Below are 273,589 nucleotides of genomic sequence, written 5' to 3' on the forward strand. Positions count from 1 at the left end.
TGTTTGTGGCTGTAATGTGACAAAATGTGGAAAAGTTCACTTTTGCAAGCCACTGTATCTCATTGCTGTGTTTTCATGGGTTCTCTCTGGGTACTATGACATCCTCTCAAAGACATGCAGTTAGTGGGCTTAGGTTAACTGGCAATTCTAAAATTGTCTATGATTGTAAATGGTTCTGTATCTCTGTGTTACCCCTGCAAAAGACTAGCAACCTATCCAGGGTCTACCCAGCCTCTTGCTCTATGGAATCTGGGATAGGGTTCAGCCCCCGTCACCCTGAATTGGATAAGACGAAGAGAATGGATAAATAGAGGCATGCTTTGCATCAATTGATCTGAAAAAGTGAGAAAATGGGTACCAAAGAAAGCTGATAGGCTTTGTAGTTTGTTTGTTCATTTTAGAGCCAGAAGTCACTGTATTTAAAGGAGAAGATGGAGTGCTAAGTAATCAGCTAACACTAGCAGGCATGGTGAGCAATGGGCATCCATAGACTGCAAAACACACGGACACAGATAACTGGTCATTAGTGCTAAGAAACACACAAGAAAAGTACTGAAATCTCACACATCAGAAACAGAGCAGAGACTTATTGGATGGAGGTAAAACAAGGCCACATTATTTTAATATTTACAATTAAAAGACGCCAACAGCATAAATATGGTTGAGAGGTCCAAATCAGTGCTTCCAGTAAGTGGGCTAGCTGCCCGTAAGCATCCAGCTGTCAGTCATAGTTGTCAGAATAATGTATAACTTAAAGCCTTGGTAACACAGTTCAATTAATAGGAAAATTACAAAAAATAAATAAGTCACCCACTATGAATGGCTTTAATGGACGTTAGAGGAACTGTATTATCTTCATTTGTAACAGAGGTTGGTGGAAGTCACAAAGTTTTTACTACTTTACTGTAAATAGTTCAGTTCACAGCCACTGATAGAATGATATAGGTTTGCATATATCATTCATTCGCTTCATTATGAGTTGGTTGTAAAGAATCGATTCAAGAAGGAACAGCACTGAATATTCAAAAAAATAAAAAATTAGCAGCTTGAGTTACCATGGAGATTCCTGTCACATTCATAGAGCCACTTTTGTGACTCTGATAACTGCAGCTTTAGGTTCAGCATACGTTGGTAACATATTAATCTTGCATCCCTGTGATATGATGAAAACACCTTTTAAATTTATGCCGTAAGACAAACGGTTAAGTGGTGATAAGTGTGTTCATATGTGTATTTGAACTTCTTCGTTCTTGGGATTGGGCCAAAAGAACAGCACAAAGTCAATGAGTGTAGACAGTGCAAGTTATCCAGTCTGATGAACCATTTTTCTATTAATTCTGGAAAGATGGTGCAAGTGAGATGACCAGGTGATAATTCTGGAAGTTGTGACACAAAAGAAGAAAATCAGAGGCAAATCGATGAATGAGGGTTTGCCGGATATCAAACAAGAAGAACTTGTCTTCTCACCGCTGCACTGAAATATCTAACTTTTATCACCTCGTTGAAACAAGAACAAAACACATCAACTTTTAATTCAGTTCATTCCTAAATATTTTATAATTAATTTCAGCAAAGTTTCTTGTAAGGAAGGACATCATTTGGGATTTATTATAAAGAGAAAATTGAAGCCGTCTTCAGTTGATGCATTACTAGTGAACTGCTGCTTTAATGAAGTCTTTTAATCAGTGCACAGCAGATCAGCTACACATTCCAACATTTATATAGAATACCAATAATGAATGAATAATGGATTCATGTTTTCTTGAGTTTAAACTGATTTCTTCGGGACACCATCATTTTAACCTACAATTAACATCCAATTATGTAGTTATTTTCAGCAAAGAACCCCAAACCCGCAGTGCAAAAAAACCTACACAGTTGAATATTTAATTTTGGTTTTTTATGATGTAATGACTCACTGAAATACCTCCAATAGTCCTTATGTATTACTTTTAAACCACCGTCCATTTTGGCCCCTTAGTCGTAGCTAAAGAAAGGGCTGCTCAGCAAGAACCAAAAGCTTAATGTATGAGCAATATTTCACTCGTGGCTGCACTTTCCTTCCCTCTCACCATCTTTTCCTCTCCTGTATATAGAACTATAATTACAGTGTCTTCTTTTTCTTATTAGCAGATAAGACTTTCATAATGGTTCCCTGGAGAGCCTGTCCAAACTTAATTAACACTGGCTAAACAGTCCCCTCTCTCCCTCCGTCTTCTTCTCTGTCCTCACCTCTGTCTCTCTCTATTTGTCTCCCTGCCTCTCATTAGACAATGACAGCAGCAGAGAGAAGGAGCCAACCAGTCAGTGATAAATACTAGAAAGCCCTGCACAGGAAAATGAAAGCTGGACTTGACACATGCTTGACTCAGACAACACTCAACAACCACTGGGGACTTCCTGGTGTAGCTGCGTAAATTAGCACACACTGGTCTGAACAAGTTGTGAGTATGTCTATGTGTATGTGAGAGAGGATCTAATTCCACTGAGCGGTATAAGCCCTGAAATCATGTTCTGATCTTCAGCTGAGTAGCCTGCTCTTTTAATTTCCGTTTGTTTGACTTAGAGAGATTAGCCATTAATTACCGACTAGAGAAATCTCCCCCCCACACACACACAACACACACACAACACATACGCAACACACACATACGTGCACATGTGTAGCGTAGCATAGAGCTGTTAAATAGAGCTCATTACACCGGCCCTACCAAAGGTAGAGAAAGCTGAGACAGCATTGTCTAACAGAGCTTACACACACAGAGCTGGCAGGGGTAACAATCAGCTAAACGCTGCTGTTCCAGGGGAAATCTGGCAGGTTTTAGCTGACTGTAACATTAACCTCCCATATGGGAATGCAGGGGATTAGCACCTGAAAGAGACAAGTTTACTGAAGCCAAGACAGGATGAATGATATTACAAATGCAAGACGCCTGAGCTGGCACAAAGGCAGGCTGCTTGTATTTTCACAGAGTCCATCATTGGTTTCAAAAGGCCTTTATATCATGTCTAACTCTGTATTACTCTAAATGTGGCCCTTGATGTCTGGAGGATATGGCACAAAAATACTGGAATAAATGAGTGACGAGGTTTCTCATAGAAAAGTATACTTAGAGGCTCACATGCAGTTACATTACATTACATACAGGGTCGACCGTGGCTCAGGGGGTTGGGAATCGCATCTGTAACCGGAAGGTCGCCGGTTTGATTCCCGGGATCTCTGTCCTGGTCCTTGTGTCCTTGGGCAAGACACTTTACCCTACTGGTGTTGGCCAGAGGGGCCGATGGCGCGATATGGCAGCCTCGCTTCTGTCAGTCTGCCCAGGGCAGCTGTGGCTACAACTGTAGCTGCCTCCACCAGTGTGTGAATGCGAGTGAATGAATAGTGGTATTGTAAAGCACTTTGGGTGCCTTGAAAAGCGCTATATAAATCCAATCCATTATTAGTATTACATTTAAATGCCTTTATCAAAACATTGTATGCAAACAATGGATGTAACGTCTAGTTATGAAAAATGATATTTCCTCTGGTTGCAGAAAGAAGTCAGATTTGATAGGTAAGTACAGGTAAATGCATCCTTACTTTCCTAGTTCATGGTCTAATGACTAATTAAAACGCTAATTTGATGTCTTACTGAATACAACATCCTGATCACTATGCAAAGTATGGTTTCAATCAGTATCCAGAAGGTCGAGATGGGACTCATTCGAGTTCATCTTCGCATTTCAAACAGCTGGGGACCTTGAAGTTTTAAAGAACATGACTTGATGTCACAGTTGTTATGTCTGTCTTTTATATAAAGTCTGGGCTCTAAGGAAAAACAGGAAAACACCTTAGCCTGATGGCCAATAACTTAAAATGCATGCAGAATTTGATAAATCTGTTGGAAATGCAGTTATTATAATACATGTTGCGTTTTTACAGCTTCTTGCTCTTCCCCAAAGTAGAAAAAAAAAACATTTTTAACGTGGCGCTAATCACTATTTTTGTTAGAAATGAATTAAAATACAATGTGTAATGCAAAAGGCATTGCTTATGGTGGATTTTTAAAATATTTTTTTAGATTTCTTGGTTTTAATTTGCACCACAACTGCTCAAATCTAAAGATCCTTCATTAATCATATATTTTTCTCACACACTAGATTTCTATTTAAAGCTCTAATGAGCTGCATGTACACTAGCTGCAACAAGCAGCACACAGACGTTTGGCACTACTCTGTAAAACATTGGTGGAGTATTGAGGAGCTAATGAGCTACATATTTCTCTCAAACATTAAATGCACCTTAGAACACACATGCATCAACACTACAATGAGCGGGTGGAGGGAGGTTTGGAGTCTTCTCTCACCCCCATTCTCTGCGACCTGCTGGAGCGGGGGGGGCTAGGAGGAGGAGTTGGCCGTCCGACTGCGGTCTGGAGTGTGGGGCCTCCCTGCTGCTGCGGAGTCGGGGCGGTCTGCCTCCCCCCACCGCAGGGAAAAGGGTAACACCACCTGGGTCTGGGTGCAGTTCCCCCCTCCAGGGGCAAGGGTACCTAGACCCGGTTTGTAGAGTACGCTTGGGGAGTGTGATCGTGTGTACAGCGTCTCTTTATGTCTGTCTCCACGTTGGTTGAGTGTGGAGTAAGTGCATATGAGAGCATGAGGGTGGGATAGATGTTTGTATATGTGTGTGTCTGTATTTCTGTGTCTATATGTCAGGTTGGGTGTCAGGTGCCACCTCTCTGGGGACATCTTAGGCCCTCCAAGGTTTGGAGGCCTATCTCCCCTTACCACCACTTCCCCTGCCAGTGGCGGACTCCCTCAGACATCGGTGCGTTGGTGGTTCTTTGTGTCCGGGGATGGGCGTCCAGGTACACACTGGCTCACTCCTTGGCGGCCGCATATCGGGGCCTGGAGCCTGGGGCTCGCTCGGGCCACTTCGGAGGTGGGGTGCCCCCGGCCTCTCGGCCTGGGGCTCGGTCACTCAGGCACAGCTGGCTGCCGGCGGAGCTCACGGGCGCGTCACTGCAACTCCCCCTGGCTTCTGCTCCGCGGCTGCTGAGTGAGCCCTCATCTGGGACTCTCCTCAGCTCTTTCTGGGACAGTGGCACGGCTGCCCCTCTGTTGGTCTTCCTTGGTCTCTTGTGTTCTGGGGGCCTCTGGATGTCTGGAGTTTTGATCTCCTCCATACCTGCTTCATGCCCTGGAGGACGGGGCTGTGGCCCCCCCACACCCTCTAGCAGATCATTACATGAAGGAACCTTTAAAAAAAAAAAACAAGCGCGTCCATGCTCACCCACAAACTACACCCTTTTTGGCTCCTACCTCAAAGCACACTGTGTTCTGTTGATCTTATGTGCTGCACAATAATGTTTAATATTTAATATTTACTGTCATATTCCCATATATCATTGTGATGTTGTTTATTCTATTACTCTTGTTCTCTTCTGCTTGTTTTCTTTTTTCTTTCTCAGCAGGTGACCCAGGTGATTGATATATGCATTTTCTTTTTCTTTTTTTTCCTGCCCGTTCTGTTGGTTTTTGCCCTTCTCCCCCGTCCCTCTTCTCAGCTGTTTCTCTTTCCCTCTTTCTTTCTCCCCTTCTTTCCCCCAGTCAAGTCTGTCCCGTATTCAGTAAGTGAAAATAAAATAAACAATAAAAGGTGAATCAAATAGACCATTACGGCAAGGCTGGGATGGTCAATTTGGTAAAGTAAATCCGTTGGGCATCTTTCTTTGCCTTTAGACAACAATTCTGATGGCAAAAGAGCCAAACGGGACAGGCAAAAAAAAAAAAAAAAAAAAAAACATTGGTGGAAACCAAAACCAAGCTAAAAGCGGGGGAGATGTTGGACTTAATTCATCAGATGAATAGAAAAAATGTATCTTATGTCAATTTGATCATAAGTTTCTGACGATCAAAGCGTAAATACATAAGTTTCCTCTTAGATAACTTTGTTAGATTATGCTGCTCAAGCTTCTTAGCTTAAACTTTATAATTCTTCTCAAACAGACATTTTCATGCATGTATATGCAAATAAAAAATTTTTTATGCATTTACGTGAAAAAGAATTCTAAGGATTTATTGTCAGGATATAGTGAAAAGCTATCTGGTCCTTGTCAGGTCTTAAAATTAGGCAAATATGACCTCATATGCTCTCCATCCATCCATTTTGTTCCACTTATCCGTGTGGGGTTGGGGGGTCAGCAGCCTAAGAAAAGAAGCCTTGACCTCTCTCTCCCCAGATCCCTCCTCCAGCTTAAATGGGGGAACACCAAGGTGTTCTCAGACCAGTCAAAAGATATAATCACTCCAGTGTGTCCAGGATTTGCCCCGGGCCTCCTCCCTGTGGGACGTGCCCAGGACACCTTGCCCAAGAGGTGCCCTGGAGGCATCCTCATCAGATACCTCACCTCAACTGCGTCCTTTTCACCATACCCAGGATATGGTTACTGGTGCCCCGCCTTGGAGCCACAAGTCCAATGAAGGGACATGTGTGAAGTGTTCTGGCCATGCCCCACCACCCGCAGGAGGCGTCGTAGGAGTCGGGTGCAGCATGAGCTGGGTGAAGGGTGAAGGAGCTGGCAGCCCAAGCCCAGGCTACCAAGGCTGGAGATGGGAACATGGAAACGTATGACATATTACAATATATCATTATTTAACAAAGACTAACCTAAAATGCAAAAGCAGCGTGTGAGGAACTATGTACATTTTTTGTGCAACTATAGTAATTGAGAGGAAAAACATACAGCAGGCTGCTGATATTAAAATGCACATAACTGATCATCAGCAAGTGTAGGCACCTCTGAAAAAAGGTTTTGCCCATCAATAAGGGTTATACACCTATTTACAAACAATTTAAAGTTATTCTCCATATTCATCAGTAATGAGTGGGAAAACATAACAGTTACCAATCTCACCATGGTCAGACAGTCCTCAGAGAAACTACAAAAAATCCAAGCTACATCTATGACTCTACAGGCCTCAGTTAGCATGTTAATTGTTAAAGTTCACAACAGTACAATTAGAAAAGGGTTGAACATGTATAAATGATTTGGAAGCATTGGCTGAAGAAAATCGCTTCTCTTTCAAAAGTAGATGACGGCTCAGTTTAGGTTTGCCAAGTTGCATCTGACCACATGAGTTCTGCACAGCTGACACCAAAGTGGAGATATTAGGCCAATGCTCAGTTAAAATAAAAAAGCTTAGAAATGTCAAAGGACATTGCAAAATGTAAAAAATGTAACCAGGAAAGATACAGATGAACAAAACTTGTATTTTTATAGCGAATGTTTGAAGCATAAGGTTGATTGTTGGAAGTCTGGGCCCTCTGTGCAAGCTTTTGTTCTTAGGTTGCATCCCGAGTGTAAGAGACTAGAAGATGAAAGGCAGGATTTGCAATCAAAGTATTCAAAGCTTTCTGAGGGATTAATGATATTTTAAATTGGATTAAATTAGTTAAAGTACAACTGCTGCATTTAGGAGCAACTTAAAGTCATTAATGTTTTCTTTTTACTGGCTACACAGAGATATTCTGTGTAGCCAGTAAAAAGATGGGAGAAAAAAAAAGCATCGATTACTTCTTCCAAGTGAGCTAGTAAAAGAAATGCCATTGATATCTGAGAATGTCCTGAAGTGATCAAAGATAGATACATTAACTTCTTGGGTAAAACTGGCCTGTCAGAAATATGTCGAGCCCAGAAAATATCTTGTTTAGACAGAAGAAAGAAGACTTTTCACTGAGTTATTCTTTTGATTCTTTTTTTGAACATCCCAAATCCAAATCAAAAGATTATTCCTTCAGGCTACAGTCAGGTAAGACAACAGGGGAGTTTGAACTGTGATCCAGGGCTGTGTGTTTTTTGCAGTTTACAAGCTGAAGTCTGCCGCAGAGACATCTCGTTCTAACTGAAAGCATGTGAAGGTCACTGACAGGCAGCTGTTTCGGTAACGCATCTTTCATCTCAAAAAGGATTCCCCGTGCATGTTTTATTCATTACCTAACTGCCTTACCTTAAAACACAAATAATCTCCTTATCTTTTGCAGGTATCTGCCAGCGGTAACAACACAAACACTATCTGACAGCTGACAACTTTTTCATAAGCTGGATAAAGATTAAACCTGTAACGTGTGTCTGCCTCCCTCTAGTGGTTTATACTGTTCATACACGGCAGCCCTGTTTCACTGCACACAAATACAAACAAAACACACAGGCTGAGAATTGTAATTTGTATTTATTGTTTAAATTCACCAAAAAGTTTTCTGCATAACTACATCCAACAGCATTCATGGTTGTCGTCACTGTGACCTCCTCAACACCTGAGTGACGATAGTATGACATCATCAGCGCCGCCAAGATGTCACAGCTTCATGACATGCCCTAAACGGCAGAAAAATACTACTGATAGTTAAGTCCGTCCCGGAGTCCGTCATCAATCAAAGCGTCTCGCCACTACCCGTGTAAAACACAAACATTGCACATCAACTTAGAGCATCGCATCAAGCCTCGCTTTTTACCCACCCACCCCTTTCTTTTGCATGGAGTCAAATGAAATGATAAAAGTGCGTCTGTACAGTGAGGATGAATTAAAATGTGATGGTTCCTGTTGTCATCCAGTAATGATACTGACAATTCAAAGCATTCCAAAACACACCGTGTGCTCCCACAATGCATCAGGACTTTCTTCTCACACCTTTGCTTTCCTATCGCTAAATATACACAACTAATATTCATCATGTGCAGGCCTGGATTTATGAAGCGGAGAGCTGTTAATAATCGTCTGTACTGGAAGAAAACCAGTCTGTACTGCTTGCTGCACACATGGGTTTCATTTAGCAGATTGAGGCAAGACAGTACAGGACAAAACTGACGATTTTGGGATTGTGGGGTTATTTTTCTCTCATAGTAAAATCTTCAGATTATTGCAAAGAAAATGTCCAAAAACTTTGTTGCTTATTTTACAGGACAGTTAACTGATCCCTGTCTGTTACCTAAACTTTTAACAAAACATTTTCATGTTTTCAAGTTTTTTAAAGAGGCGTTTGCACACAAACTACTCACAGCTATTTTTAGCTGTCGACAAGGTTTAATGTTTTTTCTCTTTTGTGAAAAAGAAATATCCAAATCCAAATTTCCTTCTGGAAGAACAAAATGAAAGTGAAAAAGTTTTTTTGTTTTTTTTAATTCTGACTTCTCAGTAATCAACTTGGAAAGTTAATCCATCCACGTATTTGCCTGTAATGTCTTGCTTGAAGTCATAAATGTAAAGGAAGAGTTGTCTACATGTCTGCAGACTACAAATGTCCCTTTCCCCTTTTTAGACATTTGTGTAAATTCCCTAAAATCTATCTCAGTCCATGACCATTTCAGTGGCTGAGATGTTGCTTTAAAGCCAGTCTATTTGTTTTTAGCCATGACTGTCAAAATGTAAGAATTCTAACTTTAAAAAAATATCAAAATCCTGCTATAAAGTGTTAATTTGTAAGACGTGTGTATTACCATGTAATATAAACTTCCTAAAGGTCCTGGGTTAGGAGTCTTCACTGTTAGTTACTGCTGAGCAAAAGTATTTCAAACTTCGTGTTAATTGTGCAGTTACACATTTGACATTTTTGCATTGATTCTGCTCTTTTCTTGCCACAAAAGTGCTTTCATCTTTAACTACCTACTATCCTGTCTTTACATTATTATATCTATACTATATCTCTCTGTCCTCTGTCTCCGACCCCCAACCATATCTCTCCCACTCACCCACCCGTGTCTAATATATTCTCATTTGGTATCATTTACTTTTTTGACATATCATTTATCTTTTATATCCACTCGATAAAGTTAATATATGGCTATAATCTCCTTTAATACCATCTAAATGATAAGGAGCTTTACGTACAGTGTGGTCACAGAATTCCAGTTTTCCTCAGTAAAAATGAGGCTAAATATATTCTAGACATTCCCCATAATAAAAAAAAAAAATGCATTATTTCTATTATTATGGCTATCAACTTTTCTACTTAATGAATACTGCAATTACAGCGGTAAATTATCTTGCTGCACATCACTATAAACTCTCTTCTTCTTTCTTAATGTAATGATTTATGCATTGTGTTATGACATAATATGATACTGAAATGTGCGCCACCTTCAGAAAGTCAAGAAGTTACAACCTTCTTTCATCTGAAACCCAAACAGACTAAAACAAAGAAAAGAATGGCATCGTGATAATGTCAAGTTTCCCTCCCACACTACTTGCATAAATCTCTTCATTAAATCATCTGCTATATACAGTAATACATGTAATCGTTACATATACGGCTCGTCTGAGCCCGGCGAGTCTCTTGAACAGTACTAAACCATAGTCCGGCGACCAAATAATAATCCCTCGGCCTCAAAAGAACCAAAAGTCAAAGTTACAGTAGAATACAGTAGACACCTTTCAAGTAAAAGAACTGTTTTTTTTCTAAGAATACTGGTGTGTTCACATAACTGTAAGAGACCTGAGTCAAACCACAACTGAAACCCCTTCAAAAGCAGCTCATACTAAGTATGTTTTTATCCAAGGTGCCTTTTGTGCCTTTCAAGAAACGGCATGTGACCAAAATCATGCTGAGCAGGATTTCGGTGAGTGTCTCTGACTCAGGTCTGTCTAATGTTTAGCAGACAAAAACGTCATAATCAGATGACTGACAGAACATAGTGACATACAGTAATTCTTGTTTTCATTGCTGAGTCGGATGAAGGAAAAAGGTAAACGAAGTAATTCTTTTTAAAAAGTACAGAAATGCCGTCATAACCACAGACAACTAAGCCACCGATTTCTCTGCTTCAAAGAATGTTATATTTTTTTTGCCTCGGAGTAACATTTTTTGTACAATAATCCATTGATAATAATCAATGCACAAAAGTAAAAGACAAAAGCACACAAATATCCAAAAACTGAAATAGAGACAGCTCAAGACAAGAGATTTTTTTTTTGTTCCTTTTTCCTTAGTTATTTTTTTTCACTCAAGTTTAAAATACACATATTAACCAGCTGTTGAGTTTTTACATAGGAATTTGGATTGATCAAAAAAACAAAACAAAACACAGTTTTAAGTCAGTCCAGCTTTCCTGGCTTTACGGTGGACCTTAGGGGCAAGTCCACGATGGCCCAGTCCAGTCCAGTTCAGAAGAGGACTACTGGCAACGGCTGGGGCGCTACAGTACTGATAACGCAGCGCTGCCTGCCATCGTGTGCTGGGCAGATGGCAGTTACTCTACGATGATTGCTGGGCCACAGAACTTGTCACGCTGTACTGTAATCACCCTGTTCATCCACTCTGCATCTGTGTTGTTAGGCAGGGAGGCACAGCACAGCAGCTCAGCTCAGCAGTGTGAGGGGCCTCGGACTGTACAGTGGTGGTCACCACAGAAGAGGCAGTCTACATGGAGATAGTGACTATAGGCCCAGAGGGGCCAGCACAGGCCTGTGAGGCCGGGGGCTCAGAATACAGAAAGAGAAAATTATGGCTGAGCTTTTCATTGGCATAAGATCGAAGACGAGGTGAAGAGGGATTAGGGGGCAGAGGAGCTCTGGAGGATGTGAAATGCTTTGAGCTGCAGATGAAGTGGGCTGACAGAGGACAGACAGAGGGCAGGCAGAGGAGAGCTGTGGGAAAAGGTGAGGGCAGGGGGGGGGTTCCACTGGTGATGAATGAATCATACAGGAGGAGCGCTGTGCCGGAGCCAAGGAGGGGTGATGAAGCTCCAAAGAGTTTTGAGTGTGAAGGAGGTCCTCTGCCCATCTGAAGAGACACCTGCACAAAACACAAAGACAGTGGCCACGCATGACAGACCTGCTACCACAGCACAAGTTACTGTATGTGATTATCTCTTTGTACATCAGGATGAAAGTCCAGAAACACCAGCAAAATCAGAGCAAAGCTTGATGTTAAAGCTATAAAAAAAGAGTTAGATTTTAACTTTTTTCTTTGTTTAGTAATTAACAGCAACATTAAAATCCCATCAGCCTTTTACTGCTGAAGAACAAAAACATAATAAAATAATAAAATGGAAAATCTCTAACTCTCAAACTTTAACAACTCCATTCGCTCATTCATCTGTTTCACTTTACAGTGCAACTGCTGCTTGATCTCATAATCACATCTACAGGCTTTTTCTACTCAAAAGAAAAGGCTGTAACTTTTAATTTTAAAGACTTGCTTTCTTTAAGGACAGCTTTACTCAAAACTGGATTATTATTTTATTATTTTAGTCATTTGGCACTATGTCTGTGTTCTGGGACATACTGAGCCTTCCACATGCATAAGTGGAAAGCCTGAAGGCAGGAGGAGCAGCAACAGGACCCCCTCGTGGAACAGGAGTTATAAATAGATTGAATAGCTATTACAGTAGCGGGAGGTGGGTGGCAGAGCAGGCTGGAGTGGCAGCAGCAACTTTATCCAGTTTGAAGCAACTAAAAAGTCTCATTCAACATGAGTCTTGCCAAGAAGTTGCACAGTTGCTCAGCTGAATAAGATCAGCTGCCAGTGTTACTGACTGAGCTGCACTAGGAGGAGTCACAGGAGTCACCAACCCTATGCTCAATTTGTGGATCATCAAATAGCTATTTATCATTTAACTTGAAAGTATTTGCTAGCTATTTCTCTCAAATGTGTGTATTTTGAACTTAATAGTGTCACAGATAAAGTCTAACTATTTCCATATCAGCTTCATATATTTTACCCTGCACAAATTAAAAAACAAACAAACCCTGAAACGGTATCGGTCCAGGTACAGCACTGCATTGCTTTCTGAACACTACAGCAAACATTTGATCCTGTCAGCTTTTCGCCTGCAGGCTGGCATGCAGTCTGAACTCTGAAGCAGATAATGGTTTTGCTATCAAAGTAGAATTACCTGCCCAAGGCTGTTTGGCCAGGAAAACAACAGTCAACAAAGCAAAGCTTTTTTTTTTTAAACAGTATTTTGAAGGATTCACATGTTTTTTCATGAGATTTCTACTTTTTGTATATCTGGTAAATGGCCTTGATTTATACAGTGCCTTTCCTGTATTACTCATCTATTCAAAGCTCTTTGTCATGACACACTGAGATTCAGTCTATGAATATCTGCTTTGTCTACACACATACTAACACACCAATGACTCTATCTGGGGAATCTGCCGTTTAGTATTTTCCCCAAGTAAATTTCACCGCATAGACCAAGGAAACCATGGATTATCCAATTAGTGGAAGACCTGCCAGGCAACATATGCCCCTATTTACACACAAATCAAATAGTTAATCCTGATCACCATCTCTGGAGGTCTGCAACCTCAGGATCATCCTGAATTCTGCTCTCTCAAACTCATCACATACCAAATCCATTAAATCTCTTCTACCACCTAAAGAACGATTCCAGACTCTGACTTCTACTCTCAGACCCAGCAAGTAAAACCCTCATTCATGCCTTCATCACCTCCCGCCTGGTCTACTGCAGTGGTCTCTGCTTTCGTCTGCCTAACAAGCTGCAGTATGTTCAGAACTCAGCTGCCCGAGTTCTCACCTAAACTAAGTACGGGCAACATATCACCCCCAACCCTTATACACCTCCACTGGCTCCCAGTCAAGTCCCATATGTCCTATAAAATCCTTCTCCTCCCCTACACCCCATCTGGGTTCCTCAGTTAAAGGCCTACTCTCCATTTCCCACATCAAACCGTAGTCCTTCAGGGACAGAGCCTTCAGCGCTGCAGTGCTGCTCCCTGGAACAAGCTCCCCTGAGAGATTTGCAAAGCTCTGTCTCTGGAAATCTTCAAAAGCCAGTTGAAATGTCAACTCTTCAGTCAAATTTTGGCCTTCGACTCATTTTATGTCCAAATTAGTATGAGGTCTACAGTGAGACACTAAGCAATTCCATAATGCCACAATTATACTCTTATATTTAATTTTTTTTACCTTTAAGACATCAACAAAATAGTAACTAAATACAAAATATTTTCACTACAGATGCCAAAAATCCAAAATAAAATGGAAATATACGTTGAACTATAGATGGAATACAACATTTAACTTGTACAATAAACTAAAATCAGCTAAATCAAAGATGAAAAGGTAAACAAAATTCACCAAAGAACCACGACAGTATAAGACTGCAGTGCAGAGAAAAAGTGACCCACCGAGCTACTGACCGTTTCAAATCAGTGTCACAGTCGGACGACTTCAGCAGATGGTCTCGAGGTGACGTGAGTTCTGCGGGAAGAAGTGGGGGAAGTGCTTCACACACACTGAAACTTCCTGCAAAGTGTTCACAGCACATTGTGTACTTAAAAAAAGGAAAACAGTGTCTCACAGGTGTGTCGTTCCATTGCCGCGGCAGGTCTTCTGGTTCAGGTGGATAAGACATCCATGATGGACTCCGGTATGAGGATGGCGGTGACATGACGAAGTAGTCTGAGTAACCTGGGCGGTTGGCCGATATAGCGTAGACTGCTGTTATTGGGTTTCCTGTGAGATGTAAATAGATTTAGATTGAACGGAAATAACATATCAATAGAAATTCAGCGTCCTGTCAGTGTGTCGTACCTGAGTAGGTGCTGATGGACTGGTCAACAGTGACAGCAGGGAAGGGGGTCCTGGAGAGTGGCAGGTAGGGGGCACCATTGTGCTGCTGGGCCTGCAGCTCTGAGGCTTCTGACACGCGAGGCTTCAGACTAACATCAGGGGTGGAACTGTCAGTGGAGAGGAGAGGCAGAAATCAACCCGATGTACAGCAAACAGACACCTGCAAATAACAACTATAGCTTTTTGTGCCCACAGGACACAATTCAATAAAGCAGTTAAGAGAATCTGAAAACATTTGAAACCCGAGTTTAAAAGTTGTTGGCAGAAGAGCAAAAATAATAGCAACTGGAATCTGTTCAAGAGTTCAAGAGTGAGCAATAAAAGCAGTTTAAATTCAGTTGGAGTTAACAAATCAGAGACATCACTGATGCGTCACCACCAACAATATAACATAATAAACTGAGCATTAAAACTGAATATTATAATATGACAAAACCTTAAATAACATAATTTGGTCAAATCTCCCTTCCTTACTTTCTAACTATTTACCATTATTTATCAGATGCTGCATTTAGACTTAGCTGTCTGACACTTTAAATAATAAAAAAACAGAGTTGGCTGTGAGGCTTCAAAATGCAGTCATAAACCAATGGGTGATATGATGGCAGTTATGTCTCTCTTTTATATACAGTCCAAATTTCATCTGTATCAGTTTAAAGGTCAAATCTGCACCATTTGGAAAAAAAAAACAACCAAACAAATATTGATCTTTGTTAAACACGGTTTAACAAAGATACAGGAAACATGTTTGTAGAAATGGCTTGCAGCTTTAATTAAATATTATGGGAAAAGACATAGTTACACAACATAAAAAGATATAAAATCTTTAGTAATCTATAAAACAAGAATAAAGTCCATCAGACATCTTTTCATCTTAAGTCACATCAGACTGTGGTACTGATAGCAAGTTCAGAAAGTCCTGGTTTAAGTATACACTTCAAATGTTCTTCCCTGTGTCTGCATGGGAACTCTGGGCTTCCAAAGACTTCCGTGGGTTAGCCCTGCAACAGAACTAGTGACCTGTTTGGGGTATAACCTGCCTCTTGCCCTATGACAGCTTCTGGGGTGATGTTCATGCACAGTACAGAGGTTCCCAGACTTGTTTTCAACATCTGGCTGAAATTTCCAGGCATTCTGGGTCACTGCAGTGAAGGACACATGACCTCACGGATCATAAATCCCATCCTGTCACCTTGAGCCTTATTAGAGCTCTCCATGCAGTCATATTCTTTCTCCACCTCTGCACTGAAGCACCATCCTCTTCATCGTACAGACACGTGTTACAGTGCATGTTAACTACAGTAAAGAACCGGAGGACAGATGATGTCACTGGCACATCTCAGGACCATGATGCACTGTGCGCACTAATGCCTCACAGTGCATAGCAAAGAGGGATTAACGTGCTGCACTCTTTCTCCCTGGGAGCACAGTGGAGCTGATGTGTGACGAGCTGACTGATTAACCGCCATAATATGACCGTTTCTGGTTGTAATAAGCAAGAATAATGGTCACATACCCGTGGCCATATCTGAAAATTTAATTAGCAGTAATTAGAGAAGTCCAACTAAAAGCTGTCTCTGTCAAGCAGAACATTTTAAAAATATATATATAAATACATCTATATTTATATATAGAATTAATATATTTTTATTAGTAGATTGATTGTAAATTATAGTTTGTCTTTTTTTATTTTATTGCATAATTTTTTTTCCTGCCACTCTGCAGCACCTTCTTTTCCCACAAGTGTTAATTATTTATTTTGCCCACTAGATGGCGAGAGTGCTCCTCACTGCTAACCAACAGACTCAATCACTCTCTGCAGTGCTAAAGTGCCCAGCAACACAGTGCACACAGCAGCAGCATTCAAATGAAGAAGAATATTCAGTTCAAATGATGCAGACTAGCATATGGGCCTAAGAGAGAGAAGTGAGTGGCACAAACCGAGGGTGCACGTGGAGGGCACTCTTGAAATGACGCTGATTAAAATTCTGATACATTTTGTGTATTCTCCAGTGTACTCTCCACTATCTGTCTGATCCAGTGATTAGCCCCAGTGCTGCCATGTGACTGGCTGAGAACCAATCTCAGAGTACTTTTAAATGCCATATGTGAGCATTTCCTTCAAGTTTGATGTCTAAATATATTTATGGGCCACATGTTCAACACTGCATGTTTTTATCTTTCACTGAAGGGACTGAGTGTTTCTTGCTTTTATGTTTTTTTCTCCTTATTTTAGGCTTTAAAAATGTTTTCCCTTCCATATATGAAGTGCAATGTGTTTGACTGTTTGATTATATAAATGTGCGTAGTACCGTCGCAGTGAGGTCGCAGGTGGCGGTCCTGGTCTTGAGGGGATCAGTGGAGGTGGAGAACCGATGCCCATATCAGGAAGCTGGGTGAACCGGAAACCCTGCAGGAGCCACAAATGCAATTTAGAGATCTGTTCAGCTCAGTATGAACACAAAACAACCTTAATCCAAAGGGAAAAAGAAGAAATAAATAGGGTAAGGAAACCAGGGGATATCTGATCAGAGCGGAACAGAAAGATCAAATACAGATTCAGATTCAAGCAGCAACTTTATTTGTTGGAAGGCGTTCAGTCCTCAGTTTCTTTAATCATTCTCAAGGTTCTCCTTGCAGAGCAGCTGGTGACGGCACGCAGTTTGACTGTCCAAATTCTCGGTGTCAGTTTCTTGGTGCCAACATTTTAACTTTTGCATGCAGCCAGTTTAGCTGTTTAGTCATCTGGCAGATAATGCAATGTGACTTACACGAGTATAGATAATTACCCCACATGAGCAACTATTTACTACACATGCATGACCTTATCAAGCTCTTTGGGGATTTACGTATCTATTTGCTGGCATAATAAAGCTAAATATTAAACATTCTCATCCATTATGCAGAGTTTCTTTTTTATACTTCAAGTAGTTTAATGCATGTCGGAGAAAAATTACTGGAAGAAATTACTGTGTGTAAGGTGTCATCATTATCTTTGTAATGTAATCACTATCCATGTCTCCACTTTTCTGTTTGAGCATCTTTTGTGTGTAAACATTTCTTTCATTCATTTGTAGCTTTCAATTATTTATTTTGGGTTTTCAGACAGTATGTTTCTATGTTTTGGTTCAGTCTCATAGCTGAAGGCAGTGGACTTCACATTACTAACACATATTAGGCCTAATATGCCTATAACCAGAGGTTATTCAGGAAATAGTCACTTTAAGCTATTTGGGTGAATTGACCACTTAAGCACTCAAGAGGAAAGGTGCTACAGTGTACCTAAAGCCTGAGGTCCAGACAGGCACCCTGTTTACTCGTTTTATTCTAAATTATTCATTAATGTTGAGCCTAAATCTTTTTATTAATTTATTTATAATTGCCTGACTGGTGAAAATTCTTAACAACTTAAACCTATCTGCAATATGTTAGGTTGCTAGGTTGCCTGTGGCTGCATTTTGGTGGGTAATGGTTAGAAAAAAGTGAAGAATCTACTATATAAAGCTATGGGATCCAAAAATCAATACTCCAAATACTGTGAGCCTTCAAATTCTAACAGAAAAATACAAAAAATAAAACAAAAAATTCTGGCTTTCCAGGAATCAGACTTACTGAAGACTTTCTTACTTACTAAAATCAGAATATATTGATACCTGTCACAGAGGTAAGCAATCAACTCAAGCACTGTAGCTGCTAAACTATGACCATGTTTGTGATGAGTCACCTGCCTGAATTGGACAAAAGTACAGATATAGATTTTCCATAATATCCGATCCACCTATTTTACTGCTGTTTGCCTTGTGCATGAATGTGTTCAACTCTTCTTGCTTTGGAGATGCTCGTATGGATCCTGCTGCTGTTTGATGCTACTGGTACTTAATAAACTCAGGGGACAGACAGATAGTTTGAAGCAACAAAAACATCCCTAGGTCCTCTAATTAAAGTCAACACACATGAAAGGCCAGGTTAATTGCCACATGAAAGCTGAAATGTTCAGAGAGACTTGATCTTGTTTATGAGATCAAGTCACTGAGGATTGGTCATCCTTGGCGTGAGATTAGTTTGAGCTCTGTGAGAGTGTCAGAGTATTATCAAAAGGTAAAGTTCCTGAAATGCAAATTTCTTTAAAACTATTACACCCTGTTATTACCAGACCTTGATTCCAATTTTAGACAGGGCTATAAATGTGTTGGTTTTTATTGGAACTACTTTCTACTCAAAAATAGAACCTATTAAAAACAGATGGTGACAGTGAAGTTATTGGAAAGGCTGTTGGTAGCTTTAATTGTATTTTTCTAAGCCTTAATCTTCCTTTAAGTGCTTACTGGTTTGGGCAGGCTACACTGGTGCATGTCCTCATAGCCTATGCTTCTCTGCCTGCCTCCACAGGGGTGGTTCATGGTTCCGGGGGCACTGGTCACTCCGTCACTGTAGTGGCTGGTACTGGAAGGGTTGTAGGCGCTGTGAGCGTGGTGATGATGATGGCGATGGCTGAGAGAGGAAGAAAAAAAATGAAATAGAGTCAATTCACACACACCTACTGTCTCTTTATTTTTCTAGTCTTGCTCCAGCGCACACTGCATAGGCAAGCAGACATCAGATAAAACTGCTGTGATTTTGAGAAACAGCTTGGGAGTGGGATGTATGTGCTTTCAAAGTGCGTATCAGGGGACCTCTCTCTTTTCTTTCCCACACAGTACTGTAAATTATGCAGATGTTATAAAAGAAAAGAGTTTTCAGTGAAAAATAAAAACTTACTTGGTTGGAGGAGAAGGAGGGTCATGGTCCGGAGGTGCCAGGCTAAAAGCGTTGCCTAGCAACATATGCATCTGCGTACGGACCTCGTCAATGGACGGCTGGGAGCTGAGTGTGGAGGAGTCGGAGCCACGGTGAGCCTTCACCCCCAAGCTGCCGTTCCCAGTGCCAGTAGATCCACCTCCATAACCCAGAGAGCTCATCAGACGGTCCACGTTGGTCTCCTCAAAGGGTTCTGGTTCACCCTGTGGAGTGAACACACAAACATTTAGCAACCAGTACAAAAGCAGTTTATCAGCTTTTCCAATAAGTTTCGAGGACACAAACACCAAGGTCATGTGTCCACAGTTTAAAGCTCATAACATTCCTCCTTTCACTCCTGGCTTCCTTATAAACAAACCCAAAGTGATAAACATTCTGGTGCCGATGTTTTCATCAGTTATTGCAGAAGCAGTAAAACGAGCCACACTCACAAACATTTGTTTTTCGTGTTTTTCTCCTCTTATGTTGAGTGCTTTCATCAATCCTTGAGAAATGTAACTGTATAGTTATAACTGTATAGCACTAACTGTACAACTGGATGTTTTCAACTCAATCACATGGACATAGATATCGTTTCTTCTTGTTTTTGTTTTCTATCTTTTTATTTTTAGTCCTTTTTATTCCTGTCCCTATCCTATTTTCATAAAACATTTAAAACTAAAAAAAATATGACAGGAATTTCCATTATTCTGCTGTCTACAAAGCATAAAACAAGCATGAAATGAGTTTTCATGAGTCACGTGCAGTCAATGAACTGCTCCAGGTGGGTTATTCAGGGCAAACATTTTGATGCAGGAAAAGCACAGGTGGAATTTTTTACATTAAAGACCATTTTTACATGTGGACTCAACTCTTATTTAGGTTTCTGAAATCTTATTTTAAGAAACATCTGCTGTTAATAAAGGTCTAGATTCTGATGTGGTGTTAGAGCTGGTTTACCTCTTGCTCTCAATGCTGTTCTGGCACGTGCCAACAAGAACACAGGGTGCTTCTGTTGGTACGTGCCAATGCCCAGGAGGTAGATCCCTGGCTCCTTCAGTCTACATGTTGAAAATACTGCACCTGATTTATCCATCGCTGTGTGTGCATAAGTGGGTATAGAGGAATATCAATGGGTATTATGTTGCTTGTAGTAAAAAGTGCTATGAGTACTTAGAATAGAAAAACAGTCTGTCAGTAAAAGTCAGTGCATCTTGTGTGTAAATACTGTATGTGCAACTTCATCGCTTTGGAAATGCTGGTATGGATCCTGCTGATCTACCGCAGGTATTCAAACGGAGGAGTGAATGAAGTGAACTCAGTATGCATGAAATAGGTCCACATGTACCACAAAATGGCCAAAAAAATGCACAAGAAAGCACAAATTAGCTGTAATAGTGACAAAAACATTGTTTTGACTTTGTCCCCTTTGTGGAAAAAAGCTTGTTTAATATAGATATGTAACAAGTGGAATTATTTTTGGTATTTTGAGAACTTAAGACAGGCTTTAATTGAGAATTCAAGAAAAACCAATACCTGTTGCATTTCCTGCTCTAATTAGCTTCATACTGATAAGATTTCTTGCCCCTTCTTCGTGTTGCACCAGGGTCTAACTCTCCTTCCCCTGTGTACATTTGGTCTTTCTTTCCTCCTCTCTATCCAAGATTGTCTGTCTGCCACTAATCAAGTGTTCTGGTAATCTTTCCTTCTATTGGACCTCAATTTTCCTCTTAATTTTTTACCTTTTTTTACCCTTTAGTTTTGTTACCTCCACTGAAGTCAGCCTTCTTGATCTTTAGCCGCATCTTGGGAGTCTTCTCATTCACTCATATATATACAGGGACTGCACTAAATGTGTCATGCTGTAGTCAAAACCAGCGTAAGACTCGTTGCATTTAGAAGAGTGAGTTTCAGAAACGGCACCATCTTCAGTATCAGAATAATGCTAATAAGCAGGGATTGCATTTCGCTCTTAACAAGTACTGTAACATACATCTGGAAAATTTAGTTATATTTAAAAAGAATCAGTCCAGCACTGTTACCACATATCTCTGCTCTTTTCTGTTGTAACAAAAAGAAAAAAGAGAAAATCCTGATGCAGTTTCATCATTTGTCTCTTCTCGACTCCTTGCAATGGAGTCGTGTACTAGTCAACAAAAAAAGTCTCACAGCTGTCATCTATTGATTTTTTTTTTCTTTCTAGAATTTTACTATTTTTCTTGTCCCTGGACACAGATTTCCTAGCGTTATTTTTATGTTCCTAAACACAAACCTGTCCAATCTCATATGGACGGATTTGCATCCATGTATATTGAATTAATATTTTGTGCTTTTAGAGCGAAAGATGCTCCACAATTACAGGAATGAATGGAGGAGTTGGTGGTGAAATGGATCCTCTCATTGCTTACACCAGAGACTACCAGGTATCCAAAGACCGTTTATTTGCTTGCTCATGTCCCCGTGCTGCAAGCACAAAATATAGTTCCTAACAAAGATAATCAGTTTCTTAGTCTTGATATAATGACAAAAAAAAAAAAGGAGAATATTTCTCTGGTAACACAAGCAAATAAGTTATACTTTTATTTTAGTAATTCATTTGTGCTGTAGCAAAATCTTACAGTTGTGTCATTGTGCATTTAAAGGTTGTCATGGGAGACGAGATGGTTATTATATTGGGAAGGTATTCACACTTCATTTCATGCAAGGATGATAATAATTATTATAATTTTGAAGAAGCATCTTGAGGCTAATTACCCACATTATTGTGGAGCTGTAAAGTCCATTGAGAAGAAGAAAGATGGCGGTGCTGCAGCTCTAAAATTCGATTTTAGCCCAAACTCTCCAAGGAACATCAGGAGCAGCAAGACTGTTGCTGGTTTTGTGGTGGAGGAAATACTACAAGTATCAACTCACTATGCAGTAATGTAAGTCAGTAACTGCTACGGACATATGCAAAGATAAATGGAAACAGTTGTTTTCTGGGAGCACAAAAATGTGGTTAAATGTAACAAATTAGTTTTTAATAGCAGTAAAAAAAAAATTTGACATTTAACAGGGTAAAGATCAGTATCAAATCTATATTTAATATTCTTTGCCTTTTTCCCAAATAGAACTGTATATCTAAATATATTTATTACCTTATAAAAATTGGCTTTTTTTTTTTTAGATTTTCAGATTAGCTCTACTGCAGCTATTTGTGACTATGCTGTGTTAAAACGTCACATAGGAAAAAAGACTTTCATCAGATAAATGTAAGACGTGTGTAACAGAAACTAAAATAACCCACTGTATCAGTTTTTAATTAAATTTTGCATTAATTAATTAGACTAACAGATGAATGAATGAATAACAAGACATTAAAACATAATCACATCACCACATCAGGATTCCATTAAAAGTTGGATAAAGAATATTATTAAATTATGACCTAACCATTGTACAAAACCACAGGAATAAATTCCACAAACCACATAAAAGCCACTCATAAATCCAAACATCGCTAATACCGCTTTAATATGTCTCAACCGTTCTAAAGCATGAAAACAAAAGTGATAAGGGATTCTGATCACATTGCTTTTCTGTCCTGTCTGCACACACACACGCTCATGCAGAAACACACCATGTTCTCCTTCCAAACCGTTTGGTGCATCCGAGGCTATTAACTGCTATCAAGTCTCCCATCTGAATCCATGAATAGGCTATAATCATATTCAGAGTCATTGACATTCAGGTAGGTAGCACGGTCGATGCTGTTACTATGGTGCGTCAGAGGAGCAGCATAAAGAGACTTCACTCACGATGCTCTACCTGTCCCCGTTTTATCTCCTCCTCTCTGACTTTTCACCCCTGTTGGCTACTGTAAAAATGAAGGAATTGTGCTCTAATCTTTTTGTCATTTTCTTCTTTTCTATCTAATTTATTTTTCTTCATCTCTGTGTAGGTTTATAAGGTTCATCAGAAGGTAATTTGTTAATCCACTGGGTCAGAGCTAAAAGCATCGGAGAGGAAAGGAAGGGAAGGATTAAAGTTAGAACGCTCTCAAGAGATTATTTTATTAGTGTGACGAAGTGGCAGCGCTTTACTTTCCTACAACTATCAAGTGACCCATTTCGTCATCGCTCTATGGCACTCAGTTGTTCTGATATTGGACCTGAGCTGCTATATTACAGCTCGTTACAGAATCAGACTTAAAAGCTTTGCTTTTTCTTACTACTCAGTAAGTTTATCTGAGTCCAGAGATTCAAAAAGATCTATCGGAAATCCTCCATCCTCAAGTCACAGACCTTGGTTAAGTCTGAACTCTTGGTTATAATACACAGGTTATATAGACCTATACTCACATATTACAATTTGGGTCAAGCTATAGTTTCTGGCTTTATTCTGGATCTGCTCTACTGACCCCATTCCTGGTTTACTGTTTCAGAAGGTTGTTGTCCAGTCACTTACATCATAGCCATTGTTGCGGATGCCCCTCCTGGATCTTTCCCTGAGCACCAGCAGGTCCATCTCCGTCTCTACTGGACTGGGGCTGCTCAGAGACTGCCGGCTCCAATATGTAGGCTCTCGTGGGTGAGAGTACCTGGTGGAAAGAAATACAACACCAGCCTAGTGTCATTACTACAATTACTCCTGATGGCACTGAGGTCCTTTTCCAGTCCTTTGACATCTATGTTTAGGGTAGTGTTACGACTGTTGTCGTAATTTTAATATTGGTGCATCCAGGGTGGACGGATCGTACTGATTGGCTAATGATCGGGAGGCAGCGCATAAGAAGACACCGCCAGGGACTGCCAGGTCATTCATCCTTGGCCCAACCCAACCGGCAGACCGTGTGTTCACTGTTTAACTATGTTGGTTTAATGTAGGAGCATGTAGGGGTGGACCGCCTTTTTGTTTGATTCGTTTTCTCCTGTTTTTGTTAGGTAGGGATGAAAGTAATTGTCGTTTGGTTTAGTTCTTTTGACTAGGTAAGTTTTATTTACTCCTGAGATAGGCTACCTTTTGTTTGTTGTTTTGGCCTTGGGTTCACCCCGAAGTTATAATTTGCTCCCTTCCTCTGTTTTTAAATTCACTCATTGTAAATAAATCACTGTCACAAAGTGTTAATTGTGTAACGTGCTGCTTGGGGTTGGACGGGGATGGATCACCCTTTATGTTGTGGTCTAGCCGCACCTAGATGGGCTATAACAGTAGTTTGATGCAGTGTGAAATGAGAGCTTGATCTTCCATCATGAGGACTTTGTCACACTGCCCTGTATTGCTCTACTCTTATCTGAGTAAGAGGTCCTTGATAATCAGCATTGGTAAATACTCTTAAAATGGCCTGGTGTACCTCAAGGTTCCGTTCTGGTTCCCATTGATTTTTTTATTGTATTTGCTATCACTAGGACATGAAGCTTCTCAATACTTGGGACCACGTCTTTGCACCTTGGCATCATGTTTAAAACTCAGCTAAACAACTTCTGTGTTATTTTTTATTCTTTGCTTAAATTTGACTCATCTGTGTGACCATAAACATGCCAGCTTTTTAAAATTAAGATTTCTATGAATAAATGTCAGAAGCATAAGTCTGCCTCTTGCTTAGATCCATTGAACAATAACTTTAATTAATGTCTCCTTCCTGACTGACTTGTACACAGTTAGTTGCAAATCCTAAACTCTGGAACTGCCTCCCTCTCCCAATAAGGTCGTCAACTTCTACTAACAGTATTCAAATACCAGTACTTACCGTACTATTAGTAAAGAGCCAGTTAGTTACTAGAAGCTAGTGGTTATAGCGATTAAGCTAAAAATGTTAGCTTGCCAGTATGGACGTTTTTTACCTGATACACATACTCTGAAAAAGGAAAAGGCCTAAAATGAAGATAAATAAATTCACAAAAGTAAATAAGATCAACTCTTTTCAGTCTTGGTAACCCTTTTGTGACATGATGGTCAACATAAGATTAATAGCTGCATGTACAGAGTCACCAGTTAAATCTAATAAAAACTGCTGTACAGGTATGTTGGCATTGAAAAAAAAGTTAAAATTTTAAAAGTTTTAAAAGCTTTTTTTCCCCCCTCCTCCATAAGTCAATAAGTTATACTTACAGTTATGGAATTCACCCATATATTTTAATTAAACTATTTGAGTGTCATTTGTTTTTCTGGTAAGATTCACTGAAAGGAGTTAACGAAAAATATTATAGAAGTGTTTTTGTCATATTCAAAACAATTCTTTTGTATTCTTTTGATTTGCTTAAAATGACCTAAATTCTTCTAAATCTGAATGGTTTTTGGTAGAAGTTTGAAGTTGCTGAAGTTTAAGTTTCAGAAGGCAATAAAAGCTTTTCTTTGTCTGATGTCAAAGGATTTGTGAAATGTCCTCAGGCTGAATGTATTAAACTTAGTGACAAAAACAAGCAAAACCGACACTCTGTCAGTGTGACCTGTGAAATATTAATATGCTGACCTAATCTCACCCCTCTCTATTCACTCACTTGTTACGTGTTGCTTAGCAACTATGCTTTACAGCTACAGCATCACATTAAGTTTATGTTTCCAGATGAAAAAAAATGGATTTAGCCTTTATTGTTCATCATTGTAGTAGTTCAACACTTGAACATTCATTATTTAAATGGCATGAAACAAAAATTTCATGTGTAAGAACTGTAATTTTGTGGAGGTAAGCATCAACGACACAGCTCTCAGTTCTCACTCCTTCTTTATTCGTCTCCAACATCAACTGCGCATACCGCGCCACAAAACACAGGAACACACTTCCTCTACACTGGGTGTGAGTGGAGCCCTCTAGTGGTCCACCACACATGCCCCCCCAACACCCAGCAGAACTAGTCCAGGACCCGGGGCTTAAGCAAACGGCCGGAGCGGCTGAACTGGGGGGGTGGGGAACTGACAGAGGGCAACCCAGCCCGGGAGCGAGGCTGGCACTGGCGGTCAGAAAAAGCTGAAGACGACTCGGACTCCGTTGATTTCGGGTCGCTCCTGGGGGAAAAAACAGAATCCATCAGCCCGGTGGCAGGTGGGCGGCCGCGGCGAGGGGCCTGGGCCGGGACCACCTGATCCTCTTGCATAACATGTGCAGGCTTAAGTCTGTCAACAGAGACAACTTCCTGCCGACCGCCAAAGTCCAAAACGAAATGTTTGTTGCCTGGTTTAAGAACCCTGTATGGCCCGTCATATGGTGGACGCAGCGGAGTCCTATGGGCATCGTGCCTGACGAAAACGAAACGAGCAGAGTCCAATGAACTCGGAACAAAGGTGTCAGGCAGGCAGTGGTGCACAGGACCAGGAACAGGAAATGAGTTTCTTGGGGGGCGAAAAGGCAACAAAGAGGTATCGAAACATGGGGGAGGGCTCTCAGGTAAGAATTCCCCGGGGACCCGGAGAGGCTGGCCGAGGACCAGTTCAGCCAGGGAAACCCCGAGGTCTTCTTTAACCGCGCTACGCAAACCCAGCAAAACCCACGGAAGACGTTCGACCCAGTCGCCACTTGTCAAGGAAGCACGGAGCGCGGCCTTAAGTGACCGGTGAAACCATTCGCACATCCCATTAGCTTGCGGGTGGTATGCTGTGGTGCGGTGGACCTTGACTCCCAGGCCGTCAGCCATAGCAGACCAAAGCTCGGAAACAAACTGGGGGCCCCTGTCCGAGGTAATGTCAGCAGGGGGGCCGAAACGTGAAACCCACGTTGACAAAAACGCCCTGGCCACCGTCGCCGCTGTCGTGGACGCCAGGGGTACCGCCTCCGGCCACCTGGTTGTGCGGTCCACCACAGTTAAAAGGTGCGTGAAACCCTGTGACTGCGGCAAGGGACCAACCAGGTCCACATGAACGTGATCGAAACGCCTACCCGGGACACGGAAAGGCTCGAGGGGTGCCTGTGTGTGCCGGTGGATTTTCGAGCGTTGGCATGGGATACAAACCGCCGCCCATTCTTTCACCGTCTTGCGAAGGCCCGGCCAAACAAACCTGGCGCTGACCAGCTTGACCGAGGCCCGGACGCCGGGATGAGAGAGGGCATGCACCGAGTCAAAAACACGACGACGCCACGAAAGGGGAACCACCGGGCGGGGGCGGCCGGTGGAAACGTCGCAAAGAAGGTGCGGACCGCCGTCCCACACCGGGGTGTCCTCCAGCACGAGGCCCGTTTTTGTTGACTGAAGGGCAAGGACGTCCGGGTCAGCACGTTGCTCGGCGGCCATGGCAGCGTAGTCGATGCCGACATACACCGGAGAAACCAACACACGTGAGAGACAGTCAGCGACGTGATTGGACTTACCAGCCACATGCTGAATGTCTGTGGTAAACTCAGAAATGGCCGCCAACTGGCGCTGCTGGCGTGCGCTCCATGGGTCAGAGACCTTGGACATCGCAAACGTCAAAGGTTTGTGGTCAGCGTACGCAGCAAAGTTGCGACCCTCGAGGAAAAAACGAAAATGCCGTGTTGCGAGGTGCAGGGCCAGCAACTCCCTGTCAAAAACACTGTACTTGCGTTCAGCATCCCGGAGCGTACGACTGAAAAAGGCGAGCGGTTGCCAGAGACCTGAAACCCGCTGTTCCAACACTCCGCCCACTGCCACGTCCGAGGCGTCGGTGGTCAACGCGATCTCCGCCGACGGAAGCGGGTGGGCCAGCAGGGCTGCGTCAGCCAGCGCAGACTTGGCTGCGGAAAACGCACGGACGCGTTCAGGCAGCCAGTCAACCGGATCTTTGGCTGTTTTACCTTTTAAGGCAGCATAGAGTGGCTGTAGCAGGTGGGCAGCTCTGGGGAGAAAGCGGTTGTAAAAATTTATCATCCCCAAGAACTCCTGCAACGCTTTAACCGACGTGGGACGCGGGAAAGCCGAAACGGCCTGGACTCTGTCGGGCAACGGAACCACACCTTCAGCGGAAATGCAGTGCCCGAGGAAATCCAGAACAGGCAACCCAAACTGGCACTTGGAAGGGTTGATGATCAGGCCGTGCGCTTCCAAACGCTGGAAAACCTGGCGCAGATGGGACTCGTGCTGGCTCGCTGAGCAGCTGGCCACCAATATATCGTCCAGATAAACAAAAACGAACGGCAGCCCACGCAAAACGGTGTCCATCAGCCGCTGAAAGGTCTGGGCGGCACCTTTCAGGCCAAACGGCATGCGCAAAAACTCGAACAAGCCGAAGGGGGTAATGACAGCGGTTTTAGGAACGTCTTCGGGGCGCACGGGAACCTGGTGATACCCCCGCACCAAGTCAATTTTAGAAAAAATCGACGTTCCGGCGAGATTGGCAGAAAAATCCTGAATGTGGGGGATGGGGTAACGGTCATTCTCCGTGGCATTATTTAAACGGCGGAAATCTCCGCATGGCCGCCACCGACCATCCGATTTGGGCACCATGTGAAGCGGAGAGGCCCATGCACTGTTCGAACGCTGTACAATGCCAAGGCGCTCCATGGCTGCAAACTCTTCCCGAGCGACGGACAGTTTCGCGGGGTCGAGGCGGCGCGCGCGCGCGAACACCGGGGGCCCGACCGTGGGAATATAATGCTCAACCCCATGCTTCGTTACCGTGCTAGAGAAATTAGGGACAGACAGCGATGGAAACTCTAAAAGCAAACGCTGAAAAGCATCCCCGGAGGTCACTACATTAGCCCGAATCAGGGGCTCGGCGGCCCGAGTAAAACAGGGTAGCGAAGAAAACGAGAGAGCATCGATTAAACGTCTGTTAGCGACATCGACAAGTAGTCCATGAGCACACAGGAAATCAGCACCCAAAATAGGTACAGAGCTAGCAGCAACAACAAAGTTCCACTGGAAATCCCGGCCATGAAAACAAACAGTCACCAACCTTTCCCCAAACGTTTTGATGGGAGAGCCGTTAGCTGCAATGAGCTGCGGCCCACAGTTCGCTGCTAGTCCGTCGGCAGCGGTAGGGGGAAGGAGGCTCTTCTGGGAGCCGGAGTCCACGAGAAAACGTCTCCCGGAGCGCGAGTCCTCTATGAAGAGCAGCCTTTCTGTATTGCCAGCGGTCGCGGCTGCTACGGCGCGCTGGCGGGTCCGTTTCCCTGGGCCGTGAAAGCGCAAGGCGGCAGGCAGCGACGCGCTCTGTCACCAAAACGCTGATGGTAGAAACAGATGCTCTTTCCGCGGTGCCGGCGTGTAGCAATCCCTGCCGTCAGCAAGGGGGCGGATGCTCCGGGGGAGGCAGGTGGAGGCGTGGAAGGTGCCGCCGGCGTGTCCGTAGCCAGGGCGTGAACGTCGAAAGTGCGGCTAGCCAGGAGAATACGATCCGCTTCTTCAGCCAGTGAGCGATAATCCTTCGCAGGCAGAAGCGGAGAGTTCGCGAGGACAGCTCTCACGGCGGCCGGTAGTTGGCGAAGGAAGAGGTGCACGAAGAGGAAACCACCGTCATCCGGCCTGAGCAACGATAGCATGTTCTCCATGAGCTCGAGCGCGGTACCGCCACCCAAGCCTGACAGGTTAAGGAGCTTTTCGGCTCGTTCGGCGTCGGAGAGGGCAGCCGAGATGCCGCGAAGGGCGAACTGAGCCTCCACGTGTACGAACCATGACGGGGGGTCATGGAGCCAAAAGTCCGGCAGTTTCAGCGCCACAGCGAACGTAGCTGCAACAGGAGGCGGAGGTCCGGCGGCCGCTGATGCATCCATAGCGGAGTGTGCGTTATCTACGGCCCGTTGCATGCTCGAGTCAGGGGTCACCAATGTGGAGGTAAGCATCAACGACACAGCTCTCAGTTCTCACTCCTTCTTTATTCGTCTCCAACATCAACTGCGCATATCGCGCCACAAAACACAGGAACACACTTCCTCTACACTGGGTGTGAGTGGAGCCCTCTAGTGGTCCACCACAATTTCATAATAAGGTCTAATCCTCGTAATACAATTTTGTGATTAGTCATTGAGATTTATTTCACTTTCTGCAGCAAATCAAGTCAGTGATAAGACAAACATTTAATTATATTCCAAAATATGCATATTTAATTATATTTATATTACAATACCTCTTGTGACACCCTGCAAAGGACGCCCTCTTTTCCTCGGCAGTCATTGGCTCTTTCACCGCGCTGTCGTGCCGGCTGTGCCTCGTGTCACGGTGGCTATAACCGTGGCTTCCAGTCTCGGAGAGCGAGAATTCTCCGTAGCCTTTCCTCCGGGCCTTCTGACGCAGTTTGTTCCTGTAGTGCTCAATGTCGGACTTCTGTTTAAGCCCACTATGGTTAGCCTGCAAATTCAAGTAATCAAATTATTATTATTTTATATATATATATATATATATATATACACACACACACACACACACACACACACACACACACACACACACACACACACAATTGTTATTTTTACTGTTTTGGCCTCTTTTTAGTACTCACATCCAGATATTCAGACTATGAAACACACTCTAATCATGGGGTTTTCTAGTCTTATGTTAATAGACTGAGGGTGGATTTATCATGAGCCTGTGTGTTGCTGTTTGAGCTGCAGCAAGGTGCAGACAGGTTGAGGCAGAATAAGAATGAGATGTGATGGGCTGACTGAGAGATTAGAGAGAGACAGAGGAATAGTGTTTGTAGCAACAACAGCTATATTCAGTAACAGTACAATTTGTCCCAGAGGAGATGTTATGTTACTACTACTATGGTGGAGGAGGGGTAGTATAACAGAATGGAAAAGCATCTTTCTGAGTTAATGCACCTAAAGAGCTTGATAAACTACTTCTTCAATACCACCCATTAATATTTGTTCAATCAATTGAGTTGATTGATATCAATTTGGATGCAGTCCAACATCATCAATCGTTTAAACAATGGGAGACGAAACGTGGTTACCAAATGCTGCACTTGTCTGTGTGACTCATGGTGTCCTACTTTTTACTCTGCCCTATTCTGTCACCACTTCCGAGTCCAGGAAAGCTTTGAAGACATGCGTGTAAATGTTTGTTTGCCAACTCACGTCCCCATTGACAACCACAGAATCTTGGCTGTGAGAAGAGGAAGAGGGATACGAGTAGGTTGGCTGGGCTGTCATGGGCTTGATAGTGATGAGTCGCAGAGAGCCTGTATGGTCTTCATAGGGATCTGGAAAGACAAGAAAGCACACAACTTGGTAATAAGCAAGAGTACCAGTTCTCAAGGTAGAATAAATCAAAAATCAGTATTAACAGATGGATACAGAGGTTTACTAATGGAGCTACTTTTCATTTCTCGCATACTGTAAGCTTTATATTAAGCTTGGGTGGACTATTTTTGAACCAATGAATGATATGCCTGTTTTTTGCCTTACATCCACTTGCAATCTTATAGTTTACTGTGACGTACAGACCAAGGAAGAAGTTTGTGTTTCAGGTTTGGTGAGGAAAATTTCTGTATTTATTACTCTGTCATGTAGCACTAATAAGCTGGTGTGTGTGTCTACATTGCACCCACAGAGTTTTTGAACTTACTAATGAAGCAAGCTATTGTTAGCTAACACATTAGCACTCTAGGATTTAATTTGTATGATTTTGCTTGTGCTATGTTGGGTTTTTTTGGAGCCATAAGATGAATTTGATCAGTAATGGGTTATCAGCTTTTCAATTTCCTACCTTCCGTTGTCTCATTGCTCACATGTACTTTCCTCCACTGTTTTCCACTCCAAAATAATTGCTTTTATCCTCTAATGTGAGATTTACTTGTTGTCATGGAAACTACAACTTTAATAAACACTAAATCCAATAAGAATTGAGTTTTGTCTCATGAAAAACATCCGCTGTATGTGACTGGTCCTCTGCTTCGCACAGTAACACAATCTCAGTATTTATGAGACTGTATGTTACAGCAGCGAGCAGCAGATGGATAGTGCTATGTTGCTTCACAGTGACTCACTGACTGACTGACATCATATGGCAGACTGCTTCTTTGTAGGGCTACGACAGTATGCCATTAACTCTGCTCCAAACCCACAATGTTACATTCGTCCAGGCACCAGCTTCGTCTGCTCTCATTTGCTGGTGAAACTGTTCAGCCTATCAGAGTGTGACAGCTCAGGTCAGGACAGGTGGCATCACAAGCAGCAGAGGGCTGTGAACCTGAATGGACACAGGTAACAATGTGTTGTAGCTAACGTGAACCCTGAACCATTTCACAGCAAGTGGCAAACACTGTACTGGTGTTTGAATTGAACATGTACATGGTTTCTGCCACAAAGGTTGTTACATCTGGTGAGTGCCACGGAGAGTGTGTGTGTGTGCATGTTTAGACATCTTTGTGAGGACCAAAAATTGGCATGCTATAGTTTTGGGAACCAACAGTCACTTATGTGGACAAAATGCCCGTCCCCAAGTTTGTAGGCATTTTTGAGGCTCAAAATGTGGTTTTAGTGTCAGGGTTACAATTAGGTTATGGTTAGGCTGAGGGTTAGGATTAGGCATTCATATTTGATGGTTAGGGTTAAGGTAAGTGGCTAGGGAAGGCATTATATCAATGAGATATCCTCACTAAGACATGAAAACGAGTGTGTGTGTGTGTATGTGTGGCTGTGGGTGGTTGGCTGGTTGGCTGGTTGGCTGCATATGTGCACTCCTGCACTCAGGGAAGACAGAGGCCAAAACGAGGGTGAAATTCAACAAAGGCTATTTTATATTATTTTATTTTACAATAACTTATCTTGCCTAAGTTTCACTATGAAGAAAAAGTAGCAACTGAATCATATTTATTTTCATACAGCACTGACTGGTTTGGTCTACATAAATGGGAACATTACAAACATTACAAATATAACGTTTGTAGGCTTTGCTTTTTAATTTTTTCCTTATTAGGAAAAATTTCTACTTTCCTGTTGTGTCTGTTCCTTCATTTAATTTAGCGTCAGCATGATGGCTGTGTTGTTGTTTTGCTTCCTCACAGCTACACATTTCAGATCAACAAAGAAGGGTCCTTCTTCTCTTCTTCTTTTGTGGTTAAATACATTTTAAAACATGTGGCTTCATTGACTGAATGTAGAAACTACATGTTGCATAATTTGAATAAACTACATTTTAGAGCCCCCGTTACTCAGTGTGTCTTCTGGTAAACAGTATGAGTCAGTCAACAATCTGCTGGTACTTTTGCTGTTTACTCCTTTATGTTTGCAGCAATATTGGTTACTATTATGGAGATGATTTAACAGATGAACAATAAAGTTAGTATATCCATAGACTACATATAAAACCACCATCATGTTATCCATTAGTTTTGGGATTTGAACCCTGAACATCTGAGGAACATTAAAACGTTCATTTAGCTATACTAAGGTCAGTGTTAGATGTAGTCTGTTTCTCTTGAACAGTTGCTCTAAAATCATTCTAAAATGTAAAAAACTACAACACTGTTTTTAGTCTCTTGTTGTGGAAGTTTAGCGTGCGAAATAAAAGAAGTCCCACTGTCTTTTGAGTGGTTTACTCTTGTAAGAAGGAATTTAGTCAGCACAAGGCACTGATGGCACTGCCCTGAAGGATTCACCGGAACAATGGAACCAGGCCGTACTTATATGGAAAGCTGTATCTTCATATATAAGAAACTAATCTTCTACATGTCTCACATCTGACAGATTCATTTTGGCTCACACTTCTTTACAACATTGCTTCAGTTTATTGAAGTTTGCATGTATTTGTTCATCACAGCTCTCTTGACTGAAACACTGGAACACCTCAATTGTTTTCTTTTTTGGCCATTCTGTTGCAGATTTGCTGCTGCTGCACTTGGGGTCATTGTTTTGTTACGCGACGCAATCTGGACTAAGCTTTATCTTGAGTATACAGAGGAGTTCACAGTGGACTCAACTACACCTCAACAGGCCCAAATCATCACCCCCTCCACCACTGTGCTCAACAGTAGCTATGAGGCATTTGTGCTGGAATGCTGTTATGTTTCTCAAACTGTGGCACTGTGCATTATGGCCAAACATCTCCACTTTGTATCCCATCTGTACAAAGGACATTGCTCCAGAAGTCTTGTGGTTTGTTCAAAATCAACTTTGCAATTCTAAGCTGTGTTGTTCTGTTGAGAAAGAAGATGCTTTTCCTGATAATGCTTCGAAACGAGCCACACTTGTTCAGTCTTTTTCTAGTTTTTTTGCAAGGAACTTTAACTTTTAACATGCTAACTGAGGTCTGTGGAGTCTGAGATGTAGTTCTTGAGTGTTTGCATTTTCATTTCACTTTCGCTGACTCTCGCAAGTAAAATTACGGGTGTAGTACAAAATTCTCTTTAGCCAATGCTTTGACACCTGTAAAACTTCCTGAAGATGTGTGACCCACTGCAGCAAGCAGGTGTTTTTATCATTTCTGTAGCATACCGGCATTATTCTCTCCCTTTTTTTCTGAAAACTCTATTCCTGTCCATCTCCAGCTCTCTGCAATCTCTAGTGAGAAAATGAAACAATTACTCATCTTCTTGTCTCTTCTGGGTAAGCATTCATTCGCTCGCATAAACACTATTAATCACTTAAATTGCTGTGAACATTAGTTTGCTGATGCAAAAGAGATCTGAAAATCACAGTGTCCCAGAATGCCACTGAACAGCAGCAACGTGGCAGTGTTACCAGTGATCAGAGCAATGTTTAGGCAATCAATTCTGAAACTGCAGAGCTGGAAAAAAAACTGGGCTGATAATCTGTTGAACAGTTCAAAGATGCAGTGCATTCACTGCCACTACTGATTACAGGTGATGTAGATCAAAAGGCACAGTCTATTATCTCATGTCTGACAAAATGTTTGTTTTTAATCCTGTGATGTCTGCTAATTTAACGCTAGTGAGGAATCTGTGCAGACAGCGAATAATGTTATCATTTTATCACATTCTGCAAACTATGTAATTTATATAATATTTTATAAATATGTTTTAGGTTTACAGGTTGCCAAATATTGCAAGGGCTGACAAAAGCATTCATGCTTGCATCTTTGGACCTCTAAATTAGCTTAGCAGGTTCAACCCACAGACTGTATATAAAAGATGGACTGACCACCAAGATGGCAACCATTAGTTATGAAATCTGTATGTGGCGGGGCGTGGTCTGCAATGCCGCTGCAGGAGCGATGGACGCACCTGCAAGGCATCTGCAATCATGCCTCGTTGGCTTGAAAATCTGCACTAGGTCCTGAGGGTCGTGTTGTTGTTGTTGTTGACGCAGTCGGGCTTTGAGCTGGAAAGTTGCAGCCGACTGAGTGTGTTTGCAGCAGCTTAGTAAAAAGATGCGGAAAAGCATGTTCATGGAAACATCATCAAGTCTGCCGTGCAATGTTTACACTGCATTTGGAAACTTCAACATTTGCCTTGCTTGTCCCATGTTGAAGTTTTTGGACCATAAGTGAAACTAGTTGGATGGACGGGTGAAGTCCTAAACCATACAAGGCTATTTAGCTTCATCAAGATGCATCCATTAGCAATATGCTACAGCACATATATATTTATTAATTAATAGTAAGTAGCAGACTACTAAAATAGATAATTCCATTAAAATGCTAAAAAGGGACTAAAGGGGCAAACACAGTTGAGAAGTCCATTGCAGTGGAGTGGTCCAAATTACCAGAAGTGAGCCTATCTATGGAAAACTACAACATTTTTTATTGTCACAACCTGCTAACATGCTTTTTTAAGCTTTATTAGGAGAACTGTCATTTACTTCAGCAGCGGAGATTGTCATATGGCTGTAAACAAGAACCTTCTTCTTTAAAATGACACAGTACCTGCCAGCTACTTTGTTGAATTAATGATGGAGAACATTTCAAAAGGCTCAAAGATGATGCAGTAGAAAACAGACATTGTCTTTTTTCATTTCACATGTTCTGTTTAAACTTGGCACCACCATTACTCATAACAGGAGTTCACTTGAAGTTGCGCCATCATGCTAGAACCAGCTATTGTAGCCTCAGGCAATGACGAGAAGACCACAGAAGGTGGTAAGCTCATTTTTTTTATGAAGCCTCAGTTTTTGTCATTTCTAGATTTGACTTGAGTCCTAACTGACACTGACTCAAGAGTCTGGATAGATTTAGCCAAAGAGTGATTATAAAGAAAAATGTTAGTAGCTTCCTGGTCCGAAAAGGGGAAGGGGAAGTGAAATAGCTATTGGAGGACATCGTAGTGGCTGGATTCATTTTTCATAGATGTACCCAAATGTAAATGTGTGTATATGACAGATTTAGCACAGCTCCCACAGATTAACATGGGCTTTGTGTATAGTTTTGCTCACATATACCATGCTTACTCCCAACACAAGCACACCTATGCTAATTTTGTTTTGTGTTGTTTTGCTTTTATATCAACTTTAAAGTTGCTTAATTTTTTTCTTGAATTCAATTCAGTTCAATTCAATTTTTCTTATGAAGCACCAAACCACAACAACAGTTGCCTCAAGCTGCTTAAAGTGAACTTAATAATGTGAAGTACGTGTTTGTCATCATCATGGACCAGTCTCCTCTTTTTATGACCTTTTTTAACAAATGCTTTTAAATTAATAATGCATTCTTCATAATTAGTCATCAACCGTCTGTCTAATTGATGTAGTAGTGTGAAAAATATCAGAATCGGCATAAAAAGGTAGAAAACAACATGGAAATAAAGATGTCCTTATAACCAAGAAGTGTCGATAAAACATCAATAAACTAAGCTACAGCATGTCATCGCAGATTTTAGACTACATCAGGTCCCTTCTTTAACAAAAAAAAAAAGAAATGTGACTCTTGATTACAAGTAACCTTCTCATTTTAATAGTAATTCAATTATAACTTGGCATTTAAGTAGTCATACCCTTTGTGTGTGTGTGTGTTTTTAATATTGCACTCTGTGTGAGTGCAATATCTAAAAGCTCATTTAAAATGATGGAGAGGACAGGCATCAAGGATTAACAAGTAACTTTCCTACAGCATAGAACATATGCAGTGGGTTGTATGGATTTGAATAACACCTAAGGTGACACTACGCTGTCAGAACTGTTTCCTCCCACTTCCTTGTCTTTCTCTGTGGTTCTGCTCCAAAGTAAGTTGATGCAACGCTTAAGGAATATGTACTCGCTTTTATCTCCATGCAGCATTTGGAATGAGGTAAGCCGATTGAAAACAGCCTAAATAGCAACACGTGAATGCTTCATGTGTCTTCTAACTGATCTAATATCCCAGTTTGCATATGAGCGGACGTGTGACAATATCTGATAAGTACATGTGTCGTCCCTGATAGTTACATGATGCTGTAGCAGGCTGACTCATTGTAAGCATGAGTGTGTTTGCGCTTCATTAGCTCACAATAATTATCCTTGGGTAAAAACATCATAGCATGAGTGTGTGTGTGGAGGGGCGGGGGGTGGTCAGTTTTTTGGTGATCTGCACTTGTTTATTAGCAATGAAAGACTTTCTGATGGGCACAAACATAAGGAGAGGCAGATTTTTTTCCATCTATCCATCCATCTGTCTTTGTATGTGTCCTTCTCCTAATACCTTCCCTTCTTCCTCCTTCACTGGAATCATCTCATTCTTTGTCTACCTTCTTAACCCCCTCCCTCCTCATCTCTCTTTCCTTCCTCCTCCTCACCGTTGGCGCCCCTCTTGTGTAGCTCCTCTTTGCCGTTCTTGCTGCTGCTGCCAGTCGCAGTCCTCCGGGCCGAGGAGCTCTTGCTGGTGTTCAGCTTCCCGGAGCCGTTACTCGACACCGAGCCATCCTCATCACTTGGCAACCTCCTGTAGTAGCCATGGCAACAGAAAGGAGGCGAAGGGAGAGAGGAAAAGGGAGGGGCGAAGAGGGTTGTGAGTGTGTACACAAACAGGGCATCATCTCACAGTTATTACTGCCAACACACTATTTAAAAAAATGTTAATGGCTCATTACAAAAAAGAAAAAAACCCAAAAGTGCTTTACAAGCCAAAAACATGTGGTGTGGTGTTTGTATGTGAGTGTGCGCATTTTATGACAATCGTGTAGGTAAACCAGCAGATTTGGAAGTTTATATGCAATTTAATTTGTCCTGGAAATGCCAAAAAAAAGAGAAAAAAGGTAAAAGCTTGGCTGTAAGGACTGTATAGTCTACGGGAACTGAAGGTGAACAAACTTTGTAAAATCTAAGCTACTTTTCAAGTGGCATTGTTTAACTATAAGTGACATCATTAGTCACAAAGACAGAGATGTCTAAAACATTAAAATCTGCAGCAGCAACTTGATCTGAAAGGTGAAGATTAGCATTGTCACACATCGTGCTACCTGCCAATTGTCAACACCACTGACTCAACTTTTGTCTCATCTTGAGCTAATCACTTGTCATCACCAAATTATATAATTGTCAGTCATAAAAGTTTGAGTCCCCAACTTTTTCTTTGTGCTTCATATTGTCCCTCCTGACAGGGTCAAAGGGGACTGGAGCTACAGGATACTCCCTGGGCAGAACACCAGACTGTCACAGACAACCATTCACATCTACAGATAACTAAGAACTAATGAACCTAACATGCATGTCTTTGGAATGTGACACCAGGAGAAGACATGAATTCCACACAGAAAGGCTCCGGCCTGCTGGCGGATTCGAACCCACTGTGCTGCCCGGATAAGCCATTAAGTGAAAGGATGACTGATGGCATATGACATCACATCAGCAAATAAGATAACATTATAGATATACAAGCCTGATCATTTAGAGTCAAATTAATGTCATAGCATTTTTTTTAAATGATAAATGATTTATTTCTTATCTTATCTTGTGCACCTAAACTAATAACACTCCTGACTCCTGGCATTTTCATGCCAGCTTCCACACCTGATAATCAGCAGTTACAGTAGCTTGACCTATGTGATGTTAGCAGCTAACTAGACAAATTACATCACCTTTTACTGTTGTACTGTGTCATACGGTGTTTGTGCTTTTAGAGATGGTGATTAGACTTGTGCTGAATGCACCTTGTAAAAAAAAAAAAACGTGAAATGAAGAAATGCAGGGCAAATGTGAAGGACAAGCAGAACAATGGCATGCTGATTTTTTGGGATAGCCTGGCTTCCGGCCAGGGACCTTGATGGAAAACAGCCCAGCATGCATATATTTCCCACTCAAAGAGTCATTTCCCTTTACTTCAGAGGAAATTATATTGATGACATTTATTTCCTGTTATAGCAGCAACCTCCAGGCTTTATCATAACCTTAAACCAAATAGTGATCTACATTATAGTGACTTGCTTTTGTCCCCAAAAGGTAACATCAAGTCAGTGTATTAAACACTTTTATGTCCTTTATGTCCAGTGTGTGTGTGTGAAAAAAACTCATGCATAAACATGTACGAATTCAAAAATAGCACTTAGTCAGTTCAATCTATATACCGAGCACACACATACGCACACACACGTGCAGGGTACACAAACACACATGCGCACAGCCTTGAGGCATGTAAGACACAGCAGCTACACAACGTGACAGGCCGGTCTACAGGTGGTGTGAGATGCACAAATCAGCCGGAGCCGACATTACAGAACCACAGGCGAGGCTAACACTGTGAACACACACACACACACACACACACACACACACACTGCAGCCAGTGCTGTGTCCGGTGACTGGCCAAGTCAAAGTAAAAGTCATGTGGAATCAGGCAAAGAGCCGCTGGGATGGAAGGAGAAATACAGTGTGTGTTCCACATAAATCTGTGAAGGCCAGAGGGAGGAGCAGCTGAATCAATAATCACACTACTGGAGACTAGCGTTCATCTCCGTGCCGCTCTTTGTGCCTCACAAACTGCAGCTCTCTGGAGGCTGAAGTGAGCAGAATAAATGCTGCCCCTGTGAACCCATCCTACAGTGTTGCCCCATGGTTAGCATGCAGACTGCGTCTTCCTCCTTCCTCACACCAGAGCATGTTCAGCGGGTAAAATAATCACCGCCGTTGTTTCTCACATTGTTTCAGTTTTTTATGGTTTAAACAAAGAACCATTTTGAAATGAAGCAGAAAATGATCACATCACTCTGCTCGTGTCAAGACAATGACGCAATCACACACAAAAAGCTGACTGCAATTTAGTCACTGTTGAAGACAAACGGTTATATTACAAAGCTGCAGGAGTAAAATATATATTCTTAAAACACAAACATGTGGCACCTGTTCCACTGCTCATTAGCACAAATAACTATAATATACAGCAAACAATAATATTAAAGGAACTGTTGAATTCAAATACAAGACAAATACTATTATTTACTCTCAGACATCATACAGAGCCAAGAAAAAAAAAACCCTCTGACATGGCCTGTTTAGTATTTAACAAAAATTCTTAATTATTTTAAAAGATAGGCATCCATAGATGGTAGTCTATCTGTCAATCTGCTGTTTTGTGATGGGTGGGAACAACATCATCTACCCAAATCTACCCACTTGTGATACCACAACCAGTTAGGGCCGAGGGCAGCGTCAATGAATTTGAAATGCACGCACAAAATAAAAAGCCCAAACTGGAACGCAGTGCAAAGTGATTTCAATAACATGTATACTGCTTAGCAATGCAAAGTCATTTGAAAATGACAATCGTGCAACTTTTCATCTAATGCAAGTCGGAAACTTTTCCTTTATGATAAAGCACAGCACCTGGTTCTGCCTGCACACAGACCACAAAGCACAACAATAAATGCATTCTTGGTTGTTGTTTGGGTTTGAAATCCATTGCACCCCACATTGCATCGGTTCGACAGTGAGATATGTATGTACCCAGGTGGTAGAATAATGTGAATAGTGTTACCTTCTTTGAGAATGTGTGTGCCGGTTGGTAAAGCTGATTATCAAACTATGCCAGCGCTTCCAGTCCTTTACACTGTCATCACCGTCACACAGAACGGCTGCCTCTTGCTTGGCTACAGCCAGGGTTATAAATATACATGTGTTTATCATCCTCGAGAGGCAAAGCACAACTAATCCCACCTCCATTCATTTTCATCTAGTGGTGTATAAATGTGAGGCTCTGTCTTATGTGCATTTCTGCATTTGCATTAATGTGAGAGGAGGCATGATGCATCTCATTTATGACTCCCGAACTTCCTCAAGGGAAAGCTGTCGCAATTGACTGTGGGCGCGGGTGTGGGTGTCGCTCATAGTAGAGAAATGTTTGGGGATGGAAACGTTTACAAAAAGAACAGTTTTCATATTTTGTTCTAAATCTTTTCAGTGTTTATGCATAGAACAGATTATGTCATAAGTCTAGTGAAATCTACCGGGAATAAGACCTTTTGGTACATTTTGGGAAATGTGTTTAAATGGCAGGATTCCGGCAGATGTTTGCAAATCACATTCATCGCTCATGAGTGAAAAGCAGGGACAATAACAAGGAAGATTAGAAACAAAAAAAGAGAAAATATATGGGGAAGAGACTTCATTTATTACCAAATAAAGACAAGCTGCATAAAACATGAAGATTAGCAGCAGATAGATGCAACTTTCATTTTCTAACATTATTCATTCTGATTTGAAATCACAGAAATACAATCAAACACTCAAATGTCTAATCCTCAGTAGTAGCCCAGTGGCTGTGGGGACAAATGACCATCTGTTTAGCCGTGTGTTTGGGTCATTACATGGATTTCATTAGTTTTTCACTGAGAGCAGATTGTGTCTGATCAGTTTGTCTCTTCCCATGAGCTCACATTTCCAAAATCACCATAAATCTAATACACAGTATTTCGCTCAACTTTTAAAAAAAATGTAGAAATAACATTTTACTAGAGCCAAGCTTCAGAGCTCTAATCCAAAATAGTGCCCAACTTTTCAAAACGGGCTCGTTCCGGCTTGCTTGTGATGGTTTTGGTGACGTCTTTGAGTTTTGGTTCTTGTTTTCATTGTTATTCTAGTGGTGTTGACTTTTTGTCTGCCCAGCGCTTCCCGTGTTCCTTCTGTCTCGTCTGTCTGCTTTCTGTGTGGCATGTTTACTGTGAGTCTTGTCGCCTTCATGTTAAACATGGTTTTTGTTTGTTTCCTGTTTGACTTTGATAGGTTTCTTCTGGCTGCTTTGTTTTATCTTGTGTCCTGATGTGATTTTTCTATCCGATTATTGCTGTAGCTTGCATATTCTCCAGTTTTTAATTATATTCTTTGTGTTTGTATGGTCACGTTTGTCCTCTGCTGTCATATGTTAGTCAAACAGGCATGCACTCAAAACATTTTTTAGGGTGTGGAGACCAGTCAGTGAGCTAATGGCAAATTTCTGATCTCTAATTAATAGTGTGTATTTCCAGACTGGTTGGGGAGGTATAGATATGTTGATGCAGCAAAAGCATGCTTGCAAATGCTAGCAGGTTGCTGTTGTTCCCCATAGTTTATATGGAAAACGGTGAATGTCAGAAAAAATACTCAACAAGTAGTTGTGAAAAGTGCGATCAAAACTGGCAATTTCTACCGCTTACCTTCAAAGACAAAGTTTCACCTTTTGAAATGTATTGTTTGAAGTGGTAAGATAGAACTTTTACTGTGAAGGCGCATGCTATCCGTTTCCATTTTGTGTGAACTTTTTTCATGTTTTATCTACAGCTTGAAGAGTAAAAAGGCTAAAAAGTCTGCAGCTTTCATGCAAACTACAGGCGACTGTAGCAATTTGCAAGGGATCTCACGGGGAGCTTTTTGGTGCAGAACCCAACTTGCAAATCATTTCGCTGGGCAGTGAGCTGACCTGTGAGAAGGTGTGAGGAGGTCACTAACTGGTCTCTAGGCCTGTGTGACTGAGGCCTTATGCTTTTGCAATGTTTCTTCCATGTTCTTTTACAGACGTGGATCATAGTGACAGGCTTCAGCTGCAGTTTCTGAGACAAACTTTTTAATCAACAGTGAACTTCCTCCTGATTTCACTGGGTACAGATGCATTTTTTTTTTTTACTTTATTGCTCCCCAACTTTTGAAATCAGTCTATGATTCATGCCACATGCCGAAACATGATCCAAATCTTTCAAACCTGACACTACGCTTTAAGCAATACACCCCCCAGTGTGTAGAAGACTGGAGGAAATGCGCTTAAGCTTGCACGGATTCTATTTTTTTAATATTAGTAGTATTTTTGGAGACATTTAGTTGCAGATAATTATCTGTGAACGACCTAATGAACCCACATTAGTGCAGCAGGAAGCCATCGGACTCATGTCATCAGCGTATTTAAAAATATGAGAAGAGGCGTGACATTCATTAGTGTAGAGTTTGTATAAAATCCAGTACTGGCCATTTTTGCTAATGAGAGGACACGGTCTCTCTGCTCACTAAAACGACAATGAAATTATTCATCCAAAAAATGTTATTTAAATGTTACTTAAACAGATGACTTTGGGTTTGTACTCTCTCCAGTGTAGACACCAATCCCAACACAAAAAGAGCCTCAGTAACTATAAAAAAATTAAAATTGTTCGCCTCTGCTGCGAAGCCATCTCTGATATCTATAAAGAAATGTATATGATATTCGTATGTTTCAGTGAGACTAGCTGTGCGTAAGACACCTCCACCCCCACCACCTGTACGGTTGGCGATCCGATCCCAGGCTGGAAACAGTCCCAAAGTATCCTTGGGAATACACTGAACCCCAGATTGCTCCTAGTGTGTGCATCATGTGAATGTTAGATAGAAAAACTGTAGAAAAAAGTGCGTTTATGAATGTCTGTGTCGATAGATAGTTTTGTTTTTTTTTACTAATGAAATATCTGAAGGAATTATGAATTCATACCACCACTCAGTACTTGTAGGAAACTTAATTATCTTTGCGCCTCAAACAAACACAGTGGTGAAATCTCAGGCAGCAGATTCCCCTTTGATGCCATGAGCTTGACAGCAAACTGATAACCAGACAAATCAAAGACAAATGAAAACTTTCTAGTTTTCAGACTCAGTAACATGTAGAAACTCCTAAAAATCATCATAAAACACTGATTTGTGTAACAAGTTATAACTATGCACAACATTTTAAATTTGAAGATAATCAAAAATCTCTTTGAAACACATTTGAGCTTTGAAAAAAAATACTAAGATGAAGCCTGTTTGTTTTTTTGACTCAGCAGGGATGATTTTAAATACGAGAAGCTGAGAATATTTTATATTGAAAGCCATATGGAATCCTAGAGTGCCTTATTGGGTTATATTGCATTATATGTTCACATTTCCCCATAAACTGACATAGAAAAGGTACAAAATGGTGCGTAACATTTGACAAGAATGCAGGAAATGAAACGTCTGATGCTTGAAATAATCAGGGGGAGGGGTGTCTGGCCCTCCACCTTTCCTAAACACATGTTATGTATATTCTTACATATAAAGTATAATGAGAGAGATATTGATTTTGTGGATTATCTGTATTTTTTATTTTAAACTTGTTTATTAATTTCTGACTTTGAGACACACCGGTGTGTCTACTGGCCAATTAGTTTTTTCACAGGTCCAGCAGCCCCATAATGAGTCATTTAAACAGGTAATGCTCGTCGTTGCCAGTGATACCCCGTCCCACGCTGTTTACAGTAGATCTTGCTCATCAGTAGATGAAAGGCACAGTCGTTTAAATGTATTTCCTGTTAATTTACACAAATCTTTTGTGTCACATCATGTGTCAGATAGGTGTTAAGCTGTTAACAGTTGAAAATTACTGGAGCAATTATTTATTCACACTTAAATGGGATCATCTGTATTTGTATAGCAACACACCTAACACCACTATTAGACTCAGCGCTCTCAACTTCAGCCTAGTACATCACTCCATCCGTTGTTTTGGCTGCAAACAGAAGCAGCTTCCCTTCTTTTGTCTACAAACAGCCTTTCGTTAACATTGGACTTATCTTAAAATCATGTCAATCTGTCAGACTGTGCACTGCTTACTCTGGGCTTCTCTCTGGCTTAACTGTGATGCACAAACAAGCACTGATGTCTGGACTTGCTGAAAAGCTCTGGTTTTGTCACCGCCTTGTTCACTGACTGAAACAGATGCTCGAGAACTTTGTTCTTCCCCTTCACAAGACTTCCAGCTGGGAACAGCATGTCGGATCAGCTCGCTATCTCAGCACTGTACCTGTGTTCAATCACAGCGTATAGTGATGTATGAACAAGGGAGAGCTTTCCTTTACATCCACATCTATAATGAATTATGCACAATGATGGCAGCAGTGTGACATAAGACACCTCCTCTACTGGGTTTTGGTCCGTGAAAGGGTCAGACTACACTTTTGTGTTAACGACATGCTTTGCTTAAACACCCAAAAGCAAACCGTCAAGCTCAAATTTCTCTGAGCCAACTGCTGCTATTGTTGGACATAAAACAATGTTTTAAAACAGACACTACAGCTGAGGGTGTGTTACCCTCTCTGCATCACAGCTGATCGAGCCTAATTCATACCTAGTAGATGCATATCAGCTGAATGGGTAACACAATATTATGTGACAAAAATTGTATTCTTAAAACTTCTTTATGTAAATTTGAGTCAACAGGACTTTTGAAGTTTCATGTGTGTTTATGTTTTCCAGATTCTTCTGTGGGGACGAGTCGCCCTGGCAACCAGCCAGCAGACATTTAAACCCAAACCATGATCAATACCTAACCCTAATCAAATCAATTTTATTGTCTAAACCTCACCAAATATGTTTTTTAAATTAATAATATATCAAAAATAACACAAATGAAGTCTGTGAGGTCTATTTGGGTGAACATTTTTCATTTAATACTTGAGATTTTGCCATTAGAACTTGAGTTCAGTCCACATAAAAAAAATAATGATATATAATTAATGTTTTATCCAAATTGTAGCATATGTCTGTGCATGTCTCTGTTTCGGTTTGGTAGGTAACACCTGACTAAATGATCACACCAAAATAAAGATTTTTGTGCTACTTGTCTTCATGATTTAAAAAAAAACACACTAAAAAAACAGATGCAATGATAAAGCACAATAATGCTAACATCCAAATCATTTATATAAGGTCAGTTTTCCCAGTACATTAAAGCAGATGAGTCAGTAACTTTCTTACCCTCCTTTGTGTATGTCAGCAGACGGAGGCCTCTTATTGGCAGTCCCATCCTGGTGCACCTTCTTATCCAGTGACAGCGACAATGGAGCGTCTCGCACAGGCAGCCCCAAAACCAGCGTCTCCTTGGTAACAGAGACTGCCTCATCACCAGTTCGACCCATGTGCTTCTTGGCATAGTCGAAGCCCTGGACAGGCTGTTGGGGGGGAAAGGACAACACATAATGTTTGAATTTGCACAGTCAAAGCTAATCCAGCTTTTAGCACAATCCAGTCAGGAGTTTTTGGATTGATGGACCAAAAGCAACTTGAGACATGAAAACAAACATCGACTGTAGAGCACATGCAAAGACATCAAAAAAGACAATGCAACCGTTTCTGATATGCTGTACATGGCAGACGCTGATGAGAGGGAAATATTGGAAGTCAGTTTACTTTAAAACTCACAAAAAATTAACAATATATAACAATATATCAGCCACAGAATGTGCAGATCTAGCATGAATGAAAAGAGCAGTTGACACCAAAAGAATAACTGAAGAATCAAAAGTGCGAGGCAGGATTTCTTGCAGAATTGAACATCAGAGTTTTCCCATTTACATTATTGGTAAGCTAGTTTTCAGTTTAATTATATATGTTATACTGATGCATTTCAACAAGCAAACAAATAGAGCCAATAGCCAGCTGAAGCATGCATACAACTAATGTTCATGACAGTTTCAGCTGTGTGGTGGCAGATGTCTTTTCTGCCTGTTGCCATAGCAAAAACATAAATACATCTGCACTTTTTATTGTCTTTGCCTACTGTTTTGTGACATCAGTTGCCCATTGTTGCATTGTTCAGTGCACAACACCTTTTATCCTGATATAAGCACTCTGGATTGAGCGGTAATTGAAGCCATAATGTTGGGTAACACACTTACAGCAGAAGCAAAAGCTTAAAGTTTAATTTGGTGAGAAGTCACCACACTTTAGAAAAGCTCGCTGGATTTGACAGGCAATACCATACGTGCAGTTTTTATGGCATGCCACAGAAATTAAAGTTAAGGCTCCTTCTTTTACTGATAAGAGCTACTTAAGTGACACATATAGAATTTTACTTTGTAAACGTTTGCCAACTATTTGCAAATTCTAACACTTGGATAGACTTGCTGCGCATGTTCTATGTAGGGCTCTGGCTATGACAGCAAAAAATTTTAATTTTTCCTTGTTGTCGTTTGCCTTCAGTTTCTGAGCCTTGCACAGGATCCAAAAACTCCCTGTGCATGGGGTTCTAATTTTAAATTTTGAATTCCCACTCAATACTGCTGCTCCGAGAATGTAACCTTAAGCTTTGATCCATGAGTTTGGGGGTTTTTTTGGGTTGTTTTTTTTTTATAGACTGCTCATCATGTAATAAGCCCAATAGCAGTACCAGCTGGAGTTGATCTCTGTGGCACATACACACCTATCACATGCCTGGTGTAGCCATTTCCTGTGATTAAAGCAGAAGCATAATGCTGCAGCTTCAACTCTATTATTGATACAGTCTATTCACTGGGTTTGTGTGTTTCTATACTTTTTTTTATCCGTTTAAAACCTTCTGTTTCACAAGCTGGGCTACTGCAGCTTAAATGTTAAAGTGTGTTTATTATGTTTTTCCTTTTCAGATTTAACCTCTGTGTGAATAGATATGTCAGTAAACACCATGAACGCCAGCGATGGGACTGCCTTTGTTTGACTGGACTGATAGATGAAAGACTTCAACTCACTTTTCAATTCATAAAACATTTTGAGTCCGTTGTCACCCTGAGCTTTTCACGCTAGCTGCAGCACTGAACAACCTGATGTGGGTGAACAGCGCTCAGAGTTCTACCAGCTGACACGACATGGTCTCCTGAATACTAAAGAAACATTTCCAGATAGGTGTTGCTTCTATTTCAGATAAAAGTAATTGAATGGACATCCCTCCCTGAACCTTTTTTTTTATCAGTCTCCAAACACCAGAGCTGGCATAATGAAAAGTTGAAAAATAAATAAATAAAAAAAGATTAACAGCACCTTTGAAGTCAGGTGTTTTGGCATAAAGAGACAGAACATAAACAGAGGCGGCAGCAAAAGCAGTCTGAAAAGCCTCCGAGGCCTGGACACAATCTTTGTATTCAAATTAAGAAAAAGCGTTTAGCGCGCAGGAGTGAAAAAAATTAAAGCGGGGGGGGGGGGGGGGGGAAGAAAATTTCAATTTAGGTTACACAACCACGTAAATGAAACCCAGATTGAAAAAAATAATAAAAATTGCCGCCTCTTTTCTATTTCGAGCAGCTCTAAAATGGGACGTCTAATGCATTTGATGATGAATGCTAAATTCTGAGTGCGTGTGAGGTTAGGCAATGCGTGCATCCAGCTGACGGCGTTGTTAATAATTCATCAGTCATACACACCGCTGTACCATCAGCAAGCTCCAACACACGTGGCTGCAGACGTGGATGAGTGCCGGGGATAGGAGCTCAGATAGAGACGGAAAGAGAGTGCTACACCGTAGGCCCTCTCACCATGCCATAAATATATATGAATTGAGTCCATCTTTACACGCATATTCTACCAACTGAATTGATGTATGTTGACAGTTGCTGACTCTTTCATGTGAAAGACCTATGGAGAGTGCAAACACTCATTTGCCCTATAACCTATGAGGAGAAAAGAAAGGGCAACGTGCAAGGTAGGAGCACAAGATGTGCTGTTGCAAATATGTCCTTCCACCAGTATGCATGTGGATTATCACAGCACAGGCATAAGGTTTCATGCCACGGGTGCTGAAATGGCACTGAACTGCAGGTGATGGGTAAAGTCATGCATGGAGACAGTATGAATTCTCAGAAATGACAAAGCCGAGGGGATGTAACCTTGAAAAGCAGGCTGACATTTCACCGCTCACATTTGATTCATGATCGTTCTTTCTCTCTGTTCTTTTCACTTCCACACATCTGTCTATTCAAATTGTCTCTGCCCTTTCTTCCTTTCAGGACTTTCTCTTTTCCCATTCTCCCTGCCTTGTCATCTCGCTCCCTCATTTCCTACGTCCACTGACAGTGTGTTGACTTAACAAATGGCCGTCTTTCATCTTACGCGAGGGGCCCAGTTTAATGAAGACTTGAAGCCCGTGCTATGGGGTGATCCTCTGATCTCTCTGTCGGAGATGGATGGTGTTTTTCTCCACATCCATTTAGAACAGCACCAGAAGAAAGAAGGCGAGGAGAGAGAGGAGGACAGCAGCAAGAAGTCCGGGATTTCTTCCACTTGAGGATGTCATATGAAGTCACTCTGAGCACGACTCTGTGGCACCACCAGATTATCCTCCCTTTTTTCCCTTCAGTATCACACAGATGCTTCTCCTCTTGTCTAATTTTAACTCAGAGCAATACCCAACAGCAGCTTGATGAGGTGCAGCAGATGGATAAGATATGCTCTTTTCCCCCTGTGGCCATATTGATTTAAATCCAGCTCCAGCAGGGCTGATGGCGGAAGCACAGCCAAGAGATGCGCTTAAAAAAAATTTAAAAAAAGAGACTAGATGCATAATAAAAAAAATAAAGTAAGGCTTGATTGCACATCAACAAGGTGCTGCAGCGGTTAGATAAACTCCTTCAGGGGGCCAGTCGAGGCATGATGCAGCAAAATGCAAACTACCTTCAGTCCTTTAAATGGCAGCCACTGCATTGTGCACTCACTGAACACCTTACAAATGAAAAATGGATTTCTTCTACTTTCGCTGATTCCACCTCTATTGTACTCCACATGGAGGCCAGCTATCTGAGGCTTTCATGCGTATACAAGGCGGCACAGAGGGAGGAAAAGCCATTTTGAAGAATGTTCCGGCTGCACAGCAGAGTGATAAAGTGAGGAGGAAGCAGCAGAATCCCTCTTTAATGCTTAAACACACATGCAGACCTAATATAAGTCACACTATTGATCAGCAGCTTTAGCTTGTCCTGCACAGTGTGGGAATAGTTCACGCACACATGCGCACGCGGGCACAGTTGCACACAGGAGGTCAACTTGATGGAGTCTGCTTGGTATTCAGATGACTTAACAGAACACACACGCAAGCCAGCTTAAGACACGGACTCCGTTTACGCCTGAAATTTGTATGGGATTTATATCTGCATGACCCGTGGAGGAAAATTCAAGATGTATACACAAGCACTAAAATTAGAATGTGTTGTAGAAAAAAATGAAATGACAACATGGGATCTTTGCCGGGTGTAAATGCGATCTGCAAGGTGTGACCACAAATCCAGCCAGTAACTTCTAATCAGCTCTTCTGCTTCTTTCTTCTTGAAAATTAGACATTTTCAAGCTAAATTAATCAAATTAAGCAGTCGTCTTCTAGCATTTCAGTCTTTTTACTTTATAAGTGCCTTTTGTGTTTTTCTTTTTCCCCACTGTAGCTCAGCAAGACAACACTTCCTATGAGGAAACACACTGAGGGAATTTGGTGCTACAATAACTCACTCTGCAGGACTGGCTAGGCTGTTAATCTCAGTAATGCGTACCGTGCTTTATGCTCCTTTTGGACTCTAATGGGGACTATAATTTTCAAAATGAACATCTTATTGTATTCAGTAAGACTTGAAACTAGCAACTGAGATCAAATCAAATCAAATCACTTTTATTGTCACATCACATGTGCAGGTACATTGGTACAGCACATGTGAGTGAAATTCTTGTGTGCGAGCTTCACAAGCAACAGAGTTGTGCAAAATACAATAATGTAAACAAGCAAAATACAAGAATGGCTACATCTGAAACTAATAAATATATGTACAATATATAATAGTATATGCATTTCTGGATGTGTATACTAAATATTTTTCTACGTGTGTGTGTGTGTGTGTGTGTGTGTGTGTGTGTGTGTGTGTGTGTGTGTGTGTGTGTGTGTGTGTGTGTGTGTGGCATAACTGTACAGTATGGAGTGCATAATGTTAAAGTTCCAGTAGTGAAGCTGAGGTGTCTATGACGTGTTCAGCAGTCTGATGGCCTGGTGGAAGAAGCTGTCTCTCAGTCTGCTGGTACGGGACCGGATGCTGCAGAACCTCCTTCCTGATGGAAGTAGTCTGAACAGTTTATGGCTGGGGTGACTGGAGTCCTTGATGATCCTCCCCGCTTTCCTCAGGCACCGCTTCCTGTAGATGTCTTGGAGGGAGGGAAGCTCACCTCCAATTATCCGTTCAGAGCACCGCACTACTCGCTGGAGAGCTTTGCAGTTGTAGGCGGTGCTGTTGCCATACCAGGTGGTGATGCATCCAGTGAGGATGCTCTCAATGGCACAGTGATAGAAGGTCCTGAGGATGCGGGGGCTCATGCCGAATCTTTTCAGTCTCCTGAGAAAGAAGAGGCGCTGCTGCGCCTTCTTCACTGTTTTGTTTATGTGTACTGACCACGTAAGATCCTCAGCCAGATGTACACCAAAGAACCGGAAGCTGCTCACTCTCTCCACAGCAGCGCCGTTGATGGTGATGGGGGTGTGTACTTCTCTGCACCTCCGGAAGTCCACTATCAACTCCTTTTGTCTTTGCGACGTTGAGGGTGAGATGGTTGTCTTGACACCAGTGGGTCAGGGCGCTGACCTCCTCCCTGTAAGCCGTCTCATCACCATTGGTGATAAGACCCACCACTGTAGTGTCGTCCGCAAACTTCACAATGATGTTGGAGTTGTTAGTGGCTGTGCAGTCGTAGGTGTAGAGTGAGTATAGGAGAGGGCTCACTACACACCCCTGTGGAGCACCAGTGTTCATATGAAGTCATTACAAAAGTGCTCACTGAGGTAAACAAGGAGACGTTCATACAAGTGGGGGTCTGTCGTTGCAACCACAATCCTCACCCTCTCCAGGCCATTAGACAGAATGCAGGGTTAGGGCACAGGTATAACATCTGGGATGTTAGCTTTGGGTGGTGAGAAACAAATCAAAATGTATATACCAGAGAAACTAAACAGCTGACTCCTCAAAGTGCAATAAAATTATGAACAAGGCACCCGACTAATGAAATAACTGTTGAGTTAAAATATTCCACCTTGATTTCAATAACTTACTTTAATGAGATGTAATCACAACTGTTTTTTGGAACAGTCTATATAAGCGTGTATTTTTGCTGTAAAGCTGGGCAGATTGTGGACCCTCGAGTTGCCATTTAAAGACCTTCAGTTTTTGGCAACCCGGAGGTTGCTGCTTGATTGCACAGAACAAGAACTGCACGCCATTCCCACTCTCTTTTTTATCGTTTCTTCTAACATCTGGCCTTTCTTATGTAAGCAACAAAAAAATAAATAAATAAATAAATAAAATAAAAAAACACCAGCCAGTACTGAATGTAGACTGGTCAGTATACATGCCGCCATGAGAATAATTTAAAAAGACCAAAATTAACTGAAAGTCTCACTGAGCATGCTTTAGATATTTCTTCACCTGCTCTCAATGCTCCCCCTTCCAATTTCCTATTGATATCTCGTAGCCAATGAGAATGGTGGAAAAAGTGATGTCCACAGAACAGCAGCCGCATGCAAGAATTTACCCGGCAACAAGGACACACAGAACACAGAGTGATAAGCAGCCAACAAAGCAGTTCAAGCAACTGTTCAAACCCTATTAATTAATGAGAATAACAGCAACTCATTCATTCATCCACTGACTCTATCAGTCAGCTATACACCTTTCAGGCGTCTTAGTGAATACCTGGTGGTGGTAACTGCCCTCCCTTCGATATGAAGTCTAAACAGGGAAGAGAGGGAAATGGTCAGGAAAGGGTTATTATAGAATAGAATAGAATAGAATAGAATAGAATAGAATAGAATAGAAAACAGGTGGATAGGGGAGGAAGGAATGCATCAAATGTTCCGGTTTTGGCCATCACTCTAATCTGGGTTAATAAGGCTGTATTCACCGAGTTCAGAATGAAACAAGAGTAGCAAAACAATCAAAGTAGGATACTTCTGACATGCCTACCATGTCGAGCTATAAAAAAAATGTGTATTTCAATTTAAGAAAATATGTTGAACACTTTTTTAAGTGAAAGATCACTAAACACCTCATGCTATGGTGAGTTTTACCCACGGCAAGAACATTCAATGTGTGAAAAAAGGAATTTTAGCTCATCTCCCTTTAACATGGCAGTCTGCTTTATTATGGACTGTCCATGGAAAGTAGCTGGGTGGGGCTTTGCACTTACACCCAGATGTGTGTGCCTGAGATGCCCATTGTAGGGATATCAGCTCCCTTTGATATCATAAAGAGCAAAGAGTAGGAAAAATTATAAACCAAGGTTATTCAAACCTATTTGGTTGGAAAAGCAACAATAAAAGGCAAACTTTTACACTTTCCCTCCACCTAACACAGTCTACAAACCCCTGGAAACTGTACTTATGTGCCACTTTATAACAACATTATAGGCAAATGAAGCTTTAGTTTTATCCAATAAAGTGTTTTTTCTCATTTCTTACTATTTGGTGGGTACAGAAGTTTTAGAATTGAATTTATGGCCAACGCTATATGATGAAATATCTGTAATCAGTCAGCGTTATCCTTTAATGTGCACATCCGTAGCCTACTGTGGTGCAAACGGGCTGCAATCAATTCAAATAATGGAAATTATCTGCAGGCTTTTCCAGTAACTCAGTGAGTCACTTCGCTTTGTTTTGGGCTGTGAAATGTGAACATGGTTCACGTGGATTTACAACCAGCCACATCCCATAAGTCAAGTCAATGCATGTGCTGGAGTGGAGACCTAATGATGATATCGAATTTGAACTTAAAGGCGATCAAATTCTGAACACCCCTGCAAGAATTTTCTGAAGAAATAAGGCTGGCGGGCTCGCTGCTTGTTTAGCACTTAACTGACTGCAGTGACACCAGCAGCTGTTGTTCTGGCGTCATGTGCTGCACGGTGTCAACCTGACCCGATCAAACCCAGCTGGTAGCAATCCATAACAAACATGCCCATTGCAAATGATTGACTTTTACTTAACCTCACACTGGCTCATGTTGGCTGAATGCTATTATTGTGAAAGGGCCAACATTACCCTAAGGTCCACTTCTAGCACAACAGGGCCTGCCCATTTCCTTTTGGTCATTTGGTCTTTGCAGCATGCATGATTAGCAGTAACCATGGGCTATTGGGCAGTGAGAAAACAAATGAGTAATTCCGGGACAGATGGGATTCATTTTTCTGACCTGAAGGAACGGCTTAACACACTCGTTACTCTGCGCAGTTTGTCACTCATAACAGGGTTATGTAATATTTTAGAAGATCCAATTTCTAGTATTGGGATTTGTTAAAGTGAAGCAATGACATTTAGATATTTTAGGTTAATTATTTTTTTCCTCTTCTGCTATAAATACTGCAACAGTTGAGCTGCAGTATTTATAGCAGGAGGGGAGAAAGGAGCAGAAAAAGCAGCAAAGGGAGAGAAAAAGTGGACAGACACAAACACAAAGGGCAATAAATAAAGGCAGGAGAAAGGGATAAAATCTTACCTTGGATCGAGTTTTAAAGGTCCTGAAGGCGCCCGTTTTAAAAAGGACCCTGTTTCTCTTACACAGAATGAAGGCCACCATCCCGATCACCACCATCAATAAGAAGAGAGGCGTCAGAACGGCCATGATCCACAGGTTGCTGGGCGGTGTCTTTACCACAGCTGCACACGAACACAAATGGGTTCAGTCATTAAAAACAATACACTGTATAACAAGTTAATTAAATATCTTTACAAGAGCTTATTAGGTAAACTGATTCAGGCGGTTTTCCCAGATGCCTCATTAACAATCTCTTTTCCACCTCCATGTTTTTCCTTCTTGGACTTCACTAGCAAGGCTATGCATGATTCACAGCTCAAAATATGCTGGACATTGATGCTAAGCCACTGCCTGAAACAAGGCAACATCTGATTGGCTCTTCAGCACAAGTAAAACAATTTAAACAGCAGGTGGGTGTGGCTTCTGCATAAGACCCAGAGGTTTTAAGAGAGAGAGACGTGGCACTGAATTAAAATCACACAGTCAATGCTGTCTGCCAGAGATGAGCATATTAAAGACATCACTACTCTATGACGTCATAAAAATCTAGGAGTATAAAAAGCTGTGGGAAAATAAAGCGTGTAGAGAGTCTGAAGCCTGAGCTTTTAGATGACAGGGATTGCTTGTTTTGAATGTATATCCAATATCAAAATCAGGCAACAACTTGAAGTTCACCAGAGTTTTGAACTAATAACATATTTCTCTGAGTTTCTCTTCAACACAGCAGTTTACCAAATGGATGCATCTCCATTACAAGAATTAATGTAGATGGTTTCCACTGAGGCCATGAAAGCAAAGCAAATGAATTTTACAGGAACACTGTGTTCAGCTCCCTGCCCAAACACTGTGTGGAGGAGCTGTGAAGGGCACACATGGTTGTTGGTGTCTTTCCAGTTTCTGTATAACTCAGAGGGAGAAAAGGTAAGGGGGAACATTTTGTCCTCTCCAGCACAAACAATACGAACAATAGTTACTCAAAGAAAACTGACCTGAAAAGCATATCTAACTACAGCGTCTTCTTAATTTAGAAAATCCTGTTATGCGTTATTTTATTTCTATTTCATTCAAAGCTCTTTTAGATGCACTGAGTATAACTGAAAGTTAATTTAAACCCAAATGTCACAGTAAGCCAACACTGCTGTGCCCAAGTTTAGCAGATCTCTCCTAAAGAGGAATGTTTTAGCAGTGTGGGGTCTCTACAACTGCTACTAAATGAGAAATGTGCTCTGTGAGTTGATTCTGCGTCTATAATATCTCACACTGACAAGATTTGTGTTAATATTCAAAGAAAAAAAGGTCCACGTACTTCATTGCTCCTATTTTTATGCTAATTAATTCTAAATTCTAGACTAAAATCTGCAAGTGTTAGAACAAATGGGAACAGATCTTTTTTACACCAGACATTTTGACTTGTCACAGCAGGAAAAGCACTTAATGAAACATTAATAACTTAATGGAGTCATCTTTCACTCTCTGCCATAAAGTGATCCCGTAAGCCGTGACAGTGAACCAGCATGCATGACAGTAGAGCCGCTCCAAAGTGAAATGCAGCCGTCATTAATCCGTCTACTGTGCAAAAACATCAATAGTTGATCAATATGTACTTGGATTACACATTTCAACTTTGACAAATTATGCATTCATTTAGGACCTTTACATCAAGGATTTAAAACAACAGATCAAAATTTACTATAGCAGCTGCAATTCCTAAGCAGGTAACTACAGAGAGCTAAAATCACTGCTTGTAAAACTAGATTTTCAGCCTGATGAACACCCCGAAAAATTTTAACAGCTGCTTTTTTAACAGGCTGTGAAGCTTGTGTTTGTCCCAAAAACTGCATTTCCACCTCAATAAGCTGTGACAAAACCAAAAAATGCCACAAACAACCAGCAAACCTGTTTTGAAACTCCTTACATTATCTTTCTTGTCAAAACTTACTAAATACAATTATTACATTGTGTATTTAATTCTTTTAAAAAATACCTTTTATTATAGTCAAAGGAGCTTTCAAAGAAAAGCGTCTGGACTTCTTTAAGTTGCTTGAAGACGTTTCACCTCTCATCCGAGAAGCTTCTTCAGTTCTAAGGTCAAATGGTGGAGAGTCCCAGATTTAAACCTAGTGGGAGTTTCCCCCCCACAGAGGGACAAAAGGACCCCCTGATGATCCTCTAATCGCCTGAGCCAAGGTGTGAAACTGGGTGTGGGTCCCAATCAGCCAGGGTTTCGGGTGAGCTCGTTGTGAAACCTGGCCCCACCTTATCATGCGAATTCCTGAGGTCAGATGGCCCAGGATGTGAGTGGGCATTAAGGCGTCTGGGGAGGAAACTCATTTGACCTTAGAACTGAAGAAGCTTCTCGGATGAGAGGTGAAACGTCTTCAAGCAACTTAAAGAAGTCCAGACGCTTTTCTTTGCAAGCTCCTTTGACTACGATGACCTGGATGACTGAGAACCTTCACAGACACCTTTTATTATATAAATATTCTTGTAAACACTGGTTATATATTTAGGTTCTGAACCTGTTTGTTGGAAGCTCATAATTATGCTATAAATATACAGTTGGTATTAAGGAAAAAAAATTGCCCGCTTGTTATTTCCCAAATTGCACCCCACTATGGTTTAAGTTGATAACAATACTATACTACTAATTTAGCATATATTTTGCGAGCATACTTAGTAGTTAGCAACTGTAAGAGGAGAGGTAACAAGAAAAGCAATTGTATCAACTCTAGTTCACAAATTTACAAATAAAGTCCTTCTACATTTTGTTTTGTTTTTTATCACAAAGATACACACAATTTAAAGCTAATGTTAGTGTTATACTGCAGGCATGAAAAACTAAGCCAAAGTCCTAAAAACAGCAGTTTCTGAAGTGGCCACTTGAGCCTGGCTTCAAAAATGAGTCTCCACAAAAATGCCCATATTTACAGCAATGCATGTTTACAGGCTGATCCAAACAACAGCTTTGATCTTTATAGCCAATATGTCATAACTAGTCTATGCTGGGTGAATTTATAACTTACCAGTTTTGGTAGTTTTTGACAAGCTAAGCCTGCTCAGCCTAGCTTGCACCCTAGCTAGCTTTCTGGCTACAACAATCAACATGGTCATAGCCAAAAAACTGACACTTACATTTTGTTACATTAAAATAGCTTTTATGCATAGTGACACTGGGATAAATAAAGCCCTCTTTTGTGTGACTTGCCTGGTCCCTGATATTCATGATATATGACAATGTAACTGAATACTGGAGGAGTATAATGAGAAGCTTACGTTCAGCCTGGACTTGTACAAAGTATCCCAGGGTCAGAGCCATGGTCTGGGAGTCCAGACTGCTCAGTGTCTTAGCAGCTGTGGTTCCAGAGATGGGTGCTCCATTCAGCTGGGCATAGTAGGTCATCTCTGCTGGGTTCTTGGGACCGGGAAGTCTACGCATGCTCACCATCTGCAAGAGAATGGGGATGTCATAAAACCTTGAGTAATATGAGAAAAAAAATGTTTTACCACAGTTCATACTCATAAAACATATTATATGGCAAGATTTAACACAAAATCCAAACTCTCTTTCTCTCTACCGAGCAAAGGATTAAAAATTCTTGCTGGTGGCCCAATCAAAACTCTGAATCAGCTCAGTTGCTTTAATCACGTCGAGCATTTGGTGGAAGATAACTACACTTGGGGAAGACACTCGAGGATAACTGAGTCACTTGAAATCTCAATTTCCTTTCATCATACATCAAACACCATTTTTAATTTGACAAACATTACACGGTTTAATAAAGTCCGGTAATTTGATTTTGTCATAAGAAGAAGGGATGTGTGTTATTAAATGGCTGGATGATTTCTCCACTGGCTACACCCCGCACCACCCTTTCTGTCTCTCTCTGCCAGCCTCTCCCTCCTCCACTTTGCAAGCATAAAACCGGTCATCCATGGCAACCATAAAACCTTACGGGTGTGTAAGGCATAAGGCCCAGGAAGAGTCAAACATTGTCTTAATTTGCACAATATGGAGCAGTGGAGCCAGGAGGTGACAAAATCCCCAAAAGTCATGCACACACACACACACACACACACACACACACACACACACACACACACACACACACACACACACACACACACACACAGGGTTTTACTAGAAAAACACAATGAAAATTAACTTACTGGCACTTGAGACCTATTTATGACAAATTTAAGACTTTATTTAAATATTTGGGTACTGCTTTTAAAGGTTTGACATTGTAGTGTGTCTCAGTTTTCATAAAGTTTGCCCTTTCCATGTCAGTTTTCTGGCAGCGTACTTCATGCTCCCCTGCAGTTTATGCGCTCAGAATATCAGCATTCTTGAACGCAACAACAGTTTTGAAACCCGTCCCCGCTGACTACTGTCAGTAGCGCTGTCCAGGGTGCTAAATCTGGAGCTGTCCAGGGACATGCAGACTTTCACAAATAGTAAGTTTGCAATTTCCCAAAGCCCTGCCAGAAGGGGGTTCAGGGAATGATACTGACACTATGTTCATTGATAGTTCTTCCAGGGCAAATGTGAATGTTATTTATTACATTGAAATTTTGCATGGCTTAGAGGGAGGGGAAACAGAAACTTAAAACTCAGGATGAACAGAGGAACCAAGATTTTTGATTATTATGAACTGTGAGTTGTGCAAAGCTACCAAAGTGTAATATAAGAACAAAATTATGTTGCTTGAAATTATCATAGTAGGTCCTCTATATCACCACTTTGAGCATCGTTAGTACAGCAAAGACATGTGTAATGTGAATTACAGTAAATTACAGATTGTATAAGCAGAGTGAAGGCATATCAAAGACAACCATGACTATAATTATTGTTATATTTTTCCAGTAAATATACATATTAATTTGTTTTTGAAGCACAGAAAGGAGTTTAGAAACCAGATTCTACTGTGAGCTTCTGAGACTCTGTCCCACATTTTCTGGAAAAAGGTAGATGTCTACAGACCGAATGTGAAATCCCAATACCTAGAGCTATCTTAATAAAAGATTAAAGCTAAACCTGAATCTCTAAAAAAATAAACCTGAGTAGGTGAACACTGTGTACCAGTTTCTAAATACAAAAGGTGATGAAACTTATAGAGGTGCAAAGTGTTTTTCTTCCCGTATGGAGGAAGCAGAAGACGCCATCATCACAGCCACACACTGAGATCCACAAATCCCATTTCCACCTACCTGTACGGTGTAGCCCCCCACAGTGGTGGCCCGCCGGGATCTCGCCGTCCGAGGGCCCTGCCTGCCAGCCACCAGGAAGAGCTCAGCTAGCCGTTGCTCCATAAGACTGGCAAAGCTTTGGTAGTTGACCTCCAGGGAGGAGCTGTCTACATCCTGGATCACTGTGAGTTGAGACAAGAGAGGACAGAGGAGGGATTTTGAAGGGGGGGGGGGGTTCAGGCAGTCAAAGAGAAGAGAAACCGGAGACAAGTGAAGAGATGGAGGACAGGAAGGAAAATACAAACAGGACAAGAGCAAAGGGAGGAAAAGAGAAAATAGGTGTGAGGAGGTGATAAAGAGAGAGAATGAGAGTGTAAAGACAAATTAGCTGAAGACAGTATTAATACTTGAGAAAAAAGAAGGAAAATAGATAAGAGAAACAAGCAGACAGGAGATGAGTGGGCTATCAGAGAGGACTGGGTGATTGTCCCTTCAATTTAATAGCTGATCATCTTGAAACTTCTATCAGGGCTACAGCGGCACACAGAGCAAACAGTCTGTCTGTATCACACACACACAAACATATAAACAAACACACACGCACAAACAGATGAAGGTGCTTGCATCAATCTTGATCTTGAGTGCGCGTCTCTTATTAGAGGCCATAAGTGAGATGAATCTGTGGACAGACACACAGACACACTTCAGAATCATTCACACCCTGCCATGATGTGATGTGAAGTGATCTCTCCCTCTGCCCCGGTCAGGAAGCTGTGAATTATACATCAATAGGTTTTCCCGGGAACAGAGCAGCTAAAGACACTCTGACACGGAGAGCTTAAGCGGGCGAGGGGGGGGTGCAAAGGGAGGTGGGAATGGGGGGGGGGGGGGGGGGGGGGGGGCTCAAGAGGAGAGGAAAGGAAAATGTAAAGATCCAATACCATTGTGCTGAATTGCACAACAGCACGCGGCAGGCATTTAACTAACTGCTGTTTTGTCCAATCGATGCAGCTCTTGATTACCACTGATCACCAAGCAGCACCTCAGTCCATGTGTGTGTGTGTGTGTGTGTGTGTGTGTGTGTGTGTGTGTGTGTGTGTGTGTGTGCGTGCGTGCATGCGTGCAATTTACCCGTTATGACCCAGTAGTTCTTGGTTGCTGCAGACGTGTTGAGATTATGATACTCAAGAGCTGGAGACAGAGAGACAGAAATAGGGGGTTAGATTAGATTAGATTCAATTTATTGTCTTTGATAAAGTATCTAACACAAACAATGAAATGCAGTTTGCCATCTAATCTGAAGTAAAAACAATAACAAAATTCATAGAAATATGGGAAAGTCTCATTTGAGTCTTTTTACCATCTAAAATTTACTTTGGGATATTTTTTAGTATTTTCTAAAGATACACACATGCAGACCAGAACTTCTGATTTTGGATGGAGCTCCTTTCTATAAATAATAACACTGACAGTTCCCTAAGATCGTATTTTTATTTATTTATTTATTTCTGGTTTACACTTTTATGGCGTGAGTTGCAGTTTTTTGTTTTTAAACTGTTGAGGATGTTGAACCCATGTGGAACAGAAATAGAAAAAAATCCTTTGTTAAAGGTAACGTTTGAAAACGTTCACCCCTGGATGTCAGTAGATTGTATACTGCAGTCAATTGAATTGTTTTTTCTTAGCCCTCCCAATTCAAATGCATAACCCTAGCAATGATAGCCACTGTAGTAAAAACATATTTTAGTCTTCCAAGAGAGATTCAATTTGCAGTATTTTTACTTTTTCACCCCTGAGTCACCTCAAAAACCCTGGACACCATTCATCGGTAGAGAGTGTAGGCTGTCAGCCTGCTGTTTACCTCAGCAGTAAACGTCTATTTACTCTGGAGGAGGCTGTAAAACCTTTTGAAAAGAGTCTAATATGAATTAATGAGTTAGTGAAGCTCACTGCTGTCTGACGAAAGCGATACTAAAATGAGTTTTTGAGGATATCCCGAACTGGTTTTTGCCATTATTAGTTAGCCAGCCTTACTGAATCTTAGATCTAATATTGCGGGCTCAGCGAATACGATGTGAGAATGTAATCAACCAATTTATCAGAGAGAAACTCTGATTTTTAGAACACCAGAGCCTAACATCAGCTGCTATAGTGTTAGCATATAACCAGCTGTTATTGTTGTTGTTGTTTTGCAAGCTCTTGTCACCTGGCAGGAGACCGGAGGGTCACATGGCTAATCTGCTGACGCTAAATGATTGTGACAATACTGATAATAAATTTATGGACATTTTTGTGTGTTAGAGCCCTTCAGAAGAGGTTTGAAATGAGCAAGGATAGAGAACAGTGGAGGAGAAAGACAATGAGAAAGAGATGATATAAATATATATGTATAAATGTCATATAGACATATATAGTTTGAATGAGATATATTATGATCTTTTAAAAGTTACTTATAAGGCGTACTGCATATGTGGCCCGCTTCTCGTGAGGTCTGTCTTGGCTACTTTATTAAACATAGCGGGGAAGCAGGTAGTTTCCACGATCCGGTGCCCAATCCTATGTATTTTAATAGATTATTAAATCTACTGGTGTTGGCCAGAGGGGCCGATGGTGCGATATGGCAGCCTCGCTTCTGTTAGTCTGCCCCAGGGCAGCTGTGGCTACAACTGTAGCTGCCTCCACCAGTGTGTGAATGTGAGAGTGAATGAATAGTTGAATTGTAAAGCGCTTTGAGGGCCCCGAAAAGCGCTATATAAATGCAATCCATTATTATTATTATTATTATTACTTCCAAGTTTATTTTCCCGGGTAACAATTAAATCATAATTAATAAATAATTGAGCTACACATCTCCTCTGCTGATGTACTATAATTATTACACAGCAGTGTAGGTCAGGTTTCATTATCTGCTTTGATTTCCTTTACCTCTCACGTCTACACTAGCCTTCAGTCTTCCTTCCTGCTCACGTGCTTCTGTTAGCAACTCACTCTCTGCTTGTTTACCTGTCAGTGTATTCATTTCCTAAAACGCCGGCTCCTTTCTGTCCACCCGGCCGTCTCCTTCTGCTTTTATACACACACATCATCACTCCCTCAGCCTGTCGACCTCTTTCTGTGTCCTCTTCATCCGTCAAGCTCTCCCTCCTTATTTCCCATCTGCCTGTTTTACCATCTGTCTCCACCTAACTCCTCTGAGCTGGCTGCTTGCCGAGCATTGAGTGTTTAGCCTGAGTCAGTGGCATTACATGATGCAGTAGCTGTTATCAGCCCGCGTCCTGTCTGCCTGACGTCTCTGTATCTGAACGAGTTCATATTCACTGCGCTGTCCTCTCGAGTTAAACAAGTTCGCGTAAACACATAAGACAATCCGCACCGAAGTGTGAAAGTTTAGACTCATTCACTTTGAGAACCTGCTCAATGTGCAGATGACTCCAGCGCTCTGATTTCATCAACACAACAGCTGGAAAAAAAGAGGAAGAAACTTGAAGAAGAATCAGATGAAAAAATAAAAGCAAAAAGCTACTTCTACTATCTAGAAAAATGCCATTTCTCAACAAGTGTAATATTATTGCCTGTGGACTATTTTCACCTGTAGATTGACATATTATCGAGTGAGCATTTTCCATAGGCTATATATAAAAGACAGATGCAGCCATCCTCACATTAACACTGTCACTTTAAAATGTGACAAAGAGCTTTATGACCGTAATCATTTTGCTTCTCTGAAGCCAGATGCTACGAGTGAGTGGTGAAAGTAACTGAGGAATTGAGGGCGCTGTGTTGTTATCAGCAACCACAGTAAGGGTTTAGACACAGAGGATAGTGAGCAGATTGGCGTCTATTGGATTGTTTTAATTGAACTAGTTTCTGCATTCATGGTAATACATGGACATGTGTATACTTTTTTAGCCTCAGTTTCATCTGTTTACCTTATGAACGCAGACATAGAATTCTTAATATGAAACCTAAAATCTTTTGTTTCTCTGTTTTATTTCTATCAATCGCTCAAGCCACACCTGCTCCCATTGAATCCAGGGGATGAAGTGCTTTATATTCTGAACAGCAAGTTTGTTTGAGGGAAAACAAGGATTTGCAAAGAATTGCATCATTTGTTTGACTGACAGCTAAAGCAGCACGATATAATAACCACGTGAGATCAAAGCTCCCTCAGATGTACGCTGCCAAAATTCAGTCACGCTAACCTATAGTTAGCACAGGAAGGTGTTGGGGGTTTTTTTTTCCCCCCAAATTAATCTCAGTTTAGACAACATTATAATGAGAATAATTTAGACATCTCACTGACCTGAAGGTAAGGATACACACCAAAGCAAATGCAGACACTCTATAAGGAGACAGGCTCAAACACGCACAGTCATTCCCTATGGCAGCTAATTAAATTCACATTACACATGCCTTCACTGCTTTACAGGCACGCAGCATACTTTAGCCTGTACTTTGAAGAATAATTAAATACACCTGGTGAAAGATTAAAAAATATAATTATACTATAAGGTTGCCCTTTAATCCTCAAAAATGCAAACACTTAAATGACTATATGCTCCTCTGTATGCAAACAGACTGTTCATATGAATCTCAGTATAACTATAGTTAATTTTTCTGACCAATACAGTGACCTGCATATGATCATTTCCGCCCATTTGTTCATTTAATTATGTTTTTAGATTATTATATACAAAACCATTCGCTCACTGTTTCCCTAGAAAAACATGCTGCTTTTAAGAGAACAGACACTGTTTCCGTGGTGATGCCAAGTGGGTTTGCATGTGACTAGGTGAAGTGTGATGTTTGAGCCCTTTGGGTGTTGAGAGCATGCACAAATAGATACTAATCTAATCTCACCGGGCTAAAATTAGCTCATTCGGGGGACGTGGTCAACAGACTGCCGATGGCACGATCGAGATGATCGGAGCTGTACAGCTGTTTGCCCTTTCAAAATCTCACAGATGGCAGTAGAGACAAGACCGGAATACAAACAGAGCTCCTGTGGCTCATCTTTGGGGTCTATGGTCATTTACATATGTTTGTAGAGTCTGCGTCAGCTACTGCAATAATTAATGTTTACCGTAAAGATCTTCAGGAGTTGCACTGTTTTTTGGGTTTTTTTTTTTAACTGAATGAAACACTTGAAGTGACAGAGGTGACTGCAGGTTATTCATTTGAGTAGAGAACACAAATTACTCTATAGTACCCTAAAGTGGCCTTTGTCAAGGTAATGCTTGATATAGTCAGGTAACTTAATCATTTCTTTAACTTGTTAGCACCTTCCTGTAGTCTACCTACCTTCAGGTATTTGTAGCTAAATATATAAATACATAAATACAAATAAAATACATTTAAATACATTTAAATTCAATTAAATTCAATTATTAATAATAATGACAAGCTGAAATAATTATTTCCTATATGACTTTATCAGTCCATCACATTTCTTTTGGCCCACTCCTTCCAATGTTGCTTCACTTCATTAAAGTCCTGCAGGCATTAGTTTATGCACGCCTCTCTTAGGGCCAGCCTTTCATTCAGGCTGAAGTCTGGGCTTTGGCTGGGCCACTGCAGCACCTTGATTCTTTTCTTTTTCACACACACTCTGTTGTATATCTGCTGCTGTTCCTGAGATTTTTGTTCTGCTGAATGACCCATTTTTTCCTTAGCTTTAGCTGTCAGCCAGATGGCTTCACATTGAACACTTTGGTATACAGAGGAGTTCATCATCAGCTCAATAACTGCAAGATTCCCAGATTGTGTGGCTGCAAAACAAGCCCAAATCATCAAACGAAGATTGACAACAGCCCTAAATGTTTCCCACTTGTGAATAATCTTTCTCACTCAACTTCAAATTGTTTTGAAATTACTTTATAAGCCTTCCCAGATTATTGCTGATGTTTTTCCTCCTTGGCATTAAAACAGACCTGAATGCTCCAGATGAGCAAGCTGCCAAAACCTGCACTTTTATAGAGGTGGGCACATTTGCTCATGATCAGTTAATCAAGCGCATTTCATTAGCAGAACCTGTCTGCTACTTACCCTCTTAATTCCTATGTAAGCAGCGTGGATGCACTTTCACAGAGTCCTATGCAAACATTGTTTTGGGTGTTTGTTTTATTCTTCTCTCTAACTAAACAGTTTGACCTCTTTCTATTAACATATATGTGATAAAAGACCATCACTCTTCTTGAATTAGAAAAAATATAAATATTGCAAGGAAAGCCTTAGGTGAGAGCTCTTTGAAGCATGTGGGGGGAAAAAATGAGTAGCACCTTGCATTTTGTAGGAGTACCTAAAATAATCTTACTGTTTATGCAGAATGCTGCTAATGTCACATTATAGCAACCATAAAAACCATAACAAATAATGAGAGTTTTTAGTTAATTTAACTGCAAAATAATAAGTAAAAAAAGCATCAAATATAGCATGACATAGGAATAGTTATGGAATAAATAAATAACATTAAAACTCTACTGCATTAAAGTAGTTAGTTACATTTCTACTGCTCCTATCCATGCTTTCATTCACTCGTCTCATTTTTGCTGCAGGACACGCGTCACAACACCAGATGCTAAAGGAAAAATGAAACCCCAGCAGGTTTGATTAAACAGCAGAATCGGATGTTCTGATAATGAGAATGGAATAACTGCATCAGCCATGATATTTTAGAAAATGCCTCTTATCAGTGTTACCCAATCCTTAATTCCCCCTTAGAGAAGCAGGTCAGACATTTGTTATGTCACGAAACATGCAACGCCCTGCAGTGAACTCACTGGTTCTCAGTAGTCAGTGTTCACGAAGGTACCCTACATATGCCATGTCAGTTTCAGGCCAGCAGCACAAAGCAGCACAGATTAAGTAAAAGAACAATGGTTATGTAAAGACTAAAGGAATTAGCGTGAAGAAACTCACAACTGCTTTATGGGAAGAAAACAAACAAGAGCATCATCTTCTGACGCCTCTTTCTGCTCTGCATGTGTTCGATCGTCTTGAGTCAATACTGATATCCGACACAGGCAGTCCTCCACTCTGCCTCCAACCTTTGTCTAAGTCATGTTCTGCACCCATGTTCCCTTCCTGCTGCTTAAAACCTGACAAAAAATACACATGGATGTGGGAACCATCTCTGTTCTTGTTGTGTTTTCATTCCAGCCTTGCCAGAATGAGTGTAACACTCTAGCAAGTCATAAAAAATAAATAAATAAAAACATTCCCTGATATTTTCTTGGTTTCGGATCTTTGAGGCAGATATACAACATGTTCAAACCTACCTCAAATTTACCTCGGGGTGATATATTGATTAAAGTGGAACAGAGCAAGGTAAATAAAAAATGTAACGTATTTATTTATTTGAAGTTCTTCTCAGTAGGTGATGAAGATACCAGCAAAACAAAAACTACAAAGTCACCTTTTCAGCTATAAACTATCCCTGACAACGCAGAGGAGGCTCCTTCTGATTTGTCAGAATGAGCTAAAAAAAACAAAAAAACAACAACAACAACAACATCAACAAAAACCACACCCATTAGGGCAATATAACGTCAAGTCAGTATAATGTCAAAAGCAATCTTGCCAAATCGGGCCAAACTCTGAAATGTCACTCCTAAGTCTCCGACAATGGCAGCTGTGGATGAGGTTGATTTTGATAGTGTTATAATAAGCTCTGGTACAGTGCATTGACATATACAGCTAAAGTGTTGCTGCGACATTTAACTAAACATTGCAAAGTGTGAATGTAATATTTCTTAATATTTTCTAAATTGTCAGAGCAACATGCCTCACCCGATGATGAATTTCTCATTTTAATTTCCCCTTGCAGCCCTTTATAAAAGATTAGAAATGCATCATAATCATCCAGCCGCGACTCTAAGATGGCTTGAAGGTAGATCTAGTGAATGAGTACTGAGCACCCTAACTGAACTCTAATTTACTGGTTATACATCATTTATTCTGAATTAGACTGTTGAAGTCTTTGTGTGCTGCACAAAGTAACAATCTCAGTGATTAATAATGAAATACTAAAAACTGCAATTCCTCCAATGGCCACTTGAGGCTCCAAAAGTGAGTCAATTTGCTTGTTAAATGCAAAACTAACACCATTAACATCATGTTTCTAGCCTGATATGCTACAATAGAGAGTTTAACCCTTCATAACAACTTTGAGTGGCGTAACTGATTTCATTGGTCGATGGCGCCAATCAGCATCACCTTCACTAACTGGAGTGATTCTAAAAGACCTCTCGACATTGTGCTGTTGGTGGCTTCCAACACATTCTCACTCCCAAAGCGTAACATTTTACACTAGGTGACAAATCGTCTGTATATTACGCTTCCGGGCACCCAACACGTCCATATATCACGAGATCGGAAAAATGAGGAAACATGAGAACTGTTTGGAATGAATCTACACATGTACATTTGTTTTACTTAAATCGCTTTGAAAAACACTATCTAACGTCATTAAAGTGCTGGGTAAGGTTAGGGATAAGGTAAGGGTTAGGGCTGGAATACATGGCTGGAACGTGTATTACCGTGGGAGCATCATTCTACTGGATTTCATCCATAACCCGGCACGTAGCATAAAGAACGCTGAAGGTCACCTTTCACATTCCTCAGGAAGGCCTCTGGACTTGACAGGTCGTCACTACATTACGCCTTGGGAGTGAGAACGGGCTCTGACTTTTGGAGCATTTTTAAAGGATTATCTGAATACATGTATGGCTTTTTTGTAGTGCAGATCAGCCACAAAGTTTAACTTCACCTGTGGTGATCATTACAGTGGCTACAACCATCTTTTATATACAGTCTATGGGTACCATAAACTGTTAATGCGGTTGCTCAAAAATGGGATTCCTACCTGCAGCAAACCACACTGGAAGTGATGTAAAGCATGCTTTAATGCTCACAAAATCTGTTTCTGCTAATCAACATGGCAGATGCACTAATTAAATTTCATTACTATTTGTTCTGGGTGCCATAAACCTAAAACTTTCAATAAACATAAATGGGGGAAAATAAAACCAAAAGCATCTGTATGGCTATCTTACAATGAATAATCGATTACTGTGTGTCAATGTACAGTATGTATGTACAGCACTTTAGCTGTAAGTGCAAAAAATAACTAAATGGATAAAAGTGTATTGAGTGTATTATGGATGCACTTACGCTCAGCGATGACCAGCGGTGGGTAGAACAGAAAGTACCCCACCAGCTCAGCAGTGAGCTGGTTGAGAAGACTGCTGGAAATTGTCCCGTTAAGTATTGAATCCTGATTTTTCACCACATACACCAGAGTGACTGAGGGGGAGTCAGGCTCCTGGGAGACACTCTGGATCTGAGGATAAACACACAAGCACAAAATACATTTTATTATTTTTATTTGAATCCGCCTGTCAAATATGGTACACTATGTGCCCCATAGTCATTCTAATATTTGTCATATTAGAATGACTTCAATACTTTATAGCGGGCACACAAACAGCCAGCTACGGCTGCATGTATAATTCAAATATTTCTGCTGAAATATCTAAGCGTATCATGCCAAATGTCAAAAATCCACATAAAGAATGCATACCAGAGCTTCAGACACAGTATTACACTTTGAGTGAGCACAATATAATAAGACCTAGGTGGTGCTGTGAACCTTATGTGAATGAGTCACCGTAAACGAGTGGATGGCAATACAAGGTACGAGGGATTCCCATCACATTCCTCCATGAGTGTTAATATTTCAGAGGATAAATTATGAATGGAGCCTATATATCTGTCTCTTCATGCTGAGACCTACTTCTGATTGTGATGGTGTGTGCATGTGCAGTATATCCTGCATTCATGAGGGTACATTGACAGATGGAGAGAAAGAGACAGGAAATAAGAAAGAGGAAAGAAGAGCTTCAAAAAATAAAAATAAAACAGCATTGCACACAAATGAGCTTTGATTGTGTCTCCAGTTGTTTAACAAAACAGCTATTTTCTTCTTTATTTTTTTAAACTGCTGCAAAACTGTCTGACCTTTTATACCAGGCAATTACCACAGAAAACACAAGAAACACACGCCTGAAATAAGGTATTCTGACTAGTTATAGAGTGGATACAATCAAGAAAGCTTGTTTTCTGGTAAGTGACGAGAATTTGACTTTATTATTCATGTAAACCTTCTCAGCATGCAGCATGCAAATACTGCTTATTTGTCCGTCTGTTTTTTCTAATAAAAAACGCCCCACGCAGCACCTCAACAGTGAGTGTGTTGTAGGTCTCCAGCACTTTGTCCTGAGCTTCATCAAAGGCGTTCTCCAGCCTCTGCTCCAACATCTGAACAAAACTGCAGGAGTAGATGTTGTCTGTCGGGCCAACAAACCTCAATACTGGAAAACAAACCATAAAAAACAACAACATTATTTATAGACTGCAGTTTTAAAAACCTACAAAGTTTGACAATGTTCCCTTTTTTTTTTTTTCATGAACCGGTGGTAAGATGCTTTAAAATTTTTCACTTTATGGGCAGTTAGCTCAGCAGGATGAGACAGAGAAATGGCCCGGGAGCCTGGGAGCCTCTTCCAGTGCAGATAGCTTTTTTTCTCCTCTATCAATCAAGTGTATTTCATTTTGCTCTCGTCATTAAAAGGATAAAATAAACCAATTATTGAACAAAAACTCTTTAGTTTGAAAGTCAGACACATTCATATTTATTATAACTGATTTATGGGTGGCAACCTTGTGTCCAGTGCCTCTAATGCCATTCTCTGGTGATTTCTTTAGCAGAAACCTACGTATTCAGGTACCAGCTCCAAAATCTGGCTCTTCAGATAACAGACTTTCATTTAGAGTTTAATCTGTTGTCATGGCAATGTTGTAGCTACAAATTGAATTACTGCACCACAAGAATCATGGAAAGAGAAATTATTTAAAAACTCTTCAGCAATCCACTTCATCACGCTGCATCTAGAATCTGTATCTGGGGCTGTGGTTTAGGCATTAGTGCCCTATATAAATGTCGGTGTGATCAATAAACCTAAGCAGTGAGACACAGAAAGAGGATTATCATCACTATCTAGAATTAGAACAACTGAAAATAGTATTTCTATGTTAGCGTCACACAGTCCTGCACCGAGGAGGCACAGGGTAAGCAATATTGAGTCTATCAGATTACAGCAGATGTTATTAATGTTGTCGCCCTCTGTTCTCGCCTTGCACTCTTGTCTTTCTTTGCTGTTTTTAAAAAAAAAGCTCTGTAGCGACTGGGATAGGAGAGGTGGAAAAATATTCTGACCTAAATTCAAATGCCGTGATGCTTATGAGTGCGGGCTACATCTCTCAAAAAAAAAAAAAAAAAAAAGACACTACATCATTCACTGGTGTCTTAGCCTGCAACACTGTGCAGGCGCAAACACTGCTGACCCAGTTGGTAATCTTATGTAAATGGATCTGTGGCTGCTAAATTGGCATATACTATACATTTATGGATTAAAGCTGTACAACACAGAAATGGGTTTTAATTTCTGCTTCAAGTGCCTACTTCACATCCAGGAGTAGATACAACAAACACAGCAAACATCACTACAAGTGCTAAAGTGTGGGAATTGGCAGAGAGCTGTAGTTGTTTTTACAGAAAACGTGAAAGCCAAAAAATAGATGTTCTCAGTCGCTTAAAGCCACTATGTAGGGTTCATGAACATACACTAAATACACTGAATAGTCGTAATGGTTTTCATAAACACACTCATCTTTGCATACAAAAGAAATCATATCTTAAATGAATAATTCTTACAAAGCGGGCCAGTTTGCCCATTTACAGTCATGAAATACAGAACAAGTAGCTTTAATTGAAACTGTGTGTCTGATGAGACTGCTGAGAAAATGTTTTACATCTAATTAGTTGCTAATGCAAAAGTGTACATTAGATAAACAGCAGTCAAAGTTGTAATTAACACTAAAAACATTTTTAAAGCAAAACCATAGTGGGAGCTTGTTTCCAAAGATTTTTGCACATTTTTGCAAATAATTTTATTAATTAGAAAGGAACAAAAAGATGTCGCATACATACCAAAAAATGTATGCACAGATAAAAATGCACAGAGATTTGTATAAAATGTACAGAGATATGTATCACTGTACACAAAGCTTAGGAAAAAACTGCAATAACATGATTGGTATTTTTTAGTTTCTACGGCAGGGGGATGGATTAAACCACTATTTTACATGGAAAAATGCCTTCTCTGCCCATTAACAACTACCATCTTCAGCCCGTGAAACAATATTACCTCAGCGAAATGAAGAGAATTTCAGAGGTGATCATTATTCTTATCCTCCCCGTTATCAATATGTTTCTTTTTCATGAATGCAAGTTTAAGAAAAGGATTAATTATAGACAGTAAATTGTCTTTCCTTCTTTTCTTGGGAGAAATAAATCTCTCTCTTATTAGCTTCTCTTCATTAGTTCCATAAAACCAGAGCTGAATTTAAAATGCTTCTTGATGATCGGGGCCCATCATTTCTTAAAGACCTCATAATATCACGTCATCCCAATAGAGCACTTTGCTCTCTTACTTGTGATTCTTGGGGTTTCCAGTGGAACCAGCTCCCAGTTTGGATTCGGGAGACAGACACTCCTTCTGCTTATAAAATGAAGCTACAAAGCTTATAGTTAGGCTGGATTCAGTGACCCTGTACAGTCCCTTAATTATCCTCGGGTTGCTGGGATACTTTCCACGATGCACTGAGAGTTCTTCTTCACCACTTTTGCCATATGCTTGCTAATAAGAAATCATCTGACTGTGGAGGGTCTTAACTTTACAACATAAAGTGGCTAAAGGTGCCTGCTGTTATGCAGTGCTGCTATATAAATACAACTGAACTGAAATTAATAATATAATTAGTGATACCAATACAAAAGTACCAAATTCTACAGATTTAAAAAGTACAATACTTATTTTTTAAGGAAATCTAATCTGTGCATGTATATTTTAACTAACAATTCAATAATTGCATTCATTGTCCTACTTTTGCTCCCATGAGGTTTCGATGTGTGTCTGGGTGGGCATGCTGAAATGTGTTTTTTTAAGAGGCTTACCAGGCTGTCTAAATGAATGGAGCAATTTGCCTTTGCTCTGCAGTCGTGGAAGTTTGTATGGGATTTAGGGTGTCAGAGAAGAGTAAAGGAGAGCAGACATGTAATCAAAAGTTTCTAATTTTGACTCAGCTCTACTCTTCCTCTGTGTCCTCCTCCCTGCGTTCTCTCTCCCTCCCTTTCTCTATACATCTTTAACTTCTGCTATCCTCTCATACTCCACCTCCATCGCCAGATCCTAATCAAGCTGGTGCTGTGAGAGCCGCTTGAGTAAAACTGCTCCATCATATCTCATTTTTTTGTTTGCTTTCATCACCTGTTTTCAGCTGCAGGTGAATATTTGGAGCAGGCACCCAGGTTGCCACGGGAACCAGAACAGCCTTAACCAATGGCGTGTGCTGCCTGATGTCCGACAGCAGCTTGTCAAAACCGTAAACATTCAGGGCTCTGACAACCATGGCGGAAATGTAGACAGTTTTCCCGTTGGTCACGTAGTATCCCAGCGTCACGTTGTGGGGGCTGCAGTCATCGTGTTCCACCTGTGACAGAGATGCAGAGGAGAACAATACAGGTTGGAGTTTGTTTTTTAAAACTACATTTATATCTGTATTTCAAGGCAGACTGTCTTTAAAGCATTGTTTACCTAGTGGATTTGTGTGCTCATTTTAAAGCATACACACTGCAAAGAACTGCAGAAACCATATCAGAGCAGAAATCAACTCTACCAGGTGACACGAGCTTAGAAAACTACACTGTACACCAAGCATCTTTGTCTGATACATGTTGTTCTCAAGCGATGGGCTTCAAATATAAATGTATCAGACTATGAATACTTATAATCCTGGCATTTTTTTTTAAGTCAAATCTGACTCAAGGGAATTTTATAGCTTGAGCCCTCACCAGTCATGAATCTGATGAACCGTGTCCCGGAAAAACACACACAGACAACAATCGGCGGTGAGTCAAGGCTTGTATTTCTGGAACTATACACCGCCCACTTTCCTCTACCTTCAACCACACTGAGCTGCTGTAGCTTGTGTTACTATGGCGTCTTCCTCTTTCTCCATCCTTCTTTTTCCTCTCCTCTCTTCCCTGGCTTCCCCGGCTAGTCCATTTCTCAAAAATAACACATCCTTCTTAGTGAAACTGTATCTCATTAACCTTCTCTCCTACTCTTATCCCCTCTACTTTCCATGCAAACAGAAACGAAAGAAAGTTCACACAGTTTTTCAAACTATAGCTACCTGCCATCTTTGTTTAAGCCCTTTTCTGTTTTAAGTTCTCGTTCTCAGCGACACATTCCTTTATTCCAGCACCCTACCTTTGGGTTTTGCATATCATTAGAAAACAAAAAAGAGCTTTTGAAGCTCTCATTTTAAGGGCTAAAATGAAGAAGAGTGGGAAAGTCAAAGTATTTCTTGCAGATATTATGTGCGGTTGCAGGAACAGACTGGTTGTCCTCATGTCCTCCGGTGTTACGGCTGGTTTCCTGGCTACAAGGAAAACAAGTGAAAGTCAACTCGATCCTGTGACGCAATCTTCTAACCATAAGCACTCTGTAACTGTCAGCTTGTTAGCTTGTATTCTTTGTTTTGCCCACCTATTTACTAAAGAAGCACACAAACTATTAATGACTCATTTATGGAGATTCCAGTACAGTAGCTGAAAAAGCAATTATGTTAAAAGACATGGTTCAATGACACAACATATTAAATGTAACCTGCAAGTTAATTTCATGCTGTTTGACAATCCCTGCCCACGCTGAAGCAATGTTTCGCCTGCGTATCACTGCTTTTAAAGATCTGTTTCCTTCCTCTTGTTGTTGCTATTGTCAAAGGACTGATCCTGACTGCCAAATAATAGCTTACGTTATCTGATGGATAGGATGAAAACTCAGGAGATTGAGGTTGTGTGTATGTGTTGCAGGAGGGTTAGATGAAAGTGGACTGCAGCTTTGAGATACTGAGTCACTCCAGCGTGAGCTCACAAACAACTGGATAAAAATAGAAAGAAAAAAAAAAAGATGAAGACAGACAGACAGCAAGATGAAGGGAGGCAGGTGGACAGACAGAGCCGGGCAGGCCCAACAGGCGTACAAACAGACAAGTGAGACAGACAGGTTGGCAGAAAATCAATCGACTTAAACCCAGGGAACAATCAGATTGGAGGGAGACGGAGAAAGGGAGCAATATGAGAAATGTAAACACTGAGAAATATGCAAAGGAAACAAAAGTCAGAACAGAGACATGATACAGAAAAAAAACAGCAGAATGGGAAAATTATGTGAATGAAAAAAACGTAATAGCTCATTCTTAATTTGTTTTACATTGTAGCGCATGTGAGAGAGAGAGACAGTACAAGGGTGCGTAATAACCTCTGAGTAAACTGCCTCGATATTCAGCAGGTCATAACAATTCAGACTCAACCACAGTCTGCATTAGTCACCTCTCTAGCACCCTTTATGTGAATCCTTATGAAGTGAATGAGGAGGAGCATGTGATGAAAAGTATTGTAAACTGATGACACACTCACATATAGAATATCTGAGCACACATGAAGAGCAAAAATCATGGCAAAACAGAAACACAACAAAAAGATTTGACTGCAGCATTGCGGCGTGGTCCTTTTAAATATAATTTATAGATCTACAAAATTTCTTCTGCAGTATTAAATGCACTAGAAGATTAATAATGTGTATGCAAAAAACTTGTATTAGCCTTAATAGCCATTTTATTTGCTTCTGACATATGTCTTCTAGCCACTTATCCATTGCTGCTGTGGTCTGATCTTTCTGATCTAATTAGCAATAATTAATTATTGTGAATTGCTCGAAATACAAATTATTAGTTGAGCATACTAGTGTTAGCTGCTAGCTTAGCACCCTCTGATCACTACTGGCTCCAAAAAAAGATGTTTGATGCTTCAAAATGTCCAGAAAACAACGCTAGATATGTCCATCTTTTATGTACAGTCTTTGGTAGTTATGGGCTGGTCAGCTGTGTTAGTATGAGGGGGCGGAGCTCTGAGCACAGGTTCGTCATAGAGAGACATGATGTCATTGGAGCTTCCGTAGTTGGCCACACCACGACGATTCCCACAGTGAAACCCTTTACTTTGCTATCAGAGAACCAGGGATTACAGGAAGTAACCCAACATCATTGTTTTTATGATTTTTATTATGTTTTTGATCTTTACCAGTAATAATTTAACAAATGCCTTGCCATTATTGACCTTTTCTTTTAGACCCTTATTACACAAACAGATGTCTGTGGTTACAGTAATGGCAAAAAGAAAAAAAAGCGCAGCCTCTTCGGTCACCTTGAATGAAGCTGAACTAAACTTCAAGGGAGTTTGAGCTTTTAGGAGGGGGCTGAAAGCACACAGTTGGTTCTTTTCAGAGTCCCTTTAGGAAACACCACGGCAGATCATCCCCCTCCATCTCACCTTATCCTTCACTACATCCATTAATTTTGTCTGTGCTCTTTCTCTTCTCGTGTCTGGCAGGACACCCTTTCAACATCCTTTGCCCAGAATATCCACTTTCTCTCCTCTGCACACCTCCAAACGATCTCATCTCCAGTTTGAACTCCTGTCTTTTAGTTCATGCCACAGTCTCCGAAGCATACATCATAGCATGTATCACCAGCATCTTGTCAAGCTTCTCCTTCACTCTTCTGCTATCTTTATCACTGCTGACACTCATCTTCATCGACTCCGCCCTGCCTCCACTCTCTTCTTCACTTCATATATTCATTGTAACATCCATCTTCTTCTCATTCACACACATGTATTCTGTCTTGCTTCTAATGACTTTCACTCCTCTTCCTCTGCCACCTGATTCCTACTTTCACTGCAGATCATAATGTCATCTGCAAACATTATAGAGCTCTCTGTCCTCCTCTATCAACCTGTCCATTACCACTGCAGACAAGAGGGGGCTTGGAACAGATCCCTGATGTAATCCCACCCCACCTTGAACCAATTTCTCACTCCTTCCACATACCTCCCCACCGTGTTGCTACCCTCAGACATGTCATACATGAAAAACCAGTGAGCGGAGCTTATAGAAAAAGAAGAAGACGATGATGAAGAAACACTGACCTGTGCATAAACAGTGGAGTCATTCAGGGCTCTCTGCAAGGCATGACTCAGACCTTTGGAGAGGTGATGTTTCAGTATGAGGTCTAAGCGGTTCCTGCGCAGCTCAATAGATAACACTGTGAAGATGAAAAAATGTAATTAGTTCTCAATCACCGTGCACTATGTCTTCATATGTGCACATTTACATAATTTTTATGCTTTAATAAATCTATCAGCACTGCTTCTGCTGTAAACTTAAAGTATACTTACTTATATATCATGAACAAGCTCAAGTACTATTAAAAGCTTTAAAAAAAAACCACAGCATCGCTGCTATGTGCAATCAAATGCTCACTAATGTGTGATGTGTGGCTTTTTATATTTGTTAATGGGGAAAGGCTGTACTTACTTTTATCCAAGTTTTAATTAATTTGTGCACCTCTACTGACATGTTGGCCACATAATAGGCACTTTCTGCCTGACTCTCAAATACGGCATTTTGTGTGCATTCATTATTACTTCATTATTTTTTCTGGAAGATAAGATGGTAAAGTCTGCCTGTACTTAACACTGAGTGTACTTTATGTAATTTAAAGGACATGCAGTACCTAGATTATTTTTATGAGAGCTCTCTGATGTCCTAGCCATTCATCTTACTAGCTTTACTTATTCTTCCTCATCTTTCACACAGTTTCTATAAATGTTAAGAAATCCATCATTATCTCATTATCGCTTACCGGTGATGTTTTGGTTTCTTACCTGTTCTAACCCAAAACTTTTCAGTAATGTTGCATGGCAGAGGACTTTCCTCTGCACTGGTACTAGATGGAGGAGGAGATGGAGTAGTCTGGATGAACACAGTGGTAGCAGGCGCCTTTGTTGTTGTTGTGGTAGAAGTAGTAGTAGTGGGAGCTGTAGTAGTCGTGGTAGCCATGGTGGTAGTAGTAGTGGGCTCAGGGGTGGTAGTGGTAGTAGTTGTGGTGGTGGTGCTGGTGCTGGTGGTAGTAGTCGGGGGAAGAGTAGTAGTAGAAGCAGTAGTCGGGGCAGGTGTGGTTGTTGTAGTGGTTGCAGGTTGAGTTGTTGTGGTAAGTCTGATGCTTGTTGTTTGCTGCGTAGTGGTTGCAGCACTGGTATTTGGCGATAACGTTGCATTGTTCCCAGTGGTTGCTGCCTGATTCATCATATCATCGGTGGTCACAGTAAGAGTGGTCGTTAAGGGTGTTGTTGTAGTTACTGTTGTCAGCTGAAGACTGTCATTGGTCACAGTGTCCTGGCTTGTGATGTGTGTAGCCGTGCTGGATTCTGGTGGTGTTTGTGCTCTTGCAGTTGTGGGGAATGGTAAAGTTGAGCTGGTAGTGGGAGACAGAGGCATCTTTATGGTGGTGGTGGTTGTTGTGGTGGTCGGACGCCGTGAGGCGTTTCTGGTGCGCACAGGTGCAGTGGTGTTCCACTGGTGGGTGGAGAAAGGGCTGGTGACATTGGCAGGAAGTGTGACATCATGGTCACCCACTGTGGACAGGAGTGATTCGGGAACTGTAGGGAGATCCCAGGCCGGCAGGCTGCTCACTGAGTCCTCTGTAGGGCAGAAAACATGAAAATCAGTCATAATAAAGGATTTCCAGAGACTCTGAATATAAAAACTACTCAGCCTTTTTTCGGATTTAAATGGAGCACAGCATTAGTTCAGCTAGTTCATCTCAAACAGGGTACACAATTCAAGCTGCAACAATTGCTACAGATCTGCAAGCCACTTTGTGACCCACCACTTCAGCACTTCCTTTCACAGTATTTCTAACTTAAATGAATGCTGTGTCTGACGTCAGTGATGCCTGCTTTGTTCTGTTTGGGGGTCTTGCTTTTTCCCACCCCCACTACAGTTTTCCCATGTGTGCACAGCAAAGGATGGAGAGGTCCATAAACAATGCCAGTGTGCTGCATACAGAAGTATCGCTCATCTGTTGATTATAGTGGTCCTGAATGAACCATACATCTTATATTAGGTCAAACATGAACTGCAGAAAGATAAGACACTTGAAAGTATTGGTGCTATTTTTGGTATTTTATATCATCTGCTGACCTACATACAGCGTATGCAATATATAACATAAGAGACTACAGGCTGATAGCAAACACTAATGCAGCTACACTTGTCTTTGACCTTAATCTGTAATATTTGACTCTTAAAAAGTGTAAACACAGTTTTAACCTACTCATACCACACCTATATGCATATATGCAAAGACCCCTGAGCAACCAAGTTTAGAGCAATGTCTCTTAAATCCTCATTAAAGCACTGCCATAGGGGTATTTAAATCTAAATAAAGTGATGCAAAGGAACCAGTTGCCTGATAACAGCAAACCAGCAAGACTCAGTTTTCACTTTTGTCATGAATGAAAAAGATGAGGTTTTTGTCCAATTGAAAGCACTTAGATGGACTGCATGATAGTTTCAATTTTGAATGGGAAATAGAAATCCAATTATAAAATGTGAACCAGAGAGGCATTTAAATGAAAGGGGTTTGTTTAATCCATCTACATACTGATGCGAGACGCATATTGATGAGTGTAGAGGAAGCTAAAGTAAACAAGAGCCAGGCGATCAATGAACCTTTTCAGACCAAGCTGCGGATTCATTCTTATCAACACCTGACGACTTCAAATATTGTGCTTGTTATGTGACACAAAACTCTGAGCAACAGGATATTAGCTTTCTGCTCACTCGTTGATCAGAAGCTAAAATATATGTGAAGGATTTACCTTGCTGATGTCAGCGCTATAGATAATGATGGCATGACAGGAAGCAGGGGAGATATGAAGGTGATGAAATGGGACAGGACATGAAGGATGCTGACAAAATAGTGAGGGCGATGATGGGATGATGAAGATGATGCGCCTAAGTGGCTGTGATGATAGCAATGCTGAAAATTACAATTTGATGAAAGTAGTTAAGAATGACGATTCATAAAAGATGACATCAAAGCCGATTTCGCTGTGTGAAAGTGTGCTGTAGGCTTAAAAAAAACAAAAGCTGAGCAAAATTAGCTGACTGTTTGCTATTCACTTATTATTGCCACAATAGGCCTTTGTGCAATGACGTAAGCAGAGTTAATGCATGCCATTATTCAATTAGGGGGAGCAATTAAATTCCACAGTCCCTGCAATCAGGTGATCACATTAAAGCAGTCTCTTTATGATTACTTTTCACGGGATGCCAAATACAATACTACATTGTTGTGCATGATCGTTCAGTGGCACATAATCCTCAGAGGAGTCTTGCTATTCAGAAAGGTGAGAAACTGCTGAGACAATTTGCAAGTCACACACACAGCTCCACACACGTTTAGCTCCAGTAGCTAAATGTTGGTGGGTGGGTAACAGTGTGATCCTATTTTATGCTAGTTTAAAGTTTGGCCGGAGTCAGAGGGTCAAACAGCTTTGTTATGCTAGTATAAATAGCATGCTTCCTGCCTCTCTAAGCAGACTGTATAGACTGCATGGGTTGTTTCATTTCATTCTTTTAACTACACTGAAGTGATACCAGAATCCTGAGGGTCAGGCTATAGTATGAAACATCCACCCAAACTAGCATTTTTCATTATGTAGCATGAACCACAGCAGATGAATTATACTTTGTATACAGGACACCGTTGCATTGCATGTAACCCATGAACCAGTGTTTGGAGCAAAAACAGGCCCAGATTTCTTGTTAACAGCAGTGGATCTTAGATGAAAGCTAAGCTAGCAGGCTAATTAGCTATAACTAATTAGCCGCTTAATGCTAATTCAAAAATCTTAGAACCGATTAGTTTAATGAAAAAAAAAACTAAATGTATTTTAGCTTATATCATGATGTGTATGCAAATCAATGCTTACTGAAAAAAACATTTTTTTTATATTTAAACTAAAGTTATTTTTTAACTGTATGTATTATATTTGTAGGAGAAATGACGAAAGCGAAGATGAAGACAGTACACTTCATCTCAGTTATGTTTCCTCAAAATTGCATTGCTCCCTGTTGTACTCGAAGTCTAACCACTACTTACCAAGATAATTAGTGAAAAATACTCATGCTGATGAACACACAATTTCATCAACTCCTTACACTGTTTCTCTTGTTTTTCCTTTTTAGGAAAAAACTATTTTTTAGTCAGCAGTGTCTAGTTATGGTTGCTAACACGTAATCATTGTAAAAATGTGAAACATATTCAAATGGCAGAAATATTACATACCAATGGTGGGGCTACTGTTGCTGTTGGAGTAGTTAGTGTTGACAACAAGCACAGATATATTCTGTGATCCTGCTGTGTGACTGTCTTGTAGTGTACTAGCTGGAGAGGAGGAGGATGTGGAGGAAGAAGGCAAAGAGGATGCTTTTGTCGTAGAGGAGGAGGTGGCTTTGGCCGATGATGAAGAGGAGCTTTTGGTCCAAGCAGCTTTAGACAGCAGCCCTAAAGGTTTTCCAACCACTGGAGCCTGCAGCTCTGCTGTCTCTGCCAGCATGGTTAGGACAGATGAGAAAGCTGCCTGCTCTCTTCTTTCCTCTCCATCTGTCTGTAGCCTCCGCTGCCCCAGCCAGGGAGCTGTGTCCCCAGGCATGCTCGGCAGGTCTTCCCCTTCTGTGTCTACGGGCCTCCATTCTGCTCCGACTTCAGCCCAAGCACCAGTTCCTGTCATAATCCCAGTCTCGGTAAAGACTTTGCCACCTGCTTCAGCACGCACTCCTGCTTCTGTTTCTGTCCAAACTGCTGTTCTGGCTTCAGCAAACACTTTTGCCTCAGGCCAAGCTTCAGACCCAGCATCAGGACCAGTGTGAGGCCCATCCATTGTATCCTTGTTGTTAGCCCCAGCTTTGTCTCCAATCCCAGGGGTGGCCGAGAGGTTGGAAGTCACTGCGGGGTCCAGAAGCAAGTCAGCCTGCCTCATTGACTCATGATGACCTCCCTCAGCTGCTGGAAACAGAGTGATGGAGAAGGAAATGGGGAAAGAAAAAGAAAGAATAGAGTTTAATTAGGAGTTCTGGACAACGGCACAATAGTGAGCAGTCTTTGACTCATCAGTCCCACAAGCTAGACAATTACTTTTATGGTAACACGTTCCCGTCCATGCACAAACACACACTTGTGAGCACACACAGCTGGAATCCTCAGATCATTAGTCCTCATAATGCCATCACAACTTTCCAGATGCCAGGAGATTTTAACTGTTTTGCTCATCACTGGGGAAAAAATAAAAGTTCCTCCCTCACTCTCTGCAAAACACACACACACACACACACACACACACACACACACACACACACACACACACACACACACACACACACACACACACCTTCTCTTTTTTACCCCTCTGTCTCTCACACATTTATCCAAAGGGATTAAAACTGCAACTGTGGAAAATAGTAATAATGTCTAAAGTAGGTCACTTATGTTTTTAGAGGATAAAGCATAGGGAATTAATTTAGATGTTCCAGAGTGCATTAGGACACACACACGCACACACACACGCAAATCCTAATCAGCTGTGATTTCACAGATACTAATCTGATCTGTTAGGTTAGCTGTGCTACGCGTGGTGTTATTATTCCTAGAACATACACAAGCGCTCAGCTCACAAGTCAAATGATGAGAATGATCTGTTTTCCAGGCAAAGTTTGGTGTGGCTTATTTTTAAGTAATCACAGTTTTGTGGCGTCATTTTTCATTTGGTAAACATCAGATGATACGTGGAAATGGAGCAACAAAGATAACATTCAGTCAAAGCATTTAGCTCCGGCCTTTATCTCCATTCTGTAAACTGTCTTCATCTTCTCAACAAAGCCTGAAGGTTTGGCAGAGAAAGGTGATCATCCTGCCTAATACATTCAGGCTCAAAGGCACCTTGCCTTAGTGGAAATGAACAAGGAAGAAATACAAGACTGACCGTCTGATTGGCTTGCTGGACGTCTCAGTGGGTGGTACGGTTTACTGCATTTGCTCATTTGTTGTGAAGTCAAAAGGTTTGGTTTTGGCCTCAATCCAGGTAGATGCTGCATGTTTTTGGAGGTTTTTTTTCTTTTCTTTTTTTTTTTTGGTTTCCAGCCAAAAGATTATAAGAGAAGTAAATCTGGATAGATTTTTTTTCAGCACACACTCATTTTAGCCTGTGTGTTAAGTGTGCATGTGTGACGCACACTTCCCACGCTCCCCATGTCTCTAAGGAGGATTGGTTAATTAAAAGACAGTGATTCTGAGCAAGAGAAGCTTTATAGAACTAGCTCTGAGCTTAGCTGCTGTATATCCTCTGGACACCTGCTAGAAAGCCTTTCAACCACTGCACTATTAACTACCACCAATCTGTTCCTCATTAAAGGATGTCATACTATAAATATCATTTAAAGTGGAAGTTAAGCTACTGCAATTTATATTGCAGCTGCTTTATGTTGTAGCAAGCTAAGCTCCAATAGCAATCTTTGCTTTTAATTAAGTTTAGTTTCTAATGTCCTTTCTTGTTTCAGTTTATTTATTTATTTATTTTTAATATTTCATTTTAGCTTAGTCTTTTGTGGTAGCTTTATTGTTTTCAGTAAATGGGAGAATTTGAAAAATCCGTACAGGTATTACAATAAAAAAGGAAATTATTAAAAGCAGTGGTGTCTCAGTCTTGTAGACCTCCAAAGTCTGAATGAACATGTCCATCAAAAACTCATCAGGCAAGTTTTGATACAATTTCGATACAAACTAACAATTCAATTCAGTTTTATTTATTCAGCACCAAATCACGACAACAGTCGTCTCAAGGGGCTTTATATTATACAGTAGATCCTACAATAATAGATACAGAGAAAAATCCAACAATCATATGACCCCCTATGAGCAAGAACTTTGGCGATAGTGGGAAGGAAAAACTCCCTTTTAACAGGAAGAAACCTCCAGCAGAACCAGGCTCAGGGAGGGGCGTGGCCATCTGCTGCGACCGGTTGGGCTGAGAGAAGGAAGACAGGATAAAAGACACGCTGATACTTAAACAACGGATATTTCTGCTCTGATTTTTATTCTATTTTAATCTGTTTTATAGGTTTAAAAAATCGTTTGAGTTCCTTTAAATTTGTATTTTAACTAAAATGTTTTTTTTGTTTGTTTTTTTTACATCTAGCTTTAGCTATTAGTTTCATTTTAGTTAACTATAATAACCTTGAGAGGAATGTGATTAGTAAATCTACCCTAAAAGTTGACATTTGGCACATAGTTCTTGATAATGTTTAAAAGTAAAAGTGGTACAGAGCATATTAATTTACTGTAATTTGTACAAACACAAGTACACAATACTTATTGAGGAGTGTTTTCTTTCCATAGTCAACTTTTTGTTTCTTTAAGTATCTAACAGGAATCTGTTTATTTGAATGGATGAATGAATGGTCATGGAATGAATGAATGATGGACGGTGTCGAGGATGGAAGGCCTTTACCATATGCATAACTGTTAGCAGTGATTTGAGTGTTTTCTCCGCCAACAGTTGGCCACCTGCTCAGGCTGAGAGCAACATATGCGACTCTACCATCAGACCTCTGACAAAACACTAGGATAGAAGAACCTCTACTGAGAACAAATATGGACAGGATGGATGGATAGATGGTAGGTGGATGGCGGAACAGAAAATATGGATTAAAGATGGATAAATGTAGATCTGTCCAGACATGATATGCTTTCTCTATTTGGAAAAGACACACTGAGCATGTCCATGTGAGAACATTCGGCTTTTAGCAGATTATGAGAATCATCACATGAAAACGATGCACAAAGCAGGCCGTTTAGGTCGTACTATGTATTGACGATAGCGAGTTTCCAGCTGGCATTGTTTCTGCTGATGTCCCACTGCATCTCTGCAGATGCCAACACAAAACCTGTAAAACCTTGCCAGGTCACTGCAAGCTTTCTGACCACTTCGGCTTGCTATTTTCAGGTGCCTGTGATAATATCCGGGTATAATCTCTTTGGTCAGGGCTTTGCCTTCCTCACGCCTGTATTCCATGCTCAAAGCTTCCGGCCAACAAAAGTTGATCCATGCTGCCGCTCTGACTGAGCAGGACAGGTGGTTAGGAAGTGTGAGAACAGAACTGAGCCAATTGGTCGTCAACATGGAGAGAAAAACTGAGGAGGGGGAGTGTGGCAGCTCAGTCTGCCAACCAGCCAACTGGTGGCTGGTTTTCATTCAGGTAATTATCACACATGCTGGATTAAAAAAAATCTAAATGTCTTGATCTCCACCTCAGAGCTGCAGGCAAGATTTGTCTATGTGACTAAACTACATAGTACATCTGCAGTACCACCCTGCAGTACAGAAGAGTGTCACATTATGTGCACTAATGAAGACACTGCAGTTTCAACTCATTAGGCCAAATAAAATAGCATTGTTAGTAACAGGCAGAGCGTTTTTCACATACACAATGCAATCAGTGGATGCGCTCACAATGCCGGGACCTTCAGCAAAAGATGTCATCATGTCACGTTCAGCCTTGTGTTCTATAAAGACATTAAATTCATTTATCAACAACGATTGCACAAAAGCTGCTCAGGATGGTTACAAGTCTTATCTCAAAGTGAGGCACACTGAGCACTGCTGTGAGGGACAATTTTCCATTTCACTTTCACAAATTAAAATATTTACTTGAAACTTTGTTGTAATTATCAAAGTTTCCAAGGAATGAATCACTGGTGATCTAGTGTATATTTTAGTTGGTCTACCTGAGCTAATACTAATGTATTTAATGTAATTAAAAACTAGCTTGCAAATTGCATCTTTATCTCTTAAATTAGCAGTGGTGAAAGGCTAAATGTTAACATGTTACCATTTTTATTGCAAAATTTTAAGAATTGGTTGTCATGACCTTTACCCTTGCGGTTATAGCTTCTTCTTTTTTTTTGTTTAGTCTATTTTATTTTAATCTGGTATTCCCAGCATGTACAGTTGTGCATTTACATATCTAGCTAACACAGAGCAAAAACAGCATTTAAATGACCTGAATTTTTACTTTAAGTGTTTAGTGAACTCTATCATATAAATGCATTTAATGAAAATCATCCGTCTTTACCTTACTTACTGTTGTTCCAGACTGGGTAGTTACTGTAGGGTACATTATTTTAGCTCGTTCGCTGGAAATCAAGCTTGGACTGAATAATATGGTCTATTTATTTTGTTAACAGCTTATCCACTTATCCCAGCTGTCAAAGGGTAAGAGGCAGGGTACACACTGGACAGTTTGCCAGAGAATTACAGGTATATGCTGAATACGCAAAACAAATTTGCAACTGCCCTCAGAGCATGTGTATGTACAACTGATTCAGCTGAATTTAATCCAGATCATTGGCAGGGGTATTTTTACATTCATTTGTTGTCTAAAGCTTCAAAGCTCACCAGTTGGTGGTGATTTTTCAGTTAAGGTCATTTCTAAAATGTAAGACAAATAGAGGTCACACTCACAACCAACATGCTAAGGGGCCAAATTCACTAATATGTGTGCAAAAGTGTTTGTCATTTGCAAACAAAACGAGTGTGCATGTTGTTCTTAAAGTTTTGTTTAGGATAATGAAACAGATTTATTCTGGACTGCCTTCTGCGGTCCTTCATTCTGCTGGAGGTTTCTTCCTGCTAAAAGGAAATTCTTCCTTCTCACCGTCACAATGTGCTTGTTCATAGGGGGTTATTTGATTGTTGAACACTCTAGGATCTTTACCTTACAGTAAAAAGTGCCTTGAGGCAACTTTTTTTTTCCTCGTTTGGCACTATATGAATTACTATTTGTACAATGCATGTGTGTTTACATTTTGATCATTTGCACATACACAAACCGTTGGGAGTTGCACATTTCTGTGCAGAGTAAGAACAACTTCATGGGACAAAATTGAATTTTTTTGTGGACTGGTGTTTAAAGCATTTGCATGGTTTAAGCACCTATCTACATATTTGTCTCTACACAGTGCTGTGAATGAGGTCCAAGGTCTCTGTGTAAAGCGAGACTGTGAGGATCATGGAAAAATTTTTTCTCAATGCTATTGTTTTTCCTTTTAAAAAATAAAGTGTTTGACTTGCTACCAGGACTCCCACTCTAACCACAAAGCACTCATGTACTCGATGTGGTACGAGACTCAGTGGGCGTAATGGTAGTCTCAAGCCAATAAATTCTATCCAACACAGTGAGGCCGTCCAACAGGATGGACATGTAACCATTTCCTGGGACTATTCAGGACATCCATCTGTCTGTGTGGAGGCAAGAACAGAAAGCAGTTTGGATAGATTGTTGGAAAAAAAAATAGATATTTAGAAAAAATTAAATCAGTCAGTGATAATAAAAAGAGGCGTACTAATCAAATCGTACTCAAAAGGTGGCTTTTATGTTAATATTTGAGTTGCTGTCTTTAGTTTAATTCTTTAGTGATGTCTGCCAGCATATTAGTATGACCAGGACTGTTGCTTTGACAGGATCTGACAGCACTGAAGCAACCCAGACACTCCATCTGTTTGTGTGAGAAACAGCCCAAAATTTCCACAAGGATGCAAAAAATGCTCATGTGATATAATGCAATTATTTAGGTTCTTGAGCGTTTAAAACAATCTGTCTCTCATAATGTGTATGTGCAAAACAAAAGTAATGCAGCAGCAGTTCTGAGAAGTTTATTATTCTCTGAAGGGGAGAAAGCAGCATTTGGAAAGTGTGCCGTGTTCTCAGTAATAGTGCTAAGAGCTGCCAAAGTGTAAGAAAACTGCCTGACAACAACAACTACCCATTGTGTGAGCTGAGTGCAGCACAATATCACACCGACTAAAGAGTGTGATAACAGGGAAGTAGGCCTACTTTTCTCAGGATTTATAGTTAAATTAATGTAAATATGTACTGTTTGTGTTTTTTTCCTCATTTACACCTTTAAGCCAAACCAAATTGTGGAAACCTCCAGAATACAGCTGATCATTAAACATTTGATTTGATGTGGCGATCCTATGCAAGGAACCATTTAAGGCATCCAAGTTCGCAGACAATTTTCTGCACATCTGCAACCTACTTTGCAACCCAGCATCACGTCAGCTCCAGTTAGCATCGGATCTGTTGCCACTGCCTCACTGCTCTTTCCAACTCTGGTTGTCTATTTCTGGCTGAACTGAAACAGCAGTTACATGCACACACAGTACAGTGATGGATTTAATGCACACAATAAAAAATTGTGGCTAATGGTGAAGCTTTTTGGTTTCTGAAAGTTGCATCACTAAACAGTTAGAAGAGGACACGCATATCCACACGCATATCCACACACACACACACACACACACACACACACACACACACACACACACACACACACACACACACACACACACACACAATGCAGCTTATCAGTGAGTATTAATGCAACGGCTGCTATTTCAGCTGTTGTCAATATCTGAATGGGTTACATTTATTCAGTTCTATTTTCATAGGGGAATGGACTTGCTACACATATATAGTTGCACTGTAGTAGTGGCATCCATGTCCATGTGATCAATTCTAAAAATCAGGAGATTTGTGCACACAAGACAAATAAGAGGAAACTGTGCCTGTAGCTTAGACATTTTTCCCTTTTATATTTGTTTCATAAATATTCTAAATTCATACATTATTAGTGCTGCCTACTATCCTTGCCCAAACAGTAGTATGGGCTATAACATAAATATCTCTATGTTTTTATGAAAAGCTGTAAGCAGTAAATATGCTGAAACCCTCTACATATAATACAATTCTTGTTTTCCTCAACTTATCACTTGCTTTCTGCTTGCAACTTGTGTAACGCCATGAGCTAGCTGCTTTGGACTCGCCAAGGCTGCAAGCCTGCCATTGGAGAATATGAGATTAAGTTTAAATTGATGTTTGATCACTGCTGAAATATCCTACACTAATAAACTTCACACAGAAAGTGAAAAATAGCACTATCGAAACTATCGAAAAACACAAGCACCGGCTCATTTAATCCCGCAGCACTCCAGACATATTTTACAGTCCTTGTGCCAGCATTCATTAATCTTTTCCCAGTAAGATTGCACTTCATTTCCAAGTGAGGGCCAAGAGCTGTCAATCAGCAACACGAGGAATAAAATCTCAGAGAGATGCTCAAAGCCTGAACAATAATTCCACTTGTTTTTCTATTGCTTTTTATTTTTTGTAGCATTACTCATGATTACGATTATTTTATGTCCTCGGCATCCTCTCCACCAGTAAACTCTAAATGAAAATGCAAACCTTATATAACGTATATTACATATGGATTGGAACTACACGCTCTAATTCCTACACCCCCCTGTGTTCAGCTCCATGCAGTCTCACTTACAGCTAGTTTAAATTAGGAGATCCAGCCTATTTCAGTTTCATTCAGATGTTTGTTTGGTCTCACTTCATTTTTTCTTTCTTGCTCTTTGCTGTTATACGAATAAAAATAACATGACTTCTGAAGTGGCATGCAAAAAGACTACGTGCAAACATAATTGTGTTTATAAATGCAATATATCTGTAAATATGGGGCCCAAGTTTGGTTAGTTAGCCAGCAGCAGAGCAGAATCAGGGTATGAAAGCTTTATAGCCCACTTCCACTCAAGGCTATCTGCTCTGGAACATCACTTAATGTTGTGGACCCTCCATGTGAACATCAAACGGACTGAAAATGAGTAGGGACAGGGTTTAGGGGCCAGACTGGAACTGGCCAATATTCCACTTCAAAAGCCAAGAAAGTGTGATCACTTGGATTGTAGCTACAGACACTGACAGTCGGAGAGGTGCTTGGTTATTGGGGCATATTAATATGTGAAAAAGTAGAAAAACAACAACATAAAGTTTGGAGCCAAAGTGGAAATCAGTACATGCAAATAGACGGGGCTCCAGTATTTGTTGTTGGGGGTTTGTTCCAAATAATCATCTTATTATTATTATTATTATTATTATTATTATTATTATTATTATTATTATTATTATAAACTTTATAAAGCACACTTAAAAACCAAGGGTATGCCAAGGTGCTTAACAAGTAAAATAGAGTATAGGAGGAGGATAATAGAAATAGGACCAAAGCAAGTACTAAATATGCAAGCAGATAACTGTCACTAATACATAGGAAAGCAACAGGTACAGAGCAAACAAGAATTTAAATGAGCATAAAAGTGCATGATATAAAATCATAAAAGAAATATTAACTAGAGGGAAAGGCAAGATTGAATAAGTGGGTTTTTAATCGTGATTTGAACAGTGCAATGGAATCAGATGCGCGGAGGTCGAGAGGAAGGGTGTTCCACAGTACCGGGGCAGCCAGAGCAAACGCACGGTCACCCCGAGACTTCAGTCGAGATCTGGGTTGGGTCAGAAGTAGTTGAGTGGCAGATCTGAGTGTTCTAGCAGGAGTATGTGGTTTGAGAAGTTCACTAAGATAACTTGGCGCTAATTTATTAATAGTTTTGAAAGTAAGAAGTAATATTTTAAATTGAATACGGTACTTTATGGGCAGCCAATGCAGGCTAGCTAGGACAGGGGTAATATGGCAAAATTTCCTGGTACCAGTTAAAAGGCGGGCTGCTGCATTTTGGACTGTTTGCAGTCTAAGAAGAAGAGAAGAGGGAAGACCATAGTACAAGGAGTTACAATAATCATTATCATTATTAGGCCTACTTCCATAATTGTTTATATATATACTTATATTTGCTGTGTGTGTGTGTGTGTGTGTGTGTGTGTGTGTGTGTGTGTGTGTGTGTGTGTGTGTGTGTGTGTGTGTGTGTGTGTGTGTGTGTGTGTGTGTAGTCTTATGATGAAAGAGCACAGAAAGTCACAAAATGTCAAGCTGAAATGTCATTTCCTCACAGCTGTTAAAGTCAAACATTTTGGGTGTTTGGGTCAGTTCAGACCGGTCAATACAAAAGAATTACCCTGTCAAGTTTCTCTGTGTCAGATGGTTTGAACTGAGAGGTAAAATGAAAGAAAAACGAAGGAATAACTTTTGTCACCTCTGCTTTCAGAACGATTTTTGAATCGTCCGTGTTCAGTTTCTGTATGAGAACACATTCAGCCTAACATGGCTTTGATAACCTGATATCCTCTAAATCAAAGACAAAGAGAAAACAACATGGAAGAAAATTTTTTTATGTTAATCTGCAGAGATTCCATCTTATACATTCACGCATTAAAAGAAACTTACTAGACTTCCTTTTGCTACAAGACGTCAACCTTGCACTTCAAAACAGCGCAACAAAGTGATACCAAAGTCAGTCGTTAGATGAAAAGAAGCAAAGCAGGAGCCCAAACCTATTTGAGGTAACAGTAAATCAACAGCCTCGTTCAGCTTGACAACAAGCTTGGGCTTCCTCTGCTGCTGGGTCTCCACAGCAACCACAGGGATGCTGTCACCGGGGTAACCATTAGAACGGATAAAGAAAGACACAGAGCGTTCTGGTTATTTGTGACGTCTGAGACGTCTGTTGTGTATCACCTTGAACGGCAGCTGTAACAATAAGAATGAGCGATAAGGAAGTATGATGTTATCACAACAAACACAATAACATATTTAACGCAACAACTTCACAAGTGAACAGAGCACAAAATGAACTCTTGTTTCGTAAACACAGAAAATTACACTGATAAGGAATTCATGCACCGCAAATATCTGCTGATAAATGAAGGCAAAAGCGAGCATGTTTGTGATGTTCGGCATTCTTTTTTTTTGCTTGACAGACAGCCTCTAGCTTCTAGTCTGAGTTACACTATGTGATCAGTCACCCACAATGTTTTACAGAAATGAAATCGAGTCCCACCTGCGTGTCACAGTGGTGCCCTGCAGTTTCACGGCTTGGCGTAAGAGGCAACATTAGACATTATTTTTGTTGGCAGGATGAAAATGCATATGAGGGCTTATCGTACTGTGCCAACAGTTTACAGATAAAAAGAACCTTGAATTATCTATAATACAATTATGATCACTGGGGAATTACATGCACTAGTTGGCTGCATGAACAGACCCCTCAACAGAGAAAATAATATGGCTGCTTTGTTTGAAGTTATTTACTATTTATTAGTTCTGATTGAAAATCAGACTAATCGGATGACATGTGGATTAAATTTAGACCTCCAGCGGTTTGGCTGGTGTTTGATGTGAGAGGCCTGTGGGCTTGTCTCCCTGCTGTGTGGCCTATATTAAAATACCTAACCCACCATATAGGAAGCCATTACAAACTTGATATTATTAGACATTACTGATGTGAAATATGCAGTAGCATTGGTATATCTCTGCCAAGTGATATTTAAAGCCAGAGCTGGATGGATGATTTTGTACTTCTGGACATCAAATATGATTTGAAAGAGATCTGCAATGTGACTAAAAGAAAAAAAGAGGGTGTTTAAAGGAGATTAATGTGTAAATTGTGGTAGGATGCTGACAAATTTAGTGTGTGTGTGTGTGTGTGTGTGTGTGTGTGTGTGTGTGTGTGTGTGTGTGTGTGTGTGTGTGTGTGTGTGTGTGTGTGTGTGTGTGTGTGTTTTAAAGAATGGTTTACAAAGATATATATTTTTTGGTGTTTTGATGTTGTCATTTATCGGTTTCTTTATTGTTTTTTTGAGGGTCGGGTACTTTACAGAAAAGAATATAGGTGCTCTTGCCGCCTCAGCCTGTATGTACTACACTAAGAAATAGAAAAACTGAATTATGCTATATTTTCACACAGTGTTTTTACAAAAAAAAAATGTAGATAAAATAAAAAAAATATTAAAAAGGATAAGCCTGGAAAAATGCTATATAAAGGAAGAAAGGCTGGAGATAGCCTCAGCCCCATAAAACACAGGAAGACTCGACTGGTTTTACAACTGTGTATTTTGCTAAGTTAATGTGCTGCTTTAATAATTTTGAGGTGTGTCAGACAATATCAGTCATATTTGTTCAGCAGAAACCTCGAAATAAAGAAAAATGTTTGTAGCAGGGGGAAAAAAACAAATAGGAATCTATATTTTTTGTCCTCTTAAAAACACATACTGTCTTACTTTCTGCACACTGAAGGCAAGGCAAGGCAAGGCAAGTTTATTTGTATAGCACAATTCAACAACAAGGTGATTCACTGAGGACCAAATTTAAAGCTATTTTGCAGAACTGATTAGTTTTGCACACTTTGATTTTTTGCTCATAACCTGGTCTGGCGCCTGCTGGGTCTGCAGCTTAAATGACCTCTGCAATGTTTTCTAGTAAGAACTGAACCACCATCATTACTAATATGAAGTTGCAAATCCTGTTGCATGGACACGCTTCTGGTTTCAGAGCACAGCTGAATGGGGAGAATGTGGAGGTCACTGCATCTTTCTATCCCTGCATTGGCCTCTATTTCCATATTCTCTTGGCATATTTGGTAATCCGTGCCCGCTTTTGACTGATCCAATCATATCTAAAGGATTTCATGTGGAAATATGCTGCATTACTGAAGATAAAGGCGCTTTAAGTTCCGTTTCACTGTGGGGTTTAGCACATATTTGATTGGACAAATTGTTCTTCTGCGGTGAAGAGGATCAACAATACAACAACACACAACAGACGGACTACACCACATCAACTCGTATCAAATTGGATTTCTGGGTTCAAAGGTTCAAAGTGCTTTGGAGATACAGTTAAAATGTTACACAAACTCAAATGTGCTAAAATCATAGCAACACATAATCCATAGCACAGTCACCCATAACCATTGATTGCATTTATCACATTATGCAATATCACAGTTTTGATGTAGTCTTAGCCTTGGAAAATTAGCGCAGGTTTAAAGATATTTGGGGGGCTCTCTATATGCTGGTGCATACATGCACGCAGGATCTCTTTCATGTAGACATTCCCGTGTGCTCGAACAAGGTGTCCTGTGGAATTTGTACCATATGCAAATCAACAACATTTGACACCCTAAAGTGAGAATCAATCACCTCGTCACATCCTCAAAAACTACTAAAAGTCCTCTCTCCAGCATGTCCTGGGTCTGTCCCGGGACCTCCTCCCGGTGGGACATGCCCGGAACAACTCTTCCTGGAGGCGCCCAGGAGGAATCCTTGACAGATGCCCGAACCACCTGAACTGGCTCCTTTGGATGTGGAGGAGCAGCGGCTCCACTCTGAGCCCCTCCAAGATGGCTGAACTTCTCACCCTGTCTCACCACAACGGACCGGTACAGTGTCTCCATCACTGCAGCCGTCTGTCAATCTCCCGTTCCCTCCTGTCACTCGCGAAGAAGATCCCAAGATACTCCATTTGGGGCAGGAACTTGTCCCTGACCCGGAGTGGGCACTTCACTCTTTTCCGACTACCAAAAGTCATTAAAGATAACGTTGCAAGAAAGGGTGACTAGATGTCCTGATTTTGCTACACAGTAAGTGTTTTTATCAAACACATTACAAAAAGGATGTAAGCATCAGGATGACAAGAGCCAAAAAAGGTCAAAAGTGAAAGAGGTGTCAGAAGGAATGCAGGAAGAAAGTCAAAGTGCAGTTTTGCAGTTTTACTTAAGGTAACGACATGCTGTTGTTGGTCAGTGTAAATACAAGTGTAAAACAGCTCATGGCGAGTCATTACTGCACGGTATTCAAGAAATGTCAGAAACTTGGCAGAAAAGTATTCTTAACGTTGCTTTGTAGATCGTTAGAAGATGCCAGGTGACTAACAGGAAGCAAAATAATCCAGGGCACTCAGTTGGGAAATCTAATTGCTTGATTCATATTGTAGCTGCCTGGCAGACTGCCTCTGTGTTGCTTTGCTTCTCATCAGGAATTTGGCATTGTCTTGCAATATTTAGGCTGTCTGGCTGCTACCTACACCTACTGCTTCCCTCCATGGGAATTGTTATTAGCCTGTTAGAATGAATGGATTGTTCACAGAAGGAGCCTCAATCTCAAAGAAACTGGTACTTTTATTTTTAACTTGCGTTTAATAATAAATTCACACTCATACCTGAAGAAAGACATCCACACATTTATTTTCCCGAGGCTCGGCTATCGCAGCTACCTCCTCTCTGGCATAAATGAAAAATGTCTTTCTCAGCTCAAATAGTTCAGATTTCACAGCTCAGATTCTCACTTTTGCACAGCATGTGTCGATCCCCAGACTACAAGCAGAAGTTTTGACCCTTTATTAGCCCGCCTCAGATGCTCGGGTGAGTCCCTTCTGGCTATGCCAAAGTCCAAACTAAAAGCTAACGATGCTTTTTGTAAGGCTTGACTTTGGAACAACTTGCCTGGAGAGATACAACTCTAAGGATCAGTAAGTTTCTTTAAATCACTTCTTAGAAGACATTTTTATAGTCTTGCTATACACAGACATGTATTTAAGTGTTTTTATCTGTATCCACAGTAAAGATATTATTATAATTATACCAATTATTCTTAGTATTACCAGCAAAAATGCACAAGGGGGTTTTACCAGGCCTTCAGTACTTGTTTGCTTTTACTCATGTATGAAAACACAGACATTAATCACATTATTCCTTTCCTTTAACTACAGCATTGTGTACAGTGAGATGGCAAAATTAATTAAAAATAAACACACATTTATTGTTCTTTTTTACAATATTCTAAAAATTACAGGCTCATTACTTTTTGATGAACATTGACACGTAATGTCAACAATGTACACGTAATACAGATGTAATGTCACCCTTGGCTTTCAGATCAGCTACTACACGTAGTAATTTGTCCGAATTTTAGTTTTATAAAAAGAATTTCTAAAGCTTATGTAGCAAATTTCATCGAGATTCCATCCATTCTCTGACGCTTATACTTTTCAGGGTTGCGAGGGGGCTGGAACCTAACCCTAAGTCTTAGGGTGAGAGGCAGGGTACACCCTGGACAGGTTGCCAGTCTTAGGCAGGCAACCAGTCGCACTCACATTCTTATGGACAATTTAGAGTTTCCAATTAACCTATCCCCACTAACTGCATGTCTTCGGACTGTGGGAGGAAGCCAGAGTACCTGGAGTGAGTCCATACAAACAGGGGGAGAACATGCAAACTCCACACAGAAAGACCACAGCCTGATGCTGGAACTGAACTCAGGACCTTCTTGCTGTGAGACAATAGTGCTAACCACCATTATTACGTGTCTGTGAGTTGCACCTATACAGCCTGCTCACTGATCCTGCTCACCTTAGCTGATAATGTAGCACTCCACAATCTCATCTATGCTGGTGTGAAAAAAAACAACAACAACAAAGCAGTGACCAAAATATTAAAGACAAGATCTGAAAAACAAGTGTCCACAACCATCGCAGCTATACCCATGCAATCTGTGATCTAAAGCAGTGGTTCCCAAACATTTTTTGCTAGGCCCCCTTTGTTTTACAAGAAAAATGGGGCCAGAATTGACCCGATAAAGACCCAGCAATCTGGAGAGGATTGGATTGTGAAGCAAGGCACACATTTTAGACTTTTAACTGTTTTTTTGTAAGTTCCACAGTTCCTTCACAGCCATTCATACGACACAAGTTAAAGAGATGTACATAAGCCATTAAATGACAGAACATTCCTGTTTTTTTTTTCACTTACATCGACTATTCAAATGTATGATTTTTACAGTGGGTTAAAAAAAATTAAAATGAATATCAAATAAATAAAACAAATGAATAAATCATGAATAAACAACAAATTAACAACAATTTTTCACTTAAAACTATGGGCCAGTCAGCACAACAAGCTAAACAAACTTTTACTGTAAATTTCCATATTTATTTCTTACAGTTTAAGCCCAAAGCACTTATTTTTTTACATTAAAAATATATTTTCTATATTAAAATATCTGACCTAAAGCCAAACTAGTTGTTTCACCAAACTGAGCAAGTGTATGTGTGAAAAATTCAGCTTGTCATTTCTTAAAGTTCATGTTGAAGTCTCACTGTAAAACTCATTCTCTGGAAATTGATTTTGCTGTCTGCTCGGGTGACATCACTTCACTGCAACACTTAAGTGCACGCACAGCAATGTTAGAGTCTGATGGCCCGCAGTTTTTCATTCTCAGCGACACATTGAATTTTAAGGAACTAATTGCATCACTGTGAGAAAGAACAAACTTTATTCAATTATGTCAGCCTAGAGGGATGTAAGATATATCGCCATCAGTAAAACATTAGAGCACATTTTTTTACCCTTCAGCTTGTATTATGTTGTGTATTAACACATCTGCTCGATCATGAGAAATGATGCGCACCACTAAACTAAACTAAGAACCAAAGTAGCTGTAAGCAACCTAAATGTCTGTAAACACAAGCGCTCAGTCTCACACATCTTTAGAGTCAGGGAGAGGTTGGGTGAGGAAGGCAATAAGTATGCACTCATGCAATAATTAAGAAACAACCACACTTGGAAGGCAGCATGGCGCCTCATCTGTGCTGCTCTGTCGCAGAGTCCCTTGTGACTGGCTTACGCAGTCATGTGATTAGCTCTGGGGCTCTCAGTAGGTCAGTCAGTCTGGCATAAACAGAACTTGGGAGACATCCTGGGCTGCTGCATTGTGCATGTGCACACACAGGCTTTAACTCAAGTGTACACACACACACACACACACACACACACACACACACACACACACACACACACACACACACACACACACACACACCAGGAGACATGTTATTCTGAGACACACAGGAAGAGTCAAGCACTCACAAGCACTAAAATTTTCAGTGGCAAAAGTAGAGGCACTATTCATACACCAATATAGCCAGACACATACATAAAACGTCACTCTTTCTTCCTTCCTGTTCACAACACAAACCAACTGTGCTCATAGACAACCATGGCACCGACAAGCTTAAAGCAGGCTTCAATAAGTGTGATAACTCGAAAATACTTTTTTTCGGTATTTGGATTACATTAAAATCTTTCAGACTACAGGAATAAAAATGCACGTGACAAAGATCACGAAGCACATCAACATGCTAATGAGAACTACCATGAAAACATGAAAGTCAGGAAGGTTGGCTTGAGCGTATTTCAAAGTAACATCAGTCTCCAGCAGAGAGAGGAGATGAGGTTGTATGCAGAAACAGGTTCTGCATACATTCCTAAACAGTTGGCAGCACCAACAGCTAAAGCTAACGCTGTAGCTGTGTGTGACAAGGACCCATCTGGCCCCAGTTTTTGCTTTGTTTTTTTCAGCTGCTATGCTGTAACCATCATGTCTGATGACCACCTGAAATACTTCCCCAAGATAGACTGACAGCATGTCACAGATGAGACAGAAAAGCAAAATATTTGAGAGTTTTTTTGTTTGTTTTTCTCATTCTGGGTTTAAGTTCTGGTTTATTATAGCATGCTCCACTGCAGATGTTGCATTTATCTTATCATTAACCTCCTAAGACCCGAACTCTTTCATGGCATGCATTTTTATCTTCTCTTTGCTATTTGGGCTGATTGGGACCTGATGAATGTAAAACCAAAGACTTATCTTTTCACCTGATTTTGCTCTACAAGGGCCTGATATCCACACACACGAGGACATTCATTTTAAATTTCGATAGAAAATTGGCAGTATAATCTCCTCATAAGTGGATATCAATTCAGTATGGTCTAGACAACCCAAATTATGATGTCCACATGTATTTGGATGCCAGGTCCTAGGAGGTTAAGGGGAAATGAACTGTCTGTCTCTGTCTTCATGTTTCTGTAATTTGTGGTCTTTTTATTTTTATTTTGAATGTTAGTTTTCCTCTTACCCACTGCCTGATTAGAGCCACTTATTTTTAATTAGCTGTCTGTGCATTTACAGACCTCCCTTTTCGGTTTTGTCAGTAATAAAACCCCAAGTTTTCACTATTTGCTACATTAGTTTGAGCATAAAGGCTGTTACAAACCAAACACACTGCGATTTTGCAGCAAATTCAACCATCAACAGATGCTCTGTGAAAAAAAGTTGACTGCAAGCAATGACGAGCTGGTCCTGATGTTTCTAAACAAGACAATTAAGAAACTTCTCGGTCCATCCAGTTCCCACGAAAAGGCAACAGCAGTGAAAGTTTCCATGTTTGATCCAGGAGCTGAAACTGCGTTATGGCCGCTTTCGTCCATATTTCAGGATGTCAGTGGCAGAGTTTGGACCTGTTACAGCTGCCGTCATGGGCTGGGGTTCTGAAATGTAAATTTGAGTGTGCAGGTGCGCCTACAGGAGAGGTGGATCCCGAAGATGGTGTGCTCGGATTGGATGATGACCTGGAGGCGGAGTATATGACAGCACGGTTGACGACGGCAATCCATCCATCCTCGTTTTTACCCCAACCAGCTGGGGCTGCAACATGCCCTGTGTTGTTTTGTGAATCCAGGAGGAAGTAGGGGTGGATCGCCTTTTCAATTGGTCACAGTTTTCTCATGTTGTGTTAGTCAGGGAGGTAAGTGATTGTTGTTTGGTTATGTTTCTTTTGGAGCAGTCGCTCCTCTGAGTTAGTTTCCTTTTGTTTGTTATTTTGGTGTGGGTCCGCCCTGAAGCCTGAGCATCTCCTGTGAATTCCATTTTGTTCCGTTCCTGTACATAAACCACTTCCTATTTTTAACTTATGGTGTGATGTGCTGCTTGGGGTCGAACGGGGGGTGGATCATCCCTCTTGTTGCGGGTGTCGGGTCACCCCTAGATGGTCCGTAACAGACTACATCTGAGAATGCAGAGAAATCCTTTCAGAGAGCCGGAAGAGTATCTGTGTGCCTAAAGTAAGACAGGATTATTTCACTATTTCCATCTCACTGTGCACACAGTACCGGTGTGCGTTTTGAGCAACAAGCCTAGTCTTTGCTAAATGCAGTGATCTGATTGGTTAGATTTGGTTATTCTGAATTCAAAAAAATCGAGATTGGGTTGAAAGAATAAATTATATAAAATAAATTATAAAAGAAAAAAAAAAAAAGACTTGTTTGCCAAACTGGCCTCTTGGTACTCCCACAGCTGCTGGTTCTCAGCAGGACATTAAACATGCACGATTCAGTCAAGTCGGGCTGCAAAATTCACTAAATACCTGCAGAAAACTGAGCATTTACTCTGTCTGATACAGCAGCTGAAACGTTTTTCCTGCACTTAAAGTTATCTGAGCTCACTGACTTGTTCTGGAGCATTTCATTTGCATGTGACGGTGCTTGAGATTGTGATTTTTTTAACAAAGCGAGACCCTCTGGGACTGTGTGCCAACCCCAACCAAGAGGGCTAAAGCTTATTTTCACCAGGTGACAAAAGTAGAGATCAATAGGCTTTTAGCATTGTACATTTCTACAGGTATTTGTTCCTACAGCAGAATCATTGTCACCACAGTGAAGCGCTCAATCACTTTCAAAAGCTGACTTTGCTGTCGGCTTTGTCGTACTGCTTAAATAGGCTACTGAAGAAAGGAGAAAGGAACTTTCAGGATTTGTACAAATTATTGTAATTTATTTGTGCTCTATATAATTAGCTTAGCTGTATATAAAACAAAACGTGACGTAAAAGATGAGGTAAGATCAACTGAAGAAATAGCAGCTGATTCAAGACGGACACTGAATTACAACTTTCTTCCTTCACTGACTCCTTTATGCTGAAGCTGACCTAAATAGTGTATGGAATATGACACAGTCCCAATCTCCACACCCGCAGACTTTGAAGCACCTTCCCGCTAAGTCCCACTGTCAAATCCTCAAGTGCATGTGGACTCCATCGCACACATTTTGAGCCCCTTATGCACAGTTAACATAAGTCTGCCAACATTCTGCAGACATTGATGGAATTACCCAGTGTGCAGTGTTGTGACATTTAATGTGGAAATGTTTTTTAACACATAAAGAGGTTCATACAGACATTTAAGCCACCGACATCATTAAATTATACCGCAAACTACCCAGCGCTACCCTTCACATGTGGTCACATCCAGTTTTAAAGAAAACCAAAACAGTGACGATCATAATGTCAGACTTAAAGCTTCAAATCAGCCGACGCTAATGTCTCAGAGCAAAGTTAGTGGCGAGCTTGATGACATATTGTGTTTAGCAGTTGTTGGAAATCAAAACTGAGCTTAAAACAGACCGAATGTTGCACTCAAATTCTTCATGCATTACAATAAGTTCCTATTCTGTGTAAAGATTGAGTAGCATTCAATATTCTCAGGTTGGGTATATGTGGATAGCTTGTGTAGTATGAAGTCATTTCTACTGCCAAATATATTACTACGACCTTTATGTTTAGTCAGTGGAGAGTGGGCATAAAGCTAAATCCATCCTATTCTGGACACTTAAAGGTCTAGGCTTATTTATTGTAGTTGTTTTTGGTCAATATTTCATTATAAAGCTGAATTTTTCCATTTTCACATCTACAGACAAAAACCCCCACAAACTTTTACTTGTTGCTATTCATTGGTTTCTGGAGACAGGCATTACCACCATCTCAGGCATGCAGAGAGGCCCACAAATCACTGTCTACCAGTGTGATTGTCTTTGTTTATGGTAATCCTGGACACAGTGGGGGGCCTTCACACTTGCATTGAGCATATTCGGATTTTGAAGAACCAAAAGAAAACATTGCATTCTATTCAAATGTGATTCTGACCATGAAGAAGGGAGATTATAGCACTGTGATTCTGGACACAAGCCCCGAGAAGGCCAGGGCAAATTTTAAAAAGCGGAACACATTTGACTTTATAAGCACCATATCAGAGTACACCTGATATTTTCAGCACAATTAAAGAATGGATTCAAGATCATTTTCTTATTTACCCATATTCAGTTTCAGGTGTGGATTTTAAGAGAATTTCTATGGAACAAGCCAATCCCACACATACCAAATACGCTATAACCCCCTTAAAAGATGAGACCTTGGTTATCTCACTGCATGTCAATCAGGGAATCATGGGGACGCTGTCATTCAGGTTTACTACTAACAAGAAGGTTGCTGGTGGAACCCAGGCTCCTTCAGTCTGCGTTTCCTTAGCAAGATAAAAAGACCCCAAATATGTCCCTACTGCAATGTTAATTTGTTATAGAATAATTCATAGAAGACGTAAATGTCTGTTTACTACCAAATAAGTCACATTTAAAAAAATTTTACATAATTTTTTATCAAGACTATTTAAAATAAAAACAAGAAATGAATTAACATAAAAATAAAACAGAATTTAATAATATAACTAAGAAAATAGTGCATTTTTGATTCATTGGTATGAATGCTGTTATTACAACCATGAAAAATCAGTGGTTTCATTTAATTTTTTTCCCCATTTTGCAACCGATTGCAAGTAGTAGAAGACCTGGGTTGTGATTTTAAAGCAACCATTTCATAGACAAAGTTTGCAAGTTCACTGCCCTTGGTTGCAATAATTTTGATGTTGCCATGGTTCCCAGCTACTAGACTTAAAGTCAGAGGAAAAAATGCATCAGGGAAAGATAAATCACATAAATTCTTTAGTTGTTAAGGTGTGGAAAAAGGAAGAGGTGGTGTTTGAAATCACTCATGCATGCAGCATAAGAGCAAATAGGTTCTTGTTTGTTTTGCAGGATTTTACAACCAAAAGATGGAAAACATGCCATCGGCCAATGGAGATAAGAATACTGCTGCTCACCGAAGATCAGCTCCTGCTTGTGTCAGGTTACCCATACTCGTTACTCACACTGGGAATAAACGCAGAATCCGCGCCACCACATGCACAAACGCACAGAAACAAGGCTGGTTGATCTGCCAAAGCTTCCCACTGTTATTATTCCAATATTTTTTCATCATAAGAGACAGGTTCATTTTAAATTTCATGTTCTCACAGTTAAAAAGCTCTCGTGTTTTACAATACCGTACTGCGGCATCAAGGAAATGTTGCTCATATTGCCTTAGAATAGAAAATGGGAGCAGCAGAGGTCAATTGATTCTTTGTTATCCAGTGTGCTCTAAACCACTCCATAAATTCATGTTTCTATTTGACATGTGGGAATGCTGCACTGCACTGTATGTATTAGAGACACAGAAAGAAAAAAAAAGCTAAAAGGGATTCGGAAATTATTTTTTCGATATTTTCAGAAAAAACACTTTGGCACCAGAAATGATCAAACATGGTAAAATCCATCTTTACAATACAGTGTCCCACCGAGTCCAGTTGTGTAAGAATAAACCAGAAACATTGTCCTACACCGATTCTTTGCTTCGGTGCTGCACTTTAAACAATTAAGGATTATGGTTTTAGTAAGCTGAGCACCTTCCTGTCTTTGACAAGATGCATCCAATGAAATTCCCCCACAGAAACAAACACACACACACACACACACACACACACACACACACACACACACACACACACACACACACACACACACACACACACACACACACACACTCTTTGAACTCCAAAGCCATTAGCTTATGTGAAGTGACACACAAGGGGACAAAAAGTATTACATCATCTGCCTAAGTCCATTTACCCTTTCACAAACACACACAGAGCTACGCAAACAGTGACAGAAACAATAACACACCCAAAGCTGAACCACAGACAAGTGCACAGAAACCCTGATGTCACCGCACGACACACAAACAAGCTGTGACACACACCGCTGCAGACAAACTTGGAAAATAGGTCCACTGAGTCCCGACAGGGGTGCAGATAGAAGAGTCCGAACATACCCAAATTACACACACACACACACACACACACACACACACACACACACACACACACACACACACACACACACAGACGCCAGTTCAGATCCCATCTCTCGCTTCATTTCCCGCAGCCAACCTGCTGCTGCTGAGGCCTCGCTGGCGTGACAGCAAGTCTGTGATGACGGATCACCGTGGAAACGTGCATATGAGTGCGCGTTTGTGTAGTGGGAGTGTGTATAAGATGGATAGATGTCTTCACCTTGTCGCAGAAACACTAAAGATACAAATTTTTCTTGCTTTTTGAAGAGATTAAATCAACCTCAACTCAAAAGGAAGGAGTTTTAATAAATCAAAAGTCTGTGCAAAAATTTATGGTCCCTTTTAAAACAAACAGGGAGCCAATAAAATGCCAGGACAGATATGAGGCGCACATTTGGATCTAGCCAACGATCTCGCAGTAGAACTGTAAAGCATGTGAAGCCAATCTACTGCTGGGTAACAATAAATCTGTCAGGCAACAAGGCATTGCAGACAAATTTATCTCAGCAGGCCATGATTTAGATTTTTTTAATGGATTAAAGAAAATGCAACTTAACAACCAAAGTGTAAACAGCCATAATTAAAGCAGAAGGCTAGAGCTGCGTGAAAAGGTCTTAGAAATGTAACTTGGTTTAGAGCACGGGGGAGAATTTTTAATGAGCACATTTTTTGACACCAGAATAAAATAACTGGTTTAAAAGCAGAGCACCAAAATAAGCATTAACTAAGAAGAAAAGAGAAGTCCAGTGCATCATGGGTCAGCCCCATGACGTCTGTGGATCCTCTGAAGTTGTATTTTTAGGCAGCAGGACAAATACCGTGGGGTCAGAGAAGCAACTGTAGACCATTTCAAAACATAATCTCACTTGATATCACAACTTTAGGCATAGATCTTGCTAACTAAGCTAGTCAATAGTGCAAGCGTTAGCTAATGGCAGCTAGTGTACCTTGTTGTGTATATATGTTCATATTGAGTTTAAAAAAAAAAAAAAAATGAAAGCGCTAAAATGCCAAACTATCATTGTGACTATGTCCATCTAATGTATATGGTTTTAACAAAAGATGATCTACAGTTTGCACAGATTCACCAAAATTAGATGCAGACAAGTGTTTTTAATTTTTTGCAGCAACATTCAGATTGTAGGCACTCAGACGAGCTCCACAGTCATCCGATCTCAATCCAATAGAGCAACTTTGGTATGTGGTGGAATAGAAAATTTGCATCATGGACGAGCAGTCGAAAAATCTACAACAACTGTGTGATGCCATCATGTCAATATGGACCAAAATCTCTGGCGAATGCTTCCACCGCCTCGATGAATCAATGCCATGAAAAATTAAGGCGGTTCTGAAGGTAAAAGAGGGCGAGTGTAATGTTGAGTTTAAAAAAAGTCACAATTTTATCAAATGTTTGTGGAGATCAAAATTGAGTTAAAACAAAACTAAATGTTAGACTTAAAGGAAGAAACAGCCTCGATTGAATGCTCCATAACCGCTGGATTAAGCTGCTTTTTGACAACAAGCATAATTTATCAGTTTATTATATGTGAAGCTTCTAACTAATGAAGCTTTTACCAGCCAGCACTTGAGAGGTTTTATGGAACCATTCCTGCCCAGCTGACAGAGCAAAGCAGTGCCTACTTTACTTAGATTTAAATCTGGTGCTAGGAATGGTCACTGGTGGGAAATCATCTCCACCCACACAAAGTGCCAGCTCTAGTGCTTCTACTGAACCGCAGTGGGAAGTGATCTAGATGAGACAAAAGCAGACTCCACTGGTATTTATTATTGAACAAAAAATATAAATAGATTCTGCTTTATGCAGCCACAGGCAGAACATCCAAACGTTACACAGAAACACCCCAGGCAGGTTTGAACCTGCAACCTTCATGTCGTCAAGCAACAGTGCTCAACTGTCACTGTTATTTATGGCCTCTCACTTTTCGTGAAGTTATCATTGGCTGTATTTATGAATTTTGCACAAAGTACATCAGCTGTGCTTTTTAAAAATCTTCAAGTCGAACTGAAAAATTGCAGCTGCACATCTCCAAGCTACAACTGACAGTATCTGATGAATCCAGGAGAACAGCAGGGCATGAGTCCCAGTAGTACACTCTGGTCATAGGCCACCCCAAAATACCTCTTAGAGGCTTTTAGTGCTCTGCACCCACACACACTCACTGCAATTATTTTTATTTTTAGATTTCAATTTTAAACCCTGGTGAAGGTAAAATGGAGAGCCACAGACTGATAGATTAGGTAGCGTCTGTTTTTTGGAGCAGAGAACTGTCACTAGGGAAATATACAATCTACTTTTATTGAATCAGAACGACAATATAAAAGCCACACAGCAATAAAAGAGTCTGAGAGTTTGATTTTGCCTGATAAATACAGAGACTCAAACAATGGAACTTGAAATTTGACTGAAAACTTGTTTTGTGACGGTGTGGTGTTAATTGGAAATTCATGTACATAACTGGGGATGTTGTTCTGGGATATATTTGGAAAAACTGAGGTATTTAAAATGGAATATCGAAATCGTGTCACTTTTACATATATCACAATAATAATAACATTATGTTATATTGATATTACTGAGATTTTGTATCAGTTTACAGAAGATGTTTCCTAATTAATAAGACAATAAATCGCTACAAAAGCTGGAAGTGAATTGTAAGAGATCATAACAACATGGCTCCACTTAGATTACATACTCAAATATCCACACTGCAGTGTGTGCTTCTGTGTGAACGACACAAAAACAGTGCATCACATAAAACTTACAAACAACATATTACTGTAAGCTCATCTCACTTTTACACAACTTTGCTTTCATTTTTGTTCCAGTTTCTGGCTAAAAATCTCATCAGGTTGTGTTTTCACACAGCTGTCAAGCCTTTGACAACTAAACACAAAAAGTCAAATTGTTAAAGACAACCATTTCCTCTGAGGAATGTCAGAAAAAGGACAGGCCTCTTTGTAGTGTGACACGCACACACTCAATGAGGGAGCTCTAATTCGCTTATAAATTCCTATTAGCTGAAGTATACTCAAAACAGAACACATGACGCACTTCTGTCGCCACACAAGTGCACACTCGTACATACTCACGCGCGCACTTACACAAACACGTAATCATAGTGGATTGTTGTGGTACTTTGATGCTTTTTGAACATTGTGTGCCTGTGTGTGAGTCTGTACACAGTGTGGGTGTTTGTGTGTAAAGCTGTATTGATTTTTTACTGTTTTTTTAAATAAAAAAAAAAGAAAGAAAGAAAGAAAGAAAGAAAGAAAGAAAGAAAGAAAGAAAGAAAGAAAGAAATGAAAACAAGCCAAAGCTGCTGCAAGATGTACCATGTGACTTTGAGCAAGCCAATGAGTGAGCTGAGTGCTTTCGATTGGCCTGGAGCACCTGATGTGCGTTTGCCCTTATTGTGTCCCCTGTGGTGGCACACTATTATCCGTGTGAGTGCATAAAACACATATGGTGTGAGCAAAGAGTGCCATTTCATTACCGGCTGTGGAAATAAGACATTAATCTGATTAAGTGTCCTCATCATTATCTTTAACCTAACTCCTATCAGTCAGTGCTTCCACCCAGCGATGACGAGACGATGACGGCGTTGATGAAATTAAAATCTTGTGCCGTTTAAGGAACTGCAGAAAGAGAATAATTGTGCGCCAATTAGTCATCATTTGTTATGTAACGGTCTGAACCATATTACACAGACACCCAGAGCAGAGTTCAACATCATCGCTAACAGTTTGCCAGTTAAAAAGACCGAACAGACTTCTGAAGTCCCTAAAAAGTGATTAGAGCACTAGTCTGAGTGACGGCACTTTACTTTAATCCTAAAGTGCAAAACACACAAACCAAAGATATGGTGCTGCACTGGTTTCTCCTTCAATCACAAGTATCTCAGTGCTCACAGCGAGGTGCTGGTTTCATAATGCCTGCTGCTAACTAACCTCTGATCTTCATAAAGCCATCCGAACCAGCGGGAGCACTGGTTTTTAAATATTCCTTGCTCACGAACCCGGAATCTAAACTAGGTTGTTGAGACCTTACAGCTCGCTAACACCTAAACTAGGTCTTGAACAGCATGTCTGATTATGCACAGTTATGAATATTTTATGTAGATTTTTTTTCTTGAGGCTGGTAAACAGAGTGTGTGTGCTGGGGTCAGAGCCATGCGGTTTGACTTTGATTTACCCAGGGGGAACAATTACCTTTGCCATCGAAAGCAATTGTTCCATTTACACAGCAATCTAAGTTCGGTTCACCAGGCACACATAATGAAGAAAAGGAGCTGCCGTGTGGAAATTGATTCCCCTAATTGCAGCCAATTGTTGAAATTAAGTTGCTTTTGATGCATGTGGAGGAATGTCTTGTATTTTTTTTTTTAAATCCTTTATCTAATGTCCAAACAGTTTTGATCCCTGTGTTGAAGGCACTTAAATTTAGCTATTTACATAAGAGATAAAAGACCAGAGGCTCAGGTCAACTTTAGGATACGGTTTATGTGCACCTTCGCATTCTCATCACATACGACCAAAGAGAATATTTCAAACATTGCTATGGAAACAGAAAAAAAAATGTAATCCTATAAATATGAGATTATGTAACAAGAAACTTAAGGTACATTCGGGCTAAGCCCACCACGCTGAATATCATATACGCTGCTTTTTAATGTTGTTTTTAAAAAAAAAAGGGTTCATTCAAAGAAGATTCCAAATATCATTGATATGCCAAAAGAAATGGATTTAAAGGGAACCTATATTTTGTGTTATGATAGGGGAAATGGCTTTTTTATCAAGTTTAGATCATTTCATACTATATTTGCAAGATAATGTCTGTTGCTGGTGTATTGCAGGAGTCTGCAGTGGATGTATTTGATCTTTAATCTCCAGATAAAAACGCAGTACAAAGTGGAGGGAAATTTTCATTCTTGGCTGCTCCTCACTGAGCCTGTTTCTGCCAGAGGTTTATTCCTGTTAAAAGGGAGTTTTTCGTTCCCACTGTCACCAAGTGCTTCCTCAAATGGGCTCATTTGGTTGTTGGGATTTTCCCTGTATTATTGTAGGGTCTTTACATTACAGTATTAACTGTCTTTAGGCAACTATGCGTTTACATTTTCATAATTTGTACATGCACATGGTCTGAGGGCAGTTACAAATTTACATGAACAGTTTTGGGGAGGTTGCCTTGAGGTAGGGCTGTGCGATATGACCAAAATCTCTTTTCCCAATATAAGACATTTATCGTCCTGACAACGATATATATCACAAAAATTTTACATTTTCTGTGAATCTCAGGCAACTCGACTTGCGTGAAATGTTTTCAGCTGGGTGTCATGTACCTGGAGTCGAGTGTTGCATAAGTTGAAACGGCTGCAATTTTCTCTGTAAGTATTTATTACACGGAAAAGCCTGTTCCAAGCTTTATTCTTTTAGCTCCTGACAGCTCTTTTTTGGCTTGTCGTCCGTAACGTGCATACTACGTGATTCATTTTATTTTGAAAAAATTCTCAACAGGATCTTCAGCTTTATTGTGAAAGGTTTATGTGGAACGACGGAGCCACACGATGGTTTTAACATCTTGTTGCTAATGACAACGCATACAAACCGTCGCTTGTCCGTCAGTAGTGTGGTTATATTAACCTCCTAAGACCCGAACTCCTCCACGGCATACATTTTTAACTTCTCTTTGATATTTGGGCATATTGGGGCCCGACGAATGTAAAAACAAAGAATTACCTGATTTTTTTTTTTTTTTTTTTAACTTACAGTGGGGCAAAAAAGTATTTAATCAGCCACCGATTGTGCAAGTTCCCCCACCTAAAATGATGACAGAGGTCAGTAATTTGCACCAGAGGTACACTTCAACTGTGAGAGACAGAATGTGAAAAAAAACCCATGAATCCACATGGTAGGATTTGTAAAGAATTTATTCGTAAATCAGGGTGGAAAATAAGTATTTGGTCAATAACAAAAATACAACTCAATACTTTGTAACATAACCTTTGTTGGCAATAACAGAGGTCAAACGTTTACTATAGGTCTTTACCAGGTTTGCACACACAGTAGCTGGTATTTTGGCCCATTCCTCCATGCAGATCTTCTCGAGAGCAGTGATGTTTTGGGGCTGTCGCCGAGCAACACGGACTTTCAACTCCCGCCACAGATTTTCTATGGGGTTGAGGTCTGGAGACTGGCTAGGCCACTCCAGGACTTTCAAATGCTTCTTACGGAGCCACTCCTTTGTTGCCCGGGCGGTGTGTTTTGGATCATTGTCATGTTGGAAGACCCAGCCTCGTTTCATCTTCAAAGTTCTCACTGATGGAAGGAGGTTTTGGCTCAAAATCTCACGATACATGGCCCCATTCATTCTGTCCTTAACACGGATCAGTCGTCCTGTCCCCTCGGCAGAAAAACAGCCCCATAGCATGATGTTTCCACCCCCATGCTTCACAGTAGGTATGGTGTTCTTGGGATGCAACTCAGTATTCTTCTTCCTCCAAACACGACGAGTTGAGTTTATACCAAAAAGTTCTACTTTGGTTTCATCTGACCACATGACATTCTCCCAATCCTCTGCTGTATCATCCATGTGCTCTCTGGCAAACTTCAGACGGGCCTGGACATGCACTGGCTTCAGCAGCGGAACACGTCTGGCACTGCGGGATTTGATTCCCTGCCGTTGTAGTGTGTTACTGATGGTGACCTTTGTTACTTTGGTCCCAGCTCTCTGCAGGTCATTCACCAGGTCCCCCCGTGTGGTTCTGGGATCTTTGCTCACCGTTCTCATGATCATTTTGACCCCACGGGATGAGATCTTGCGTGGAGCCCCAGATCGAGGGAGATTATCAGTGGTCTTGTATGTCTTCCATTTTCTGATGATCGCTCCCACAGTTGATTTTTTCACACCAAGCTGCTTGCCTATTGTAGATTCACTCTTCCCAGTCTGGTGCAGGTCTACAATACTTTTCCTGGTGTCCTTCGAAAGCTCTTTGGTCTTGGCCATGGCGGAGTTTGGAGTCTGACTGTTTGAGGCTGTGGACAGGTGTCTTTTATACAGATGATGAGTTCAAACAGGTGCCATTCATACAGGTAACGAGTGGGGGACAGAAAAGCGTCTTACAGAAGACGTTACAGGTCTGTGAGAGCCAGAGATTTTCCTTGTTTGAGGTGACCAAATACTTATTTTCCACCCTAATTTACGAATAAATTCTTTACAAATCCTACCATGTGAATTCATCGATTTTTTTTTTTTCACATTCTGTCTCTCACAGTTGAAGTGTACCTCTGGTGCAAATTACTGACCTCTGTCATCATTTTAAGTGGGGGAACTTGCACAATCGGTGGCTGACTAAATACTTTTTTGCCCCACTGTATATTTGTTTTTAAGAAAAATAAGAGCCACATATGAGGATATTCGTTTAAAATTTTGATAGGACAGTATAATGTAAGTGGATATCAGGCCCTTGTAGAGCAAAATTCACTGTTTTGGTCTAAATAACCCAAAATGTGATCATAGGAGGTTAAATATAAGAGAAAGAGAGAACTTTAATTCTACAGTGACCATCAAAACGATGAAAAAAAATATTGCTGTAAACAGTTTATTTTGCGACACAATGAAACAATCCATAGCGCAAAATGAAACGATAGACGTTTTCATATCATCATCATCCGATCTATCTATCTCTCTCTCTCATTATATCGAACAGCCCTGCCTTGAGGCGACTGTTGTTGGGATTTGATGCTATGTAAATAAAACTGGATTGAACTGATAACTTACCTGATCAAAAAATGAAATAAAATCATTCATGTGACTGTGTCATATCGACCTAAATTCACAAAAGCATCAGTTTGTAAACTTTGTAAACCCCCTTCCTGATTCTTGTCCAGATTGTAAAAGGGGGTTCTTTCTCTCCACTGTTGCCAAATGCTTGTTTACAGGGCATCAAATGGGGTTCTTTGTTCTCTACCGTACAATATAAAGGGCACTGAAATGACTGTTGTTATATAAAGAAAACTGAACTGCATTAAACTGTGATGGATGTTTGCAATATAAAAGTTTGGGTAAGCATTGTGCCCTCAATTTATCTTCTAAACAGGTCTGGCGAACTGCGAGGTTTGCTTTACATCTGTCAGCTGACCACCCTTTTCTTTTGGCTGGAAACTCCAGATCTCAACGATTAACACCGTGAATATCTTTGCCAGATGGACTTTGGCCACAAATACAAAAGTAGGTTATTGTTCTGTACGGCCACTTTTCCAGGATTGCTCAGACAACAGCTGAAGTGAATGAAGCTTACTAAAGAGCAGAACAGCATCCTTAGACGTGAACAAAATGTGGCTGTTACATACACATCATTGGCTTCAAGGCCAAATGACACATCAGAAACACAAATGGAAAGGCCCTTGCATGCACACACAAACACACACACAGAAGTGAGTGAGTGATAGGAGGGAGGTGAGCAGCTGGAGTGATACATGGTGAGTTGAAAGAGGGAAGGCCAAGCAGCTATAAATCCAACCCTCTCCCAGTCAAACCTTAAGAAGCACAGCCTGATTAAATTTTCATTCTTTCACCTGCTTTGTTTCCTCTCTCCCCATTTTTTTCCTTTTTCAGTTGCTACAGCAGAAATAAATCCCTGCCTGTCTGCCGGTTTGGAGCCTGAAACAACCTCCTGCAGTACAAGCAGTTCATCAACAACTTGCTAAAAAATAAATAAATACTGTAGTAGTTCATCTGAACAAATTGATTTCTCACGGATATCACAAGCTGGATTGCATTTTCTGCACAGTTGATTTTAAACAGAAAAGCAAACGAACATGAAGACGATGGAGTGGGTAACGGCGGAAAAACACAGAGGCCTTTGAAGGCACACTCCACAATCGGTCTGGTTGCATAATATCCTTACAGGAACAGCAGGGAGCATGGACAAAAGCAAAGTAGTTTGTACATTTCATTTTATTTTAGTGACAGAAAATAAATCTTCTTGTTAACAAGCCCCGAGGCTGACTCTAAAAGTAGATGCCAGATAGATTGTTTCTTCCCTTTCTACCTTTTGCACACGAGTTAAATCTTTTGCTTTTCATTCTTATTTTCATTAGATGATCATTACAGTCCTAATGATGACAGTGCTGCTAATGACAAGCTAAATCAAGTGAGGCCATCAGCCGGCATCATTCCCTCTCCGTCTGCCCAGATTTGATGTTTTCTCTACCATCACTTGATATTTAAAAAAAAAAAAAAACACCTGTTTCCATACTTGTCTGCTGCCAAGTCCGGGGGGAAATTTCCAATCTCAGGATTTACCTTTCATCTCTTCAGCAGGGTGTGCTCTCCATCGAGAGGCAGTTTTATCTATTTGTTGCATGTACAAGGCTTCGAGACCTCATGAAACTTGGCAGTTGATGTGGTCACGCCACATGCTTTTTATTTTGATCAGTTCAATCATGCTGCCATACAAAACCCCTAAAAAAGTAAACCTCCACCAGCACTCAATATTTCTCTCTGGCTACCTTTACTGAATTAATTTCCTGACCTTGGAAATCAGAAATGGGATCTGGGGACAAAAAATCCATTCGTTTCATTTGAGGTATGAAATAATGACTGACATTTCATATTTGGATCATTTACTAAATTTACTCAGTTGTGAACCGTGTCCATCAGACTGCTTGCAAATGTTTGTTATACTCGCCTCATGCTCTGCCCTTTAATGTTCAAGGACATTTCAACAACTGAGTGTGCAGGACGCTACAAGTTCATCTAATAGTTTATAAGCAGTGTTAACTCTCAGCCCAGTTTCCACAGAGAAGCAAGTGTTTTAAAAAAAATGTAATAGGTGTTGGACCCAAAAATCTAACAAGCACCACATGACAACAAAAAGGTGAGGTATGATTAGCATACAAGCATGTTACCTCCAATAAGGGAGGTAATATTTTTAGTAGTGTTTGCATGCAAGTCATCATTCTGTCTGCAAACATGAAAAGTTTTGACTTAATTCTGTACAACACTGTAGGGGTGATTTATTGGTTGAAACCTGACACAAAGCCTTCCAACTTAGAAACTGTGATTCTCACAAATGTGGTGTGTATTTTCAGCATGTAGAAAGGTATCTAAAGGTCAGTGATAATGCTGTATAGAGCCATTTAAAACCGTTTCTTACCGTCTTTGTTTGTATTGACAACAGACAGGCACATAGGGGATGATATATTTTACAACTGCCTTTGTTTCAAATTGACCCTAAAATATGTCTTTAAAGAGGCTATTGTCAAAAGAAAGAGCTGCTAGTTCAAGATATACTGTAAGCTCAAGTTAATCATGTCTCCTTATCAACAAATCAGTACTTATAATCCATTACATACTCCTTGATAGTGTTTGTGTAATCCACCTGATTTTTAAGTTTCATTTTTCACCACAAACGTCTCAAAGCACCTCCAAAAAGAATTAAGAAAACAAAATTAAAAATAAAAAACACAATCCTATTTCCTTAAAAGTAAATACTGCCTTCTGAGCTACCTTGCTGGAGATTTGTGCTCTCTGACTGCTACATCTACATGTGACCAAGGCCTTACAGGTACGGACTACTGGCTCATTTTTGAGTTGGCTTCGTTTTTTTAGCCCTCAGGTGGTTTCTTGGTCTCTTAAAGTTACAGACACACACATGTTGGATCTATGTGTAATTTGGGGAAACTAACCAGCTAACAGTTGTCGTCTCATACTACAGGCGCTGCAGAGATGCTTTACGCAGCACGAAGTAATCGATATGCAGAACCTGTCCCACATCACATGACCACAGTGAGGAAGCATGATAAGCACGCTGCATGATCACACAGATGTCTCTATTGTAAAGAGGTAAAATCTAGAGAAGATGAAATAACTTAAATCAGTGCAAAAGGGCTCGTTTTTAGCAACAAGGCATTTCTTCTTCTGATCCAGCTTTTCAGTTTTTTTCTATATATTCTATTGTTAAAAGTAAGTTGATGATCTTTTATTACTAGTTTTGATTACTGTTTGAAATTTGATTTATGTAAATTATGAAGCTGTTTGAGCTTCCTTTTCACAGGAACAAACAAAAGCCGGCAGAACGAGGCTCAGGCAAGCGTGAGGTAACCAGTTGGGGCTGCAAATAATCCCGGAGACAGATGCTCAGGCTTCAGGCAATTTTTTCTACTCTTAGCTTTGCATGGTGTTAGTGACTGCTGGTATCCCTAATATAAAGGGCTGCACGAAGGTCCAGTATAAACTAAGTTCATTAGTGCAGATGTGAACACAGTCACATTTGTGTTCGGACCAAAACAATTGCACCGAGACCCTTGCGGGACGTGGTCTCAGTCTGGTTCCTAACAAACTCTAATGGGGTTTTGGTAATGGTGTATGTTGCAAGTTTGAACTAAGCATCTCCCCGTTAGCACATATACTTTGCAGTCTGGGATGCAGGAGAGTACCACAGATGTGAAAAGGTCAGTAAATTCTCCAGAGTCTCTAACAGTCCAGAACACAGCACCTTCTTCCTGTGTTTACTTTTCTGGCCACTAAGCGGTCTGATCATTTTCACATGGTTTGTAATGACACATTTTGGTTCCCTCTGAGATTGCTTGGATATTTCCCCCTGAGTGGGGGGGGGGGGAAATAATAATAATAATAATAATAGGAAAAAGCTTCTGCAAAACAAACCAACGGAGAAACATGCAACCTCCCACAAGATTAGAAAAATACAAAGTGTGGCTAATTGGGATTATAAAATCAATTTATCCAAAAAGAGCTTCTGCCTACCCGTAAGATTTCAGAGAGTCCTTCCATGCATAATGTGTTTAATATACAAGCTGAGGCAATATTTATGGTCGGCCTATGAAGCCCCTCTCTCTCATGTCAAGTCACTCTTCCTCCCTCGAACATACACACACTCGCGCTCTTTCCTGAAATAGATTATTAACTTCAGAGTGCTGCAGAAAGGAGCTGTCTGGTACACTGATGCTCTGCACTGAATGTGACTTTGTGCCACTGCGTGCGTGTGTGTGTGTGTGTGTGTGTGTGTGTGTGTGTGTGTGTGTGTGTGTGCGCGCGCGTCAAGGAAGGACAGATCAGATAAGGACTCTCTGTGAGAGATGTTTGGCCTGGTTAGCTTGCTCACAGTCACAAAAACACTCGCCAGAGCACAGCTAAAATAGAGCTGTGTCAGTCATATCATTAGAGTTCATCAGCACTTCCTTGAAGCTGCGCTGCGTTTCTGCCTGGCAACAGTAAGAGGTATGACAGCGCAGCCAGAGGAGACGTTTAACATGACAGCACGCATCACTACAAACTCTATCTGCACTAAAAAGAAGCCTCAGTGGTACAAAATAATCGTGAATGACAAAAAAACTCTAAAAGGACTCACAAGAAAATATTTGGCAAATCCATAATAAGCATTTTACTTTGAAAAATAATGCTATCAGTTTTTAAAACTCTGCTGGCTTTTTAATCTCATGATTTAGTGACCATGGTGCTGGTTTAAATCTGTGTTGTGTGGAAAGCCAAATTTACTCCTGTGAGGGTTTTTTTTTCTCCTTGTCGGTGTGAAAAGCTCCAGCAGTGCATAATCAGAGAAGCACAGAATGGAGTGCAGCCAAGCAGAGCGATGCAAAATGAGCCACTGCTGCTTTAATGCTGAGAACATGTGCTCGGATGATGCAGTGACCCCACTCCCTCACCCCACCTCCACTCCCACACCGCTCCAGCCTCTGGGACCAAATGCAGGATCTTTGGCCTTGGATCCATTGCAGGCAGAATCCTCTTCTTAGATGTGCTGCCACACCTCTGATCACCTGTGCCCTTTAGATACGGGGGGGGGCAGAGCAAAGAAAAGCTACCGTCTCATTATGATGCAAAGACAGCCAGCTAGGGTCTGAGCATGAGCAGCAGCAGTGTTAATTTAAGCTACAACTCAAAACTTTAATCCTTGAGGCCAGAGCAGTCTTGATGGCCCTGTCCTCCATGCTGTGAGTCGGGTTTCTGCTCCAACTGTTGTCACTCGTTTTGATGAAATATCTGCTAATACCTCCCAAAGGGCTGAAGTAACTATTAAAATCGAAGCCTCTGCTAATAAGGTCATCTCGGGCATACAGCTCTGACAGTGAGCCGAGAAGTCCCACCAGCCTTTACAATAAAGTTGGCTCAAAGGGAGGATGTCCTTTACATTTACATACTTTTCATATTTCATGCCTTCACAAGTGTGTTCAAGGTCAGCTATGACCTGGGCTAAGAAAACCTTCATATGTTATTGAAGGTTAAGTTGGCAAGAACAATCTGGGACTGTTGGGATTTCATTTACAACTATGCAGACCCAATGCAAGCATCTTTAAATGACCTTTTCATACTTGTCATTGTGTCTCATCCACTGCAGTGGTTTTCTATCCCTGTTTGGAAGCAGGGAACATTTTTGGTACTTAATGATGGAAATTCATTTTACTCATGAGCTAATTTCAGAGCTTTTACACAAAAAAGAAGGAAGCTCCTTTTGCAGAATTACCTGTCAACTACAACAGCGGTCCCCAACCTCCGGGCCACGGACCGGTCATTTTGTACCGGGCCACAAGAGTTGAGGCTCAGGTGTGGAACTCATGGTTTCCAGGGTTTTTACCAGTTTTTAGCGTTTTTTTAATCATTAACTCTGTTTCCCTGGGTCTTTTCCCTTGTGTTATGAATAAATCTTTTTTGGGGGGGTACCGGTACTGGTTTTGTTTTGTTGTATTTATCCGCAACACCTTAAAGGCCGGTCTGTGAAAATATTGTCGGACATAAACCGGTCTGTGGTGCAAAAAAGGTTGGGGATCGCTGAACTAAAAGGCAAAAATTCTACTCAGATTTGGTTTTAAGGGCTTTGCTGAGTTTCTTTATATTTTGTTGATGGTTATCTTTCACGTCAAAAGTCCATCTTTTAAAACCAAGCGGCAACCGTCCAGGAAGAATGAAGCCAACAGGAAGCGTAAAAAGCTTGAGTCCCATGTAAAACTGCGACTTCATGCTGTCTACATCCATCTTTTTTTATACAGTTTAGGAATAATCTGAGTGTAAGGCTATCTAAAACATTCCCTCTGACCTCCTTACATCCCTATCTATAGATTATGGCTTTTGTTATAACTACAGGATTCAAAACCCTTGGAGCAAAGCTGCTGAAGCACCGGTTTTCATTTCCCCAATGTTTGATTACATCCCCTTTTTTAATACTTCTTATGAGACATACTTTGACACCAAATAAATTGAGCAGATGTGAACTGTGGCTTTGCAAACCTCTTTGGATTGAATCTCGGAAATGTTATTTACTTGAGAGCTGAAGAGGACACATTGGAGCGTGCAGCGCTGCCGTTCATTTGATTTGTCAGGGTTTCTAAACGGATGAACCGAGCGATCGTGTGTGAGCAGGAATCCTTATGAAGCCAAGTAACTGGCATCAAATACAGCAGGTTGTAGCGCAGCAAGCCTTCTCATCTGTCAGCCGTCATCAGAGTTTTCAGAGGTATCGCATCCGACATTCCCCGTGCATTAAACACGAGCTCGGAGCTTAAGTGCTCTGTGAAGCGGGCGGAATTCACCGCAATTATGAGTAAAATGTACTAAAAATTGACATATGCAGAAGAAGAATACACGGTAAAGTCGTTCTCCTTTCACATTTGATAAAGCTACAGATAAATATTTATAGATTTTATCTTATTTATTATTCAGTGCCACCACAGATTTAGTATGTGTCATTGTTACACAGTGGGTAACGGGGCTGCAAAGCTCTGTCAAAGTTCACTGACGTAAGTGAAGCAGCAGTATTAATAAAAGCAGTCTCTCCATCTGAACACTATTCTTTGCTTTGAGCTGAAATTGCACTGAGCCTAAAGTCACATTTAAATCAGCCTCACTAAGGGACCGACTGATTACCTCCTCCTCCTCGTTCTGTCTCGTCTTTCCTTTGCAGCACCACAAACTTTTAATCTGATTGTGAGGGCTCTGATGCTCAGCCAGCTCCTCTTCCTCCTCCTCCTCCTCTCTCTCTGAAGCCACAGGAGGCGGGGAGGAGCCCAGTTTCCCTCTATGTAATCAGCACAATCGATTGCTTTAATTGATGACAGCAGATACATGATCGGTAGCATCAGAATTTATCAATGACTCTGTGGCCAGACATTCAATTCCTCACAGTCCGGCTCCTGGTTATTAGATTCCCGGACTTTATCTGATTCAGCTATTTATAGACCAAAAAATATAAGCATGCCATCTAATGCCCAAGTCACCAAGACACGGCGTTTTACTAAAGATCCGAAATGACCAAGCAGCTTTTGGTTTTCTGAATATTTGTATCTGAGCGAGCAAATCGAAATTAAAACTCCTGACATGTAAAGTTAATAACACTGATCTTTTTATTGTTGCTATGTAATATTCTGATGGGAAACCTCTGATCCTGATCACATCTGGTACTTTGACACATACTATGAATTATAACTCTGCTACAGACCAATCAACCCATATTATAACAACAGCACTCCCCGATGGCAGCTGTCTCTCTCAGCAGGACAATCCCCAACACAATGAGTGTCTGACCTTCTTAGGCCCCACCCTGCAACTCACTAAAACCTAAGGATCTGGTGCCAGGCACCACAGGACATCACAGAGCTACAGCTGTTTCTGCAGAATGTGGTAGATCTGCAGAACATCAAGCAGGTGTGTGATTTTAATGTTCATAAGAAGATGTTACACTTTACAAGAGCTGGCTTGGATCCATTTAAAGTTGAAAGGAACAGCCATGAAAATTCACCAAGCCGTCCCGTGAAAAAGGTTAGAACATGTATCATGATGCCACAACGAACAAATGAAGCCCAATCTCTTAAGCTGCCTTCAGTCCATGAAACTGTGTTGTGTTTAAAAGACACGGCTAACTGACATCAGCTGTCACGTTGCTGTTTGTGAAGCATCCTGAAGTGAAAGAGATTCAGTCGCATATGATGTTAAACACTAAGAAAACAACAGCAGCAGGATGCAGTGACTCAGACGACCAGAAAACCGGATGTTTAGCAGCTGGAAGCAGAAGGTTTGAGTTGATTTTGAAACAGTGCAGCACGGGGAGCGTTTCATCTCCGCTGGTGTGTCATCAGACGCTGATCATTAGGCAACAGACTCTAACCTGGCACTTACTCAGATGTTATTTTCAATCCCTGACTGACACAAACAGACACACAGTGAGAAAAAGTACTAGCTGCAGATCTGTTCCCATGGTAACGTGGACCAATAGATCTCAGCTATTGACTGAGGATGAAGATCTCTGTAGACCTATTAAAGAAAACGCCTACATTCACATACTGTATGAGCCTGCAGACACACACACACATACACACACCAGCTGGGCATCAGCCTTCAAAGCATCTTTTTTCTGTTCTAAATGCAGAAAACAAAAATACAATGGGAACATTTTCTCTCTGGGAAAAAAAAAATGAAAACAGCCAAAGGCTTGAGTAACCAGGTACGAGAGAGAAAGTCAAATCTCCCTGAGCCATTCTATGGAACAGCTCACTCTTAAGTGGCACAGCAGCATGACATAAAAGAGGATATATCATCCAGAGCAAGTGGGCGATTTGCTCTGATTTAACCGGGGAGGCTGGGCAGATAAACTCTCTTTTGCTAAATACTTTGGCAATCGTCTCCATTTTCTCAAATCTTTACCCAACAACAGGTTTATGCATCTAATGAAGATGTTCCTATCACAGGGGTGCAGTCTCTCTTTATTACCCTCTAATCACACCCTGAGTAGTGGCGGCATTTGTTATTAAGATGAGCCCGAATTTCATTATTTTCCAGTTTGATCGGGAAGTGAGGTTGGTAAAGTGGCACTGAGACAGAGAAAGAGAGAGAGAGGGACAATCTTCCTTTAACTACATGGCACTGAGTGTGCAAGTCAGTCAGACAATCGCTTAAATTATTATGCAAATATAAACCAGCAGCAAGCCAACAGAGCTGCTACTAAACTATTCCATTAATTCACACCTGTCCTTTAATTACTCGTTTTAGGGAAAAATGAGGAAGAGGAGTGTACCGGGGAATGTGCTGCGTCTGATCTCCCATAACATCACCATATATGTATGAACACGTATGAAGTTATCTTTTCTGATGCACTACTTAGACCAGAACAGGTCACTCCTTTAGAGCAACATTGTCAGCTGCAGGTGTGGCAACATCGTGGAAGTGAGACAAAACCATTCACTGTATATAAAAGATGGCAGTAAATCCTATAGTCCTATAATTTAAGTTTGATTGTTTGATTTGTGTGGTTTGTTTGAGGCCTTTGTCGAACACAGGCTGTCAATATAGTCTAACTTGTTGAAACTCTGTGAAGTAGAAGCTGAAGGCAATTTTCACTGCCGTGATTCCCATGTTGGTGAGGCTGAAACACCTTCTGCACAAAATACACTGGGGCTTGAATACATTTGCAGTACTTTTTTTTTTTTTTAAATCAAATTTACACTTCACACTATTTCTTCATGCTCACAGATGGAGCAACCTGGTCACCATTTTCTCTCCAAAAGAAACTCTAGAGATTTTTAGGGCTTTGCTGGTTTTATTAATACAAATTGTTGATTTTTTGATCAGAGATTTAAATGCAATTAAATCTAGCAATCGTTGCTGCATTTTGAAATTTCATTGTTAACAATTTGGCTGCTGCCGTCAGGGGTTTTTGGAGCTAGAAATGACTGTATATCTGGAAAACAGGGTAGAGTGCTAAGTTATCGGCTAATGTTTGTGAGTTTTTTTAGCAAGCTACACAGCAAATCCAGCATGTCCAAATTAACACTGTCGGATTTGATTTCAACACTATTAAAGTGTCTATATGGGTCCACACCAGAGAGTGTTAATTTAACTCTTTTTGGAGAGTTGGTACATTAACTCTGATTTAGTGTTAAACACCAAATCTGTCTGGAGTTGATAATTTAACACTTGGTGTTAAGAGTTTATATATTAACTCTCAAAGAGTATTTTAGTTTAACTACGTAAGAGTTATCTTCTAATTCATTCTAAAAAGCGGGAATTTTACTGTTCTGAACTTCTAGAAATTTCTTTTGGAAATAAACATTTACTAAAAAGATGCAATGGTTTTTGAAAAACATTTATTCTGAACTGTGCACCCCAATTTCAAAACATTTTCTGAAAGATGTAACAGTATACATGTTCTCACTTTCATTAGAATTTTGTTTATCAAAAGGTCTGACATGGTAAATGCAAATAACAGCATTCTCATCACTTATTTCTTCAATACAATATGCATGTCCTTCATTCATCCCTTTGTGGAACTTCAACGCACTTCTGCTCTCCCCCATATTCCATCTTCACAAGCATATCCTGTGTGGAGATTGAATAAAAATTAGTTGACACTAATTAATGGCACAAATAATCCAGTAAACAATTGCAGCACAGTAAAAAAAAAAAAAAAGGAATCCTCTTTGAGCCATTACTTGTGTAAAGTATTTTCCCAAAAGTCAAAGACACAGGCAACAGGTAATACTGAACTAAATGTAAAACCTCAACCTTTTTAATTTTTACCTAAACCGTGTGCACAAAACTCTGGAGGGATCTATGCTAACGTAGAACCCAGTCAGGACGTCTGCTACTGCTGTTTGCTCGTTGTTGTTTTTTTATGGGCGATCGTTTTCAGGCTTCAAGTAGCACCATTACACCAACATTTCACATTCTACACATTGTTTTAGGTGTATTTGACCAAAAGTTTGACTGAAAATTCACATGCAAGCTTTTTTCAAGGCTGTGGTATTTGCCCGCAAACAATACCTTTCAGCTAGCTAAAACAGAATATTATGCTATCAGCGAGCAACATGGCTAATGCCTTTCACACAGCTTTGTCTCAACTTCAAAGAGCCACAGAAGTAAAAGCTAATAACAATTGAAACAATCTTTGAAAAAATGACTTACCAAGCATGGCAAACAACTCAAATATGTAGAGCAAAATGTTCTGAAACGGCTTCACTTCAGCTTCGATTGGAGCCTATGGTGCTGGGGGCGGAGTCTGTGAATTTACTCTGTTGGTGTCATAGCCCCTCTAGGAGTTCAGAGTTAAGAGGTCAAGAGTTAATGTTTCCATTGTAACACCTCCAGATTTGACAGAGAAACACTCATTTTTAACACTCGATTTTAACTACTATCATTTTACACCTCAGAGTTACATTAAAAGAATGTGACTCTGCTTAGAGTAAAATTAACTCTACTTTTGCAAGGAGACTATTAACACCAAAAAATTTAACACTTTTGAATTTGCTGTGTATGTCCAACAACTATACACAGACAAAAACACATGGGTAACAGATTATTATAATATAATTTCACTCACCAATATTGAAGAACAAAAATATGTGAAAAACCCCAAACTAACTGCAGGTGCTTCTCCTGACACACCTGTCAAAGTACCCCTAACTTTATGTGTTTTATATCTAAATGTACGAGTTTTATTTGTAAAAGAATTTCTGTCTTGTGTTTTTGTAGCGCGCTGTAAAACACGCGTTTTAATGATAGCATTTAATATTTTCCCACAGGAGTTTTTTCCCCACTCACTTTTGGAGCCACCCTCAAGTGGCCATTAGAGGAACTGCAGTTTGGTGCTTCAGCACTACCTTTGCTTTTTAGACCTGGAGGTTGTCATTTGTACAAAATACAGAAACAGAGGTGCACTCTGTCGTTACCCACGCATTGCACCAGTGACATCTGATTCATTAGGTCCTGAGCCATGTAAATGAAAATTAGGGTTTGTATACACATGTTGGCACTAATTGTGTAGCACTTCCTACGTAGCCACTAAAGCAGAGAAATATCAACTACATGCCTGTTGCCCGCTGTTGCACAACATTTCAGGGAAACCTGCCATTCAAACACAGAAACCGCACCAAAACGTTACATTGAATGTTCACATTATTACACCACTGCACTGTATTTTGGGGCTTTTACATTGACATCGTGTCCAGTAGGCTTACTTTATATTGTAATTTTCATGGGACGTTATTTGCTTTCGATAAAGGCAAATATGAACAGATGAATAATACAGTTCAAATAAATTTGCAGCTGCATTTAATTATAACAAGAAGCATATTCTCTTTGTATTTGTCTGATGTAATATGGTTGGCACCTCAGAAGAATGAGTTTATCTAAGCTGAAGCTCATTTATTCCTTATCTTCTTTTTTTTTTTAACTGTCTTTTCCCAGATACTGCTACAGTGTACATGCCATCTTGGGAGAGGGCCGACATATTTATTATAATTATTCGTGTGTCACTTTAATTGAAAGTTTGAAAAGATATTTTAATACTGTTCTCACTGGGGCTGGCCACACTGACTCATTATTCCTGGAAAGCGACAGGACATTTGACATTTTTGCAAATGTCACCCTCGGAGCTGTGAGCACCACCAATAAACTGCGGTTCAGACGGGCTGTGTGTTGGCACATTTGTGTTTTATTTTAACAATATTTATTGTGTACAGGCATTCACATCTCAGCTGTAGCTAATACACGTGTTGTGGATTATTTCAGCTGAACAGACTTGACTTAAAGATTTAAAAGCTCAAAAAAAAGTCCGATTAAATTAGAAAATGTGTTTTGCAAATTGGATGAAATGGCCGTTTATTTCTCATCTCCACTGGATCTGACTGAAGCAAATAAATTCTAATTGTGTTGTTTGTGACTTTTTAAGCACAGCTTTGCAGATTTCTCCCTTTATCAGACGAGGTTTACTGTTGCTATGCGTCCAAAGTCCGTTTCGGTGTATTTAATTCTCTTCTTTTATAAGATTTTATCAAACCTGTAATCAGTCTAAACATGACTAACAGATGAGCAGTGATGCCTGCGCGGTCGTTCCAGCCAAAGCCCAGGAACATGTCAGTGTATGAAGGCATTCTGACACAAAATGACCCAACTTAAGGCCTGAATTATTTCCTTAAGAAAAAGAAACAGCATCTTCTTAAGGGACTGAAACAGTAATTTCCAGTATATGCATATCCCAAAGGATTACACGGAGGCTTTGCTGTCAGTAATAAAGAAACAGCTTCCTGCATTAATTATTGCTTCTCTGAATGAGGACTGGTGCTTTTATTTTTTGCTTTTTATCCTCGAATGTCTGTGAGCACATAGAGATCCTAAATTATTAATTTGTGCCGACTACCAAACGTCCCCTATGGATCTTAATCGAGGCTGAAGACCTCGGGGCCCAATTTTCCATGAATGAATAAAAAGTTTCCTCCTTAACGCAAAGAAGCGGCCGCGGTGAGCGCAGCGCTGCGGTCCACAGTGCGCTCCGGCTGCCTGTTTGGGGCCGTGACATCGGTTAGGGCCTCTGTGACACTACACCGACGGTTCAAACGCAAAATAAAGAGATTTAAAATCAGTCAGACAAATAAATCAATACGGTAAATGTAAACAACAACAACAGGAACCCCTTCAGAAATCGCCACAACACCTCCGGGTGCATTAACATAGCTGCTGCTGCTTTCGCAGCTCGTCTCCTGTCTAACAGAGTTTCATTAGGTCTTCCTCTCCACTGGCTCTTCATCGCTGTTTTCATGGAGCCAGCTCGAGAGTGGATTCAAAACATTAGCGCGACTCAGGCGGCTGATCGCGAGGTTTATGCTTTATTTACGTGATTAAAATAAGAATACAGGGCTCCTCTCGGTGACAGGAAAAAGAGAGCATCGGGGTCCTACCGTCAGCGGCCAGGGAGCTCTGCATCATCAGCATCAGCACCGCGCCGATGGTCATAAACCACCGGGCCACCATTCCATTCAGCACGCGCGTCCTCTTCCCGATCCTCGGCGAGTAGACGGCCACCATCCCCGCATCCAGGATCCATAGCGACGAGGAGGAAGAGCAGGGGTCTTCTTTCTTATTTACCCCTCCGACCCCGGGGCCACCGCTGCTGGAGAGGCGCGCATGTTTGGGAGCCATTGGTTAACCAATTAATCCTGAATGGGAAACATCTAACGGCGCTGCTGGGATGAAAGGCATCCGATCAACCTGCCCCCGGTTCGGACAAGCAGGGCTCCGCTCTCCATGAGCCTGCTGGAGGCTGTGAAGGTCGACGAGGAAACAAAGAAGCGTTAGTTTTCTCCTTTTGCGCGTCTGGCTGTGTCAGTTTCTGTGTGCGTGCGTGAAGTCTGATGTCCCTACTGCGTCCGCAAGGCGCTCTCCATATCTGCTGGCAGCTGTGTCAATGCACAGATACAGACCCGGAAATCAACCGAAGTTCTCTTCAAAATAAAACCGCGTGCACTTTGTATACACGAGCTATTCTTCAGGCTACTACCTTTTCAGATTTTTCTTTTTTCTTTTTTTTTTTTTTAAAGTCAATTTCTGAAATTTTAAATTGAGAAGAAGAAGTCTTTTTTTATGCAACCAATTTTGGTTACCAGCATATTACCACTATATAGCCCACTGCACCACAAGTGCAGTGGGCTATATAGTGATTTTTCTTGATATAGTGATTTACTTGAGCGTTTCAGATGCTTTATACAGAATCCCTCATTCACACATATTTACATTTATACAAACACCTTTTTTCTACGTCTAACTGATTGCTATCGCTATTGAATTGGGAGCAACTGGGGTTTTAATATCTTGCCCAAAGATACTTTGGCATACAGACTGGAGCCGCCAGGAATCAAATCACCAACCTTCCAGTTGGTAAATAACCTGCTCCAAGACATCCCAACTGCAGGTATGTCCTATTGCCCAGATTTAAGAAGGTTTCGATTAAAAGCAATGCGTTTATAGTAGATATTCTTTTGCTGCTCGGTTAAGATTCAGCAGAATACTTGGTCACATTTTGCATTTCCCTCTGCAGGTCAGAATATACTTGATGCTGCAGCCTGCTGAGCCAGCCTACTTCATACAGGATAGAGGGTATACTGGAGGTTTTCAGTGCACTAGAGTGTAGCGCAGTTCGCAATGGACCAAGTGTTCTGTCCCTGTAGCAAATAAGACACCAGGCTGTTTCCCCCCTTAACTTTTGTGCATATTTTGATTTGGGTGTTCTGTCTATTAAATTTTAAAAATTTCCCTTTTATGTATACGGTCTATTTTAAAAATTGCATATTTTGCCTAAAGCTCAGAGTAATGGTCAACAATCTGTGGTACAAACATACCTCAAATGCATTAGATCCAAATAATTGAAAAGAAGTCTGCATTCCTGGGAGATTCCACACATTAAACCTACCTTTATTAGTCGGTTGCACCCTGAGGTTAAAATGGGTCGCAGGCCAGACCTTCAGAGACCTTTTAGGAGAGCAATGACACTCAAAGAATCCTGAATTGAAATGTTTTGGGAAAGAATTTCCAGAGTAAAGAAAAATGTCCTTTTACAAACTTATTTATGGGGGAAATCAAGAAACTTTTAAAGAGGTTTATCAGATTTTATGCGTAGGGGAGAGCGGGGTAAGTTGTCACACGGGTAAGTTGTCACACTGTTCATAACTCCAACACTAGAGGCTCTATCTCAAAAATGAAATAGCCACTTTGTGTGACTTCTTCTTCTATAGTCAACCTCCTGTTCACATGTGGTCAAGACTGCTCTAATCTGAGGTGAGCACATCTTTTTTATTTTTTTGACCTAAAAGGAAAAATAAATCACTTTAAATTTTCTTCAGTACAACTTTGTTAGGTATAGATGTTACAGATTATTATTTTACACAAAATAGAGGAGACATTAACGTGTCTTTTGATACTTCAGCTGATGTGCTATGTTGAGCTAACCCTGACATTTAGCCAAAATTAGCATAAATGTCAGTTTGGGGCAAGTCGTCACATGTGACAACTTGCCCCAGTACAAATAAATGCTCCAAAAAATTGTGATATTGTAATTCATTTGTAATAAGGTTTTTGAAGAAAGGAAGGAGAGGCAGGAATTAAGGAAGGAAGGAAGAAAGTAAGATGGTTCGAAATTATCAACGAAAGACAGAGCGTGGCAGAACACCACCTGACATTATGTTAAAGGCAGTCAGGCAGGTAAAGATGCAGAACAAATCAATCACAAGTACAGCAAAGGATTTTGACATAAATTACCGCACTGAAATTACTGACAGCGGACTACCAACTCCAGAGGACATCCAGCCATATCCAAAAGCTGGCCGCCGAAAACCATCCAGCAAAGGAAGAAAACGACGCAAATCAGCAATTCTAACCGACACGCCAGTGAAGCAGCAACTAGAAAAAGAAAAGAATAAGGCTGAATCTAGCAAAAAGCTGTTTCAAAAGAGAGGGACGTGAGGGGGGAAAACATCTGGACCTATGAAGAACAACGCAGCTAAAAGAAGAAAAATAATTCAAGAGTCATCATCAGATGATGAAGAGTGCTTCTGCCTTGTCTGTGTGGAGCCATTTTCAAACAGTCGTCCAAAAGAGACCTGGGTAAAATGCGTAAAATGCAACAAATGGGCCCATGATGCTTGCACCTCAGGCCAGGCAATTTATGTGTGCCAGAATTGTGACTATGAAGTTGAGTCTGATTAATCAGAAATAAGGCATCTGTTTTGTTCAGAGTATAAACATGTTAAGTAAAGCAAGTTATTTGCAGCATTCCATTCAGTTATGATGGATTTATGTGCAAGCCAGAGAACATTTGAGTTTAAAGTTCAAACTAAAGTTTTCTTTCTACTTAATGTTTTGATTAAAATGTGTATTGGATTGAAATAATTGTTTTTTTCCAAATTCTCTTGGCATAATTGTTCAAATTTCCAGTTTTGGTTTGAATTTAACAATTAAAATCAATAATCATAATTAAGTATTTGTGTTCATATTTTAAGATAATCTAGTGTGACAACTTACCTGCCGATGGGGCAAATTGTCACAAGTGCACATTCTCCTTTCAACAGTCTACAACTCCGTAATGAGATAAGATATGAAAATGTAATCAATACATCATATGTGCCCGAGACTTCCGTCTTTCATTTGGTGAAACATTTATTACGTTGTGATGTATGGTGCTCAGTAAAAGTTAGTCAGTGTGAAGAGTGTGACAACTTACCCCGCTCTCCCCTATCTATATATAATTCCCTCGAAGCACAGACAGACGCAAATGGGTTTCCGGTGTTCCAGATTAACTGGATTTGGTCGAACAGACGTGTGGCAGATTTGCGTTTCACGAGCTGCTATCGACAAACCAGCAAAAAAAAAAAAAAAAACGCCAAATGTGTCATCTAAAATAAACAACAAAACACGATAAATCAATAAAGACCTCGTTGGTCGCATGCTCCAAAAAGGGAATTGGCCGCCGTTCTTCTGAGCTTTCCTTTAACCGTGTGTATCTGAAGTCCATCCCATGTAACATGACTTTCAATAAAGACCATTCTTGCTGCGTGTTTACAGGTGTTTTCTCCTTTTTTTTTCTCCCCAAAAAGGAAAACCAGCGCCACTTTTAACAAACTTGACCTTCAAAATAAAAGCACAAAAAACTTTAACATAAAATAAAATAACATAAAATAATGTACTGCTTAAACAATTTATAATGATGACATGGACCTTGACAAGATAAAGAAATAATCTAAATGATATAAACAATGTCATCATGCCAACAGCTAGACTATACATGTGTTTTTGTCATATGCCAGATCATTTATACACTTCTTGAAAATAACGTATTTGTTTATTTTCATTATATTTCCAAATAATGACACATAATGAAATAAATAAGCTATAGCCAGTTTAAGTCAATAGTATGACAGTGACAAATTAAATATAATATGTATGTAACAAAAAGAGAGTTCCGGAGGTGAAACGTGGTTCTAGGATGATAAAGCTACAATTTCCTTAAGGCTTGCCTGGTCCAGCTACTCATTTAACACTTTTTGTTCTTGTAAAACCAATTTATACAAGTTTAGATTTTCCGAGATGCTCACTTCCGGTCGTGTTCTGCTAACTGCGGCCACCTTGACGCATCTTCCTGCAGGTAGAAACAGCCTGTGTGTTTGGTGTAATTACGCTGGAAATGACAGGAACACACTGGATCTAACAGACTAATTATCCCCCCGTCTAAAAACTGAGATGAGACATGAAACTTTTGTATTAGTAGTAGATTAACTCCCGCATTATTCCGAAAGAGGACCGAAACCCCGGACGGGCAGTGTTTGTGGCTGAGTTCAGCTGGAAGCAGGCGACCCCTGGTGGCAGCCGGAGGAAGGGCCTCAAAGTGAACTCCATCGTTACAGTTCCCTCTGTGCCCAATTCGCTGTAATAGAAATACAAATTTCAGTATTTTCAAAAGGAATATATGTAAAAAGATCAAGAAAATTAGGCACAACAATTCTAATTTTCAGATATCAGTTTTTCACAACATAAAGCTTTTTTCACCAATACCTACAGTAAATAATATAAATATATAAACAGTGCAAACAACTTCCAGTGACAAGATGCTGTAAACTTTATATTCATTATTTCTATTATAGAAATAATAGTGAAGTTTTACTTTAGTGAAAGAGCTCCCGCCAGTCATACTCCAGGACCATGCATTTGTATATATCATCATCTAACCCGCACAGATTGAGGCCTGCAGAGAAGCTACCTGGTAGGCCTGTTTGCACACAGCTCAAATCACACAAATAAATAAATTAAAAGTGCAACTGCTGGCTTTTTTCTGACAGAGAAAAATCTGATGTTTTGTTCATTCTGTTTGCACACTTTTGCACCTTTATTAGAAAAGCAATGGAGTAACTGTGGCACTTAAACTACAAGGAGTAGGGGAAGGAGATATCCAGAAGATGCAAACACTGATATAAAATGCTAAGTTTTATGGTTTAAGAGACATCATCAGTTTAGAAGTGAGTGATAACTCAGTGCAAAACTAGCTGCATTTACAGAAACCTACAGAAATACAGCAGCCATTATGGGTGATGTGCAGAGCTGTAGAAACTACAGAAGGCTGATGCTGATGAAGTTATGGGAACTTAAGGTAACACGACAGGTGATGATCAGTGACCAGTAGTATGTCTTCGTTTCATGATAAAGGCACTACACACATGATGTTTGCTTTAAGAGTATTAATGCAGAAGTACAGAGAAGGTCAGTAGGAGTTGCGCTCTGTCTTTGTGGATCTAGAGAAATCATGTGATAGGGTCCCAAGAGTCGATCTGTGGTGCTGTATGAAGAAGTCAAGTGTGACAAGGAAGAACAGTATGTGAGGATGGTGCAGTACATGTTTGAGGGCAGTGAAACACCAATGAGGTGTAGAAGTGACAGATGTGACAGCCCCTTCTTGTGATGGTGATAGGCAATGTAGCTGATGAGGTCATACAGGAGTCGCTGATGTTTGCAGACGACATTGTGATCTGTAGTAAGAGTAGGGAGTAGGTGGAAGAGAGACTGGAGAGGTGGTGGCATGCTCTGGAGGGAAGAGGAAGCAACCCAAAATAGATGTGTTTGAATGAGTGTGACAGGCTGAAAGATGAAGAAGCAGAAGCAGTGAATGTAGATGAGTTTAAACATTCAATCAAACATTCATTCAAACATATTAACTAACAGGTCGAGCAGTTAGTTAATAAAAGTTAATCAAGAGGCGATGCGGAGATGATGTTGAATATGGACTTTCCAGGCAAGAGGAAAAGTGGAAGACTGCTAAGAAGATTCATGGACGTAGTGTGACAAAGAGGACACTAAGGATAGGGTGAGATGAGGCAGATGATCCGCTCTGGTGAGAAGCCGAAGAAGAAGATCTAATTGGGTTCAGTGATAAAATATTTTCACTAATGACGGCTTTTGTGGTCCAGGTGACAAGTTGAGTTGTTGTAGCGAAAGTGCACCATTGTTAGTAATGACAACCTTTCCACAAATAATTCTTTACAGCAGTTAATCATATTTTTAATCACATTTTTTCATTGGTAATAAAAATTCAAAGGGAAAGGGATATTCGTGTGTTTGTTTGTTCTATCTAAATTTTTGCCTAATAAAGTCAGGAGGTTTGGTTTGGCGGTTTGGTGGGCTGAGATCTGATGCTCTAACAAATACCTGCAGAGTTGCATCACATAAAAAAGTTCTGTTTCAGGCCAGCGAGTGTTCTTCTGCTTGATAGATGGAATCCTTGTTGTGTTGTCTGCACAGTATCCAAATGTCAGCATGCACTTTGCTTTTCCGGATCAAAGAAAGAGGCAGAGCAACCAACGAATTAAAGATTTAACTTGTATGTTCATCTGTAGGGTGTAGCTGTAGGAACCCCAGAGTGCACCAAGACGCTCCAGTCCTCCAGGTGAGATTAACCTGCTGGCAGCTGATGCTTTAGCTTGTCTGTCTCTGCAAATCCATGTTCAGAGTGTGAAAACTATTACTGCAATGTTATAATTCCACTGTAAACATGTTGGCTGTTCTCTGTGCCTGCACATATTACTCTGGTACAGCTGAGTATATTTACAGTTCATGGTACTTGATTGCCCTGATAGTCATAAATATTTTTTCTCTGAAATGGTCAGAACATTCTTGCCATTTAGCAAGTGCACACAGTACGTGATACTAAACTGCGTAGGTGCTACGTCTGACGGTAATCTCTGTGTCCATTTCATCACTCTTCGGTACCAGAGTATGTTTCTAGGTCTTATTAACAAAGGTAAGATGATTTGCCACTTATTTATAGCTGTTAAAGTATGCTTGTACTTCACATTTACAAGGGTAGCGTGGTTTGGCATGCAATTTTAACATTTTGTTTTCTACCATTGCTGTATTATTTTAGAAGATCGTGTCACTATAAGATATGTTGGTTAATCTTTTGTAGGTGGAAAGAGTAGTGGAATATCTGGTGAACCTGAGCCTGCTGCTCAACCACAGAGACCCATATCTCCAGGTGGACCAACCACCAACATATTTGGGCCTGCAGTCACTGCACCTGTCCTGCACAAAGTCCAAACTGAAGCCCCCCAAATAAGCCAAAGGTAGGCTGTAACATTACCTTCCTTTCACTCTTTGACTTGTATTTTATGAGTTGCAGAACATTTTTATTCAAAGCCTGTGCAACAAAAGGACTCTTCAGTGAGGAATACATAGCTTTGCGACAGGCAGCACTTCAATAATAATCTCTAATAAACAGACACTAACTATACCCCACCCCCACCTGTCTGCCTCCAGTGAGGCTGGTGGTATAGTAACCTCAGAGGTGATCTCTCATTTGCATAGATAGTGACTGCAAACCTGGCTGATGTAAATGGACTGGTTCTTATATACTGTAGCGCTTTTCTACTCTGAGCACTCAAAGCGCTTTATACAACTAATTCATTCACGCAATCACACAAGCACGTTTTTTTCTAAGTTGTTAAGTGCTCACTGTCTAACATTCATACACATTCACACTGATGTGAATGCTATATACAATATGAGTATAATACAACAATGCCAGAAAGAGTATTGCACTTAGTGTTATTGCTATTGCACATGTGTGGATGTGTGTGTTTGATCAGTTGAAGTCTTTGTTGTGGAGTCTGACAGCAGTGGGGAGGAAAGACCTGCGAAAGACCTGGAAAGACCCACATCGTGGGTGCTGCAGCCTGCCACTGAAGGAGCTGCTCAGTGGGAGATGTTGTCCAACAGGGATGACAGCTTAGCCACCATTCTCCTGTCACTCACCACCTCCACTGGGTCCAGAGGGCATCCTAGAACAGAGCTATTGTAGATGTCTGTGATTACTAATCAGCAAAGGTGTGTTTAAGTCAGCACGAAAGCCTGAAGTCACCTCTAGCTTTAGCTCATTGTTTAATGAATCAACAAAGGTCCTGATGTTGGTAACCTGTCAGTTGTAGGCACTGAGGGTCGTTCAGATTATTTGCAAAAGTAAACAAAACATGTGGCAAATATAATCATCGTGACCTTTAAAACGAAAGAAATGTACACAATAATGTAGAATAATTTCACTTTCTTGTCCTGTTCTCATGTCCATCTGATATGCATTTTTATGCCCATTTACTCATCTGTCATTTCAATAAACACACCATCTAGAGATGTTTTAAAGGACAAGCTGACATTAAAAAGAAAGGATGAGTTTGTGCTTGCAGGTCACTGTCTTTGTGTTGATTTCTTTCTTTCTTTTTTTTGCAGACTGATTTACCTTTATAACATTATTAATTTCCATTTTAAGTGTATGCAGTAAAACAAGAACACCTGTGCATTTTATTTTCTTCCTTAACTTTACCTTCTTTGTTTTAAATACAGGACAATCTAAGTGTGGGACCTGACCCTGAATCACCAGGTGGGTACTGTACATGTTCTGTGTCTATAACTTTTTTCATTGTACTATTAAACTACGTGTGTTAAGCCTTGCTGTTCAGACAGATCAGATTCAATCATATTGTACTGTTTTCTGAACTTTAGTTTTGCAACCTAAACTTTTAATCAGTCTTTGTTAATGAGTGAGAAAAATACATTTTGAGTCTATTTGCATATAACTGCATATAGCTCCATGCAAACAATGAAATCATGTGATATCTATCACCCCCGGTCATGCTGATTTGCATTGGTTACCCATAAAATATCGTATTGAATTTAAAATATTGTTGCTCACCTTTAAAATTATAAATAAATTAGCCCTTAGCTATCTTGTTGATCTCCTTAGTCCATATGTCCCTGGGCAGCCCTCAGGTCTTCAGCCCGATTACTCTTGGCTCAGCCTAGATCTGGACTTAAATCTAGGGATGACCGTGCTTTTGTCCTGGCTGCACCTAACCTGTGGAACAACTTTCCCATCGCTATCCATGCGTCAGACTCCATTTTATCTTTTAAATCCTGTTTAAAGACTCACTTGTAAGCTGTATATATAGAACACCAGGTTCAAATACTGAAATTTTTAAGGAGTGGGTAGATAAAACATTCACCAGGACAAACCAAAAAGTCATGTTCATTTGTGGGGATTTTAACATAGATTTATTAAATCCAAGCAAACAGAAAATGACAGAGGAGTTTATTAATACATGTATAGCTTGGGACTTTGTCCAATGATCACTAAACCCAGCAGGATCACAGCACAATCGGCAACCTTAATAGACAATATATTTACAAATGAAATAGAAAATAGATCCATAAGTGGTCTTTTAATAAATGATATCAGTGATCACCTACCTGTTTTTATAGTGTATAATAAAAACTATAGGAAGGTTACACAGGAAAATATAGTAAAATACAAACGAATGAGAACAGAAGAGTCAATAAATGCATTTAAAAATGATTTGCTCAAGCAAGAATGGGAGACGCTGTATAGGGAAAAAAATATTGATAAAGCTTATGAGATTTTTTTAGGAAAATTTAAAATGTTATATAATAGCCGTTGCCCAGTAAGGAAATACAGTAAAAAACAAAAATATGCAGAATGCCCATGGATTACAAAAGGATTGCAAAATGCATGTAAGAAGAAAAATACCTTATACAGAGAATTTATAATGAACCGAAGTATAGAAGCTGAAAATAAATATAAGAAATATAAAAACAAATTAACGAGTATTTTGAGGTTATGTAAAAAGGAATACTATGAGAAATTATTGATTATGAATAAAAATAATACTAAAGGGATTTGGAAAACATTAAATACCATTATTAAAAAGGGCTCTGGACAGTCAGACTATCCTTCGTATTTCACAAATAATGATAGAAATATTACTAATCTGAGCGATGTGGTAAATGACTTCAACAAATTCTTTGTAAGTGTTGGGCCAAATTTGGCTGAAACAATTCCTGATATGACAGATTCGGTAGAGAAAGAAACCAGATTCATTGATCGCAATCCTCATTCAATGTTCTTAACTGCAGTAGAAGAAAAGGAAATCATTGATATTGTTGGGAAATTACAAACAAAAAACTCTACAGACTCTGATGATATAGATATGGAAATAGTCAAAAAAGTGATAGAGGGCATTTCTAAACCCTTAACACATATCTGCAATTTGTCCATACAAACTGGTACATTCCCGACACAAATGAAAATAGAATATGTGATGAGGAGAATTAGGTAAATATGTGGGATTAATAAGATGTTGAGCAGGGGTAGGAGTTAATAAGTATGTGTATACTTCTTCCTACTCCTTTTCAGACCAAACAATTGTTATTTCATGTTAGACGAATGTGTTTTATTTTATTATATTTCTTTTTTGCTTGTCTGTACAAATACGTGTGTGTGTGTGTGTATATCTACACATATATTCGTATCCGTAAACGAAAGTACATGTAGACGAGTATATATTGTTTTTTTTTGTTTTTTGGTTGTTTGTTTTATTATGTCTGAAATAAATAAAGATACAATACAATACAATACTTATTTAACCTAGCTTTCCATCTGGTTAGTGTCCCTATTTTATATTGGGCTCAATTTTTTATCTGTGTACTTTATCTTTTAGCTATATCTGTTCTTATGTTCCCTTTTCAGCTCACAGCCAGAGAGAGAGAGAGCTTAATTTTAGATGTCAAAAAGTATGACGTCACAACATTCTGATTGGTCACTTGCAATGTTGATCCTGGAACAACATTTAATATGGTGATCTGGGAACAACACCAACACGACGGTATCAGATCGCCGGCAGCCAGCTGTGCCAGAGTGACCGAGCCCCAGGCCGAGGGCACCCCACCCCCGAAGTGGCCGAGCGAGCCCCAGGCTCCAGGCCCCAACAAGCCTATTTAATCATGTCTTAATTTTCCTGTTTCTATTGTAAAGCACTTTGGTGTACCGCTGGTTCTTTAAATCTGTTATATAAATAAAGTTGTATTGTATTGTATAGTCTCAATAAATTGGCCTCCATCTCTGCATTTTTTTTTACATTTATTAGTTTCACTTAGAATCAGAATGCGAATACTTTATTGATCCCTTTGGGGAAATTATTTTGGTTACAGTGCTCCAGTACAAACAGTAACAAAGACAGAACAATACACTAAGTAAGAAATAGCACAATATATATATACACACACACATACATATACATATATACACATATACATTGACATGTCTCACTGACAGTGATGTTGATTTCACTGTAGACCTGATGATCCTGATGTTTCAGAAGATGTCTGAAGCAAGTGTCCGATCACCCCGCTTTAAGTCGCTTTCTCATCTGCATATTCAATGCACTTCTAAAGAAAGTGGAAAAACAATCAACAACCCCAAAGTTGGTTAATAGAGTGAGTTTTTCTGTACCATGAGATAACAGGAAGTTTCAGGGACTCATTATCAGTTTGCTTATCTGATAACAAGCTCAAACAAAACACCCATTGTTCTACAAAGTTCTTACATTGCATGCATTGTCTTTATATCACAAAGTTAGTAGGTCAAGTTGCAAATGTCAAGATGTAGTTTGATGATAAACTCTTCTTTTTGTGGTTCGTTCATTCATCCTGTTTCCTTGATTAAACATTTCCTGTCATTTCATAATTCTCACCGATAGTCCCAAATCATCACTTTCTAAAAACCTTCGCTTTATCCAGGCTGCAGTGAAGGTCTGTGTGAGAATAAACAGGCGGCAGGTAGTTATTCAAAACATCAGTACTGAGTTACCGAACATTTTTAGGTTACTGATCAGATTTTCATACAGCAACATGTCTGATGAGTGTACATTCGCATGTTTCTGGACGTCTGGAGTGCCACATTTCCGAGCTACATTGGAGTCACTGTTACACCAGAGTCCCACTAGAATGCCTTTGTTGCTGAAACTCCATGCATCTCAGAAACGTTATTACGTCACTGTACAAAAAACTGCTTAGTAATAAAAAAACATATTTTTAAAATACATTTCGTGTGCAGATGCTTGTATGCGTTGCCTGATGATTCTCGCACAGACCATCACTGTAATCTGCACACTGCAAGGCTCTGAAAGTGATGATTAAGGACTATTGGTGACAGTTATGAAACAACATTAGAGGTTTAATAGTGGAAACATTATGACTATGTATGATTGTTGGGTCTGTGTTTCCACATGCCCCGCTAGTTTAGAGACTTATTCCTCAGGAAGAGCGGAAAACAAGACAGAACATCTTCAACCGGCTTTTTAACTCGCTGACGAGGGAAGTTTGGGTCAGAACCAGCTCTTGGAGCTCACGCTCCTCACCTGACTCCAAACCCAAATCCTTCGAAGAGCAGCTGTCCTCGTAGCCTTTTTATATTTTTACCCTACTGGCTACTGGTGTTGGCCAGAGGCGAGGCCAGAGGCGTTGACAGTGTTGACAGAAGCGAGGGGCAGCCTCAGGGCAGCTGTGGCTACAACCGTAGCTTGCCTCCACCAGTGTGTGAATGTGAGAGTGAATGAATAGTGGCATTGTAAAGTGCTTTGGGTGCCTTGAAAAGCGCTATATAAATCCAATCCATTATTATTATTAATGTTAACATTCAACAATTAGACTTAAGGCAGAAGCCAGTCTAAATTATTCACCCCACTGTTAGTAGCTACACAAGCCAACTGTCAAGCACAGTGGTGGAGATATGATGATGAAAATGTCACATTTTCAGCAGGGATTTGAATTTTTTTCATTCGAAGCCAGACTTTACTGAACAGCCGTTTGGCAATGGCATCGGCTTTTTCAGAAGAGCAGGGTGAGTCGGCATTTTCGACAACATGCTTCACCAAGTCCTCGATACAGATTTCCACAGAAGATCTGTATTTTTGAACCTCTTCAGCTGCACTAAGGGCTGGATTCTCCATCGACTCGATCAAGTACTTTTTAATTATCTGGATCGTCAAGTTTTGCAATACCGGGTCACTGTCATTTAGTAACATTATCAAATGTTTGTCTTCACAGAATGTTTTGTCGCGGAGCTCTCGGTAAATGGCCTCATCAAGACCTATTAAATTTTTATATTAAAGATATGAAGAGTTGCTGTTGCTTCTCATTAGACGGCGGCACCTTTGCCTCTCTTGAGGCGCGTATAATCACAGCGTTTATGAGCTCTTTAACGAGCCGCTGTTGTTCCAACAGTGGAGGTTCCACAGTCACATCACCAGAAGGGGCAGTGGGCTCAGCCTCACACACCTCACACTCCAGAGAGGAGTCACTCTTTTTTTGAGTCCTCGTTGGGCTCAGCCACTGGTCCACTTTTTGGCCCCTCTGCTACTTCTGAAACTGATTCCAGACCAGCTGACTGTGGATCCTCCTGATTCAGTTGCTGGGTGCACGAATGGGGCCAGCACGCACAGTGCTTCCATTTTTCCCCGACTCCCTGTAAAATTGTCTCCCCTTGGTAGACACCACCCTCACAGTGCCTAATCATTGGCATGACTTCAGTTATGGTGATGTGAAACAACTCTGATGTAAACCTGCCAAGTGCCTGCTTGGCGTTTTCATCTGAGCGCACCCTGTTTTCAGTGCACGCCACTGGTCTTCTGTTATTTTCATAAAGAAGTCCCTAATTTTGGATTTTATAGTTTTCCTAGTTTCACTCAAACGATTCATGTCAAAGGAATCATTGTTTTGGAGTCCTTGGTGGGCTCAGTCACTGGTCCACATCATGTAAAGCCAGAAAGCTTGAGTTCACTGAAGACAGACACCACAAGCCCTGCCATTTTCAAGTCCAGTTCACTAACTAACAGAGGAGGGTTAAATCGCATATTTGTTACATTTGACATCTCAATAAACTGATCCATAAGGCCAGTAATGTTGTGGGGATGGAGCTGGACTCCCTTAAGGTGGTGTCGGAGAGGCGGATGTTGTCCAAGATAAAGACAGTGTTGGATAATCCCTCCCACCCACTCCATGACATGCTGGTCAGTCACAGGAGCACGTTCAGCGAGAGACTGAGATTACCAAAAAGCGCCACTGAACGACACAGGAAATCATTCCTGCCTGTGGCCATCTCCCTCTACAACTCCTCCATCTAACACACTGTATACTGCAAGAGCTACACCCTTTTTGCAATGTATATGTGTATATATGTATATGTACAGTGGGGCAAAAAAGTATTTAGTCAGCCACCGATTGTGCAAGTTCCCCCACCTAAAATGATGACAGAGGTCAGTAATTTGCACCAGAGGTACACTTCAACTGTGAGAGACAGAATGTGAAAAAAAAATCCATGAATCCACATGGTAGGATTTGTAAAGAATTTATTCGTAAATCAGGGTGGAAAATAAGTATTTGGTCAATAACAAAAATACAACTCAATACTTTGTAACATAACCTTTGTTGGCAATAACAGAGGTCAAACGTTTACTATAGGTCTTTACCAGGTTTGCACACACAGTAGCTGGTATTTTGGCCCATTCCTCCATGCAGATCTTCTCGAGAGCAGTAATGTTTTGGGGCTGTCGCCGAGCAACACAGACTTTCAACTCCCGCCACAGATTTTCTATGGGGTTGAGGTCTGGAGACTGGCTAGGCCACTCCAGGACTTTCAAATGCTTCTTACGGAGCCACTCCTTTGTTGCCCGGGCGGTGTGTTTTGGATCATTGTCATGTTGGAAGACCCAGCCTCGTTTCATCTTCAAAGTTCTCACTGATGGAAGGAGGTTTTGGCTCAAAATCTCACGATACATGGCCCCATTCATTCTGTCCTTAACACGGATCAGTCGTCCTGTCCCCTTGGCAGAAAAACAGCCCCATAGCATGATGTTTCCACCCCCATGCTTCACAGTAGGTATGGTGTTCTTGGGATGCAACCCAGTATTCTTCTTCCTCCAAACACGACGAGTTGAGTTTATACCAAAAAGTTCTACTTTGGTTTCATCTGACCACATGACATTCTCCCAATCCTCTGCTGTATCATCCATGTGCTCTCTGGCAAACTTCAGACGGGCCTGGACATGCACTGGCTTCAGCAGCGGAACACGTCTGGCACTGCGGGATTTGATTCCTTGCCGTTGTAGTGTGTTACTGATGGTGACCTTTGTTACTTTGGTCCCAGCTCTCTGCAGGTCATTCACCAGGTCCCCCCGTGTGGTTCTGGGATCTTTGCTCACCGTTCTCATGATCATTTTGACCCCACGGGATGAGATCTTGCGTGGAGCCCCAGATCGAGGGAGATTATCAGTGGTCTTGTATGTCTTCCATTTTCTGATGATTGCTCCCACAGTTGATTTTTTCACACCAAGCTGCTTGCCTATTGTAGATTCACTCTTCCCAGTCTGGTGCAGGTCTACAATACTTTTCCTGGTGTCCTTCGAAAGCTCTTTGGTCTTGGCCATGGCGGAGTTTGGAGTCTGACTGTTTGAGGCTGTGGACAGGTGTCTTTTATACAGATGATGAGTTCAAACAGGTGCCATTCATACAGGTAACGAGTGGGGGACAGAAAAGCGTCTTACAGAAGACGTTACAGGTCTGTGAGAGCCAGAGATTTTCCTTGTTTGAGGTGACCAAATACTTATTTTCCACCCTAATTTACGAAGAAATTCTTTACAAATCCTACCATGTGAATTCATGGATTTTTTTTTCACATTCTGTCTCTCACAGTTGAAGTGTACCTCTGGTGCAAATTACTGACCTCTGTCATCATTTTAAGTGGGGGAACTTGCACAATCGGTGGCTGACTAAATACTTTTTTGCCCCACTGTATGTTAGGGGTGCAACGATACTCGTATCGATATTGAACCGTTCGATACAGTGCGCATATGTATCGAACAATACAAAATTTGTAATTTATTTTATCAACTTTCCTTCTGACGATGCTGTCTGTGTTGAGCGCTCAGTGAATCTGCGTTCGACTACTCCGCCTAGGCTGCACTGTCGAGCGCAGATCCACGTTCAACACAGACAGCATTGTCAGAAGGAAGAGCGCAGGGCAAGCTAGTGAGACAGAAGCTCTCCTTGCAACATGGCAAATTGAACCTCCCCCACCCTCATTCAGATCTGGCGTTTGGAATTATTTTGGTTTTCATGTGACGTATAACCCTGAAGGTAAGCTCGTCATGGACTAAAGTAAAACAGTATGTTGGATGTGCCACGCAATGCTCAATTACATGGGTGGGAACTAGTGTGTTAGCGCAGTTAGCTCGTTAACGTGTTGGCCGTCTAGCCCCAGCACAGGGCGATCAGGGGTAGCTCGTTAACGGAGATTTGCCGTGTTGTGGCGTTAACGTCATTTCAACGAGATTAACGCTGACAGCACTAGTGGGAACACAACGAATATGACTGCACATTTACGCCGACATCATCCTAGTGCAAAGACAAGTGGAAGCAGACAAAAACAACAAGCATGCATGCTACAAACTTTACCCGAGTCATTTAGACAGCCGTTAGCACATGATTCTCCTTATGGGCACCTGATATGTTTAATATTGTGGCGAGCTCAGACAAGGTGGAGACGGAGGTGTCGTTTGGTCTTGCTTCTCGTGAGCTAGCCAGGGAGCACAGCCATTTATTGACATCTGCAGAAGAACACTGCCGCTAGCTAACTGCTCAGTGCGGCAACCACACAGCAACAACAACACACAGAGCGCCCTCTGACCCTGGAAGGACACACTGTCGCAGCGAGAAGGCGTCACCCGTCACTATGGCAACATAAACAAAACATAACCGTATAAACAGAACCCCGAACAGCCCTGACCCGCTACATAGCCCCCACCCATGGGTTAGTCGTCCCCGACGACCCCATTACCCCACACAAAGTCCTGCAAATGTCCAGGTGCCTTCTTTTGGCGCACCGGCCGGTCACGACCGGCGGGGGAAAAGTCACTCGGGTCGGAACATGGGGTGCCACCGTCATCCCACTTCTGACACCAATGTGGCGAGCTCAGACAAGGAGGAGACAGAGGTGTCGTTTGGTCTTGCTTCCCGTGAGCTAGCCAGGGAGCACAGCCGTTTATTGACATCTGCAGAAGAACACTGCCGCTAGCTAACTGCTCAGCGTGGCAACCGCACAGCAACAACAACAACAACACACAGGGCGCCCTCTGACCCTGGAAGGACACACCGTCGCAGCGAGAGGGCGTCACCCGTCACTATGGCAACATAAACAAAACATAACTGTACAAACAGAACCCCGAACAGCCCTGACCCACTACAATATGCTGCTGAGAATATAGCCCAGAAGAAGCTATAGTATAGCTTTTATTTTGGAAAGAGCCATTTCTCTGTAATAAACTCTCTTTTCCAAAGATGAGTGATTCCTCAATCAGATACAGGGCTTGCAAAATCGCTAGCCCGACGTCCCGGGGCTAGCGATTTTTCCAGTCGAGCTACCAAAATCTATCTCTGCCCTGCCCGTCGGGCTATTGTAGGAAGGAAAAATATATGTCAATGCTTTTGCATTCTTTCGGAAATGTAGCTGGGTAATTATGTCATTGGCATCGGTGAGCCACTGTCAATATGTGACATGTTGAAATCGCGTTTGAATTTGCGCTTGTTTTTTGCTTTCACTTTGCAATCGCGCGAACTGTGTATAGAGAGCGACAGTACTGATTGGTGAGTGATGATAATTTGCGCACCAATTCCTCTGACATCGTCTTATCAATCGTTAGCTTACTATGCAAACATGACAAGTGAAATCTCCCGCAGCTTAAACATGTGAGAGGTTGATCGCGCAGAGAATCGCTGACCGTTATGTGTGTGTGTGTGTAAAAGCAGCAGGATATATATTTTAGTTCTGCTGAGCCAAATAAGACAGGTCAGGGTGAAGAAGTGACAGCCAAAGAAAAGCTTACCACAAAACGGAAAAGTTATGACAAATCAGACTATAAGGCAAAAAGAAAGTGCAGCTTTATGGTTTCATGGACAAAAGAATTTCTGTGGCAGCAATATGACGAGCTATATAACCAGGGCTGCACATAAGTGGTCCGCAGGTGCGCATTCGCTGTCAAAAAAAAAACAAAAAACGCGCACAAGATATGAAGTTGCAACGCGTGTTTGCATACATAAGATTTTCTGGAGGAGGACAGACATTTGTTTAAAACTCTTAAAGAAGCTCCTTTAAGCAATTACTTTGGTGTTCCTCCACCTCCAAACAAATGTCAGAAGGAGTCCGAACCACAAAAGAAGCACGTATTCTCGGAAAAGTGGTTGCAGGAGGTGAGCTGGCTTCAAACAAATGATGAACGCACAGAGATGTGGTGCGGAATGTGCCGTGAAAATCCCACTCTAGCGGACAAAAACAGTGCTTTTTATATGGACGCAAACGCGCGTTGCTATGGGACGCCATTTGTAAAGTGAAACATAACGGCAACAGTTTTCCACATTTAGCTCAAAACCTTACAAAAAAATATTTTTTTCGAGTAATTTTTTACAACATTTAGTAAAATATTTGTAACTTTTCATCAAATGTTAAATATTAAATCTAAATGTTAAATATTAAATCTAAATATTATATTTAAATCTAAATGTTAAATCTAAATGTTAAATGTTAAATCTAAATGCTAAATGTTAAATGTTAAACCTAAATGTTTAGGCTAATATGCAAATGTATTGTACGGATCAACGGAAATACCAAAATAAAAGCTTCCCGAAAACCTCCGGTGCAAAATTGTGTCTGTTCTCTTCCTCGCTTCTCCCCACCATGTGCTGCTTCACTTCTTGCCTACGAGCATGTCCAGCGATTTTGCTGGACATGTGCTGCAGCGATTGTGAAGTGGAGACTGCAGCTGCTAAGAGTGCACTACTGCTAAACCTTTGGATGGCCGACAAAACGGATCTTCCGATGTTTTCAACTAAATCGCCGGACGTGCTTTCTCATGGTCTCCAGTGGAATGACGGTCCCGCCATAATAGACGTTCCAGCCATGTGTTCCAGCCCTAAACCTAACCTTATCTAACTATAACCTTATTCCTAACCTTTACTAGCAGTTAAATGACGTAAAATAGTGTTTTCCAAAGCGATTTTTAGAAAACGAACCAACATGTGTAGATTGAGTCCAAACGGTTCTCATGTGCTCTCCTTTTTCTGTTGCCCGAAAGCATAAAATGTTGACAATTTGTCACCTAGCGAAAATTATTACGCTTTGGGAGTGAGAACGTGTCTGACCACTACCGGCACACTTTTGCACCGGAGGTTTTCGGAAAACTTTTATTTTGGTATTTCCGCTGATCCCTGCAATAAATTTGCATGTTAGCCTAAACATTTAGATTTAACATTTAGCATTTAGATTTAACATTTAGATTTAGATTTAAATATAACATTTAGATTTAACATTTAGATGTAACATTTAAAATTCTGTTTTAAATATGAAAAGTTACAAATATTTTAAGATAAGATAAGATAAGATAAGATAGAACTTTATTAATCCCTCGGGTGGGTTCCTCTGGGAAATTCGATTTCCAAAAAGCACAGCACCGACAGAAGTTACAGAGTTACAGAATATTATATATATATATATACACACACACACACACACACATATATATAATACAGAGACAATATAAATAAAATATACGAAGGGGATAAATAGAATAAATAGGAATAAAAAATAAAAATACAAGTGAATTGCACATTTCAAGTATTGAGGTCTATTGCACTGTTGACTATTTACAAAAGTATTGCACAAAAGGTATTGCACAGTGAGGTGAAGAGGCACTACAGCTTAGTTGTTCCCCCCTCCTTTGTCCTCCTGTTTCCCCTCCCTCTCCCCTCCAGAGAGGAGTTAAACAGTCTGATGGCGTGTGGGACAAAGGAGTTTTTAAGTCTGTTAGTTCTTGTCTTGGGGAGAAGCAACCTGTCACTGAACAGACTCTTCTGGTTGTTAATGGCCGTGTGCAGAGGATGCCTGGCATTGTCCATAATGTCCATCAGTTTCTTTAATGTCCTTTTCTCTGCCACTGTCACCAGAGTGTCCAGCTTCATGCCGACCACAGAGCTAGCCCTCCTGATCAGTTTCTCCAGCCTGGATGAGTGAATGTTGTAAAAAATGACTTGTTTTTCAGCTAAATGTGGAAAAATGTTGCCGTTAATTTCAGCATGTTTCACTTTACAAACGGCGCCCCATACGTTTTGACAGCGAATGCGCACATGCGGACCACTTATGTGCACCCGTGTAAATAACATAATGTTCTGCCGGGTGTGTTGTTGGTTTTCTCTCGATTTCTGTGTCGACAAGCGCCTTTGTTACTGGGACCAGTCATTTTAAGAAAGGCCCCCATTAGAACCCATGAGAAATGCAAGAAATGCATTATTGCTCAGTCTGCAATATCTTTCCCAGAACAAACACCAATTGCAAATAACATACTAAAAATAAACCTGAAAAATCTGTTTAGAACAGCGTACTATGTTGCAAAGAGTGAACTACCACTGGCAAAATTTAGCAGTCTTTGCAAACTTCAAAAAGCAAATCGCCTAGATCTTGGTTCCACTTGTCTCTTACCCGTGACTTCAGTGGAAATTTCAAATTCAGGATCTGACACAGACTGATTCATGTCCTACACAGTTCTTACAAGTTCATAGAAATTTCTGTTCAATTAGAACCAAGTATTTGAGTTGATGATTGTAATTTTTATACAATGTTGTAATTTGTTTTTCAACAATTTTTTGATTAATGTTTTGTTTCCTTTACAATATTATACTTTAATGTATAATATTGTAAAGGAAACAAAACAGGAAACAAAACATCAATCAAAAAATTGCTCTCTTTTTTATTTGGGCTACTTACATTTATTTTGGGCTACCAAAAACTGAAGAGTCCCTGCCCGAAGGGCTACCAGGGATTTTGAAATTTTGAGAGCCCTGAGATATATTTATTTTTTTAATTACTTTTGTTTCAGCAACATTAAATTAAAAAAACTGTACTTTTGAGTTAAATATATATATTTATAATTTTAATAAATGACAAATTAAAAAGGCATGAACTTTTTTTTTGTATCGAAAAAATATCGAACTGTGACACCAAAGTATCGAACCGAACCGTGAATTTTGTGTATCGTTGCACCCCTAATAGACATATATAAATAAAACCACTTTTTTTTTACATTAGTAATTCCTTTTGTGCATAATTATATATTATTTTTAATAACAAATTAATTAAAGCAACAAAACAACTTGAAGAGCTGGTTTGGAGCCGAAAGAGCTGGCTCTTTTTAGTGAGCCGAACCGAAAGAGCCGGTTCTCTAAAAAGAACCGTAAATCCCATCACTACGACCCATCCTTCAAATTCGGGGAAATGAAGAACGCATTTGTCGGCCACATTTGAAGGAGTCGACGAATTGGGACAGCCTTCGTCGCCTAGCTGTGACGTAATCGGCCTTCAAATGCGGCCTCCGAAGGATGCAGCCGACGTTTTGGGACACAGCTACTGTATATATTGTTTTTTACCTTTATGCTTTGTGTGAACAACTAAGGTGTGTTGAAATCCATGTGTTGAATGAAATCCATGAAGTGCTACAGAGAAAGTTACATTTTATTTATGTAATTAACACATTTTGAAAGACACCCAGCTGAACTAAAATGATCCATGTAGCAAACAAAAACTGCTGTGAGCCGCCACCCTTATATCGCCTTTGGGCTTTTTTCCCCCAGCATTGGAAATGTATTAGCCTCAAACTCTTGTTAATAATGACCTCATGAACGTATCTGTGGTATAATGACATGAATGTCAGAATTACATCTGGGTCTTTTCATTTCTCTATGAGAGACTTGTAGACCATGTTACTGAGGAATGTCACATTTTCGGCAGGGATTTGAATTTTTTTCATTCGAAGCCAGACTTTACTGAACAGCCATTTGGAGATGGCATCGGCTTTTTCAGAAGAGCAGGGTGAGTCGGCATTTTCGACAACATGCTTCACCAAGTCCTTGATACAGATTTCCAGAGAACACTTGTATTTCTGAACCTCTTCAGCCGCACTAAGGGCTGGATTCTCCATCGACTCGATCAAGTACTTTTTAATTATCCGGATCGTCCAGTTTTTTAATACCGGGTCCCTGTCATTCAGCAACATTATCAAATGTTTGTCTTCACGTAAAAAAAAAAAAAAAACATAACTATGATAAACTATGATGAACCCATGACTGACTATGATAACTAAAGGTAAAACTATGACTGTGACTAGATGACATGAGGGAAATTGGCAGACATCCTGACAATGAACAGTAAGAGACAAAACACTTAAATACACACATGAGGTGATCAGGGAAAGTGGAGACACGTAAGGAAACAGCTGACTAGGATGAACATAATGATGCACAGGAAATGTAAATTAAAACACAACCACATGAAAACTGGACTTTCAAAATAAACAGGAAAACATGACAAGACAGGCATGACAGCATTAACCAGGAAGACCAGGGGCCCGTTCTTCGTACGTCGCTTACTACATCCAAGATCAAATGACACATCCAAGGCCAAATCATCGCGCTAACCGTGAGCTCGCTGATCCGGTTCTCCGAACACACCCGCTGTTGACGATCAGTACAGCTGGATGAAGTAATGTGAGATCACTGGGTGTCGTAAAAGGGGCTACGCATCGATAGTAGAAACATTGATCGGAAACCCTCTGATTGGTCGGCGAAAATGTCGAAGGAGCGCGCTCGGTATTTTTCGGCAGCAGAGCAAGAACTCTTGAGTGAGGGATTTCAGGAGTTTCAGAGTTTAATCAGAGCGCAAGGGAACACTGCAAAGGCTGCAAAAGCAAGGAGAGAGGGCTGGCAGAAAGTTGCTGACAAATTAAACTCGTAAGTAATTTAATAATAATAATAATAATATATTGGATTTATATAGCGCTTTTCAAGGCACCCAAAGCGCTTTACAATGCCACTATTCATTCACTCTCACATTCACACACTGGTGGAGGCAAGCTACGGTTGTAGCCACAGCTGCCCTGGGGCAGACTGACAGAAGCCAGGCTGCCATATCGCGCCATCGGCCCCTCTGGCCAACACCAGTAGGCGGTAGGGTAGATTTATCATATCACACCATATTATCCAATATTATATTACATTATATTATATTATAATATGTTATATTATATCCCCTTTCACATTAGAGCCACAACAGGACCCACTAGAACATGGGAACAAGTAAAAGTGAAATATAAGAATATTCTACAGAATGGTAATATTTATCACTTATATTGCTTTTAGTCTCTTGGAAAGAGACCCTGAAATAATCTGTTTGTTTGTTTATAACAGCAACCAAGAAAAGGGCAGAGCAAAAAAAGACAGGTGGTGGTCCTGCACCCCCTCGTCAACAAGTTGGTTAAGTAAATAATATCCTCACGGGAAAATCGATATCTCTCAATGAGCACACTGTCGCGCTGAGCTAAAGGATCCTGTCTGTCCCGCAATATATGCTGAATTCTGAGGACTCTCCTTATCAATCTTGCACCTTCCGCAATGGGTTGCTCGCGTAAACGGACAGGACATGGCTGCGACAGGCTTCCCAAATCCACCTTCACTTTTATAGCCGTGGTCTCTCATCTTGATTACACGAAGTAATTTACAATTACTACTCTGAAATATGAATTACATCTGTAATAATCACATACATGTAATAGGATGTTAATAGTACATTTCCCTTTTTTAGGAAATGACCTGTATGTATCTGTGTGACATCAATAAAAGGATCAAGTGCTGCATTATCTTCAGTTACATTGATGTTATTTATTTATCGCTGTTGCTTTCGTATAAATGAAGCGGACATACCTGCGTGGCCGCGATCTAATCCTGTTTACATAAAGTAAACCTGCTCCCGAGCAGGTTTACGCTTACGGCTCTGTTGCTATGACAGCAAGTCCCGGATGAGCTTCGGGGAACCGAACGATCCAAGATCACGCGAAATCGTCAACAATCAAATCCAGCTAACTTACTTAGCGAGGTACGAAGAACGGGCCCCTGTTGTCAGGCCTGCAGGTACCAGGCTGTTGTTCTCCTTTATCTCATAGTGGACAGAAATTTTTTTTTGGAGTGGCACGAATAATTTGTGTGGCATCAAATTTGATGCAGAACAGCTGATTGTTCTGTAAATAGTTTAAATGTTTATTTAAAAACGCCTTGGCTGCATTAAAAGAAAGCTGCAAAAAAATTTGTTGTTTGCTAAACTGAGTTACTTTTTTAAAGAAGTAACTATATATGTCTGTGAAGGTTCTCAGTCATCCAGGTCATCGTAGTCAAAGGAGCTTGCAAAGAAAAGCGTCTGGACTTCTTTAAGTTGCTTGAAGACGTTTCACCTCTCATCCGAGAAGCTTCTTCAGTTCTAAGGTCAAATGGTGGAGAGTCCCAAATATAAACCTAGTGGGAGTGACCCCCCACAGAGGGACAAAAGGACCCCCTGATGATCCTCTAATCGCCTGAGCCAAGGTGTGAAACTGGGTGTGGGTCCCAATCAGCCAGAGTTTCGGGTGTGTTCATTGTGAAACCTGGCCCCACCTTATCATGCGAATTCCTGAGGTCAGATGGCCCAGGATGTGAGTGGGCGTTAAGGCGTCTGGGAAGGGATCTCAAAACTGGATTATAGATGGCAGAGAGTTGGTGTCGTAAACCCCCGCCTCTGTTCACAGTGGACATAGATGGCTTCTTTCACTCCTCTTTCAAACCATCTGTCCTCTCTGTCCAAAATGTGAACATTGGCATCCTCGAAAGAGTGTCCTTTATCCTTAAGATGCAGATGGACTGCTGAGTCTTGTCCTGTGGAGGTGGCTCTTCTGTGTTGTGCCATGCGCTTGTGAAGTGGCTGTTTGGTCTCTCCAATGTAGAGGAATGCTCAGACCTCTACATCCAGACGCTTTTCTTTGCAAGCTCCTTTGACAAGTAACTATATAATTAATTGCCCAGCATTGGTCATTATATACTGTATTTTGCAGACAGAGAGTTACAGAACTCTCTCCCAGACCACAGACTCATAATACAAGACAGAGCTTTTTTTAAAAAGAAAGAAAGTTGTGTTTTCAAAATTGGAGTTCAAGTTATTTTTACTTCCAATAGTGTTAGCATACTACACAGGTCAATGACTAGATTTTTTTTTAACATTTTCATTCGAAGTGGGGTAAAGCAGTTAATTAAAAGTAGTCTAACATAAATGTAAATGCTGTAATTTGATTATTTTAATAAACCATGTAACTTGGATGGATTCGATGCTGGCGTGACCACATTGCACACGTCTGCTGTTGCTCACAGTGGTCCAAGGGATTGCTCAGGGAGTTTGTGTGTTCGCTCAGACACGAGGGAACGTCGCCTCATTATTCTGAAACACACAACAAAACTATTGACTACACTACAAACTAACTACACAAGATGTGCGCTAAACATCGCAAATCTCTCACATCTCAAAACACCGCTGTCACTCCTAAAACTTCCCCCCTTCATAAACAACTAAATTCCATATTGCCATTTCATTTTTTTGTTTGGTCCACATGGTACATTTTTCCACCAATAGGAAAGGGTGGGGGGTTTTTGGTGTTGTTTTTGCTCACAGGCTTTCAAGCGTTTTCCTTATAAAACGCCGTTTTTACCGTTTCTTCCCGCAGTAAATATAAACAACGATAGTATTCAGGAAGAAAACCAAACATTGCGTATATTTTTTTTTATCATAACTCTGGTTTTACGTGGCCTATCAACACAAAATTTAAAACTGATATAAAGTCCACACTTTTTCCGTCTGTCCTGCTCACATCTCCAGTGGTTGTACACGTTGTCATTAACGTGGCTTCACTCCACATCAGCCACGCCGCTTTGCTAGCTAAAACACCGGTGTCGGCACATAAGGACGCTGCCTGTCATAGCCTGTAAACCACGTTGATTAGCTGAATATATACTAATGTGAATCGCATTATTGGCCGGACTATGGGATAAGGAGGCATCGTGCTAATCCCATAAGGGAGCAGCCAGTCACTTACCGACTAACACTGCAAAACAGAATTGTTAACATATTCATTTTAATTTCAATTCAGGTTAGATTTTTTTTGTGCGCAACGCAGATTTTCTGTGCGCAGAGATCGTGCCAGCAGTGCGCAATTGCGCACGCGCGCAGCTTAGAGGGAACACTCCGTCAGTCTTGTTGCTCTTGAACAATAAAATGTTTAAAAATGTCGCGAGTTTACCTGGTGATATTGTCATGCAGGAGGCGATCGCGAAAACGGCAAACAATTAACACCACGCCGATGGTGCTCACGGGGCAGCAAGAGTAAACGATCGGGAGAGTCTTGTCTTCGTTATCGTTCCCCTCTTACGTTTTATTACTCCAATTTCAGCGTTTTCGCTGCACAACTAAAGCGTGCAGTTTACTTTGTGTGCATTCAAATGGAGTCGAGTCATCTAGCTCCACCTGTGGCCATGTGCCATAGCCTACAGCCAGATTAACTTGTGACGCACATCTGCACTTGGCTCTAGCGCCACGTTTGAATTCATGCACAATACATTTGGAACTTTCTGTTTTGTCTGTTTTTGTGTCTTGCAAATAAACCTTTAAAATAAATGAAATGGTACTATCTATTTAGTTTTGGCCTACATCAGTAAGAAATGCCAAATTATATACACAAAGTTATAGAAATCACCACCCATTCATGATGATTCCAATAACATCAAATAATAACATGTAACATCACATCCTGTAAGCATAGTCTGATTGTGTCTGATGTATATGGGTAATACATCAACATGGCTGGAGAGAGGTGGTAGTCATATACAGTCTGTATACGTGTGGTTAATCCAATAAACATTTATAAGGACATGGCAGTTACTGTCAATTTACAGCAGTTACACAGTGATTAGTAATAAACAGAGCCAGTGAGACTGAGTGCATTTAAGAAAGTGAGTGACTCAGGTGTGTCGGTTGGTTTGTCATCTGCCACTGGTTCAACTTGATGGAAATCCTTTGGTGCAACCGTAAGAGAGAGATGTGCATAAACAAATACACCCAAACTTCAATAAACTGAAGAAACACTGTAAAGAAGAGTGGGCCGAAATTCCTCCACAGTGATGTGAAACAGTAATGAAATCATACAAAAAACCACTGCTTCAACTTACTGCTGCTAAAGGTGCTGAAAGTTTCTCTGTGCTGCTGTTTTTCAGGAGTCACTTGGGGAACATTTTTCAGGACCAAAGATCTTGACTTTCAGCCATGTTATCTATGATAGAGATGCAAAATCTATAGATTTTGCTGGCTAAACCTGAACAATCAAATCAAATGTTCAAAATGTAAATTTGGTGACAGGTTAACAGAAAGCTTGAAACATTTATTCTGACAGGGAATCCGTGTCTGAGATTTGAATGTTTAACCTTAAAGGGCTGTTTTCATATGGAGGCAACTGGACTGTGAAGCATTGAGTTTCATTTTTGGTTAGTGCATCATCATAATTATTCTGGCACCAAGCAGCGATGTGACTTGTGGACTACTGCAGGCAAAAAATAAAACTTCCGGGCCTTCTTTCAAAGTAAAAGTAGTTGTGGGAACCTGCCAAATGTTGTGTTTCCATCAGCATTTTAAAAAGCTAAAATAAATAAATGAATAAAAAGAGTGGGTGGTGGGCTGAATGAATGATAAAACCACTCTGTGAAGACAAAACAAAGCTATAATAAATGACCACGTGCACAGACATGCACACAAAAACTGCGTGACTCCTTATTGGCTGTAACTCACCGCGCGTGATCACCTGTAATGTTCTTTAAAGCAAGAGGTTCAGGTGCTATTCTTTTTATTTTAATCTTGAAAGCACCAGTTTCTGGATCAGCACCCTAAGTAGAATGATCAGACTTTCAATAACGAAAGAAAGTATCTGTCTGATATAATCTATAGCAGACAATGGTTCCCATGCGTATATGGTGCAATTCCTGGGCCTGCAGTCACTGCACCTGCCCAAAGTCCAAGCCGAAGCCCCCCGAAAAGGCCAAAGGTAGGCTGTAACATTACCTTCCTTTAACTCTTTGACTTGTATTGAGTTGCAGAACATTTTTATTCCATGCCTGTGAAAAAAAAAAAAGGACTCTTCAGTGAGGAATACATAGCTTTGCAACAGGCAGCAGGTTTACTAAAAAACAATGATATGGTCTTTTTTTACCTTAAGGCATGAGTCACCATTTTTGTAAATCATGCAATGCCAATGAAAGCTGATGGGCTGCATCATCAGCAGTTTTGGCTTGTGTAAAAATTACAGTATCATGAGCATACATATGAAGTGCCAGATCTTTATTGGATGACCACTTAATTTCAGAATTTAAGAAACAATGCATGTGACTTTGGCCTGATATAAGCTTGGCATCCTTTCATCTCTCAAGCCTTTTTGTTAATTATGCCTTACTAAAAATTAGAGATGGCACGATACCACTTTTTTATGTCCGATACTGATACCGATATCATAAATTTGGATATCTGCCGATACCGATATGAATCCGATATAGTGTTTTTTAATCAACAAAACTGTTTTTTAAAATATCTTGCTGCATTTTGCAAGTCTGCAAGTTCATACTCAAGTTTAAAACAACAACTACACTAAAGCTATTCTGTTATACCTGTATACAAAAAAAATATTTCATAGTTCAGCAATACTGATCAATCTAATAAACTTAAACCTACACCATCCTCACTATTCTGGTATTTTAAAGAGTACTTAGCGTAAATATTAAGAAACCTAACTAATAGGGTTCCAACTCCCAGCAACAACAAAAATAAAAAAATAAAAAATAGGGAACCACCCCTCACGCTCCACCTCATGATGCTTAATCGACGTAATCAACCTTAATTTGATGAAGTGTGAAAAAAATGCACGGAAATCAATTATTTTTCAAGAAATATTAAATAGATTCAACATCTTTCTTCAACAAAATTGCAGACTGCACAGATGGTACCTTCCCAAAGGAAAAAGTACTATAGCTTACTAGGGTATATATATTAGACTTAATAGTCACTATATACAGTAATTGACTTCTATTCATTTTACATCAAATTAAAACTTTGGGTGTCAAATAATTATTTATTAAAAGCTCGACATTTTAAATGAGAATAAGAAAGAAAAGTATGTCTTTGTGCCCCCTTTTCCCTGTTCATGCCCTATCGGCCCCCCTGGCTAAACTTTGCCAGATCCGCCCCTGCACAGTTACCAGCGTCAGCTACATAGAAAAAGATCCTCGAGTAGAAAGTAATATTAAATAAATTCTAACAACAGCTTATCAAGCTTAAACGTGCTGCTGTTGTTCAGCCGCTGGTTTCCTCTTTCTGGTGCAAAGTGGGCCAAAAACAAAGACGGACTCGCGACAGAAAAGCCGATCAGCTGATCATTAAGCAGTTTCACGATTGAAGTAGCAGCCGGAGAGCGAGAGGCAGTCGCTCGTTAAGCTTAACGTGGGAATGCTTTACAAACATTCAGAGATGGACTTACACACTTGCTTTACTTCTCTCGGGGATAACTTTGTCGGAGATGAAATGCCAGGTTGCTAGCGAAGCTCCACATGCTATCCAGACCACAGGTCCCGCATGCCACAGCCGCTCTATCACGTGATGCATACTGCTCCGACGTGCTAACGTTCTGAGGCGAGTTACGGCGTGTTGCAAGTTTTGTGAGGTGCTTTCGTGATATTTAATGGATCGGATTACATTTTTTATTTTTCTCCGATATCCGATCCAGTAATTTAGGTCAGTATCGGACCGATACCGATACATAATATCGGATCGGTCCATCTCTACTAAAAATGCGTACAACAGAGAAACAGCAGGGTTAAATGTAGTGTTAGGCACTTTGTTTCAGGAGGTGGGCGGATCAAGACAAATATTGATAGCATCAATACCAACATTGGCATTGTATCAGATTGATACAAGTGTGGGAGGATCAGTACTTTGATTACTTTCACTAGAGAGAGGCACATTTACAGTCCAACTATCCATCTTCTTCCACTTATCCAGAGCTGGGTCGCGGGGGAGAGGTCTAAGCAGAGAAGCCCAGGCCTCCCTATCCCCAGGCACCTCCTCCAGCTTGTCTGCGGGAACACCAGGACGTTCACAGGCCAGCCGAGAGATATAATCTCTCCAGCGTGTCCTGGGTCTGCCCCATTTGCATCCCTGTCTCCAAAATACCCATTTTTAAGATACATGAAAATCTGTGATTTAATCAAATGTGTTCAGAATTTGCAAACTAATGATGATCTGATAAATCACAACACACTGCTCTCCCCTACATAATCGGTGTAAAGTATCAGAATCAGCACTGGAAATACTGGCCCTGTGTTGAATTGGTATTGGATCAATGCTGCAGTATTGCTCTGCACTGATTTCAGACACTGGATGAGCCAAGAGGGAGCACAAAGGCCAGTATAGGAGAAATGAGGAATATTGTCAGTCAGGCCAAGCCTTTGTAGTACAGTTCAGGGATAAAAATATGGAACTAGAAATGAACACAATGGGTCCACTTTAATATGATCCCAACAAACACATTTCGTGTTTTAATCCCTTTAAATAAACTTTCACGAATCATCAGTGTACAATCAGAGGCAGACACAGACTGAAGCAAAAGATCTTTTTTTAATTCCAAGTGAATCTTGACATGGTACACCATCATTTCATAATTTGACACTCACCAATAAGAGTCACCAAGAAGGAACCCGCTTTTTGTGACAAAGTATATACGGCTTGGTCACACTGAAACTCACTGAGAACTAGAGGAGGGGCGAGGGGCAGGAAAACGACTGCAAACTGGTAAGACACACATAATTACAACCAAACAATTATCATTTCCCCAGTCCTCAAATTGATGTATATTGCACAGTGCAGTTGCTACATGTCACACAAGTGTAGCATTTAAGATAAAAAATAAAACCAAAATGAAAAATCAAAGCCACACAAATCTACACATTTAGAACAGTAACAGATTCAATTTAGCAATCATGTCTACATAATTGTGTCCAAGTACAACAAATGTTTACCCGATAATTTCATAGGTGCCATACAAAAATTCATGTGTTCACACTGCTTATTTTTCAGTCCATATGAGACATTGAGAGGATGTTTGGTAGCTTTGATATAGCGCCAATAACGGCAGGCCTGGGGGTCCAAATTTTAGTGTTAAGAGTGGAGCCATTTTTGGATTATTGCTTTTTTGGTTTTGTTTTTTATAAGAGGGACTCGTTAGTTACAATGCCTATAGGAGGAACTCTGTCACAGAAATTTCAGCTTTCCCCTTGTGTTTTATTGGTGTCCGAGCAGTCCTCAGGCCTGCTCGAGGATGCTGAGCACCAAGTGCTTTTGGATCCTGGGCTGTGCAACCCCTCTAGTGCCTTTGAGATTGTTAACCTCAAATGGAGAGGGGGGGGTTGTGGCGTGCGATGTTGCTGAATTTGGTACATCTCATCACCTGTGCGTGGCTGACAAAGAATACACACAGGGGCTGCACGCCGCAGGATTTAAAAACTGATTTTCCTTGGAGTGGAGTACATGTTACGGTGCAGTTGCACTCCAAGCCAAACTGCGCACCATCGCGCATCACTTAAAATTCATCAACGCGGTAGAATAGTAGACAAAAAAACCAAACAGGATACACCCATTAATTAAGCAACATAGCAAAAACCCATATGATGTAATACAATAAGCAGATCAGGGTGGGATAACTTTGGAGCTAAACCTTTGAATATTAATTGATAGATAAAGCCTTTTGAAGGAGCCCCTGACTGAAACACATGATGTCTGCCTATGGTAATAGCTGCATATCAACATCCCAATCACAAAAAAAAAGCAAGAAAAAAAAAAAAAGAAGCTGTGCAGCCAACAGAAACGCAACAACATTTGAAAACCACAAACAGATGTCGAGTTCCACAAATACATTCACTGTTTGAGAGTAAAGCTTTGCATTTGTGTATGTTCAGGCCCTATGTTCTGGAGTACTGCACAAGTACGGTGAGCACGATGAAACATTCCCTGACTTGAACCTTCTTAGGATTCTGTGAAAAGAGAGATTGTTTTTAGACGTCATGTCGGTCTAACAAACAAACTTTGGATTTTTTTCTTCTTCTTTTTTTGTGAAAACAGGATCTGATCCCGTTAGAAAGAAAACTAGTCTTAACGCGTGACTGCTTTGATATTGATGCGAGACATCATCTCTCAGCCACTTGTATGAAGAAAGGCACTAGTTGTACAGTACGAAGAATTGCGAATACAGTCCGATAACGCAAATAAGAAGAAAACGATAATACGTCAACAGCACACAGAATCAAAGAGTGAATCCAGCCTACGTTTGAAATACTGATGCTAAATACATACGCACAAAACACACACACACACACACACACACACACACACACACACACCAAAAAGCACTGAATTTAAAAAAAAAAAAAAAAAAAGGGGGGGGGGGGGGGGGGGGGGGGGGGGGGAGAAAAGGAAAACTCATAACTTCCATTACAGCAGTTTACAATCACTTCAAAACAACAAAGCCAATATACAGAGGCACTATCATATAGAGTAGCATTCAATATACTCTAGGATCAAAATAAACCCCACTTCTATTGTATCTAGCTGTCAGAACTACAATATAGGAACGAGAATGCAGGCTAGAATGAGATTAATCCTCGAAATTCACAGCTACGAAGTGGCAGATAATCAGTACATAGCAGCTTATTATCTAATACATTCCAAAAAACAATTTGCCAAACACAGCTCAGAAAATAATAATAATAATAATAATAATAATAATAAAACCTCAACCAAAACACTCAAAATAGAGATCTCACAATATATTCCAATGTTGACAACCGCAACAAGTATGCTGGAAGTGAAAAAGAGAGAAATATCGTCGACCATGCTTCAGTAATTATTAAAAACAAACAGTCTTTGGTGCTGATTGGAGTAAAATACCAGCTGATATGACGGGTAAAGACACAGCTCTACTACACGGTGGGGGGAAAAGAAAGTCGAAAAACACTAGAAACACACAAATCAAGGCTATGCATCCACCCTGAAGGAATGTATCAAAACTGACAACAGGCTTCAATACATGGACCAAAAAAAAAAAAAAAAAAAAAAAGGTTTGCCTCACATGAATAATTTCAAACGATTATAACTCTAATACTCGATAGCCCAGCACTGATACTGTAAGTTGATAGGTTATTTCAAACACTGAAAAGCAGTTTAAAGTAAAAACATAAAAATTCATGTTTTTTTAAAGTCTATGCCACTCCCAAAATCTAGAACGTAAAATGCATTAATGCAAGTCTAGCCTAAATGCCAAATAATAAAAACACAGCAACCCAGAGCCTATCTAGATTGTATTGCAGTTACAGTAAACAGTGACAATACTGTTGTGAATTAAGTATTATAGTGAATAGAAAACGATTATCAAAATATCAAATCACTCTTTATGTACATAAAAAGCTCATTCAGTCAAAGCCCTATGTGTGCAGCCTCTAGCTAAAAGAAATCCATACTCTGACTTAGAAAGCACACCCAAGTCCAACGTTTGCCAATATTATAACATGAAAACAAGGATTAACCTCATATGTATCCAATAAGCCCATCTTATTTAAACTCTGTAGGTTAAGTGCTGCAAGACTATTTAAATGTACAATCTACTGTATAAGCTCCTGAAGTAACGTCAGAGACACTCGTTTTAAGGCACTAAGAGAGGGCAGCAGTACAGTCTGCCCGAAACAAAGAGGGGGTGGGGGGCTATCAGCGGTCGTCGATACACACTGGGATGGCTTAACAAACACAATCTGACCGGCTTGTACATGCTACAAGGCAATAAGGATAAAGGGGGAGAGAGGCTGGGCCGCCTGACAGCAACAACTACTGATTTCCAGCCGTGAATTAGATCATACTCTCTGAAAAACAACCACTGATGGGAGGTAACATGCAAAGGACACATTCTTAATTAAAATTTCCTTATTGTCATATGAATTCATTCACTCCCGTTGCGCTCTCTTTAAAGCTTTGCGGTTCTAATCTATTATTACTTCTGTTAGTCGATTTCACGGAGAGTCTTTCAGAGCTCAAGATGCTCCGACAATCAAAACATAATCAATGAATCGGGATTACAGGCTGGGAATTTCTTTGTCCTCCGAACTTTAACGTCATCTTCGGCATTGTTACTTTTTTTCTTACTCTGTCCGCTATGATACGTTGTTTTCCATCTTCCCATCTTCTTCTTGCTCATCTTCATCATTACATGCGTCCATTTTGTGCTCTGCTGCTAGCTCTCCCGGCCCAGGTTGATGCCCCTGTCCACTTCCCGTGGCCCGTCCTGACCAGAAGGTACTGCTGTGGCCCCGCCCTGCTCCTCAGATATAAGAGAACTGGGGGTGGTGGCTGAGCTTGGTGGGGCTCAGAGGGAAGCCTGTGTAGGCGGCTGGGGAGGCCATGTAAGGGTGAGGAGGGGGCGGTGGAGGAGGGAAGGGAGGCTTGAACTGGTGGGGGTGGGCGGCGTATCCAGGCTGGTGGTGCGGGTGGATGGTTGGGGAAGGGAGGAGCCTGTGAGGGTGGGGAGCGGGGTGTCCAGGGTGGTGAGGGTGGGCGCTGATGCTCAGGGTCACCTGGTGAACTATAGCGCCTCCTTGGGGGTGGGAAAGACCGTAGCCATGCTGGAGGAGAGGGGGAGGAGGTGGGCGAGAAGGCAGGATGGGGTGGGGATGGTGGGCGGTGGTGAGTGGGCCGCTGGGAGGGTAGGACAGCAGAGTGTGGGGGGCGGCTGAGGTGTGTGTGGGGCTGAAGGTGTGCGTGTGGACAGTAGGGGGAATGTAGGCGTGCGGCCGCAGAGGCCCATAGTTGCCGTTCCATTCTTTGCTGCTCTGGTTTGAAGCGTACGGCTGCACCTGAGGGAGAGGACAGACAAAGAAGACTCATTTAACACCAGGCGCAACTCACACAGGAGCAGTCTGAGACCTCTGATATATGCGCATGCTCTTCTCTCTCAGAGTAAGACCAGAACACTGACATTACTCGTGTCTGTTGCTGTGAACATGAGCTCATAGATACACAGCCTAATGCTGCTGAGTTTTCCACTCCACTAAAAAAAAAACAACAACAAACTCTTGTTTTACTTTCAACTGGCAGCAACAAAAAACAATATTAGAGATTACTGATTTAGCTTTTTGATTCACAGGTGAACTCTGGGTGATATCTGGACATGTTGGAAACCATTACTGGCCTGAACGCACCAGCAGCCAGTCAACTGCTCAACAAGTTTTTTTTGCTGGTCCTAAGCCACTGGTTAAGTCATTTCATGAACAGAGATTAGAAGAGCTCAGAAAAGGGAAACAAAAACTTTCAGCACCTCTGTAAGTAATCCATCGCAGACAAAGTGTATAAACTGCACATTGTCTTTCCATGTAATCTATGCTGTGAACCATTTCTTGGCTGAAAGCAGAAACTTTCAAGTTTTTGCCAGTACGCGACCACACACACACACACACACGCGCAAGCTTCAGAGATGCAGATTATGTTACCGCCACTCAGAAACAGCAGTTTCCTGGTAAACAGTGGCAGCATAAAAGACAGATTCTTGAGTATAAACATACAGCTGACTGCACAAGCTGACAATATCAGAATCAGTATATGCCATTAATCCTTGGGGTGGGTTGTTTAACTTTGTAACATGCACTCAATAGTTGGGTTGCGGTCACGTGGTTCTGATGACGTGCGGAGGCAGCGCGATTTTTGAGTGGAGGGCGGAAGTAAACATGGAGGACACTGTGGAGAGTCAGGAGAGCAGCTATTGTGCAACTTTAGACCCCGTTTCTCGGGAGAGATATAAACAGAGAGTTAAAAAATATATCGGACGTGATCCGTATTCTTTGAAAATGTCCGAATACACCACAGAAGTAAAGGATTTGCCTACTATCGAGGCTGTGGATATCACCAACTACTTGGTCCTCCAGACTTCTTACTACACTAGGCAGCAAATGAAAGCTTTCAAGAGTCTGGAGGCGTACAATTTTTTTGTCAGCGGGTGGGTCCACAACCTTGGAACAAAACGTCTCCGTGATGGATACAGTTTGGTGTTTGCAAGGGTGAGTGTTTGTTCTTATATTGCTTTATCTTAAACACGCTAACAGTTAGCGGTAGCGGCTTTAACGTCAACAAACATGCCACATCCTTAGGACTTCGTTAGAGTGACAGTTGTTTGTTTCAAGGTAAACCATTCTCAGAGGTCTAACGAGACACCTCTGAAGACTTGGGTAATTGCAAAGGAGGATGGAGAAGTGATTGCAGCTCATTGCAATTGTATGGCAGGGTTAGTAGCCTAATTAAGTAGGCTCAAATCCGGGCTCTCAGCCGTCTGTTGCATATCCGAAATCGCCTCTGCACATCGATGCTGTTCTGCCTTAAGCTTCATTCTTTTCTCTCGTTTGAGAACTGATTCCGATCTGGGTTTTCGTTCGTAGCCGAGATTGACCGTCGGAGCCCAGTCCTCCGACTCTTCGTCATCCAAAGCACTTGGGCAGCCTATAGTCCCAATCAAGTCAATATTAGACTACTAACTTAAAAGCACTAAGTAAACGAGAATTTAACGACTACCTAATGCTAATAAGTTCGTTTGCAAACATAACATTACCTCTGACGAAGTGGTCGCTGCAGACACGGGCATTGGCAGACTCTGCTCCTCCCGACTGTAAACGTAAATTTAAAATCCATTTTTTCCTACGTTTTTCGGTTAGAATTTTCCATTTTTCTCCTCTTCGTTGGGCTATTTTTGGTACCCTAAAATACCGTTTATCAGTTTCTCGGGTCGACCTACTGGAGCATCCGTAAACACAACAGGACATAGGCATTTTGCGTACTGTCTGTCTGTGATTTTGCGCTTATCTTTTTCACTTCCGACCGCCAGTCAAATTTCGCGCTTTACGTCGACGTCACGTCTACGTCAAATGAAACCTAGCTATTCCAATTGGGAAGAAAAATGAAATTTACAATTGACTTAGTAGTCGATTAAAATCTGCCTCACTATTACTTTGAAAGTTCACTGGCTTCTTACAAGTTAGTCCTGATCCCTGGTTTTCCCTTCCAGCTGTTCACTGTTGTTACAGTCAGCCTCATAGACAAACACACAGTACCACATACAGAGTGTGGGAAACACAGAGTCCTCCTGGAATGATCTCCTCTAAGTAGAAGCAAACCTTAGTTCAAACCTGTTAACGGCCTATATATTAACAAGAGAAAGGACACAAACTGACCTGTCCAAAGCCCAGAGGGTGCTGCTGCCCAGTCACCTTTTGCTGTCGGGACAGCAGGGGGGCAGATGGGAGGAGGGGGATGGAGGAGGGAGTGCTCTGTTGTCCTACGAAGCTGCATCGCCCTTTGGACCGGGACCAGGACTCTAAGACTGGAAGAGACAGAAGACACATTATTCAAACAAAAGCATATACAAAACCAAAAATAGACTCCAGGTTTAGTCTGTGTGACTAAAAAGTAACAGCAACAACCACAATGACTTCAAACAAGAATGCACACCAGAGTGACAGTAGGTTTACTCTGTTTAAAGAACATGAAACTTTTGGCATCTCAAAATGTGACCATTACTAATTTAAGTTAACATGACATATTTTAACCTGTCATGACTCAAAATGTTAAAAAACAAACAAACAAACAAAAAAAAAAAAAAGCCTTACTCCTGAATATATGTAAACAGCTGGGAATCTTCACATACAACACAGAACCATTAAACAGATAAGAAAATCCATAAAATCAGGCAAAGGGGAAAATGGACACTCAGAAAATGGCATCTGAGCAAAGTTGATCCTCAGACTCTGATCTGTATCAGTTTTAAACTCACTGCACAATTAACACATTTATAATACCAAATTATATTCTGGGTATAGAAACTGATCTCATGTCAGTGTCTTAGGATAACTTTTGCTGCACAGCAAGAACCAACGGCAAAAACTCAAGCTCTGGTCCAGTACCAAACCAAATGCATCCTCCTTTCCCCCTCCGTACGTAGGATCCAACAGAGTATCCTGTCCTGTCTTTATGTAAACCTTTAGAAACTACTGTAATACAATGTGGATCACTGATGGAAGACTATGCAGATTTAAAGAAGAAAAACTTTTGAGGAACGTTTCAACTCAAACGGAGGGAAAGCCATAACAGAGGCAATGTTAGCATTGCCTACAATGGATGCATCTTTTGAGGTCTTAGACTAGAAGAAAGTCTTCTGCTGTTGTCTCTTGATCACCTGTTAAAGCCTCTATGACCCACTAGGGGGCGGTAAGCCCCTACTGCTTCCAAATGACCTGTAAAGCAAACACCACCAAAGCACAGGTGACAGACCACACAACTGGGCCAAAAACATGACCACCCCCACCACTATTTCAGGTGGGTTGTTTAAAAACTCCACTTTTATACACTTTTTAAAGAAAAACAAAAACAGCGCAAAGCTCTCTGTACGTGTAACAAAAAGCAAACAAAAAGATACAATAAAACAAAAACAACCTCAGATTATAATTATACACATAGACAAACTTTGCATTGAAGAATCAGATTTCACTGACCGTTTCTCTGGACACGCTCCTCTATCCCCTGAGTGTTGTTATTCTGCACTCTCATTGGTGGAACTACCATTGTCCTGATGCCACGTGGGCTCCTGCCCTGCACAGTAGGCGAAGGTAGTGGCGCTACTACGGCAGCCAAAGACGGGTGGTTGTTGTGGTTACTGTTGTCAAGGTAACGATAGGAACTGTTGCCGCGAGGGGAAGTCGACGTGTCGGATGAGGGGGAGCCTTCCACTGTGTCACAGCCGCTCTCGTGACCATCATCCTCAGACATGCTGAACGGGAGGGGAGGGACAAACAAACAAAGAAGATTCAAGCAACCGCTACTTAAAAGTGTTTTCAGTGTTTTTCTGTTGAGGAACTTTTTTTTTAGTTACTGAAGGATGTAAACTGCTACCTGTTGGCTCTCTTGCATGGTGAGACTGAAGGGCTGGACTGAAGAGAGTTGGAGGCAAACGAACTGGTGCTGAGGCTGCTGTCGGGGCTGCTCAGTGAGCACACTCTCTCCATAGACAAACTGGTGTTTCCGCAAGCCTCACACACACACTTCTCTTTGCACCTGAGGAGACGTTTTTAGATTTTTTTTTTAGTCTGAAACAGCCGAATTTAGAGGTAGTCTCTTGTATAATGCAGGGACTTTCACAGAATGTTGTACGTGAAGCTGACATGTTTTCCCTCATAAGCAGGGTGAGCTTGAACGAGTTAATTTTCCTGATTATACTCACTCATTCAGACGGCACCTCAGTGGTTGTTCCTCCCCACCCTCATCCTCTGCATCTGTCAGATCACTGTGGATGCTGATAACGCTGGGCGTGGGGCTCCCGTCAGTGCCGGCCATCAGAACCGCTACATCTCGCTGCCTGAGCAAGTCCGACTCTCTATTAGCGTTCGTCGCCACCTCTTTGAAGCAGCTCACTTCCTCCTCTGCATCATCATCGTCCTCATCTGTGTTTTGAACTTCTGGTTGCCTGGTTTCCACTAAAGGCACCTCCCTTTGAGGCTGCTCCCTTCCTGCCACTGCCTGTTCAACAGCATCAGCCATTTTGGGGGTCCGACATCCAGTGATGTGGACGTTGCTGGAGTGAGACAGGTTCCTTTAAACAGAATTATTTCATAAATGTTTAATATATCAGTGACAGAGAATCTAAAATCCAAAGACGTGCACAAGGAGCAGAAGCCAACCTGTTGTGACTGCGCCTATTCCTTTTATTGGTTGGCTGTGGCCACACAACGTGAGCTATGCCAATGTTGATCGGCTGATGGGCCGAGAGCGCTGGCATCTGATTAGTCAGAAGAGGTTGTTTGATCACTGCGTTATAGTGGCTGTTGTGTGGACGCACTTTCCTGTTACAGATTTTAAGAGTAAAGGGTGAAAGAGAAACATGAAGCTCCATATTTCGGGTAAAAGCATAAAGAGAATAGAAAACATGCTGTGACATGATAAGAAAAACAGTTACAACTCATGACAAGAACTCCAGTAATGATATTTCAACCCTGCTTTGCACATAATTTGGTAATTCCCAAAATGAATCTTATCATTTTTGCACACATGCCAATAAAGAATTTGACAGAAAAATGTTGACCAGTGCAAGTCTTGCAAGCAGGGACTTTCCCCAGACTTTAAGTCTTTGTGACTCACCCCCAGTCGCTGATTCGCTGAGGTCCAGCTGTGGTGTCCTTGGTTAGGGAGGATGGTGGTGGTGGTGGTGGGTGAGAGGGAGGAGGCCCTACTGGAGTCATCTGCTGCCAGGCTGCTGGGACAAGGAGCTGCTGCCCCCGGTTAGACCAGGCCTGCTACAGGGACAAAGGAGTCAAATCATAGATGTTATGTAATCTTCTTTTGATCTCCATTGGCGTCAGAAGTGGTTTTTGAGGAACTTCTACTCAGTGACGCATCAGCAGTAGGGCGACGGGAGCTGAGAGTTACTCAGGGTGTGTCTGCCACTGCTTCTTTAACAGTTCAACTTATTGTTGCATGTACAGAGCTTACCTGAGCTATTACACCAGGCCTCACAGGTAAGGGTTGTATAGGAGGTGCCTGAGTTGCCATGGGGACAGAATAACCTGCTGGCTGATTAAGGTTGCCTTAAAAAACAGAAAATTTTAATTAAATTAAACTGTTACACAATAACTAAATTTTATGCCATTTGGGTAAAGTTACTTCTTAGAAAATATAAAATGAATGTTGTGTAACTGCCAAAAGAAGCTATGAACAGTCGATATACCTTGCATGGTTGGAGGACAAAGAAGGAGGGCAGGTGGGAATGAGTCACTGCACCCAAACTGACCATTTCCGGTTGTCAGAGCTATCCCCGGATGCAACACTGATGGAGCCGACTGGGTGATAGCCTGCTTCAGGTACGTGTACACAGAGGCAACGGCAGAGCAGAGAGCAGTGAGTGATAGACAGAAATCAGGTGAGAAGGTAGAGGAGAAGAGAGGAAATGAAAAGGAGCGGTGACAAAGAGACACAACAAAGGTTAGCCATGAAAAGAAGATAACGACAGCGGTGCCAGTGAAGTCAATGTGACAGAAATATTTAATCCAGTTTACTACAGTGATGCATTACAGCAACTTCAGGTCAACATTAAAGAATATGCCAACAGAAACAATATGTTAATTAATTGTACATGTTTAGAGGCATTTATGCACTTGCTGTGCTGAATGACAGACTAAACCTATTCCTAGCACATTCTCACCTGAGTGTGGATTGGTATGTTGCTGTAGCCCAGGAGGCCAGAGGAGGCAGTGGGAGCTAGAGGTGGCCTTGAGAAATGAATGGTGTTCTGGTTGAGAGCGTCAAAAACTGCATTGCTGGACCGAGTGTGGCACATGTCCATGATGCGGAAAGATGACTGCACACTGGTAAGGGTGACAAGGGAAGCTGTACGTTTGTGGTTCACGAGTACATACTGTATTTTTACCATGCCAGTGTGCTCTAAGTTAGACAGGAGAAAGGAAGCACACAGGAATGTGAAAATCAACACATCTTGTGAGCTGTCGTAGTCTTACTGGTTGCTGTGAGGGTAGTCCAGAAGATGAGTCATAGTGAGGAAGGGGTGACTGAGGACACTGGTGGGAACAGTCCTGTCTTCGGCATCGACCAAAAGCATGCTCTTAAGCAGAGACACAAACTCCCGCCTGTCTGCCTTCTCTGCTTGCATGTCAGCGTTATCAGGACTCAGCACCAAGTTCACCTAATTGACAGAGCAAGTCACAGCCACAAACTTAGGTTTAAATATATATTTTGTGAAGGTAAGACTTGTATTGTATTGTAAGGTGTTTTATTTGTGTCTGGTGTAGGGATGGGTATCGTTTAGGTTTTATCCGATACCGGTGCCAAATCGGTACTTTTGAAACGGTGCCGGTGCTCAAACGGTGCTCAAACCGGTGCTTAAAGAATGGAGAACACAAAATTGGTCCAAAAACCTCTCATGTTCAGCTGTTTTTTGTAAAAATATAACAATGTTAGCCTTTTCTGCAGCTATGGGGCATATATGGTATCACTCTTGGCTGGAAGCAGTGCTTAAACAATGGAAAAAACACAAACTTTGTCCTAAACCTCTCATGTTTAACTGTTTTCCACTTTTTCTTTGGTCATTTTAGCCTTTTTAGCCAGGGTGAAGGGAGTATCTGCCATCAAACAAGAAGACAGCCGCATGTAGCTACGACTGTGTTTGCTAGTTCACCTTACATGCATTAATGTAATAACGTGGTTAGCCTACTCAACGTAAATTAGCTACTCACGCAGAGAAGAATGGCTGCTGCCACCATCATCCTCATCATTTCTGCTACACTGGCAGGGCTAGGGGCCAGGACTCTCCTCTTCGTGTTTTTGGGGGATGTTGCATAACAGTAGAGCTGGGCGATAGAACGATAACGATATGTATCGCGATATAACTTTTACTCGATAGAGAAATTAAGCTATCGCGATAGACCTCGCCGCTCTTGTCCTCTAAAAAAAAAAAAAAAAAAAAAAGGTCAGCCAATCCAAATTAAGTAGCGCAGAGCCGAACCAATCACAGCCGCAGCGTCACGTCGCGTGACTTGTTACGTACAGCACAAGTGCCAAGCCGCACGTGTGTTTGTTTGGGAAGCAGCCAGCGGGTAATGGAGCCAGCGCGTAATGGAGGAAATGAGTGTGCCGACTAGAAAAATCAACCGAGCGTGACCGAAGAGAAAACAGATGATGGTTCCAATGCCGGAGAGATTGTCGAACGGAAGAGCCATAGAAGTTCCGTAGTGTGAAGGTATTTCGGCTATTTCAAGTCTGACAAAAAACAGAGTAGCGTGCACTGTAAATTGTGCCGAAAGCAAGTCTGGAAATACAATAAACTGGTGCATGCGTCACACTGTGCGCCACGTTATTGTTTCGGTGAAATGAATTTCTACAATACTGTTAATTGTACTCTCTGCAGTGTTTAAATGCTTACATATACACACAGTTACTGTCCGTCCACACATACGACTCGGTTCTGCTTCTATGCCCCAGCTTTGTTTACTTTTTCCCACCGAGGCTTCTAGACTTCTGATTGGCCAATATTTCTGCACGGTTAGGAATCTAGCGCCACCTGCTGCTTTGGCATGTTCATCGCAGCGTTTTCCTTCATTTCTCCCTTTATGTGTGGACGGGATTATTTTTTAAAACGAAAACGGAAAATCTCCGTTTTCAAAAATACCCGTGTACGTGTGGACGTAGCCTCAGTCTCTGACTGGAAGCGCTAATTCGTCATTCGGCTTTTGTCAGACTAAAGTAACTGTTAAAACTGTTTGAAAAGCTAAGCTATACAACAAGGAGAGATTGAGAATTTCCTTTTAGTTCTCAGTTTATTTGATATTGACAAAAGTTAGTCAGTTTTGTCTGTTCTTCTGTAAAACAAACTAAGATTTATTTTTAGAATTAATATTTTGTTTCTAAGTGGAATTGACAATTTAGTCTGTTTCGTTTGTTCTATTTTGAAACTTAAACGCTTTAGCGGCTGCCTTTTGTGTAGTTTGCAATATTTGCCTTTATTTATCTGAAAAAGTCTCATGTTCCTTAAGTACATCTACCCTGTTGAACTTATTATGGGAAATAAATATTTAAATAAAAACAAGCTGCTGATTATTTCACATTTTACTTGTGAGCAACGGCACATTTAAATCTTACAAATATAGTTATTTGGCTTATATCGTGATAGATATCGTTATCGCCTGAAATGAAAAAAAACATATCGTGGTATGAAAAAATCTCATATCGCCCAGCTCTACATAACAGGCAACCCACCCGCAGTAGATGTGCTCGGTGTGAGGTCTCGCAGCAAGCTATCAAATACGGCGCATTTCTGGGCTTTTAAAAAAAACGCTATGCGTCGCCAGGTGTTTCATCGGATTCGAGGTGTTACCTCCTTTGACAGTATCACAGTATCAGCTTAAAGCACTTGTTGCTGCTGAGTTTGCATATTTTGCTATGAAGTACAGCCAGACTTTTGACCGCTTCGCCTTGGGCATTTTTAATCTGTAGCTCTGCTCTAACAGAACGTACGTACCTGGCCCCGCCTACTATCCTCGGAAACGTAAAATGATTGGCTAGAATCTAAAGTGTATCACAGCTCAGGAAAAAAAAGCACCGAAATAAAGCACCGAAATGTGCGCTGCTTTTCGGTCTGGTTACTACCGTTTATGTCAGAACCGGTGCCATGGACACCGGTACCCATCCCTAGTCTGGTGTGGTTTGATTTGATGCAAGTGATTTGGTTTATAAAGACTCACGTGGGCTATGTCATCCAGACAGCTGAAGATGTACTTTCTGGCCTCTTTGGATTTAAGTCCTGTCTCTTTCTCATGCTCCTCTGTTGTCTGGAGGATGAACAGGAACATGAAGATAAATATTTCAGACACATAAATGTAATATGTTAAGACTTTTGTATAAGCAGGGGTTTGCATCTCTGTGTTTTGGAAATTATTACTGGATTTGTTTCAGAGATGAGGGATGAAAGGTTAGAGTATTACATAGCAGGGAGAGCAAACTATACACGTCAGCATGCAAATCTGGACGCGCAACTTGTTCCAACTGAGTTTTGCTGGAAAGTACACGTACAGATAAACACTCGGCTTACATTCATTTAAACTGTATTTAAAGTCAGCTCAGCAGGTAGTCTAAACACAGTTTCACATTTCCTTCGGCTTTCCTCCGGGTTTGCCGGCTTTGTTCTGTTTGGAAAAGATCATGCAGCTGTTTCCTATTGGGAATGTACTGCCACTTCTTATTTTTCCATGACTGCAAGGATCTTTCACTTGACTTTTTTCTAAAATTTTAATAAACAATTACTGACTTTTAATGATGTGTAGTTGGCAGGAAGAGGCAGACATTGTGTTTGTGTCATATATGTGTCTATTTTTGTAGGATCTGAATGCACATACTTTTAGTCTCCACGATGCATAGGGAGAATCTGATTCTTTGGAGAAGAAACGAGAGGTCTTGGTCCCCTTGTTGAGCAGCTGCTCGGGAGGCAGGCCTTGAGTCTGAGAGATGTACCGGATCTGAGCGGTGAAAGAAAGCAGACAGGACGCAGTGAGGAAGAGGCAGAGGAAGGAAGAGGAAGAAAATAACAGGAAAGTCACAATCAGTCACAACAACTTACATAATCACTGCATAAAACCACACCAACATGAGCATCACGAATGTAATGAATTTTACCCAGTTTCTATATTAGTTTAAATCAGCTGATGCAGTCTGCTTGTGTAAATATGTATATGACTATTCTTTAAAAAGAACATAAGGTAGACTGAAACACTTTCTCCAACATGTATCCCATAGTGCATGTTGGAGAAACCATTTTATTAATAACAATCTTCACCCACAAAATGTAATCAAAGGCTCAAATGTTAAGTGACAGATTCATATGTTCTCAGTCCATGTGTAAGAAAGGATGGCCACCTTTTACCCTTTCCCCCTCTAACTAACAAGTCCAAACTTTTTGTAGTTGACTGCAAGAAATCACAAAGTTTAACACAGCTGAATCATGTAATTTCACAATGTTTTTATTGGGATGTGTAGGCCTCTATCTGATGTTTATTTAATGAGCATGAAAATCCATTTCTATTTATCAGCCCATGCTTAATTTTACTAATTTGTGAGACATTTTAAAATGCCACTGAAGGTGGGATTACCTTCGCAGTGTGATAACACAAAAGTAAACCATCGTGCCCAGATGTAGGATGTCTTTTACCAAGATTGGTTGAGCTGACCCCCCAGGCTTGATTAAACATCTTAAATACTACGATACTCCAGAAATTCCATGAAAAACACAAATCCTACAGTAACAATTTTACAGTGTGTATGTGTGTACATGTCATGTCTACGGCCTAGAACAAATACACCGACTTGCCAGAGAGCACTGGACTGAGAACCTGCTGATGGTGCACTGAACGCCAACCACACTGTCTATGTGTGCACAAGTGTGTGTTATGTGTGCACGTGTGAGTGTGCGCACTTGTCTACCATCAGGCTTATGTTTATAAATACATTTTGCTGTGTAGAGTGGAACTGCAGTGAGCCTTGGCATAGGACAGCATGCTTTTCGGGACTCGATGTGCACGCGTGAGTGTGTGTCCTGGCATGGCCTTGTGATACAGAGCTGTCAAAGCTCAGCGGATGACTATCAGCTACTCTCTGACTGATGACAGTTCAAAGCATTAGCTTCTTATAGAGGAACAAGGACCTCCAAAAACACTGAGAAACACACAATAAAGCAGGGACGATTTTAAAGAATCGATTGCTTGGTTTGGCAACCAAGCAATCGATTCTTTAAAAAAAACAAAACAAAAAAACAACTACGTTTGATTATTTGATGTTTGAAATTCATGTCAAAACACACAACGGTGTCCCACTTTTTTCCCTTCAAATTTCTAAACCCATGACGGCCTTCATTCTGGACCTCGATGAGTTGACTATGGTCAAATGCAGGATAATCCTGCACTAGTCTGTGAATGTGTTATGGGCCTGTTCCCATGCTCCCTCTCCCTTGCCGGGGGACTCCGTTTAGGGTCCCTGTTGTATAGTTTAGATCGCCCAACCCTGTGGGAAGATAATCACACACTGCCAGGAACAATTTCCTGATTCACTTAGTCCAGATTAGTATTAGGTGGACTTCATCAAGGATTTGTTGGACCACAGTCATAAAGCAGGAGAGAGATTGGGAAGCAACAACAAATGAAGGTTTAACTGTGTAATAAAAATACTATCGTTAGGCTCCTGGGAAAACACAGCCAAGAATGAATTATACACACTAAATTTATTTTCTGCAAAAATGAGGTTTAATTTTATTTTCTCCACCTTATTCCGCCTTCATTTATGAAAGGTCTCCCTCTTCAGGCTTTCTGTCCTTGAGAGTGTGCATGTGTGTGCGCGCGTTTGTGTGCGTGTGTGCGGGAGGGGAAAGTCACCTGGTCGTACTCCAGCGCTCCAGGGTAGAGAGGCCAACCCAAGAAGAGCTCAGCTATCACACATCCCAGCGACCACATGTCTATGGCCTCACAAAATGGCAGGCCCAAAATAATCTCTGGAGCCCTGCAGAGAGAAAAGAGAAAGAAAAGGTTACGCCTGGGAGTTGTTCACCAAGTAGAATCACAAACAGGTCATACTGACACAACCCAGAGAACAACAAAATAAGTATGGATTGACAAGAGTGGAAAGGCTGGGACCGCTGCAGCTTTTGTTGGATGGAGCTCAAAAGAGGTTGAACAGGAATGTTTATGAGAACAAAAAGGTAAAACAGCTCAGCAGACACCAAGCATACACCCAGGGCATTAAAGACAGCCCAGGGACTAGTGGATGAGAAACTTGCACTTCTGGACTTGTCTGTTTAGTTGCATAATTAACCGTTACATTTAGAACACAATGAACTTTTCTGAAACTAAGACCGTTGTGGCAATGTGGGAAGACAGAACCATGAAAACCATTCAAGAAAAACAGATTATTGTAAGAACTTGGCGCATAATTGTTATTTGTTTGGAACAATTTTCTGGTATTTCAGCAAAAAGATCTCTTATGGCTGGTACCCATTTTTAGCATCATTGATGACCAGAGATGGGCAGTAACTAAAACCGTGATTTTTTGCGAGAATGTCTCATGACAGTGACGTTAGCAAGTGCGACGTTTGTGACAACAGCTGTGTGCAGATCAACAATGGATCATATATCAAGTGCGGGAGGGAGTATGAGCGTGCAGCGTTTAAAGAGTGGAAGTACTGAGCTTACTTTGAGTTTGATTCCATAAAAAGTGACAAAAACATTAGCGTCCATTAGCATTGTGCGTGGGAAGAAAACTTCTTTTTACAGCGAACCCCCCCCACTTCCAAGCAAGCACCGATTTTCCCTGGCATGTTTAACTAAGACATGGTTAAAAACTTTGTTTCAACAATGAATCTTTCTGTATTATACATAAGGAACATTATGAATACCACCATGCTGCCTAGCATATGACTGTCAAAAAGGAACCAATTACCATGTTGTCAGCAGGATATTCTAAGAACTTAAACCAAATACTACATCCATATGACATGCATTCATTCCGGCAACAAAAGAACTAAATCTCTTTCAAAGAATGGACTTTGCCACTTGCGCAATTTACTGGGTCTCGTAATCTTGCAGTAGTTTCTTGAGCTGGTGGATGAAAACAATGCTCTATCAGGCCTGGACACAGCAACTGAGAAACACTGCTGCAAACAGCAACCACTGCTGTGACGACCACAGGGAAAATGACTGTTGCCAAGCAACAACTGGACGCAGGACGATAATGTAACCGCATTACTGGGTGATAAATGGGGCCATCAGTCATCGCACTGTGTGTACATGTCTGTGAGAGTGTCTGCTTGTGTGTAGACACACAAACGCATATGTCAAGTTCATTTTTACAGAGCCCAGGCTTTCTGCCCTCCTTGGCTTGCAGGAAATTACACTTTGCCATTTCCCATTGCTCATTCAGGAGGAAGAAGTTCAGTTACGCAACACCAAAAAGAGCCTTGGGGTAGATGGCCTCAAACATTTACAGAACAGTCCTGTAGCAGGGAATAAGACGGTGATTGTGGGTTTCCTTGTTCTAAACATGCTTGAAGTGGTTGATTTTATCTGACAAACCAAAAACCAACCATTTTTCAAACAAACAGAAAGGCTAATAAAATACTTTTAAAATCTTTACTAAAATGAATTAAAAAATGGTTCATACTTATTAAAACAACAAATAAAAATAGATACATAATGTCCCTTGTTGAGAAACTGCAGTCATAAAATAAGACAATGCTGCTGGAGATTACAACCAGTGTATTATTCTGATGTAGGAAGAGGAAACAGTGGTTCTTGTTTTAACTGTCATCACACCCATGTGCTTCTGCTGTTTCCTTAAAGTCAAGAACAGATCACACGGCAGCAACTCAATGCATTTGGACACGTACACACAGTCAAGTTTAAACTGAGCACCAGAAAGGGGAAGAAAGCAGAGTTTAGTGACACTGAACGTAGCAGTGTCCCACAGCTGGTCTACTGGGATTTCCCCCAACACAGCCATCTCTAAGCTTTACAGAGAATGGTCTGAGAAGGACCCAGAAAAATGCTTTGTTATTAATCAACAGAGAAAAACTTCCAGACGGTTTCATGCTGATAGGAAGACAACAGTAACTTAAATAATCACTTGTGAAAATGTTGAATCAGATGGGCTACAATTTGTATGAACTCACCAAAAACATTGCTTTGTCTCCTGAAATCGTAATTTTTGCTGCAACATCTGCACAAGCAACATGAGAGTGTGGTGCCATCCTGCTTTGTATCAACAGATCAGTCCAGTGGTGGTGTAATGCTGTGAAGGTTATTTTCTTAGCACACTTTGGGCCCTTTAGTACCAACTGAGCATGTGCAAATGTGTAAATGTCTACTTGGGTATTGTTGGAAACTATGTCAACAACATAACCATCTTCTGATGGCTACTTCCAGCAGGATAATATGCCACGTCACACAGTTCAAATTGGTTTCTTGAACATAACAATGAGTTCACTTTACTCTAATGCCATCCACAGTCACCAGATCTCAATCCAATAGAGCACCTTTGGGATGTGGCGGAACAGGAGGTTCTCATTATAAATGTGCAACAGACAAATCGTCACCAACAACAGCTTGTTCAAACCATGCCACAAAAAACAAAACAAAAACAAAAAAAACAAAATCAAGGCAGTCCTGAAGGTAAAAGGGCATCTGTAAAGGTACCAGTAAGTAACTGAAAAGTCTTCGGTGACTGTGTCTATTCTTAGCTGCTATTAAATCTAGAGTCAGTAGTAATGATTTACAGTAATTATAAACTACCCAAGTGTTGATGCTCAAATGGTATGGTAAATGGGAAAGACTCCACTACACCTGAAAGTGATTCCTCGAGGCTGACATTTTGAAACAGAAGAGTCAATCTCTCTAGTTTAGACAGTACAGCCCATGTTGGTAAGCTTCAACTGCACTTAAATTTTAGTCAGTATTAAGACCACTCATTTTGTCACTTTATCTAAGGAAGATACAAGATGCTATTCTCCACCAACTACACAAGCAAAAACTCAGTTCAGCTGTGCATTACAGGCCTATAGCAAAAATAAACAGTCCACATGCATATGGTCAAGGGAGAGATGGAGACACACAAAAATAAACCTGAAGAGAGGAGTGTGTATGTGCACATGCATGTGTTGTTGTTGCCCCCCAGAGCAATAGCGGCAGCCTTCCAGATCTATAAAAGCTCATCACACAACACACAGCTGACACTCCCGCACACACACGCACACACCCACACGTGTTTGGCAGGCAAACCAGGTTCCAGAACTAACTAGTCTCACTAGAAAGCAGCAGCTACGACACAAATAAACAGTGCATACAGTATGGCAACACACTGCTGCGGTGTTCAGAGAACAGAAATAACTATGGACACACACACACACACACTCACTCTCTCTGGACACGTGTTTAATTGATGTTGATGTGATGGGACTTGGTACAGGACACGTGAACCCTGTGCTTGAACAAACTGCAAGCAGAGCTGATTCATCATGATTACATATCAAACAACGGCAGCATTTCATGTTGCAGGAAACACGTCAACCAGAGCAGCAACATTTGAAGCTTTCTGTTGCATTTTCAAAATGTTTGTAACAATTCCTTAAGACTAACTGATCTTTGCTTCTAATTTGTAAAAAAATAAAATAAAAAACCCAAACAAACAAACTTGTAAGTAATATGAAGGCGACTCAATGAGTTCTCAGGCCACACCTTTACAAACATGGATGCATGCCTGTCATTCATTTGTGACAACAACTAACACATGCTAACAGATTTTTGCTACTTCCTCCTTCCATCAAGCATCTACGAGGCCATATTTGTGATACATGCACATGCACACTTAAGGCCATACTACTCACACAGTTGCTTTATCCTACCTAGTGACAATATGTACACAATTTCTGCACAAATGTGTGGATTGGTGGGGAGGAAATTACCCGACGCTGGTCAGATCTTGGACTAAAAAACGTTGGCTCAAACAAAACTGACAATGAGGTGATCTGTGGCCAATCCAGTACACTGTGTACTACACCAAATGTCAGCAGCACAGAGGTTGCTAGAGGGAAAGCTAATGCAGTGTAAAATAAGCAAATGAGCAAAGTGACAGCAGCTTTGAGGCATTTCACTTTAGCTACACCAAGTTTTTATTTGTATTTTGTAGGAGTTTTTTAAACTGCAAAACTGCAGCCAAATAAGTTGACATGACTGACTGGTACTCGACATAAGCAGATATCATCAGCCATGGTAAAGGTGTGGTGACTTTATGGCAGACTACATTACAGGATTAGTAAGGAGGAACAACTAACAAATAAAATGACAATTATATTATTTAGTCATCCAGATCAGCCTCAGATATATTGAATATCGTCTCAATGGCAGCTACCTGACATTTATTCACCTGTTCACATGATTACATTTCACTGCTTTGTAGAATGTAACCACTATCATTGTTTTACTTCATTAGCATTTAAACACCACAATAATTTTCACTTAGATTTTGTTTATTATCTACACAAACTGCATTTGTATGCGGCTGATTATTATAACATTCACACTAACACAGTAGCCAGTGTTTATAATAATATCAATAGCCATAACAACAAAACTGATCTTATTAGCTTATTAGAAATATAGTGTAACAGTTTAATTGTGTTTAAGTGTAGCTCTGGACACACCAGTTTCAGATTTTTGTACAAACAGCTGCTTCACCACACAGTAGCATAAATAATCCATCTGGAGTCCCCAGAAAAATCAATAAGCTTGCCACACAGACACACAGCTACGCAGATTAGGTGTGTGTACTATCATATCATATAATACAATACAGGTGTACAATTTTACGTGATAAAAAACTGACATATCACGAAATCAGTGTTATAGAGATGCCGTGTGTTTACATTCCCTAGTATCCACAGAATGTGATAAGCCCAGGAATGTCAAAACGATGATTTAATACTGAAAAAGGCAGCTACTTAGACAACCTCTAACAAAGCACAGTACGTTGCAAAATATGCAAGAAAGCCGTTACTGCTAAAGGAAGACACAACAAATTAGTTTCAACGAAGACTAGAGATGCTGGCACCTGGTGATGCGAAACCCAAAAGTAAAGAAATCACTTAAAGCATTGCTGGAGTTGGCAGTCCATATAACAGGAAGTGGAAACGGTGGACGGAAATGACTGGTTATGTGGTGGCAAAGGCAGGGCTTTAAGCAGCTAGTTAAAAATCCCAACTCAAGATTCCCAGGTACAAAATGTTTTTTAGGTTCAGTTTTATTATGTGACAATATTGAGCAGGCTGCATAAGAGCTACAAAGTTAAGTTAGTTACTTAACAGTAACTAAGTCAGTTAAGTACGTTTGTTTTTATTTCTATAGCATCAGAAGTAGGGCTGCACGATTAATCGTTAGAAAATCGCGATCTCGATTCATACGTATGTGCGATCTCATTTCCAAATGACAACGATTTAAAAAAAAACACAAAAAAAACAACAACAACCAAAAAAAATAAATAAATAAAAAAAATTTAAAAAAAGACGACGACGATTGTACCGCATTTTGATCCGGGACGTAATCTGCATGAAAACAAGCGCTCACTCTTCCTGCTCAACAAATGACAAGGGCGGAGCCTTATACCACGTGATACAGAAGCTGTGCGATGCTAAAATTAGCAGGGAAAAAACAACGGAGAGCACGTCAGGGATGACGAGAAAGTGACAGGAGAAAATCCGTCCCGGTCAACCACCCAAACATCAATAACGGGAACCTTATACAGCGCTTCCCTATACCCGTCGAACTCCCGCAGGCACAAAGAAATTACGGAGGCTATCACTTATCACCTGACCAAAGATATGGCTCCCATCAACATTGTGCAAAACGAGGGATTTAGGAAAATGATCAACACCCTAGACAAACGCTACACAGTGCCGTCCCGCAACCATTTTTTTTATTGTTGCACTACCTGCTCTATACACGCAGTGTCGAGCAATGGTGGAGACGGAATTTCAAGCAGTACAACATTTTGCGGCAACAACAAAACGTGAGATATTTGTTGTTTTTATGTTTATTTATTGTTTTTATGTTCAGTCTCAACTGTTACGAAGTTGATGTGCAGTTAATAAGTGCAATAAATATTTATACTGGAAAAGAAAATCGTGAGAGAATCGTGATCTCAATTCTAAGCAAAAAAATCGTGATTCTCATTTTATGCAAAATCGTGCAGCCCTAATCAGAAGTATCATCACAAAATTCCTTCAAATATCTTAATACAACTTTGAGTCTATGCTACACAATCCTAACGCAGATGTGTGTACACATAAGCACATACACACAAAAACAAGCGCACACAGGTGAAAAAGGGGTCAGTATATAAAAAGAGAAGTGCAGGTAAATTAGGAACCAGCAAACAAGAGACAGGGAATGTATTTAATGTTTTATCATATACATACACTTAATGTGAGTATCATATATTATTCACTCAAAGTACAAGAAACGTATCATGGAATCAGGTATGGACTTCACTGGCAGGTTTCCCTGCAGACTAAATGTCAGTTAGGAAACATGATACCAAACATGGTTACAACTGATTTCCACAGTTTTACTTCCACAGAGAACGGCAAATAAAAAACCCCCAACAACAACAACAAAAAAGTCATCTTCTAGCCCTACTTTGTAAAACTGTGCCAACGTGGGTGAGGCAGCAACTTAACTCAACATATGGGTACTGCATTTTGAAAAGAAGCTCAAGATCTGCCTAGGACTCTGTCAAATTAGACCTCGACAAAGACACATCTGAATATCTACATGTACAAGATGTACGACACTAGGCGCCAAAGTAAAACATCACTTCAGTGGCAAAGACATCACACCTAGCTTAAGGAAGGCTACACACCCTGCCCCGATCTGCAACTGTGTTAAGATGATAGCAGTCTTTACTTCTACCTGAGCTGCTTAGCTGAATTATTCACATAGCCCAATGCTCCATTTTCACTGTGGGAGGTGGTTTTACGTCAACAACCCCCACAGCACAGAACAGTCACCTCACCAGGCCCTGCTGTGTCATGCTACTATGGCAACATCACATAAGCACATGATGAGCACAAAGGTTTCAGCTACAACTTTCTAGTTACAGAGCAAGGCTTAGGGGAAATCAATAAAGTTCAAGTTCATACCATCACCCTCTCAACTCAAGCACGGTGCTCACTACCAGATAAACCCAAACTATGTTGACATATTGCGCCTTTGACGCCGACAGTGAAAGATAAAATAAAATGTACACACTCACAAATTATGTAAAATGGATGTGATAATCTTTATAAGAATATAATTTCCGATCCTATAAAGTCTATCCAACTTGAATGCATATTCCTTTACAGGCTTTTGAACATGCAAACAGGAGGATCAAAAAACCCAACCTTTAATTACTGGACATGCTACCACTTGAACCACAGATTACCCAGTGAGTCATAAGTTTTTGTTTAATTACCAACGCAATTAGCAGCAGCATCCAAAAGGAAGTTCACCGTAAATTTACACAAACATTGCTAATAACGGCCCAATATAATATCTCAAATCACAATAATCTTATTACATAAGCTAGTCACAAAAGGCCCTAACTTTACATTTAAGAAAATGTACTTATTAGGGCTGCCACGATTAGTCGACTAGTCACGATTACGTCGACTATCAAAATCGTCGACGACTAATTTAATAGTCGACGCATCGTTTGAAGCTTTGTAAGATCACAAAGGACGCAGGAATGAGTAGTAGGATTTAAGAGTGTAATAACGGACTGAAACAGAAGATGGCAGCACTGCATGTACAAGGATGCCAGCTGCCGTTAAACCCCGAAGAAGAAGAAGCTGTGTCCCAGAATTCATAGCGCAGCCCAGCGCAGTTGTCAACAATGGCGGCAGCTAGTTAGTTTTAACTGTACTCTTATTATTCTTTCTGGGTCACAAAATAAACGTTTAACATATTTTCAGGCGAGAATGTAGCTGTGTAAACCTCAAATATCTGCTCAGTTTATCAGGACACCACATATTTTCAAAAGCGCTCCGATGTTTTCGGAGATGTCTGTTACCCACTAGCTCGTTAGCTAGGCGGGGGCAAGGCTAACTAGAGCCGTGAGAACACCGGACTCCTGGCAAATCGTTTTCAAACCCACCGCCGTCTTTTGCTAGTCAGGTTAAACATATATATAAGTCACTTAGATAACTTAAAAATGTTATTGTTTGGCTTTCTTTAGTATTTTATTTGTTCCTGAGTAAATCGGTTTGGCTGAGATTAAAGTTATAGTTTTTGCACAGCTAAAACTGTCAAGCAGACAGCTGATTATCAGAAGTGTGAGGCGCTGGAGAATATACTCCGGTGTCCTGTTATATTTTAAAAAGCAAGGAGTTTATTAAACTTCACCGAAACAATCTGCAAATTTCATTAAAAATTAATAAACTACCATCTTGTCTTTATTTTTAGTTAGCACAAACACTTCAAGCTGTAAGCTAATGATAGTTATATAAGACCAGATGCTGCTGGTGCAATAAGCTGTACGCTGTACGTCCAATGGATGATGATCTGATTAGTCGACTAATCGCAAAAATAATCGGTGACTAGTCGACTATCAAAATAATCGTTTGTGGCAGCCCTAGTACTTATACAAGCAGTTATGGCTATGCTATTTGTCTGCCCTCACTTTGACATTAGGTGATATGTGAATGCCTTGAAACTAAGTTCTTTTCAGTGAGTGTCTAATGTGATTTATGGTCAGTGCTCTCAAGACTAGAACTAGACAAAACACCAATCTGTTCATTTTTTTGTGGATATAGACTCTTTGTCATGCCAGTAAACACCAGGAACAAAACATTCATACTGGGCCTCATTAAAATGACCTCAGTTTTACTGCCATTTTCAGGGTTTCTTTGTGTTTTAAAAATCTGAATTCTCATCAAAGCCACACTGTTGGCAATGCCATTATCCATGGTGCTGGAAAATCCAGGGAAAACCCAAAAACATTAAGCAAAAAAGCAGAAAAAAGAAAAATCCATCCAACCACTGTGGTGAGGCTGTATCTATTAAGAGCTTCGCTATGGTAACAATACAGCACAGGCATTATGTAACATGAGCATGGGAGATGATACACTATATCCTTCAAACCACTCTCCACATAACCTCACTTACAAACAACGTAACACTCGCACAGAGTGAGCTGACTCATTGAACTGGGTCTTGTATAACAGCAATAAGAAGCAACAGCTACTTTCATCTGCTCCACACGTATAGGAAACAAAATGCACTGCAAAATATTATTATGACATCTCAGTTTGAATACAGACAATTCCCCCAACCAAGCTTACATACATGCTTACCAGTGCACACTGCACGTGCAGTACCAGCTATCATCATGGCTAAGCCAACTCCTCCTCACACAAACCCACAATGGAAAGCAGGTGGGATATACAGCAAGAGAAGAAAGCCATGAAGTACTGGTTTATTTAAAAATAAGACTGTGTCTGGAGTCAGCATATTCTTTCAGCCATACACCACCAGCTAAGATAAAGGTCAAGTTAAAAGGTACAAAATCTCAACATACAAACGTTGAATACTCAGCAAAGCCCCTCTGTGACATTCATGTGGCATTATTGTCAGGCATGTTAGGGCACATTTTATATCCAGGCTCAACAGCTGTTCTATAGACAGGGGCACCACATAGGAACACACCCAGACACACACAGGAATGTCTGAATGTTTTTTCCTGGATCTAAATGTGGGTTTTCACATACCACATTCTTCACTGGCCTGAGTGACCTCTCTGAAATCCACCAGCAGCCCATTTTAACTGCACTATGATCTCACTTTTGCTGCTTCGAGATGAAACACACACACACACACACACACACACACACACACACACACACACACACACACACACACGTTCTCCACAGTTAAACAGGTCAAATGAGGAGCAAATCCTTTATGTTATGTAACAGCTGTAGCTCCACACTAAACCTCAGCTCTGGTAGAGGAGGGGGCTGGGGAGTGGCTAGATTTATCTAAAATAGAGAAGTTGCACAAAGCTATTGGTGGAATGTTTGTGCTCTAAGGCTCAGTTTTACATTTACACAAGTTTCTTCACCTCAGGAAACCCAGACTTATGTATCCCCATTTCAACACCACTACCAGAAACACTTTTGAAATAACTGATAATGTGCTACGTTCCTTACAGGGCAATAAAATCAGAACTGCAGAGAGTGTACTGTTGGGTGTGTGTGCTCCATTAGCTGCTGGCATACCCCTTATCCCAGCAGCCTCTGAAGAATTGCACAATGAAGAGTTTGCAACAGTTCACCCGACCCAAATGACCTGCTTGCTGAAACTTGCTAGTCGGAGCTGTGATGAATAAAATTGCCAGCGTTCTGTCCCGTGATTAGCAAAAAGCAAATACTTTTGCTTTGGAAACAAGCTTGGATATCATTATACGTATCACAAACAAGCCTACGAGTCCACAATGAAACGGCTATATACCAAAGAGAGACAAGGTTGTTTTTTTTAGTCGACCTTGTGGTCTACTTTGTTTTTAAGTACAGAAAGTCCTAAATTTATTGTGTCATAATGCGAGCATGTAAGCTTACAGCTTAACAATTTAATTAAGTTCTACATTTCAGTTCAACAATGCGTCCTGAGGTTGGGAAAGCTGTTTCATAAGCACGTTCTTGCTTTTACAGAGGCCAGAAAGACAAGCCAAATATTTCATGACGCTGTTCCTCATATAAACATTTCAGTTCCTCTGCACATTATGCAAGATCAGCCAAGTTAAGGGCGTGATGCACTGAGAACTACTCAGATGTACATCCAGGCATGTACATAAAAAATGCATACAAATACAGAAGGGGGAAAAAACAGCTCCCAAGACATGTCAATGAACTCCCAATGAGAGTGTGCAGGTTGTTACAGACCACGTCATTTTACATAACAGAGAAGGCCTAAACACACAATGCTCAGGCAAGACCTCACTAAGCCCTGTGAGAAACGGGGAGAAACACACAAACAACCATTACCCATGGGAATAAGTCAAATCACTGTGCTAGCATGTTATGAAGACAAATACCATGACATTTCACCTCGTGACATATCTGATCTTCCTAAAAATATTCTACCATGTGAAGCTTATTCTGAACACTTTGTACTACTGGAAACCAGCTGGGTTCAGTCTGATGCATGCACTGATTGGTTTTTTTAAACATATTTAGGGGCCTTTTTGACAAATGTGAGTCCTATTCAAAATTTTTAAAAGCCCATAATTACAGTAAAACTAAAACTTTAATTGTCACATTACAGGAAATAAAAATGTTTACCATAAACATTTATCTCAAAATTAAACATCATGCTTCTCTTATGATATGGTAACTGATAACGCTGCATTAAAACTACAGGGAGTAGTGAAGGCTGCATTCTGATCTACAATAACAAAGCAAGTTTACACAGCAAATTATTTTAGAACAGCTTCAAAATGTCTTTCAAAGTATGAACAGGAATGCCTATCATATCACGCCACACCCACTGGTGAATGACTCCCATGAGTCTTGAAGAATGATTCAGAATTGAGTGAAAGCACTCACCTGTAGTATCTGGACTGCAGATAAGTGGAGCAGACAGCCTTGGAGACATGGCTGGCTGAGCCAAAATCAATGACTTTGACTCTGTAGGGCTGTCTGGAGGGGTCAACCAGCATGATGTTCTCTGGCTTCAGGTCAGCGTGAATCAAACCCAAAGACTTGAGCTTCTTTAGGGCTGTTGCCACCTGCAGGAATTAACACAAATACAAAATATGATTCAAAATGGTGCTCTGCATTTTTTTTAGCCCATTAAAAACTAGGTGTGCCAGCTCTAAAAGCATCATCATACAATATGTCCTGTATCTTATGTGTTTCTATGGCAGAAAAGAAAAGTTTGTTTTACCTGCTGCAGAATAGGCCTGATGATTTTGAGTGGCAGTGGGCTGAACTTGTTCTGTTTAAGAAAGTCATACAGATTTTGCTCCAACATCTCAAACACCAGGCAGGTGTGGCTGCGGTGCTGGAAGCACTCCAAAGCACGCACCACATTGTGCTCCTCTGCATTCTCACTGCTCAACCGTGCCAATATCTCAACCTGGAACAAAAGGAAATAACATAGGCTCAGACTATCAGCTGTTAAAAGATTATGGGAGAGAGAGGAAAAAAAGGCAAATTGAACCGTTTCTGTTGTTCGGTTTTGGTGTGATGCTGCAACAAAACTGTGGGCATGCACAGAGTAACACAGCAGCAGATTTCAGCTAACACACTAACAACAGACAGTAATTCACAGTTCCTCACCTCAATCTGTCCCTGACGTGCATAAGACGGATGGTTCTTCAGTATTTTAACAGCCACCACTTCACTCGTTCCCCTCTTCCAACACTTTACCACCTGGCCAAAGGTGCCACGACCCAGAAACTCCAAAACCTCGTAGCTGTTCTTCTGGGAACACAGAACCTCATGCTGAACTAACTGGTAGTCACCATCTCCTGACCCAGCTCTAGTCACTGTAGCTCCAGCCACTGCCTCGTTACTGCCATTTGGCCTGATTTCAGATCCATCCACCCTGATTCCAATGTCTGTCACACCTTCCACCCTGTTGTGTTGAGCAGGCATCCCTCCACCTCCTAATCTGACAGTGTCTGCAAAGTTCCCAGTGTTGGTTTGCAACATGGCCACTGGAGGAGGAAGTGAAGGCAGAGCAGATACCTCCTCCACTATCTGCATGGTTCCGACACAGTTGTTTCCCTGCAGTTGTTCTCCACTTTCACCTGTCTTCTTTTCACATTTCTGGATGGCAGCTGTGTCTAAAAGTTTGGTGTATCCTCCTGGCCTCGGTACTCTTCTGTTTCTACCACCGTCCTCTTGCGTTCTGATACAGGCCCTACTCAGCAGCCCACAGTCCAGGCCTCCTCCTGCTGGAGTACCACCACTGTCCCTATAAAGCCTCACTTCCTGTGGGCCTCTGCCTCTGCTCTGGCAAAGAGACTGCTGATCCTGGGTCCGAGTTGGACCTTCTCCTAGGTTCTCTTCACTCTGTATTCCTGCAGTCTGCAATGCCCACAGCCCCCCTTCTCCGAGCTGTATTCCTGCGTGCAGTCTCCCTGAATCAGCCCCGACTGAGGATGGGACAACGTTGTTGGGATATGCAATACCGTAGTTGACTCCGATCACATAGGTTTTGGGTGGTGGTCGGTGCTGAAAGGCTCTGCTGGTGTTATTACTGCGGTGGGCTTCACCTATATGTCTGCTGGTACCACTACTGCTGGTTCCTAAGGCACTTGTTTGAGCTGAGTGCATCTGTGATGGGTAGACCAAGACTTGTGAGGCCATACCTAAAGAACAGAAACACAAGCCACATTAATCATTTAAAGCATGGCAAAACAAACTCACACCAAAATGCTACATTCAAAAAAAAGTAAAGAGTAGAACCAAAGTTTTTTCTTCTCCTTCACCATTCTCTCGAGCCAAGATTTTAAACAAAAAGAAAAAAAAATACCAAAGGACACCAGAGCAAATACACATTAACTCATCATTTCACCATTACAGGAAAGGGGAACTGGCCTCCTGTAATGAGAGATGGGGGAAGCCCGCTGCATCTCTGGCCTGTCTCTGCATGCTATACTCAAGGGTCAGTTTCACACAAGCAGAACCACACTGCAAGCAGTACTGGAGGGGAAAATAATCCACCATAAAGGCACGATGAGTTATCAACCAGTGACATTTTACAAATATGGCAATGATACTGAAGTAACAGTGCTTATTTAGATTAGCATCAAAACCAAAATCAGAAGTAACACCATCTGTAAGAGAGGACGCTGAACTGTAGTAGCTACTGCTTTACTTTATGGCCTTTGCAATGCTGTAGTCCAAATGATCTAACAACGATTCTTTGATTAAGGCACACCTCACTCCCAAATCCTAGAAGCATATTAGATCAAAACATGCATTAAAGAAACTTACACAATCTTCATGTCAAGCACTCACTTTTCTATTCAGTGCTTTCTACTTTAGGTAGTTGTCTATTACTGATGTTCATGTATTAATGGAAACATTTGTTCAGCATACAATGTGATCTATGCTGTAAAAATGTAAGAGTTCACATTTCTAAAGTCAGAACACTGTGGTAGCACACCAGGCGTATACTAGCTAAAGTGTGATAACATGGTTAGAAACCAATGTGACACAATGTGGGGGTCATGATAACTGTGTATTGATAGTATTAAAGTATTAAATATTCATGTCATGCCTACAGCACAAATAGGCTTTCTCAAACTGTTTTTATGCTTTTGTAGAGTTACAGTTAGACTCATCACCTCCATCCACTCGGATTTCAATTTTAATTTCCCAAAACAAACGACAACAAACACATTCAGTTATAGAGCCAACTAAAAGAATACAGACTTTTTTTCTTAAAGATTTTGTACAGATATCTTTTTTGGTGTGTTTCTTTTTTACCAAAATAATTGTGGAGTGAAAATTTAATACTGTGATAGCCCTGGAGCACAATCTACAATGTTTATTAATGTTAGATGCTTTGTTGAATTGGATTACATGTTTTAAATCACAAATGACACTGACGTTATAGACCAAGGTTTAGGCCAGTTTTCTCAGCTGACAGTTCAAATCAAATTCTAATTAGATGCAGGCCTATTCAAACAACATGGATGTGTATTCAATGTTCACAAAAAGACAGAAAGGCAGTATAATTTTATGGAAATCTAAAGCATAAATTTTACTGATGGTTTTTATTGGGTAACTGAATTTATAAGAGATGGGGTATGGGCAGGAGGCTTTTTTGGGGGAAAAAAAAAAAAAAACTTTCAGCAAAGTGTAATTCAAGTTGTCTTGATAGGATTAGGACTGTTCCATGACCACTGGGCTCTGACCAGCCAGTATCAGGTTTCTTTTAGACTAGATCAGGTGAGCAAGGACTAACTGGTGGAGAAGTGGAATAAGAAGAGGGTCTCACCACACTGAGTGGGGTTGAAATCAACCAGGTAAGACTACTGTGGCTTGATCCGTTTTTATATCTGAAAACAAACAGCAATCTTTTAATTAATCCTTTATTTTCTCTTCCAAACTGAAAAAGTACCTAATGCCCCCAAAGCTGAACAAGGACTTTTGTTAACCCTTAAACTCTTTTAAGTGAGCAATGTCCATCTGTCCCACAAAACAGTTAAATCATTGACTAGAGTGGACACATTAGGCCGAATTATTAATTATTCAGACCTTAATGAAGCACTGCTGGCATTACTCACATCTCCCTGGAAGTTAGGAATATACAAACAAAGGAAAGTGATTATGCAGCCAAAGAACAAACATGCTTGATTTAGTTTTACACCAAATAGGATATGATTAGAGAACAGTGTTAGCCATTGTGTAACATACATATTTTAACATCCCATTGTCTAATGCTACACACTACTATAAAATATTTGCCTTCATTTATTCTTTTCCTGCAACTTTCCTTTCATTGCAGCAAGTCTGTACACCGCGATAACAGGCATAGGCAAAGGCTGCAGCCATACTTCCTGAATGCCCGTGTTTGGCTGGGTTACATTGGGACTCAGGTGATTCCAGTTTGACGCTCATGAAGCCGGCTGCGTTAAGCACAAAATTTCATTCCAAGTGCCAATGCAGGTTGAGACAAGCAGAGGGGTGTGCCTCAAAGTCAACATTAAAATAAAACACACCTCTTATTACCAGCAGGGCTGATGTGTTTCACTAGACAAACTGCTGATGGACAGTAACACTTGCAACCACACTTTTCTCTCTCAATATAGATCTGTATTCAGACTCTGGTTAACAACAATATTACTCAGAGCAGAAATGAGCTGGCAAATAGCTGTGGAGTGTGGCTGTAATTAAAATTCTTGCTGACATCATTGTAGTCTAAAACCAAACCCATATTTTTCCACTGCCTCCCTCACCGCTACCTTTCTTCATTCAACAACTACAGCAGCAAATTTAGCAAACACTAAAAATAATCTGATGGTGCTACAGGAAAAAAAAAAAAAAAAAAAAAAAAAAAGCGACACCACCATATGGCTGATGCCAACATCTCCACCTTCCTACGCTTGCCAATATGTCATTCCAGTCTCTGGGGGCCACCGACACAGCCAGTGCTGCTCTGCCTTCTCACTGCCAGGCTTAGGTAGCCTGATATCCCCACAGGATGACGAGACCCAAGCCTGAAATGGAGAGCCACGACACACACAAGTGTTTGCGTGTTTGTATGTGCTCACGGGTCCAGCTAGCGTCCACCCCACAGTTTGTTACTGATCAATCTAGAGGCATGTTAGCACACGGGGAGGGTGATGTGTGCCTGGCTGTGTGTGTGTGTGTGTGTGTACGTGTTTGGGGGATGGGCAACACCAGCCGAGACACCTGTTGGAACTTATAAACTGACAGGCAGCAAAGTAATTTACTCAAACTCACTCAAAAATACAAGTGCGAACTTTTACAGGTGTTATATCTTTACTAAGGGACAAAAATGTGTCAAATAAAGTCGTTTTTTCAGTACATAACTTTTTCAAGTTAGCATAAGTTAACAAAATGCATAGCTAAAGTTACTTAAAAATGAACACACATGAAAGGGCACACTAAAACCACACACCTGAATAGCTACCGTGTGCCCTAGCTCTAATTAAGCACGTTTTTATCGCCAACAGTTTCCAGCTACAGGGGACAAATCGAAGTTAGCAGCTGTTAGCAAACAAGCTAGCCATGAGCGAAGTACTGTCAACGTTAAAGGGACATATGAAACAAACACCAGCGCAGCACACAAAGTCCATTTGACGCCCAGCCTTGCCAGATAAGGTGACATACCTTCAACAAAACCAGTAAATCGTATCGCCCAGGGTGTGAAAGAGCTGGCTAGCAACGAGGACCCGCACCACAGTCGATTCCTGCAACGGTGCTGCTCCTGCTGCTGCTGCCATCTTGTTCAACGACGAGGACACACCGAGCGACTTTTCGCACATTTGAAGCACTAAATAACGCAAATAACTATCTATTACGAGAGCCCGACGTGACCCATGCTTTCCACAGCCGTCTCGGGTTGCGCCGAACGTCACTCTTGTGCCTGCTTAGGACAAGGAATCCGTGTTTCTAAACTTTTGCATGTTAATACGCCTCGTCCCCCACGGAGATAGCTGCTGGCGGGCGGCTAGCTGTTGCTGCTGGTTCGGTAGCTTGTTGCTTCTCCGCATGTGTGGAATGTTGGGGAGGGCAGAGGGAGGGGACAGTAAAATAATAACAGTGCTGTCTCCATGAAACACTGACTGAGCTGCAACGTTTGATTTCTGTTTAGATGTGCCAGAATTAAAACTTGTTTTTAACAATCTGTTCATTTCATCATCTTTTGAACTTTATTACAGTACTATGAATTTGTATCCACTCCAAAAAAAGATGCTTTGTTTTTACACGCATGGCTTCATCAGCCCCCATGTTCACCACAAGTCAGTTGATAATGTTTATACTTCTTTTAGCTCATTCTAGCTCACTGTGCTGGCATGATCCCCATGTTTAAATAAAACACTCTCTAGCTGAGCTGTGACAAAGAAAATGGCACAAAGGACAGTCGGTGGCATGTAATAATACACCAACACAGGAGTACTGGTTGCTTCTGGTTCTCTGGTCCTAAATTAAAGTTGCCTTTTGTGTTAGCGGTGATCAGCTGAAGCTTCTGTGTGCTGCTATTTTTGAGTCTTTTTAGGGAATCAAACAGAATCACTCATCGGTAATAACTGGATTGCACACCAAAGTGATAAACACAACACTCAAAGATGTTTAATTGTTGTTTAATTCTTAAATAAAATGTAAATTCAAATGTTTTGTTTTCTTCTCCATCACATCCACAGTTAGTATGCATACAGCTGGGGGAATCAGATCACATGTATATTGATGCAGAATAATTGAAAGCAATAATTGCAAGTGTCATTTTGCACATTACTTCATAATACTTTGCTGAATGTAGCCATCATATTAGGTACACCTGTTCAACTGCAAATATATAAGCCAAATAGCATTGCATTGTAGCAACCTGCTTTTCAAGCTGAGCATCTGAATGGCAAAGAAAGGTGATTTATTAAGTGACATGGATGTGGGTGCCAGAGGGGCTGGTCTCAGTATTTCAAAAACTGCTTATCTACTGAGATTTTCCCACACAGCCATCTCTAGGGTTTTTGGAGAACGGTCCAAAAAAGGGAAAATATCCACTAAGCAGGAGTTCTGTGAGCAAAAATACCTTGTTGATGTCAGAGGTCAGAGGAGAATGGCCAGAGTGCTTCAAGCTGATAGGATGGCAACAGGAACTCAAATAACCAAGCCATGCAGAACAGCGTCTCTGAATGCACAACAGTCCAGCCTTGAGACAGATGTGCCACAACAGCAGAAGTCCACACTGGGTGCCACATCTATCAGATAGGAGCAAGAAACAGAGGCTACAATTTGCACAAGCTCAACAAAATTGTAGTTTCATTTTATGCTGTGACGTTCAGATGGTAGGGTCTGGATTTGGCGTAAACAGTATGAAAACAAATGTTTTTGACTAACTTTTAGAATATTTGAATTTAATTCAAATATTACATGAACTCTTTGGGAATGTCAGCCTTTTTCTTTCGTTATTCCTTCCTCTTGAAAGGTTTAAAAGCAACTGTAAAATCTAAAATCATAGTGTATAATTTTAGATATGAAGATTGTTTTTAATACATGGCTGAAAATCCTTTGCAGTCAATGACTGCTTGAAAGTGCACCACCTCCCTTGATATGTTATGCCAGGCCTGCACTTCTGTTAAAACCCTTAAATTAAAGCTGAAAATTTAAAAAAATTATAATTGTCCAATAACGTTCAGAGCTTACTCTATGTAGATTTAGTAGTAATTAAGATTACGGACAAAATGGCAGCCAGGCAGTCATAATATAAGTGAAACAAGTTAGCTATTGGATTAGCCAAAACACACCCCAGTGCAGTTCAGGACAAGACAATGCATGTTAGCGTTACAACAGTGCGAACTTAGTCAGCTCTAAAGCATTCAAAGTGCATGCTCCCATCATGCTGTTGCACTTATTTCTTGGTTTCTTTGTAGGCATGTTCAAAAACATTAAAATAGTGGTCATAATTGCCAACAAAACTTAATTCAAACACACGCTGTTTTGAAGAATAAGTACAAGTCTCCCTCTGGTTATAAATTGCTCTTATGCAAGTATTTGATCGCACGCTTTTTATTGCACAAACGCAACGCCTTGTACTGGTTTTTAAATTTGAGATCTGGCGCCACCTACCGCTATATAAGTGTATTGCATGCAAGCAGCCTAGCGATACACAGAAGAATGCACCAAATCTTATTGGAGTTAATAATGAGAGCTCTATTATAAAATCTTTAAACGTTTTATTTCCCTCACAGTGTTTTTGATGAACGCAATCAAGCTCTTTGATGTGAAGATGGATTCAAAAATAAACACAGACTGCTGTGTGGGACGTAACGCTTTATTGTCATGTTCAACGAACATTCAAAGTGTAGTCAGTGTGATCAGTCAGAGTGTTATTCATTTGGGGAATGGCTGACGTCATTCTGCCTGAAGGAGTGAAACAGTGTTACAACCAGCTGTGTGGTAAGTTGTAAAATATGCACGAGAAAAGCCAAACCCCAACGAGAAGTGCTTGTTAAAATGAAATGTTCCAGCTTCTTAAAAACAATCAAAAAATCAATACGTAAACATCAGTTAAATTAAAATAGTTCGAGTTGGTCAACAACACAAGTCCCTTGGTAAAAATTACAGTACAACATATAATGCAGGTTATTTTCATTTTATCTAATATGCTGGAAACTATCTCACTTACTGCGGGTACAAAAAGTCTGCACACCATTATTTCCAACAGATAAACGGATCCTTTTCTTTTTCTGTGAGCAGGTATAGAAGAGATTCAGATCATCTTTTTGTTTGTTGGTTTTTTAAGTCCAACCTTCATCATTAAAGGAAACTAATTTACTTTATAGTGAAGAATTTGTTTAGCTGGGTTATTGTACATATTTCTGAAGCTACTGCAAGGAGTCCCCTGTCTGTTTAAAAAAAATCCACTAGTACTTACAGATGCATGAACTAAATGCTGCAAAAAGATTAAGGTGTATAGTTTTTGTACCCTCTGTATTCTCTTTCAGTTCCAGTGTAAAAGACAGCATGCAGGCATTTGCTGTCTTGCTCATTCTTTCGCTTGTGTGAGCTACACAACTGCTTAGAGTGCCAGTTAAACGGTGCCACGAGCAGTAAGTTAAAAAAACGTAACGTACTGATGCTTTCTAAATACTTTAAGGCTTTTACCCATCACATATCTCACTGAAGGGGTCAGCTTTGTCAACTCATCAAGGAGCTCTCTGCCAGTGTTTTAGAAGAGCTCCACCTCACCTGTCAGGAGCTAACAGGAAGGAGCATTCAGGCAGATTCACTAAAACACTTTCCCCCACCCCCACAAATTCGTTTTAAAAATACTCAGTGACTTGTTTATCCTGAGTAAACAGATTCCTTTTCAAATATACTTAAATGACCCTTTCTAAGTAGAGATTGTGGCTCTTTTTTGATAAATGTAATAAAGCAAACACATCTGTGAAATACCATAACATCTCCTGGCAGCTCCTGACAGGCGGGGGCAGCACTGGAGCTTGTTGGATGTTGGGGGGAATTTCCTAAATTAGGAAAAAGGATTGTGTAAGAACAGGAGACCTGGGGGTTCAATTGTAAAGTCGGCAGTTTAATTTGCTGGTAATGACAGCAGCTAACTTCTTTCAGATCCTATATCTTCCTACTTTGGGACACTTTTATGATACATACGCTGACACTTTATCTTCCTGAATTCTTTCTTTAATTGAATATTGCGCAAACTAAGTCATAAGGACTCTACCACGTATGGTAAAGATGCAGAATACCCCAAAATATTAGTTCTGGGTATTAAACTGTTCCGAATGATACCCTGCCATGCTATAATACTGAATACAGGCTCATCCAAGACAGCTGCTAATAGGTCACAAATATGAGGTTTGACATTTTTCCAAGCTAACAACTTTGTGGATTAATGTAACTGAGATGTGAGTCTATTTTCTAATCGACTTGGTTTAAGGTGCATACTTCTCTGGGCACCTCCCGTGACTGTTTTCTTTAAATCTTAACCGTTACTAGTGAGAGGAAACCGCAAAAAATCACAGACTGCTCTCCACATTTCTCTTCTCCCTCCCTGCAGAGTTTATGTGTCTGTGCCGGGACTCTCTCCTGGTGCCAGTATTTTCTGCAGGGTCTTTTGATAGAATGGGGAGAAGACCAGCTTGTTGTAGTTGACAAGGCGACTGAAGTGAACAGCAAGCTCTTTTAGCTCCTTGCTGACTGGAGCCAGACCTCCTGGCAGAGGAGGAGGGGTCTTATGTTGGCTGGACTCCAGGGAAGCCAGAAGGTAGTTGTGAACCCGAGATTCTGAGAGGAGAGAAGAGAGTTTAACTGTCGCTGACAAACACCTTCACTGAACTGTGCACCGCTGGTGTTGCCTCTAAGGAAGTAAGAAGTAAGTGCTCTTACCCATCAGCATGCGGACTGTGTTGTCTGGTTGGATGGCGGCGGAGATTTGCCCCTTCAGAGCGCTCTTTCGGTCAGCTGAGAATGGAGAGTAGCCATGCTGGCTTAGACACTGACTCAGCTCAACACACAGTTTCTCCCCAATGGTTGCCAAGACCTCCTGTGCACTAAATGAACTTAGGACAGATCACAAAAAAAAGCTTTAGTTTTATAACAATACAAGTTGTTAAGTTAATAAGCTTCACAACAAAAGCCAAGCTTTATGCATCTTCTATCCATAGTTTTCAGTCATGTAACTAACTCGCTACCCTAGTGTGCAAAACCTTACTCCATTATGATGGCTAACAGTGGACAGTCGGTAGTATTGTGGGACAAAAGTGCTTTTTTAGCCATCTGTCTTGAGCTAAAACTTCTTGGATTTTTTTTTTCATTGGAGAAAAGCTACAACCTTTAATATATAATAAACTTATTTTACTGATACAATTAACTTTACAAAAAAAAGCTGTATGTAATCAGTACTTCATAGCCATCTATCAAACACTGTCTCAAAAAAATTGTAACTGCTTTGGCCTCTTGTTCTCATGTTCACAAATTAAGCCAATTTAGAATAAATGGCGTGGCTGTAGCTCAGGTGGCAGAGCAGGTCAGCCACTAATCAGGTCGGTGGTTCGAGCCCAGGCTGCCTCCTGGCTGCATGCCAAATATCCTTGGGCAAGATACTAACCCAGGGGTGGGCTCAGTCCATGAGGGCCGGTGTCCCTGCAGGTTTTAGATCTCACCTTGGGTCCACACACCTGAATCACATGATTAGTTCATTACCAGGCCTCTGGAGAACTTCAGGACATGTTGAGGAGCTAATTTAGCCATTTAAATCAGCTGTGTTGGTTCAAGGACACATCTAAAACCTGCAGGGACACCGGCCCTCGTGAGATTGCCCACCCCTGTACTAACCCCATGTTTGCCTACTGGTGGTGGTCAGAGGGCCGGTGTCCGGCAGCCTCGCCTCTGTCAGTGTGCCCCAGGGCAGCTGTGGCTACAATGTAGCTTGCCATCACCAGTGTGTGAATGGGTGTGTGGCTGAAAGTAGTATAAAGCGCTTTGGGGTCCTTAGGGACTAAGTAAAGCGCTATTCAAATACAGGCCATTTACCATTTAAATAGTTAGTACAAAGCACATCTTTTAAAACTGTTGGAAAACACACAAACTCCACAGAAAGGTTCCAGTTGACCAGAAAAAAATAAACAAAAACCCCCTTAACATAGTGACAGCAAAGTCCAAAAAAGTTGTCCAGAAATTAGTGGTCCATCTTTCATATACAATTCGTGGAAACAACACTACTCTTGTCTAAATGAGGCTAAACTAGTCACATCACCACATCTGTGAAACTGATGGAATCTACAGTGTCTCTCTTTATTTTTGCTGAATTCAGATCAGGCACATTGCAGAATATGTCAGCATGGGACCTTTCCAGAGAAAGTTACCTTGAAATTCAAACTAATCCTAAGTCGTTCAATTTACGCATTAATGCAAGTCAAATTAAATCCACTCTGGCTCAGTCATATTTGTCCACCTTTGTTTATTCACATAGAGAATAATTAGTGCTTGAGGAAGTGAACTGAAAGAAATGAAGGCAAATTTGGCCACTGTAGCTTTAAATATAAAAAAATATATATATCTTTGTGCTTACGGTGTATGCATGTCTGCAAGCAAGACGTTAACAGTGTTTTTGAGGGTCTCCATCAGTCCTGGCAGGCCTGAGATGGCCTCCCCAGTTGTAGTGTAGACAATGAGCAGCACAGAGGAGAGAAGAACCAGCTGTTCAGCCTCCTGCTGCATCTCCTGGAATCGAACCTGATCCATCAACACCGTCTGTAGATAAAAGCAGAGGAGAATTTTAGGATGAAGAGTACAACACCAGAAGTGAAATTTAAACAAGCGCTGAGATACAATGAACCAGGATTTATTGGGTTTACCTCCGGGAAGGTGTCTGAGTCGTGGTCCCACCTGAGCAGGCGAAGATAGGCATGATTATGAACACTGAGGGGGTGGAGTGAAGAATCAGATGCAGCACCACCTGTTGCTGCTGAGTCTTGCAGGCTTTTTACTGTATCCTCAAGCCATTTCTCAGTGAAGTCTAAGGCATCTGAAGGAGAAACGATCATTGTTATTATTCAGTATAATAATAGCAGTACTAGTCAGCGGTATTACATCATTATAGAATATAATACAGGAGTCTATAACCAAGATTTTTTCAGTTTTCTGTATTGTTAAATGTAAAAGGTTCAGACTACACTAGACAGAAGGGCTAACATACAAATATTTTGAGTAGAGCAGAGATGCACAGTGGTATAAGATGAATTATTAAGTCTATGTGTAAACACTGCATCAAATCAAAGCTGTTGCGTGCTGCTGAAATTCACCTGATTTTCAAAAAGTATAACAAAGAAGTGGCATTCACACAGGAGTGACTACACCCCTGTACATCACATGCTTTTTAAAAGCATTCAATCATTGTGTAACTTATAACTGCAGTATTTGTGGGTTGACAGATTGAGTATTTCCCTTTTGTAAAAAATAAAAAATAAATACGTTAATAAAGCAAACAGTCAAATTTGAAGATGTTTGGTTACAGAAAAATGCAATTTTGTATCCTTTCTGATCTTTGGATATCTCACAAACAGCAATGAGCAATTAGAAAACAATGGACGCCACAAACTGCATATATAAAACACGCATATAGCTGTCACAATGTTGGCTTGTGAAGTCAGATTGCAAAGCCTCAAGCGTTTGTTCAGGTTTTGGCATCCAGATGTCAAGACCCCCGCTGCCTGATTCTGATGAGGAGCATAATTAATAAAATAAAGATTATGTTGTATTTGATATGACTGGAACCTGGATGTTGAGCTGATACAGTCCTGAGTCACAGAGCAAGAAAACTGAGGGCCATACTCCAACAGAAATCCACATAACTAGTCTTTTTGAGTCACCCTTTGCTGGCCAATAAAAAGAATACAACCTCAGTGGAAAGTCTGACTTTGCTTCACTTTTCACATCTGGAAGCTACATCCATGTTTTATACAGTCTGTAGTACATCTTATTAGAGCTGCAGCTCCTACAGTCATGTTCTGAATGACAAATGGGCAACTGTTTCAGTCTTGCTACAGAGGTAATCAGTGGGTATCACAGTACTCAAGATGGTGCAAAGGACATTGCACAATGTTAACGTCTACAAATCTACCAGCTAATGAGAGATATGTTTTGGGGTTCTGTATTTCATATTGCAGGTGATTAGTCTGAATACAGTAGAATTAGACACTGCGGGTTGTGTGCTATTTAAATAATCATATGTAATGTTTAAAGCTAATAATGCTCATAACAGTAAATATGAAAGTTGTATCCCTTACTTGGTTGTTTCTCCAAAAACTCCTGGAACTTGTTCCTCTCATATTCAACAGACTGTTGCATCAGATGTGGTCTGATGCTGCTCAGGGCAAAGTTAGCCATGTCCACCTTCATCAGGTCCAGCACTGAAAATATGGCCCTAAAACATGACAGATGGAAAAAATGGGCAAACTCTAAGCACTGATGATGAAATATACACATTTCATGACAAGCCAAACTTTTAATTCAGTCTTGGTAAGTCTGGATCTGTACTAAGAAGTTGTTAATAGCGCTTTGAGCTATAATCAAAGAACAGTCGCTCTTATACAAGCTGAGAGCTGCATGGTCTGATGGGAATGAAATTACACAATCTAAAAATAAACCACAGCCTGGAACATGCAGAGCTAATGATGACCTGTCTTCCATGGCTTACTTGAGCAGAGGCACAACTTCGGTGATCTGCTTCAGCTTCTGGATGTCCTCGTCTCTGCTGGGGGCGCAAAGTGAGCCCATCATCCACACAATGAACTGGGACAGACGACCGATGTCAAGAGCTCCATTTTCAGCTTGCTGCTGGATCAGGGGCAAGTCCAAAACCTCCTCAATCTGAGAGCGCAGACGACCGTGGCCTGGTAGCAAGAAAGACAGCAGTGTCTAAAAGAGGGGAGACGAGAGGTTAAAAGAGGTTGGTTAAATCTAGAGAAGGATGATTGAAGAATACGAATGAATGCAGGCTTCAGCATCTCACCTCTTTGATCTCAGCCAGAAGTTTGATGGCGTGTTCATATGACGGTGGATCCTCCTTCAGCTGGGCTTCCAAACAATCCCAGAATGCTTTGTGCATGATCTCCTTCACTCTGCGCTCCAAACTGTTCCAGAACAACACGCATGCTTTTATATCTGCAGCAAGAAAGAACTCACACTGAGGAAAAGATCCAGTCCTCACCTTCCTTCAGGAAGCTCCGCGGGTTTGATTTGAAAAGCCTGGTTCACCATTATTTCATGAGCCAAAGCCATGTTGGTGACTCCTTTAGCTGTCTCCATCAGTTCCTCCACAGAGACAAACCTGGGTGGGCTGGCTAGAAAGAGAAAATGTATATATTTGTACACAATTACACGTCATTCTTTCAAAAGATAAAGTTTCCTTCATCTGGAGAACACACTGGATATAAACCCATTTACTGAGCGCATTATCTCTCACTTCCAAATGGATTTAGTGTGAATGTTTTACAAGCAGGCAACACTAAGTGCAATAAGCGTTGATCTCCTCAATTCATCAGTCAGAGTCTAAACAAAGCTCTCTGTTCAGCAGCACACCTGCCTTTAAGCAAAGCCTCTGTTGTTGTGGCTCACGGCCATGAGCAAAAACAAAAAGTCACAATGTTCCACTCTCGTGAAGTCATCATCTGCACAAATCTAAATCTGGGAATAAACACATGAGAACATTTTCTACATCAGAACTGACAAAGTTAATCTTTTTCCGTCTTATACAAGTCCAAGCTGTTTTTAAGTGGACAACACTGTGTCACATATTTAGTAGTACTCATGTGGATATATGGCTTTGGAGGAGTATTTTGTTTTGAGGTTTTTTTTTACATTTTCGAGGGCTAGCATCCTCCACAGCTGGAGCTAGAATTGATGTTTGGACTTTCCAGACCCCTTTGCAAGGTTTTTAATGTATACCGTGTCACAGTTTACTGTGTTCAGCACACAAACCAAATGATATTACCTGCCAAGCATCTTAGAAAACATGGCATTTTAATACAGAACGCACAACAACGAGGCAAAGTAGTCTGTCAAATTTGGTGTGTCCAGGTTTAGTAAACCTACCAATCAATTCATAACCAATTAGTTGTCATTACTGAGAAGGTACAGCTGAATCTTCAGAGGTGGATGATGTATATACTGCATGGACAGTGTAACCGATAACTGCTAATTGCAAATGCTTGTATACATCTATCATTCTACTTCTTTTTGCAACCTACATTTGGCTAGCTCTAGATAAAAATCAGTCAATCAGTAATAAACCCATCACACAGCCTCACTGACATGAAGCGTCTCTGTACACAGTTCTCACAATTCTACTTATTGACTCACTGGCAGTGACTGCAAGAGCCAAGTTGGTCAAAACAAGCAAGCAACACAGACAAGAAGATTTTATCTGCCAACGCTTGAAGGCATGTGCCTGTGAACTGAAGCATTCATGGTCTGACTCCTGTGGTCAAAAACAGGGCAAAGATCACATGTTTGAACAGAAGAACTGAGCTGTTCTCACAGCATGCAAGAAGAAGGGGTCCGAGCCCAACTCCAGCCAGACTGCTAAACCATCTGTGCTGCCTCTTTCAGGACATATTCTCACATGTATGTAGAAGGTCTCACAGCCAACATGTTTATGGATGACCTACCCTCAGAAACACAGGCCTGCAGGGGAAGCAAAGGCCTGAAATGACAGTGAGCAGCAGGAACCAGTAAATCTTTTTTGAAAACGTACTTTTAGGTAGAGGTGGGCGGATCGATCCAAATATCAATAGTATCGACACCAACGCTGGTATCGGTATCAGAGCAATACTAGAGTGACAGGGTCGATAAATGTATGTATATATACTTTTTTAATGAAAGAATACACCTCAAGCATGCACTATGAACAATGTCTGAACCTCTGTGTGTTGATTGTCACATCTATTTATAGCCTATATAGCACATTCAACCAACAGAAGCTGACCCAAAGTGCTTTACGGGTGGGCACATTTATATTCCGGGTTTCAAAGTACATGAAAAGCTGAATAGTGTTTTTTGTTGTAATTACTAATTATTGCAGTACGTAATCACAATCACAGTAAATCACAGTGATTTAGTGGTCAACAAATGTGTTCAAAATGAGTAAATTAATGATGATACATCTCATAAATCACGACACACTGCTCGTCCCTAAATAAGGTGCCTTTACAGGTTTAAAAGTATCGGCATTGGTATCAGCATTTACTTGGTATCAGATGGATACCAAGATATGCAGTATGACACAGCACTACTTTCAAGGATGTGCTATTGTTCAGTTTTCATTTCAGTCACATGACAGGCTGTGACACATTTAATCCAGATCACATTCATGTGTTTAGCCAGTTTATTCAGTTGAATTAAAACAAAGTTTCACAGAAACTAACCAGGAAGTCTAACAAATCTGATGCTTTTACAAAGTCTCTGTTATACGATCATGATCTCATTAGTTAATGAGCAAGCCTGCAGACAGTACTGAACAGTTAAAATAAGCCTGATCACCTTGTGGAGTGTTGCCTCTGTGAGGACTCGGAGTGTTCGCCCGGACCCTCTTCCTAACCGTCTCCCCAGAAGCCCCCTGCCTCTGCTCCTCCTTCGACTCCTTGTCTCCTCCATCCTCCATGTGGTCTGCCTCCTTTGGCATTCTGGAGTCTGCAGGAAAACAGGTGACATGGAGATTTGAATGTGCAGGGATTTGAAATCTGAGAGTCTGCTTTTAAGAGCCCAATCACTATGATACAGCCACGTCTTTGTAGAAGGATGTATAGCAGGAAGCAGTGGCTGTCACGTGAAAGGACCTCACTTAAGAGCACAAAGAAAAAGAGATGTGCAGATTTGTTTCTGTGGTGCTCAAATGATGACATCATCTGGACTGGTAAAGGATGAGAGAGGGGAGGGGGGGATCCGTGTGGCAGTGCGATGCTAAGACTGAGGAGGTGAAGTAAACAGAACAAAGCCTCATGGGTACTGTGGCTGTCCTCGCAGGCTTCGGTAACGGTACTAACCTTGTCCTCGGCAGCCCCGGGGGGAAGAGACGCGTCTGATGTGGAGCTCAACTTATCTAACGTTAGCTTTATAGTCAGCGTGAACGCCGCTTTCTGTTTAACAATAACAACACAACAACAAAGCTTTATGACACCGCTACTCCTTCATAACCCAGACACACGTTTATTCACAACTTCACCGCCGCCAGGCACCGCGCTCAGGAGAAGAAAGGCTTTGGTTTATCCTCGGAAACTCCAGCTTTTTTATTTACGTCGCAGCCCTCCTCTGACGGGTTGCCGCTAATCAAGAGACGCTTCCTGGATTGGGTGGGGCTAGCGTGACGTAACAGCCGAGCCCCCCCTCCCAAACGCACACACACACGGACACAGCGGCAGAAACGTTACATTTATTAGGGCCCGAGCACTGAGAGTGATGGGTGACATCTGCAACTCAAATTTCTCTAGGAAAGCTTTAAGGAGTTGGTCTTTGGTTACAGTGAAAAGTGTGAGTTTTTGTTAAGGGTGTGACCCCAGCAGTATTGATGAAGAAAAAAATTAGTATAAGTCAAAGAAATCCAGTCTGATCAGTACCAGAATTTTCAGGCGTGATGACAGACCTGCCCTGAACAGATTGATATGCCCATTGTCAGGAATATGCAGAGCGCCACCTAGTGGGAACAGGAAATGTCATGTCTTTCACTTTGATATACTGATTATCACAGGTTCATCAGGTCCACCTCAAAAGCGGTGAATATTAACTTCAGTCCCTCATGATGCTTCAGTGAGAAAATTAGGAGTTGGCCCACTCCTCTAATGTCATGAAGGCTTTCTTGTTATGTGATCATTTTCATGGAATATTGCAAAATGGCTCAACAGCGCCCCCTACAACATTTAAAAACATCAGCCTCTGCTCTGTGTTTCATCTATGATTTTGAAACCTGGTAAGCTTATGTAAGCTATCAAGATGTACAAAAATGTCTCTTGGAGCAATATCCCAAATCCAACAGGAAGTCAGCCATTTCAAAATTAAAGTGTCATTTTGGCGACACCTTCCCTTCTTTTCAGACCTCGTACATTAGATTGACTCGATCTCCAGTGCAGGGGATCTAAAGACCTTAATGATGTTAAATTGCGAAGCTTTTTACGTTCAGGGAAACGGGGTGGTCATGGCGGCACGTGGAGTTTCAATCACTCGCCAAAAAGCATTAATCTGCTGTCACTCAGAAACCAAGTTCAGTCTCTCCCAAACTTCGTATGTATGAGTCGAGAGTCAAGCTCGGAAATATTTGATATGCCATTTGTCAGTAATAGTTAGAGCGCCACCTAGTGGGACGACTATAATCATCATTGAATGAGATGAAATTTTAGCTGGTGGTTCTACGCATGAATTCCATCCATGTGACATAAGATCGGACATGCTGGGTGTAGGTGTTGGGCGTGTCTCGATGCCCTGGGGTGCGAGGACCCTCAAAACGCTGCTCGCAGCTTTAATTTGATTGTAATTGTCTAGCTGCTCAGATGTGAAGAAGAAGAAGAGTTTCCTTCTCAGACATTTCCAAATAGATTTGATTTCAAAAGAACAAAAGTACATTTTACATGAATTTCTTCTTTGATAGACAATAACTGGCCTTCCTATACATTCCTATATATGGATGGTAGAAATACACAAGAATGTTACAAAATATCAGCTAAAGGAAGTGATAAGGTACAAATATTTTGTTACTGTACTTAAGAGGAATTTACAGGTATCTGTACTTTACTTAAGTATTTTTTTCAACCATCTTTTTTTACTTTTACTCCCTACATTTTTAAACAAATAGCTGAACTTTTTACTTAAAATTTCAGAACAGGCTCGCTACTTTAGGTTCAAAGGTCAAACTGGTTTGAGCCTAAATGGGGGTGGGGGGGTTGTCTCACACAAAGGGATGAAAGAGCAAAAACATAAATTATGCATAATTTATAACGCTATATAAGACCTATGTTTTACTTTCTTACTTTGAATACATTTCAGAGCTTGTACTTTTTCACTTGAGTAAAGAAGTTGAATCAGTAACTTTCACTGGAGTATTTTTTAACACAAGTATCGGTATTTCTATCCAAGTAAAGAATGTATGTACTTTTGCCACATTTTCAAAAGATACACTTCTCACCTCATTGTTTGAAACACCTGTTCAGCTGATATATTTAACTAGCCAGTACCATGGCAGCAACTTAATGCTTTTAAGTATGCAGACACAGGGAGGAGATGCTGCTAAAGTTCAAACTGAGCATCAGAGGAAGAATGGTGATTTAAGTGACTTTGAATGTGACATGGTTGTAAGAGCCAAAAGGACTGGTCTGGGTATTTGATAAACTGTTGATCTATTTAAATGTTTCCCCACATTACCATCCATTCTATCTAATATTATATCCAATTTGCTGTACAATGAGGTTGAATGCCTTTTGGAAAACAAAAACATACATGCTGATTGATATCAGACGTGTTACGTGTAACAGATTTACAGAAAGTGAACATTGTTTTTGAGCAGGTTATTTTAATGCAAACTCACGCCATTGTTATGAAAGTTTGGAACCACCCCCTCAGGTTTTCAGTCAGAAAACGGATCTACAGAGAACTGAGGAGTGTGAATGAGTGGTTTCGTTTTATTTTATTTATTTTTTTAAACTCTATTAATGTTAAAGATAAAAAAAAAAACAAAAAAAAAAAAAAAAAAAAAAACCTCTTGAAATATTTAAACAGCTTAGAGTCTAACACATATAATGCTTAGAGTAGAAGTTCCCAACGTGGCCACCTCAGGCTCTCTTCCAGAAAACAGTTCATTGGCAGAATATACTTGCAAAGAGCTGAATGTTTCACATTTTACAGAGATGCATTTGAGATTTTGTAAACAATTGACATTTTATTCAATAGTAAATACACATACATGCTTTAGTATTCTTCAATATTTATACATTTGATATACAGACACAAACTTACTGTCAGTCAAAAATGCATCTGTGGAGATGGTTCACTTTTGTATAACAAGCAAGTAAAAAGGCAAAAAACACTTTAAAGAAAACAGCAGAGACAAATCTGCACAGATCTACAGCACACTGAAGGCAGAGTCACCAAAGTACTGGTTAAATATTTCTGGGTGGGAAAGGTGAAAGGTGACACAGCGGCAGAAACGTTACATTTATTAGGGCCCGAGCACTGAGAGTGATGGGTGACATCTGCAACTCAAATTTCTCTAGGAAAGCTTTAAGGAGTTGGTCTTTGGTTACAGTGAAAAGTGTGAGTTTTTGTTAAGGGTGTGACCCCAGCAGTATTGATGAAGAAAAAAATTAGTATAAGTCAAAGAAATCCAGTCTGATCAGTACCAGAATTTTCAGGCGTGATGACAGACCTGCCCTGAACAGATTGATATGCCCATTGTCAGGAATATGCAGAGCGCCACCTAGTGGGAACAGGAAATGTCATGTCTTTCACTTTGATATACTGATTATCACAGGTTCATCAGGTCCACCTCAAAAGCGGTGAATATTAACTTCAGTCCCTCATGATGCTTCAGTGAGAAAATTAGGAGTTGGCCCACTCCTCTAATGTCATGAAGGCTTTCTTGTTATGTGATCATTTTCATGGAATATTGCAAAATGGCTCAACAGCGCCCCCTACAACATTTAAAAACATCAGCCTCTGCTCTGTGTTTCATCTATGATTTTGAAACCTGGTAAGCTTATGTAAGCTATCAAGATGTACAAAAATGTCTCTTGGAGCAATATCCCAAATCCAACAGGAAGTCAGCCATTTCAAAATTAAAGTGTCATTTTGGCGACACCTTCCCTTCTTTTCAGACCTCGTACATTAGATTGACTCGATCTCCAGTGCAGGGGATCTAAAGACCTTAATGATGTTAAATTGCGAAGCTTTTTACGTTCAGGGAAACGGGGTGGTCATGGCGTAACGTGGAGTTTCAATCACTCGCCAAAAAGCATTAATCTGCTGTCACTCAGAAACCAAGTTCAGTCTCTCCCAAACTTCGTATGTATGAGTCGAGAGTCAAGCTCGGAAATATTTGATATGCCATTTGTCAGTAATAGTTAGAGCGCCACCTAGTGGGACGACTATAATCATCATTGAATGAGATGAAATTTTAGCTGGTGGTTCTACGCATGAATTCCATCCATGTGACATAAGATCGGACATGCTGGGTGTAGGTGTTGGGCGTGTCTCGATGCCCTGGGGTGCGAGGACCCTCAAAACGCTGCTCGCAGCTTTAATTTGATTGTAATTGTCTAGCTGCTCAGATGTGAAGAAGAAGAAGAGTTTCCTTCTCAGACATTTCCAAATAGATTTGATTTCAAAAGAACAAAAGTACATTTTACATGAATTTCTTCTTTGATAGACAATAACTGGCCTTCCTATACATTCCTATATATGGATGGTAGAAATACACAAGAATGTTACAAAATATCAGCTAAAGGAAGTGATAAGGTACAAATATTTTGTTACTGTACTTAAGAGGAATTTACAGGTATCTGTACTTTACTTAAGTATTTTTTTCAACCATCTTTTTTTACTTTTACTCCCTACATTTTTAAACAAATAGCTGAACTTTTTACTTAAAATTTCAGAACAGGCTCGCTACTTTAGGTTCAAAGGTCAAACTGGTTTGAGCCTAAATGGGGGTGGGGGGGTTGTCTCACACAAAGGGATGAAAGAGCAAAAACATAAATTATGCATAATTTATAACGCTATATAAGACCTATGTTTTACTTTCTTACTTTGAATACATTTCAGAGCTTGTACTTTTTCACTTGAGTAAAGAAGTTGAATCAGTAACTTTCACTGGAGTATTTTTTAACACAAGTATCGGTATTTCTATCCAAGTAAAGAATGTATGTACTTTTGCCACATTTTCAAAAGATACACTTCTCACCTCATTGTTTGAAACACCTGTTCAGCTGATATATTTAACTAGCCAGTACCATGGCAGCAACTTAATGCTTTTAAGTATGCAGACACAGGGAGGAGATGCTGCTAAAGTTCAAACTGAGCATCAGAGGAAGAATGGTGATTTAAGTGACTTTGAATGTGACATGGTTGTAAGAGCCAAAAGGACTGGTCTGGGTATTTGATAAACTGTTGATCTATTTAAATGTTTCCCCACATTACCATCCATTCTATCTAATATTATATCCAATTTGCTGTACAATGAGGTTGAATGCCTTTTGGAAAACAAAAACATACATGCTGATTGATATCAGACGTGTTACGTGTAACAGATTTACAGAAAGTGAACATTGTTTTTGAGCAGGTTATTTTAATGCAAACTCACGCCATTGTTATGAAAGTTTGGAACCACCCCCTCAGGTTTTCAGTCAGAAAACGGATCTACAGAGAACTGAGGAGTGTGAATGAGTGGTTTCGTTTTATTTTATTTATTTTTTTAAACTCTATTAATGTTAAAGATTAAAAAAAAAAAAACAAAAAAAAAAAAAAAAAAAAAAAAACCTCTTGAAATATTTAAACAGCTTAGAGTCTAACACATATAATGCTTAGAGTAGAAGTTCCCAACGTGGCCACCTCAGGCTCTCTTCCAGAAAACAGTTCATTGGCAGAATATACTTGCAAAGAGCTGAATGTTTCACATTTTACAGAGATGCATTTGAGATTTTGTAAACAATTGACATTTTATTCAATAGTAAATACACATACATGCTTTAGTATTCTTCAATATTTATACATTTGATATACAGACACAAACTTACTGTCAGTCAAAAATGCATCTGTGGAGATGGTTCACTTTTGTATAACAAGCAAGTAAAAAGGCAAAAAACACTTTAAAGAAAACAGCAGAGACAAATCTGCACAGATCTACAGCACACTGAAGGCAGAGTCACCAAAGTACTGGTTAAATATTTCTGGGTGGGAAAGGTGAAACTGTCTAAGAAGACGCTTTTTCTCCTTGGCTGAGATCTTGGTATCCAGGTGGATGTTGTTTAAGAGGACCCACAGCGCTTGGTTGGTGGTGGTTTTTGTAGAGCTTTGTAAAGTGTTCCTGTCAACCTGCTGACAGAATGTAGAACCTGAAGAAGAGAGAGAAAAAAAAAAAAACGTTAAAGGAAATGAACATTGCATAATTGCCAATTTAATGTAACTACAGACCTCCAGTCTCAGCTGGGAATAAAGTGATCTGGAGATTCTGCCACCACTAGGGGGCAGTGAAACATCAATAACCTACACATGATGTAGACCAATTTATGAATCACAACGGACGAGGAGAACAACAATAAAGAGGAAAATTTAATTAAAATTGATTTGAATAGAAATGTCTGGATATTATTTAGTTTTTTCTGCAGATTATAGTCTCCACCAGGGAGCATCTGCTCTTTAGCTGCATGACCTCTTAGCTGTTCTGGCCAGTTAGTCTATGGCAGATCCAACAGTGCTCATTTTTCTTAGAAGAGAGCCTCACTCTGTGGAGATGAGGGAAATCTGCTGTTGCAGATATTCAGGATGCCACGCCAAGAAAATTACTGCATGTTGAAGAAACTGTTTCACTCCATCAGTAATTAAAGATTTTTGGAAAGACTGTCATAGTAATACACAGTCATAGTGAGAGAATTTTAAGAATTTAGAGCATTGAAAGATCGTGCGACCTGTTTGAGTTAAAGAAAGACTTCATGTTAATGTTAAAAGATAAAAGTATTTTACTGAATTACAGATACCATTCCTTTTGTGTTTTGCAGTGAGACGGAATTGTGCGATCTGTTCTGGAGTTTCTCCATCTTAAAAGGAAACTGATGTTTTGTGTCATTTACCAAAAGTAATCAAAAGCCATTTACCCGTCACATCCGGCTGTTTCTCCTGTACGAGGCAAGCCAGCTTGTCACTCACTACTTTGTGCAGAGCCCCAGGTATCTGGAGCAGAGAAAAAAAATAAAATAAAAAAATTTACAGAACAAAGCTGCGCATAATCCATGAACACCCCCCCCCCCCCCCAAAACAAACAAAAAAAAAAAAAAACCCAAACCACAGTTGGAAGAACAAGAACTGTGTAGCTTTACATTTGTATTTAACCCATTCATATTTTCCCACATTGTCTTCCTTTGTAATATCTACTGCTTCACAGCACCCCAAGCGAACCTTCGAGACACATTCCCATTTACATCAGTGTCTGCTGTGTGGCCACTTGTGTACAGCTTTTTTATAATTGCCATCTCTTCTACTACAAGTCAAAAGGGCCCCATGCAAACACATTTTAAGTTGTTGGACAAGCCGCAGATTTACTTAGCAGAGGTTACCAAAGAGAATATTCTAGATAAAGTAACTGATTACATTAAGGATGGCCAACTACAGTAGGTCATCCTTAGCGGTGGTTTGAGTGACCGGATCACAATGGGTTTAGTTCGTATGTACAAACATTTCTTGCACAAATCTTTGATCATTTTTTCTCCCCGCTTTCTTGCTGCACTGGGGCAAGAAATCAGGCAAAAAAATTCATCATCACTTTCTCACACAGACCAAAAGCATTCTATTACCTTGAAGATTTCTTTAACATTGCTTAGCATAAAGACCAATATAAGATCTTCTTTCTCTTTGGAGAGAGCCTTGCTGTGTAGGATCGCCCTGGAGAAAGACCTCTTCACTGCCAGCCTGTTCTCAATCTACAGATGACAGAGCACATTCTTTGATGTCAGACCCCCCCCCCCCAAAAAAAATAAAAAAATAAAAACACCACTTGCTCTCACCTCCTTGTCCACTTTAATCCCATGTGGGTCAGCTGCCAGAGACACGAAGATAAGCAGCCTACGGAGCTCATCTCTGCAGCTGTGCGGCAGCAGCTTCAGACACAGTTGCAGAGCCTCGAGAGCCTTATCCAATTGAGCATTTACTGAAAAGGTGAGAGAATGAAAGAGAATGTGCTGCAAGTGGTGAGGTTATTAAAAATCTTTGGAGGAGAAGAGAGCATGGTTGGAGACGCGGTAAAAATCTCACCGTCACGTCTGAACCAGTGTTCTTACCGAGCAGCTCTGTGATGGCTGTGTAGACGTCAGTCATGTGCTGCGGCAGAAGTGGAAGCCTGTTTGTGATGCTGTAGTGTTTGACCAGAGTCCCATATAGAAGCAGCTTACACTGGGCCAAGCCACTTGGGGAGAGATGTGTGTGCTCTGCACTGTTGTCACCTGAGTATTTTGAAGCTATTGTTAAACATGCCATCATTTGCAACATAAGCTATACATGTCTCTCACCATAGCTCACCAGTGGCGTTTACATGCTTTACCCGATTCTGATACTCATCATACCACTTGCCTCTTTCTTGGACGCTGAGACCAGCTGGTTCTGGGTCACAGCTCTCATTATCTTGAGGGAAACAATGAGGCAGCTCCCTGCTGAGCTCCACTACCGGCTGGTCAGGCAGGAAGTCCAAACAGTCCAAAGCTGCACAGAGCCACTCATCTTCCCTGAAAAATGAGGAGGAAACAGTGCAAGTGAGATCAACAAAACATCAAATTTATAAAAAAAAATAAAGATTTTTAAAAATCCAAACTTACTGAGAGTCTCGGAAGGCCTTGAGGATCTGTCGGTCCAGGTGGTTGCTGCTGTAGATCAGATCTGGGTTATTGTGTGCCAGGTTGGCTGGAGATGGAGAGGATGGGCTCTGCCTGCACTGAAGCACGCCTTCCAGCACAGGGAGCTCCACCAGGTTTAACAGCCTGAGCAGGGTCTGCTCCTGCCACACCTCATCCACCACTGCAGGAAAGAGCCAGAGGAACCAAGTTCTAATTGAGTTGCAGCCTGTGCAGGTGTATTGCTGCCTTTTGTCCCGCTGAATGCAGTCTATGATAGGATCCATGCTGTTAAACTACATGTGTAATGTTATTTGGCGTCAAACATTGCCTGATAGATGCATATATTGCTCAAAAGCTGAATAGATCATTCAGCATTAATGTCAAATTAACAGATGTGCAAGTCACTCAAACCATGTGAATGAATGTACTCCGATTATCCTCAGAGATGCCAGATTGTGGCTGATCCAGTACCATCTGCTACATGTCTCTTTGAATGCAATTTGCTTGATGATCACAGCTATGTAGTACAGATTTCCTGCTTGTCCTTTGTATACCACAGCATTATGTATTGCAGAAACATTTGCTTTAGTTTAGTTGTTCAGGATTGCTTTAGTGATGCATACGAAAGAAAGATTTGTGCTCACATGATTGCGGTAAACCCGTGGCTGTCTGTACCCTGCACGGACTCAGACTCAGACTGTTCATCGGCAGCTCCAATGATTGGCTGCTAGTGGCGGGAGCATCTAGCTGGCTGGAAGTATGAGTGAAGAGGACCGGGGTGGACATCTCAACAAGCGATGCAGGGGGACAGGTCTGCTCTTCCTGCCTGAAATGCAAGAGACACAGATTTCAGGCACAGTAAATTCAGACCTTGATGGATCTACGCTACAAAAGAATTCAGCCAGTCCCAAAGGTAAAAGCAAGGTGTACCTAATAATATGGACAGTGAGAGTATACAGTAATATTTATTATTCAATTCATAAAATATTCATACATGAGATACATTTTGACTTGATGCTACCTTTGGTTAGATGTTTTATATGCAGTGTGCCTGTAATACAGATAAATAAATATTTTAGAGGTGATACCTGTCTGAAGGAGCGCAGGTGAAGAACTTTTGGATCCCATTCACAAGCACACCTTTTTCCAACTCATCTACTGAAGGAGTAGATGTGTCTACAAACCTGCATGTTTATATGAAATGTTTAGGGAATGCCATCACAGGTAGAAATTTATTTTTTATTTATTTATTTTTTTAAAAACAGTTCGTTTTATGTATCCAACCTGTAAAGAGCGCTCTTGCTGTCATGAAACGCATCCTGTTTCTTGTCTTTTCCCAGCACTTTGGTTCCCACCGCCTCAAACACGCCGCACTCCAACAGCGCCTGGCACACACACACCACTTTGTCCCGAGACACGACGGCACCTTAAATTTAATCAAATAGAAGGGCCGAATATCATAAATAAAATGATCTCTAGAAGGTGAAGCTATGGGAATAAAACAGCATCTACAAACCAACACACACCCTCAAAGCCCTTCGCTTTAACAATGTATTCTGCCAGTACATCCACACCCTCTGAGCCAAGGAAACAGTCACTGTGGGATTTCAAGAGGACTCGTCTGCGCTTCACGGTCACAGTAGACTTCAGGTGGGAGATAAGGCTGCTCCACATGGTGCAAGACTGGACTGGCTTGGAGGCCACACAAGGAGCTTTAAAAAAAAAAAAAAAAAAAAAAAAAAAAGGCACATTCAGAACAAACTCTTAACATATTTTACAGGCAATTTGTGCAGGGCACGATTAGATATATGCAAAAGGACAGAAGAGACCTCTTAAACACCTTTATAGGAATATATATCTCTAAGAGAATGAGGGAAAGGAGCAATTCCACCTTGTAGTGCAGTTTGCACAAATTGTTTTAAAAATGCACTCACGCTACAAACAGGACAGAAGAGAAGAAAAAAGGTGACGGTGAGACAGCGGAGGCTCGAAGCGAGGAGGAGGTTTAAACCGTGTCTGCCGTCTATCGTGATGGGTAATGTGCGATCGTTGGCAATTAAAATCGACGAGCTCTCAGCACTGGTACGGAGTCAGAGGGAATACCGAGAGTGTAGCCTGATGTGTTTCACCGAATCATGGCTGCACCAGGACATTCCCGATGAGAATGCTTCCGTGGAAGGCTTCCACACTGTTCGGGCGGACAGGGACAGCATCGCTAGCGGTAAGCGGAAAGGAGGTGGGCTTGCTGTTTTAGTTAACAACCGGTGGTGTAACCCTGCCAACATAACAATCAAAGAAAGGATTTGTTGCCCGGACACTGAACTGTGTGCTGTTGGACTCAGGCCGTATTATTTACCCAGGGAATTCTCTCACGTCATCTTGGTGGCTGTTTATGTACCCCCCTCTGCTAACCCCACAGCTGCATGTGACACTATCCACTCTGCCATAGCTCGGCTACAGACTCAGCACCCGAGTGCCTTTATTGTGATCTCGGGTGACTTCAACCATGTATCACTGGACAATACACTACCAACATTCAAACAATATGTGGACTGTCCCACCAGGGGAGAGAAAACTTTAGACTTACTGTATGCTAACGTCAAGGATGCATACAGCTCCTCCTCCCTCCCCCCACTTGGTAGGTCAGATCATAACCTGATTCACCTCACCCCCCGCTATGTGCCAATTGTGAGGAGGGAACCTGTGACCACCAGGACTGTCAGGAGGTGGTCAGAGGAGGCCTTAGCAGAACTACAGGGCTGTTTCGAGGTGACCGACTGGGAAACACTCTGTGAGCCTCACGCCGAGGACATCAATGGGCTTACTGAGTGTATCACAGACTACATAACTTTCTGCACAGACTCCATTGTTCCAGCTCAGACTGTTCATTGTTACCCAAATAACAAGCCGTGGGTGACTAAGGACATCAAAGCCCTCCTCAACAACAAGAAGAGGGCTTTCAGAGGGGGCAACAAAGAGGAGGTGAGGAAGGTCCAGGTGTTACTAAAGGACAAGATCAGAGAGGCTAAGGACAATTACAGGAGGAAGCTGGAGTGGAAACTCCAGCAGAACAGCATGAGAGAGGTGTGGAGGGGCATGAAGACCATCACTGGATTCAGGCCAACCAACAGCAGGGGAACTGAGGGAGGTGAGAATAGAGCAAACGAGTTGAATCTGTTTTTCAATAGATTCGACACCACAGTGTCTGCTCCCACCCCCACAACCTCACCTGTAGTCAGCCTGGAATCCAGAGCCACACCACTGTGCCAGCCTCTCTCTTCACATGTTGCCTCCTGTGAGATTCCTGACACCCCTCCCCCACCCATCACCTTCACTCAATACCAGGTTGAGATGCAAATGAGGAGACTTCACTCAGGCAAGTCTGCTGGACCAGACGGAGTGTGTCCCCTTGTCCTCAAGGCCTGTGCCCCCCAGCTGTGTGGAGTCTTTCATAAACTGTTTATGCTGAGTCTGAGTCTGCAGAGGGTCCCGGTGATGTGGAAGACATCATGCCTCGTCCCTGTACCAAAGACGCCTCGTCCCAGTGGCCCCCAGGATTACAGGCCCGTGGCACTGACCTCCCACATCATGAAGACCCTGGAAAGGCTCATCCTGAACCAGCTGCGACCCATAGTAAGACCACATCTGGATCCCCTTCAGTTCGCTTATCAGCCTCGTCTCGGAACTGAGGACGCCATCATCTACCTGCTCAATCGTGTCTACACCCATCTGGACCAGCCGGCGAGCACTGTGAGGGTCATGTTTTTTGACTTTTCCAGTGCTTTCAACACCATCAGGCCGACCCTCCTGGGTGATAAGTTAGCAGCGATGCAGGTGGATGCTTCTCTGGTGTCCTGGATTGTTGATTACCTGACAGGAAGACCACAATATGTACGTCTCCCACAGTGTGTGTCTGACAAGGTGATCAGCAACACAGGGGCACCACAGGGGACTGTCCTCTCCCCCTTCCTCTTCACCCTCTACACCACAGACTTCAGCCACTGCACAGAGACATGCCATCTTCAGAAGTTTTCTGATGACTCTGCGGTGGTTGGATGCATCAGCAGGGATGATGAGACAGAGTACCGGGCTGTGGTCGACTCCTTTGTCACGTGGTGTGAGCAGAATCATCTGCAGCTCAACGTGGCAAAGACCAAGGAACTGATCGTGGACTTCAGGAAGACCAGGAAACACTTGACCTCTGTTTCAATTCAGGGGGTCAGTGTTGACATTGTGGAGGACTATAAATACCTTGGAGTACACATTGACAATAAACTGGACTGGGCTAAAAACACCACAGCACTTTACAGGAAGGGCCAGAGTCGTCTCTATTTTTTGAGGCGACTGAGGTCCTTCAACATCTGCCAGAAAATGCTGAGGATTTTCTATGAGTCTGTTGTGGCCAGTGCGATCCTCTATGCTGTTGCATGCTGGGGGAGCAGGCTGAGGGTCGCAGATGCCAACAGACTTAATAAACTGATCCGTAAGGCCAGCAATGTTGTGGGGATGGAGCTGGACTCCCTCAAGGTGGTGTCGGAGAGGCGGATGCTGTCCAAGATAAAGACAATGTTGGATAACACCTCCCACCCACTCCATGACATGCTGGTCAGTCACAGGAGCACGTTCAGTGAGAAACTGAGATTACCGAAAAGCACCACTGAACGACACAGGAAATCATTCCTGCCTGTGGCCATCTCCCTGTACAACGCATCCACTTAACACACTGGTTACTGCTACAACTACACATGTTTCTTTTCCAACTATTTATTTATGAGTGACTTATGTATGTATGTATGTATGTATGTATGTATGTATGTATGTATATATTGTACTATTCTTAGTTAGTGTATTGTCTGTCTTGTCTTAATGTTGGTTTAAAATGGAGCACTGTAACAAAAAATAATTTCCCCCAGGGATCAATAAAGTATTCTGATTCTGATTCCTGATGAGTCAAGACAGTTGTTAGGCTGCTGATGTAAATTGATTCATTAGTGTATATTTGACAAAGAATCTGAATTGACATGTCTCACTTTTTATATGGCACGAATCAATGTGTTTTTTTATCAGGTGGCAATATGTCCTAGTGCAGACAGAGGGGAAGAGCCAGGGCCAAAGGTGAGGCACATCAAGCACAGAATAATAATTTTAATCTGAGGATAAAACGCAGGTATTGAGGCTGAAAGAAGCTTCAGTGCTCTCAGAAGACTAAAAAGATGGCTAAGGTTAACAATGACTCAAATGAGATTAAACAATGCTGCTGCATGTCCACCAGGAGAGACTGGACAGTATAGATGTAAAACAAACATGCCAGCAGTTTATCTCAGTTAACGAGAGGAGCAGGCACGTGTTTGGCTCCTTCACATAGTGGACATTGAGTTGTGTGGGACACCAGTAGTCCATGTCTGTTGCTGTAACAGTAGTTCATGTTTAGAATAGAAAATCTCAGCTCACTGATTTGATCGGGGCAATAGTGCCTAATCTGTTGCATAATTTTGCTGAGAGATCTTTTACTTTGTGGTAATCTTAGAGGAGTAGTTTTATGGCCTAAAATACTTAGTCAGTTGTTTAATAGTAATTTAACATTATAAAATTCACATATAAAACTATGAATCATCCGTCCCCACCAATGCCAAAACCAAATCTACGCCCTTGGAAAGGAGAGAAATCAAGGGTTGAGGAGGAAGGTTAGACTAAGCACAATAACGGAAACCTTAAAATGACCACTGCCAAATTCTTTGCCACAGCTGTTTGTAAGTGTAGCTTTGCAACGCTTGCTTAACATGAGAAAAAAACAATCAGATCTCAGTTCAGGCCTCCGCCAGGTGCAACAACTCACCTTGATTACGCACACACAATTTCTCCGCAAGGTTCAGCGCCGCGGCTCTTTCTTTTATTGAAGCCATGCTTCTGACGGATTACAAACGTTGAGAATGGGCGGGTATAAAAGCAGGAGGAAGCAATCAATGAAAGCACCTCCAATCAAACAAGCGCCCTCTCTGGCGTTTGTGTGCAGCTCTGTAATAAAACCGCTAGAGGGCGCTAGTAGCTCAGTCACACAGAGACCTCTGGCTATGGAGGTCTTCAACTATGTGAACTTTGTGTTTTACTGACTTGCTTTCATAGATTCAACTAATGAATAATGGGAACAGATCTTCTGATCCTCTGCGGAGTCATTAGCCATAGCTTTATCAACACTTTATTAAAAAATAATTTATATAAAAGCACTAAATGATGGAGTGATCATTTATTTTAAATATCAAATTAATTTAAATATTTAAACAAATGTTATGCATTTTTTTCTTCTCCGTTTGAGTGCCTGCAGGTGGTGTAAGTAAATCTTGACCATCTGCCTGTGTCACATTACTATTGTGCAAAAATAGGACATCTCTATTAGAACTCTATTCTATTAATTTATGCATACATGCGTTTTATTTGTGCATTATATATTTTTATAGAAAACTACTGTCATATTAAAATTTGTATTTATATATTTTAAAGTTTTTGGACATTTCACATTTTTGAGAATCTTCTCAGCATCTGTCCAGTGCGCTTCCTGTAGTTCGCCATCTTGCTTGCTGTGCTAATTGCTAAAGGTAAGCTACAACAACAAGCAAACATTTTATTTGAAGTACTTACTTATGGCAGTGCCTAATTTATTTCTCTGTTAAATTAGTGTACAAATATGTATTTCAGCATTAATATGGAAATGTATGTTTAAACAGCAGAGTCATGTTAGCTACAACTAGGTGGCTTTAGCTTTAGCAATCATTTTTGCTAGGCTAAACAGTTTGTGCTTATTCTGTTAGCATGGGAGTTTGATAACACTGGAAATACCTTTAGAACAACAGTACAGTCACAGTAAAAACTAATGCTCTGCATTTATTGTGTTGTTTATCAACATATCTGGGCCTTAGTGTTTTGTTAATACCCAGATTATTAGTTATCATCAGGATAATGATAACTGATTTTGGTACAGTTGAACCTAGAGCAACATTAGTTATCATAATCCAGGAACACCACCAATATGGGCACATCAGATACACCTGATATTGACGAGTCTTACACTGTCAGCTTTCTTCTCTGGCTTCAAACAGACTAAACTTTATTATTATAGTAGCTCTCTTCTAGTCTTACTGATTAAAGTGCCAAAAGTGCTTATCACATTCATACAGTACCTTTACTTACACATAACCAGATTTGTGTATCCTGATTGCCAGTATTAGGGTAACTGGATCCAGAAAACAGAAAGTTATCCTGGGTTCTCTGAACTTTCGTAGTGCAGGGCCAAGGTCTTAAAATTAGATCAATACAAACTCAGATGAACTACAGAACAATAACACATTTTTGAGTGCCATTATTGATTTAACAAAATTAAGCCAAAATGCGCAAGTGGTGTCTAAAAATTTAAGTACACCCTTACTGCCAATCATATGTACTTTATTAATTGATCATCAACAACTGATGATCAATTAACATCTGGAGTATTCAGGTGTTGACCCAAGGAAGAAAGACATTAGCAATGATCTTAGAGAAGCAATTATATCTTCCCACCAGTGTAGGAAGGGTTATCGAGCCATTTTTAAATATTTTAATAATCCTTTTTTCTACAGTGATAAAGTGTAAAACATTCAGGACAGTTGAAATCTTCTTAGGAGTGGATGTCCTAGCAAATTCACCCCAAGATCAGATCAATGTTCAGAGAAACTGCATAAAACGTTAGAGCTTCATATCAGACCCTACAGGCCGACCTTGGCATGCTAAGTGTTAAAGTTCATGACAGTGCAATTAGAAAAAGACTGAACAACTATGGCTTTGTCTGTTGGACAATGTGCTTTTGTCTTGTCCTTTGGACAAACAAGAGCAAAGTGGAGGTTTTTATCCATAATATGCAGCCTCATTATGGCAGTTCAGGAGATAGAGCCGGTCATGTACAAGTTGAGAGATTGGTGGCCTTTTGCCCAAGGATGCCAAATATCCTTGGGCAAGATACTAACCCCAAGTTGCTTTCTGATGCATCCATTGGAATATGAATGAGTGTGAATGTTAGATAGAAAGCAATTGCCTAGAAAAGGCATTTCATTTCATTTAGTCAACCATGAAATCCTCTGTATACCTAAAATATTCTAGAGTCACAGGTGAGGTCATCTGTCGGTCCAAATTGGGTCATGTAGCAGAACAATGATCCCAAGCACAGCAGCAACTCTACAACAGAATGAGTGAAAAAGAAAAGAATCAAGGTGCGTCAGTGGGTTTAAGTGTAGAACTCAGTCTGATTGAAATGGTGTGCTGGGACCTTAAGAGAACTGTATAAACCAATCCCACAAAATCCAGTTAACTAACATTTCAAAGAAAGAGTACACCAAAATTCCTCCACAATGATGCGAGAGACTGATAAAGTCATACAGGAGGCCTTTACTTTTAAGCCACTGCTGCTAAAGGAGGTTTGACAAGTGCTTGAATCACGGGGGGTACGTCGTTTTTCACACACATAAATAAGCCCACAGTATATTACAGCTTATGTTGATGTTCATTTGATGTTGATTTAATAATAAGGTATGATTATTGATACATTCTTTTTAAATTCTATTTTATTGGAAGGAGGACAGCATACCGCGCCATCGGCCCCTCTGGCCAACACCAGTAGGCGGTAGGGTAAAGTGTCTTGCCCAAGGACACAACGACCAGGACAGAGAGCCCGGGGATCGAACCGGCGACCTTCCGGTTACAGATACGCTTCCCAACCCCCTGAGCCACGGTCGCCCCGTGATAATGTTTAAATATATTTTTCTTATTAGTTTTCCAACTTAGAAAGAAAGACAAGCCGCTTCAGACTAAAAACACAACATCCCTTTTAAAGTCAGAAAGTTTGGTGTGCGTGACATTTTACTGGTCACACGAGGTGAAGCACAGGTCACTTACTTTATCATATCATTAACAATGTGACAGTAAGCCAGCATGAAAAGAAAATAAGTAGAGTTTATCAGTTTAACCCCTGCATTTCTTTTACTTGACGAGGTAAAATAAAGAAGCCAAATTGTTGTGTTGCAGTAGTTGGCAGTATCCACACTTGGATTGCATGTATTACAGATTCAGAGCTTCTTTAACTTTCTTTTATGGTTGTATTACAAAACAGTTACCAGCATAACTCACACAAAGATAATGCAAACTTCATGTTACTTGACAGAAATGTTCCATTTTAATGGCTACGGCACTTCTTTTAATTTGTCCCTTCATGGCTTGGAGGTGGTAGTTAATACCTGCTCAACTAAATCCCAGGAAAAGCAAATAAAGACACTGCAGTTTCCTCCCCTCCTGCCACATTCACACATACACATTCAGGCTGTGCACATAGTGCGCCAGGAGAGCGACACACTAACGCACGCTTGCACAAATCCCCTCCCTGCTCAGCCGGGGGTCACAGTGTCAGTTTATGATAGTAGCCAATTCTAGCAGGGATCATTTAATTCTCCAACATGATTGATACTAGCGCAGGTTAAATGGGAGAAAAAAGGTCTGTTCTATTAAGAGATCATTGGCTAGTGGAGACCTCCCACTTAAATAGTTATATTTTCAGTAGGTGTGTGCTTGCAGTGTGTGTGTGTGTCACTCAGTTTCTTGGTTATGTTGAAGGGACAGTTGCAGAGGACTATCCACAGGTCAAATTAAATAACCCAGGTAATTTAAAAAGCATTGACAGTGCAATTTGTCCATTCAGTGTTATTGCTCTGACCCCTATTAGTGTCGATGGGCTGGTTCATTTGAACCTGGATGGCTTATCGAGGTGTTATCTTCTCATCGCAATGGAAGCGGTGTAAAACAAAGAAAGAAAAAAGCCCTAACAGTCATTTCAAAGCCATTAGGTCAGACTGCAGTGATTGAGAAGTATTACGAGGCCTTAATGTTCTTCTCTATTATTTCTACTAAAATCATTTAGGGGTAAAAATTGCAGATGAGGAAGTAATTATAAGCCTATAAGCTCATAAGTGGAAAGGCAGAGATGTTACTGCTTATTAAACCGTCTATTCTATTAACCTTTCCAACAAAATGCGCCCCACTCCCACCCCACCGGATTATCAGGCAGAAGAGGCCCAGTGGGACCTTTGGCTGCCCTGAAACGACTCGATGGATGTTAGCACAGAGTCTGAGACACTTCCCACCCACACCACTGTAAGTTACTAATTTTGACAGTGCAAGGCAAAGTAAATAACATCCATCAGCTGGTTTGTTTACTTGACAAAAGATGAGATTAAAATACATTTTACATGAATGATATTGTTTCAATCTTAGCTTTGTTTGAGATTTCGATCTTCTTTTTCAGTTTGGAGAAGATGTGTTGGAACATGAGCTGAATCTTTCCAGCTCACACTGTCAGACGGAGAGTGGGGGGAACATCTTACTACAGCTGCTGGAATTCAAAACCAATCTGCTCGAAGCCGTACAGGAGCTGCATATTCGGAGGGTAAAGTTGAAGTTGTAACCATGTCACTGTGAAGGCATTAAGGTACCATCTCCTTGAAGTATACTTTATTTTAATTTCATAATCAAAATCACGTCCTGTGTCATGGCTCCAGTGGCATTTTTCTGTTTCTCCATGGTGGTAAAAGACGTAAGTACTTAAAAAAAAACTGTAACAAGTATAATAGACCAGTGATCCAATGTAGCCCTTTCGTGGGCAGTGGTAGTACTGCGTTGAGTGTCATGCCTTGATCCCTTTCTCCATCTTCTATTAGCAGTAATTAACAGCAGCTTAGCGACAGAGTTCACTGATTCCTAACTTTAAAAAATCTACCAGCTCCAAGCAAGGTTCATCCATACTTTAAATACTGATCACATAAATTAGCAGAACATTTCATATCAATTTACCAAATTAGTGCAGTGAAGCTATTTTATTTAAATAATATCTGAGCTGGTTGGTACTAGAATGATACACGATACTGACTTATGCATAATTTCAAACAATACTAAAAGCAAAGATTTATAAGCAGATGCGTGAGCACATGCTCTGTGTCAACACTGGTCATTATTAGCAGCGGCTTTCTGGGAATTACGCTGTGCTCGTTTAGGTTCGGAATTGGCTGACATGAGAGCTGTTTGAACTTTGAGGTGCCTTGTTATGTGTATTGTCTCTAGTATTGCTCACTTCCTCTATTCCTCTGTATTATATCACCATTTCCTGAGTAGAACTGAGACACTAATGACTCTGTTTGGCTGAAGAGCAGTGTAATTTCACAAATATATTGGTTATGTTGGTATTAGAGCATTCATAGAGAAAGCTAAGTGCCCCTTTGGCTACGTGGATTTAACCCTGCTGGATATGATGCACATTATGTCAAGAAAGAGGGGAGGGGGTCATATAAGCCTATTAGCCCTTAACCAATGAGCACAAAGTCAATTTGTTTGTAAAGAACTAACAAAAAGAATAAAGCTTTCTCCCCTCCAGCAAGTACTTTAAATCCGAGTGTGCTTAAAGGTTAGAGGAGCAAAAATGGGATGTTGGTCGTTGAGCTTTTATTGTTATAGTCATGTTAACTCAGACACAGACATTAGATGATATATCAGTCTGTTCCTCCTCAGGCACTGCCGTTATCAAAGTAGCACTTTGTAGTTGTGTCGTTCACGGGGGTGGGAAGGTTGAGAGGCAAGAGGATGTCATGATGGAGCCGGACATTCCTGAGCAGGTCAAATTCCAGCACTTTCTTTTTTTTAAAGTGGTGTAACCAGCAGCTTTAGTTGGTGAAGATGAGTCATAAATGGGGAAGAACTGCGAGTAAGATGAAATGTCACATTACATGAAATGCATGTGATATGAGATTTAGTGTGATCTGGAAACAGTGTCAAACTTTTTCCAACTCAAATTTTTATTCCCACAAACTTCCAAATGCCATTTTTTGTTTTTTAACGCCCAATAAAAGGTGACCATTCAGAACAGCAGTAAAAATGGTAAAAAGATGAAAAGCTATAGATGAGATTGTGCAACATGGCTTTTCGGCCTTCTCTTGATACACAGTTACCTGTTTTAATTTACATGGATTACTGATCTTAGAAAGGCTTTGCTGTGCATTTAACACATGCACTCACACATACACACAGCAATTATTCCCTGGTGGAAAAATAACAGCTTTATCTCCTGTGTACTCCTTTTTTCTTTTTTTTGTGCCACGCTGGTAGCATACTTTAATAGGAACTTATAAAATAAGCTCGCTGAGTTAACCGGCTCCCACGTGCACATAAAAAAGTCCCCTGGATATAGTGAGCACTTGACTTTTACCTGCCTTCTCCAAGAGAAGAGGGAGGATAGGGATGGTTTTCCACAAATATCACCTCCCTTCTAATGTTCCCCCGTCACTGACTGCTTCCACAAAAGATACGCAGGACTGAACCAAAGAAACTTAAAGCACTTTGCAGTTTTGGCTCAACTCCACTGGCCCACAGAGTGAAAAAGATGAAGATTTTCAGACTGAATCACACCTTCTTAGTCACAGCTTTCCCGTTTAAATGTTCTTATCAGGTGTTTCCTGGTTGCTTGTCTAATTGTGAACTTACTGATGCCTGAGAGTCAGTTTTTTTGGTTTAGGATGCAGAAACCCGCTTTGAGGATCAGATCAGTAAGCTGGTGTTGGAGAAGCAGGAGATGGAATGGGAGAAGGTACAGCTTTATTTAACAAGTAATATCAAAGAATAGATGAGATCATCAGTAACTTTCTTCCGTCTTCCCTTTCATTTGCAGGAATCCCTACAGCATCGAATTGAATCTGTGACAAAGCAACACACTGAGTCACTCACAAATCTTAAGAAACAGGTGTGGTTTTTATTCCTCCATTTTCATTTCTAAACAAGACTTTTAACAATGTATTAAAACCTTTCCAAATAATTTATTATCTTTTCTCAAGTTTCAGGCCAAATTAAGAAACACAGAGGAGGAAAAGGTACAGAACTCTTATTCCCCCAAACATCCCCACGATAGAGCATTTTATTCAATAAATGTCTTTAGAGGAGAAGTAAATTTACTCATCTCAGTTGCACAGTTTTGGCCCTCGGAGTGAATTCTTTTGTGCTGTGCTTTGGGCTTTTATTGCTTTTTTGACACTCAAAATGAATTTAACATTTCAGGGGAAATATCAGGTCATTGCTGAGTTAAAAGACAAGGAGATTAACAACTTAAAGGAAGAGCTGAAGTCACTGCAGGTACTGAGTTGTTCAACATTCTTCTTTCTTCTCTATCTCTGTTTTATTGTAACATGCACACCATCAGCACCTTTTATCCCTTCTTTATTAAAAATAAGCAAGATAACACAGTTTAATCGTTAAACTGTTCAGAGAGACAAGTAAATAAAGAAAAGGCATGCTCGATCAGAGTCAAGGGTTCTGGTGCATGAGCCTGGCCCGCTCCGGCTCCCCTCTGCTCATCTTCAGACTTGACACCACAGAGGTGATAAACGATCGTACTCACGGTCCAACGCACTTTAACAACCCAGCCGTGTTACAGAGACAATAGAGACCGTTTTTGATATTCTATCTGGGAGACTCTGACTGCTGTGTTTGGATAAAATGAAGCCCGTTTGTGTTCAATCTTGTGACACGGTCTGGTGGATTCTTTAATTTAACACATTATCACACAAGTGACAGGTGGCACTGAAGTGATTTAATTGCCATGTACCTTGACTTATCTGCACACCACTGGTGTTGTATAGTTCAAGTAATGTGAAATATAAAAAGATTCATACACCAGCTATTTTAATTCTAGTAGAAATTTTTTTTTCATATTCATAGTAATGTTTAAATTCATGCAAATGATAAATGGGGTATTATTGCCCCCAAACTTTACCTTTAGGACTATTTTTTTCTGTATTTTGGGGCAAAATATTTTGTTGTTGTTTACATTTTATATGTTAAGAATAAAAAAGGAAACTGTATTTTCTCCTGGCCTAAGACGTAATTTGGACAAAGTCAGTGTTTTTTTGTTTGATTCGTTGTTTGTAGGTGGAAGTAAGTATACAGTTTAAAGAAGCAAAAAAAAAAACACAACAATTTGGCAAAATGAGAAAACATCTGGTGGCCCTTTGAGTCCTGTCAGTGAGGCGTTCATTGTGTAACAATCTATGCCAAAAGTCTATAAACGTGGAGGGACTTAATCACAGAGCCCGTAAAGACAGTGTATTTGAAAGTGAGATGTCTGCATGACATGATGGCAAAACAAAACATTTGGACATGCAGATGCAGAGAGAGAGTTACAGTACTGAAACAAAAGCGTATGTTGAGATGGGGCTTTGTGTCACATTACATGATCTTTAGTTGGTAGAATTTTTGCATTTTTAAAAGATTGTAGATTCAAATTATTTCTTTTTAAATATGTTTTATGTTGCTTTTGTTTACCTGAACATGTTAAGGAAGTCTTTGCAACACAGGCTTCAAAGCTGAAATGTGAAGGGTTTTTTTTAAACTTTGGAAAAAGCAAGACTTGCTTTAAATTTCACTCAGTTGCTGCTGTTATTAAAAATGTGCCATCTTGATTCCAGATGTGTTGAAAACTGTCATGTACGATTGCAACATCACTTATTTCTATTTTCTAGAAGCCGCTCTCAAAAACAGGCTCGCTAATTTTCTTTTACTTCTGTCACACAGTTGCTGAAGTACAACTTGGAGAAGAAATCAAGTGAGCTGGTAAGGAAGGATTTTTCCATTTATACAAACTGTTGACAGAAGGTTGGTGGGAGGGGAGTAAAATTAAAAGAGGAGGATAAGGGAATGGTGCTAAGGAGGGATGGGTTTAGAGGGGAGAGCTCATCAGGAGTAACGGATAGGGAGTGTGTGACACTTTGAACTGCCAGCACAGCAGAGAAAATATCTCTATTAAAATATTTTATAACTGGGCCTCGCTCAGTTTAACCTTCTTCGCATGCCGGTGGCTCAGCAGAGTGAGAGGGAGTTGTAGAGATCTGGCGAAAAGGAGAGTCGGACAGATTGACTGAAGGGAGTGAGAATGAAAGAGAAGGGAGTGAGTGAGAAAACGGGAGACGGAAAGAATCTGCTCAGCTTGATACACACAATCAAACTGTAATGGCAGTTTGAAGAGCGATAAAGCGCTCTGAAGCATGAGCCCACTTGATTCTTACATTTCACTGAAAGAGGCAGGCACTAACTCTGTCAAAGCGTGACCCTCACTTTACTTGACAGCTGTTTCCACTGTCGTATGTCTTTATTTTGCAAAATAAGCTAGCTCCTTTTGCTGAGCCACAGCCATCAATCTGCTACAAGCTGGTAATAAAGGGGCAGCGTGGTGGTGAATAGAGGGTCCGTTCTGGATTTGAACCTCCTGGTGACCTGTAGTCGTTCTGTGATGAGTTTGTTTGTTCTCCCTGTTTCATCCAGAAGCTCTAGTTTCCTCTCACAGTCCAAAGACCTGCATGCTACGTTAACTGGTGTTTCTTATTTGGCTGTAGGATGTGAAAGTGTGTCACCTGTGTCTGTATTGCCCTGTGATGAACTGGCGACTTGATAAGTCTTTCTCTTAAGCCCCCAAGGTGGATAAGGGGTTAAAAAATGGGCAAAGGAAGAACTGGAGTCAGGGTGAAATTGCTAATCTGACCCCTACAAAAGTAAAACATCTGCATATGGGCATATCTCATCAACCAATTAACTTTTAAGGGGGAGGGGAGAGAAGCTGGGGACAGGCAGGTGGTGGTGGCTTTAAAGTCTAAGGAGTTTTGCTGTCACCATTTATCATTTGAAACCAGATATAACAAGTGAGGGGCGGATCAAACTGACAAACCGAGGGCCCTCATAGGTTAGAGACATGTCAGTCACATGTAGAATCATCCTCAGTGATATACAAACAGTCCCAGGATCTGTGTCCATTAACGGGCCGGGTCCTCCTCAACATATTTCTTCTTGTCTGTTTTAACTGTGGCCCCTCCACAGGAACAGAAACTGGCCTTACAGAGCCGGACAAAGGACGGCCACCTGAGCCAACTGGGAGAGGTGGAGAAAAGATTCAGTGCCTTGTCCAGGCAGTGTGCCATGGTCAAGCAGGCCCATGACAACCTGGAGCAGAATGGTAATAGATACAGAAAGACAGATATATAAATTAATGTTCTGTATGATGATCACTCTAGGCTTACTAATGATCCCATGCAAACAATTATATACACAAATCAGATCACGCATTTCACATATGTGCCGCTTCAGTTTGTCATTACTGAGTGTTATTAGGTTGTTTTCAGCAGAAGAGGTTCTGGTTTGTTCCCAGTATAGCCTGAATTCTCTCGGTTATAAATATAATAAGGTGCTGGAAACAGTTCACAGGGATCCTGGTACATCGTGACGTGATACAGTAGTATGTCTCTGCTCATGCAGAATTTTCAACAGCACATTCATTCCTGAGAAAATCTTCCTTCACATCATTCATTTCACTTTATCCTCGTCTTTGTTTTGGGGTCAAGATCTGGGTAATGCGCAAAGGTCACTGTCATGTTTCTTTAAATGCTCCTCTAGGAACACTTTGATAAGAGTAAACTATGAAGACATCTCCCAGGTCAGCAGTGAGGTTTAGTTTAGCACTGGGTTGCTATCTAGAGGCTTTATGTGAGCCAAGAAAATATTCCCACACCACCAACACCAGGCAGCCTGTCCTGCTGACACCAGGCAGGATTGATCCATCACATTATTTTCCTGCTCTTTAACTTTTTAACCTTGCTGTCTACTCATCTAACATACTTTCCTCTTTTTCCTGTCAGCTAAAGGTAGAGTTTTTGTCAATGAAGCCCAGATGTAGTCATGTTTAATGAGACGTGTGTTCTTAAACTGACCTTTTGCACAACACCAGCCTCAATTTTTAAGTCCAAGAGGCATTTTCTGGCCAAATATTGGGATTATTTTAGTGTCTGTTACAATTAGTGGTAAACCAACTGCAATGGGAAATCCATTTCATCTTGTGTCCTGTTGTTTAGTTTTTTCATTGAATTTGTGATTTAGATGGGAATCCTTCCTGTTTGCCCTCATGTATAAGCTGTGTATGTTTCATGCTGCACTATGTGTCAATTTCCAGTTGATGAAGCCATGAGAATAAACAAGAAACTGACTTCTGCTAATGAAAAACAAGCAGCAACCATTGTGTCACTAAAGAAGGTATGGGGCCAAGTGGTCTAGCATTTAGATTGTTTGAGGCATTTTTGTGATTTTCCTTCTAAACTTTGTACCATTTGGCGTTATCAGTTAAATATCAGCCACTAAAATATATTGTTGTTTCAAACTAGAAGATATTGAGTGTATTATTTGAGTTGTCCAGTGGCCTGAGTAGTTTGTGAGGCATCAGCTTGACTAATCCTGTGATTCTTATGGTGTCCTGTCAGGAGTTGGATGAAGTCAGTAATGAGCTCAGCAAGGCCAAGATGACTTCAGTTAGACCGGCCAAACCCTACAGTCCCACAGGCAGAGAGCAGCATATACAGCAGCTGCACCAGAAGCTGAAGCTGGTAAATGATGGTCATTAACAGAAATCGTGTTTTATTCTAGCAATTCACAGCCAAATGATCCCAGGTTCAAATCCCATTCTGTGTGAAGTTTGCATGTTAGCCCTGCAAAAGTGTTTGCCGCTGCATAGTACATGGGATAAGGTCCAGCCCCACTGCAACCCTTATTTAAATAAGTAGAAGAGGATAGATGGATCGATTGATTAATGCTGAAAAATCTAATCCAGTTCTGACACAGACAATATTTATTTTTTTGTATGGTTAGGAAACTGAAATGAACAAGAAGCTAAGGGAGGAAAATGCAACTGAACTAGCAGAAAAGCAGGTAAGGACCTGGAACATGACTAAACCTAGACAGCTTTAATGTTGAGTCTCTTCCTTCAGTGAAATTTTGTGAACGTGATTGTTTTGGAAACTCCTTTGAAGTATTTCCACTTTTTATGATGTCAAGGTTCAAATAAACCAAAATCAAGCCCGGTCAGTTTGTGCGCCATTATTGTGTTTGTGTCTGTGTGTGGTTTAGGAGGTGATACGGTCTCTGCAGCACACCCAGCAGCTGTTGCTGAGTCAGACGCAGACAGTGAGGAGAGTAGAGTTGGAGCTACAGACACAAAGACAGACGTGCGAGGTCAGAGTATTTCATCCTGTACTATTTTGTGGATGTAACTCTTCACATGTATACATGTTAGCCAAGACTTCCCTCTTGCCATGCCTTGGTAGCCTTTTTCTGAATTGGCTTCACTTTTCAGACAAGGAGATTACATCTGTGGGGGTTCACATGTAGTGCATTTTAAAAATAACTCAGTCCCCTTACAATTGCTGTCATTCAAAAAGTGGATCAGTCTAAAAAAAAACTTGGTTCTTTTTGCATTCGCGTTATAATAATGAGCTCATTTGAAAAGTCACTTTACAGAATACAGGCAAGTGAAAAGTACTTCTCACTTACCTGTATTCTGCACTAAATTCCCACCAAAGTTCCTTATCTTCATGTGATGGTAAGATGGAGAAAAAGTTTCTAGGTGTTCTGGACAGTTCCAGTTTGATGTGTTCTTCAGTTCCTCCTGCACACCAAACTCTCATTCAGCTTTATTATTATTTTCAAGGGCAACTGTTTTTTGTCTGTTTGCTTTGAGCATCTCATTGCAGTTGCGTGTGATCTGTCTGTTGTGTCTCTGCAGACCTAAATTACAATCCCCGATGATGAAACGCATGTGAAGTTTACTTTAACAGATCAAAAGAGAGAAAACAGCTAATATGCGTATCTGAGTGCCCGGCTTGAAATTACCTCCACCAAGGAGTTTCTGGTTTGAAGGCATTTGTGTGCATGTCATTCTGTCTGTAAATACAATAGCTTGAAAACTTTAGAATGAATTCTGGTGAAACTCTGTAGGGGTGTAGAGTGGAGTTTACACCCCATTCTGTCATGGTCCTGGGTCATTTTGACCCAGTGTTCTTAGTTTTTCTGTAGTTTTGTATTTTGTTTCTTATGTCCATTGGATTGTTTGGTTTGGTATTTGGATTCCCCCTGTGTCCATGTTTTTATTGTGGTGTTTGCTCTGGTACCGTGTTCCCATCCTATGTGTTCTGTGTTCTCCTCATCCCCTCGTATTCATCCTTCTTCTCTGCCTCTCTCTCTGCCTCTCTCTCTCCGTGCTCATCTCTGTGTACTGTGTTGTGTTTAAGGTCCACATCTTGGTGTCAGTATCGTCAGTTTCGTGTCCTCCCTGCTCGGCCATGAGTAATTGTCTTCAGCTGTGTTCCCCGTGTGTTCCCACTTCCCTCGTTACCTTCTGTGTATTTATGTCAGAGTGTCCCTTTGTTCTGTGTTGCGTCGTCCCTCTAGGTTGTGTGCATTTTCCGTGTCTTCCCAGCGCCTCAGCTTTTAGTTGCTCCCAGTATAGTTTTATATGACTTCTTATGTTCCTGTTAATAAAGACCGGCCTTTTGAGTTCATCCCCGTGTGTCTAGAGCCGTGCATTTGGGTCCTCTCTTGCCTTCACACAGCCGCCGCATGACACATTCTGTCATGCTAATCTCCAAAAGTTGATTCTGTTCATCTGGACGTAGCGTTTTGTGGGAGAAACGTTTCGTTACTCATCCAAGTGACTTCTTCAGTCTCAGCTGACTGCAAGTTTCCAATCTTATAAACAGTACATTTGCATAATGACTGAAACCAGCCCACTGAAGGAACAATGGGCTGGGAGGTCAGTTCCTTAATCATAATTATGCAAATTCTCATGACCATTGATCAACAACCACTGACCAAAACCCACTGATCAAAGACCACTGATCAATGGCCATGAGTACCATTCACAGAGAGTTGGGGAATGGCTGCAATCACAACATGTAAGATGGTGACAGATGTACCCTTAGGCCCCCTCCTCGATTCAGAGATGGTCTTTCCCTTTTCACATAAATGGCCTCCTTGACTCTGCGCTCAAACCAGCGTTCCTCCCTGTCCAGGATGTGTACATCCTCATCCTTGAAAGAGTGTCCACTGGCCTGTAGGTGTAAACAGACTGCAGAGTCCTGGCCAGACGAGGTGGCTCTTCTGTGTTGTGCCATCCGCTTCTCCAGAGGTTGTTTGGTTTCCCCGATGTATATATCCCGGGAATCCTCCTGGCACTTAACAGCGTACACTATGTTACTCTGTTTGTGTCGGGGGAGCCGATCCTTGGGGTGGACCAATTTTTGGCGCAGCGTGTTTTGGCGTTTAAAAGCCACAGAGACCCGGCGTTTAGAAAAAATGCGTCTCAACTGCTCCGATACTCCTGACACATATGGGATCACTACAGGTTTTCGCTTGGGCTGTTCTTCTGCCTCCCTGGCCGCTGTGTCAGTGGGGATGGTGTTCACTCTGTGTTGTAGCGTCCTGATGACACCCAGTTTGTGCTCCAGTGGATGATGAGAGTCAAACCTTAAATACTGGTGTAGGTTTACGGTACACGTCAGCTTTTAGATGGCCCCCATTACTGATGGAAATCTCACAGCCTAAGAAGGCTAACCTGCCACTTTTCATATCCTCCCTGGTGAATTTGATGTGTCGGTCCACCGAGTTAACGTGATCCGCGAAATGTGGTACGTCCTGAGATTTGATTTTCACCCAGGTGTCATCAACATATCTGAACCAATGGCTTGGTGGTGTTCCAGGGTAGGATAGCAAAGCCCTTTTTTCCACTTCTTCCATGTATAAATTGGCCACGATGGGTGAAACTGAGGAGCCCATGGCACACCCATGTTTCTGCCTGTAGAATTGACCCTTGTATGTGAAGTAGGTGGAATGAAGACACAGTTCAAACACACTTGGTCGATGCTGAGAGTGGTCCTGTTGCTGAGGTTGGGGTCATCCTAATCTCTTACGGACTACCTCCAACGCTTTCGTGACTGGGATGCAAGTGAAGAGAGATGTAACGTCGTACGAGACCATGGTTTCATCTGCCTCCATAATGACATCTCTCACCTTCTCAACAAAATCCAGGGTGTTCTGGATGTGGTGTTCAGAGCTGCCCACCAGCGGGTTGAGGATCGAAGCCAGAAACTTGGAGATGTTATAGGTGACAGAGTTGATCATACAGACAATCGGTCTTAAAGGTGCACCCTGTTTATGTATTTTCGGTAAACCATACAGACTTGGTGTAGATTCCCCTGGGTACAGCCTGTGGTATGAGGTCCGGTCGATAGCCTTGTCTTGTTCTCACTGCTTCAGACAGTCTATCACCCTCTTCCTGTAGCCACTTCCTGGGTCTCGTTTCAGGGGCTTATAAGTATTTTCATCACTGAGTAGTGACAAAATCTTCTCATGATAGTCTTTCTGGTTTAGCAATACTGTGCACCGACCCTTGTCTGCTGCAAGGATGATAATGTTGTTGTCATCACTAAGTGATGTGAGTGTCTTCCTCTCCTCCATGGTGATGTTGGATGCTGGGGGCTTTGCATTGCTGAGACAGGCTGAAACTTTCGTCATGCTAAGTAAATAGTGCCCAGAGAGAGAGCTACATTTTGGAGTGCTTCTTGTTTATTAATGTGTTAGATTGGATAATTATGTCCAAATACACATTTCAACCTTAATCACACATTTAGAAAAGTGTTGCAAAGAAGAAAAGAATAGAAATGTAAAGTGTAAATCAGAAAAAATAGCACATCTTAATCTCCTGATTTATTTTTAACTGGTGTATTCATGTTAACTATCATATACTGTATGTAGTACAAATATTGGTAAGCATCACTGGTAAGCAAAATTGATTTAATAATAACAAAGTTTTTTTTGCCTACAGGAGAGAAAAAATTAGCTCCAGGTGTGTCTTTGTTTATCAATAATAAGGAAGAAATAGAAGAATTTATCTTGTTGATTCTTACAAATTACAGTCATACATTTAAGCCACATTTAACAAAAAATTTGGGGCGAATGAAATTTATCCTTACAGACTCTGGACTTTAAAGTTAGTGCGATTTCAGTCCTTTTATGTTAGAATACTTTAATTGGTTTTTGTGTGCAAAAACAAAAATAAATGCCAAACTTATAGTAATGACATGTCTGTTATCCCACTTCACCTTTGTAGAAACCTCCTTTTCATGCACGTTGGAGTTTTGGCTGATAGAAAATGTGATTTATGTCTCCAGATAAAACCCTGCACCACCCATTGGTCCCACACAGATCAGAAATTTTTCAGGGTCTATTTAAATGATTATAGAGTAAATTTATGCAAAGACCAAAATGAATGACAACCATTGTTCCTTCCCATAAACTTGATGAATGGGATGTTGTATATCACAGCATGTACATGTGTGAATATAGTCGGCTCCACAACTGAATGATAGTGTGTTTATTCTGCATTTATAGCTTTAAAGTTTATTGTTCTCTTTTCTTCTCTCTATACCACCCCCTCTCATTTTAATTCACCTATTCATTAATTTATTAAAATAATTATCAAAATGACACAAGCCAACTGATTTGTATTAGCAAGAAGTCCTCTCTCTGCCTGCCCTGTTTAGAACCCCCTGTTCACATTAAATAAACACATAAAAATTTAGTACTGCACTAAAACCACATGGGCGATTAATTTTACTGCAGGCCCTTAAACAGGAACATGAGGTGATGGGAGAGCAAAGCAAGGCAATGGAAGACAAGGTGGCCCAACTGATGGAGAGCTATGCTGCTTCCAAGACCAGCTGGGACAAAGAGGTAGAAGAAAAACTGTGCTGTGGGAGAAGGCATTGTGATGATAGTAGCACATATTTACAGTGTCCGTCAGGCTGGACTCTTCTATAGCAGACTTAATGTGTATATGGGAAGATGCCAGAAAATCATACAAGCTCATTTAAAATCACATCTTTCATTTGTCTGTGTGGGTAAACAGAAGACGAAGTTTCTGGATCACCTCAAGACACAGCAAGAAGCCCTTCAAGCACTGAAAGAGGCTTATGATGATCTTCATCAGAAACACGCTGAGCTGTCCTTACAGGCCAAATCACATGAACAGCACATACATGAAATGGAGGTATGTATCCAAAAACACATGTAGGGGATTACACGTGTCATGTGAGGCAGGAGTGAAAGATGGGTACGGGGGGCTACAAATGACAAATAATGACACTGTGATTTGTAGCGGAAGTAGTGAACAGATGAAAGAGAGCCTGGAGAGGTGGAGGTATGCTCTGGAGAGAAGAGAAATAAAAGTTCGTAAAAACAAGCAGATGTAACAGGGATGCTCCAAGGAGAAGAAGCAGTGATGGTGGATGAATTTAAATGCCTGGGGTTAACCATTCAAAGCAATGGGCAGTGCACAAGTAATGTGAAGAAGAGAGTGTAGGCAGGGTACAGTTGTTGGAGATGAGTGTCTTGGGTGATTTGTGAAAGCAAGAGTGAAAGGGAAGGTTTGCAAGATGGCGGTGAGACCTGCTGCTATAGAGACAGTGGTGCTGAAAAAGGACAAGAGGCCGAGCTCCAGATTAAAGCACAAAGGGGATCAGGTCTGTGGAGCAAATTGTCCCTAACATCAGGACATCTCCAGTATTAGATGCTTTCAAACCCCGTATGTATTTTTTGGCTTTTAAATCAGAATGAGTTTGAAGTACTTTCATTTGTGCTGTTTTTACACAGCTTTATATTTCATTTAACTCTGTCATTTTTCTCCTGTGTTTTATTTGATTTGATCATTTTAGATATATAGCACTTTGTTCAACAGCTGTTGTTTTTAAATGTCCTGTAGAGACGAACTTTACTTGATTTGAGTACATCAGAGAGACAGCTCAGGTTCAGTGTTTCGGAGGCAGAGTTATAGCGGCAAGGCTGACGGTTGGACACGTACAGGGGAGAGATAGTGGATACACTGGGCAAAGGATGCTAAATATGGGGCTGGCAGGCAGGAGGAAAAGAGGAAAAGAAGATTCATGGATGTTGGTGTGACAGTAGAGGATGCTAGGGATAGGGTGAGATGAAGAAGAAGAGAGTTTCTCTTAACAGAACACAATAAACACTTTTCTACAACTCTGTTTTTACATGGAAAAACTCATCACGCAGACTTTGTACTACTCAATTGATAAGTTTAAAGTATTTACAGGGGACCTTCACTTTTTTCTACCAATATCTGTACTGTTGCAGTGTTGGATGATTATATTAAAAATGAAAAATAACTAAAATGAAAAATTAACAGGTTGTGTTTTCAGCAGTTTTGACAGAAAGTGAAATACATGTGCTGACTTGCAGAACGTTAAGAACTGCAAAGCGGTCCTCTCATTTATTAGACAAACCTTTCAAAACAGACCAGAGTCAGCATTTGAACATTCAGGGATAAAGAAACCAGGAACAGAGCTCACTATAATATTTTTCATAATATTCTGATTTACAGCTATGGGAATAATGTTAATAACAGCAGGTGTAGCTGATGTATAGTAGGTGAGTTTATAAGAGAAACTGTCATGTGAATGCATGCATGTTTATTTTTCTTTGCACAGGTAAGAGACAGCAGCCAGACACTCAGTGTTTCTACCCATCCCACCTCTGTGGAGGAAGTTAGAGGCGAGGAATCTGTAAGTGAACGCATCTCCAGATCTAAGCTTCCCGGCTTTGGCAGTCTGCAGCACTCGGTCTCCTCTCAGGCCAAAATTCCAGACCGTTTAGAGGACACAGCAACTGGAACTAAGATACTTGCCACTGCAGAAACTGAAGGTCAGCACACTAAATATAAACATACAGACGATAAATATGTTCTAAGACACTATGAGACAGTCATTTTCTTATTTTTTCTCATGCGCGTTTTATTCTCTTTTAGGTCAAAAAGTCCCAAAACAACAGTCACAAACAATAAAAGAGCCTTTAAGCCACCTAAAAATGCCCAGTTGTCCACTTACCATGAATTTCAGCTCGTGTACTTTTTCTGGGACAGGAGCCACAGAGGCCATAACATTGAACAAAGGGGTTAACAACTCGAAAAGTGAACACAACCCTGATGTGCTTTCAGATCTAACTAATACTGCTCTCTCTGTGTCTGATGATGATACCCACTTTATCAGAGGTTGCTCTGCGAGTAGTATAACTGCATCGAACTCCGATTACAGCTCTCTCGGTGAATCTGCAGATTTACCAACAAACATGAAAAATAAAGGAGACGACACAGGAATGAATGAGAAAGAACATGAAGAGAAGGACAGCGGGAAACAAGGAAATAGCCATAGAGAAGAAGAGGAGAAAAATACAGGACAGCTGAGGAATAGGGAAGACGATCAAGGAGAAGATGTGAAGGAGGGAGGACGTGCTGGAGAAAAGAGAGGAACAGCCATGGCACAAACAACAGATAGAAGAAACAGGCGAGAGGACAGTGAGGGGTCAGCAAAGGATGCTGGAACAGAAACAAAAGATAGAGCGGATGGAGCGAAGGAGAGAGAAAAGACAGCAGTGCAGACACCACAAACACAGATACGAGCCCAGACGATCACTGATATGACTGCTGAAAAGAGCCACACACTGCAGGTCATTGACTTCATGGGCGCTGAGCCGCCTGTGGATGTCTGTAAACCCTCAGACTTCACACAAAGTCTCTGTCAGAAAGTCAGTGAAAAGGATGCTGAATGCAAACATTTGAAGATCCATGGTGAGACTGGAAGAGATGGAGAACATCAAAGTGTTAGCTCTGAACAACAGGAAGTTTCAAATTTGTGTCAAAACGAGGTCCAAAGCTCAGACGGAGACACAGGATCACTAAGTCAGCCTCCCACCAAAAAAGCAGGGGAGCTTTCTGCTGGACTTTCTGAACACCTGAAGCAGTCAAGTACCTCACAGACAGACGATGCCGCATCAGCTGGTCACTCATATGGTTTTCACAGCGCTGAAAACTTGGGATCATGTCAGACACATACAGAAACACGTACTCCTTCTGATGTTATTTCAGATATGACGCAAACAGATGAAATCTTTGATGTACCTGTGAGTGAAAAACTGGCAGAACCTGAGCAGCTGCTGGAAAGCTTAGAGCAGAAAGATGGGCAGTGGAAGTCTGTGGTAACTGTTGAAGGAAAGGGTGATCCAAGTGTAGAGAACAGAAGAAAAGATGAATCAAGTGTAGATACGAATGTCTATCAAAAACCTATGGAAGAATCCCACTTAAAAGATGGCAATGTTAATATTACGATGGGTGCCATAACCCTTGATTCTGAGGTGAAAAGTGAGCATATAAAGGACACAGAAGATACAAAGAAGACTAAAAGTGAAACAGATCCGAAGCTGCCACTCGTTACAAGTCTGGGTCACAAGCAGCCTGAGTTAGGAGAGAAGCTGCTGAGTGATTGTGGCGAGTCGTCTCTGCCCAGCAAAAAGACTTACAGGCCATTATTTGAGTGGGCCGCTCCCGAGAGAAGAAAGTCAAACTCCAGAACAAAGTCAGATGTCACCATAGCGCACCAGCCAATCCAGGTATTAGAATCAAAAGGTTGTAGCGTTTTCAAGCTGTGTGATGAAAATATGTACAACAGTTTCAAAAGTCATATGATGCTCATACAGGACTAACTAGCTACACTAACCTAGAGAAGTGCAGTTAATCTTAGTTTGTAATCGTAACAATTTTTTGACATTCGGATGTAGAAATGCTTTAAAGCTGTGGTTAGTTTTATATCAGTTAAAATCTTGGTGTTTTTTTCCAGGGATCTTCTCTGTCTGAGCAGAATACAACTGCTGGATTCCCAGGACATCCTGCCAGCACAATAATACCCAAGCCCCTCAAAAGCAAACACGACAATGGTGGTGGTTTATCATTTCACTAAGGAGCACAGAAACTGCTCTGATGCATGACTAGGAACATCTTACACAGTGAATTCATTGTCCGTCTGCGTTTCTTACCATTACTAATCATCATTCATTCTTGCTTTCTTGCTGTTCTTGCCATCTCACCTCATTCCTCTTAGTCCCCTTGGTGATTATGAGGGCGTCAGACCTGTTGAATGCCTCCAGTGTCTGTGGGACCGCACCTTCCCTGAGGAGAAAGCAGCAGGGACTCTGGGAAGCAGTGCAGGAGACCTGCAGAGAGAGAACAGCAGCAGATACGGTCAGTTGTTAAGAAGTAGGGAATTGCTGGTACGACACTTTAGAAGGTGGCTCATTTATAACTGTGAGAGTTAATAATCATATATGTATGTCACAGAAGTTATTTTAAAATAGCTTGTAAAACACTAGTCAAGTGATAAAGCACAGCTCATGATTTACATACCTTTACATTTGAGAGCTTTATTGATGAGTCCTCACTGTGCGAGCTGCACTTTGGAAAATTTAATTTCAGCTGCTGAAGCCCGTGTCCAAGTACATTTCATCACAGTGAAGCTTTAATCGTGTTCTCTAGTACAAGTTGATGTTGAGCAGCAGGAAATGGCCACAGTGTCGTGTTCACATAGAAATGCGTGCCCCCCCCTCAGAGGACATCAGAATGACCGTTATAAAAGGGTTTTCTCTGTCGAGGTCATTGCTGTTCCACAGATTCAGAGCTTCATCATTTTATAGAATGTGTCTGAGCGGAGCCCATGGGAAATTTGAGCTGGAGCTTGAATGAATATGCCCGTTACAACAGCCTGACATGTCCTCAGAGGAACTAGATATTAAAATGCTCTTTCAACATTTTTGTGGTCCTGGACATTTAGAATGTAGGAGAACTTGTTTAACAGAGTACGCAGAATATCTGACAAAGATTTCAGAGGTTTCAAACTTTCCTGCTCTTTGATTAATGTTCGGTCAGGTGTTGACCGAATGGATGTGGCTTGATGTATGTTGAGCTCATAGACAGCCAGACAGACAGAGAACAAATGACCTGTGGAAGAAAAAGTACCTAATGATGCCTGGGTACCTCGCCTCTCTCACTCACTCAGTCTCTGGTCTGCACTCTCGCTCTGTCTTCCTCTCTCACTTCATCATTTGTCCCTCACTCACTTTCTCCACCCTCTTGCTGTTTCACTTTTTTTTCTCTCTCACACGCTCCCAAACTCTTTTGTCACCATCACCGCACTGTCACTCTGTGTTTTATACAATCCAGGTGCTCGCAGTTGAGGGAGATGGGCTGCAGCATGACTCGAGTATGAGGGGAAAAAACAAACTCATCTGATAGTTTAACAAATTGTAAAGAAGACCAAAGCGAAGAGTTCTGGCTGCTCTCTCTGGGCTGGATACAGATACAAATATCAGTTGTTGCTGCTTATTGTCTGCCCTGAATTTGTTTATCTGTCTTTTCTTTTCTTATGAAGGAATTAAGCATTGAACTGACATTTTTGTACCAAAAAAAGACCAAATGGTGGTGATAGATTTCTGCCTTATAGGTGCACCAGGTTGATCACAGTCTGTGGGCGTCTGCTTGTCCGCTTGATTTTCAGAATTGGCCATAGATTGCAGATCAGGGGAGTTACTGGGTTGTGAATCCACATTGTTCATTTGATATTCCACTTTATCACTTTATCAGGACTAGATTGCGATCACTCAGGATTTGGCCTAGAAGCATGCCACAGAGAACTGAAGGAGAAGGTTGAACACTATGAATACTCACTCTTTTCATACATTTGATTTATCTGCCAGTAATAGTCCAAATCCTATAGAAGAATCTTTGTGTTTCTTATTTACTGTATTATCTCAAACTATTATATTATAGAATAATAAATATGAAACACAAACTTTGTGTGACCACAATCATCAGCAGGGATGATGAGACAGAGTACCGGGCTGTGGTCGACTCCTTTATCACGTTGTTTGAGCAGAATCATCTGCAGCTCAACGTGGCAAAGACCAAGGAACTGATCGTGGACTTCAGGAAGACCAGGAAACACTTGACCTCTGTTTCAATCCAGGGGGTCAGTGTTGACATTGTGGAGGACTATAAATACCTTGGAGTACACATTGACAATAAACTGGACTGGGCTAAAAACACCACAGCACTTTACAGGAAGGGCCAGAGTCGTCTCTATTTTTTGAGGCGACCGAGGTCCTTCAACATCTGCCAGAAAATGCTCAGGATTTTCTATGAGTCTGTTGTGGCCAGTGCGATCCTCTATGCTGTTGCATGCTGGGGGAGCAGGCTGAGGGTCGCAGATGCCAACAGACTTAATAAACTGATCCGTAAGGCCAGCAATGTTGTGGGGATGGAGCTGGACTCCCTCAAGGTGGTGTCGGAGAGGCGGATGCTGTCCAAGATAAAGACAATGTTGGATAACACCTCCCACCCACTCCATGACATGCTGGTCAGTCAGAGGAGCTCGTTCAGTGAGAGACTGAGATTACCGAAAAGCACCACTGAACGACACAGGAAATCATTCCTGCCTGTGGCCATCTCCCTGTACAACGCATCCACTTAACACACTGTTTGCTGCTACAGCTACACATGTTTCTTTTCCAAATATTTATTTATAAGTGACTTATGTATGTGTATATATGTATATATTGTACTATTCTTAGTTAGCGTATTGTCTGTCTTGTCTTAATGTTGGTTTATGTTGGTTTATAATGGAGCACTGTAACAAAAAATAATTTCCCCCAGGGATCAATAAAGTATTCTGATTCTGATTCTGATCACAGCTTTCTCACAGTGGATATTTGGTGATATCTACTGTTTGTCGTCGTTTTTATGCAGGATGGCAGAGCTCCTCCGCCAAGCTGTTCTTTTCCAGCCTCCAGCACAGGCAGCAAACTGTCATGGCAAACCACTGCAGAGTGAGTATGTTTGTTCTTTAGAAAGAAGACACCAGCATTTGAACCAGAATAAATGTCAAAGTAAATAAGTAATAATGGGCAAATTTCATAGCTCCTATCTTTGTATCTACACACCTGAATGAAAATGTTCTTCACTAACGTTTTGGCCCATTCAGTAGTTAACAAAAGTATTGACAAAAAACAAGAGGGTTTTTTTTTTTTTTCTTGGTTAAAAATGATATTTTAGAAGTTTTAGAAGTATTCTTATCATCTTATTCTATTCCAGCGTTTTTCTAATTTTTGCTATGTGACTTTGCACTGTCCACTTTCTGCTGTAACAAATCAAATTTCCCATGTGCGGGGCTAATAAAGGTTATTTTATCTTATTATCTTATCTTAAACATTTTCATTTAAGTGCATTACTTCAGTCTAATGGTAAGGAGAATTTGTATCGCTTAATTTGAAATGTGTATTATTACATGATTAATAATATGATTACTGACTACAAACAAGTTCATGCTAGTGTTTTCTTTGAATCAGGTGTAGCAGAGCTCCTACCTTAGCTGCAGGACCTAGTTCAGAGTCCAACTGGGAACTCTCCTGCTCCCAGGAGAGGGACGATCAACAGGAATCATTCAGGGCGCAGATCTCAAAAATCGAACAGTTCCTCAAGACAGAGAGACGCCGTCTGCCCAAAAGACAACGAACTGAACCAAATCTGTAGAAACTGCTGGTCGTCTTTATTCGCTGTCCTAGGTGAGACATTGTGTGGCACACGTTTGACAGTTATTGTTAGCGCAGGTCTAAATGTTCTGAAACATAATTGCTTTTTAATATATACATGTGTTACTGATTCCTTTGAACTGTATAGTTTCTTCTAACATTGCTGTTTGAAGTTTAAAGTTTTTTGGGTCAAATCATTAATTCTTCACTTTATTGTTATTTTAACATTTCTGTGCTTTAAATGGAAAACTGCAGAGTTTGTGTGTTTGTTTCACACGTGTGTATTTTTATGTTTTTAAGTGAAGAGATGAAAATAAGATAAGATAGCCTTTCTAAGTGACAAATATACAATACTACTACTGCTACGTTGGTAAGATTTTATTTTATCACACAGTTGCATGTGATTTAAGTAATTTTAAAAAGGCTCTGATGTCACCAGTGTAAAAATCCAACATTTCCAATCTCTTGTAATTTCATTAAATTACAGGGTTATCAGTTGTTTTCAAAATATTGTATACAAAGACTTTAGATACACTACAAGTTTCTGCAGCCTCACTGACACAACACTGACTCATCAAACCACACAAACAGGACATCGGTATGTGTTGAATGTCTTTTACTGGAAACATTATTCACAGTAAATCATGCATTCACAGCAAACAGCTGGATAAGTAAGGACCAAGAGCGCTGTTGCCCATTAAAAAGGCTGGGAACATGCTAATTAACATTAATTAGCATCATAGCCAATCAGTGTGGCATGTCTCAGAGGAGCTCTAATTGTGGAGGCACCTTTGGTCTACACCATGTTGTTTCTGCTGCTGCTGTTGTTGGAGGCAATTACAACTCGGGACACTCTGGTTTGACTGTGTTTACACCTATTAAATTAACAGAAATAACAGTTCAAATAACAATTAGCACTAAATACCCCAACCCTAATTAACCAAAAATCAATTAGTGAACACACAGTCCAATTAACACGTACTAACAAGCCTCTCGTTAACTTTATGTTCCCTGTGAGGATGATGGCGGAAAGAGCATATGGCCCCACAAGAGCATGAAGCAGCTGACCACACATGTTTGGATTCTCATTAGTCTGGTTGCTGCTTATGTACTGTAGACGTGTGGCATTTGGCTTCAGCTCACTCGCATCAGGTTAGTTTAAGTGGGTTTGAGAGTGTTGGACAAAGAGGTTTTTGTAGTATATAGACTGTCTAGATGCAAATTTCTATTAGCAAACTGATCTATTAATACATCTGACTGACATCAGTGCAGTTTGTAGCCCTAATTTTTAGCTGTCACACAGATACACAATGCTTTTTTACAGTATCACCTTCAGAAGACGAGATAATTTCAACATTATAATGTGCTGTTACGCATTTTTGACTTGGTGATAATGTGAAGACATAAAAATATATTACTTCACTTTTTAAAAATTACTTTTTTATTACCTCACTTTTTGTAGGTCACCATATTGATGCAAAAAAATATCTTTTTTTTTTAATATAGCATAACAACATAGTATGTAAATATAATGCAAACATAATACATAATACCCATCTGTCAATTTTCCAGCACTCATCTAGGGCCAGGTCACTGGGGCAACCGTCTAAGCAGAGAAGCCCAGTCCTCATTATCTCACCTGCATAAACAGAATAACGCAAAGTTCAGTGTTGCAATGCTTCCCGTTTAACTTCTTACCTGTGCCTGATATGCAGCGAGTCAACAGAATTGCATGACACTGCCTGAGAGCATCACTCATATAGGGCTAATTGTTTTGGTTCATAACGTTAAATGGACTCATTCTTATATAACGCTTTTCTACTCTCCCAGAGTACTCAAAGCGCTGTATACAACATGCCACATTCACCCAATTACACCCATTCTCACGGACTCTAAACTAAGTGATTTTCTAATGACATTCACACACATTCACACTCGGATGGATGCATCGGAGAGCAACTTGGGGTTAGTATCTTGCCCAAGGATACTTGGCATGCAGACTGGAGGAGCCAGGGATCGAACCACCCACCTTCCGATCAGCAGGGGACCTGCTCTACCTCCTGAGCTACAGCCACCCCACATTAGATTCTGTCTTTAGCTTTAAATCCGATACACGGGACTTTGAAGCACATAAAGATATAGTTTTGTTTTCATTACTGTACTTTGACACTATGCTGTGAAACATAGGTTAGCAAAAGTTAACCATTTGGCTGTGGTAATTGACCCTTATGACTCCCCCACGCCCCAGAGCATGCCTACCAACAGATCCACAGCAGACCTTGTTGAAGTTATAAGAAAAGACTCGAGCTTTCACCATATTTCTACTCGCACGCTAAAATTAACAGCTAACATTTCAGTGGTGGTAAAATGGCTCAGCTTGATCCATCTTACTACACTTACTGATAATGAATACGTCTGAACCTTAATGCACTCATAAAGAAACCTGGAGCATTTGAGTGGCTGTGCCCACCACTGCTGACCCTTATCCGTATTGGGAGGACGGGAGATGATGGGAGGAGAGGTGGGGGAGGTGTGGAATATAAAAGAGTTAATTTTAATGCACTCGTGGTCGCAAAAACTCATAGACGATCTATATTTCTCACTCATACAGTTTTTGCCTCTCCTCTTTTACATAAGCGTGCACATGGCCACATACACACATACAGTCTCTGTTATGAAGTGTTGGCACTTTGAAACAGTCAATTACCCTCTGGCTAGGGAGGATACCTGCTGTTAATTACTGCTCAGTGTTTTATATGGAGCGTAAATAAAGAGACCGCTGACATTCACATTCCATCAATGCGTCCCCCAGCTCACACTGCATTGTGTGTGTGTGTTATTTGAGTTTAAAATAACCCTTGTGAGGTAGGAACCATGGGGAAAACAGCATTTTGGAAAGAACGGGTACAAATCCTCCAACCTGACCAAAAAGATGCTGTTTCCCAGTGAATTTGCCTCATAAGACTAAATCCTGAAATAGTACCCCTGCACAGATATGCAGTATAATATATGCAGTTAAGATTTTGGTTTATAGTAATGTTGAGCTGGGGTTGGCAATGGCAACCTTCCATTTTAAACACAATTTGTTTTTACCCTTCCATCTACCCCAGCCCCCTTCTTAGTCCTAAAACACAGTCAGTCTTCAGTCCCAAATGTGAATCTGATAAACTTCGATCATCAGTTTTTAATGCATGTTGACTGTACAGTGATAATAACTATAATGAATCAAGGCCATGATACATGTCTATTATTGTTTTGTTATATCTCCCTGTCATTGTTATGAGTTATGAGTTGGTCCCCCTGAATTCATCCCAGGTTATCTTTAGTTGCAATTATACACTGTACATAGTGGGAAACATTGGACCACTACTTTGAAGCCACAAGTAAAGGTATCATCATCTTTCTGTCATATTGGTAAACTTTTAATTTGTTTAGTAGAGTGAGGTTCTCGAGCCAAAAATGCCATTCATACGTCTCCATATAGGGTTTTAATTATGAGCCATAATGTTGTAGCCATCTAAAGTTGACTTACTATATTCTTCAAAACTGGGAAACAATGATATGTGTCTTGTAGAAATTGCCATAAGATATCAACAACCAACCAATGTGATGTCAGACAAAACATCTACTATATCCATAATCCTAAAGGGAAGCAAATACATCTCTGATTAGTGGAGGTCACTGTTGCCATGGAAGATTTTAAACATGTGACAAAAACTTCAGAAACTGTAATAGCAGTGATTGCAATCAGTTGATGAAGCACTGTACTATATCGATGACGTGGCTATATATATTACTTTGCTACACACAAACAGCAAAATATATTTTAAAAGTTCCGGTTTTATTTATATAGTGCCAAATCACAAAAACAGTTGCATCAAGGCGCTTTATATTGTAAAGACCCTACAATAATATAAAGACAACAGAGAAAAACCCTTATAATCATAAGACCCCTATGAGTAAGCGCTTTGGTGACAGCGGGAAGGAAAAAAATCAATTTTAACAGGAAGAAACCTACAGCAGAACCAGGCTACAGGATGGACGGCAATATTCCGTGAGCAGTTGGGGTGAGGAGGGGAAGACAAGACAAAAACATGCTGTGGAAGAGAGCCAAAGATTAATAACTAATAATTGATATTATTATCAAAAGTCCTATTATGCAGCGCTGCAATAATGAAAAGAATTTCATTTGAAAAAGTTGGAAATCATTATGGGATTTGCAAAAACTTTTGGGATGAGTAGCTCCTTCACTGTTAAAAGAAATTATTCACACAGTCCTGCGTCTTTTTATGGTCATGACTCAACTGGTAGCTGGCTGCTTTAGTTCAAGACAATCAACGGGTTTCTTTGCTCTCACTGGTAGTAGCTTCAATTGCTCGCTTCAAAGTTGAGAAAAGTTTAACTTAGGACAACACTGGCGGTTATTTCATCACTTTCTGTGGTCTGTCGCCACCATATGTCTTCTAGTCACTTCCTATGTGGATGCTCCATAAAGGCATTTGTATAACAGGCTAAAAAAGAGGCAGATAACCACTACTGTGGCACAGATATAGGCTTATTAGTGCATACAAATACATACAGGATACAAATTAAATTAGCATCTTACCGATACCAGATTAAAAACAAATCCAATATTTGAGTTTCCACAGCAGTTATTGTTTTACTTGTTTACACTCTGCTTGAGTTCACTTGGATCAGCTGGTTGTCGTGTTTGTGACGTTTCAAATATGTGTTTCCAACAGCAAAGGTGTCTTTGGTGGACAAAATGGTAAATGGCCTGCATTTGTATAGCGCTTTTCTAGTCCATAGGACCCCAAAGCGCTTTACACTACATTCAGTCATTCACCCATTCACACACTGGCGATGGCAAGCTACATTGTAGCCACAGCTGCCCTGGGGCGCACTGACGGAGGCGAGGCTGCCGGACACAGGCGCCACCGGGCCCTCTGACCACCACCAGTAGGCAAACATGGGGTTAGTATCTTGCCCAAGGATATTTGGCATGCAGCCAGGATGCAGCCTGGGATCGAACCACCGACCTTCTGATTAGTGGCTGACCTGCTCTGCCACCTGAGCTACAGCCACCCCAGACAAACTGCAATGTCAACGCTCGTAACATGGTTGAAGAATGCTTATCTCATCTCTTTGTTACTTTTTCAACCTTAAATTATCAGCCGATATAAATGCTAATACAAAAAGATTAACATATAGCTAATATCAGTAATCTTGCTGGCGGTATTGGAGGTTGCCACTTGGTGCAAAGTATAAAGTGACTTAATCACACACACCTCCACCTTTACCTCCCAAATTGTGGCCTGTACAGTTAAAAGAAAAAAAAAAGACAGAAAATGTAGTCAAGTTTAAATTCAACCCTGATTTACAGTCCCATTTATTGAAATTCTGTACATGAGAAGGGAGGAAAGTTATATATTTGCCAATCCTCCAGCTAAATGGGTCTCACCACCACTAAACATTGCTGACTGTCCTGGGGTTACAGGGCCATGTTTTGTCATATTATACCTCTTTGCCTCAAAAGCCATCACAGTAAATCTAGCCGGGAAGTCGTATTAAACAGTGCAGTAGATGTCTGCAGAGACGGACGCTGAGTGCAATCCTGGCACTCTGAGTGTACTCTGCAGTCTTAAAGTGAAAAAGTGCAGCTGCTCCTTTGGCCCTGTAAAAATACTTAAATGAGCAGATTATTATAGAGAGAGAGAGGGTGGCTTTGGCTCCTCTTACCTCTTGTTACACTCTTGGTAGAATAGAGCTTCCTTTTTGTATTTTCTATATATAGTAGCTAATTTTTAGTATACTTCTTACTTTAGTATAATTAATGTTAAATGTGGTTTGGCCCTGTTTTAAATAACCCTTTTGCCAATCAGAACATCTTATTGTTTTGCTTTCAATAAAATTTAATTGTATAGATGTATGGTGACCTACGGAGTGTAAATAGCCACAATTAAAACTGTTCCTCTGTTGTAAATGGCCCAAAACTCTGCAGAGTGTTTCTTTAAGTTTCTGTCTTTTTTAGGCATGAAGAGTTTGCTTTAATTCAATTTCTGACTCAAAAATCTGATGATTTCTTTGATTTTAGGGACTTAAGTTTTTGATCTTGAACTTAACTTCTTCAGAAGGCTATTACTGTGAAAAGCGACCTGTTAAAAGTCAGTATAGTAGTCAATCTACGCTCCTTTCCACACCTATGGTCACGAGCTCTGGTTTGTAACCTAAAGAATGAGGTCGGCTGGACTTAGTCATTCTTTTTCAACATGTTCAAAATAAAGATTCAATCAATCAATCAATCAAGAAGGACCCGAAGTAGAACAACTGGACCTCCACATTGAAAGGACCCAACTGACTGGGATTCCTCTGGACACTTCCCAGGTGAAGTATTCCGGGTACAACGGGGGATTCCCAGGACTCGTGTTGAGACTACATCTCTCATCTGACCTGGGAACATCTCAGTGTCCCCCCAGATAAGCTGGAATCTGGGAGGACACTGGGGTGAGGGAAATCTCAGAATGCTGCCCCCGTGACCCAAGCCATGGTAAGCGGTAGAAAATGGGTGGCTAGATAGATACATGCAACTGTCCTTAAAGAATTTTCCAAATAATAAAGAATAAAGTAAATCTTTTCCAGTTTAGGGTCACAGGGGAGCTGAAACCTGTCCCAGCTGTCATAGAGCAGGTCGACAGGCTGTCACATGCCTAATGGAGAAACACTCACATTCTCACCTGTGGGCGGAAGCTAGAGCACCTGGACTCATATAAGCTCCACACAGAAAGGCCTCAGCCTACATTTGAGATGCTAAGAGGCATTAGTGCTAACCACTGTACCACCTTGCTTCTAGTTTAAAGCTATGAAAGTTTCCCTTGAGTATGGCCCTTGAGTTTGTACACACACTAAATCAGTTAGGTACCCCCTTAAGCAGCTGGACACATCAGAGGAGGAATCAGTCATCAGTACAAAAGAAAACAACCGACATTTAAACTAAAACCTCTCAAATGTTTTACTGTTTTCTTCACATAGTATTTCTTATTCTTAGGTTTGAAATATAGTTGTGCTGTTTGTCTTGGTTTCTATCTCTGTGCATTTTTACTGCAGTGAGACCTCGCGACACTGATAAATAACAGGCTTCACCTTTCCTTAGCGGGGCTTAGCATGACTGAATGCACTCCTAGTCTCTCTGAGAGTGTGTCCTCAGCTGTGAATCACTTGTCTTCAACATACATCTACGGTATACTCACACACACACACACACACACACACACACACACACACACACACACACACACACACACACACACACACACACACACACAGATGCTGCTCTCGGCTTTTACCGGCATGCAGAGAGCAAAGCAGAGAAGATAATCTCTGAAATGCTGACCTGCTGTCAAAGGTCAGAGGAGTTGAAAGGTCGCCCTGCGCATCATTTATAGGCTCTTAAATTAGACTGGCTCTTACACTCTGGCATACTCTCCCTTTCAAACTGTTATCAGACTCTACAAGTTATGACTGTGAAATGTGCAAATTGGTTTAGTTGGCGATGGGTCCAATGGTAGAGAAGAAAGAATGCAAAGAGAACAAAACACAACAAAACAGAATATGAAAAGATAGATCGAGGCTTTGGGATCTACTAAACATCTTGATTGGGATCTTATTTTTACTTTTAAAAATATTAATTCTTTATCACATTTTCTAGAACTTTTCTTACAGATATCGCTAACACCTGCTGTTTTCACAACATTACATAAACACAACATTGTATTTGTGTTGCATTTCGCCTTTTTATTTATGTTTTTATATGTCGTTTATTGAATAAAATTCCATAAGGTCCTGTGGTGTGGTTTAACCATGTTTTAGACAGTAACTTATCAAGGCACTTTCTGATCCCTTAAAAAAAATCTTTTTTAAGGTTAAAAAAAAAGCTAGAGGCTACAGTTTGTCCCATAATCTTACCATTTAATGCAGCCCGATTTTATTTATGTAGCACCAAATCACACCACAGTTGCCTCAAGGCACATTATATTGTAAGGTAAACCCCATACAGTAATACAAAGAAAACAGGGAAATCCCCACAATAATATAAACCTCTATGAGAAAGCGCTTTGGTGACAGTGAGAAGGAAAAACTCCCTTTTAACGGGAAGAAACCTCCAGCAGAACCAGGGTCTGTGAGGGGCGGCCACCTGCCGGGACAGGTTGTGGGTGAGGGGAGGAAGATGGGACAAAGACACGCCTGTGAAAGAGAGCCAGAGATTAATAATATTGAATAATGTATTTTTCTCTTACTTACGAAGGAGTATTAATGCCACTTTAAGAAAGAAATAGGACATTCCTTTTTCTTTTGTTATTATAGTTGATTTTGAGAATAAGGTTGAAATTCATAGATTCAAGTTGTAGTTTCAAGTTGAACTATCTACCCTCTACAAAATTTCTTGTTTAGTTGACTTCAGAATCAGTTTAAGTAACAAGGAAATGATTTATCTTTTGTGATTTGATGAATGTGATGATAACTATGAGGACGTTTCAAAAGGAAAAAACACACAAAGTTGGAAGAGTTGGCTGGATTTGTGCAAACTTATTTAGCTTGAAGCTGAGATATTGATGGTTACAACCTTGTCCAGTAAAGAGGGAGTATGGTGCATCACAAGACAGCTGATCAAGTTGTTTCACTAACTCTTGCTCTACAGATTTTTCAGAGGGTATAGCAATCGTGGCTGTAGTTTGACAACTTAATCCCCTCTTTGTTCTCAAAATAGTATTTTGACGTTGTCTAACATTGAAGCTTTGTGTCTGTAATACTCTGTTGTAGTCACTCACTGAACAGAGAAAAGTAGTAGTCGTGTGGCTAGGGGAGCTCACTTCATGAAGGAGTAGTCTGCTGTCCTTGATGCTACCGTTTTGGAGTGAAAACAAAGTTAAGGGGCTGTGAAGAGTTGCTAAACCTAGTGACAAAATGTTTAGGTTTGCAAAACTGAGGAGAAATGAAATGTAGCAATCAGTGCTCCAGAGATGTCAGGGACTCCAGCTGTGAAGCGACATATAATTCTACAACAAACACTCAAAGTGAAAACCTACCCAGCAAATTAATCTCTGAATAGTGGAATTGGTTGAATAATGCTCTAACCTAAAGGTTACAGTTAACATAATGGTTGCTCTACAGTAATGCCACCTGACGCCTTTGCACCTGTCATAGTAACCAAGACCACCAAAGAGCTTCTTATGTCTGTTATATGTGAAAAAGTCTATATGTCATTTTTTAGGACATTTACTAAACAATTAGTTCCCTAACATTGCCGTTGAACGGTGTCCATTAATAGTGTAACATATAATAAACTGTGTAAATCGGTCACTTTCAAATCATTTTTAACTTAAACTACCAGGCAAAAGAGATTTTCTGATGATTTCAGAGAACGATGTTACACATAAAAGAAGCTAAAGATACACACTGATTATTTCCACCAGAGTTGGACCGATCCACCGCTGACTGGTCTCTTGCTGTTATTTGCTTATCAAGCTGAAAATAAAATACTACATGACGAGAAAATCAGATGTTGAATTAATTTGAGCTGCTGGTGGAGTTTAAAGAGGCAGTAAAAGCATGCTCGCACCTAAACTTCTCTATAATTTACTTACTATACCTGGAAATGTGGTAGAGTCACAGGCAGGCACAGGGAAAACAGATGAACATGAGCGATGTAAAGAAAGACGGGATGAAGTGAGAGATAGAGAAGCCAGCCAGGCCTGTGATACTCTGTGGACTGTTACCAGCTCCAAAATTATCTTCACGGAGGACCACCATGGCGGCAGACATACGTTTCTGATTTCCTGAGAGGGCTTTAACTTCTTACGGGTACATGGTCCTCCCACAGACTAACACTGTCACTGATGCCTATATATCTACAGGAATGTGCGCGTATGTCGCAGCATGCGTACGTGCTTGTCTCTGCACGTGCACGCCACTCTGGAAGATGAAGCCATTTTGTAATTGATGGAGCAGGGGCCTAAATCTGGGCTCTGGGTCACACAGACACACGTGTGCAGATGCACACACACATGCCATGTTAAGTGTCAAGCCTGGGAGTCCCTCCCTCAGCGGGTTGCTTGTGGTCGGTATTGCAGAGCATTTCTTTTCATTCCAGGGGATCCTATAAACCTGTCACAGCCATGATGTCTCTCTCTTTTTCTCTCTCTCACTCTCTTTATTTTCCGCTTCACAGCATCCTTGTCTCTGAATCCCAAAAATTAAACACAGCTTTTCCGAGATTAGAAGTTCTGCATCTCGCTTTCGTACACACACATGCCCTTCCCTCTAAATCGTCAGCCCAGAGCAACCTGCCAGCTCCGTTTTGGTACAAATGTATTCAACTTCTAAATGTCAGGCCTTGGAGGTCTATAACAACCCTGTGTGTTTTTTTTCTTGTTTTGAACGTGGAACTCAGCTTGAACTCATAGATAACGGTTGCTATGTTTCACCTTGTTTTCTTAGATTTTGTTTCAAATAAATGGGACCTGCGAGGCTGAGACAATAAACCCAGGGTGTCATGTAACACGTGATTTGTGCAAAGTCCTGGCTGAACGTTCATGAATTTTAACAGCGCGCATTAAGCAGACAAGTATTATCAGAGCGCGGTGAATAACGCGGCGTTATGAGGAGAGCGGGAAGGTAAAAGGTGCATCTGTTCATATCTGTCAAGTCCTAGACACGCAAGGCTAACATAGAGGCTATGCTGTAAGATAGAGCATCTCTCCTTCTGTATATAAACACAGTCAAATTTACCATAGTGAGACTAATTCTCTGGAAGAGGTTAGGTGAACCATTGGGTAACCACAAAGCACCTCATGGTGCGCATATGCAAAAAAGCAGCTTTGTGGAAGATCCTGTCAGTGCAAATTCACTAGTCTTCTGTGAAAGCTCTTTATTTAGCATTTACATTTGTTGCTGGTCAGTTATTTCTATTGTTTGTTAATGTCTCACCTGTCTTGTTAAACTGCCACATTAACTAGATTGCATAATTGATTCCCTACAAAAATACAGACTAATCATCCTGTATTCGTGTCTGTATGAGCCATCATTTTCTCCAATGTTAAACCAAATCTATACGAAAGAAGTCATTCCATTTTTGTTTTATTAATTATTTTTGAAAAGGATGTAAGAGATGTTGAATGTTTATTTTATGGGATAAATGTGTAAAACATGTAAAAGATGGATGTGAGGTACAGTATCTGCATTCTTTCTAAGCAGCCACCAGGGGGCGACTCTTCTGAATCTCATAACATCTGGAGCTTTCCTTTTCCTGATGAGTTTACTGTTCTGGTAGTTGATTTCAGGCCTTTTTGTTTGCTTTTAAAATTATGGGTCCCATCAGTGTTAAAAAGGAGGATAAACCTGGTTATGCTTCGTTGTGTGATTGACCTGTTGCTGACAACCCGTATCCATCAGTTTTTCAGTCACATCCGTGCCTTACAAATCACTTCAAGTCTCAGGTTGATCCTTCACACCGGGGCTTTTGTGTTGTCCACATTTGCATGTTTTGTTGTCTGTAAATATGACTTTTGTGTTGTTTTTCCTCTGATTTTTCATCTGACGGCTGCTTTTGTGCTGACAGAACATCTTACACGGGTCTCGTTTCAGTGCTAGACGTCATCCCACTCACTGCCCCATTAACCACTCTGATACAGCTCAGCTCTGTTTGTTTTGATAGCACAGCAGCGACACAGATGAATGTCTCTCTCTATTATGATTTCATTAACAGAGACAGTGTCATTTTCCCACTCTGTGCAGCTCATGGCCTCTGTGGTTTTCCATGGACTAGTCTGCCCAGAGACCCACTGCCTTCTTCTGCCTCCAGAGTGGGTTACTGGGGGATAAGTCTGGATGACCTCCCTGGTATACTGGAGGGGCAAGACCCAGGAGATAAAATGTGAATAAAAGGACAAAACAAATAGAACCAAAATGGAAATTTTACGATCTCACTCGAGGGAAATATTTTATTCTCCTCAACTGCCACAGTTTGAACAAGGTCAAAGCCATAAATATAAAAATGACAGGGAACCAGGCTCTATGAGACTACGTTTAAAGTCCATGTGTACGTGACAGTAACGGTTTTGACCTTGAGTTGTGATTTTTTTTCTTCAGAATACTATTTGACTTGACAAAACTCAGCTCAATGCCACAACAGAACAGAAATATGAATTCACAGATCCATTGGCCTAGAGGTGTCAAACATCAGCCCGCCATGTCTGACCCCCTGGAAGGCTTTCTAAATGTGCAGCGGTGCATAGATTTTATAATAATAATGGATACTTTATTGATCCCCATGGGGAAATTACTTGTTTTTCTCTGCATTTGACCCATTCACTCAGTGAAGCAGTGGGCAGCGTGTAGGGACGGTACCTTGCTCAGGGGTACCTCAGGGTAGCCGTTAAGTGGATTCGAACCGCCGACCTTCCGATCATGGGGCGACCACTTTACCTACTGAGCTATCCCTGCCCCATTTTGCACTTTTAACTGTTTTTCGAAAATAAGTTTTATAGATTTTTCTATTGATTAAGACTTCCCTTGTTGCCATTCATGCAACACCAAATATTTTAGTTACGTAATAGAGAAATGATTAAATGACAGAAAAGTTTCCTTTTTCCAGTATCTACTATATCTAAAAGAAGAACATCATTATGAATACAGCTGCCATTGCCTGGTCAACCAGCTACCAGAGCTTTTTACAATAGATTTTACAATTTTATCATAAAGAAAACTGAAATGTATTGTTGAGATTGCACTTCTTTTTCTTACATTAATATATGTCAGGGATTAAATGTAAAGTTAGACACTCACAGAAAGTGGAGTTTCACTGGTCCGGCCCACTTAAGGTCACATTGCCCCTTATGCGGTAGTTTGACATCCTGCATTCATCAATCTGAGCACTACAGAGTTACAACATCTTGTACAAAAGGCCAACATTAAGGAGAAAGAGATCCACAGTTTGTTTTTTTGTCCTGTCTCTCTCCCCTCACCCCCAACTGGTCACGGCAGATGGCTTTCCCTACCTGAGGCTGGTTCTTCCTTTCTCTTAAAAGGAAGTTTGTTCTTCCTACTTTTGCCAAGTGCTTGCTCGGCAAAAGTAGGAGTTCATTTGATTTTTGGGTTTTTCTCTTTATTATTGTAGGGTCTACAGTTGTTATGATTTGTTGCTATAAAAATAAAATTGAATTGAACTTGATTCAGGCATACTTTTGTGTCATGTAGAACTCAGCCTGTATACTCTGCGAATCTTTTAAAAGTGGTCATTATGAGCTATGAAAAGGTTTCAATATGGCAGTGAAAACACCTCAGACAGTATACAAGATGGACATCGCTGCTGTGATGTCACCCATCGGTTGTGAAGTCCCACTTAAAGCCTCAAACATTTTCCCCATTGTCTTCTTGGTGTTTGAAACTGAATGTGTTGAGTGAAGGTGTGGGTCTGACTGCACAACCACACACTCTAAGTTTCAAACCACAGGCTAACAGACTAACGAACTGTGACTGAAAAGCCATTAGCCATTGGGGATGTCCTGAAATGTGCATGTCCTGAAATCAGTCGCAACTGATTTAGTTTTTTACAAATGTTTCCAGTAACAACCACAGGAGCAACAAAACTTTTAAACTTCCGCTCAGCCCTTTTCTTAACATGTCGATTGTTCTTTTTTCTTCCATAAAACAACCTTAAAATCTTAAATTCATATAAAAAAGTTCACTTTCCTGTAGATTTCACATTGTAAAGAAACATAAGTGATGTGGTTCAAATACAGTTGTTCTGTTTTTTGTTCTTTTAGACTTCTTGACCATTGTGGTTGGTTGCAATCATAGCATGTCAAAGCAACGTGTCTGCACATCCTGCGACGTCATTAATATGCAACACGAACACTACAGAAAAGATGGATGTTGAAGCAAATATATACTTTCTGCTTGGTCTGTAGCTGTTCGTCACACTCGGGGAACACAGTGTTGTTTTTTGTAGCCATTTTCTTTGTCGCCGAGTTTCAAACATGACGATTTTGATTTTCCTGAATGAGACACTCTCATGACTCATCGAGTGTCGCTACTGACCAGCCAATCAGTGGCATGTAGTCTGATGATATCACATTTTAGTACCTTGTCCTTGTACCTAATGAAAAAACCTGCAAGTCTTGCCGAGTCGATTGAAGTAGGTACTAATGGAAAAGGGTCTTTAGTGATTGTCTGGCAACCTCTGGCTGTGAGGGAAAAAATCTGCATATATGTAAATGTGTTGGTGAGTGGTTGCAGGAAGAGACTGGGTCAAATCAGTCAGAAACTGGGTGCTGCACTAAAATCTGCTTGTGACCGCTTTGGTTGCTAGCAGATTACCACCTGCATCTGTAGTTTGTACGAAAGATGCAGACTTGCCTGTACTCACCATTTTACTCTCCGAGCTGTAGTGTAGCTACGCTAGCGACCAGAAACCAAATGCCAACTCATCACAGAATACACACTTTCCCCAGTTACCAAGGTGTCACTGACCCTCTCTAGGTTTGGGTGACTCGGGCTTTAACAACTGATACCAGGAACCACTCACGCCCAGTCAGGGAATACATATTTTTCTCTGTACAACTAACCGGTTTCATGGCCTGTTTGACTGAGCCCTTAGTTGCATTATTTATATGGGTATAGAGAGGACACAAACTCAAAAGAACAAGTCAAGTCTTGGTGATCCTGTCCTCAGCAAGAAAACAGGCAACACAAACAGGGCACAGAGAATGTTTGCCATCAAAATAAAAGGTTGTGCTTTAGTGCTGTAACCAAGATTTTAGAAGGTTTAACTTTTATTCAAATGGTCTCTGTTTCCTGTTTAAGTGTGACACCACCTTAAGTGTGACACCAAGACAAAATGGAAATAAATGTTCTTAAATTGTTGAAGTTGTTAGGTGAGAAAGGATTTTTCATTCCATTGTTGCTTTTCAATAGTTGTACCCCACACTCATACTGAGGGTTGTTATGGTTGCATATTACTCACTGCGACACTGCACATCTAGCGAAGGGGAGCCTTGGCTGTAGTGGAAACAGAAATGCAAAACGGCTCACGTTCACTAACCCCCATCAACTCCTCCAGACCTACAAAACATTACGGTTGGCCCCCACTTATCTGCTGTATTTAAATTCACAATTCCTTATCCAGCCTACAGTTTACAAATGAGCACGAAGCTGCACGCTTGTGTTTGGGAGAGCGCTTTGTAGATAGAGTTTACAGCCGTGTGGTCTAAACTGTTTTTATTGTAGAACTCCGTGTTTCAAGGCTCCTACGTTTTTTTTCAAGTTTTCTTTTGGTGTTTTGAAGCCAAGATTCATTTTTCTATTTTTGAAGTTTACCATTCTCATTCTGCAGAGCAGTAATTTTAGAAATGGCTCCATGAGCTGATTTACTGATACACAGAGGTCAGCAGTTTGATTTACTCACTTCCTGTAGTGCCTGCCTGTTATTTGTTCTCATGTTTTTTTTTCTCTCTTTTAATGGTTTTTCATAGCCGGTAAACATTTCTCAGTGAAGATAGCTGTTTTTCCCCCCATGTTGTCTAATTGATAACTCTTCAGTCATGGAATTTTTATTCAACAATAATTTTCATCGAATTGTGGGATCAAAGAGATAAAATTGTTACACACACGGTTTTGATAACTAATTGATAATGATGGATAAAGTGTTTTTACTTTCAAATAACTATTTGGAGGGAGGCAATAATGTGGGTCGATAGTGATCTGTTAGTAGTTGATTGATTGTGTTCAGTCCAGCCTGAAATGACCTGTCAGATGGAGGAAAAAAATGAGGTCAGAGGTCATCAGAATCAGATCAGCGGAGCTCCTGCCCGCTGCCACTGTGGTCATCTCTCCCTGTGTCTCTGATAAAGACAAACAGTGTTTGTTTTCTGGTGGGTTTCTGCGTGTCGGAAGTGAAATCGGGCCGTCCTCCAAGAGCAACATGTGGAACTAGAAATAGAAGGTTGAGATTTGCAAGGGAGTTCTGATGGAAAGAAAACAGAAGATAGAAATGTTAAGAAAACTAAAGGGAAGCAGAATATCTCCTACTGGGCTGCAAGGAGTCTGCTATTGCTGTGCCGAGTTCAGTCAATGCTTTCAAGTAAAAGAACAGCGGTAACCTCAGTTATCAAAGCTTTGTCACAGCACGAGATACTTACAGACTATGCAGCACCAAAGAACAGTGTTAAAATGATCTATTATTACACTTGATGACTGAACTCATACCCCCCCATCATCGTTCGCTGTCAGCCCATTTGTTATTAAAGTGCTGGAATGTGTCTGGTACTTCATCATGGCGAGCGTCGCTGAGCGGTCACTCTGCAGCGGGAGACCTCATGACCGAGCTACGCTCTCACCCACCAACTCAAAGATGTTGCAACAAAAAACCCAGGAAAAAAGATGCAATCCGGATAAATAGACTAAACTGTAATGAGACAAAGATGAAGATGTCAAAAGAGGCAGTGGTGATGGATTCAGAGTTGGTCTATTGGGCAATAATCTCTAAATGTATGAAGGAATATGTATGTAATATAACGAGTATCATTTTCTTTTTGTTTTTAACTGCTATGCCAAGGCTGATCTCGCACTGCATTTACTGCCTAAGAATATACATCCATAGTTTAGGGATTTCAAAATGTGGACAATGAAAAAAATATACCAATGTCAACAAAATGAAAACTGGATTTGTATGACTAAAGAGCTGTCATAATGGCATTGTAATTTATGGTTCCCTAGGGTTAAACTAGTAGAATTTTAGACACCCTATATCTCAGTTCAGATGCATAGAGGTACCACACCTTCATGTAACACGTGGTTGCTTCTGTAAATTGTGAATTTTGACAGGGTAGTGTTTGCAGTGCTGATATCATCGTCAGGGTTTTAAGTTTTGGGATGTTTTTAGTTTTCTGTGACCTCGTGATTGCCGCTTTTGGATTTTGAGATGTTGGTTTTTTTGTTGCATTCTCCCTCAAGCTGTGTGTACTTCCTTGTGGTTCATCTGTGGTTACCTTTTGTTAGATCAGCTGTCCTTGACAGTTGACTGAGATCATCGCGCTTCCTTCTGCATTTTATGAACATTTGCAACTTGGGCTGTGTATAATAGGCTCAGAGCTACACTAGATAATTGTGGTTTGATCCATGATTCTAATGGCAGAATCATGGAAAACTTGTCCTGTAGCATTAGCCACAGTTTATAATACTAGTTTGGAATGTTGCTTTTTTCCTTTGTCCTAAAACAAAACGCTTTGTTGACCAGCCAGTGAACCCAACACACATATAAACACATGTATGCAGTCCTTCCTCTGTCTGAGATCTGTTTCAGTGTTTCTGCCAGTTTACTTGCCAAATGTATCATTGCCAGAAGGGTAATCTGTTCTGGTCTGACTCCCTATTAGCTACTTTATAGTCCCGGTTGGCTGACTGAATCTCGCTCGTTATGAGCAGGTGACAAGGACAAGATGAGGATGGAGGGCAATGCTTGATCCCTGTCACTACAGTCTGGTTAGCCCAGTGTGGAAGGGTGGGGGGTAACATTTAGTTTTCTGTGTTGAGTGTAGCACTTGCATTAATACTATAAATCTGGAGAACTTTATACATATTACAATATGCTATGTAATCAAGCACTTGGCGACAGTAGGAAGGAAAAACTCCCTTTTAACAGGAAGAAACCACAGAACCAGACTCAGGGAGTGGCAGCAATTTACCTCGATCAATTATGATGTGAAACTTACTTACTACTAAACCTTACAACCAAAGAAGCGAGTAACTTTTTAATATTTTATTTTTCTGAATTTTTATTTTTATTTATTTATTTTTTTGACAAAGGGGGGATTTTTTTTCTTCTTTCTTTCTCAAGTAAAAAAAAGTTATTTTCTGAGAAATGTTCTCTCTGCTCGACATTGTTTCAAAACTCATCTGGAAACAGAATTGTGTTACGGGAGGAAAAATGAGATATCAATGAGAATGAGCGAGAGAAAGGAGATGACAGGTGTGCGCACATGAAAACTTACAATCAACACTGTTATCATTATTAAAAACATGAGAAATCTCTGGCTGCTTCATTTTCCATTTAATATAAGGTACTTCAGAGTACCTACTTTTCATTTCCTTTATAATATGTCGGATTATTGGGCAAATAAAAGAAAAACCTGATCATCAAAACAAGCTGGCTATGAACTATTACCAAACATTGGCACCCATGAGTCTATAATTTGCTGATATATGCATGACAACAAGCAATACAGCCCAGAAATCCTGCAAGAGGCCAGGTAGACCCCAGGCAGGTCACCAGTCCCTCCCAGAGAGCCAGAGTAACAACACAGACACCTGGGAGACCAAGGTCAAAGTTCAAATGTTCTTGCACCTTTCCCCCGCCCCCGCTTTGTGTTTCTCATTTCAACAGTGGTCTTGTTTGATGCCGTGAATCAGAGGTTACTTTGACTGTAGCACAACATCAAAACGTACTCCATCAGCACCCAGCTGTTAGATCCCACTGTGGCCTTGACTGGTCTAGTTTCATTGTGTATTCTTTGTTGCATTTCACGCTCGTCTCGGTCCTTTTATCTTTCTCCATCCTGGTTTTATGTGGTTTTGGGTACAAGCAAGAGTTATCAGTACCTGTTAAACCTGGTGAACCTAGGGAAGGGTCAAGCATTGGCTAAAGGCACAGAGGGGTTGATATCAGTCTGTTTATTTATCTTTTTTATAGACGTGTTTTACCCATAGACTCGCCTTATCAGACATGAGTCCGTTCTGGTTTTGTGTGTTTATAAAACTGCTGTTCTTGTATTTTTCTCCATGCCAGTGCCTGCATTTCCTCTGAACGTGACCTGCGTAAAGGTCACAGACTACCTACAGTGTTTCCTCAATTTCACCTAAAAATGCAGCAATGGCCAAAAAACTTTAATGAGCCTGATTAATGAGCAGTTCTTTTCAGTCTGTTTTAGCATCAGACAAATTTTAGTGTCTGGCGAGTTAAATCAAAGCCATCTCAAGTGGGTCAGATGTTTGGATCTATTTTCAGATGTATATTAACTCATGTCTACAGCTTCAGATTGTGTCGGTGGATTTGGCTGGATATTAAGGAGAGAGCAGTGATTTGTTGCTCTTCTATTCAATGCTGAAAATATACATACATACTGATTTGGAAGTCGTTCCCTCAGCCGTCTGCTCAGAGACAGAGATAGTATCTTTGAAGAATTGTCTGCAACAGCCAGAACATAACTCACTTTACACAGCCTGCTAAAGCTGATAGCACGCCAACATCTGTGTGTGCGTGTGACTGTGTCTGTATATCACTACCTCTCCCTCTGTCCTCTTCTTCACATCTGCTTCAGCAAAAACATCTAAAAAGTGTTCATAGAAATCCACATTTCCACAGGAACAGCGAATACATTAATTATATCTGAACAACTTACAAATAAGTAACAATACATTGAACCATTTATGTTCCTTTGAATATCTGGTCTTATAAGAGTGAGATATGTCAGTAGCGAAGTTGCCCTCATTAATATTTTTATATAATCTTTAAATCAAATTATGTGTAACACTAAGACAGCCACAGCTTGGTTTTATTTTTATTTATATTTTTTTATGTCTTTCGGCTTCTTGTTTTGTTTTAAAGCACACATTTACATTTTTTCTCCATTGAGGATTTTATGCTGACTGTGCATACTCTACACTCGTTCAAGAGCATGAATGGTAAATTAACTTTTTTAGTCTTAAAAACCAATCGACCAATTACACATTCAGCTGTTCATGCACACATTCACTTCAGTTTTATTTATACAGTTTTAAGTTGCCTTGAGTTGCTTTTATTGAAAAGACCCTACAATAATACAGAGAAACCCCCAAATCTCCATCAGAACCAGGCTCGGGGAGGGACGCCCATCTGCTGTGACCCGTTGAAGGTTGAGGGGAGGAAGACGGGACAAATGGGACAAGATTAATAATAACTAATGATTGAAAGCAAAGAGGTGTATAAACACAGAGAGTGAAAAAGGTGAGTAAGGAAGAAACACTCATCATGCGAAGCCCCCAGCAGCCCAGCCCTGTTGCAGCGTAACTAAGGGATGTTTTGGGCTCACCTGGACCACCCCTAACTATAAACTTTCATTGGTTCAACACTTTAGTCTGTGCTCTCTATGTTATGTGCAGATAACACACATGTATGTTCATGTACTGTATTATTTTAAACAGTCTCCCTTGCCAATTTTTTCTGTTTTATTTATAACAACCTGATATACATTACAGTGTTAGAAGAGGCCAGTGTCAAGCATAACTTTAATGATCCTTGCTTCTCTGAATTCCAGCAGTTGAGCTATTTCGAGCTGCAATTCATTTTACTATTTCTTTCTTTCTGTGTGTGTGTGTGTGTGTGTGTGTGTGTGTGTGTGTGTGTGTGTGTGTGTGTGTGTGTGTGTGTGTGTGTGTGTGTGTGTGTGTGTGTGTGTGTGTGTGTGATCACAGTTGGTTCAAGGTTGTCTAAAATATGAAAAACTGAGAGCGCAGCTGGTACTACCACACTCTTAAAGCATTCTGGGACTGCATATCCACCATCTGGGGCCGGGCCGTTATTTGCGCCCTGCTTTATCATTTGTAAAGTGGCCGGTGTTTATTCAAATAGCTTCAGAGAGGCAGAGACTTCACTCTGTTCCAGGTCAGTCTGGTCCAGCACCTGTGTTTGCAGGGAGCGCCTGTCCACTGTGGCTTGTAAATTTGTGATTAGAATTGGCCAAAGAAAACATTATTTGGAGGTCAAAGGTCATGGCAATGGCATTAAGTTCACTTAAAACTATTAATTACCAGTGTCAGTAAAAAAAAAAAAGAAAGAAAAAAGTGCGACCAGTGCGTGACCTTTCCCCATCTTCTTGTGGTTCTCAAAGTTGGAGCTGGAAGCAGTTCATGTTTAACGAGGTAACAGCACACTCACTCCATACCCACCACCACCACCTCCGGCTCAACTGTGCCCCACCTGCAGTGGTTTTAATCTCCACTCTGAGGCTTGCCGAATACTTTCAGAGGAACTGCTCTAATCTGCAAGTTATGAAACCCCAGGAGAGTTTAAACAGAAACGCGCACACTCCAAAGCCAACTTTAACATGCAAATTGTCCAACCGCCCTACAAAACTGTTGCTGAGTCAGTTTTTTGCATTTAGCACGTGTGACTCATCTTTCTTCATCATCTAGCCTCCCTCTCGATGATACTTCTGTTTTTCCACCGAGGAACAAAATGCAAGTTGATGAATATGTGGTGCACTCCCTGTTGTGTCACCAGCTGTGCTTTACTGTTGCTCTTTGCTCCTTTGCATGACTCTGGATGCGTCTTTGAGAGAAATCTGCTTTGTTTAGCTGGAGAACAATATGGCAGAGACTAACTTCTTCTTCCGCCTGAAGCGCAAGGAGGAGTGCAGTAGTTAGCCTAAGACGAACTGCATATATGTACCATTGTATCTCCTTTTGTGTGTTGGCGTAATTTTCATAAAATTGCATTTTATTAATGACGATTGGCAGAAACAAAGTCATAATGAAAAAAAATGATATCAGTTACCATATTGCTGGCCAGCTGCATGCTGCAGTGCTCATCCTTGCTCCATATCAGTAAATAGCTCAAACGGGAGGATCCAGGGTGAACGCACACAAACACACACACACACACACTCTTACTTGCAGCACGTCTGTAGGAGAGCAGGGAGGACACATTTTGGCCCCGGCTAATCCAGACACAACCTGCTGAAACAAAAGAGGGCTTCATATGCATAAATATCTGACACAAAGGTATAAAACACACCTGAGTAAACATGAACACACACAGATTTACACAGTTAAATGTTCTAGTTAATTCTGCATGGCATCAAAACATCATCATATTCTTTAAATAAAAGGGGAAAAACTTGAAATGAGTTCTTAATTTAAAGACGCTCCACCTTAATGCCAGTCTGCTGGGAAAACAAAGTATTCCTTGGGTCACTGGGATCTCTGTGTTTCTAGAGAAAACATTGGGGCTAAGGTTGTCGAGTTTTCATTTGAAGATAATTTGTTGTTCGTGGAGCAGGAATGTGTTCCATTGGCCGCGGGGGCCATCAATCTTTAAACCAGATTGGTCGACTGGTCAGATGCCTGAGAGCTCCTCGGGGATAAGAGGCAGCCATGTTAAAGTGGAGAGTGAAAGTGAGAAGTGAAGGAAGAAAAAAGAACAAACAGGAGAAGAAAAAAAAGAGGGGACGAGGTAGAGGAGACTGACCTGAACATGTTCCTGAGACTATCCTGTAGCGCGCTGCTGGCTTCTTTCTCAGCCCGAGTCCTATCAAAGATCAGAAGGCTTATCATGATGGATCAGAGGACATTTATCAGCAAAACACAGAACAAAAGACGCAAATGTGTGTTTGTGTTCGTCACTGAAGCTGAGAGGACTCTCAGACTGTGAGAATGTTAACACCAAAGATTACAAGAAGAGTGACCTCTGATATAAAATGTCCACAAACTCACGCTGGTTTAATTTAGGGCCTTAATGGACAGCTCTGATCATTACCACTTGATAAATAGAACACTAACACTAAAGGTGGCTTTACTCATTTGGCTGATAAACTACAACTGACTGAAGTAAAGATGCAGTAATATTAATTGCAATTAAGGGGAAATAAAGAGTAATTTTACAGTACAAAATAATCTTTCTTCTTTCAAAATAATCTTTCTTCATCTTAAACTAAGCTGTGACAGCCCCCTTAGTTCATCCAGTGTCCGAAACAAGCTGCTTTAACTCTCCCTTAAAGACAAGAAGAGATCCCCTCTCATTTACATCACAGAGATAGAGTAAAAGAAACAATAATTAGTCTTACTCCCAAACTATGAATGTGAATTATGAATTGTTATCTCAGTTAGCAGCGGCAGCATCTTCTCCTGTGTGGCTGTGTGAACACAGAGGAAGAAAGAAACGAAGAAGGAGAAACACTTTCAGGTTCAGAAGAGCTGTTGCTAGTTTGCTACCTAATCTTAACATAAAGTTGCCTGACCTCCTGGTCCCATGTCAGAATAACAAATAAGTTAAAATGTACACGATTCACTTAAATCACCAGTTACATGTGCAACATGTTTTGAATATGAATAGTCTTGCTGAAGAACAGAAATGAAAACATCAGGTGGGAACAGGTGATGCACATTTGAGCAGAAGACTCCAAACAAAAATATGAAAGTTGCCTGATGTTCAACCAGAATTATGAACTCATTAAACTTTTCCCAAATAAAGACATTTCTACCATAAATCAGGGCAGAAAAGATACAGGTCACTCCACGATACTCCAGCAGAATGCAAAAAATGAAGTGTGTGACGCTCTAAATATCCTGGTGGAAGATGGATAATAATGAAAGTGTAAAAGCAGGGCATGGCTAACCCTCTGCTGCTAATCACAGCATGCATTTTTCTAAAACAGACACCATTTCCCCCTCTCACCTCCTTCACCCTGAAAAGGCCACCTAAAATTAAAGTATCTTTCCTTACTTCTACCGCTCAGTAGGATAAAACATCCTGTAGTTAAGATTAAAACTAGACTGCATTTTATTAGCTCCATTATCAGGCAGTTGAATCTTTGTGTCGCAGTGCAGTGGCTATATTGTTACGGTCCAGCCATGCATGCATACAGAGGCAGGACTCCTGCACCCAATAAACTCATCATAACTCGAAGGATTTTTCAGCCAGTTTTCAAGTTGTTTGGTTTGGTGCTCGCTGGTGTAGATGACAACACTGATGAAGATTGTGAATTTTCCTTCAGAAGGAAGAAATGAGACAAAGTAAAGCACATGTGTTTTCTTACCTGCGTCTTATTTACAGATTCACGGATATTTTGCTTAGAGGATAATGCACAGTCACACGGACTCACACTTCAATACCGAGCCATTCTTTTAATTCCCAACATGTCAGCCACAGTTTGCTCTGAAAGAACATAAGCCATTATAATAAGAACACAAAGTTTGGCGACAAACTTTAGGGTGGGTAATTTGGGATAAAACTCCTGGATTTGACTGTAAGTCAGTTTAATGTTCTCTAAAGTGATGGAAACACGACTCCGTGTGTGTCGGCCTGCACGTCTGGATGAGTGCACATCTACTCCTCTTTCCAAGACTCTTGTTGACGGCTGAACAAAGTAGTCTGACGCGCCGAATTCTCCTCATGACAAGCACTTTTAACACCGCGCACCTCCTGCCTCCCTCATCCTCTCCTCCTGCTAACCTCCCTCCCTCTCTCTCTCTCTCTCTCTCTCTCTCTGTTCCTTGTGGAGTTGAAGAGTTGAATCGTGGGTCAGCAGTTCTCTTGCACAGAGAGCCAGACTAGATTTCCAGATGGTGAAGTCACCATCTATCTCTCCTCATCAGCTTAACACAGATACACCCAAACTCATACAGCAGGCAGCCACATTTAACCAGTGCGCAGAGAGTAAACAACAACACACTGCTGCTGTCTAACCATGTCTGTTTACTCTGATGTACAGGGTGTTAAGCAAATTGAGTCATGTCAGTGCTATAATTGGTTCCAGAGGAGGAGCGTGATGGGAAGAAAAGTGCTGAGTGGACACTTCCGTTAAGAGGGGGAAAACCCACTTTAACTGTGATACTTTAAAGCTTCAAACTGTGTGTGTGCTTGGGTCCACTGGTGGCAGTTTGCCAGCATCTCCGGCCTGCAGAACATCCATTTGTCTTCAAAGAGAAGAGCAAGCAGACTAAAGAAAATACAAATACATCTCAAAATCAAGACATCATTTTAAAAGTTGGACACCTTGTTTGAGAAACAAGGTGTCTTAATAAATGCTGAAGACTAAATGCGTGCAGCTGTTTGGCACCCAAACATCAGCTTCCAGTGGCTTTGGGAACTTTGTTTTCACTTCTTTTCTCGTGTTTGTGTCCAGATGTGGTCTGTTTTACACGAGGATGATGAGGAGGAAAAAAATGTCTAAGTTCTGGAGAAGCCTGTTAAAAATAAACAGAAACTTACCGAAACTGGTGTCTGGTACTGTGTGTCCGTGTATGAGCATGTTGTCATGACAACAAGACAGCTGGCAACACCAGGAGCATCAGTCAGAGTGAGATAACCATAAATAGGCGGCGGTATCGCCGAAGACAGCACAGGGGGAATCTTAGATTTTAATGTATGTTTGGAATATGTGAACACTGGAGCTGAGAGGAGGCAGCGGTACTATGACGTGACTCTTTTCATGTTGGCTCCAGACTTTCTTAGTCTGGACCAGGCAAAAAGGTCAGCACGCTGAGTGATTTCAAGCTTTACAGTCAAATAAAAACAATGCTGATGACGATTTTTATAAATATATTTAAAATAGCTGTTTGATTTACATGAAGCATGTCGGTCACATTATTTAGATGGAGAGGATGGAAGGAGACTTCAGAGATGTGGCACATCGTTCAGTTAAATCCATCAGCACGAAGATGGAAACTAATTTCTATCTTACACTGTTATGCAAATTCTAGAGGTTGAGGTCATCGTGATAAGCAGTCGTCCGGCTGAGTTCCTGAAAGCTGCAGCCGAATAAGCAGGGGACTATTAAGTGTGCCAGCAGGGCCGGAACCAAGAGGTGGCCACTGCTCTCACCACCGTTTCATCACCTCCCAAACGGGAGTCAGTCTCCTTAGAGTTATATATTAATATGTACAACTTTACAGAATTAAGCAGCTTGTGTACACACTTCCTGCTATGGATCGATGTCCCCTTAATAACAGCTGAATTTCTTTATCAGATATCCATCCAAATACTGGAGATAAGGGTATGAAGCTTTGATTGACAGGCATAAAGGCTTCGATTATAGATATAAGTATTGCTGTTATTCCCTAACTGCCAGTTTCAAATTTAGCAAATATGCTCTGACCTTAGTCAGCAATTTAAAAAAAAAGAAAGAATAAACACTCCAACTTTGCGACAGTGATGCAAAGAATAACCAAATAAATGGACTGTGCTGCAAACAGCAAATCACAATGCAGAAAACAAACATTAACATTAGTTTCTGTTTAACAATTTGGTTTCAATCTTCCACGGCATGTCTTCTATCCTGTCTTCCTTCTCTCACCCCAACCGGTCGCAGCAGATGGCCCCGCCCCTCCCTGAGCCTGGTTCTGCTGGAGGTTTCTTCTTGTTAAAAGGGAGTTTTTCCTTCCCACTGTCGCCAAAGTGCTTGCTCATAGGGGGTCACTCTGTCTACTAACCGTAGACAGAGTGTCAGAGTGGGTAAGAACACCTCTTCCACCCTTGTGGTCAACACCGGTGCCCCTCAGGGGTGTGTTCTGAGCCCTCTGCTATACACTCTCTTCACCCATGACTGTATTTCCTCCTGCGCGTCCAATCTCATTGTTAAGTTTGCAGATGACACTACAGTGCTCGGACTTATATCCAACAATGATGAGACAAACTATAGGACAGAGGTGCAACAACTAGAGTCATGGTGCCACGACAATAACTTGGTCTTAAACACCAAAAAGACCAAGGAGATCATTGTAGATTTCCGGAAGAGGGGTCATAACAACCATCTGCCTCTCTTCATTGGCAGTGAGGCGGTGGAGAGGGTGAGCAGTTTTAAATTCTTGGGGGTAACTGTGACCGAGGACCTGTCCTGGGGCAACCATATCACCTCAGTTGTACGGAAGGCCCAACAGCGCCTCTACTACCTGAGGAGACTGCGGAGCGCACACATTCCCAGATCTCTGATGTTGAACTTCTACAACTGTGCCATCAGCAGCGTTCTGACGTATGGATTTCTAGTGTGGTTCCCCAGCTGCACCAAGGCCGATCAGCAAGCACTCCAGCGGGTGGTGAAAGAAGCTGGCAGAATTATTGGAACAAGTCTGCCAGAGATCAGTAATATCTTCCCCACTCGCTGTCTGAGGAGGGTGCACAGTATCCTGCGGGACCAACATCACCCTGCGCGCCACCTTTTCCATCTGCTGCCCTCAGGGAGAAGGTACAGGTCTATACAGGCCAGAACATCCAGACTGGCCAACAGCCTGTATCCACAGGCTGTGAGGCTCCTGAACTCTCTGCCCCCCTCTCACGGACAATAACCATATCCAACTTCTTAATAGCAATGAACTGGTCTGCATTGGTGCATCATATCTTTATTCTCTTCCCCCTCCTGCCCCCCCCCCCCCCCCCCCTCTTTCTTAAATAGATAACTATCATATCTGATATCATATCTCACAGTACAATAATATTGAATGGGTTGCATTGTTGTATTTTGTCATGTTTCTCAGGTCTTTGTCTGAATTTCTACGAACATTATTGCTAAGGATTGTCTTATTGCATTGGAGTCACACTGGGTTAAATATGTACACTTGGGTTTTAAGGGGTATTTATTATTTTCTTCTTTTTTTTTGGGTTGTATGGAAGCCCCAAACGCAATTTCATTGTTCTTGACAATGACAATAAATAAATAAATACAAAATACTAAATATGATTGTTTTTCTCTGTATGTGTTATTGTGGGGTCTACCTTACAATATAAAGCACCTTGAGGCGACTGTTGTTGTGATTTGGCGCTATATAAATAAAATTAAATTGAACTGAATTGAATTGAATTTCAGGCTGGTTACATCTATAAATATTTCGTAGCTTTGCCAATAAGTGCCAGTCAGTCCTCAAACCATGGCAACAATGTGAAACTCAATTTTCAATTAAATCCAGTTAGTGCCAAATCACAACAAGAGTCACCTCAGCGCACTTTATATTATAAGGTAAAGACCCTACAGTAATACACAGAAGACTCAAACAGTTTGACAACCCCCTATGAACAACCGCTTGGTGATAGTGGGAAGGAAAAACTCCCTTTAAACAGGAAGAAACTTCCAGCAGAACCAGGCTCAGGGAGGGGAAGTCATCTGCCGTGACCGGCTGGAGGTGCAGAGAAAACGTTCCATAGCTATTCATTTCATCTGCTCCTTCCATTGATCCACAGGTCTTATGGTTGTGTTTCTTCGCTGGAAGCTTCAGTCAACAGCCACTTTATTAGGTACATCTCTGCAACCTGTGCAGTCCGATACTTTTCCAAAATCCTGCGTTTTCAGTCTCTATTGACAATTTTGCGCAGAAAGTTGATTTTTACTTTATGGAATGATAGTTGGTGGTACTGATGCTGAAAAGAGATATTTTATCCACTCCATTATCATACATAATTTTCGTTTTTATCTTAAAATTATAAAAGTAAAATATACGTATTTGCAATATTCTTAATCTTCTCACATTTCACATTGGATACACTGGCCCAGTAGATATATTTTATCACGATAATTAGCAGAGGTGTAGAGCTATTAGAGTAGCTTTGCATGATTCACACTTTAAAATAATCCTTATTTATCTTATACTGGGCATTGGAGTAGGATTTCAGTTAATCCACTATCGGAAACAAAGACAAAGCCGGTGTCTTCAGATTGGCTGTCTCTAGCAAGCAAATTATTTTAACAGCAGATGGGCGGAGCTTCTGGAGCAGTGCCTGAGATGACAATACATCTGTTCTTACAGGAACCGTATAGAGCCAGGATTTCTGTTCCAATTTGGAGCAATCAGAAGTCGCAGGTTATTTGTGCAAGTAACAGATTACTTACACATGCAATGACATAATTTGACATTTGAACATGTTTAATATGAGCGTTTGGAATCTAGGACACACATATGACAGAAAATTGTTTATCTGTGTGAGCAAGCTGACTCTACTCAACAGTGTTGTGTCACCCTGACCTCAATTAAGGAACATTTCAAAATATACACTACATACAGATTTTTCTGCACTTAATCCCATGCAGGGTGGAGCTAGCATAGGGAAGCGCCGTCTTTGTGAATGACTTTTTCTGTTGCAGTGTGTCATCCAAAATTATAGCCGCAGGGTCATAAACTGGTCTTGAGCTTGTTTCTTGTGGCTTAGCGCACTTTGTAACATGCGGAAGTTGGCGTGGCTGAAATGTGGGAGGCGGGAGAAGAAAAGAGTTTCTCTCCTGGAAATAGCAGTGTAAACTGCCAATATTAGTTTTTGATTGGTGATGTAGGCGTTAAGAGCTAAATTAACAAATACGTGGTGACAGAGGTGCGTCTAGAGGGAGGGCCTTGGGTGTCACTGGCTCCCACCCAAAATAAAAGCCCACTCCACAAACAGTGACGTTGAAGTGGAATGGAGGATGGATAGGCCCATAGTGGAAATGTAATTTATTACATTCACTTTAAATACTTTACTAAGGTACAAATTTGGTCATACCTGTGTGCTTTTTAGTATTTTCTTCTTCCTGCTTCTACTCCAAAATGTATCATTTGTCCTCCATATTATTTATTTTATGCTAGTTTTTAATCATTTTACATACTTTATTTAGATTTTCAAACATAGACACACCTACCCAGCAATATAAAAAGAATTCAAATTGTAAAACGGAAATCATCAGAAGGTTGAAGGCCCCACCAACTCTACCCGGCACAGCTGGGGCATGCCCTGGTCATGTCACACATGGAAAAAGAGAGTTGGTACTGTTACACTGCAAGGCCCAGTCCAGGCGGCAGTGACCCTGCTGGGAGTGATGCGTGTGCTGATGTTGCTGTCCAATTCTCAGCTGGAAGGTTTACATCATAAAGGTGTTACCTTTGGTCCTGAAACACAGAGAGCAACTGTCACATACCAGCTTGCCCTGGACATAGCATGAGGCAAACTGTGTGCTCTGCCTGCCTGTAGCATGTCTTTAGCTTCATCGGTTTTTAGTTGAGAGTCAAAGTCTGGTACTTGTTGCCAACAAAATGTCAGACTGGTCTCCATCAGTGCTAACCTTTGTCAGAGGCTCTATTCATAACTTTTAATGGGCTGAATTTCTTAGCATATCCAAGAGGCGTAGGGTGTCAGATTCAGTGGACTCATCTCTGCTTTTTGCAGATGATGTGATTCTCTTAGGTGTATCAGGTGGTGACCTCCACTTAGGCTACATCCAAACTAATGCGTTTTCGTTTGAAAACGCCTCCCGTCCACACTGAGACGACGTTTTCGCTGATCGAAAACGCAGCGTTTTGAAAACGCTCCCGAAAACGCATACATTTGAAAACGGTGCTCGCGTGGCAGTGCACAGGAGTTTTTGAAAACTATGACACATTTTAGTCATGTGATGCAGTCAAGTGACCAATTAAACTTATATACAAGGGCATTATACAGCAGTTGTTTTGTTTGCTCTCAGTTTTGACAGCCCTATCAAAGATTAATATCAGTCTGTACATGCTTCAGATAGCTTTTCTTCAAATTCTTTAATTCTCACTCGCTTTTGCAACTTTGTACTTTTGTGTTACTCGCAGCAACAACTCCACCTCATTGTTAGTCCATTTAAAAAACTCTGTGCTTTTCCTCAACATTTTGCCGCGACATTTCAAAGAGCTGGAAAGTAAAGAAGCGGCAGACAGAAATGAGGCAGGTCGAATCGTCTCCCGTTTCATGCATTTGCAGTACTGGAACGTAAGCGTTTTTGGCTGTTTCAATGTGGACGCACAATTCTGTGAAAACGACTGAAGTTGATAGTGTGGACGCGGAGCGTTTTCAAATCTATCCGGTCTAGTGTGGATGTAGCCTTACTCTCAGGTGGTTTGCAGGTAAGTATGAAGCACTAGGATGGGAATTAACACCTCCAAGTCTGAGGACGCCGTTCCCAGCTGGAAAAGGGTGGAGTGCCTACTCTGGGTCAGGGATGAGTTGCTGCACCAAGTGGAGGAAATCTCAAGATCTCAAGGTCTTGTTCACAAGCGAGAGGAGAACAGGGTGGGAGAATGACAGAAAGATCTTGTACAGGTGTGTTGTGAAGAGCGAGCTTAAGATAAAAGCTAAGCTATTGAACTACAAGGATCAACCTGTGGTCATGAGTGACTGAATAAATACGACTGTGTTTATTAGTGGTTGAAATGAGTTTCCTCTGAAAGGTGTCTGGGCTCAGACCTATAGGGTGCAGAGTTTGGTGCTTAATGCTCAGTGTAGAGCTACTGCTCCTCTTCATTTAAAGGAGCAACCTGAGGTGGTTTGGATGCCTCGTGGATGCCTAATAGGTCAGGTCCTGTCTGGTGTTTATAAATAAAATAAAAAAACAGCAGGAATAATATTTATATTGAAATGAGTGAAACCTCAGTGATACCAGACTCAAAGGACGGTAAATAAGCTGTTAAGTAATAATGTGAAAATTAAAAAAAGTGTGTGCAATAATTTTTTAACTTTGCCTTGATATTACTATAATAATAGTTTTCATTATTCACTACAATTTCATTAATCACACAACTAAATTGCTCTTCTGGTTTTTAAATTTATTTTATTTGCTGCTGACAGTAATTTATTCTCGGGGTCCCCAGAGACTTTAGTTGGTAGTCTCTGATATGTAAATATTTCAGTATTAACATTCTTTTTAGGATTATGATTTTTTGTCATAGTCCTTAATATTATCATTATGAGTTTAAAAAAAAATCTAAAAACTTCCCACTCACTACCGAGCAATGTTTAAATTCTTGTGCACCCACACATTTGATACCACCTGTAAGAGAGCACAGGGCTGCACACCAGCGAGAAAATCAAGCCTAGTTGTGTTTTTTTCCACTGTGGAAGAAAATAAACTCTGTTCCTGGTTCCCCACAGTGTCCTGTGCCACTTGATTCTTTAAAGAAAATGCTAACAACGCCCCTGCACAGTTAGTTGTGATGTTAGATTTTTTTGTTTGTTTTTTATGCAGTTGAGCAATAACGAATTAATTTGAAAACAAAAGCACTTGAAGGAAGTCGTATTAATGGCTAATAACCGGATTAATAACCGGAAATAAGTGCATTTTTAAAAGGTTTTGACGCAGGGAAAATACATTACCGGTGTTGTGCCAAAAAGTGATTGTCTGCCAAAAACTGATTTCCAGTGTTTCTGTGTATTTTTTATGTGTAATATCTTTACGTATGTTCGTAAATAGACTTCGGTGAACAGGGGATACAAAGGGGTTACATAAAGAATTAAAACATTATCTGTTTTTTAAGTATCTTTACAACTTGTACTTACATTATAACCAATCCGGTCCTTTATCCCCACTTAAAATATTTTTACAGAACTATTGTAATATTTGCTGCCATTTCTGCTGTCCTGTTGGGCAACTTACTCTTACAAAATACATTTTTAATGTTAATGAGATTTTTTTTACTGCATAAATAAAGGTTATATAAAAGTCGCTGCCAAAAACTGATTGCGGCTTGTATCTTGCTACACGAATGTTGTTTGTGGCTCAAGATGACTTTATGTCATCCATAAGGGATGCATTTGACATATGTTTAACATATTATAGCCCAACAAGTTACTTATAGCACTTTAAATATGAGCAATCGCTTTTTGGCAAATACCGGAAATCAGTTTTTGGCAGACAATCACTTTTTGGCACAACACCGGCATTTTAATTTGAATAATTTATTTATTTTTTCCTTTTTTTTTTTCTTTCGCACTTTTGTTAGTCTATCAAGAGGTCAGACACGGTTAGCACTGTGTTCTCGTCGTTTTGACGCAGGTGGAAAAGACATAGATTTGCATTACGGGAAAGGCCGTTGTTGCCACGTGCAACCAGCACGCGCAAACGTGGAGAGTTGAAGATAAATGGACTTTTCACGCACACTTTGGGAACTCTTATCGCATTATTCCCAAGCAGGAAACTGATGAATGTTAGCAGTAAGGTGAGCCGTTAAAATGTGTTTTCGTTGTATGGACGAAACATTAAATTTTAAACCACTGACACGCGCGTCTCCGTTCATTTAATTATGTATTTATTCATTTCTCAGTGATGATTTCCCTTTTTCTGGCCTTTCGGCTGAAAACCTGAGGCGTCACAGTTCTTATTATTTTAGTGTTCGTGTGATTTTAATATGTCGACAGCTTTTCAACGAATACAATTAAGAAAACAGAGTAAATAAAATAGGAAAACGCAGATAAATACAGCAGCGGGCCTTAAAAGCTGCAGTCAGACATGATTTATTGGCGCGCGGGGCGTTCGTGCACAACCGTTTAAATTAGACCGTAACCCCGCCCCGGTTTGTACTTAAACACAGCAAAAAAAATTAGATAAATCAGATGTTATAATAATTTAATATTGTCTAATAATTTTAATCCGTGTAAAATGCTGCATTTATTTTCAGTCTGGAGGAGGAAGGTTGATTCGTTTCTATTTAAAGCGGACTCCGGGCCGGGCCTCCTTTGTCACAGGTGAGTTTATTCTTTACGAAATATTTAAGTCGTCTTCAGAATAAAATCCTTTTTAATGCTGCTTGATTAAATG

At 40.9% G+C, this 273,589-nt stretch overlaps 4 protein-coding genes, 2 long non-coding RNA genes and 1 pseudogene across 10 annotated transcripts; 3 read left to right on the plus strand and 4 right to left on the minus strand.

Moving 5' to 3' along the window:
* Positions 1 to 8,212: 8,212 nt before the first annotated feature.
* kiaa1549la (KIAA1549-like a) lies at positions 8,213 to 129,159 on the minus strand. The gene is made up of 25 exons (XM_080861594.1): positions 128,838 to 129,159; positions 125,524 to 125,885; positions 81,416 to 82,135; positions 77,946 to 78,761; positions 77,208 to 77,323; positions 73,423 to 73,645; positions 70,271 to 70,404; positions 69,206 to 69,374; positions 61,166 to 61,225; positions 60,056 to 60,216; positions 58,121 to 58,292; positions 54,809 to 54,969; positions 53,012 to 53,047; positions 46,305 to 46,498; positions 37,898 to 38,043; positions 31,308 to 31,432; positions 30,356 to 30,576; positions 23,807 to 23,939; positions 19,343 to 19,584; positions 18,910 to 19,075; positions 16,897 to 16,994; positions 14,546 to 14,691; positions 14,313 to 14,467; positions 14,152 to 14,212; positions 8,213 to 11,776 (listed from the first exon to the last, which is right to left on the minus strand). The coding sequence occupies exons 2-24, from the start codon at positions 125,762 to 125,764 to the stop codon at positions 14,183 to 14,185; spliced, it is 4,665 nt and encodes a 1,554-aa protein (XP_080717720.1). The 5' UTR covers positions 125,765 to 125,885; positions 128,838 to 129,159; the 3' UTR covers positions 8,213 to 11,776; positions 14,152 to 14,182.
* Positions 127,245 to 133,012, plus strand: LOC308383561. Its single transcript, XR_013969161.1, has 3 exons — positions 127,245 to 127,396; positions 131,998 to 132,047; positions 132,567 to 133,012. It is a non-coding gene; the product is annotated as an uncharacterized lncRNA (long non-coding RNA).
* Positions 133,013 to 133,016: 4 nt separating this feature from the next.
* On the plus strand, positions 133,017 to 136,552 carry LOC308383554. Its single transcript, XR_013969159.1, has 3 exons — positions 133,017 to 133,483; positions 133,994 to 134,030; positions 136,194 to 136,552. It is a non-coding gene; the product is annotated as an uncharacterized lncRNA (long non-coding RNA).
* A 22,562-nt stretch (positions 136,553 to 159,114) lies between these two features.
* hipk3a (homeodomain interacting protein kinase 3a) lies at positions 159,115 to 189,867 on the minus strand. 4 transcript variants are annotated; one of them, XM_080874391.1, is made up of 18 exons: positions 189,502 to 189,867; positions 184,969 to 186,005; positions 184,574 to 184,765; positions 184,234 to 184,415; positions 172,484 to 172,607; positions 170,459 to 170,578; positions 169,808 to 169,894; positions 167,069 to 167,253; positions 166,756 to 166,918; positions 166,282 to 166,405; positions 166,047 to 166,141; positions 165,696 to 165,847; positions 165,239 to 165,400; positions 164,782 to 165,150; positions 164,454 to 164,615; positions 164,057 to 164,331; positions 162,740 to 162,888; positions 159,115 to 160,378 (listed from the first exon to the last, which is right to left on the minus strand). In XM_080874391.1, exons 2-18 carry the CDS (start codon positions 186,001 to 186,003, stop codon positions 159,848 to 159,850), a joined length of 4,107 nt encoding a protein of 1,368 aa, XP_080730517.1. In that variant the 5' UTR covers positions 186,004 to 186,005; positions 189,502 to 189,867; the 3' UTR covers positions 159,115 to 159,847. The 4 variants fall into 4 exon arrangements, with proteins under 4 accessions (XP_080730517.1, XP_080730515.1, XP_080730516.1 ...); XM_080874389.1 differs by having other exon boundaries at positions 165,696 to 165,850; XM_080874390.1 differs by having other exon boundaries at positions 166,282 to 166,408.
* A 3,874-nt stretch (positions 189,868 to 193,741) lies between these two features.
* Positions 193,742 to 201,679, minus strand: tcp11l1 (t-complex 11, testis-specific-like 1). The gene is made up of 10 exons (XM_080875922.1): positions 201,396 to 201,679; positions 200,893 to 201,042; positions 198,563 to 198,695; positions 198,365 to 198,485; positions 198,050 to 198,270; positions 197,640 to 197,776; positions 196,209 to 196,378; positions 195,923 to 196,104; positions 194,239 to 194,411; positions 193,742 to 194,136 (listed from the first exon to the last, which is right to left on the minus strand). Exons 2-10 carry the CDS (start codon positions 201,032 to 201,034, stop codon positions 193,913 to 193,915), a joined length of 1,503 nt encoding a protein of 500 aa, XP_080732048.1. The 5' UTR covers positions 201,035 to 201,042; positions 201,396 to 201,679; the 3' UTR covers positions 193,742 to 193,912.
* A 5,505-nt stretch (positions 201,680 to 207,184) lies between these two features.
* Positions 207,185 to 215,833, minus strand: LOC308392253 (DEP domain-containing protein 7-like; annotated as a pseudogene). The gene is made up of 11 exons (XR_013974765.1): positions 215,767 to 215,833; positions 211,457 to 211,642; positions 211,215 to 211,356; positions 211,019 to 211,114; positions 210,575 to 210,756; positions 209,913 to 210,111; positions 209,671 to 209,822; positions 209,382 to 209,543; positions 208,899 to 209,251; positions 208,203 to 208,278; positions 207,185 to 207,443 (listed from the first exon to the last, which is right to left on the minus strand). The product of XR_013974765.1 is annotated as a DEP domain-containing protein 7-like (transcript).
* Positions 215,834 to 220,052: 4,219 nt separating this feature from the next.
* Positions 220,053 to 240,306, plus strand: ccdc73 (coiled-coil domain containing 73; the record flags this gene model as incomplete). Its single annotated transcript, XM_080875610.1, has 20 exons — positions 220,053 to 220,097; positions 220,249 to 220,389; positions 222,505 to 222,576; positions 222,658 to 222,729; positions 222,821 to 222,856; positions 223,041 to 223,115; positions 224,553 to 224,591; positions 225,849 to 225,984; positions 226,975 to 227,054; positions 227,279 to 227,401; positions 227,664 to 227,723; positions 227,922 to 228,026; positions 232,470 to 232,580; positions 232,756 to 232,896; positions 234,353 to 234,566; positions 234,784 to 236,306; positions 236,534 to 236,630; positions 236,795 to 236,934; positions 239,491 to 239,570; positions 240,090 to 240,306. The coding sequence occupies 20 exons, from the start codon at positions 220,053 to 220,055 to the stop codon at positions 240,271 to 240,273; spliced, it is 3,474 nt and encodes a 1,157-aa protein (XP_080731736.1). The 3' UTR covers positions 240,274 to 240,306.
* Between the last annotated feature and the right edge of the window lie 33,283 nt (positions 240,307 to 273,589).

Source organism: Rhamphochromis sp. 'chilingali' (assembly GCF_963969265.1).
Source record: "Rhamphochromis sp. 'chilingali' genome assembly, chromosome: 2".
Lineage (NCBI taxonomy): Eukaryota > Metazoa > Chordata > Actinopteri > Cichliformes > Cichlidae > Rhamphochromis > Rhamphochromis sp. 'chilingali'.

Excerpts from the sequence above, each read along its gene's own strand:
- tcp11l1 (XM_080875922.1), bottom strand. The coding sequence starts at position 201,034 with ATGCCAAAGGAGGCAGACCACATGGAGGATGGAGGAGACAAGGAGTCG. Across the intron at positions 197,777-198,049 it reads GAAGTTGTGCCTCTGCTCAA|GGCCATATTTTCAGTGCTGG; the intron begins GTAAGCCATGGA and ends GTCATGTTTTAG. Across the intron at positions 194,137-194,238 it reads CACAGTCCGCATGCTGATGG|AATCTCGGGTTCACAACTAC; the intron begins GTAAGAGCACTT and ends CTCTCCTCTCAG.
- kiaa1549la (XM_080861594.1), bottom strand. The coding sequence starts at position 125,764 with ATGGCTCCCAAACATGCGCGCCTCTCCAGCAGCGGTGGCCCCGGGGTC. Across the intron at positions 58,293-60,055 it reads TGGGGGGCTACACCGTACAG|ATGGTGAGCATGCGTAGACT; the intron begins GTAGGTGGAAAT and ends ATTCTCTTGCAG. Across the intron at positions 14,468-14,545 it reads GTCCATCAGCACCTACTCAG|GAAACCCAATAACAGCAGTC; the intron begins GTACGACACACT and ends TACATCTCACAG.
- hipk3a (XM_080874388.1), bottom strand. The coding sequence starts at position 186,003 with ATGGCCTCACAAGTCTTGGTCTACCCATCACAGATGCACTCAGCTCAA. Across the intron at positions 167,254-169,807 it reads GTCTGGATGACATAGCCCAC|GTGAACTTGGTGCTGAGTCC; the intron begins GTGAGTCTTTAT and ends TCTGTCAATTAG. Across the intron at positions 164,616-164,781 it reads CTGAGGTGCCGTCTGAATGA|GTGCAAAGAGAAGTGTGTGT; the intron begins GTGAGTATAATC and ends ACGTCTCCTCAG.